Source organism: Melanaphis sacchari, unplaced genomic scaffold (genome assembly GCF_002803265.2).
Source record: "Melanaphis sacchari strain LSU unplaced genomic scaffold, SCAv2.0 Contig74_pilon_pilon, whole genome shotgun sequence".
Lineage (NCBI taxonomy): Eukaryota > Metazoa > Arthropoda > Insecta > Hemiptera > Aphididae > Melanaphis > Melanaphis sacchari.
In genome coordinates this window covers 682,096-929,967 of record NW_020271531.1, presented here as the reverse complement: position 1 = coordinate 929,967, position 247,872 = coordinate 682,096, and the positions used below count along the sequence as shown (strand labels likewise).

Genomic DNA, 247,872 nt, shown 5'->3' with positions numbered 1-247,872 from the left:
AACACATATGACTATATGAGTAGTTTGACGTTTTATTAATTAAATACAAAAATTAACAAGTAAAAAACGGAGCTAACAATTTTTAGTTTAACCTAAGGGCATCTTGATCAGATTGCAGATTGGGCCTTTTGACGCCAGTCCGACTCTGCAATACTACTCGACTGTAGCACACGGTCAAAACATTATATTGTATACACTTTAAATGTATAGCATTCCAGTGTTGGGTTATAAGATTGTGTCGCTATATATTTATCATGAGAAAATACAATTTCCCTAAGTATAATAGTTTTTACGCACGCATACAAGTATTTGAATAACCGCGTGTGGTTGGCGGTAAATAATAATAAATAACACAGATAACAATGTGATAACTGGTAACTGATAACTGATAACTGGTAACTGATAACTGATAGTGCTGAGTACGATGGCAGCGGCATAAATGGAAGGAGGGTAGTGCGTAGAGTTATTGAGAGGAAGGTAGTGGATGGTAGTGGTGATGGTTGCGGCGGTGGTGATGCATTGGTAGGAGGGTAGTGGTGGTAGTGGTGGTGGTGGTAGCGGCTGCGGCGGCAGCAGACCGATGGCTGAGAGAGTAGACTATCAGTTGGGGGTAGAGTATGGCGTTGTTCGAATAAAATTTTATGTAGATGATTATTTAGATAACATTTTATTCGAATAATTTATTGTAAACAAAATCATTCGAATAAAAATTATTTGAATAAACATGGTTGATAATTTAAAAAAAAAAACAATAACTGACATTTTATTTTAAGTTACACAATTGTAAATGTTATTTTTTGCAGAATAAATTCAGATATTATAAATAAAACAAATATATATCAATAAAAGAAAGGTTAGATATGTTTTTTTTTTAATCATATTTTATAATAATAATAATTTAACAATATTATAATATGAATAATATTTAATAATTAATAATAATATTTCGTAATAATTACAACAATAATAATTAGTATTAAATTATTAAATATTAAATAATAATAACAAAAGCATAAATAAATAAATAAATAAAAACAGAAAATTTTTCGAATAACTATCTTTGAAATTTAGTCGAATAATTTTTTATTCAGATATATATTTATTCAAATAATGATCTAGATAGAATTTTACACAACTCTAGCTGGGGGTTGTGGGTAGGTCATCAGAATCCCCTTCTTTACACTTTTAAAATTAAAGAAATATAATTAATTTTAGATTAATTTAGAGTGTGGTTAACCATTAAAAATATTTTATCATAATTTTGTAGTTATTTTTCAAAAGTAAAAAGTTCTACCAAATCGAAATATACAACCTTAATTTATATAATTAACCTTACTCGTATACCATTTGAACGTTAAAATCATTAGAAATTTTACAATTTTTCTTAAATTTTCTTTTTCTGAGTTTATAAAATAGAATATAAACATAACATATATTTATTTATTGTGATTGCGTTCTGCCGATAATGTGAAATATTTTTAATTTTCTTAATTTAGGAAATAATTTTACGCCAATATCAACTATAACAAATACAATTTTATTTATAATATAGTAATTTGTAGTAGATAGTTTAAAAAAAATGTAATTAATGTTTTTTTTGTTTTTTATATTTTAATAATAAAGAAGTAAGTACATCTTAACATAGAAAAATTCAATACATTCTACCTTATTACATTTTATTGTTTTAATAAACTTTCAAAACATTACCACTTATAGAGATGATTCCGTGACACCAAATGAGGTTAATCGCATAATATTTGGACATTACCACGTATAAACTGTATCCAATTAATCCAAAAATAACCAGTTGGAACATCCATCCGATTGGTAGTATTCCGAGTATGTACCCAACAAGCATCATGACATAAATTATAAATAGGACAAATCGATTGTCTTTTATAATTATAGATGGGTTATCTTCGTTCACGTCTTGATCATCGAATCTTTTTTTCTGTGTATTAAATCATTCACTTATTTTATATATACCGTAATAATAATAATAATTATAATTATTTTCAGACGATTATTATGTTAAATATTATATCCAATCCAGCAATCACTCACATCATTATTATTTCGGCGACATCGCTTTACGTATATTACCGCTACAAAACCAGTTATTAAAACTAAAGTAAAAGCGAACGAGGTTTTGATGGGAGACATATTTAGTATTAATTAAAATTAAATAAATTTTGTTTGCTTAAAATATGTTAAATTTTGTATTGTTAGTTGTTACTAGTTTGTGTTACAATATTACATACCAACCAAATAGAATACATATTATTAAAATAATAAATTGATAAAAAATAAACAACAGCTGTTAAATTCCAAAAGAAAATTATCGACATGCAAGTTTTACATCCTTTCAATATAATTTATTAAATTAAAATACAATCATACATTTTAATCTATAATATTTAATAAAAATTTAGCTTTTGTAATAGTTTTATTTTATTTCATAGCTGTATAAATAGGTGTATACAAAATATCTTGATAGTATAGATAGGTATAGGTAGTCCAATAGAAAAAAAACCAACACGAATAATTTGAAAAAGAAATCAATGAGGTAAATGTTAGTGACTGATTTAATTTATGAATTAAATTTGTATATGTTTGCAAATGATTAACCTACCTATTATTACGTATACCAATCGGGCAGTCAGTAGTCATCACCTATAATAAAATGAAACATTTTTAATTGCACAACACGTGATTTTAAAGTAAAACTGATAAATAGGTATATACTAGTTGTAATACTAAAGTGGATCGTTAGAGTAACTAGATTTTATTTTTTTGAAACGAAACAATCAAAAAATTCATATAATTTATTTATATCTAGTCTATTTATTCGTTATTATTTCTATAAAGTAAAATGTATACATTTTTTACAATAACATTATTAAATGATTCAAAACTGGACTATATGTTTTTAACATTAACAAGAAACATTAACATAAACTGTGTCAATATATTAAAAAATTAATATATATATGTTTATATAATATGATACAAAAATTAAAAATTTCAAAGTCAACACCCCTACTTTAAGGCTTTAAATAACGTACCTATAGAAATATCTGAGTTTTATAGAAATATATATTTATGATGAAGCAATTTATTTTTATACCTATACCTATATCATTAAAAAATAATAATACGAAATTACAAATAACAACTTAAACGCTGAATAGCGAACTGCGGGTAAAGATCAAAACAATTAAGAAAAAAAAATAGAATACATATCATGTCTAATCAAAATTGATATAACTTACCTGTATTCGTATTATTAAAATAAAATTAAAGTGTACAAATTACACAAAAACAAGTGTATATTTACTTTGGAAAATAAAATAGACCGGCTAAAAAACTTATATAGTATTTTGCTGGTTGTTCAGGAGATATTTTCTGTAACTTTTATACGTTCGTCAGGTTACAATACTGTAGACCAATGTAAAAACTCGTGCAAAATATTTCAATCAAATATACACTGGCGGCTAGTAATATTATATAAGTGAGCATCATAAGTGATATCCTTATCAATCAATATTAAAGATAATATAACCAGCCGACCGGAAATCGGAATATCCAGGGCTGCAATTTACGTACATTTCAAATATATCCGAGACGCAATTTACCAACTCCGGTATATTGCAGGGATGGGCAACTCAAAGTTACTATAGGGCCAATTTTTAATAATTTAAAATATAGCTGGGCCAGAACATAGAAAGCAAAAAAAAAAAAAAGGTCATTCAAAATATACATTTTGAATAGCATTTATTTTGTATATAATGAAATAAGACATAGGTTAAAATTGTATACCTATACCTAATGCAATTTGAAAATGTAGCGCGGGCCAGATAAAAAAGGTTCGCGGGCCGCCAGTTGCCCACCCCTGGTAAGTGATATATTGTATACCTACTATGTATAACAAAATTAAATTAGTATTTTTATACTTGGTAGCTCGCTTAAAGATAATTATTTGCTAAAGTGGCCCCCTAGGAAAAAAGGTTGGGCATCACTGTTCTAGAGTATATCTATAGTTGCATATTTTCTCCGTCGTATTTTAGTCTTCCCAATTGTTTATTACCAACAGTGTTGTTCTCGATACTTCTAACTACTAATTATTGAACCTATTTTCGAGCGGCCTTTCATTTTAATCTCTCTTACAATATCCAGTTTTTTAAAATATTTTAACGATTTTATAAGTCATTAATTCTGTAACAATTATTTTATATACTCTAAAATACTCTAAAAAAAAAAACAATAATTCTTTGTAAATATAACTTTTTCAGTTTAATAAAAAATAAACATTTTAATAGCAAAATCAAAATCAGGAATATAAAAATTAAAAAATTTGTTTTAGAAAAAGAAGGTACAAGATCTCAAACAATAATTTATTGTCAAAACAAAAATATGGAAAAAAAAAATAGAAAAACAATTAATAAAAAAAGAGTGAAAGAGGAAATACATCGGTAGGACGACACAGTAAACTATATGGGGAGAATACAAGATGACAAATGGTTACAACAGTTGGAAAACAAATGTACTATAGAGCCACTGGTCACCTTACAACGTTCTCTCGACCGTTTCCACGGGTTAACAAGTTTCACAGACGCATTTCGCTCAGGCGCGCCGCATAATCTTGTAAGTTGTAACAGTGGAAGTCGCGCGCCACAGAACCTTGCGAAACGTAAAGGTTCCCGTAGGTCCGACGACGTTAACGTCAGTGTTTCTAGATCAAAACAATATCGGCACTCATCCCGTATAAAAGTCTCCGCCGCCGCGACGAAGTCGGGACAATTCATCATTCAAGTTCATTTCCATTCACAATCCGAACACTTGAGTCTTTTTTATATTGTATCTAAAGGTCGCCTGCTTACTGAGAATAGTAGGACGGTATCCTCCCAGTCCGGGTCTGTTCCACCTTAGTTAAGCTGTTCGAAAACATTTTATCGGACATTGTCGAAAACGACGGTAGTCCAGAAGATGTAACGGCAGTAGCAGAAACTACTCGTATTTATATTATCATACTGAAAGTGTTGAACGATGATGAATCCGACGGTGAACTCGGCGGTGATGCGTTAACAAAAACACAGTTGGTCCACAGAGCAGAAGAGGAAGAAGTTTCACCACCGGTGGTGGAAATCGCAATGACGTTCTTCTGACTGACGAAGCTCCACTTGCTGACGACTCGCCGGCGAAGGTTAGGTGCATGGGATTTATAGAAGTTAACTTGGCAGGTGAACCAGACCGTACCCGGCAACAAGGAAACCGAAATCACGCAGAGGGCGATTCACGGCTGCGTTCGTTGAGACGGTGTCCGCAAGAGCTACCCACATCTCCTTTGCCAAAATACATCGGCTAGCACGATAGCAACATAAGGTAAGGAGGGTGTGAGACAAAGCATGGACGGTACCCGGTGGCAAGTCATTGGAATGCGTTTTCCACCCACACGGCGCGACGCGATCGATCACTCTGGTGGTTCGGTGGGCGCCCGGCTGCTTTGGTGGCGTTGAGCGACGACGGACGATGACGAAACGACGACCGACTGAGCAGTACGAACGAAGGCAACGATTCCTCCCCGGCGATACCTGATTTCCAGCTCCGACAGCGGCGCTGACGACGACTATCGTTACGACGGTGCGTCGTCGAGAATTTTGAATTCTCCCAGACGACGAGTATACAGCATTCTTTATATCACTAGCCAGCAGTGAGTATTCACGATGATTATTCTAATCGGCCAGCATTAGGATTTCGCGGACCCGTTTATCTTTCCAAACACGCCTTTACCATAGTTATTATTCATATATTGAATCACCTATACACAAGGGCGCCCGCAAGTGAGACCCGGGGAGGGGGCATGCTTCCCACACTATTTTAGTTAATATTAAATATTAATTGTTTTATTACTTACTTGCATTACTTAAATATTATCATATTATAGTCTTATACTTTTGACTTTGCCTCGCCAACCACCGGTTTATATTTTTGCGGGCGCCCTTGCCTACGTATAGATATAATATTTTATAATGAGGATTTTTCGATTTGCACCGCATCCCCCATTTTGCATGTTTAAACAGTCTTTTTTACGTTTTTTTTATTTACCTATTTTAATATTTTACTCTCTTCGATTTTACTTTATGGGGAGCACAATTTTTCAATAATAATTGAACAATTAATACGATAACAAACTAACTTTAGAATTATATTAAGTTTATATTAAGTGAGACCAACTATAAGCGTAAAATGGGTCAATTATAATATCATCGGTCTCTCCTATTTAGTTTTGTACGGCGACTAACAATAATGTTTGTCCTTAAAATATTATTACGAACACAGAAGTACTAGTACAAAATACTCGAAATAATACGAATAATACCAAAATTAATTGTGCGAAAATTTAATATAATATTTTAAGACCAGTAAAATATATAGTAACTGGTAACATACACAATATATTGTATTAGGTAAGTAAGTATAATCATAAGCTTAATTAGGGGGGACATTGGAGGAACTTAGGTTCCCCAATTTTATTCATAGCTCATAGCCCTCTAGTTTTTTCATAAAGCGTATTAAAATTATTGTAAGTATTTAATTACAACTAACAAAATAAATAAATAATTTATTGATGTTTATTTATAACACATCTATTACAGCTCATCAGTTATATTTCCAATACGTATCGTATTTATTTTTAGATTTATGCTAAAATGACAACCCAATTACGGTGAAGGTTGATACAGTTTGTAATCTATATTCCATGTTAATCGATAATTAAAAATTTTATCGAAAGCAAAAAAACACGTGACACTTGTGTAATTACTATATAGTTCAATAGTTAAGCACTGTATAATACCTAGACTTATAGTTGTTTCTTTAATTTGTACTTTGAAGTCTGTATATTATAATATCGTATTATTAATTGTTAATTGTTTATTATTGCCATATTAACGATTATCATTATCATTTATTAATTAATATCTATTTTTCATTTATATTTTTATTGTAAAGTGTAATAGTTTTTTTTTTTTTTATTAGGTACAGCGGATAAAAAAAATAGGTATTTGATATTTTTAAATTTCATAAAATTACAAAAAAAGAAGATTTCTGTTTACAATGTGGATATTCCAAAACAAAATTATCAACTATTAGACGATCCAAAATTTAGATTCGTGTTGCACTCAAATAGAAACCATCCAGGACAAACCCATCGATAAACCCTTTTTCCTGTATCTAGCTCAACATTTGCAAGTAGTTTAGAATTTTAGATACAGATCTTGGAAATTTAGACTTAGGTCTATAGGACCTATATTAAAGGTACCTAAGTAAATAAACTTATTTCTAAAATTATTCTTATGATTAAATTGTATTTCATTGAAATTAATAGAATATAAATACCTAGGTATATAAAGTAGAATATTTTTTTATAAAAATGAATTAGATTATCAACAGTAAGTCTAGAATTACTAGATTTTTAAATGAAAGTTTGTTAATGAAAAATTCATATGATTCATTTTGTAATTTTAACTATATAAAATCATTGTACCTAGGTACTTTATTAATCATTATAAAGTAGTAAAAATAATTATTGATAAATATAGCATTGCTTAACAAATTCTGAATTCTAATATACTAATACTAAAATGATTTGTTGTCTGAAATAATTCTTTTATCAGTAAATTATTTGTAACAAGATTTATAATTATTAATTATTATAATCTTTTTTTATTTTAGGATGTTGTAAATACCTACTTCAATTGACAGTTTAAAGTCTGAAATGGTAATTTCACATAATTCTTTAAAAGACTCAAAAAATGATTTTGATTTTAATGATTTATAAAGTTGTTGAAAAACATATCTATCCAAAATTGTATAAGCTGTTACAAATTTCAGCAACTATTTCAATAATTCAGGCTTCAGTTACATGCAAACATTAATTTTTCTCAATGAGATGTGTTAAAAATTGGTTGAGAAGTAGTATGAGACAAACAAAATTTAGTTATTTATCTATTTAATGTATAGAAAGAGATAGGTATTGCTAATCTAATCTACACTTGGTTCATTGTTGATAATTTTTCAAAAAAGGATAGATGTATTAGTCGTATTACATTAGGTAATATAAAATAATAATATTGTCAATTTATTATGCTTGGATAATTTAAAAAATGATTCTTTGTATTTATCATATAATTATATTAATGATGCAACTTGAATTAATGTTTTTAAACTTTAACATATTTATTTTAATATAAGAAAGTATTTTCTATTCAATACCTATGATTTTGTTTGAAACATCATTGTTATTCATAATTCACAATACTTTTTATTAATAAATAGGTGTATTATTTTTTTAAGCTCTCAATTTATACTAATTTCACTCTCTTTTGTATAACTAATATATTTTAAAAAGGTGTTTGGAGGTTATGATATTCTCCTTGAGCTATGTCACTTTATTATATGTTTATTATGAGTATGCAGCTTTTTTTACTGAATTAATACCCAGTTACTAAAAATTGTACTATCTAAACATACCTTAGGTATTTACAAATAATTTAATGTTTTGAATTTTTGCCACATTCCTTTTTAAAAACACTCCTAATCAAGCCACTGTTAAATGTTTATGTAGGGGGAAGTAGAATATTTTTGGATTAAACAAGACTTGTAAACATATTTTTAGCCTCCTCAGATGTTTGACCCTTGTTGCTCCTATGAATATTATTTAAGAATAGAAACAATACTGGTGTTTGCCGTTTGGTAGCATTTTATTTACTAGCTATTAGTTATTGCTTTAATAGTTACAGTTAAAAGGTATGGTATCTGTATAAAACCATAAAAACTAATAAAATATAAAAATTGATATTTATGAGAATAGTTTTTATTGTATTATAAAAATTAAATTAAAATATTATTAAAACAAAAATACTATGAAATTATTATTTCATTATTTTTTTTTTTCATTCTTTTTTCCTTTCTATAAAAGCACGTGCAACATTTTTTTTTTTTGGTTGCAACCTCAAATTTGTAAACCACTAGACTAGAGTACATATACATTTAATATCAAAATGTAACCAAAAAAACAAGATAAATTCATAATATAATAATTAGAATTATAAATTCTACCTTTAAATTATGTTTACAATAAATGAATATCCAAAGATTAATTCTAGATGTATCTACAGAGTAAATACTAAATAAAAATCAAATTAGTCATTTTTTACTGCAAAACCACATACTACAGTCCATAAATCATCTGATTGAAAAAAAAATATCCATGTGGAGCTACTTCCAGTCTACAAAGTAATCACATGCTGTTTAGGGGCAGAATATAGTATAAATACTAAAAAACTAATATTGATATTTTTGTTGTGAGGCTTAATAATTGTATAGTTTTATTAATTTTTATTTAGAAAATATGCTATCTGAACCTCAAGAAATATGTATTTATTTTATTCTATTAATATTCAAAAATGATTTATATTATTTAAAATATAAATACACATCATTGTATAATCAAAATAATACAAAAATAAAATCATCAAGAATACACAAATAAAACACAGGAATTTGAAATTCTAATATTAATTTAATTCAATGTAGGTAATAAAACATAATTAAAATAATAACTTAAAATTTTCTTTTCTTCTTTAAATTTTTTCCTTTAAATTTCTTTTTTCTTTTATTACCACTTTTTTCACTGAAATTTCCTCCAAGAGCTGAAATATCTTCAAAGTGTGTAACTTCTTTCCCTAATTTTCCAAGAGTAATTGATGATAATTGCTTAGCTCTATGTTTATCTTTCTTGGTAACTGGCAACCTAGAAAAAATAATATTTTGTAGGTAGATAAAAAAAACTATAAAAATTATAACAGCCATTGATTTTTTAAGTGTAAATATTAATTTATACCTTGTAAAATAGTCTTCTTCATATTTCTGTCTTTCGTAATCATACTTAGACTGCTTATTTTTCAATCCAACTGTATTGATTTGCACTTCAATTGGTGTATCTGCATATTCCTCTCGTAATTCTTGCATAACTGAACTTTGTAGAGCTCTCTTTTTTGCTCTTTCTAATAATTTTTGTTTTTTAACTGCTCGTGATTCATCACCATCATAAGGTACAGCTGTAACTTTAGGTGCTACATAAACTCCATCCTTAACTTTTTTTGATTTCTTATGACCAGCTTCATCATTATCAGACTCTTCATCTTCTTCTATATTATCTTCTGCATCAGCTAGTTCATCAAGAGTAGCACGGAACCGATCTGGATCATTAGGATCAATGGAACCAGATAATGCTGTTTTAACAAGCTTATCAATTTGATATTTCATTTTAAATTCAAGAGGCCTTATGCGTTCTAGAACAGTTCGTTGTTCAACAAGACGTTCAATCGCTGGATCATTTTTAATAGATTGAAATTTACATTTTTTTAATATAATATAAGTCAAATTATTTATATAACTCAACAATGTATGACACTTTATATCTAATAAGCTTATGCCTTTAGATGCATCAAACTCTTTGCTAATAATTTTATTTGTCGAATCTTTGGCTTCCAAGATCCCAGCTTTGATATCTTTAAGCAATTGTTTAGTTTGTGTAGTAAAATCTGGCTGGATTACTTCTTCTTGAGTTACTTCTTCTTCCATTATTATACTAATTAAATTCTTCTATATAAATATTAATAAAATTTTATATTAGAATACAATCTTATACTACATACTTAATATAATTTAAAAATGTACACAATAAACCAATAATTTCAAATTAAAATATAGTAAACAACTTACTCTTTAAGTCATTTATAATCAAGTCAATAAGCCACTGGCAACTACACAGAATAAAGTATTAAGTATACACGTATTAACAATACTAACTATTATAAGCAGTTAATCAGTAAGCACGTGTTTGAATACACATTATCACAAGTTACTACATAGTTAGCCTATCAGTATAAATGTAATCATTTATCAACAAAATATTTTCTTCCGTGATTTTCACCACTAGATAGCAGGCTAAGCAGCGGCACACAGGATTAAAGATTTTCTAAACTCTTAACTTCCAAGTTATTTGAGTGTTGTACAATGTACAGGCGTATAGCTGCACGAATTGGGGAGGTTTTCTTTGTATGGTATATAAATTACAGATATATACTATGAAATATATATTAATAATATTTATATGTTATACCTATACGGGCTATATTTACTTTTGAGTGTAAATTATTATTTATGTGTAGTTCAAAATCCAAGTGTTTGATAAGATTAACATGCCTATTTCAGTTGCTAAATGTATCGACTAGACCTTTAAAGTCTACACTCTAGATAAATATGTAATTTGTAACTAATACCATTAATTAAACAGTAATACTTATTTATTTATTCAATGTTGATATGTGTTAAAATATTTTTATATTTGTTCTATCTCAGGCTATTTTTATTAATATCTTGTTTTCACTTATGATATAATAAACATTAATGATTATAATTTATAATACTTTTACAGTTCCGGTTTTCACTACTTGGTTGCTCGTAGCTTGAGGGATACTTAAGTCAAATGTGAAAATAATTTCATTAAAATTTAAATCTACTAAACTATTATAGTAGTTTATTTTTACTAGTTTTAGTTATCTCCCATAGAAGCTCTGCATACACTAAATACTTCATTAGTGTTATTGTTACTTAAAAAACCATAATAGGGACTCTTAATAACCACATTCCCCTCTGATTTCCAAAAATCTCAATACAAACCTATTATAATATCTTAATCGTAGACAATAACAATTAACCAGTAATTAAGTTAATATGCTTCAGCCAATATATACTTTAAATTTTGACTGTGAAAAATTGATTATCAAATGTAATGAACATAAATTATATTAAATAATATCAAAATACTTCAGAAAATTTAATTATAAGTCTAGATCATTAAATTACATACATTATAAATAATTAATGTAAAAATAATAATCTTTGTTAATATTAATTATTCTTATAAAATAATCATTTATTTTATCATAATGGACTCTGTTCCCACAAAAATTCTTTTTTGTATTTTTCACCAGCATCACAACTTTCAGGACAAGTATAGACGGCTAAAATACCGAAGTTGAATGATTCCTTGGTTGAAGATTCTGGTAATTTTAAATAGTACAAAATTTGTGGCATTATCTAAAAATATTATAAAATAATAATTTAAAACTTTATAAGGTAATTTAGTTTAAATTTAACATACTTGAAACTCAAAACTTCTTTGTTTACCACAATATTGGCAAGATGGAATATCATTAATCTCAGGAATGCGTTTAGTGCAGATCCACAATGGTGACTCTAAGCGATTGTACCTACAATGTTTTTATTGAATAATTCAAATTAATATTTTTAGATATAACATACCTAATAATTTGTTCAGGAACTGAGGATATTGATTTTTTAAACTTTTCAAAATACTCATCATCTTTGTCACCACCATAAGCCATTTCTAACAAAGCTTCATCTAAACCATCCATATCTATACGAAACATATCATAAATTAAGAAATAATATGCCAGAAAATAATTTAAATATATAATACCTTGAAGAGATCCTTTTGGAATATGAGCGGCTTCATCACTATTTTCACTACAGTCACTTTCATCATCCTCACTATTCAATGATGCATTTTCTGAACTTTCATCAGACTCTTCATTAATAATATATTCTGGTAAAACTACAATGAATCTAATGGTAAAGATATCATAATATAATAATGTTAAGATGAAAAAAGTAAATCAATAAATATTCAATACATTACTTGTCTTTCAATTCTCTGTTTAAATCAATATTTTTATGGTGTAAACTGCAATAGACATTTTCAAATTCCATACTTGACTTGCATCCACATACCTTAAAATTAAATAAACATTTCAAATAACACAAAAAAAATACTTTTCTTAAACCAATTTTTTAATCAAATCAAAAACATAAATAGATAGATAAAATAAATTATGACACTTGAGACACAACATGAATACTTACTTTACATAATTGTATTCCCCACATTGCAGGTGTAATATCTGAATCATCAGGTTCAGCTGGTTCATCTGAATAGTATTCATTTGTTTTACGAAGCTGTGACCTGAAGACGGAAAATGTTCTTCCATCTTTACATTCATTGCAATAAAACACGTACAAAGTTCGATGGAAACAAGAACCACGGAATTTAGGTTCATCAATTGGTGCATATAACTGACACAAAAAAACTAGAGGAATATTACACTTCAAACAGGCCAGCTCACTTGCTTCTGGAATATGTTTTAAATCTAACCAGGCTGGTTTTCCGCCCACTTTGGATGGGAAAAAACGACTAGTAAGACTAAAAGACTCAGTGATAGAATGTTCATCAATAGTACCCAACATAACAGACATGATTTTCGAAGATGTTACAATAATTTTTGAACTTTAACAATAAAAGTATAGTACTTTTAAATAGTAATTTATTAGTAAGAACTATGAAGTAATTAATCGATGATTATTGGCAAATGACAATTGACAATGCGAATATACTAATTAATAATTAAACATGTGTAGTCAAAAATCAAATTCTTGAAAAAATGATAATAAATAATAATTATAACGTGCGGCTTAGATTAAATTTCTGATAAATATTTTTACTGCGTGTAGATAACATAAGTACACAACCACAGAATATTATTCTGTAACACGACCACAGATATATCTGTGAACACGACTTACTGCACCAAATACCAAAAAAGTCATTATCAGAATTCATGATAAATATTGGTGATATGATAAAGTAACTGGATGATTGGTAAATATTAACATATTATTGGTTTTTTTTTTTTTAAAGTGATTAAGTATTAAATTATTAAAAATCAATATAACAAAATTTAAATATAATATATAATTTTGAAAAATACCAAAATATATAATTCAATATAAATTATACATGATTAATCAACTATCACAAAAAAATAATTTTATTAAAATTACGTTACACTATATAAAGGTACAAACCAAAATTTTTACCTGGTTTTATTAAATAGAAACTGTCCACCTTATTTATTTAAAGTTAAATGTTTGACTAATATTAACATATTTATAATTTAAAAATATAACCTCCAGTAAATAATACTGAGTATTCTTCCTTACATTATTGCTCATAAGTATCATACATTTTAGTATAAAATTAAATTATATTGAGATCACATTATTTTTAAGGCCATATTTAATGTAAAATCCATCATAAAAACAATTTTAGTGAATTTCACCAACTATCTTTTATCTATACTAATTATATTAATTGGTTTGAATTTCTTCACATCCTCCTTTAACTTCTTCCAAACTAAATCCAGTGAAGCTAAAGCATCTTCCTTGCTGTCATGACCCTCTTCACTTTGAATAATTCTTTGTAAATGCTGTTCAGCCAATAACTTCAAACCCCACTTATATGGAGGTCCATATTTATGGGGATATATAATGCTAGTATCTACTACATTGTAATGAACCATTTTTAATGCTTTTAAATCACTTTCTAAACTATGACCAATTAAAATTGAATCTTTATCAAATATCTTCAACAAATCTTGTTGAACGTCAGACAATCTCTTTGTACAATATCTTAATGATTCCTCAGTTATTCCACTGTATTTAGATTTATAATCAAGTATAGTATTAAAAGGTTTCACTTTGGATTCATACACTTCTTCTCCTTCGTGATTGATGACTGTGACTCGAACAATTTCAATACCAAATGTTGTATTAACCATTTCACAATCTAAAGCATAAAAATTGGGTACTTCAGAATTTTTATCAGATTTTTTACTTTTAGTCACAACAAAATTCTCCAAGGCATCTTCATCAAACTTATCAGGCATGTGATAAATACTTGATTCACAACCAGATTCGTGTTGTCGTTTGTAGCAACATAACCAAAATTTTTCATTTTTTGCTCTTTCAAATTTTAACTTGCCTGAATGATAAGTGCATTTGGTTAATGTAACTATAGGCATACCACGCTTATCAACTTCAAACTCACTTCTACAATTCATACACACAAATTTATCACCATTGCGTTTTTTAGAAAGTGGTCGATAGTAATAGGCATTTTTAGAAATAAATACCAACTTATTATCATCTATTAGTGGATAACCATTTTTTTCCAAATCATCTTTTGTTAGAATGTATTTCTTTAATAAATCATATAGACATACACCATGCATGTGTGAAGGGTAATAGGGATTACTTTTAACTTGTAATTGAGGTGATTTATTAGCTTTCATTAAAGATTGAACAATAAGATTTCTATAAATTCCTGATGATTTTGCTTTACTGTGAACTTCTTCTTCAGTTGTATGAGCTTTATTAATTGCTTCTTCAGATGAATAATGATTGCTGAAAGCTGTGTAGAGTTTCTCTAAACAGCTTTGGCGTAAAGGATTTGGCATATTGTTACTAGTTTTAAACGATTTTATTCTCAAATTCAATTTTATATTTGCAGTTATTTCTTTGTTCACTGTACCTGAATTATTTGATGTTTGAGTTTCTGTAGTACTTGGTTCAATTTTTGACTGATGGGCAATACGTGTTTTAGTCTTTAACAATGGTAAACTAGGATCGCTATTTAAATTTTTAGTAGTAATACTTGAGCGACCTTCAATAGCATTATTTTGAATAGATAGTACTCTGTTTGCTACTATTTCATGAAGTGACTTTGTAGTTTTTGGTCTCAAAACTGTTTTCGCATTAATTTGTGCAAATATGCTTGTTGGGGAAATATGAGATATTCGTTTTTTTACTTTAGCTGCTACAACATTACATGATTTCTGCTCACTATCAGAATCGTCTGAACCAAAAAATTCGTTTAAACTTGATTCAATTAATGAAGTTGATGGATCATTTCCTTCATCACTTGAACTGTGGATATCAGATTGTAAAGGATCAAGTTTAACCAACTTTTTCTGTACCTTTTCCATAACTGTTTCCCTTAAAGACTTTGGGCCAGAAGAAATGGTAGATGTATTTATTTTGTTGAGATTAATACTCTCATTACTTTTATCTCTTGAATGTTTTTTTTCACATTTTTTCTCCTTATCTCGGTCTTTTTTATCTTTTTTATGTTCTGAAGATTTATCTCTTTTAGGTTTTTTAGATCTACTTGAAGATTTTTTTGAAGACTCGTGTTTACGTTTTGAAGATGATCTGTGTTCATGGTGATTTTTATCTTCAGTATTATTAGTTTTATCTGAAAGTTTTTCAATAACAGTAGGTATATATTCTGAAATATTGGTATTCTGCTTTGTACTAATATTATAGGTTGTTGAAATTCCTTCAATATAGTTAATTGACTTTGTTTGCTCCTCTTTTCCATTTAATTCATTATTACTTTTAAAATTTTCAAGTTTAAAATCTAAATTTGTATCATTGACACATGAAGGTATATATTCAAGTATAGGACTGTCTATTTTACTCATTTCAGTAGTTGATCCATAAGTAGAATATTTTACACCTAATTCAGAATTCTTTGGCTTAATAGGTTGAGGTATATATTCAATAATTTTAGACTTTACCTTTTGTTTTAATCTTGGTTCTTCAGGCAACTTTGATTTAACCTTTGGTTCATCAGTTATACTGACAACAGGCTTGTTTTTCGATTCAGTGGCAATTTGACATTTTGAATCAGATAAAAAGTCTTGTCTACTATGCTTGAAGTGGCAATATGGTCGATCGCAAAATGATTCCGTGTAATAAGGACATTCAAGAGACTTAAAATATCCTTTAGAAGGCAACATTTTGATAAGAATAATATTAGCAAAAATTTTAAATACTTAAGTCTTAGAGCATTAAAATGCGTTAAATATATAGTTTTATTTAGTGCTTAGTAATAAAATGTTAAACGTATTAGTTAGCAACAGACAGCAAATATCAAGTAAAACAAACTTTAAAACCGTTTCGAACATTAATTATACGGTGTATTGTACATTGTAGTATGAAATAAAAGTAAATCGAATATCAGTTGTCACCAGGTATCGAATAGTAATTTTAAGTTTAAAACAAAAAAGTTTTACATGGATCTCCGAATTGTATGTATAATTAAATTGATCATAGTTTCCATAAAGTATAATTATATTATGTATTATCAATTCCAATTAAAGAATTTGAGATAATAAGATGTATGTTCCGCAAGCAATATTTGATAAGAGAATCAAGGCTTCAGAGGTTCCCAAAATCTATTGATAATTTTCAATATTTAACCACGGTCGTAGTACGCAATATTTAACCACAGTATTTTTATATTCTGTACAGTGTACAGTGTACTATCATTTCATATAATGGTATAATGGTATTTATTATTTATTATATTATTTATATTTTGTCATTTTGATACTTTGATATTTGATAGTAACTACTAACTATTATAGCAGTATTTTTTCAGAAGTAAATAACTTATTATTTATAGACATTTAGATCGTATTTTAACGCTAAGCAAAGCTGCAAAACTTCTATTTTATTAATAATTATTATAATACTTAAAATATAAAATGGAGAATATGATGTTTAATAAAGATCAAGAAATGGAATTGTCTAGTTATAAAGACTTCACACAAGAAGATTTGTTTTTAGCTCCAGAACCAAAAAGATCAAATGACCAACATAATTCTTCTGATCTATTTGGGAAAAAAAAGAAGGATAAAAGTAAAAAACAAATTGAAGCAGAAGAAAGAGAAAAAATGAGGTATATACCATCAAACATTAATATGATGATTTTGTATTACATTGAATGATCATTCTAGAGTTCTTGTATCCAACTTCACCGAAGAACAATTGGATAGATATGAAATGTTCAGAAGATCAGTATTTCCTAAAGCAGCAATTAAACGGGTTAATATTTATTTCATTCGCATTTTATCAATACTATAATTAATAATTATGCAAATATAAATTTATTAAATAATTAAATTCTTAGATCGTTCAAACCATTACTGGAAATTCGGTTTCACAAAATGTTGTAATTGCCATGTCAGGTATTGCAAAAGTTTTCATTGGTGAAATAGTTGAAGAAGGTAATTAAAAACGTTTACTTATAATTGTATAGTCACAGTTCTTAATTGGGTTTTCGTTTTTCATATTAGCTCTTGACATAATGGAAGCTCAAGAAGATTCAGGACCATTACATCCCAAACACTTGAGAGAAGCTGTACGACGGCTTAGAAAAACTGGAGCTATTCCATCTTCCAAAGGTAGAAAACTACCTTTTTATATTTAGATACCTGATACAAATTTTAACTTCATGTAAAATAATTAAAAATAATTTTTCTAACTTAACAACTAAGATAAATTAATGATTGTATATATCTGACTATTTTTATAGTAATTATTTGTAGAGCATATAATTTTGTTAGTAAATAAGAGAAGTTAATCTTTTTATTTATGAAATTTAAAACTTTATTATATTTATATTTAAAAAAAATAATAGATTGAAAGAAAATTTGTTTTCAAGTTTGTGCCTTGTGGAACTCCATATAACATGTAATAGTGTGTAAGTATTACAATGTATAATAAATGAATCAAATATAAATGATTGATAGTCAATGATAAAAGATTGACCCTTTTTTTTATACAGTTAAATTTTTTTAAAGTTGTGTATTATTATTTATGACTGCATAATAATAATAATATATTTTCATTCTTCTATGTTAACTTTTATTTTATTTTATCATTTCTTTTATAATATTCAAATATGTCTATATGAATAGAATAGACATAATGTCCACGGAAACAGGGTACACTTTATAAGTCATTATCAAAAAAATATTTTTAAATTTTGTTACGGGACATTTAACTAGACTAATGGATCATAGATTCCTATGACTTATAATTTTTTTAACTTCAGTATTTCATGCATGGGCAACATAACTTCATTTTTTTTTTTTTTTATTGACAACTCGTATTTTGAATATAATTTTTAAATAGATAAATTGTTCCCAAGTAATTCTGATCTATCGATTTGTATTCTAAACTCAAAATTGGCAAAATTAGAACTGGATTTAATTTAATTTTAAAACAGAATATTAACAATAATAGATTATATTAAACAAATAGTTATGAGATACTATATATAATTAAAAAAATTAACTGAGATAATAAATATAATATTATAATAAACTAAATGAGAATATAATACATTTTTAACCATACCAGTTAAAGTTAACTGAGAGTCTTAAGTCTTTAAAAATGGGAAGGAAAACGTATATTCACCCAAATGATATGTTATTTTGGGTTGTTTACCCTAATGAAAGTTGCCCACTTGAGTAAGTGAATGCTGATTAATTATTAAAACTTAAATTGTATTTTTGACCTTAAATATAGATTAAAATAATTTTAATATTTAAAATATTTGTGTACTTCTACACAATATTAAGCTTGGATTATTGGTGGGGGTGAGCATAGTTTAAGAGCCTAACTCTTTCTACAAAATAAATTTTTTATTGACATGTCCAAAAAAAAATAAAATAATGTTCATATTACAAAAAAATTCTAAATAAATAATAGATTTATACTTTACAACAATATGATGAAGTTAGTAAATTAGAGAAAATGGGAGTTTTGAGCAATAATGTAGTGCGTGGTATTAGTGTAGATATTATGTAAAAATGGAATTATTATGCTTATTATAATAAATAGTTTTAAAATATTTATTATTAATTGATAACAGTGGATTTTGACCTACTTGCTTATGTAGGTAAAAATATTTCATGTTGATCTCCATTGTCTACCGCTTAAAATAAAATTAATAAATTATACAGTAACAATATTATACTTAGTGGTGATTATAATAAACCTAATATCTTTGTTTAATATATAATAATTTATATTTTATAATCATGTATTATATTTATATCTATTAAATGGAGATCGATGACTACAAACCTCTACCGGCTTACTTCATCGTTGAAACACCTGAACTAAATGCAAACGTACAATTTTATAACCAACTTGCTCCTAAAAGGCTAAAAATTCTACCTATAATGATTTATCATTTTAACACTGAACTCCCTATATTTACCTACTCAGTGGTACCATTGACAGTTTTTAATGGTACTACATAAACAATATTTGAGGAAGAAAGTACCGGTAAACTGTTTTTTTAACTGTACCTGTTTCACTAAAATACAGTACAAGTTGTGTGCATCTACTTAAATTAAAATATTTATAACTTACTATTCTTACTGACTAGTGACTGTCGTCGTCCACCACCCACCTTAATTAAAAATTGTATCCACAATACTTATACATAGTGATTGGTGCCACTTCGTCTACTTATATCTAACATAAGTTTATGTGGCGCTTTTTTTGTTAGAAGATGCTGAAGGGGTTATGGGAAAAAGTAGGTATGTATTCAAACATGCAATACCTTAGAACTCAAAAGTTAGAAGAATTAAAAACGATGATCACCACTGTATTTCCCATATAATAATAGAAATGAACTAAAATAGTGGTTTTTAAACTGTGGTTCGCGACATTATCATGTCAAAGGTACGTATTTCACATAAAATAAGTCGTGAAATATTTTATATAAAAAAGGTACCTATTCTGAAGATTAAAAAAAGTTTATAAGAGATTTAAGAGATTTCTAAAAGTTTTTTATCAGACACCCCGTGTTCTACAAAGGTTTAAAAACCGGTTGAATATTGGTTAGATATGATGAGAATTATTCCAGAGGAGTACCCTCTCATAACATACAACAAAAGATAATATTATGTAGAGAATAAGTTCAAAAATTGTTTTTTTTGGATTTACAGTTTTGATAACAGCTCTTTGAAACTCTAATACTATTTTTGATACACTCTATAAAACCATTATAACCTATGAACATACTCGATGTTTACATATACAAATTAAACGTATTAAGCCTATATACTGTTGGTCTTTAATATATGTATATATATACTATGAAATATGATTTATAATCTATTCTTGTTTAGGTATAGGTATTTATTTAATTTTTAGGTATTTTTAACCATACTAAATAATTTATATTTTTTATGATTTTATAAAAGTTGAACTTATCAGTTAACAATCGAGAGAAAAGAATTGTGACTATAAGCATTATTTTATTTTTTTTTTTTTTAATCGAAAAAAAATTTAAAACTTGAACATTTTAAATGTCTTTAAGTACCACAAAAAGGTCCAAAATATTTTTAAAATTATTACAAGTCTAGAAGATGCTAATTTTATAAAATATTTAAATCTTTATATTATTCATTTATTTGATTACAACTAAAAAAAATCAATATTTGTTTTAACAAAATTTCCGTTTTATCTTCTATCGATTAATTTAAGTTTTAAGTACCTACACAAACCTATATTGTCTATTGTTAAAATTAAAACTGTCAAGTACCTATACATATATGATATAATAGTGCAGTTGAATAAAATAATCATGTAGAAAAAAAACTAGTTTTTTTATTGCAAAACGTCATTATAAGACATAGTAGATACAGCTCGACTAGGCCTTTGAATCGTTGCATAATATTTCAATAAAAAAATGCAGCGGAGCGCAAACGCCACCGCAACGAAGGAAGACGCGAGCGGTATTGCCAAAGTCGGCACGGCGTTGCCGTACACTGTCGTGTCGACGCTGATCACGATCGTCAACACTCAACACTCAACAAGTTCACATTGACCGGTTATGGGTTCCCGTCATGCCCGGACTGGGTCACTGTGCTACTGTTCTTCAGCACAGTGTGCCGTAATCCTCAATTTTGTAATAAAATACTTGAAGTTTTTTAAATAATTGATGAGCAACAAAAAAAAAGAAAGGTTTTTTTATTGTATTTACGGGCCTTTAGGCCGCCTGCTTACTGAGAATAGTAGGCCGGTATCCTCCCAGTCCGGACCTGGTTCCCTTCGTACCGGTTCTTGGTCGCGCGCCAGATGCTCGCCACGGTCACCGCGCTGTACGCGGCCAATCGGTTGGGCCGGGTCAGGTTCCCGGACATCGGGTGGCGCGCGTTCGCCGACGTCGCTCATCCACCTGGGCTATACACACCGAACTGAGCCTGGCCGCCATCTAGGGCTTGAGCTTGCGCACGTTTACCAAGTTCAAGAACCTGGGCGATGACCATGGCGGGCGAATACTATCTGTTGCGCGTCACGCCGACCCGTTCGTCAAAACGTCCGTGGACGACGCCGTGCTTGCGGCCGGCAACGACGTCGAACTGAACGCCGAAGGGTGTGCGTTCGTGCTGCTCAACGATCTGCTGACGGCCGCCCACGGCGTGTTCTCCAAGCGGAAACTGAACGCCTGCAAAAGGCGAATGGGCAAGTGTGGGCTGTTGTACTGTTCGTCGCTGTTCGTGTTGCCGCTCGCCCTGGCCCACTTGTATTTTTCGGACGATCTACACCTAATGTGTACAGGTATGCGTATCTCTCGTCATACCGCGCGTTAACTTAACCTAATAGGTAGGGTATTTATATTTTATAATAATATTAATTGTTAGTCGTCTTGGTACTTTAGAGATTCGGACTTCGTCATACTTATTATTGAGTTCGTTTAAAGTATAGTTACTGTGTTTAGTTCCTTTACACTCGTGTCGGATGTTGAATGATAATAATATGAAATGATCAAAATATTTTAGCTATTCGGCTATATAGTGTTGGCCGTTATTGCAAGACGACCGTATAGCTAGCATAAGTTGATTTTACTAGATAACCCTATGTGCGTTTATGTATCACCACGAGTTGTAATTAACTATGACACGAACATTATCAATTTATTAGGAAATATAATAATATGAATAATATGATAGTCAACCACAAGTTAGATGTGGGTAGTAGGTACACAGTTATAGACAATATTATTATAGTTGAAGATTCTACCATTGGTTTTGTGATGTAGATAATATCTACTATATTTTAATCAAACCGGCTAGACGATATTATTTTAATATGACTATACTTAAAATACCTATCTGTATATATACAATATGCAAGCTGTCTTCCGCAGTAGATACAAATTATTTAAAATATACCTACCGTTATACTTTTGCTTTTTAGATTAAATTATTGGTCATAAGTCACAACCACCATTTTTAATACAAATTTTTGTTTCATCTATAATAATAGCTTCGTGTTAAACTACAGAATAAATTATAATGCTGTGCATTAAATACAATTCGACCTTAACGATGACAGTAATCGGATGTATTAGAAATATTATAATTGTCACTTATGTGTTTGTTAGTGGTGATGGCCGATGGATGAACGTGTTTGAAAGAAAAAATAAAAGAGCTTAGCAGTTTTGATTCAAGAAACTATTCAGTAATAGTACTTCGGAAATATAAATTTAAAATATCAATAAAGTAATTGTGTTTATATATTTTTATATTTTTTGGTGTCAGTATGAACTATACACATTAAGAATCTTCTCAACCTTGCATTTAAATTTGAACACGTATCATTGTAAAATAAATGCATTAATTGCTCCCATCTAAAATATATTTAAAATATTTTTAAGTGCGGGAAATTTGTTAGTACGGTATATTGAACACGGAGAGCGCTGGGTTCAAAGTTTGTTTGCTTGAAGTTTTGTTTGGTTGTGGTACCAATTACGACGCGAACCGTATTTAAATCTGAGTTTAATAGATAATAAATATGCAAATCTATTATAATTTGTAACCATTCTACTAATCATTAATCAGTGTTCAATAAGTGGTAGGCGAGAATTATTCTATAATTTCCATAGTTGTACGTTATGGCCTACGAGTTATGACTACTCGCTTATCGCTTGTTGATAATTAATAGTATCAGTGATTTCTATTTGCTATTGCTTATTTTTCTAATGTTTGTTACATCTTAAGGCTGCAAATACTAAATTTCTTTACTCTTTAATCTGTGATTAGTTACATTTTAAAGAGATTGCTGGTATAATAAATTAAAATCTCAGAGTTTAAATATATTTTATCGATAATATGCCTCGACTATCTGTAAGTATAACTACATTTAATATTTATTTGAAGTTAAATATAACTACTACTCTTTTACAATGTGTTTATTATACTGTAGAAAGAAGAAATTGCTAAGCAGTTTATGCTCCCAGAGCGTAAATCTAAAATTGCAACTCTACTTAAACAAGATGGACAAGCGTATTGCATTTGTCGATCATCAGACAGTTCTAGATTTATGATGTAAGTACCTATTAAAACTTAATAATTTTATTTTTATATAGTACAGATTACTTTATTCAAATTGTATTTTTAAAAGATGTTTTTCCTAATTTTATTAAAAATATTTTAAAATTGTTTACTTCAGAACCATAGTGAATGTATATATTTATTTATATATTGAATATATTTTATTAATTATAGTGGATGTGATGCATGTGAAGATTGGTATCATGGTGATTGTATTGGAATAACAAGAAAGCAGTCTAAACTCATCAAGCATTATTTTTGTGATGTATGTTCATAATAAATTTATTATAATTTTATAGATTATACTATTGTAATACTATTACTATATTATTTATATTATTTTAGAAATGTAAATCAGAAGATCCTTCATTGAAAACAATATTCAAAACATCATTAAGTCGTAGTGATTTCAAAGAAAAAAATGTTCATTATGTTGGAAGCAAACGAGGTAAATAAATTATGTTATAAAATCTATTAACTTAGTCTAATTTATTAAAAAATGTATTATCAGCATTTGGATCTGGTTAATTATTTAGGGGCATTAATTTATTGCATCTGTATTGTATAATTTTTTTTCGTTTTAAATACATTTTAAGTTTATTAGCACTCATCCTTAAATGGGTTGTTTTATTTTGGTAAAAAAGTAGTAAATGTATATAAACATAATAATAATAGTATAAATAATAACATAATATTTACTTTTATGTTTAAAGTTCTTTCACAGAATATTTTCTTAAAAGTTTTAAATTTCTGATTGATAATTAACTATTTGAAACTTTTGAATTTAAATAAAAATTTCATAAATTTAAATATAAGTTGAATCTAATATAGTATCTCTGTCTAATAATATTTATAAATTTAATCATTTATTAAACATTTTATAATAATATTATTTTTATATTAGATAATCGTGAAAAATATCGACCAAAACATAGATCTTGTGGTCGTTGTGACAATTGTAAGCGAGTTGAAAATTGTGGTTTATGTTTGGGATGTTCTGAAATGCGAAGATTTGGTGGCTCAGATTTATGTGAAAATAAAATATGTTTAAATATAAATAAACAAGTAAAATATTTAAATACTTTTATTTAATACTTAATAGTGATGTTATAATGTGTTATTTATTACAGGAAAATAGGTCTTTATCAAAGTCTACTAAGAGAAAACATAAGGATTCCAGTTCTGATGGTGATCATATAAGTTTACCATTGTTAAACCGTAATCATTGTTATGGTCCTGGATGTACTCAAATTGCAAGATATAATTCCAAGTACTGTTCAGACAAATGTGGTTTGAGTTTAGCTAATACTAGAATTTTTCATGTAAGTCTAACACATATATTTATTAATTGTAAATAGTTACTTGATTTTAATTATTATTTTAGGTATTACCTCCAAGACTTCAAGAATGGGGCTTATCGCCATGTATTGCAGAAGAAACAAATAAAAAGAATCTCGAAGTAGTTAGAAAAGAACAATTGGAAGTTAGAGACATATTGAAAGAATTGGATAAAAGACATAAAGTAATTATTTATTAACTATCTTGAACTTTAACTATTTCATCAGTTATACACATTTCATTGTTGTATCAGTTATAATTTTGTATTAAAGATGGTGGCATTGGTGGTAAACTAGAGATGGGGTTTAAGATAATGAATTAATATTTTTCTATATTTATTATATTAAAAGTACACTGAGAAAAAATAATAATACAAGACTTATTTTTGTCAATACAATGTAGCTTATAGTTTAATTTTTAAAGAGAGAAAAATAAAATAAGATCAATTGAATATAATGAACATTTTATATAATTTTAAGGAGCTTGATAAGTTGTTAGAAAAAGCAAAATTATTATCTGTTGATGTAAATCAAGAAGTTCAAGATATCGATGAAGAAATGAGTATGCATTGTGTCACTTGTGGACATGAAATACATACAAGAACTGCTGTAAAGCATATGGAAAAATGTTTTAATAAGGTTTGTTTTAAAAATTGATTAATGAATAAAATTACTTATTTTTGTTTTTTTCAATAATTTTATCTAAATATTTTAGTATGAAAGTCAATCATCATTTGGTTCAATTTACCAAACTAAAATTGATGGCAACAATATGTTTTGTGATTTTTATAATTCTTCGCAAGGAACTTATTGTAAGAGATTAAGAGTTTTATGCCCAGAACATTTTAAAGATTCAACTGTCATTAGTGATACTGAGGTAAACATATTTGTTTTGATTATAATACAACTATTTTTTGAATACTTATAGTTATTTATTTATTTTTAATGTATATTTATGTATACTTATTTTTTGTATTAATACAAAATTTAATGAACTAATATTTAATCATATTTGTTTATGTATTAGGTATGTGGTTGTCCGCTCGTTTCAAATGTTTTCAATTTAACTGGAGAATTTTGCCGTGTGCCTAAGAAAACATGCATCAAACACTATTGTTGGGATAAATTAAGGAGAGCAGAAATTGATATGGAAAGAGTTCGCCAGGTAAACTACATTTATTTTTTATTAATTATGTTTATTAAGTAGATAATGATGTAAAAACAAATTGGAACATGCAGGCGGGGCTGATTAACAAAATTATTACACACTCAATGCATTGATATATATATATTTGGAAACTGTACTCAATTCAAATTTCAAATGATAGTTTACAGGTTGCTCATTTTCTAAAAGCAATGATAAATCATTTCATTTGAAGAAAAAAAAAATTTATACCTATAATTGTTTTGTTAAATATTTTGAATATATATCAATATTATTAATAGATAAATAGAAAAATATATTTACTTGTACCACAATTTTAGATTTTAATGAAGCAATGAGTGTAGGTACTATGATCTCTTTTTTTAAGACACTATAGTAGAAAAATGCTAAAATTTTAACTTGAGTGTTTTTTTTTATCAGTAAATTATATCTAATTAGTACTTTGGGACTTTGGGAGTCAAAAACTAAAAAGTTCCTATTATTCAATTTAATTGTAGATATTTGATATTTTCATTAAATATTTATGTAATTATTTTCTATTTATGATAAAAATATGAATATATTTTAATTATTTTTTAGCTATATATACTTATAGATATTAGATATTTTTAATAAATAAAAATGAAAAAATGTTTGCAGACTTTTTTGTGAAGCAAAATTTAAAATTTTTGTTCTACCTACTCACCCAAACTTTTCAGTTGTTTAATATGATATAAAAATACATACAATTTTTTTTGTTAAGTTTTTATACAGTTATACATGGGTTATAAATCTACGACCCACCCACCCATTTAAGAAGTGAAGCGATCATATCATGTGACATGAGTTTGGCGTCACTGTATATTTCTAATACATTTTAAAATAAATTACTCTTATATCTATATAAATATATTATAAAATATACTTATTGATATAAGTTGATTGAAAATTTTTATTTAGAATTGTTTTTCATGTGGTGTTGTATTATATCATTAAATTACTTTCTCAATAATAAGGTTACACTTACTTTATAGCAAAGCGGTTACTACTTCCCCTCTTCTTAGTATTGTTTCCTAAAATTACATTTTTTTATGTTTCAGTGGTTGAAACTGGATGAGTTAATTGAGAAGGAACGACAGATACGTAATAAAATGTCTTCAAGAGCAGGGGTCTTAGCATTAATGCTACACTCTACTTATGACCATGAATTAATGGAACGTCTAACAGCGGAAGCAAATAATTCTCAACATCAACGTGAAAATAATTCTTGAATTTCTTTAAAATCAACTCATGTAACTGTTGAATACTGTTTGATGTGAATTTAAAATAGAGGACAATGACCTCTTGGGTTTTATTCACCCTAAATTTTTCTTTAATTGTATTGATTTTTTTTATTCCAATTTAATACTGAATTTATAAATCAATCACATGGTTTGTCGATTGACCTTGCTTTTATATTTATTAAACTAATGAATAATTCAATAGTATGTCTTTTGATTGACTCTTTTTCACCCTGAACTAAGTAAGTTTGTCATTGTGTTTGCCGAGAACCTACTCGGTACAATTTCAGTAACTGTTGGTTCAGTTTTGGTTAAAGACATTTTATTTATTTCTCTTTTTTCATTAAACGGTAAGTTATTTATAATATTTATTCGTTATTTTTATTTCCTTATACTATTTATATTTATCTATTTATAAAAACATATTTTGTGTTTTGATAGTCAAACTTCTATACCTAACATTTTCAAAATGTTATTTGATTTAATATCGGTTAGATTGAAAATTGTTTTTCATAATTGACTAACTCTTAAATAATATGCATAGGATTGATAAACCGTCAAGTTAATTGTAAAAATTTTAAATTCATTTTAGAAATATAAAAAATGTATAAGACAATCTTATTTTCTTAACTTTATTATTATTTAAAAGGTATATATCTATACAAAGTTAAAATATGATTATGTACTGAACAATAAAAATAAAATAAAACCCTAATTTAATTTTAAAATTATTTATAGTCCTTTGGTTAAATTTGACTATAATCTATACTATGACTGCTATAGGATTGCATTAAATAAATTTTTAATTGACAATTATTTAAATATTTATTACTTATAATTATTTAATTATATCTTGTTAATTCTATTTTTTTGCGTTTTTTTATTAAGAGAATGCATAAAATTGGATATGTTATTTTAGTATTTTAAAACTACAGCATAGCAAATTGGTATTCAATACAACCGATATTAAGTTTTAAGATTTAATATTAATAAATTTATTAATTTTAATTTTATAAAATAAAATGTTAGAACATAATATACCTACATATTTAACTGTTTTACAGTATTTTAATTTTAAATGCAATATTTTATTTATTCATAACTGGTTTAAAAATTGAATTAACTTAAAAAAATATGACTAACAAATTACCAACACTGAAACATAATATTCTTGCTTTTAAATTTTATATTAAGTTAATTCACATTACTGGTTTTGCTGAGTACAAATTTTTTATGTTATACGTTTTTTGTTATTCGGAAACAAACATGTGTAGTTGTAACAAATGAATTAGTAAAAAAAGTTAAAAAATTACATATGTATAGTTTTTTTTTTGAGTTAAATATTTGTTTGTTTATTAAAAACTAATGGGCTATACCCTTATGTTAATAATTTACTATTTAAAAAGTTATTTATACTCTACTTTGTACTATAAATATTTGAGTGTTATATTTTTTTGTTCTAATATTGAGTGGCATCAATAATAGTCTGTGGAAAAGATCTTCCCTAATTATTTTAGTAGCAATTTTTTACATAGTTTTGTTTTATTATTATTATTATTATTATTTATTAATTAATTTTTTGTTATCCTTGATAGGTAATGAATGATGTTTTTTCTCAAACCTACTCCTGTTAATTGATAAAATCTAAACAAAAAGTTAATTTTAGTAAATAAAACAAATATCAAAAAATTCCTGACAATAATAAATCAATAAAAGTAATTTGTATAAAAAATAGATACCCTATTTATTTTAATGATTAAGGAATTATAAATTAAAATAACAACAAAGTTAATTTCATTAAATAAAATAAATTTAAACAAAGTGTATTAAAAGTATAAAGTAATATTTATTTTTTTGTATCATATTTTCTAAAAACCATTAAATTACATAAAAATTGTAAGTAATGATAAATTTATAAGTGTACAATTTTAAGCTAGTCATAAAACTTGTTAATTTTAAAATCATTATTTGATTTCTATATAAACTTAAAAACTTTAATTAGAATAGGTAAGAATATAAACATGTTTAGAATTGAAACTATAATGATCTGGATTTTTAATAAATAAATAGTTAGTACTTGGTCATGGTTTAATTTGTAAAATACAAGTCTGAAATTGCCAGATTAGTATAAATAATACTACTAAATATGACAAATTATCCAAATTACTCAATTTTTTAATATATTAATATGTCACACAAACACTCAGAAGTTTAGATTGATAACAATTAACAGATCATTTAATAATTATATTGATCCTACCTTACTTTAGACTATTCAAGAGTCTTAGAATTATGTAGGTTCGAATTAGTTAATTGTTTACGTATTTTCTAATTGATTTTTTAATTAGGTGAGTAAACGTAGGAAAATAATAGAACATAATAATATGCATTGCGTTAACATATACAATTTTTTTTTTTTTTTTAATACATGTATCTATAATATTAAAATTATTCGGTACTTAATTTAATTTTAACCTGCTAATGGTTTTATACCTGCCTGTTTATTGAGTTTTTGAAATGTAAATTGTAGATACTTTACGTGAATAAAAATGATATGTCCCTACTTAATGATTAAAATACTTTAATTTGATTTTTAAAATTATTTAACAGTTATATTTTTGATAACAATCTATACACTTTAATCAAAAAATACATAACATTTTAATACACCTACTTACTAATTTTCCATATATTGTTTAATAATTATTAATTTATATCTTAAAAAGTACTAAAAGTAGATAGTTCATAAACATTTAGGTTAAGTGCTAGGTTCTTAATTAGTGTATACAAATTAGTAAATACCTGTTACCAGCTAATAACAATAATAGTCTATAGATAGGCGTACCTATTCAAATATAATTTAATTTTGATTCTTAATGTTTTTGGTTTTATATTGAAATTATTATTTACCATACTTCCTGTCATCATTAGTGCATAGATAGACACCTATCATCAGACGATTTGGGTATTCCTTAAATTATTATTCCATATATTGGTTTTAATTTTTTTTAATTTTAATTTACTTAGAACTCATTACACTGTATATACACTTCTATAATTATTATGTAAGAAAATATAATTCTGATTTAAATAATTTCAATGCATATTATAGTTCTAAAACATCGTATACGAGCTATCTATAACAAAACATAAATTATTCGTCCGTCGATTAAATGATCTACAACCTTAAGACCTTAAACGGCTATAAACGACCCTATACGAATATCTATATTATTTAGCAATCGTACGATATGCAAATCAATAGCACATCCTGTGATCCATTAATTTAATGAATAAACATGTGTTTTAACATCGAACCAAATGTTTTTTCTGAGTACTTATATCCATTATGTTTTTGGCGTATTAGGCATTAATGAAAATAATTCAGTAATTTTAGGTAAACCAATATGTCGAGACAACAAGCCATCGAGCTTAAGATTAAAACAGATAGGGAGATAGCATTAAAGGCCGGCCGCCGTTTGGTTAAATGTGATCCTGGAGATGAAATCGTTATATCAGGGTTTTCCGGGTCTTTTCCAAACTCTGACGGTCTTCCAGATTTTGCCGAAAAACTTTTCAATAAAGTTGACTTAATATCAGAAGATGACAGAAGATGGACAATTGGTAAAAAATTGAAAATTATTTAAATTACAAATTATGGTACCTATATCCTAATTTTAAATTTACTTAATACCTATATTATTTTAGAACACCCGGAAATCCCACAGCGAACTGGAAAACTAAATCAAGTAAATAAGTTCGATGCAGCATTTTTTGGAGTCCATTATAAACAAGCACATACCATGGATCCTATGTGTCGTATTATTTTGGAAAAATCATATGAGGCAATAGTGGACTCAGGTAATAAACTTAATATAATTCTATACAGTAAACTCTTGATACTTAAAATCTTCTATAATTTGAAAATGTTGGGAATTTGAAATAAATGCTCGGCACTTTGAAAATTTGGTGGTAATTGAGCGCGTGTTTGAAAAAAATCGATGCAAGTATACTCAGTCACTTAGTATTTGAAGAAAAAATTATGGCGTTAATAATTGTAAATTAAACAAACTATCGGAAATTCGAAGTTACTTCATTATGATTGAGCATTCTGAATAAACTCGTACATTTTAACTATTAATAACTACCTATTAAAAAAAAATACATTTTATCAACGTAACTTGTTCTTTATATACATTATCGAATTATAAACAAACATATTTCTTAATTTATTTTTGTATCTCTCCAGTTCCCAGTAAACATTTTAAATCTATAAAATGCAAAAAATATGTCTAATTGATGTATTTGAATGGATTCTATAGATTAAAATAATACATATTTATAAAATGTTTAAATAAGGTTTAAACGAGACAACCTTAAGACATTTATTCATATGTAAATATTATTAAATAGATGTCTATAAGACGTGTAATATTATGTGTAAAAGTACATTAATGCATATTTTTGACAAATAATAATAGACATTAATTTAAAACAGCAATAGACATATCATAAAGATATTTAAAAAAATTAATTTATTACGAAAACGATTTCCCTAATAAAATATAACTAATATTACTACAAAATTATACATTGTTAAAATATTAATAATATACTTTTTTAAGTATATGTATGTGGATACTTTTATAATATGAAATATGAAGTATTTATAATACTCACATACAAGAATATTGTTACAATCGATTATTTAAATTATAAATATTTTTTCAACATACCAATTCGACATTTCTAAATAAAAAAAGTTGGAAAATAGATAACGGATTTTCTGTACAGTAGTTGTGCCAAGGTACTGCCTAATCATTGAGTAAGTTGCTGTAATGTATTTAATAAGTTTGAGTTTAATGATAAATTTTTGCATACGAAAAACGCTTTAGTAAGAAAATGTTAATACAATATTTAGTGAATATCTTAAGTATCTCCGATTATTTGTTTTTGAATTAAAACAAATTATTAAAATTGTGTGTTGACAAATTATTATTTTACACGTGAATTGATAATTTCGTCAAAATTTAATTTTCAGACGTTTATAATATTCCTAACCAAGGTATTCTAGTCGACTTTTTTTTTTTAATTTCACTAACAACTTTTGAATAAACTTGTTTAAATTTTCTAGTTTTATGAATGACAATTTTTTTTTTTATTAACACTCGTTAAAAAAATATCAAAATATCAAAATATTTGGTGAAAATGTCAAGTATGGTTATTAATTTTTAAATTTTTAGAGGATAAAAAAATCGATTTCGTTGAAAACTTTTTTTACATAAAAATTCCTGTTTTTTCTTATTTTTTTTTTTATTTTTTTTATTTTTGGGGTTATTTTAAAAACCATTGGAAATTTTTAATATTTACCTCTTAAAAATAACCAACTGGATTCATTTTCTTACCAGAATATATATTGAGATTGAAAATCAAAACACTTTTTTCTACTATAAAAAGTGTCTACAGACAAAAAAAGTGAAAAACACATATCGTTGTAAAATTAATGCATTTATGATACATCACTCCTCTCAGAAATTAAGATTTATTTTGAACAAAACTTATTTCATAAGTAACAAATAACAACGTTAATATTAAACTTTGATTTTATTTGTTATACTTTGTTGTTGTAACTGATAACATTGATTACTAAACACTAAAACACAGCTCTCAAATTATCAATTTTTTACGTACAAAAAAACAACGACCATGCACTAAATGCCGTATCTAATTCACTACAGGTGGATTGCTTAATTATGTCTGATTTTCACCACAGACGATTGATAACTATTGGAAAAAATAAGGGATGTAGGTTTAGCCCCTTTAGAAGATTTCAAGCCAACCTAATAATAAAATCAAAAAATTAATTTTAATATTGTGTAAGTTCCAATAGAAAAGTACTAAGGATATATATATATATATAATATATTTTCTTAGTAATATTGTTAAATATTTTATCTGAAAAAAATTTCTTATTTTACTTTGAATATTTTATGATATGCATATTAATTATTTAAAAAATTTAAACACTTGAAATATTTTACTTAATTTATTGTCTTTTCTAATATATTTAATTTAATTTTAATAGTTAGGTTATATGAGGAAGCATTTTAAGAATTTGTAGTTATTAATTTTTGTCTTAAATTATATCATTGATATTTTTATTTTCAAAACGCGCATGCATCATATGATGTTTAGTTTTAGGTACTACTAAATCAGGCGTCAAAAACCTTTTTGAAAAAAAGAGTCATTTTTTTAAAAATAAGTTATTAAACCACAATGTTCAAAGAGCCGCACAGGTTTAATTAACATTTTTTTTAAATTGTAATTGTTAATATAGACTAGAAGATAATATCTCAGATATAATATAATTTATATTTTACGGGTCTGGGTGTATTCATAAATTTTCCAAAGAGCCGCACATTGCATGTTATAATAGGAGTCACGTGCGGCTCCGCAGCTATAGGTTCCCGACCTCTGCACTAGATGATTAAACATTTTCATAAGATAAAAGTCTAGTGATTTTGAAATTAAATTGTTTTAAATCAAAGTTCAATAATAGTGTACAAAGCACTAAAATTCAAAATTATTAAAAATGTGCACCAAATTAATTTTAATAATATTTAAGTTTTAAAATAAAATAATATTCAATTTTTTGATGTTGTTATTTTAGGCAATTCTCCGAAGTCATTAAAAGGATCAAAAACAGGAGTATTTGTTGGAGCTTGCTTCAGTGAGTCAGAAAAAACTTGGTTTTATGAAAAACTTCAAGTTAATGGATTTGGACTTACTGGTTGTGCTCGAGCCATGCTTGCCAATAGGATATCTTATTGGTTAGGAGTAAATGGTGAGTAATATTTAATTTTTTTTTTAATTCTTATTTAAGGGCGACGGACTCTCATAATATGCTGTCTCCGTCTTCTTAACTTCTAGTGTATGCATTAAATTTGTAATCAACAGAACCAATTTTAAGTTGTTAGTTTTAATATAAAAGTGAATAAGTGAATTAATCTATTATCAAATTTAAAGGAGAGAATTTTTTAGATAAGCTAGTAAGTGTTCATTGATATTTTAATTTTAAAGTGAATATTAGTAAATAAATTAAAGTCACAGTTATAGATATAGTTAAAATATTATAATTTTAAAATGCTCATAACTCTCTTTCAAAGGTAGATATCAATAAAATGAGATTCATTAAACGATAAATATTCTCATCTTCAAGTTTTTAGTAACTCATTTTAGTACTAAAAGTAACAACATAAAATTAGTTTTGCCAAAGCTGAATTAAGATTTAAGTTTGATGTGTTATACGTCTAAAAGATAGAGACAGCACTTGCGGAGTCTTAATATATTACTAATGGAATAGAATAAATTACAATTGATAAATATTTATTATATTTAATAAAAATATTTTGTTTAAATTATTATTTATAAATATATAATTACGATATTTGTTTTGTATATTTAAAACGAAACTATAATTTTCTTATTTATATAGGTCCTAGTTATTCAGTAGATTCTGCTTGTTCTTCAAGTTTATATGCATTGGAACATGCTTATAAGGCGATTCGAGATGGACATTGTGATTCTGCACTTGTTGGAGGTTGTAACTTGTGTCTTCATCCATATGTATCTCTACAATTTGCACGTTTGGGTGTACTCTGTGCGGACGGTAGATGTAAATCTTTTGACGAAGCAGCTAATGGATATGTTAGATCAGAGGCAGTTTGTGTTCTGTACTTACAAAAGGCGAAAAATGCTAAACGAGTGTATGCAAAAGTTGTGCACGCTAAAACAAACTGTGATGGGTATAAAGAACAAGGAATAACTTATCCTTCAGGACCATTACAACAAAGATTATTAGAAGAGTTTTACGAAGAATGTGAAATAAATCCAAGTACTTTAGCTTGGGTAGAAGCACATGGAACTGGAACTAAAGTATATTCAAATTTAATATTTAATAATATATTTAATTTATACTTAATGTTTATATTGTAATTTTAACTAAACATAGGTCGGCGATCCAGAAGAAGTGAAAGCTCTAGAAAATGTGTTTTGTCCTGGTCGTACAGAACCGTTATTGATTGGTTCTGTAAAATCTAATATTGGCCATTCGGAACCTGCTTCTGGTTTATGTTCTGTAGCCAAAGTTATCATAGCTATGGAAACTGGGTTTATACCTCCAAACATTAATTTTAACACTCCAAGACAGGACATTACAGCATTTTTTAATGGTCGTATAAATGTGGTGGCTGATAAAACACCTTGGAATGGTGGTTTAGTCGGTATTAATTCATTTGGTTTTGGTGGTGCTAATTGTCACGTATTACTTAATTGGAATAATAAAAATAAAATTAACAATGGGGCACCTGAAGACGATTTGCCTAGATTGGTTGTAGCATCTGGTAGAACTGAAGAAGCTGTAACTACTATATTAAACGATGCAAGTCATATAATTTTATTTAATCAATACAAAATGTTTTAATTATATATTGATGTATAATTTTATTTTAAATTTCAGTTCTTTTCAAGACCATTGGATAAAGAATATGTTCGTTTATTACACGATGTTCAAGCAGAGCAAATTCCTGGTCATATTTACAGAGGATTTACTATCATAAAAAAAGATTTTAAAGCAAACCATTCGATAGATTTCCAAGTAAATAAGTCATATTTATTTTTTTTAAATATTTTTAAAATTATTAATTATAAGTGTATTTTATTTAGTATTATTCCGGAGAACCACGTCCTGTGTGTTTTGTATTTTCTGGAATGGGTTCTCAGTGGACTGAAATGGGTACATCATTGATGAAATTACCAATTTTCAATGAATCAATTTTAAAGAGTCATAACGTTTTAAAAGAATTTGGTATTGACTTATTAAAAATAATTACTAGTACAGATCCTAATATATTAAACGATACAGTTAACTCATTTGTGGGAATTGCAGCTATGCAAGTAAATATTTAATTTTTATGCTCTAAAAAATGTTTGAATTTAAATTTAGAAGTATAAAATTTTTAATTTATTTAAAATTAAATTTAGATTGCTTTGTTTGATATGTTAATTACTATTGGAATTACTCCAGACATTATCATTGGACATTCATTTGGTGAATTATTATGTGCATATGCTGATGGTTGTTTATCATCTGAACAGACTATCAAAGCAGCTTATTACTTTGGCGTAGCTATATTAAATTCTAAGATTCCTTTAGGTGCAATGGCATTTGTTGGTATTGGATATAATCAAATTAAAGATTTACTCCCAACAAATGTTGAAGTGGCTTGGCATAACTCGCAAGATAGTTGTACGATATCTGGTTTAAAAGAATCAGTTGAACAATTTATACTTAAATTAAAATCAAAAGACATTTCAACGCAAATAATAAATGTGCTAAATATACCATATAATTCAACATTTATTAATAAAGCAATCCCGTCATTATTAAAATATCTAAAAAATATTATGACAAATCCTAAATTACGGTCAGGAAAATGGATAAGTACATCAATACCAGATGAACAATGGAGCGAAGATAAAGCAAAATATTGTTCTGCCGAATATTGTGCAAATAGTTTACTAAATAGTGTATTATTTGAAGAAGCGTTTGAACATGTGCCAAAGGGGTCTGTATTGATTGAATTAGCTCCACACGGTGTTCTCCAAGAGGTATTGAATCGATCACCTAAAATAAATATTACCAATGTAGACTTAGCTTCCAGGAATCATAAAGATGGACTTGATTATCTACTGTCAGCTTTTGGAAAGTAAGAAAAATAATTATAATATTTTTGTTATATACTTTAATTATTTTCATTTTATGAAGAATATTTGAAGCTGGCCTCAATCCAAAAATCAGTAAACTTTATCCGGACATCGAATTTCCGGTTAGTCGGGGTACTCCAATGATTGCACCTTTAGTACGATGGGAGCATTCAGAAGATTGGTACGTGACAATGTATCGTGTTCAAGACAAAATCAAATCTGGTGAACGAAATATTTCAATTTCGTTGAAAGATGACGAATTTGAGTATTTATCTGGTCACGTGATTGACGGAAGAAATCTATTCCCAGCAACTGGATATTTGGTACCTACATATTTTTAATTACATAGTTCATTTTTAATGATTTTTAGAACTATTTAATAAATTATATTATAAACCATTCAAAATATTTTTTTTCTATACTTTTATAATTTATAGATAAATAATTACTTCATATCATTTCGTTTTTGTGTTAGCTATTATTTCAAAATTTTTTATTTTAATTAAAATTACATTTATTAGCAATAATGTTTATGTTTCAAAAGTTCTCAATTAGCTTATATTATAACTTAAAGTGAGTTAATTATTGTGTTATGATAGTTCATGTTTCTTAAACCAGTAATTTCATTCAAAGTGAACTAAACAGACCATACACTTCACAAAATATTTATTATTTTTCGTGTTATTAAAGGAAAACACATTTTATATTCATATATGTATACGTATACATTAAATATAAACCCAACATAAAAAAGAAAAACACACATTTTATCTTTTAAAAATGACGTATTAGTTACCAAAACCATTAGTTTCGTTGTATTGATATATTTTGTAGTAGGTTTATTATTCATTTGTTCATTTAAATAAAATAATAAGCTACAATAATTTTTTTAAATCCACCTTTTATCAGTATTTTGTTTGTTTATCAAATCATACTTATACTTTTATTAATTTAATAGGTAATGGCATGGGAAACACTTGCTTTGATGCGAGGAGAACTGTATTCTGAAGTACCAGTTGTATTTGAGAATGTTCGTTTTCAACGAGCAACTAATATTCCAAAAGATGGAAATGTAGAGTTTATTGTAATGGTACAAAAAGGCAGTGGTACCTTTGAAGTAGTTGAAAGTGGTGCGCCAGTAGTTACTGGTCGTTTGTACATTCCTACCGATGTTAACAACGAAATGATTGATATGCCTCCACATCCAAATGAACCTAATGATACAGATTTGACTGTAAAGGATATTTACAAAGAATTAAGACTTCGAGGCTATAATTATAAAGGATTGTTTAGAAGTTTAAATCGAGTTAATCTTGATGGTAATCTTAAATAATAATATCAAGTTGTTATTTATATTTGTTAATGGGTTTTGTTTGTTTGTTTGTTTGATTAGTTACTGTTGGAAGAGTTGGGTGGTTTAATAATTGGGTTGCATTCATGGATAATATGTTACAAATTCAAATATTAAGAGAAGACACAAGATCACTTTTTGTGCCTACTTCATTACAGAAACTTTTTATTAATGTGAAAAAACACGCTACAATAATACAAACTCTCCCAGAAGATAAACCAGGTAATAAATATATTACTAATTATATATTATAAGTTTCCAACTTTTAATCATTATGTATATTATATATTAGAGTTCATTTTATGTATAGATCGCATATTATTTTAAATAATTAAATAAGTTTTTATACGTAATATGTATTTCGTTGTTAAATTTCAGAGTTGCCTGTTTACGTGTACCCGGAAATAGATCTTATTCAATCTGGTGGCGTAGAAATTCGAGGACTTCACGCAAATGTAATTGCTAAAAGGAAGCCATTAGCTGATCCAGTTTTAGAGAAATATATTTTTGTTCCAAACATTATTGAAACAGTAAATAGAAATAAACTAATAAATAAACCACAGCAAATAATTAAATCTTTATTATATTTGCAGGGTTATACATTGGAAGAAATAGTGCGCATATCTTTGCATATAGTTATTGAAAACTTCGTAGGAATTAAAATAAAAACTGTAGAAGTTTTAAATAAAAATTTTAATCCGGATGTACAAATTCTTAGCCCTACCATTCTTGATACTTTAGCTGACCTACCACTCATACAGGTTTGAAGTTATATTTATTTTTTACTCATGTACTTATATATTTATTTAAGTTTTAAATGAGCAAGGCCCAATTACATATTTGTATAAGAAATAATAATAAATGTAATAAGTCTAATAATTAAAAAAAAAAAAACAATGAAATATAATATACAGTATAGTAATAATAATACTAACATCTGTATAGTAACAACTAACAAGTATGGAATCACAATAATTTTTAAATGATTAGAAGTTTGATGATATGAACAGATTTATTTTTAATTCATTTATAGATTTCATAATTTTGTTAAGGGTGACGTTGCTTGCATAATTAATTATTTCTGTGTTTAAATAAAATGTATTTTTAGATTGTGTATTTATAAGTATATACTAGTATACACGTAAATATATTTTTAGCCAGAAGTATCTATTTTATCTGACGGAACTCACCCTCAATTGAAAGAAATAGGATCCAATATAACCGTGGAAGATAAAAAGTTGGCTACAGATCAATCGGTGTTATTCGCTGTTGGATCAGAAGTTTTACAAGATTCTAAATTCCTGGAACAAGTTTATGCCACTCTTAAACCAGGTGGATTTTTACTAACACGTGAGAAATTAAATGCCGAATACTCGCAAGATTCTGTGGAAGTTTGTCTAGATGTTTTCTTAGAACAAGAACGATTAATGCTTGTTAGAAAGGTATGAAACATAATACCTAATTAATTAATAAAATATTAAGATATATTATATAATTTTATATTGTAAAAATCATTATAGCCTTTGGAGCAAAACGTTGTACCAATTATTGTTAAAATATCGAGCACAGAATTTTCGTGGGTACCTGTATTACAAAAATTATTAAAAGCTGATGATGCTTCTGTAAATCAAAAAATTGTTCTTGTCGGCGAAGATCCTAGTAATGGTATAATTGGATTTCTAAATTGTATAAGAAAAGAACCAGGCGGTGAAAGAGTTAGGTATGTAATGTATATGGGAATATAATGTTTTTTGAACTCAACAATTATTAATTTAAATTTTTATTATAAAACAAATTAATATATATTATTTAAAATGTTTTTTTATTAAATTTAATTGAAAATAACTAAACACTGTTTTAGTATATTTTTTAATTGTTACAGTTTTAACAGATTTTTTTTTAAAAGAACCCCCAAAAACTTTCATAATGTTATATACATGACTATATTTAATAGTAAAAGTTTATGGTTATATGTATATGGGCATATGGCATTTAAAATTTATTGATTAAATATGTTTTTAATTTATTTTTAGTTTATTTAATATATTAACAAATAATAGGATACTAAAGTTGTTACATGAAATATTTTGATAAATACATAGTGGATAAATATATTAAATATTGGATATGTGATAAAAAATAAAACTTATTAGTTTTTCCGTTTAGTTTTAACCTAACAAGTATTTACCGCGTTTCCGCCTAAATAATTGATAATTCTATGTGTAATATATGTATTAATTTTTTTAATAAGAAGTATTTGTACATGCATATGAACTTACATATAATCGCGTTTAAGGAAATTCGAATTATAGAGGGTTATGGAATAAAAATTCAAATTGTAGAGTGTGTCCCACCGTCAGACATTTCGAATTATCAAGGGGACCGGAATACATGCATTTTCTTCTAATTATAGAGGTTTTCTCAGGGGACTTAGCGTTTAGTTCGATTCATGGAGTTTTTCGAATTATCGAGGTTCGAATTAACGAGTGACGACTGTATATGGTTTCTACACGGATCTTACATTACCTAAATGTAATATTAAAGGCATACAAATATAAATCTATAAGCAGTAGTATAATTGAATGCCCCCAGAGTTCTCAATTTCTAGCTACGTATAAAAATACCCATTCCCTGATGCCATTTATTGAATTAATATTAAACTATACCTACATTAATTATTTAATACATTATATTGTATTAATATTTATTTTACTTTTTGTTTTAGATGTATATTTATAATGGATAAATCTGCACCAAGTTTTTCTTTAAATGAACCTTTATACAAAACACAATTAAAGAAAGATTTAATATTAAATGTTTACAAGAATAAAGTTTGGGGATCATACAGACATTTATTGCTAGAACCTCCATCCTTAATTGAAGTTCAACATCATTATGTTAATAGCTCAATTCGTGGTGATTTGTCTTCTTTGAAATGGTTTGAGGGCTCTATTGTTCCATTTACAAAACCACCAGCTGAATCGAATTTATTGCATGTTTATTATACTGCTTTGAACTTCAGAGATATAATGTTAGCTACCGCTAAGCTAGCACCTGAAGTTATAGCAAGAGGTCGTATTAATCAAGACAGTGTAATCGCTTTTGAATATTCTGGTCGCACCGAGAGTGGCGAGAGACTTATGGGAATGATTACGTCACGAGCTTTATCAAATATACTTTATTATGATCCATATTTAGCATGGAAAGTACCGGATAGTTGGTCATTAGAAGATGCAGCAACTGTACCAGTAGTTTATGGAACAGTAAGAGTTTCAAGTTTATGTTTAATTGATATAATTATTAACGTTTTTATTTTCTTAAGGTAATATATGCTTTAATTGTAAGTGGTCGAATGAAACGTGGTGATTCAATACTTATTCACGCTGGAACTGGTGGAGTTGGTCAAGCTGCTTTAACTATAGCACTTTATTATGAATGTGAAATTTTCACAACAGTCGGAACAGCAGAAAAAAGGGAGTTTATCAAAACCCATTTCCCACAGGTAAATGTAACTGAAAAAAAGGAATAACAGAATGTTTGTTAAATATTTTGTATCTAGATCCCTGAAAGCCATATTGGAAATTCAAGAGATTCATCATTTGAGCAAATGATAATGATGGAAACTGACGGCAAAGGAGTTGATATAGTATTGAATTCATTATCCGAAGAAAAACTTTTAGCTTCAGTGAGATGTTTAGCGACTGGTGGTCGATTTTTAGAAATAGGAAAATTTGATTTAGCCAACAACAGCATGTTAGGTTGAGTAATACCTTTATTTTCTACACTTAATATTTTAATTTAACTTAATACATTTTTTTAGGTATGGAATTATTTTTGAAAGAAATAAGTTTCCATGGTGTTATGTTGGATACATTGTTTGAGAGTCCAAGTGAATGGAAGAAAAATTTTCAACGTCAAGTACAAGAAAACATTGATTCTGGAGCGATAAGGCCATTAGTGCGTACAGTTTTTGAAAGCGATCAGGTAGAACCAGCTTTCAGGTACATGGCAGCAGGTAAACATATTGGTAAAGTATTGATAAAAATTCGAGATGAAGAAGAAGATCGTCTTATTAAACCACAGGCTTTAAATGTAATGGCATATCCAAGAGTTACGTTTGACAAGGATTCATCTTGTATTATTTGCGGTAATTGATATAATACATTTACATAATATTATGTAATATAATATATAGTGTTTGTACTAAAATTAAATAATGTAAAGGTGGTTTGGGTGGTTTTGGTCTTGAATTGGCTGACTGGATGGTTTTAAGAAATTCGAGAAATATAGTTCTTACTACAAGGACAGGTATACGTAATGGATACCAAGCATTTAGAAAACGCGTATGGGAATCTTATGGAGCTAACGTATTAATTTCAACTGCTGATATTACTACTGAAGAAGGAGTTAAACAATTACTTAACGAAGCAAATCAGTTGGGACCAGTTTCTACAATTTTCAATCTCGCCGTAGTAAGAACAATAATTATGAATATTTTAATAAACATAAATATTTTAATCAATACGCTAAATACTTAAATATACTTGGTATATAGTTTAATCACATTATTATAGCAAGTACTGCATGAGTGGTGCTTATAATATATTATATACGGGCCTGAGTGGCTTGAGTGACAAACCATGTATAAATGTTATCATATTCTAATACTTCAAATACTGTTTTTATTATTTATTATAAGTTATAACTATTGATTTGTCATGTCAGCAGGTTGATATAGAATTACATTAATAATTAAAAACATTTTAAATCTAAATGGTTTAAGCAGAGGCCGTAGATACCGGCCCAGTGTGAGAGTTGACCGACCCGATTATAAGTAAACTAGTTGGATGGAAGGCTTAGCTCCTCTAAAATTAACATTCCATCGAAAAAAATATGATAACAAATATATGTAATACAATTTAAATTAATTAGTTTATTAAATATATACTACAACACATTATATTTTTTTATGCATTTACCTATATTTTGTTGTTGAAAAATTTAATCTATTAATTAATTTGTTTCTTCATAGTTTTAATTTCAAGCTATCTACAATTTTTTTAATTTCTACTATTTGCAGAAAGTTATTATATTTAAAGTTATTAAAGTTATTTCAATTTTTTTAAACAACTGCCAAGCAAAAAACTTTTTTGTCAAAAAACTAGTATAATTTTAATTTATAATTAATCACCATATACTTTTGAAAACATTAAACATTCAGTCTTTCATAAACATATAAACTATTAAGACTAATATTTGGATAACTTCTTTCAAAAATTTAAAACTAAACTTTTTATATTGAAATGAAATGTATTTTTTTTTATATATATCTTAAGATAAATAATATCGCCTAGTAATTAAGTAGTGATAAGTTAATAACCTATATTTCCTACCATTTTACAAGAAAATTATAATAAAACCTAAATATATCTTTTTTTTAAAGTAATTATTATATTATTTTAGTTTAAAGTTTTTATGCTATAAATATACATAGTTCAGCCCGACGGCATTAGAAAACCTGAGGCTCGGTAAAACTATTCCTACTGTCTCATTTGGCCAATCCGGCACTGACTTTAGGCAATATTGATAACTTACATTTTAACTAGAGTGTAGCTTAAATACAAATTGTTAAATATATATATTATATTTTTGTTTTAATATTTTTTTTTTTTAATTTATTTATTACATGTAATAATTTATATTGACTATTTTTGTATAGGTTTTGAAAGATGCAATGTTTGAAAATCAAACAGAAGAAGATTTCAAAGCATCAGCTGGACCAAAATCTATTGCTACATCGTTGCTTGATAAATATTCTAGAACAATGTGTCCCAAGTTAAAACATTTTGTAATATTTTCGAGCGTAAGTTGTGGTTATGGTAACGCTGGTCAAACTAATTATGGTATGTCCAATTCGGTAATGGAAAGAATATGTGAAACTCGTCATTCGGAAGGATTACCAGCCTTGGCAATTGAATGGGGAGCTGTTGGTGAAGTGGGACTTGTGGCTGATATGGCTGAAGACAATCAAGAAGTAGTTATCGGTGGTACTTTACAACAAAAAATTAGCAACTGTTTAGAAATATTGGATAATTTCCTAACTCAAAAAAAACACCCTATTGTCTCGAGCATGGTAGTTGCAGAAAAACGTGCATCCAGTAGTAACGCAGGAACTATTGTTGATACTGTAATTAATATACTGGGTCTTAGAGATTTAAAAACAATTAGTTTACATTCAACCTTAGCAGAATTGGGTATGGATTCAATGATGGCTGTTGAGATTAAACAAACATTGGAAAGACAATTTGAAGTATTTTTAACGCCTCAAGACATCAGAAGTATGACATTTGCAAAATTGCAAGAAATTGGATCTTCGGATGATAAAGAAAAAAAAACCGATGTTGAACTAAAGTCAGTTACTGAATTGCCTGATGTAGGATTAAAATATCTCATGCGAGCTGTAGGAGAAGAATCTTCTGCTTATAATTTAGTGATGCGCATTCCATCTTTATGTGAAGATGGTTCTGTAGTCGAACAACCTACAACCAAACTACCCACGTTATTCGTTATACCCGGCCTTGAAGGCATAGCATCAATTATGGAACCTTTGTCTGTAAATTTAAACATGCAAGTCTTATGTTTACAATATGATATTCTTGGCACTGCAAATTCTATTGAAGAAATGGCTGCTAGTCATTATACAGTAAGTAAAAGCTTTAAATATAATTTAACTTTGACTCAAACGTATTTTATTGCAGTTAATTGAACAACGATTATCAGCTGATCAAGAATTTTTAATTGTGGGCTATTCATTTGGTGGGCTTATTGCCATCGAGGTTTTAAAATTACTGGAAAAAAATAATCGTTCCGGTAAATTGTGGTTGATTGATAGCGCTCCACAATTTTTGAAAATGACCACTAAAATAGCAATTCATGGAGATAAGTCACAGGACCAAGAAATTCAAGTACAACTAATTGTGAGATTCCTTGATCTAGTTTGGCCTCACAAAAAAATTGAAGTAAGTTAAATTAATTTGTTTGAAAATATAGTTAAGTATAAATATTTTTTTTGTACTTTTGTTTTAGCTTACAAATGAACTGTACCAACTCAGTTCATGGGAAGAACGTTTAAATTATTTCATTAATAAATCCCCTGAAGATGCTGCATATAGTAAAAATTATCAAAAACAATTATTAACCAGTGCTTATGTTAAATTAAAAGCAATCCTTAATTATGATGAAAAACCAGATGGTAGCTTAAAAACTCGTGCTCTATTAATACGCCCCACCGAACATGTTTTACCAATATCTGAAGATTATGGACTCTCGGAGGTATATTTTCATTGTAAAATAATTATTTTGTTCATAAAATCAACATAATTGTTTTTATTTATTTTTTATGTCAATAGTATTTTAAATCGGCAGTCGTGGTACACTTTATTGAAGGAAATCATTATTCAATATTAGAAAATAAAAAAGTAGCTGAACTTATTTCGAAGTCCTCGTCATCTAAAGATTTATAAATAGTCATTATTTAAGAATTATATTCAATCAATTTATTTATTTAAATAATAATTATAATAATAAAAAAAAAAATAGAAACAGAAACACAATAATTGGACTGAAATAAGTTTTTTGAGATTTTATTTTATTTTTTACCTTGCTCTTTTAAACAGTTGTTAAATCTAATAAATACCTATCCAATTTATAATTTATTTTATCATCTGTTATGATAGATGAAATTGACAGATAGTTTTCAAGGCTATTAACTACTATATATATATTTTTATACAGTTATATTTTAGGCCTAAATAAAATTTTTTTCGTGATAATGTAAATTTTTTGTTGTAACGTTTAAAGTTATTATTTTGCATTACATATTTACTACGTTCCTAGATTGGTTGCCCTTAGCAACCCATGCACGACATGATTTTATTATTATATTCTATACCAATAGCTATATTCCGCATGGCTTTGTCCGTGCACAGTTTTGAAATTATGAAAATATCTTGCAGAATCTCTAACGCATTCTTGAACAACATATCTCTTTTACAAATAATCTGCTCCACCTTTCGTACTCCTTTACCGCAAAATTATACACGAAGCCCACTTGGTTAATATAAATTAAGCCCTCCAAATAAATATCTAATCGCTTATTTGACTTTATTCTATGTCTACAATCCTTAGTATCCAACCCTTTTAGATCCATATTATTTAACTCCTTTGATTTTTCAAATTAAATCATAGTTTAGCTATCAATTATCTCAATCAGTTAATTTAACGGATTTGGGTCCCTAACCACATTGACATAATTGATACCGAAGTAGCTGAAAGTCTTGGAGTTACTCGATTGCGTCCCGAATTCAGGTAGTCGTAATTTATCCTAAATATAAGTATCCCAATTGTGTTTAAACACACATTAGATCACAAAATAGCTTATAATTATAAAATAAAGTAAATATTTTAAATACTGTATTGGACGTATTTGTATAAATCCAAATACTTTTATGTAAATATTTTAAAAATTCAAAACAATTATTCGTTATTATAATATTTAATGACATAAAACACCATTTTTATATTTCTTTTGCTAATAACTTATGAAAACGAAATTTATACTTAAATATTACTAATATTTGTTCATATTTTTTATCTAACATTTCCTGTTAGATATCATTAAAATATTAAATGCATATAATTTTGTGTGTTGTGGTAGAGATAGGTTAACGGTTAACAAAAATATTAATTGTAAATAAGAATATCAATTTATATTTTAATTTTTAGTACAATAGTAATTATACGATAAAAATTATTCAAGTTAACAATTATTATTCAGTTCGCGACGCTATCATGTCAGAGGTACGTATTTCACATAAAGTTAATCGTGAGATATTTTATATAAAAAAGGTATTCTAAAATAAATTTATAAGAGGGGGCCGTGATTTCTAAAAGTTTTTCATCAGAGACTCGTGTTCTACAAAGGTTTAAAATCCGGTTGAATGTTGAATATTGGTTAGGTATTATGAGAATTATTCTAGAGGAGTACCCTCTCATAACATACAACATAAGATAATATGTGGAGAATAGGTTCAAAAATTGTTTTTTTTGGATTTACAGTTTTAATAATAAAGTTTTCTGAAACTCCAATACTAATTTTGATACACCCTATAAAACCATTATAACCTATAAACATACTCAACTTTTACATATACAAGTTAAACCTATTAAGCCTATATACTGTTGATCTTTAATACTATAAAATGTGATTTATAATCTATTTTGGTTTAGGTATATTTATTAAAGCCGCAATTTCAGGATTCCTGCCTATGTAGTTTTTAAAAACAAAAAGTTATACGATAGAGTGATGAAAATTAATTAATTTGTTTACTTTTTTTGTTTAATATTAATTACGAGGGGAATGAATTGAGGTATACATGCGTGGCATACAATTTATTATTATACCTAGTAACTAGTTTTTAGTTACCTAATAGAGCAGTAGTAGCGCTCGTATTGTATTATTAATATGTATTAATATCGTGTATGGAAAAATTATTCGAATGGGTTAATAAAACTATGAAAAACCATACCTGAATGACAAATTGCAGATTTATTTCAATATGTAAGTCTACAAATGTTAAATATTAATAGAAAATATTATATGCATGAACACTATCAATGAATAGTGTTGATTATTTGTTCTACAATAACTTTAAAATACTCAATACTTTTATCGAATTTACTTACCTACGTAATAGTAATTTATTATTATATTTAAACAAAATACGATTTACGAAGTAACTTGTTTCTAACGGTATATACTTATAGTACATCTAAAATAATAATTATAAATTAAAATAATTTACTTCGTCATTGAGTATAGATTATAAATCACTATAATAAATGTCTTAAATTTGAAATTAATTTAAATTATAAATCGTAGTTTATTATATGAAACACCATTCAAAGCGGAGATGATATTTTACCAAAAACAAGTCGCATTTGATATAATTATATATCTGATAATTATTTTAATATTATCAACTGTTATTTGTTATTAGCTAATGTCAATACCGATGTAACATATGAACAGTGTCAATAAGTTCATGTAAATAGCATAAAACTAATCTAAATATTTTAAAATTTCATTGTGTATAGAAAATAATAATAAATAAATAACTAAATGTTCCAAGTATCTATAATTAATATTAATTATTCAATAATAATAATAATAAAACAAAACCCATTAATACATCGTTATTAAATATTGAAGTTTAAATATCAATTTCGTTAAAATTTGAATTTTAATCGTTCATCAAAATCTATAAGCCAAATATCCAAATACCACAATTTTTTTTTTTCATTTTCATTCCAAAAAAATTTACAAGGAATTTTGAATTAAATTAAGCTTGAGTGTTAAAATTAAAAATTGTATACATTTTTAACCATACTAAATAATTTATATTTTTTATAATATTATGAAAAGTTGAACTTATCAGTTAACAATCGAGAAAAAAGAATTGTGATTAAGCATTTTGTACCCTTTTTTTAAATCGAACATTTTAAATGTCTATAAATTATAGACAATAAGTAACACAAAAAGGTTCAAAATATTTTGAAAATTATTACAAGTTTAGAAAATGCTAATTTTGTGAAATATTTAAATCTTTAAATTATTAATTTATTTAATTCCAATAAAAAAATCAATATTTGTTTTGTCACATAAAAATTCCCATTTTCCCAACTCTCGATTAATTTTAGTTAAGTAGGTACAAAAAATATTCTGCTTTTGTCTTTTGACCTCCCCCAATCAACATATATGGAATAAATTCTGATATTTATACTATAAAAACGAGATATTTAAACTTGAAAATCAGACCTAACCTAACCTAGCTACAGCATCGCAAGTATATACACATCACAGCTATGTATCGCCGCAACATTGATGTGGACTGGGTGAAGAATATAATTTATTAATTGATGTTTTTATAAATACCTTTAACGACAAACGAATGAATCGGCTATACAAACCTATATTGTCTATTTTCAAGTATACAAATTATAATAGTGCAGTTGAATAATAATCATTAAAAAAAAAAAAACGAATTAATTTTTTTTTTTTTTATTGCAGAACGTCGTTATAAGATATAGCAAGCGACACAGCTCGACTAGGCTTTTGAATCGTTAATTTTTTAATAAAATATGCAGCAGGCAAACGCCGCCGCCATGTTGGACGAGAAGGCGCAGAGCAGAATGCCGCGGCCGAATAGCGCGACGCGGCGCCGTGAGTCTCAGCAAAATTTGTCCGGCACGTTACTGTACGATCGCCGACGTTGATCACGATCGTCAACAAGTCCGTGTTGACAGTTGATGTTCGCATAGGTTCTGGCCGCGTGCCAGATGCTCGCAGTCACCGCGCTGTACGCGGCCAGTCGCTGGACCCAGGTTCCGGACATCGGGTGGCGCGCGTTCGCCGACACGTTTTCTATGCCGCTCATCCACCTGGGCAACGTGGAACTGGGCCTGGCCGGCACCAAGGGCTGGCTTGCCCGTTCACCGTGCTGGGCGCCTGGCCGTGCCGATAATGACCATGGCGGGCGAATACTACCTGCTGCGGGTCGCGGCCGATCCGTTCGTCAAAATGTCCGTGGCCATGATGGTGGCCGGCGCCGTGGTTGCGGCCGGCAACAACGTCGAACTGAACGCCGAAGGGTGCGCGTTCGTGCTGCAACGATCTGCTGACGGCGCCCACGGCGTGTTCTCCAGCGGAAACTGAACGCCTGCAAAGGCCGAATAAGGACAAATGTGGTGTTACTGAACATAGCTTCGTCGTATGGCTCGACTGTTGCCGTAACCCCACAAGCCCACTTGTATTTTTCGGACGATCTACACCACGTGTACAGGTATGCGTATCTCTCGTCATACCGCGCGTTAACTTAACCTAATAGGTAGGGTATTTATATTTTACAATAATATTAATTGTTAGTCGTCTTGGTACTTTAGAGATTCGGACTTCGTCATACTTATAATTGAGTTCGTTTAAAGTATAGTTATTATATATGTTTAGTTCCGTTACACCCGTGTCGGACGTTGAAATGTTGAATGATAATAATATGAAATGATTAAAATATTTTAGTTATTCAGCTATATAGTGTTGGCCGTTATTGCAAGACAACCGTATAGCTATCATAAGTTGATTTTACTAGATAACCGCAAGTTAGGTGTACATAATAATATAATACCGCTTTTTCATTGCTATATAACAGGTAAGAATAGGAGGTATTATACCTAGGTACCTGTACAAAAATAAACATTTGCTACTATAACTTACTTTTTCGTGCAGTTATTTATTTATTTTTATTTTTTACTTACAGTCATATTATGCTAAATTATTAGTCTAAATTAAACACTGGTATAGAGTTTATCGAATTTATAGGAAAATCATGTTCTACGTCTATAAAAACCTAACCATCATGTAGAGGTACGTCATCTGTGCCCGATACAAAGTCGAAAATTCTATTTTATTAATTTTACCACTGATTCGTTTTATCAACGAATAATTATTACTCTACTGTCCCTACTTTATCATTGCTCGTTAAACATGAAACGTCTATTTTATTATTAAAAAGTTTACTTATACTTGACTCGTTCAGTAACAAATAGTAAAATCATAATTCATAAATATCCAGTACGTAATTAATGGTTATTATCAACACTTCCCATTTAATGTGGTTATAACGTTCCTATAATTGTTGTAAAATAACATTAATGACCGGCGAATAACATAATTTACCTTAACTCAATATTGGTAACTTATGCCTATCATAAATTATATATAATTATAAATATAATTTAATATAATGTCCAGTAACAGTAGATAATTAATATAATAATATATTATTAATGCGTATGCGTATAACTTTGTATTAAATTAATTTCCTATTTACTAAGTATACAAAATACAAATGTTAATCAATTCACTATTATAGACTATAGTAGGTAAGTAGTAAGTACTATCTATGATGTATCTAGGTATTAGTGTGTTGCGTAAATATATTAATAACTAATAAGTAACAAGTTGATAATTTATATGTTATGTAATAAATTATACCTAATAAGCAAGGGCGGATTAAACAATTTGCCACCCTTATGCGACTATGCCAAAAAAAAAAAATTTACCGCCCTTATTTAAAAAAAAAATCACCACTGTACAACAAAATTTCCTTACATGATAACATTTTTTATGAATTATGCGATTATTTTTTTCATTTAACTAAAGTTCAATAAAAAACGTTTTGATTCAAATATAGTATTTTCTCTTTATTCTTATTGTTTAAGAAAAAAATAATAAATTTATTAAATAATTATTTGGTTGTATATGTAGTTTTAATGTTAATTATTTATTTTGAAATCGAAAAATTTTAAAAATAAATTAAGTATTTTTCTATAGGTAGGTACAAGAATAAAATAAATATTATAGACAATTTTACTGTGTATAAAAAGCCGCCCTATGCGGCTGCATAGTTCGCACTATTCGCAGTGCCTTAAATCCGCCCCTGCTAATAAGTAATAATAGTTATAAACTCATATAGTTGTAGGTTCTACCATTGGTTTTGTGATGTGGATACTACATTATATTTTATTAATATTATCTTAACCATCTAAACGATGTTATTTTAGTACGGTTATGGCTATCCTTATAATACCCATATCTGAACTTTGCAATATGCAAACTGTCTTTCTACAGAATAAAACTAAAACCTAACTAGTGGATACAAATTAATTAAAATACACCGTTCTACTTGTGTTTTCAGATTCAATTATTGGTTGCATCCACAATTTTTAATACAAATTTCCGTTTCATCTATGATGGGCTTAGTATTAAACTATAGTACAATGCTGTGCATTCAATACAATTCGGCCCTGACGACGACAATAATCGGATGTCTTAAAAATATAATTGTCTATTATGCTGGCATGTTTGTTGGTGGTGATTATGTATACACGTTCTATAACTTTATTGGTATTAATATTAGTATTATTGGTAGTCTATTATACACCTATGTAACGTTTAGATCGCCTGAACTGATGAAATACAACATTAAGTAGGTGTACCTATACTAAATTAATATTTTTTAATACTTTTCATTAGTATATTTCTTGTATTGTAAATATTGTATTACATACACACTTCGATATTTATGTACCTACTTACTTTTTATCATTTATTTAGTTTATACACGTTTTTGTATGTTGTAACTTATAAGTAATTTAACGAAAATATCTAACTGTATCTATATTGTACGTACCTACTGTATATTATACATTTATATTATAAGTTAACTTAATCAATGGTTTAAGTAAATCTATATAGGCAGTGACGGATTCAGGGGAAGGCAGTCAAAAGATACACCGCCTCCTCTTTGGAAGTTATATTATATATGTGATTGTAATAATATGAGTTAGAGTAATGATTATATATACATCGTCGTTAAAACCAATTATTACAATAATGTATCGCTCAAGTCTGTCTTCAATTATCATTATGATTCCAGAGTTTCCTAAGGGGCAATAATAGCTTCTATCTTTTTCAATATCTTCATAGCAGATCAAACCACTTTTTTCTACACCTTTGTGCAATTAAAAAGAAAGTATAGTATCGCGGCCTACTTAGATATCTAATTTAACCTTATAGGTATGTAACTCACACCAGAGTGTGTCACCAGTAGGCAGCTTTTCTACCATATTTTTTGGTAACAACCTTCTTATAAGGCAATAAATTAAGGTTATTATACAAAATATCTATAGATTGTTTAATCCAAATAAAGTACAGACAAAAAAAAAATTGTTCACGAAAGAAAAATTTGAATAATACTTTATTTAAAGGCCTAATATCAAATCCTAAATATTGTGTTAACAAAAATAATATGAAAAATGTTGAGCCTTCCTTAAAATAAAAACCTAGATTTTTCACTGTACCTACGTGTCGACTGTGCTTTGTTTTCAAGTAAGTCAAGGTATTGTACGTGTTATAAATTTGAATTAAGTTCGTGCCATTCATGGTATACCTACGTAAATAGATATACCTTGTACCAAAATATTAATCAAAATGTTTTAATTAAAAAATAAAATTTTTGAATTATCTATTACAAAATTATTTAAAATTTTATTTTTTGTAAAAATTTTTAATTTAGTTAAAATATAAATTTTTTTCGTGTATATTTGTATAGGTGGTATGTAGTATGTACCTACCTAGTACCTACCTACAATCTATTTAGCCATTCAGGTATCTAATTATTTTTACAAGAAGTACAACGAGTCCAAGAAAATATTAAAGAGCTTGACAGTCTTAATTCAAGAAACTATTCAGTAATAGTACTTCAGAAATATAAGCTTAAAATATCAATAAAAAATTGTATTCATATAATTTTAGATTTTTTGTTGTCAGTATGAATTATACATAATAAGAACCTTCTTAACCTTGCATTAAAATTTAAAGACTGCTATAAAAATTGAAGATCTAGTAAATTCTTAGTTACAATAATTTGCAAAATTTCATTGATCAAAAATTTCAAATTTCTGTAAATAATTTAAAAAGGATCAAAATATTTTGTAAATCATTGTACATAAGGTATTGACATGTATTAAAATTGTCGATACCTATTTTTCCTATTTGGTAAAATTACTATATGGTTTAATAGTACATCACCGAAAAACCGTCCTGTGAGCAATCTATATCATTTAATATGTTTTTTATTCAATGATATAATACGTTCAAAATAAAATAAACTTTGGAAGATCAAAAGTCACGGCGTACGATTGGTTAGTAAAATGTAATATATATCACATAACCATGATTATATTTTCCTATTCCTATTTAACTTATTGTTCCATGATTATTTTCAATAGAAAATTACCAAATTATATAACCTCAAATATATTTACGTTGATAAATCCTAACTATACTTATTATGATTGATTATTATTCGTATTTGTTTTGTTTACGAATTTGTATATTGTAAAAATATTAATACTAAATAGTAAATACTAATATTAGTTGAAATCTACTCTCTGTTGTTGTATTTTTACAAATATCAATTTAAGTTTTCATTTTATTGAGAAGTTAGAACTTTATTTGGCTATAATAAATAATATTTTTGTAGTTCTTCAATTAAACCGTCAAATCAGTCAAAATAACTTTAAATTATATAAATTCAATTCCGATTTGATAAAATTGTTTTAGATAGCATTCAAGCTGGCGTCTTTCGATGAAAATAATGAATTTGAAAGCAAAAAACGAAAGAAACATAAAAAAGATAAATATGAAGGTAATCTAGATTTTTTTATTTTCATTTAGTTATCATTTTCTTTTTAAAATACATTTAATGATGCATTTTACTTTTTTACAACTAATTTATCATAATTGTTATGTATTAAAAAACAACTATTCATTTAGATTCATATTATTATCAAAATAATTTTTTTTTATTTAATGTATGTTTCAGATAAGGAGAAATCTGGGGGCTTAAAATTGATATTAAAAGTTGGCAGTGGAAGTTGTTTGCCTGCTGATGAAATAGTTAATAATACTAATGGTAATCATGAAGCAAATGATTATTTATCTAAATCACATAAAAAGAAAAAAAAGAAGCATAAACATCATAAAGAAAAGAAGAAAAGAACACGAGATGATATTACAATTCAAGAAGAAATAAGTTTAGGTGAAGAGACTTTAGCAGAAGCTCCAATGTCCAAACGCCCTATAAGTTTTGAAAATAATAGTAAGGTCCCAACAAATTCTACAGAGTCTCAAAATGGTGAGTTTTATTAAATTAATACTTTATGTATTGTACAGTACATATTATATTTATGATTTAGGTGAATGGAAATCAGAAGAAACAAACAACTCAAATGAAAATCGACAAACTTTGCAACAATTATTAACACATTTACTTAGAGCATTAGAACGTAGAGATCCTCAACAATTATTTGCATGGCCAGTTACAGATCGTATTGCACCTAATTATTCTCGTCTCATATCTAAACCAATGGACTTTGAAACAATTCGCCGAAGTATTCAAAATAACCTGTATACCAGTTTAAATGCGTTTGTTGTAAGTATAAAGCTATAAACATATTAGTATGTTAAATATTTACATTTTCCTGTATACAAAACTAATTAAACTAGATATTATTGTTGTATAATATAAATATATTTCAATCTGGCATTACAACTCTTTAAGAGTTTTTGCCGCTACCATCTTCTTTCACTCTTCTTGATTTTATACTATTTATTGCTAATTTGGAATCCCTAATTTTTCTGTCCTGCTTTATTACAAATATCTTATTAAGAAAGAATAAATACATTTTTATTATTAGAAAATTTTAAAAATATTTAAATAATTCATACCTTTGTTTAATTTACAGGCAGATTTTAAATTGATGTGTGAAAATGCCATGACATATAATCATCCAGAAACTATTTATTATAAAGCAGCTAAACGACTTCTTCATGCTGGTTTAAAATTAACAGGTCCAGAAAAATTAAAAACACTGTTATCTGCATTACCTGGAATGGCTAATATACCTCCATCTCAACTGGGATTTGATATTAACCAAGAATATCATGGAGATACTTCAAATGATACAATTATTGAAAATATTGAACGTTCTTCTGAACGTTTGCATGATAATGATCTGTTAAATCAACGAAAAATTATGTAATTTTTTATTACTATCAACATTGTGTGATGTTGTTTTCTATATTCAGTATTTTTTTTTTTTAGATCAAAATTCGAGGCTATTCCTGATGATTTAACACCAGATGAAATACTTAAACAAGTACAAAACGCTGCTAAAGTAGCTTCTGAAAAATTAGCTACAAAAAATACCAAGGTATTTTATTTTCAGATTTTTATTTAAAAAAATTATTAATGAAAAATGATATTGATAAAATGACAAATTATTACATTTATGTAAAATTAAATTCAGTGTGTTTATTTTATGTATTTACTTTGTTAAGCCATTTAAATTTGTTCAGTATCTTGATAAATACATGTATAAACCTTTCTGGCAATACATATCAGATAGCTTAATTACCTGCTGAGACAATATTTTCATTTCATTTGATTAATATTATTCAACTACTTTTTAAGCATTTAATTAAAAGTTTGGTATTTCTTTCCACTTCCTAGCACGTTAATAATGATTTTGGAGTACAATTATCCAAAATTAATCATTTACTCTGTTTTAAATGATTATTTTGAATAAATTTAAATTATAATAAAAAACTATTTTTTTAAACTTAGCGGTAAAATGTATACACAGGCAGAGTACATATTTTGACCAATAGTTATACAATTTTATTAAATTTAACTAACATTTTTGTGGTCATTTTAATAATTTGAATTTTTATCTATGTAAACCTAGTATCTTCTTTCAGACTTGAATATTTATTGTGATATTTTTTTTTTTGTTAGATGGGATTCTTGAAACAACAAAACAATGGATCCACATCACTATCTATTTTAGTTCCAAACGATGGAATCAACCCTGAAACTGGGGAAAGACCTGTTCTTTTAGGATCATTAATTGGAAAACTGAGTCATGGTGTAGGATCAATTTCAGGTTTCCGCGAAGACAGGCGTAATATGGTTAAAACTGGTATGTATTAAATGTGGTTGATATTTAATGTTACCTATAAAAATTATTTTATTATAAAATTAATATTTCAAATTAAACACAATTATTTATAGTAAAACCATTATATTATGGAGCATTTGGTTCTTATGCTCCAACATATGATTCAACTTTTGCCAATTTAACAAAAGATGAATCAGATTTAGTTTTGAGAACTTATGGCGATGAAGCATCTGCACAATATGCAGAAAGGTAATTTTTGTTTACATATTTAATTTTTTCCCTTTATCATTTACTAAAATATTTTCATAACAATATTGTACATAACTTATTTTATTTTTTGTATACTTGATCTAATATGTATTAAGAAGATATCAGTGTATGTGTGCTGTTTATTTTCTGTCTAGCTCATCCATAGGATAGATAAAACACTTAAGTAAAATAATGTTTTTTTTTTTTATATTTTTGAGTAATCTTAGATTGGTCAATACAAAAATTATAGAGTATAATATTTTTGAAGGTATGATATCAATATTGTTTTTAAACAATTTAATCTTCATTTAAATTTCTAAAAATTATTTTATACTTTTGAAGTCAACACAAAGTCAAATAATAATTAAATATAAAACTAATACGTCAAATCTTCAACAATGTTATTCTCTATAATTTTTGTAATAGATGATTTTTCTGTATGATTGCTCAAAAATCAATGATTTTAAATTATAAAAATACATTTTAGATTAATGCATTTTATCCATGTTACACATAGATTGGAGAATGAAAACAAATATTATGCTGACATCTTTTCAGAGTATTTTTCTTACTAATTAAAAAATAAAAATTTTATTTATGAAACTAGATAATAATATATGTCATAAAAAAACCCATTATAAAGTGTTTTACTGATGAGTTTTTTCAATCCATAAATATAATAAAAATAATAATATATGTATAATTTTTTAATACAAAATATAACATTAATGTTTTTTTAGCATTTTAAATTTTACAAAAGACTCAGATTATGCAATGACTATGGCAGATAATTTGCTTGATTTAATGACTGGTGGTGATCATCGTAAAACTAAACGTGTGTTAGATGAGCGAAAAAAACAACAAGCTGTCTTAGATGATAGCAAGAAACCAATTAGTCAGTTACATCAGCCTTCATCATGTCAACCCTTAGCAACTTCACTAATTAATACAGGAAGTTCAAATACTACAACTGCTAACCATCAAACTAAAACTGCTCCAATACAAATTGATCAGTTAAAATCATTATCAGAACTTGGAATTGATACAAAATTTATAGATTATTATCGTAAGTATCAAGTATTAATTATTATTATTTATTTCACATATATATATATATATATGTATTTATTTTATATTTTAGAAGAACAAAGTGTATTTCAAGATAGGTTGGATCATGTTGGTGGATTGCTGGGACGTTTACAAAACGTACAAAATCAACGATTGAGTGCGCCTCTTCCACAACATCTTTCACAAATTGCACATCCATCACCACAGGAAATTCAATTAGGTAATATAAATATAATATAATATTATAAATTTAAAAATCATTAATATATTTATCATTATTAGCGGATAAAATAACTGAATCTCTTGCTGAAAATTTAAAAAGAGTTCCACCATCAGCCGTAATGTCTGTCACAGGAGTACGTAAAGCTATGGGGATTGCACAAATATCCCATTTGGAGTTGAATCAAAATAACTGTAATCCTCCAAATTTGGTAAATCATGGATCATCCCATCAACAAACACAGGTAATTTATTAAATTATAGATTTTTTAACTATACTAAATTTTTATAAGCACTATAAACTATTTAATAGGTATCATTAATGGGAGATGGAATACAAGATCGCGTGGAAGGTGTTGAAGGTACTGTGTCAGGTGTTGATTTAGAATCTGAATTAAGAGAATTTCTTGAAAGTGATCCTACTTTAACTAGTTTTCCATTGCATGATGAAAATGATCGAACAATTGAAGAGATATTATCTGAATCATAATATTTTTAATTATATGTATTATTGGTTGTTGTTTTTTTTTTTTTTTGTATTAATATTAAATATTAACTAAAACAACTATAAATGTTGAACTTAAAAAATTTATATGAGAAATCAACTAAAATAATTAATAAATAATTGAATTATAGTTGGTAAACTATCTTATTTGCATTTAATTTATTTATTAGTTTTTAATTAAATTTTAAATTTTAACTTTAATTGAATTTTATAATTTAAGTAAATATTTTTCAAATTTAAATCTATAAAATGCATTAAATAAATTTTCTGAATTTTTAAATATAATATTATATAATGTAAATTTTATAATCAAATTTACAATTTGTGAACATCATAAATGCATGTAAGTAAACAATGAATTAATATATATACATTTTTTTAATAATATTTACAAATTAATTATTATGTATTTTATATTAATATTTATGGTATAACAAATTTACATTAACAGATTTAAATTGTACAATGTATTGTGTTAATCATGATGAACTTTTTTTAGAAAAAAATAATGTTTTAAATATATTTTTGTTTGTTAAAATAGTCTCCAAGTGAACTATGAATGCTGGTATATTTAATTTAAAATATGCTTCTCAATATTATTTATTTTTAGATTATATAATTCAGCAGGTTCTTATAATAACTAAAAAGTAAACATACATTATTTATAGTAACAAATTATATAGATTATAATGTTTTTTAATTTCAGATTTCAAAAATATTAAGATTCAATTATAAAAATCTATGTTAAATAACTTAATTTTATTCTTTTGATCTTATCCAAATACATTAGCATTTTAAGATAAACTTTAAGCTTATTATTATTTGTATACATGTATACATCTAGTCTTTTTAAAAATTATTATTACTTCACGGATATGTATATTTTTAAAATAGATAGTTAAGTATGATGTGTGTGTACCAATAATTGTAGGCATTGGATCTTATTTTTTTTTTTTTTTTAGTAAACAAAAATTTATTTTAATTTTTATTCATAGTATTTTTCAATTTTTTAAAGTCATTATGTTTAGTATATATAAATAAATATATATATTTTTCATAGGTAGTATAAACTGCAATATAATATGGTCATTACTGTTCAATTAGTGTGGGGGCAAACTTTGAAATTGTATTAGTCATTACTTATTATACTGCTGAGTAATAACTCTGTTTACAAAATAATTTAATTATAACATAGTATTAGTTTGGGTTAGGTATTTGAACATTTTTGTAGTAAAAATTCTTATAATACTGAATATAATTGTACTAAGGCTTATAAAATATAAAAATAAAAGTTTTAACGGTAAAGTAAATACAATTAGTATTAAAAATATGTTATTGATATCATACATATTTCATAAAACAATTAAATATTAACTAGGTAGTTATGTATCTATAAAAAAAATGTTTATATATAAATAATTATTTTTATTGAAATTAAAATCTTTAATGGAACAACACATCTTTAGAAATATTCTTCTCTTGGGTTTAAAGCTCTTGAGATCAAAATATTGCTTATGAGCAGTAAATGCGTAGAAATATAGAATACAGATCCATGAAATTAGCCCCTCCTCCCAACTTAGACATAGAGACTGCAAACTTTTAGCAACAGCCTACCAACATCTAAAATGTTCTATTCAAAATGTATGGCCTAAATTAATGTTTTATAAATGGAAACCAACATAACAATTTTTAGTTTAACTTAACTGTCTCCTAACTTGATTTTGTTGATCATAGATTTTTGCCAATATTTAGCTACTTTTTAGTTATTTAATTTAGCACTACTAGTCCATAAAAAATGTATAAAGATACATCACATACAATATAAGTACAACATTTTTCAAGTATAAATTAAAAATTGAGCTTTTCATCTCAATTAGAATATATTGTTAACAATTCTATAACATTTTGAGGTTTATTCCATGAATACAAAGTAATTTTTTTCTCATCTAAATATCTAACATTCTTTCTTCTTTTAAATTTAACATTAGGTATGGATTTTGGTAGAAAGTAAGTAAATGGTGCTCTCGAGTTTCAAGAAAATTCATACTACTTTTTTTAATTATTGAATGGTATGAGTGGAGGGAGGGTGAAATTAATGAAAAATGGGAATTTTTACACTAAACTAGTTTATTTAATTTTTTTTTTTTAATTCAAAAACAATTAATCGTAGAAACTTGAAATTTTCACCAAATATCTATATTATCATTTTTTATGTATAGTATAATTTTGATTGTTTTTGAGCTTTTTATAAATAATTGAAATATAAGATATTTTTTTTAATGTCAATATTAAAATCTTCATGGATAATTTTTATGTAAATGTATTATACATTTTTATTTTACACTATTATGTTTTAAAAATAGGTAGATTCCTTTTAGATATTACCTAGGCATTTATTCCATAGACACTATCTATTGGCAGTTGAGGCCACAGTAAAACAATATTGTAAAGAGTGAAAAAAAAATTAACTACCTTATCTAACAGTAAATATTTTCTATTTTTAAGAATAATTGTGTTTGCATGAAATTTTTTTTTTTTTTTTGAAAAGCACAATCTAATTTTCAATCTATTGAAAATACAAAGTAAAAATTAATGTGATTTTTGATTTTGAATAGCATTGACAAATTTATTGATCGTAGGTTTGATTTTCGATGTAGAAATTCTCAATACATCATTCAAATGACGATTCGTTGGATATTGACTATTGACGTAGATAACGTGCAGATAAAATGTAAGATTAAATTAAGTAATAAATACCAGTTATTATCAACCAACATAATGTGATATTCCATATTTTTATACCAATTATAAATTGTAGGTAATCGCGGGCCGCAGGTTGCTGACCCCTGACTCCTGAGGTATAGTTTAAATTTTAGAGGAAAAAAGCTTTTCGCCTTAGGTTAGGTCAATATCACGTCGAGTGTTACTGCTGGGTAGCTACTCCCCTCATGATTTCACTGCCAACTGTACTTTTCAACTCATATGCTTATTGTAACTACTATTACAGATTGTATATATTCAAATAAATGTTAAAAAAAAAAAAAGGTTAGGTCGTATTTAAGTATAGACTTATAGTAACAACTAAAATTTAACACTAGTAGGTAATAAATTTATCAAATTAGGAGGTACTACGTAACGTTTCTAAGGTAATTTGAAGCCACGCATAAACTCTAATTTATTTTATATAGAAAAAGCCATAATTCTCGTGAGGATGTATGAATTATAAACAGAGAAAATTATGAAAGCATGTCTTTTGAATCGTATATGATTGATTTAAAACGGTAAATGCATTACAATATTTAATTCCTAATCTATAATAGATAGCCGTAGGTGTTTGAATTGCGCGCGCTTTCCGTCGCACATCGTTGACGAGATGCCGGTTATGTTACGCGTGTCATCGATGAGTCGGTTCGTACTAATCGTACTAGTGTGAGCGAGACGGGATGGCGTTAAAAGAATAAAAAAATAACATAAAATGTGTATGTGCTAACTGCTTATCGACTTTATGAATTTTATCGTAACACATTCTCTGTACGGTCGATTTTCGAGCTTCACCGAGATTTCGTCTACTGTTAATTTTTTGTCGTGTCTGCACTCGCCTGTCACAGTCCCGTTTTATTTAACACACTCTTGCTTTTATCTTATAAATATATTTAATTATTCAATATTAATTATTTGTACGAATAGACTAATTACGACATTTCGCGCACACGGACTATTATCTAAAACAAATTAAGGTATCAAATATATTTACTAGTATTGTCGTCGACCATTTTTTTTCTCGCAGTTCTTTAAACTGCATTTCACTAATTGACGGGACTTCTTGAATATTTGGCGTTAGCATGATAATGGCCTGGCAACCGCAAGAAGAAGGATTACGGCAAATAATTCAGCTGCTTAAAGAATCCCAGTCGCCTGACACGGTTATACAACGGACTGTACAACAAGTATCCTTTTTATTTAACATGTTTTTACTCACTGTCAGGTTTGTATGTTTAGTGTGATGAATTATAACCACCTGTTCAAAAATTGTCTTCATTTCAAAATAAGTTAGGTATACGTAAATATTTTGTCAGTTAGCAGTAATCCTAACATTTCACAACTACCTACCTAATTAATTTTTTCATTAATAATGGAGTAGCACCCAGTATGATTACTATTTACTGTATAAATATTTGCATTTATTTATTGTTATTAATAAAGTAAGATGTTTTCAAATATGGTATTAAAATTCTAATAACTACTTTGATTACCTATACATTTGCATTAAAATTTTAGTATTTTGAAATATTTGGTTTATTTTCTTAATAAATATCCATGCTGCACAAGTTGTATAGTCTCAAAGTTAAACATTTTTTTTTTTTAATTGATGACTAATTATATGTTTATGGGAATCAACATAACTTAGTAGTAAATTTTATATTAAGTTAGCTATTGTGAATTATTTTACTATTAATAGATATGCTGTAAGTTAATAGTGGTGTCACATTTTTATAATGTATTTTAAAACTTAGGTACCAAGTGCATTTTTAATTATTGTAATAGTATAAAGGTCAAAATATTAAAATATTTTATGTAGGATAGGTACCTTACCAAATCTTAGTTTTTAATATAAAACATTTTTTTATTGTGTTATTTTAGTTTAAACAGATGAACCTATTAATAGTTGTATACCTAAATGCATTAAAATTTCAAATGACATTTTGCATAAATTAATTTAAAACAGTCACATAATTATTTTATTATTCATAAATTCTTAAATATTTATCCTGGTATTAACTATTCTATATCTAAAAAAATTGTATATTATTACAAAACTTTTAATAACATTCAGTGTACTACTACATTTAAATTTATAAAAATATTTATTATTTATTAAAAAAATATCAGGTTTTTTTAAAAAGTTTTTACTGTGAACTATTCATGGAGTAATTTATACCTAATTAATCTGTTTGCTGCAGTTATAATAACTTTTTTCAATATTATACATAATGTTTTTTTAGTTATATTAGTAATGATTTCTTTAAAATTATGACATACTTAGTGCAATGGTAATATTTATATTATATTTAATTAGTTTTAAATAATTTATTTGAACCAATTAGAAAATTTCCTTAATAAAATAATCCAGAAATTGGAAGAGCTCAATCAAGTAACAGACTTTAACAATTATTTGATATTTGTATTGACAAAACTTACTTCTGAAGGTATGTATACTTTTTTTTTAATTTTAGCTATAATATAGTTTTTAATTTAACAATAAATATTCTAGATTTATTTATTTTTTATGTTTATGTTTAATTTTAATTAATTCGTTGATATGTAAATTATCATAATTTATTTTTTGTATTACTTAAGTACTCCGATTTATGATTTTATTATATAATAGCAATTTATTTTTTTAGATGAGCCTACAAGATCATTAAGTGGTTTGATATTGAAAAATAACATCAAGAGTCACTATGAAAATTTACCTCCTACAGTCACAGAGTTTGTAAAGTCTGAATGTCTAACTGCAGTTGGAGATACTTCAGCTTTAATAAGAGCAACTGTTGGAATTTTAATCACAACAATAGCATCTCGTGGTATCAATACCTGGCCTGAACTTTTACCTGCTCTTTGTCAAATGCTTGATTCTGCAGATTATAATGTTTGCGAGGTACCTAATTATTTTTAATTCATTTATATTAGATAATTGTATTTTAATTAGAGATACCTAAAGCCTTGTTTTTTTTTCATTATAACCTATTCTAAACATTATTTTTATTAATAATGAAATCATAAAATCATTATTTTCATAGTAATAATAAAATAAAATCAGTTATTTAATTTTAAAGTTTATTTTAATATTTTTTTTTGTGGTTTATAATAGGGTGCTTTTGGAGCTTTACAAAAAATATGTGAAGATTCATCTGAATATTTAGAAGACGATCGACAAAACAAGCCACTTGATATCCTTATTCCAAAGTTTTTACAATTTTTTAAACATTCAAGTCCAAAAATTAGGTAAAATTTACAGTGTTTCTTTTATTAATATTTATTGTATTTGTAAAATTTTATTAGTAAATATAAAAGCTTAATAATTAATTTTTCACTTAGTATAAAATACTAAAATATTTTATTATTTTTATACTGTTAATGTATTTAGATCACATGCGATTGGATGTGTAAATCAATTTATTGTACAGAAAACACCATCCTTAATGAATCACATTGATATGTTTTTAGAGGTAATATTTAATATCAATAATGTTATTAGTCATATTTAAAAGTATAATGTGTTGAATAATAATTCATTTATATTTTGTTTTAGAATTTATTTCATTTGGCTGTTGACGATGAAGCAGAAGTCAGAAAAAATGTTTGTAGAGCAATTGTTATGCTTCTAGAAGTAAGAATGGATCGATTACTTCCCCATTTACATGATATTATTGAGGTTAGTAAATTAGTTTCTATATTTTTTTATATTATTTAAAAATAATAATTATAACACTTATATTTATATACTTTTGTTTAGTACATGTTGTTAAGAACCCAAGATCCAGATGAAAATGTTGCATTAGAAGCATGTGAATTTTGGCTATCAATTGCTGACCAACAAATATGTAAAGAAGCTCTTACACCATATTTACCTAGACTAGTACCTATTCTTGTTAACGGAATGCGATACTCGGAAATAGATATAATTTTATTAAAGGTTAATTCTTATAAAAATCTAAATGTATAAAATATTTTTAATTTTAATATGATATATTATTTATTATTCAGGGTGATGTTGAAGAAGATGAAAATGTTCCTGATCGTGAAGAAGATATTCGCCCTAGATTTCATAAGTCGCGTAATACACATGGTAATGAAGAAGATAATAATGATGAAGAAGATGATGATGAGAATGTAGGAGATGATAACAGTTTATCTGATTGGAACTTAAGTGAGTACTGAATTATTAATATAAAAACTACTATTTATATTTTATTGTTTATTTAATTATAATTTTCATAATTTAGGAAAATGTAGTGCTGCTGCTTTAGATGTATTAGCTAATGTATTTAAAGAAGATATTCTTCCAATACTTATGCCTATTTTAAAAGAAACACTTTCATCTACTGAATGGGAAGTCAAAGAATCTGGAATCTTAGCTCTAGGAGCTATTGCTGAAGGTAAAACTTAAAAAGCTTTTTTGAAATGAAACATCTTAATTATTGTAATATCAACATAGGATGCATGAATGGTATGATACCACATTTAAATGAACTTATACCGTATATGATAAATCATTTGAGTGACAAAAAAGCATTAGTTCGAGCTATCATATGTTGGACACTTTCTCGTTATTGCCACTGGGTTGTTAGTCAACCACATGAATTATATTTAAAATCAATGATGCATGAAGTAAGTGTATTAGATTACTTATAAAATTAAATCTGTATTCTAAAAGTTTTAAAATGATAAATACTAAATTGTATTGTTTCTTCAAAAATTTTTCTGATTTTTATGTATTTATAAAGAGCATACAAGACCATAAAATATAAATAATAAGTTTAAAGTTCTTAGTGTATGTAAAACTATTTGGGCTGATGAAAATAGTACAAATAATGTTGGTAATAAATTTAATAAAATTAATTTTTAAATAAAATATCTGTGTTAGTAATATATCACAATTTGAAATCTACGAATCCTTGATTTCTTATTAATTCTTTTGAGTTATTTTATTAACAAGTAAAAATAAAGCTATGTGGATCTAAAATAATTTTAACACCATATGTAAAAATATATTTGGATTGGATTTAATTAAAATATGAATTTTTAAAATCTTTTATTAATATAATGAAACAAAACTTAATTATAAAATAATTTCATTTGCTAAAAAAAGCAGCTTTTTTTTTCATTATGAATCAAATTTTTAGAATAAATGTTAACACTATAGGAAGTTAAAAACATATTTATAAAGATCATGCTTTGTACTTTTCGTTAAAATGTTCTTTTTTATTTTTGATATATATCTTGTATATACTTAACAAATTTATTTATAATTAGTATTTTCCTATGGTTTCCTATTAATATAAAATTGATAATGTTTTTAAACAAAATGAGTTTTATGTAGGTACAATGTTTCAATATATTATATATTATATTTTATGTTATAAAAAATTGACTACTATTGAAAATACTTAGAATTATATAAGTATTAATTGTAGAATTAAAACAGTACTTACTACATTAAATTTTCCAAAAAGAAATCTAGATAACTAACATTTAATTTGTTTATTGTATTATTAAATTTCAAATTTTAAAAAATTTAAACAAATATATACTATCATGTTGATGTGCTATACTTTTTGTATCTTTTTCAAACATAAAATGTATTTAAATTTCTACTATTATTTGTGTAATTGATTCAATAATAGGGGTAAAAAAATTAAAATATATAGCAAATGTAAAGATGATAATATTAATTGAATAATTTTTGAATAAATATATTTAATTACAATTTAAACTTAAATTATTTTTTGTAAATATGTAATATGTTAATAATTTTATTATTATAAAAAAAATAACAATATTTTATGAAACATGTATATTAACATGTTTATTGCTTATTTTAGTTACTTAAACGAATATTGGATTCCAACAAAAGAGTTCAAGAAGCTGCATGCTCTGCTTTTGCCACATTAGAAGAAGAAGCAACTACTGAACTTGTACCATATTTAGGATTTATTTTAGAAACATTAGTCTTTGCTTTTAGCAAATATCAAGTAATTATAAATGGAAATAAGTTTTAATTTAATGATAATGTAAATAATATATGTGCATTTACAATTTATATTTTAGCATAAAAATTTACTGATTTTGTATGATGCAATTGGAACATTGGCTGATTCAGTTGGTCATAATTTAAATAAACCAGAGTATATTAACTTATTGATGCCTCCATTAATTCAAAAATGGAACGCATTGAAAGACGAAGATAAAGATCTGTTTCCATTATTAGAAGTATGCATTTATATATATTAAATGAAATATTAAATAATTGATTTTTTTTTTTTTTAGTGTTTATCTAGTGTTGCCACAGCATTACAATCTGGATTCATGCCATATGCTGAGCCAGTATTTAAACGATGTATTTCTCTAGTCGAACAAACATTAAACCAAAATATAGTAAGTATAAAATTATAAATTCAATTAATTTTTTTTAAATTAAATATTAATTTTTTGAATATTGTAATTATTTTAAGGCAAACTCTCAAAGTCCAGACCAGTTTGATGCACCAGATAAGGATTTTATGATTGTAGCTCTAGACCTACTCTCAGGCTTAGCAGAAGGACTAACAACATTTATTGAAAGTTTAATAAATGGTTCAAATACATTACAATTGCTTTATCAGTGCATGCAAGATCCATTAGCAGAAGTAAGGCAAAGTTCTTTTGCTCTTCTGGGAGATTTGACAAAAGCATGTTTTCAACATGTACATCCTTGTATAGGTATAATTATTTAATACATATATTTAAATTTAAAATTAATTAATTTAAATTACCTACTATATTTTAGTTGTATTAGTTGATTAATAATATTAAGTATTAATTATAATTTATAATTTTTTTAGTATTGAATAGTAACTAAATAGCTTCTAAAATACAGAACAGTGGTTAGAAAGGGGATAAAAAAAAATTTATAATACATTTATATCTAGTGTATACAATTTTATAATTTATCATAAAAAATCAAATACTTATTTTAAATTGTGTAATAGTAGTTGCTGCATTTTACTCTTAACACATCGTCAAGATGTAAATCAGTAAGCCATTTTTTGTACACATTTTTTGCATGTTTCATCTTTGAATGTGAAATCTTATATAGATATGTTGATGTGAACATTGTTAGCTAAGGTTTTAGTAATATATTTCTGTATTGTTTTGTATTTTTTAGGCACTAAATTCCTAAATTCAATTGTTATCTTTTTTTCTTAGAAAATAGGAGAGTATATATAACAGAATCATAGTAAAATTGTTAATTTTTATTAATGAACTATATTTTTATCTTAAATCCTGTTCTTAAATAGTAACACCTTATATATTATGTCATTGAATTCAAATTTTTATTATTATTTATATAACTTAGATTTCTAGTAGAAAGTTATTAATCTAATTTAAGTTTATAATATATTTTTAATTTTTCAGCTGATTTTATGCCAATATTAGCTCAAAATTTAAATCCTGATCATATCTCAGTTTGTAATAATGCTACATGGGCAATAGGAGAAATTGCAGTAAAATTGGGTAATTGTATTGATTATTACTAAATGTTATATAAATACAGGATTATTCAATTTATCAACAAAAAGTTGATAAATGGGATAATGAGATTGAGTAGAATAAGACAGTGTTATTGACATGTACTGTTGCCATTCAATCCTCAATCACGGGAGGGTCTCTTTATACACATAAGCCCAAAAATTTGACAATTAACTGTTGTTAATCTAACCTTACAGTTGTTATACTATAAAAAAAAACCTGACAAAACCTCTCTTTTTATTCTTTAATAATAAATTTGTTTAAATAAATACATTTAGGGTTTTCTTTTTTTATCATATTTTCAAATTATTTTTTTTTAATACCAACTAAGAAATTTTCTATTGTATTAACAACTTTATAGAAGTGAAAAAGTACACCATCGTTTGATTATAAATTCAAATTGAGTAGTTTTTGAGTTATTAAACTTTATGTTTTAACTAATTTTTATATAGTTATTTTTTTTTTTAATAAAGGTGAATGTAAAACATAAAATCTATGTAATATTTAGTTTTTGGATATGGAAATAGTGATTAAAATTATATAATTTTATTAATTATTATAATTTGATTATCAAACCATTTATGATTGTTTATTATATTATATACATACATTAAGTTAAATAACTTAAAATTTACTCATTTAAATTATGATTTAGATACATCGACATTTTTTTTTTTAATTTGCCTCCTTAATGGCTTATAGAATTAAGGGCATTTTTTTAATAGCATAAAATTCAAAGTATTTTAATGTGTGATTTTCAAATAAACTTAAAAATTTCTTAAATTTGAAATCGAGTAAAAAAAAGAATTAATATATTTTGTTAATAATTCTGTTTAATTATAGTTATTAATTTTTTTGTGTATTCTAATAGGTACTGAAATGCAACCATATGTACCAATAATTTTAAATCAATTAGTAATAACTATGAATCGGACAAATACACCTAAAACTCTACTAGAAAATACAGGTAAATATAGATAAATTCTAGGTTCATTAATATGTTAATTACTTAAATAAATATATTTTTGTTAAATTTTTATATTTTTCAAGAATAAAAGTAAAAAATTGTTTAAGATTAAAGTGTTAATTAAACGAGTGATAAAGAAATTATATATGCTACAGATTCTACTTTAAAAATCATTTAAACTTAAAAAATATTTTATTGTACTTGTAAGTTATTTTTTTAACTTATGATACTGAAATTTTCATCATATTTTTATTAGTCGCTGAGTATTAAATATGAATTTTTGTTAACTTATTGTAGTTATTATGGTCTTACAAGTCAAACATTTAAAATTATTATTGTTAGAATGAGTTTTGCTAATTATTCATTCATATTATATTATCATCATTATAATAATTTTTGAAGTTTATAAACAATTTTATGACATATATTTTTAAAAACAGTCCATCCTTAAATGCAATCATTAATTGTTGTATTATACAACATGTATAAATATTACTTAATATGTACTTTAATTACAAAAAAATAAAAATAAATAAATAAATAACCAGTCTAGAACTATAATATAATATATTTCTTTAAATAGTTTATAGTTGATTAAATTAGTAAGATAATATTATAATTATTAATTTTATCTCTTTTCAACTATACAATAAACACACAGAAAAATTTAAATTTTAAAAGTTGTTTTGCATATTTTATTTAAATACAATTTACTTAAGTATTTTATAAATTGATAATAATTATTAACATTAATTTTATTTATATAATCTTTTAGGATTATCAATCATTTTATCCAATAAATGTTAAATAATATTATTTAATTCTCTTAAGTTTTGGTTGTAGACATAAGTTTTGATCTTAATTAGGTGTATTAATTTTATTTTATTTAAAAAAAAAAAAATATTGTATATATTATGGTTTACTATTTTATTTGTCATTTGATGGATTTATTTTTTATTAGTTTTTTCGTTTTTTTTTTTGTTTTTTTTTTTTATAGCAATTACAATCGGCCGACTAGGTTATGTGTGCCCTCAAGACGTCGCCCCGCTGTTACAACAGTTTGTACGCATGTGGTGTGTACCAATTATTTGTTTTTACTTTTTTTATTACTTATTTATAATATATTTTTATTATTTATTTTATTTATAATTTTATTATTTTAATTGATTAATTATATATTAATTATTTACATATTGGTTTGGTAACACAAAATGTGCATCTTATTTACTAATAACAAATATTTATGTTTAATAATTTAAAATTGTTTTTTGTGCATTGCTAATATTATTTTTGTTCTAGGTGTACTTCATTGCGCAATATCAGAGACAATGATGAAAAAGATAGTGCATTTAGAGGTATGTGTCAAATGATTAGTCTAAATCCTGGTGGAGTAGTTCAAGATTTTATATTCTTCTGTGATGCTATTGCTTCATGGATAAATCCTAAAGATGACTTAAAGGATATGTTTTATAAAGTAATTATTTATGTTCATGACTTATATAAATGCCCATTTAATATTATTTATTTTTATAGTTAAATATTTAAAATTTTATTGTTATTTAGATATTACATGGCTTTAAAAATCAAGTTGGAGAAGAAAATTGGACTAGGTTTACTGATCAATTTCCTCAACAGTTGAAAGAACGCCTATCAACTGCATACGGAATCTAAGACAACTCTGTAAGCATAATTATTATTTTTTTCTAAATTAAAAATATGATTAATAATTTACTTCTATTTTACTAGGAAATTTGGGGCGCAACATGGGTGAATCCAGCGTTGCATCTTTTGGGGTTTTTTCAACAGGCTTTGTGCTTGAGACCTGGCTCGTCTTGTAGGACCTGCGGGAGGGAAGGGAGGGGGGGATTATTACAAAATCAATAATACCTAACAAGTTCTTTTGTTTTATGTTCTAAAATTTGTTTTATGTGATAATTTTTTCACAATCAAGTTTCATCTATTTTGTCAATTTAAAGTGATACAACTGTTTGTATGATCAAATTTTATAAACTATTATTATTTTATCTTCTACAGTTGATTATTATTATTATTATTATTATTATTAATAGTTTTTTATGTTTGTTTTCTCAAACAATTATAAATAATTTGTATTTGTAGAATGCTTAATAACAGTTTTTTTTTTTTTTTTGTAAAATCGGGCCTATTAAACCAAAATGCTTGAATGATACTAGTTGCCCATTTGTTATTTCCTTTTTTGTTTGGGCTTCTAAATTCCTTATAGAATTGAATCCTCCATTATTCATTAACTCCTTAAAGTTCCTTAATTACCAACATTCCAGAGTGGATCCCTCTTCCTTTTTCCTCATAAACACGACCATCATTTTGGGAAACAAGTATTTTGGAATTTACTTAACATTTTACTAATCATTCACTATTGATTAACATCATAATTAAATCAGTTTCTAGTCTGATGTTTTTTTTGTAAATTATCTACTTTATAATTGTGTTTCTTTTTTTTTTTTAAGCAAAATGTTATTATTTTATTATTGAAAAATTAGATAAAAGATAAATTAAGTAATTATTTGCTATTATGAATTAATTTTGTTGAATGTGAAGGCCTGTTTTAATTTTACATGATATATTAAATTGCAAAATCAGTTGTTCTTATGTAAACAATTATAATATATGACTTTCAAGACTATTTAATCTTATTTACTATAAAATCATTAGCATATTTTTATATATTTGTGTATTTCACTATAATAAATATGTTTCTTGTTGATTAGATTTATAATATCTGTTATCAAATTATTGACATTCTATACTCTTTGGAGTATAAGAATGAACCTTAGAAGTTAAAATCATAACACAGTAAGTTGTATCATATCGTAATCTTTGTGGTATAATATAGTAGTTAGGTTTAACAATCTTGGATAAAATAAGTTGTTGCTAATACCTTTCCATATCAAATAAAAAGTTCAAAATTATGTTTGTTATTCAGTATCGTATTAAAAATAATAATTATTGTAGTATTGTATACTGATCACTAAATAATTCATTCAAATAGTTTTAGACGTTTAATTAAATATTTATAAATCAATAGATATTGTATTATTTATTTATATTCATTAATTTAGTTGAAGCCTAGTCACGTATCAATTAATGTGCTCTCAATTATTTCAGTAAAGTTTGACCTCTAGTAATTTAAAATATTTACTTAAGGTATTATTTAACTTTTTATGTGTGAATGACTGCAATAGGAACATTATACTTATTGGATATTTGGTTTTATTATTATTTACTAAGCAGTTATTTATTTTAACACAACTTCATTGATAAGTTGTAAACTAGGACTAATATTTTTCAATATATTCTGTGCTTGTCGTATTAGGATTGCATACAATTGAATGAGCTTTATTGCTACTTTAAACAACAATTTTAATTGTGATATTAAATCAAATAAAATAGTAAATAGAACATTCATAAATTTATAATTTATTTATCTTTATTATATAACATAAATATACATATATGGTAAAAATATATAAACATTTTTAATTTCAGAAAACAGTTACAATTTATTGTCATGGTAATGTATTTTAATTAAATAATAAATTGTGAAAAAGTATAACAGTTAATATATTAATGTAAATATAAATAATAATACTTGTAAGTTATATATTAAACTGTAGTTCTGAAAAATAAATTAGTAGTGTTTGTTAATATCAAATAGGATATTAGTATTTATTAATGACTAGAAGTGAGCCATAACCAAAAGGAACAAGAATATTATAAATTAGTAATTTTATAAAATTAAATGTATCCATAGTTCTAGTTAAAAAAATCGAAGGTCAAATAGATTTTTATAACTAGTTTATCATAAGATAAAAAAATTTTACTTATAATAAATGATAACCTATGAAAATGGTAGAAAAAATAAATAAGAAATAATTGTCTTTTAACTGCAATGTTTATGAAATTAAGACAGAGATTGAGTATCCAATATAAATTATAATATAAAATCATAATTTTAAGTTATTTTCAATTTTTTTTTTTAAGTTGTCAAAAATAAAAGACAAATATTCTAAAATAAAATTCTTTAAACATTACTCTGCATTATCAAATTACTTTAAAAAAAAAATATTATTAATAATTATGTATTATAATTGAGAAAGGCAGTGAATTATGTTTTGATATCACAAATATAACTATTTTTTTTTCCATACTTGAACATCACTACTGACATATCCAACAACTAAAGTATCATTTTGATAATCAATCTAAAAATCAAATACATATTTTTAGTTTAAAAAATTATGATATATTATAATAATTTAAAAATCTACTTACAGAAGTTATTTCTGAACCAGAATCAACAATTTTGGCTATAACTTTTGGTGGGTTTGTTGGAGTTAAAATGTAAACAATTCCTTCGTTACCCCCAGTTATAATACTACCATAATTAGTACATTTAATGCAATTAAGCTTGTAATTTCGACTGTCATTTATGGGCTTTACAAGTTTTACAGTCTGAAAGAAAAAATCTATTAAGGTTATTAAATAATACTTGGGGATTAAAACTCAAACATCTACCTCAAGAACATTGAATAATCCATGTGAACAGTCCAACCAGTACATACAATCTCGATTATCACCAATAAATAGTATATTATCATAGTAGGAAGCACACATTGGAAATCTACTGCCCTGCTGCATAAATGTCAAAAAACAATAATAATCTTGGTAAAAAGTTTATAATTATGAGTTTCTTTTACTTTAGAGAGGTACATAGATTTGACAGTATTATTTGTGCGCAAATCCCAAATAGATACAGTCTTGTCTTCACTCAACGATATCAAATAATAATCTTCTATTAAGCATAAGTCAATAATACTACGTGTATGAGAATTTAGTAGTTCAAATAGCCGTTTTTCAGGTTCGCGAGGATCAAATGCAATAATTTTAGGACTGTAAAGTCCGGCAGCAACAAAATTTTCTTTATTAGTAATTGACAACACAGCTGCATCAGTACTGCACAAAAAACATTAGTATTTTATGATCATATTATTCTTAAACAACTATAAATGTATTTTCAAATTGCAATTACCTAAATGTTTGTATTGGTTGTGAAATTTGTGTGAAGTTGTCAGTATTCCAAAGTTTGACTTTTGAATCCCAAGAACATGATAAAAAATGATGATCATCATAAATTTCTAAATCCCATACCCATCCTAAATGGCTATCTATTTTGTGCACCACGGGATTATTTGTACCTATCGTGGTGTTCCACAAGCATATAGAACGATCTCTCGATGCAGAAATACAATGATTACCATCCTGAGAATATTGTTAACAAATTATATACATATGTTCTAGTTTAGTCATCTTAAAATATTTACTCTAGCCATAATAACAGCATCCACTTCGGAAAAATGAGCTCCACTAAAAACAGTGGTAGTAGTTTTTGTCTCATATTCGGCCCAACAACTGTCTTCCAATTCCGTGTGCCAAGTAAATTGCTTCCAATTAAATGTGTTTTCTGTGAAATGGAAACAAACAAGGAATACCAAAATGTATTTTCAACACCAATGCACATTGACCGCCATCTAGCCTCACCGTTGTAAACGCTTGTCAACATGAACGCCACATTGCAATCGTTAAATGTACGCATGGCTCTTTTCTTCCACAGATAGTTGTCACTGATTATTTCATAGAATTGCTTGTTGACGTACATCAACGATTTAACCAGTGTGTCAGCATCAATGCGTTCACAAATCATTAGGAATACCTGAGAGGTAAAAATATCATGTAAGTGAAATAATAATTTACAGCACTTCATAAAGCCAATATACTAGTTTGTTACAGCGCAAAGCCATCGAGAAGCTATAACTATATTATTTAATTAATGCTATTTATTGTATTCAACAAGACATACAAGTTGATCAGGAGTGTGTTATAGTCATACCACCCATGGCCGTTTCTAATGAAACACCGCCACATTTAAATTGTCTATCTTTCCCACACACACACAAAAATTATACAAACTCCCAATAAAGTAGGCACTCAAGTCGTAATTTTTGTCAAATTCGGTCATCAATATAAAAGAAATAATCACCGCGAACTGAGGGCGCCTTTCAGAAATGACGTCCATGGCCTATTAAGTATTTACCTCGATGGGAAGCGAATCCAATGAAATCGTAGACAGCGTTTCGGCCCCAGCGGAGTTCTCGAACGAATTCATTTCAGATCGGTACGTGGCAGGTAAACACGAGTTTTGTAAGGGGAAGACAAGACACTTTGCGAGATTGTGTGTATAGGCAGGGTAGAACGGTAATTTGTGCACAGTGTTTGGCGTTATGGCGGGCTGATGATCCGTAGAAATCTATTCACGTCGGCCTCGAAAGGAAATTTTTTGTGCAAGTCGGCCATCAACATTTATTTAAGCATTGGTCGACCGTCAAAATTTACGATCCGTGACCGTCTGGGACGAACTCAGTGTAGTGTGTAGTGTATACTGACTACTGACTCGGTTACTGATCATCTACACGTCTAGTGTGTAGTTTCTGAATAGTGAATAGTGAATACTAATGACTACTACTTGATGAGCTGATAACGATGAAACCGTAAAGTTTGAAGTTTTCACTATAAATTATAAAATAGTTTTAGTAATATATATTATATATTTATATATAAATATAATGTACAATGTAGTTCTGTTAAGGTAATGTTTACATTGTAAATTTGTAAACGAAACATTATGACTTTATGAGGTATCCGCGACACAGCTGATGGCAGAACAGCTGATACATTTCGTTTGTGTACAACACAAATTTTAATTCAAGTTTAACGTTGTTTGCAATGAGTATGTCGAACCTCGAGATACATTAAATCATTAAATGTAATTCATTCCTTGTTTGTTGTACAAAATAGTCGTTTTTAGGGATTTGTTAAGCTCCAACAAACGTTAGGGTGATTAGTAGGATTCAGATCAAATGTTAATGCACAGCCACCGCAAACATCGGTACCTACTACCAATTGTTTTATAATTTTGATGAAAGCGATCGACAACATTAAATCATAATTCACCATAATAGGTACACATAATATGTTTTAATACTAAACGAGTGTCAAAGCGCGTTGGATACATTTAATATTCTATTAAAAGTTTTCTACGTGCGTTGTGTGTATCGCAATAAAATCTATTTTCTCACAATGAGCACAGTCGTATGACATTCTAAAGATTTATCAACAGTGGGTAGCAGTTAAAATCTCAGATTTTCGTGTTATAGTAGGTTGAATTACATTACATATATAAATCCGTGGTAGTTGAAAATAATTACCTATATAACAAATATGGACATTGGCACTAAACCAGTTATCATCATCATCATGTACCTACATAATACATTCATATCCAACAACTGGCTTACGTCTTTGTTCGAGCATGATTCTGTTCTTTTTTTTAAATTTTATTTCCATGATTACAATTAGGATTGAATAAAATTTCTTTGTCACCATATGACCTTGGAATTTCTTGAATCCATAATATTACACTCTATAATGTACTTGTAATTTTGTTTTAATTTTAAACAATGAACATTAGAATTGTTTTCATATAAGATATATTTTTTATGGATTAATAGTATTTTATAAAGACAGATTTATTTGTTAAATCATGAAATGATTGGATTTAGGTTACTTAGATATAATTATTATGCCTCGGGACTATGTATAATAATATATAACATTATTATATTATATAACAGCACAATTTAAAATTAATTTTATAATGTGGTAATTATACAATAAAGAAAATAAAATACTGACTTAACAGTAGATTACAAGTGTTTGGATTATAACAAGACATGTTATTATACATTTGTCATGTTTGTAATCCAAGCTTTTACTTTTTTTTTTTGAATAAAATAAAAAATAAATTAGATAATATATTTTTATATTTAATGCAAAGTACATTTTATACTTATATCCTATAGCAAATCAATATTATCTAATAATTTTTCACATTTAATCAATCTAGATGCTGTCTTCCGTTGTTTTTTAGCATTAGCTTTTTGTAATTTTTTCAGTTTTAAAACACCAGGTTGTAAATCAATTTTCATTTCATTAGGCTCAGATTTTTTCTTTTTCCTCCATCGTAATTTTCCCGATTTTTTTGCTTGTACACCATCATCAACTACTACCATTGATTTACCATCTACATCCATTGTATCTGTTTTCACTCCTTCACCAGTTGATTCAGGTTGAAACTTGGCAAGTTCTTCCATGAATTCTGTTTCTATTCGTTGCACATTATCTAAATTAAATACATCTGTTACATCAGTAACAATTTGTGCACTTAAGTGGACTGTTTCATTTTCTGGTGGAAGGGTATGATACCTTATTTTTCCTCTAAAATAAAATATTCATTATAAGATATTAAAAAACAAATTATAAATCTTATTAAAACAGTATAATACATACCGATTCCAATCTTCAACCAAGCTGCGGGCTGATGTAAATATATCCGGAATTCCACCTCGACCAATGTTTCCAAATCGTCTAGCTTTTAAATACAAAAAGTGTTCACATGAATCATATTGTCCAATTCCGTATAACTTTTGCATCTATTCAAACAAAAAATGTACTTCCTTAATTATGGTGTTTAATAAAACAATAAATACAAATTTATTTAATGTATTTTCAACTATTTTTTAAATTTAGATATCTTTATTTTTTTAAATATAAAAACTAGATAATAGATCACATTTGATGTTTATAAAATGTATACATAGACAAATGAAAAAAATATCTTACATGTAATGTTGGATAGTAACGTAATAAAAATGATTTTTTATAAGTTATGGGTAAAATATAATAACTTACTGTTTTGAGTACTAAGAAATTTTTTTTTTTTTAAATTTATCAAAAAAATTAATAATTCTAGAAACATCTATAATGGGTGATAATACAGTGGTTGGAAACCAGCTGTCAGTGGACTTTTTTATACTACACAACTATTTAATAAGGCCTGTTTTAAAATGACAAGTAAATTGAATATTTTGTATTTAACATGATATACCTTAGGAAACTTTTATTTCTGGATGTAGCCCAAGAGTTTAAATAGGTTGCTGATTACTGTTGTAATATATTAATTTTAATTTTATATAACATTTTTAAAGCACACCTTAAACTTTAAAAAAAATTATTTATAACTAATCAAAACTTTGCTTTCATAATTGAGAAGTATATAAAACAATTAAAAATGTCCATAAAACAAATAATATCTTTAGTTAGCAGTTAAGTAATATACTATGACTGATTTACAGAAATGTAAATTATGTACCTGATCTTTAGTTACACGTCCCACAATTGTAGCAGCACAAGCAATAGGATCTTCAATATTTCCAGAACTTACAACATTTTTTAATCCTACGCTATTGGTAGTAGATGTTTTATCTAAAACTACACCTGGACAATCTAATAGTTTAATATGTTTGTCCAACTGGATTTCTTGCATGTTCCTAAAATTGAATTTTTAAATCTGTATGTTTAACCATTAATAATTAAATTATTGCTTGGGTTTAATAAAATTAAAATAAAATAATAATACTTGGTTACACCAGGAACAGCTCCAACTTGACATGCTCTGGACCTTTTTAAACTATTAATCAAACTACTTTTACCAACATTAGGCATACCTAAAACAAATTTTTATCATCAATATCATAATTTATTGCAACAAAGTTTAAATAAAAAGAAAAGTATACACGTATGGTGAGATGATATGATTAATAATTGTAATTATAATTTACTATAAATTTATTTCTTAGCAATTTTTCTTACCTACAACACCTACAACAATTGATGTTTTCATTTTGTCACTACGGCAGTAATTGGCTAAAAGTGTCATAACTAATTCTGCACCAACACACAAACTAACAGCTTTTTCTGTATCTTTTTTACATTTATTCATTTTTCTATGACCAATTCGTGAACCAGCTTGTTGAGTACTAGCTTTAAACGGTAATGCTGGAGTTCCTAATTGCCCTCTGAAATAAGACAGCCAATCTCGAACTATTTCAGCTGGAACCAAGTCAGTTTTGTTCAATACCACAACAAGTTTTTTTCCCAAGTCTTGTGCTGATTCAATCACTCGTTTACATCTAGTTCCTAATGGATCACGTGCATCGACTACCTCTAAAACAACATCAGCAGCACTAACCACCTAAATAATTAATAACTTAATTTAATAGTTGTTAAAATATAAAAATAATTTGAAGTAAAATATATTACTTTTCTGAATTCATCTTTAAAGGTTTTGTTATCCAATTTCACAACATTTTTATAACCAGACTCTTCTTCTACATCTTCAACTTCAACAAATCCAGCTTGCATGGATTCAGTTTTTTTTACAAACTCAGCTAATGTCTGGGATAAAGGAAGTGGTTCAGGTATTTTTTCAGGTTTTTTAGGTGCAGAAGCTTTTTGAACATTTGCTGCTCGTATTGATTCTAACTTTTTTCCTGTGAGTTGGCAGATAATATAAAATGTACAATAATTTAATTATTTTTATAAAAAGTAGGTACATGCATAATAGTAGTACACTATTAAACATCACATAATACGTAATGAACTAAATAAAATTTTAGTAATTTAAAAAAAAAACAAAGTGACAAACCTTTTTTCCATTTTAGAAATGCTCTTCGATTTTTTGATTTATCTATAAGTTTTATAAAATGTATACATTTAAATTAATACAGATAAATTGAACAATGTAAATAAAGTTAAAAAGGAAAATATTGTATACGTACTAGCTTTTTCAATACCCATACTTCAGCCAAGGTTCAAATTTGTTCTAAAAAAATAAATAAAATGTATAGTTAATGTAGATAGACACGTTTACTTGTAATTAAATTTTCTTAAAATAGACAAGGGTTGATATTTTATAAAAGATGCAAATCATAATAATACCTTATATATGATTAGAACGAAAACTCAGATCAATGAGAAAAACCACAAAACACAAAAAGAATCAAAATATTTATTATTTTCAAATCATGTCTATGAAAAAAAACCACGTTGTAGATAACATTTTTATTTTTTATCTTGATATCTTAAATCGTAGTAGTATTATTATTTTATCACTCGCTAAATTTACGACCACAGAATTACCATAGAGGACACTTTTTGAGTTTAACACGGGTTCTTATGGGGTACAGATTTGCAATACCTGTTGAAATTTCAGTGTTGCCGGTAGAAAGATATTTCCCGTTATTCTATTTTTCATGGGGCACTATTTTCCAAAAATTCTATATGTAAGCATCAGCAAATCAGTGTGATTAGACAAAAAGAATTTTACATATTTGATAAATTGATGGATACACTGACATTCCAACAAATTGAACAGAATTTTGAATGTTCAAAAAGTGTCCTTTCTGGTTATTCTGTAGTCTGTACTTCTGACACTTCTGTAATCTGTAGTACGACGATAACTTCAGTTGGCGCGTGACAAGTTATCGGATTTATAATCTCGATATATTCAAAAACTTAAACTGAAATGTTTGGTATCCTGAAAAGTCATTAAGCGTATTGGATTATTTTTAATATCCGTATAGACTTTAGAAAATCTTAGTCAAGTGCATCGGACTACGACGATGAGTAACGTGGGCACATTTGCGGAATTTATCGGTAGCAAGGTAAATAAGGTGAGATGGAAGCCAGATGACCTGATGGCATCGACAATGTTTGTTACCGGTTCATGGGACAACGAAAAGGTGAGATTTATAGATTGGTGTGTAGATTTATATGAACGAGCGTTTCATTTATATTATTCCTCTTACAGGACAACGCATTGGATTTGTGGGAACTGACTTCAGAAAACGAAAATTATGCCAAAGATTTCCCTCCAAAACTTTTGGATCGTGTACAGCAAAACGGAAATGTTACACAAATTAGAGTATGCATAATTTATTAGTATTATTCACATTAATAACAGTTTGTAATGTTTGATAAAGTGTAAACTAGTGAAGTCTTGATAGAAGATGAAATATTCTTATTCCATCACTCGTACATATATTAGATGTAAACTCTAATTTTTTCTTATTATTGATGTTAAAGAATTTAATAAATTATCGATAACTTATTTACAGTTATTGATATTTTAAATTATTTATTTATTTAATAACAATAAATGTTATACAGTTTTTATAAGATTAATTAAATATTATTTATTGTTGTTTCTAGTTTTTAGACAACAAGTTTGTAGCTGTTAGTACTGACAATGGATCAGTTAAAGTATATCGTATCATTGGCGAGAATGAAGATTCTAATATTCGTCTTAATGAAGTCATGGCTTGGGAAACACTGCATTCATTTGGGTAAGTTAATAGTTTTATTTTACTTTGATTTTTGAATCATTTATACATGTTATAGAAATTATATTGAAAAGTTATCATTTCTAAATTAATAATTTTAATTAGAATATAAATACCTATGAATTAATGCTGTGATTTAATTTTCCTTTATCTAGTATGACTTGAATTTAATATATTATTATTTACAGTAAAGGACAGAGATGTTCTTGCAAGGATCTTGCTGTATGTAACTATACATTGGCAACCGTTGGTGATGATTATAAACTTAATGTCATATCATTAAACACTAAACAAATTCATCAAGTTTTAGGTAAGTTAATATTTTATTAATATGCGTTGATTTAATTTGTTACATATTATTTTAATGATTCAAAAATTTTAAATAAATATTTACATGAAATATGGATGTTTAATTATTTAGAAGGCATAAGTAGCTCACCTTTAACGTGCATTTGTTTCTTAACTGATGCTGAAGTTCTATGCTGCAATTCACTAAGCCAAATGAAACTTTGGGATTTACGAGTTGCTACAAGTAGTATAACTGCCAACATCAATAATTTCACTCAGGTAATATTAATAATAATTATGTTATTTTTTACACAAAATATTTTATTCATCTGGATTTTAGACTCAAGTTCCAATAACATGTGTTGCTCAACATCCTAGTCAAAAGCATTTTATTTTCACTGGTTCTGAAGAAGGAGATGTTGGCGTTTGGGACATGAGAACTAACAGCTTATTAACTACTATGAGTAGTGGTGATGCATCATCACTTACTGAAATAGCATTCCACCCTTTAGAACCGGACCATTTGTTTACATGTTCATTTGGAGGAAGATTATTACAATGGAGTTCTAAAAAATCTTATATGTGTCGTATTGACCCAGGTATATAGAATTGTACATGGATATTAAAACTAATAAGATAATTAACATATTTTTATGACACATAATAAAAAAACAATTATGTGATATAATTTTTTTTTATGTATTTTAAATCAAATTATGTTGATTTTCAATCGTAATATTTAAAAATAAAGTCTTAATCTGTCATAGAATATTTATGTTAAAATTAAAACAAGATAACCTATTATATACAATAAGTTTGTTAAACAGGTGGAAAAAGAGCATAAAAAGTACAAATCTTCAAATTGTATACAGTCCTGGGCGTCCCCCAAACATTTTTATAGGGGGGGGGGGAAATTAATTTAAAAAATAAACGAAGATTTTTTTATATATTTTATTTATAATACATTATTATGTTTTGTCATTATTACATTTAAGTATTGTTATTATACATTTTATTTATAGAATATTATTATTTTTTGTTATTATTACATTAAATTATCACAATTAGGTAATATATTTAAAATTCTTGAGGGGTAAGTACCCTATCTTGCCTCCCCTGGGGTCGCCCATGTATACAGTTGTCGTATCAGATTAAGCACTTGATATACAAAATAGTATTGACTGGGTAACAATCATAATTGCTGCTGACCACTAACCTCAAAAAATTGTCTATGTAGCTAGGCCTAGTTTTGCCCATGATAAGAATTAAAACATTGATGAATGACGTAGTTTTGTAATTTTAATTATAATATAATTAATTTATGTTTTAGGAGATATGGAATATTCAAATTTTTGGGTGAACACAGACAAGGTAAAAACACGATTGTCAATCAATGATGTAATACAACCAATTTATATGCCAATAAACTCATTGGATATACAAAAACAACAACTTATTTGTGGTGCTGACAATGAAGCAGTTTACTTTCAACGTAATCTTAAGCTTTGAATTTAAATATAATTTAAAAAAACACATTATTTAAAAAAAAAATCATTAATTAGTTTATTTAAGTTTCAATATGTTAATAAAAATAAATTAAATTACTTTTCTTAAAATTGTGTAGGTTGTTTTTAACATAGGAATATTCAAATAGTTAAACTTTTTCCTTTAATTATTAAAAATAATCTTGTTCTATAAACATATTGAAATACATTGAGATTGATATTTATAACGTTAAAAGTTATGAATGTGACTATAACTTAAGTATGTATCCTAAGACTATTTTAATTCTAAAATTTACTTTTATAATAATACTAATTATTTTATACTATAATGTTTTAACTTAAGTATTTATTATCTCTAAACAATTTTTAGTTCATAGAAAATTAATGACATACGTTATTTTTGAGATGATAAAAAACGTAATATATTACACAAGTATTTCAAGTCCCCTCAAAATATATTTATTTTTTTAAGTTAATAAGTTTTAATATTATGTATTATTTAATTATATATTCTGAGAAATGAGTATATTGATTTTAAAATCACAGTTTTTTTTACAGAGACATTTTTACAGTAAAAGTATATGTTTTCTGGTGAGAAAGTAAATCTAGTTTGTACTGTTTGTAGTTTATGAAGAGGATCAAAAACATTTTTTATTCTGTCAAAAATTTTAAAATTTAGTACTAAGTTCCTTTTAAATTTTTATCATAGATATTTAAAAGTAATAATGTATAAGCATAATTATTAATGAATGTTTAAAGTTTAAATTTTGACAAAATTCGTCTAAATCATGAGAATTTGAAAATTATTGTGTTATGAAAAATGTATTAAGTGTTCAATTTTTATAGCTAAAGCATGACAATTTAATGCAACGTTCATCATAAGTAGTTCATTATTTTATATTGAAATGAACAAATCTAAAAATGTAAAAAAAATTTGTTATAAACATTTTAGTTCAAACTTGATCAACATTTTCAAATTTTAAATGAAGAATATAACGATTGTTATTTTGTTTGTAATTCAAAATTATTATCATAAGCAATCAACTTTTTTTAAACATTCATATTTTGTTCAAGTTAAGGAACATACTCGGTGGCGATCAGTTTTCATGAGATGAGGTTGTCAACATCCATTTGTTATATGTACTTGTCATTATTTAAATGTGTGTCGTATAATTTAGCCAAAACTCTGGGCATTAATCGGTATAACAAGAAACTTTTATTTATTGGTATGGCGTGTAATAATCATTATTTAATTAAAGAAATAATACATAATAAATAATTGGTAATAATAAACATAAACGAGCAAAATATTTAAATAAAATGAAGGTAACAGAATAGGTAGAATTTAGACATTGATATTATAATATAGTGGAATTTGTAGAAAAAGAGCAATTTTTTTTTTTTTAAATGTTGCAAGAATTTGGTACACCTATTGGAGATGAATGGGTACCTACGACAATGTTGTGTTAGGTACAACTCGTATTTAGCGACCTGAATGAAACTTATTCCTGGTGGTCACCAGCTTAAAGAATATGTTGAATTCGTTGAATACGAAAACTTCATACTAATTTGAAGTCGAGTTTCATCGAGTCGCTTACTGATACGTACCTACGCTAGTTTGAAACAGTTAATAAGAGCTTAGAGCATTGTAGTGTTCCTTCGATTGAGTTGGCTGTAGTGCATTTGACTATAAATTTAAATGGCATAGATAAAACAATAGAAAAGTCAATGTTAATCAAGTAATTTTTTTCCTATTATTTTAGGGCTGGGGTTATCTAAAATATATTGTTTATTAAATTTTAGAACTTCAATGGGTAATAATGGTATTGTGTTAATATAAATACGCGAGTTTGGAACGATCCGCAGTCCCGTCGTCGTTTCCTTTTGCGTGTTTTTACCGCCCTTACGACGGTCTTAGAATAGGTGATCATAATAGTTGTTATAATTATAATATCTTAACAGATAGGCACAGATAGGTATCTGCATTCTACATATTATTTTATTAATTAGTTTAAAAATAATAAACCCTTGTATAGATTGTTAAAATAATGATGAAAAAAATCATTAGTTGGTAGGTATTTATATGATTTTTATTAATCGTTGTACAAATAATTGAAACAACAACACCAGTGAAAGCTGATGACGTTTAAAAGAAAATTGCCAATTATTTAATAAAAGTTTTAAGTTTAGAATACGTTCACAGGTTAGTGGTTACCCAGATTACTATTCTGCAGTCTCGCGCGGATCTAATTATATGTTTGCATTTAAGTCGTGGTGTCCGGTATACAAAGGATATTATATACTACACATACCTATTTCATAACATATTAACTGACTGCATATTATTTTGATGGTGGTAGGTATTCAAAAGTGAAAACGAGAAAGAAATTACAACTTTAGTGGTGTGGATGGTGTCAATGTTGAAGTGATTTGAAGACAAAGTTTTAAGGCAGAGTCAGAAAAATTGCTTATATGTGTTTGTGAGATTCTTGAGTTTTTTTTGTAAATACGATTTATGCGGAAACTTGAGTTAATTTGTCTAGTTTCAGTTATTATAATTGAAAATTTTATCCATTTTAACTCCGAAATTATTTACAAATTTTCATAATTAAGTTATAATTAGAACGTGGATATCTGTGCAATTGCATATTTTTTCCCTTTTACTTTTTTGGATTTTTGTCAGTTATCTTTAACAATTTGAATCTAATGGTGAATTTTTTTTTTGCATATTTAATTTTTATTGCATATTAAAGCAAAATTAAAGGAAAAAAATTGTGTAAAATAACATTTTTTCAAGAAGAAATATTAAAAATAATTTTTTTGGCATTAAATAATAACCAGAGCGCGGATTTATATGCTGCAATTGCTTATTATTTTCTTTTTCACTTTTTTAGATTATTTTTTTAGTTATCTTCACGAACCATAATAATTTGAATTTATTGGTAAAATGTATTTGTATATTTTTACAAAATTCAAAATATATTGCATATTAAAACGAATTTTTTTTATATTCTTAGTTTATTTAAGTAATTAATTATTGTAAGTTGTTTAATTTGTAAATTTTATATATATAAAAAAAAAAATAAAAATATTTTTTCATATTTTATAATTTTTACTGCATATTATATGGTATATTTCAATACTTTTTAGTGCATAATAATCCGTGCTCCAAGACGCTCTAGTCATAATGTTAAAAACAAAGTTTATACAATTAAAATATGTGTTTACGTATTTTCAGTATTTTTCTACTACTATGAGTTGTACTCATATTACTTAATAATATATAACTTATGAGGAATTTATGAGAAATCTTATTTTAAATTTTAAAGTACCTATTCGTCAGAGTATAAAAACATGGACAAACATTTTAAGAAAATTAATTTAAAGCGAGCAAGTAGGTACTCTGATGTACATTAGTATACTCTGTCATTCAAAAAGTCACTTCAATATGTTTGTTAAATCGATAAATCATTGTTTACGAAAAATGAACCTGAGTAAAGACAATATTCTGCTACCTAGGTACCTTATTACTATAAGTATATATTATATTATATTTATATATTTCTATGAAAGTAATATTTTTTATTATTAGTAATTTGATAGGTTGATTTAATTTTGCTGAAAATATCATATTTGAAAATGTAATAATATACTTTAAAATTTTTAAGTAATCATAAATATTATTTTTATTTCAATTAGGTACAACAAAATAACTGAAGTCGTTATTCATTGTTTAAATATCTAATTTTATTCAAATTTAAACTTAAAATATCTGTAAAAAATGTTGTTACTATATTTTTTAGTTCTACGTTACAGTATAATATAAATTATTCATGAGAAAGTTAGCATTACACTTTTAAACTTTTTGGCGGAGCGAACATTATTGATCGATATCTATAGAAAAAGCAAACTAAAAAAACTAATAAAATTTTTATAAAAAGCACAAAGCGAGTCAAACTGTTTTTAAAATGACACCATATTATGTTGTAAAAGCCTATATCAACATTTGGCGAAAATCGTAAGTATCTATACTGTTATTCATTTTTGAATTACACTAGAACAAACTAAATTTTGGCTTCGGTTGTCTAAAATTGGCGGCGAGTAAAAATTTTCGTGTTTTTTTCTTAATTTTGTTTTTTTTATTTTCCGATCACCCAGACAATAATTAACACTAAGGATTTCGAGCATAAACGGACTCGTGCGTTTTTGGCTTCTCACAAAGTCGTCATATTTGTTGTACCTAATCATTTCAAACGCGCTCTATACATAAGTAGGTACCGATATATAATACTGTCATTGTAGTGATATTAATTTGAAGTCGACGAGAGGTCGAGAACCGCGGTTACGGGAAACCGCAGCCGCGGTATTTCGTAGGTAGATACGTGTTTCAGTGTTTGCGCTACACACCCGTCCGAGAAGAACGAGTGACGATGGCGCGCGTAAATGTCTTGGCGGCAGCGGGTGCGGCCGCGGACGAGAGCTAAACCTCGTGCGAATCGATCTGCAGGCCCGTCGCGGCGACAGACTAGGCCAACGCACACGAAACACCAGCGCCGGATAATTTTCCTGGGCGTGTACGGTATTTATTGTAACTGCATCATCTCTGTCGACCGTTATACAAATGACTCGCAAACGTCCACAGCCGTGTAATAATATACCTATTATGCGGCAGGGTGTTTTCCGGCGTGGGTGGTTACGTACAGATACAAAACGCGACGTCTCGGAGAACAAACTCGCGAGTCTGCACAGACGGGCACGTCTGCGGGGCACGAGTGTGTGCCTGTTGGCTGTTATTATGATATATTTTGACAGTGACACGGAGAACGCGTGCACGCAACCGTGTTTGTTTTGGTGCCCATCGATAATTTAGTTATTACGACATTAAAATGTTAATATTATGTAGATGACCGTATTGTATACACAGTTTTTCGTCGGGATCGATCAGGTCGCGCAGAAACGTAATGATGTGTTTTGACACCGTAACTGTCCCGTGATATCAATGTGCATCGGTGATCCCTTGCGCGCGTTCTGCGGTCCGGTTCGGTTTGGAGTGAAATTCATCTGTTTGTTTCACTTCGTACCGATTGCGACCGGTTACATCGCACGGTTCGTGCGTAATTCGATAAAAAGAAAATAAGCCCAAACGATCAAAGTTATTAACCCGGAAAAACGTCTCTCTGTAGAACTGTATATATATATATATATACGTAGGTATATGCCCTAATAATATGTAATATTTGAATGGTTTCGTTAAAAAAAAAAAATTCAATTGAAGGTTCCAGTGAGGTTTTGGTTCTTATTAAATATATTTTAAAAGTATTTCGATGTTAGAACTGTTTCTTTGATAATTTTTCAATAATGCTGCTAGGGAATACCGCGTGCTATACGAGTAAATACGTAGTACGAGATTGGGAAATCACGTCCGATGTAATGTCGTTATTGTTGTGACATCTTCGCTGATGAGAGACTAGAGAGTATACATAAAACCAATAATTGGTTAAAGTAGTAAAATTATTTTATTTAACAATCAGATGATAAGTATTTACGTATTAGTGGCGAACCCAGGGGGGTGGACCCCTAGTCCGGACCCACTTTCCCTTGGCTTATGTCATAGTAGGTATTTATTTTTATTTTTTAAAGTTACCCTGAAATTTTCATCAAAATTTATCGATTAGATTGATTATTAGATTTGGTATTTTGTTAATAACAAGTCGAATTTGATGCATAGATAAAATCAATATTAAGATTAATGTCTAATGACTATACGATAATAAATTTAACTGGTATAATAATAATAATTATTGACATACATTTAAAAATGTAAAAATATGTATATTAATTAATATAATTTTGTTTATTAAGCAATACAATGTATGTATTATTTAAATAAAAGAACAGAAAAACAGTAGATAAATAATTTTTTTTGGGTTCTCCCCCCCCCCCCCCCCTGAATAAATCCTGGTTGCGCCACTGTTACGTATAGTGAAGTTATCGATATAAAATGTATGAACGTATTGGATATAGGTATTATTGGGCTAATATACACTGAAAACCAAATCTATTGCGTCTACGATTGGACGATATTTGTCTGGGAATGACTTATTGAATAAATTCGAAAAATCAAACTGTTATTCGTTATATTCTGTATTTATCAAATAAAATACAACTTATCTACGTTCAAAATAAATCCTTTCGCAACGAAATACGAATTTTTTCCTTTTTCACGTTGAGATCTGTAATTTTTACTCAATGGACATTTACAAATAATGACATCCATAAAATTCGTAGTGAAATAATATTTTAACAAAAAACAAATAATATCGAAACGTTATCCAACAGTTTTTCCAGTGTTCGGTTCGAGATAAATATAATATATTTATCGTCCGGCAAACCTCGGAGTCCAATATTTTTTGTTCACACTTGTACGCGTGGTATCGTAAAAGTTTAATCCGTCTACGATTATAATAAACTGACGAAACGGCGAAAGCTCAACATGCTCAACTTTGACACTAGGCGTACTTTTAACTGTAGGTACCTTGTATTTTCAAAAGAGAGAGGAGGGTATATTTTCATTTTATTTCTGTCGGCCGAGTCCGTTTTCTTCGATTATTTTATCGTACAGTTGGCGGTGTTTTTAAGCTTGCCGACGGGGTCGCACTGGCACGTGGGCGCGCGCACCCACTTTCCGCGGCCGACCCCCTCGGCGAATGCAGCGCGTCACGCGGCGTCCCCTCTGCCACCACACACGGTGCAGTCGAGGGTCAGGTAAAGCGCGTCCCGTTGTCGTCCACGGTCAGGCCGTGTGCACCGTCGTCTCGAAGCCGTCGGTACATCAGGGGATCCTTGTCGTAGGCCGGTTGGTCCGATATAGTCAGTCAGTCAGTCGGTCAGTAGGTCAGAGGTTGAGGCTGCACCGTTGTTAGTATGGCGTCGCAGTATGAGGTGCCCCGCGAGGCCAGAGGCCCGCGCTGCGGCAGCGCTCGGCCTCGCGTCGACCCCGAGGCGCTCGGCGAGGTGGACCCGGAACACTATCCGGATCCCAAGGACTCGACCAACAGGATACGAGGCAAGTCGGACCTCATCGAACTGATATTTGGGTCCGTTGACCAAGAGCTCCTGACCGTCAAGACGTTCTACTTTTTCTTTTACTCGGCGTTCGGGTCCCTGTTTCCGTTGATGGGCGTTTACTTCAAGCAGATGGGCATGAATCCTAGCCAGTGCGGTCTGCTCATCGGGTCCCGGCCGTTCGTCGAGTTCCTGGCTGCCCCGTTCTGGGGAGGTCTGGCTGACAGGTAATAAATAATTGTTAATAATTAATACCGCGCAACTCGCGACCCCGATTTATTTTGAAATTTCCTATTACAATCATAAATCATTTTTAAACCGGGTTTTAATACCGCAATCCCATTGACTTATTTACACTAAATCGTATATATATATATAGACGACATTTTTTAAAAATTCCCAAAATAAAAATATTATTTAAGTATTGTTATGCGGCGCGTGTATGACCGCCGCCGCCGTTAAGTGTGGAAACGGCTCCAATCGATTTTTACCCGTTCCTCCCCACCGTCAACCGAGTGCGTTTTTCGACCCACATACACCCTCACCACCGCACATCTGGTACTCACGTAGACGTCGAAAATCCGAGACGATAATACTCGACTCTTCCGATTCCGGAACTCATTAAGGAAAACGTTCCTAATCCTTTCATCAACTTGAAGCAATTGGACAATTTCGTCCAACAAGTGTATATAATACTGTTATTATAATGATAAATGTCCAGTTACGTTTTCCGAGATTTCAAGGTCAAACCGGGGGGAGGGGGATCAGCAATATTTAAAAGGGATTCTAAAATATGTAAATTACGCATTGCGTAGGGTAATTGGAACTGGAAAATCTATACAATCTTTTCCACTGTTTGGTAGAAAGCTTAAAGATTTCCTTCAATCACCCTAAATTTATCGTTTGTGTGTATTTAAATTGTTTGGACACGCAATATTATGATGTGATGTAAATTGGGTTAACGAGCACACCAGACGGTGTAACGTTTAAATGTTTAATATATGTGCAATGGTTAAAATGTAATTGTTTCGGAAACGAATAATGTGTTTGCTTAAAAATGGTATTGCCAGTTGCCACCGATAGATAATACGCTTGTCATACGGTTCATAGAAATGGCTCACGAAAGAATTTATTGAGCTGTATGATTTAGTTGATTTTAACCTCTATAATAGATAAATCTTTACTTCAATGCACCTATGGCTATATTTTTAAGCTTTACGTCTTACGACAATTACTAATAATCTATTTATGCATAGTTATTGCTGATAGTCTTACGTTGTGATACTAATACATACGTTAAGGTATAATCAAACGGCTGAAAGGATTCAAAAATATCTTATTAATGCACTGTTACTCATTTATACTTTGTGTTAGGTCGAACAGAGTAAATGTTGAATAGTTATTTAATAGTCCAATGATTTCGTTTAATGGCCTCATTGTATAATCGTCACAATTATGTTAGTAGTAATTCAATTCCATTGATTAAAAATATGTATAATACTAATGAACATAAATTAATTTTAAGGTACAATTGCAATAATTTATTATTCAAGTATAAAAAAAAATTATTTAGGGTTTTTTTAATTGTATCGAATCTTATTTTATAACACCGTCTGCGTTTGTCACCGATAAAAATATATTAATCTAAAAATTAAAAAAAATTATGACGGGTTACATGACATGTTGATTAATTTAATGATTCAATAAAATTTAATGAACCAATCGCGAATCACTAAATCATGTTTAAGGGCCGTTTAAAGGATTCATTAAATGTTTAGTGATTATTCATGTAATCCGACATTTATGCTTTAATGCAGTCGGAACTTCTGTATAGATCCTACTTTAAAATAATTTTATCTAATAGTTTAGTATGTAGTGTAAATTTATCGATATTAGATTGTTACTTATGAATTATAATCTGGAATTATATACATTTATCATATTAAAGCCGATTCAATGAAGAAGTTTATTTAAAATATATGTAATGCTGTTATTGTAGAGAGGAACTTTATCCTACATCATTTTCATTTACGTTATTATTATTATTTATTTTTTTTTGTACTTTTTATGCGTTTTTTAAGCATACAATATTGATTACAGTAAATTTATATTGTATGGCTGAAATATTTATAAGTAAAAATTCTCTGCGTTATGCAGCAATATATTCTAGATTAAAAATGAGTAACGCACTAATACATCTTCAATAAACATTATAAATTGATTTACTTTAAAGGAAATTTCAATGGAAATTCGAAATGAACATTCGATAACCACCGCGTTTTTTTTTTGATACTCAATAATTTAAAATAAATATTTACAAATCTTTTTTTAATATAAAAATATATCATAAGATAGAAATAGAATTCATATATTACGTAAAATAAGTAAAATACACTATGTGATATATTGATATTTAATATTAGTACCTAATCGTATGTTACTTAAATACCTATTGCAATTAAAATTTAATTTTACATTGAAAATTTTATACTTTTAGTGTGACAGAAAATCGATTTAAATAAATATTTTTGAGTAGCGATGCATTCATATCAGTACGGTATATTAAAGTTTAATTTTTTCAACAATACATAATTTAAATAATACAAGCGTAGTAAATTATTTACTATTCATGTACGTGTCATGTAAAATGATGAAATAAATCATGTTATTGATTTATTTCTGATTCCATAAATATATATAATTAAATTTGATTATGCTTTATTATAGTTTCAAAATTATTATTACTTGTTTACAATGAAAAAAAAAGCTAGTTATAAAAAGAAAATAATACCTTATCAATCTCACTATTTAGCATAATATTAGGTGATGTGAAAACAAAAATAAACTGAACATCACTGCGGTGAACTCAACAGAAACTTATGGCCTATAACCAGAAAATTCAGTAACTGTAAATCTGACTACAATTTTCAAGACCACAAAATGTTATTTAATAAATGGCCATGTAATTTTAACTGTAATAGCCACGTAATGGTTTTATTTATTGTCTCAAGTTTCAGAAGCTTTTATATTATTAATGATGACATCCTACTGTGACTAGTGTTTAATACAAACCCTCGTGAGACTGGTGGACATCATTTTTCACGTTTATCATGTTTGTCATACACGTATATATTATATAGATAGTCATATACTTTATAGTGATGTTATTTTCTATTTTTTTACATTTATAATAAATATATGAATTATCTAATATAATAAACCTATATGCTCTGCGCTTAAAGCTTAGACAATTTTAATAATCGCAAATACTTTTAAACCCTCTGTTGATGACACATGGATTTGAAAGTGATACGATTATGAATAAAATATGTTTGTGACATAATATAACATTTTATCAATAGATAAATACTTAAGCGATATTGCGATTTTTTGTAGATGGCGTAAGGGTAAAATGTTGTTATTGGCTTCGCTTTCGTGTTGGATTATTTTTACGTTACCGTTGGGATTCATACAGCCACCCGCCACAAGATGTATTGTGAAAAAAAACGCGTCCACTTATATGCTGGAAACGCCTATGGCACCTAAAGTGTACAAGCGAGACGTATCTTCGGTGACGGATTTTATTAAATACGATCAAGATATCAACGACTTTGAAGTACCGGATTTGTCCACGCCTGTGATACGTCGGACTCGTGGCGTGCGACCGAGGTTTACGGCTGGTCGGTCTCCATTGGACGTGAAATTCGCTTCCAACTACAACGAGAAACAGCACTACAATTTGGTTATGCCTATTTACAGCCATATCGTGTACACGATAGAAGTAAGTACCTAAACTAATCCGATAAAACAAGATAATTGAAATTATATCAGGATTTTTTTCACCATGAAACTCGGTTCATTTTTGTTATTTATAATTAGTTTGAAAATCTTCACGCATCCTATTGAGTATATAGAAGTATATAATTCATTTAAAAAGTTCAAACAATGTATTCAATACTATTTAAAGTTATGAAGATTTATGAAAAACCATCATTATATTATAATATATTTTTATAAGCCGTAATACATTATTGTGACAAGCGACAGCACAATAGTTATATGCTTTTCTATCACTCATTCAATCTTTTCCATCTTTTATCTAATAGCCGATACATGCAATTCCATTAACAGAAATAAAACTCAATTATCACTATTTAGATAGCAGAGATGTTCATTATTTATATTTTATACTAAATTGTGAAAACATTTTGTTCTTAAATCTCTATTGCGACTGGCGTTAAAACTTAATATCTTCCATGCTATCAAATTTTAATTATCTAGCAAAAATTATAAGACTCTTGACCTTATATATCAAGTGATATTTGACTATTTGAGTACCTACTTACTACATACTGAAAGGTGTAACAACTCGAATACGAATACATAATTAAATGTCTTTGTGTTATTGGAAACACTGTACTTACTTAAGTGTTAGTTTTTAGACTTTTGTTACCTAGTTTCCTTTTTCATTATTTATTTTATATGATCAATTTTTGATAAAACCATTAAGAGGTTATTGTAACAATTTATTTTATTTATTTAACTAATAAATAATAAATATCTGAATTTTATATACTATAATACCAAAAATTGTATTAAGATTAATTTTACAACTAGAGTATTGTTATAAAACGTTATACCTATATATATTTTATATGCTTACGTATTTTATTCCTATATAATTTTTTGAATGAAATATAAACATATTTATAAATATTTTTTTAATGATAACATGTTTTTTCAATTCATTGTACAAAGTAGAATATATTTCGAAGTACGTTGATAAATAACAATTGAAATTTAGACGCGTAGATAATGAGTTAATTTAAGTTTAGATGTGGACTGTTACAGAGGTACTTTTGCAAAATGTTGATCCATTACTATTTACTCGTTCTTAAAAAGTTTAAATACTTATAAGTTATAATTAATGAACTTCTTGTTCAACTTTTGATTTTTGTTGATCAAATATTTTAAATAATATTCTGTTTTGGAATATGAAATTAAAAATTTCAATCAAAAGAGTAAAAACTTAAAAAACAATAAAAATATTATTTTGTAAAGACTTAAAATAATTCAAAATATATATTTTAAAACCATTATAGTTTTCTAAAATAATGAGTGTCTACTGTCTATCTTATATTAAATGGATCATACTGTATGTAGTTAATAGCGTAGAATGCGTACATTTATTATTATTTTATTTTTACAAAAATGCCCAGAATATGTAAATTAGACAAGTATACTATCTCCTTCTTTCTAAAAACGTAAACAGTACAATTAGACTAAAGGGTAAATATCAATTAATCAAAAAAATAACTTTTTTGGACGATTTAATGGAATTCAATTGGATCAAATTATAAAAATACATAGGCTAAATATGGTGGCTGTTAACCATAGTTTATATTATGTTGTAGGTACAGTGTAAAGTGTATATAAATATAATAATTGTACGCATATATTATAATGCTAATTTTTTCCCTTTTTCAGAGATGTATTTAAATAGGGATTAAGTAACTAAGTACTTGATAATTTTAATAATATCAAACTTTTATAGAAACATTCAAACAATTTTAATTTATGCTAAAACAATTTGACATTTAAGATTTGGAAATAGGAAGTTGTATAATATGTACTTACTTATACCTATATATATATATAAATAGAATACCAAACCACCATTCAACACTGTCAGTTCTGAGCTCGTGAAAAATTTAAGTCATTTGTAAAATTGATTCAGATGGGATTTTCTGCCCAGAAAGTGAAAAAAACTTTTATAATAATATCTATCATTAATTTTGTTTTTTCGAGTGATATAAAATCATTCATCAATAGTTCAAATATAAATTATACGATAATATCTAAATACATTTTTTTTAAATTTTGTTCTATAACAGTAGCACTTACCTATGTTAAGGCATAACTATACTATACTATACTATAATATAATGCATATAGTTTTGATATGAAATGAAACAAAATTGATTTTCCGTCACATCACTAGCGAAACACTATTTTTTGTTGCAGGATATTGAGAAAGTGTTTTTTCTGCTATTACTTTTAGTCATGATAGGCGAGTTCTTCAGCGCTCCAGCCATCACATTGGCTGACTCGGCCGTAATTACACTGTTGGGCACGGACGCTGATAAATACGGACACCAAAGAATGTTTGGGTCATTGGGTTGGGGCTTGGCCATGTTTTTCGTAGGCATAGCATTGGACCATTCAACCGCATTTCCGGATCATCCGTGCGACGGACCGCAGGACCGCGAGAAAAACTACACTATTTGCTTTGCTACATTCTCTGTGCTTATGGGCGCCGCCCTGATCACAGCCACACAGATGAATTTCCGGTACGAAGACACGACGGTCGAACCAGAACAGACCGTAATGATGATGGAGAAGGGAGCGGCTCCGACGCGAGACGATTACCTCCAACAGGAATTGGCGCAACAGTTGAATCTACCGTCCTTAGCACCCAACGTTGTGGGTTTGCCACCCATGCCCCCTGATCTCTCGGAAGGCGGCGGTGGAGAGTCGAGCTTAAAGGTAAGTTGATAACCACCCCAAATTCTTGAGATTGTTTTTAAAAATACTTACAATAAATGTTATAAATATTTATCCTAATTTTAAAATGTAATAAATCAAAGATTACTTGATTAATAACAAAATGAATATATTTCACAAATAAAATAATTTGTTGCATGCATGTTCTGAAAAATGCTCTTGTTAAAATATTCATGAATTTATGAAATAGTATACTAACATTATTTAATTTTATTTAAAATTTTTATTACTTATAAATATATATATATATATATATATATATATATATATATATATAATTTTAAGGCTTTCATATTGTAAATCTAAAAATATTAGCGATTACTGATAACAGTGTACCTGTATAACATTAAATGTTAAATAAATATTTAAAAAATATGATGATAAATATCCGTTTCATATTAATTTAAAAATTTCGTTTAAACACAATATATTGTAATTCAAAGTTTTATTTTATATTTTAGAAATAAAAAAATATTTTTACTTTGTATACATTTTTAAAATGTAATTAATTTTTAGATACCTTATATTATAGAGACACACACCAAATTGGATAAAAATGCTTTTTAAAAGTATTTCAAATGAAAATTAGAATATTTGATGACAATAGTGTTACCAAAATGTTTTGAATACTACGAACAAGTATTCCAAGCATTCTTAATAATACATCAAGTATTATAGTCTTAGGAGTTTGGTTATTTAAATTCATCAAAATTTGTACAAAACATAACAAAATCATAACACCACAGAATTCAGTTCTGTTATTATTTTTTGATTCGTGGCTTACGATGAGCTCTATAAAGATATAAATACCTTGGAAACTATTCAGAATATAGAATTAAATAAATAGCTACAAAAAAGTATTAAAAATTAGTATTTAGTACTGTAGAATTACTGATACATATAGTCTTACATATTACAATAAAAATTACGATTATTTTAATCTCTCTTAAACATTAATTACTTATTAGTTATTATGGTATTATATTTCAGACTAAAATCTTCGCTCAAACAACTAAAAAAATTCCAGAATGGATTACGGTATTGAAATATTTCGCCAACTTGAAGTGTGGATCTTTTTTGTTCGTATCGTGGTTCATGGGATTCGGTATTGGACTGATATTTACGTTCCTGTTTTGGCACTTGCAAGTAAGTGAAATACCGCTAATGAATGGTTGTGATCCCTGATGTTAATTATTGATTTTCTTATAATGTATTATAACCCATGTTTAGGATTACGGCGGATCTCCGACGCTTTTCGGTGTGGCTTCAGTTATCAATCATATTTCTGAGATATTTGCGTACTTCTTCAGTTTCAAACTCATTCGTCAGATGGGGCACGTCAAAGTATGAGCAATTTAATATTTTACATTGATAGTATAGTTACCTGTCCTATTAGTCAAAATCGATTTATCGTGTTTAGGTATTGTGTCTAGGACTTGTCGGCAACATATTGCGTTTCTTGTATATCTCTTGGCTGAAGAACCCATGGTGGGTATTACCATTTGAGTTCATGCAAGGTAATTAATAACCTTAATTTTTATTAAAATTTTAAGTGACATATTTACTTAAGCAAAAGAACTACTATTGATTATTGTCATCGTTTAGTTATACCTGTTATAGAATATAATATTACTTTTTTAGGTATAACCCATGCTGCTGTCTGGGCGGCTTGCTGTTCGTATATAGCCCACAATACACCACAGCAGTTGAGAAGTTCGGCTCAAGGTGTGTTGCAAGGCATTCATCATGGATTGGGCAGAGGATGTGGTGCAGTTATCGGCGGATGGTTTGTCACGTACTTTGGTAAATGCACTATATTATTTTGCTAATTGTAATTAATATGAGATTTTTAAAAGTTCGACTTAAAATATAATTTTGTACAGGAACAACGACAACGTTTAGAGGATATGGATTCGTTTGTGCACTCGTCTTAGGAGCATTTATTTTTATTAATTTCTACAGGAAGGACACTGGGTTCGTGTCAGAATTACCTGTTGCCGAAGATCCTCATCAGGTGAATTATTCGTATATTTACAATTTCTTAATTTTAAGAAAATTTGTTTTGACTTATCAGTTAGTTTTGTTATATCAAAATTAGGTGGAATCTGATAGTTTATTTTGGGTAAATTGTTGAAATTAATAAAGTGGATGACTTTTGTTTACCTTTATTTTTATTACAATTCACTAGTTTACATAAACAACTATTTCGTTATTCAGTAAAATGTATTTTTACTATAAACATATTTATTTTCGTTATAAAACGACTAATGTCCTGCAGATCTCGAATTTTAACGATTTTCTAATTATTAAAATTTGTTGATTAATACTAATTATTTCTGGTAGAAATATAAATTGAAATAATTTTTATTCGGAGCTATTGTTTTCATTAATATACCTATATAGTTGATATTTAGATGATCTGCTATTTGTTGTTTTGGATACTGATCTCGGCTATTATATGATCATTAGATACTAGATTAATTGATGCAGGTACCTACTTAATGCAATTGAATTTTTGAAAAACTAATTGAGGAGTATGAACAAATAGAATTTGACTAAAATCTTTATAATATCATACACATTATTTGATATATTATGTTGGAGCTGATTATTTCTAAATAAATACGGACATATTTCTTTAATTTAATTTGATAGGCTTACATAAAATTTGTAGATTTATATAATATAATTTATATGAGATATGGTTATATTATAATCTGTGTTTTAAAGGTGGCTGAAGAAACAGCTCATTTAGCCCCACACGGCGTACCTAGTAATCCTTTGCCGAGAGGCTTGTCGAGTAACAAACTACAAGATCTGGCAACAGAAAACCATGGCTATGGCGCCACGCATACATCTGGCAGTAACTTAAATATTCCACAAGGTACTACCTACCTGTATATTGTCAATCGAAAACACTTGCGTAATTAGTAATATGCTGATTATTTGATATTTTATTGCAGGCACGACAAATCCATTCCGACAAAATAACGGCTACAAACAACCCATTAATCACGGCACCTCGTACACGGATGAGTGTATACAAAAACAATATACGGTACGTCTACACCTGTTAAAATTTTAAAAACTTAATATTAAATGAGATGAGATATATTAGAGACGAAATTATTATATTTCACTATGCTAGCTAAGTGTAATTCTAATTAAAAAATCTACACTCGCAGATCTTCAAAAGTTGTAACTACTTCGAAAAATCTTAGGATATTAACTTAAATTGATTTACAAAATCGAATCAGTTTTAGTATACTAAGAAATTTGTTGTTTGCTATGTATTAATGAGCCTACTATTTATTTTTTTTTTTTTATGAATAAGCATTTACAATATTTTGTCACTTATTAGCTGTATAAGTCAGACGACAAGTAATAATTCGTTTTAATTTTTAGATGTGCAATGACTTACAAAAACATTCGATAACTTCAGAATTGATGAGTCCAGAACCATTGAAAAGAAACTCACCATTATATCAATGGTAATTGTGATTCAGATGTACGCGATTCTTCTCCATTTGTTCTTCTGACGTACTGTCAGAGAATCGTTTTTTCTTAATAATGTTATTGACGCGAGAAGCAACGTGGCGTTGTTTTTTTCCTGTTTTTAGTACCTAACCTATGAGTAATAAAACAAGTTTGTTATTTTATGACTTTTGAGACTTAGCAATAATAATAATAATAATATTAACTAAAAAAATATAAAATACACATTAATACATTTTTACTTATATTGATACCTATATAAACGTAGCTAACATAATATGATTATTGTCTTTAGTGATTTTTTTTTTTTTTTTTGTTATTCCTATACATACCAAGCCTAAATATTGTTGACGAAAGTAATGTTATTTATGTATGGTCGGAGATTGCGCATAAAATTCCTGATTTGGAAAATGGAAACTATGTTATTGAAGTATGCTTTTGTGATAAGGTTAATTTATTCAATGTTGTGTTAAAAATATTATTATTATTATAATTTGCACGAATTTAATTATATCATATCAAAATGAAGTTTGCACGTTTTATTTTGAATAATTTAAAATTGTTATAACACGGGAATTTCGATTTATATAAAGGAATAATTTATTAGTAAACGGAAATACTTTAATATTATATAATACGATTTACGATGATTTCATTTGACAATGAACTTAGTAAAATATAACGACAGTGATCATAACTAAAATAATAATACATTTAAATAAAAATACAATTGTTTTCTTTTTGAAAAGTTAATAATTCCAGATTATTTCATTAAAATATAATGCGTTTCAAATTTCCTATTTATTTAAATATTGCAAATTCTATAAGAACATTAGAAACGTATACCTGTCAGAACAGGTGCAGAGTTTATTCTTAATAATATTACAATGTATACGTTTTGAAAATATTTGTATATAAATTAGGACATTTCAATACTTTAATCACATTTTATCCGATCTTGATTAATGAAGGAATAGATTATTTAATCTAAGCGATTTGTAATAAACAAATATTCAAGAATTTCTTTATTTGTGTTGCGCTTTAAAGAAAAGTTACAATTTATCGATAAAAATAGACAATTATTTTTAAATTTCTTTTATATAATATATTAACCAATTGTTAAATACCAAAAATATAACAAATATTACTAAAACATTAAATATTGAGTTGTACATAAACAAAAATAAGAGCTGATAATTTGAATTTCTGATTATAATGTTTTACATATGTATACATTTATTAAAATGTTTGAATATTTTATTAAAATTTTAAACGTAACAATGATATTATCAGCATGTTATATTATTAAATGTACTTATACTAATAATTGTAAAAAGTAATAATAGTTATAAACAAAACTATTATGTTATTGGTGTCATTATGAAAATCTTTTTACATGATTGTATACATTTTTTAATATGAAAGATACTCTTGCAGAAAAAATAAATAGTATTGGATAGTAATAAATAAAATGTTGTTTTGATGTATTCAAATTTAATATAATTATATTATTATCTCAAAATTATGGAAAGTGGAGTGTCGATGATATATTTAAAGTTTTACGCTCCATTTTTCGGCTCACCCTCAAAATATTCCGTGCAACAAAATATCCCAACTATAAATTAACTATGTTAAAAATAAACCCAGTATATTATAATATATTATCTTTATTCCGTATTTATATATTTTTATTATTATTTATTTTATTGAAAATATTTCACGATTATAAATATATAATTTTTATTAATTAATAATATAAATAATTCGATGATTTCTGCAATGTATATTTTAACTTACCGTATTACCTTAAAATAAACATTATTTTTATTAAAATGAAATACTATACATAAAAAAGATTTTTTTGAATAAAAATTTTTATGTTATACCTTTTAAATATTTAAATATAGTAGAATATTTATTGTTAAGAACACCTTCTTTCATTTGTCCAATTTTTCATATATTTTCTTTTTTTTTTACCAGTAGCTCACCAGATATATATTTTTCAATTTTTGACGTAAATACGTAATAGTTATATTACTTAAATAATTTTTATTGGATCTATGTAAGTTATGTAAATATCTGTCATATACAAGTAGCTTCTTACCTTTAAAGCTGTTTACAAAAATTAAAGTTGATATTTTTTGTTATTCTAATTTTGATTAAATATAACAGCGGATTGGAAACGGCCAACATACATAAGTGTAATACTGTTACTTTATTGAAAACTACGACGATCCGTTTTGACGTATTTTATCACTTTTATTATTTCATCAAAATGCAGCCTGCAGGTGTTTATATTACAAGTATTGATTGTAGTTGATAAGCGGCTTAATATAAAGACATATATAACTATAATATTATATTCTAATTAAATTACGAGTAAGTATGACTAACCTTTACGTTATACACTGAAAATATAAGTACCTATATAGATATAGGTAAGTTGAAATATACATTTCCAAAGACATCAAATATTTATATTATTAATTAATAAAAATAATAAGTTTATATCAAGTAATATTTTCGATAGAATGAATAATAAAAAAAATATATAAATATGTAATAAGATATATAATATTACTGGGGATATTCTGAGGGTGCATCTCATTTTTTCATCGTTATCTGAACTCAAACACAGACTTTCCCCTCATAAAATATATATGGTAAGTACGGTTATATAATTTTATACGCATAGTATACACGTGTAGTATATGAATAGCTTTCAAGTAGGTTTATTGATCGGTCACGCTTACGAATTGACACATTTTTTTTTTTATTTTAGATTTTAAGTGAGACATAAATCTAGTTATGATCTTACTCTATTACTTTTATCGAAGAGGTTATTGTAAGCAGCAGTTGTTTTAAAAAATAAATAAAATAGATAATTATACACCTGTATTGTATCGAAACGTGGATCTATATTTTTTGAAATGATTACGCTTTTGAAATCGCTTTTCGAATAATTTTTGAGAATTAGGACTGGATTAGAAATATCTCACTTAAGAATTGACCTTCAGAAAATGTTGGATTCGAAAGCCTAAGATCACGTTAATTTTCTGGATAAACTCCAACAATAGTGAAAACTGCTGTCTAGTCAACTTGAGTTATTTCAGAATAGTTAATGTGAAATTTTATAGAAAAAATAGTTATTGTTGTCTATTTTATATATAGGTGTTCAAAATATATGTTAATTAATTTTTAAATCAGTGACTAGTCCATAATATTGAAGTGTGAGTATTTTTGTAAAGATTTTTCTTTGCTATCAATAATTTTGGTAAAAAAGAAGGCAATTGGTCATTATTATTTATAAATTATAATATTACTTTTTAAAAAAATTGCTCTAAAATATTCACACTACATCTTTAATTAGAGTTCCTGATTTTTTAGTAAATTAACTCATAATAATACAATATACACGATATATTATGTTATATTATAAATATGCTATCTAGAGAACAACTTTGCATACTGTTAAGAAAGTTATACCTACTCAAAGAATGCATAGTTAGTTAATTTTGATAAGATAAATTATAAAAAATATTTTTGAAAAAACATTCATCAAATATCATTATTAAAACCAATAACTTTTCTTTTAATTTTCTTCCCACTAAAAGTATAATTAATAACATTTTTAAGTACATCACGGATTTTTGTGGCGGCTCGTGGTGTTAAAAGTGGTTGGTGTGCAACATAATGCAAAAGTATATAAAAAAAAAAATTAAGTCTTTAACTAAAATATTATTATAGTATAATATGTATTGAAATATTTATACAGTCTTAAAAAATAATTTATATACCTATGAATATAATACCTAATAATATGCATAAATTATAATCTGTTATAAATTATATTAATTAACAAAAATACGAATTCAAGTCTTTTTTTCTATAAAATTATAACCGATATGGAACGCTGCGGCTACCGCATATGCAGTGACAGGTCCCATTAATTTTTGTCAACTCAATGGGCTAATAAATTTACACAGACAAATGGTGTTCAGACTGAGCTGCCCACAAAATGATGTATATTTATTACATAATTTTAATACATTGTAGTAGTAATATTTTCGGGTATGTAAGCGAACATAATTTTTTTTTTAATTAATACAATATTATACAATAAATTATTATAGTTAATCTAATATTGTATAAAAATTGTGTAAAAAATTGAAAATTCATTTTTAATATTTTATCTGTATTAATTTATTTGGTGTGCGTATGCTTGCACATCTAGACAAGAGCCGCCACTGACAGATTTTCTATTTATTTATTTTTTGTCAAGTTAATATAAATTAACATGTAACGGTACGAACACCGTCACTACATGTATGTATATCTCCTCTATAAAAAAATCCACTAACGCTAACTAAAACCATAGTGGTAACAACCTAGTTGGAATAAAATTCATGGATTGGTGTGTAAAATCAGCCACGATATTTTCACCAAAGTCCGAGGCGGGTTGATTAAACCTACATCGCGGTAGCAAAAGTTGGTCAAAACGAGATGTCCACAGATCTATGGAAATTGTAAAACGGCCTTTTGTAGGGCCGACACCAAATACCGAAACCCTGGCGCACCTCTTTAGGCGTCACACGTCTCACTCGGTCACGGTCTTAACTTCTTCAAGTCTATTACGTGGCCGGATTACATAAACCTCCGATGTTGTGATTATATTATAAGTTTCAATAACATAAAGATTAACGTGGTACTAATAAACTTGAGTAATTTGCGTGGACCACCCAAGGTAATACCGTTTGAAACACGATGAGATAAATACGTTTTTTCTACTTTACTAACTTTTGTTAATTTTAGAACATTGCAGTGATCGATCACATAAATCACATTAATCATAAGCAGCACTTTATGCACTATAAAAAAATAAGTAATTAAAAAATATAATATTTAAAATATATTTACACAATAAATATTGTATGGTATAAATTGTTTAAATTAGTTTTAAATAAATAGCTTACTTTAATTTGGTTTGTCAAAAATTTATAAAACGAGATAAACTTTATTGCTAAATTATATTTCCATAATTTTGTATTAACTTTTTGACTGCTGCATTAAATTAACTTTATTCTAAACATCTTTTTATTGTATTATAAATAACTATTTTATATACCGTAAATAAGAAAAAAGAATGTTGTTTACATGCTGGCAATAGTTATAGGGTTTTAACATTATTTAATTTGAAATACATTTATATACATATATACAAGAAAAAAGCGTAGGTATACGTAACAGAATAATTTCAGCGGTTCGGTTAAACGTAAATACACTTTAGCTATTGATATTATTTCTTCGTCAACATCATTATTTAATAACTGAAAATTGTAAAAGAGCTCGGAAAAAATTTCGTAATTAAAATGGAAAGAAATGCGACGGTATGTATAGTCGTAAATATTAACTGTTGCATATTACGTGATAATTGAGTGTTTTTTAAATGTTGCGTAGTTAAGTAGTAAAAATTGTATTAAGTAATGAAAATTAGTACAAATATCGATAATTATTGCAATTAAAAATTAATATTAATAATCAAGACTTTATATAAACGGAATCATGTATGTAATAAATTTATACCAACTAGTTGTAGGTATTTATCGAGATGGTGTTTGGGAAAAAATTATTGTATGCCTTCAATCAATTCAAATATAACATTGGCTTTAGCGATTGTAGAAGTTTTACATTATTTGGTCAACGATCGTTTGAACTCTGAAATTTAGAGTGAAAACGTAGCCGATTATTATCCATTTCACGTGCGGTACTTCACGCCAAGTTTCACGATCGATGTACTCGGAAATTATATTTTAATCGAAGTGTGTTTACAACTTTTAAAGAAATAAAAAATGATGAATCGATTTCTATTATTTTATAAAAACCAGTAATTGTTGTTGTTGCTAAACATTTGAAACTTGATGAAAGGCGTAACTACGTTAGTCTCCGACTCGTTCACCGAAAAAGTACCTATCGACACTTTGCTTTTTCTGGAAACGTTTTAAATGTATACATTTTGGCGTTTATGTAGCAAAGCCAATAGCATGTACCTATGCATGAGTCTTCTTCCATTAAAGTGTTTTTTCAATTTTTCAAAAAGTCAGCATTGACAAGACTTGTTTGACCAGGAGCACCAGTGACTGAGTGAATGATATCCATATGTCATTGTGGTCATTGTGCTATGCGATAACGGTTACTAATGATCTTGAATATTTTCAGACATTGTCTATAGAAACTCTTTGAAAATTTCATTAGGTAAACAACTGGCGTTAATTTTTTTGTATCTACGTATTGCATATTTATTGACCAAACGTTATAGGACTTTGCTGATTGCTTTTGGTGTTATATGTAAATCAATTGAAAACATATAACAATTTTTCACAAAAAATACAATAGCTATGACTTGCCAATAAATATGTTACTTACATGACCTCGTTTTTTCAAGTCGTTATATTAAACGTTGATTTTTATTAGCAATTATTATCGATATTGGTAATAAATATTATTGCGAGTATGATATACGATTTTTACTACATATCGTTCATGACTACAATATTTTATACCAATTTAAATTAAGTGCCTTTATAAAATTAAAATGTCAACAATTAACTTTTAAAATAGTATTCATGAAAAAAATAAAATAATTTTTAAATAATTGCGTGATAAAATGTTATAATTTAATTGTTGACGAAACGTTTCCATTTATTAGTACCATTACGATGATAGAAAATAATATATATTGAGAGATTGTAAGGATGGTAAGGATAATATAATATTAAATGATAATGATACATTAATATACGTACTCGTGCGTATCAATCATATTACCCAATTTCCGAATCATTTTATTGAAGTCTTAAACGTTTTGAATAGGTTTATTGGATTATAAACAAAATCTATAAAATATCGTTTTCAACAACATAATATTATTAGTAAAAGCGTGTGTCTGTGTATTATTTTGCTGATTGTTAGGAATTAATGGTGTTTGATACAATAATGACAATACTGTTGTCCGTTTTGCAGATATGCATCGCTGGTGCATATAAATACATGACAATTAAATGTATGTATATATATGTGTGCATGCATGTATAATTGTGTGTGTCTTTTGGACTATAGATGACGTAAAACTAGGACTAAGTTAACACGCGATATCGATTTATGAACATGCTAGGATGGCTACTCGTACAATACGAACTTTTACGAAACACTAATTATTATTTAACGGATGATCCATTTAACGTTAGACACTTCTTTTGTATCTTTTATATTTTGATAAATATTTATATTGAAATATTGTAATTTTAAACAGTATAGCTGTATTTATTTTAATATTTAATATTCATAAAAAAATATTTTAAAATTTCAAAACAACAATTAATAAATAATATTAAAAGATGTGTGTATGTATCTATATGTATGTATGTAATTTGCTTAGAGTAAACCTTATACAAAACAAAGAATTACAAATAATTTGAAAGAAAAATTGCAATTGAATATATATTAGTAGCTATATTATATTTTACAAAAAAAAAAAAAATGGCGGAATGTATTCATAGTATTATAACACATCGAATGTGAGTAATAATGGACGATATTTGGTCAGTGAGTTTAAAAAAAAAAAACCTTAATTATTTTGTTAATTTAAATTATTATTTAATTAAAATATAGTTGGTGTTTTTTATCGTCTAAAATTAGTAAAATCCATTTTTTCATTATTATTATCAAGTATCTATAAAATATCTTGTCTATTATTATGGACTAATGTGCATAATAATAATTAATCATGTTTTGGTTCATACCAATTATAAATTTATTTAATTATTATTGATTATAATATTGTTTGTAAGTACGTAATGACTGGTTAAACTGAAAGTGTATTCTATGTAATCTGCCGTGTAAGATATGCTTATACTATCTAAGACCATCAAACTTCACTTTAGGGCTAGATACATTTTCTGCTAATTATTCTATTATTCAATTAATGTAAATCTGATTAAGCGTTTTGCTAAGATTACCTATTGTACTTAGTCTGAAATATAGGTTTACTAATAATTATTTTTGAAGACCCCTAATCACGGTAAAATGTATTTAAAGGGTAGACCTCTGATTTATCTTGTTCATCCTCCATAATAATAATATGTGTAATGTATAATGTATGCCATACTCAATTTCTTTCAAAATAGACCACAACCAGAGTTGGGTAAAATTTTATCTAGTTTGTTATTCGAATAAAAAAATATTTAAATAATATATTTACAATTATTTTAGTAAAAATGTATTCGAATACTTTTCAAAATTAATATTGAGCGTACACTTTAAAGCATATAATGTACAAATATATAGATAGATGGGATATGTGCCATGTATATATATTATATATATATATATATATAATATAAAATATCTGCTTAATCTTATGACATCTATTATAGTATAATCTAAACAAAGAAAAGTGTTTTTTTTTTCAAACGTAGAAGTACTTCATAAACTATAATATTGTAATATCCACCAATCAACGAAATATCTTTATGTTACAATATATAATACTGTCATCATCAAGTTTCGTTGAAAGATTATTTTTCTTTGCAACAATGACCAATTTACCGAAATGTAACAAAATTTCAGATGATATGTTTGAAGAAAGAGTTATTTTAAAATCTAATTTAAAAATTTAGTAATAAGTATGATGTTATTTGTTAATATTTAAGTAATAATTATAATAAGTTAATGTAAAACTTATTTATTGAAATTTGAAATTCGATACAAATATTATTTTCATTTTTGTTATTATTAAAGTTCTACTATTTATTTTTACTATAGTTACTGTGAAATTATTATTACAAACAAACATTATTATTAATTATTGTAATAATTAATATATACGTATATATTATATATTATATATGTGTGTGTGCGTGTTTGTGTGTATGTATACATTGTATATATTATCTAATTCTTTACTATCTTCTATGACTGTGTTTAGTTTTGTACTTGTTTAATATTAATTTCTAATATTTTTACATTTATTTGAAGTAAATTAAAATTTTCAATTCTATAACTTAAAATATAATGCCAATTATTATTTTTAATATTTACGTGTTTCAAATTAGTATAAAAAACCAACCAATGTTTAATTAAATTATTAATTATATTGTTCGAATAATTATGTTTGAAAATAAGTCCAATAATTAGTTGTGGAAACTGAAAATTATTTGATTGATTAGTTATTCAAATAATTGTGAAAAATTGATCTACTATTTATTCAAATAAAATTTTATCTAAATAATTTTCTAAATAAAATTTTAATTAAATAACGCCATATTTTGACCACAACGATGTGGGAGTGATTTAAACCTATAAATAAAAAGAACACGGTTAGTAACGGTTTTTACATTTTACTATTAATGCATAACGTTTAAATTATTTTAAATACACAATGAAAATGTAACATATTGTGACCCCAGTAAATTAGGTACATCAGTATTTAGCCAACAGTGTGGTTTAGTATAAGAATTTGTGCGTAGCAATTAAGTTATATACATTACTGAGATTTTATAATTATTATTATAAAATATATTTTTGGGAAGTGAAACGGTGTAATTGGCAAGTGTTCAGAACTTTAACTTAAGTCATTAGATACAGGTGCTATTTATAAGTGTATGTTTAAAGAAAAATATTGAATTTAATAAATTTAAACCACCCAGAATATTTTTTCTAATGCAGTTTTAAATAATATTCGTTTTTGGCCAATTTTTTGAAGTACTTTTCATAAAAAAAATATCATACAATTTTTATGTTACATAAGAATTTACAAGACTAGTTTGAATTATATAATGTTGAATAATGTACATGTAACTTATCATTCATCAGAATTTTTAAAGCTATAAGTTATTTTTTTTTATAAAGGCGGACATTAGTTATTAAGGAAGTTATAGATACTCAACTTTGATTTGATCATCGGTTCTTAAAATATATTTTAATAACTATGTAAATGTTATTTGAGAATTGAAAATTACAGATTATTTTAAAGTATTTCATAATTGTCAATAAAATTCTAATAAGTATATGGGGCTATACGATAAATTGTATATCTGTGTAAAAGTATACATACGCCTCATTTAATAATGTAACCAGAATTTTTTTCCAATGGTTGGGGTCCATACTTTGTTTTATATATTCACAATATATTTGACAAAAATTTTTATTATGCCATTTGCTAAACAGCTGAACTAAATAAACTTTTTTTTAAACATAATTTTTTATTCAGCAATCTGTTACAAAAAAAAAAAAAAAAAATGAACAATAAGCTTAGTTGATAACATATATTAAATAATTATTGGAATAACAGAGTAAAGAGATCTTCCCATTGGAAATACTTCGCTGGGGAGAAAAATAGTTAAAAGTTAGACTTTATTACTTTTTTTTTTATACATTTTTTTTTCTAATTTATTTTAGCATATCATGACATCACTGTCTTTTTACTATATGTATATAAACTTAATTGACAAAATAATAAAATGAAAATAAAAGAGTGACAATGCCTCCCAATAGTGGTAATTCGTTTTGAAAGTGTATAAATTATCCATATTATGTTTTAGTCGTTTTAGATTAAATAAATATATTTAATAAATTATTTTATACGTCCCAAGGGGGCAGGGGTCTGGATCAGGATCCCCACCTATTTGGTTGCACCACTGCGTTATAAACCATTGTATACCGTGTTATCTACCTCCCCTGATTTTCCACTGTGTATACATAATATTGTTACATATGTTTATTATAATTATGCTATATTATAATAACTTTACATATTAATATATGGGGTGAAGGAAGGTATTTTCGTGGCGTAAGTTATTTGGTGATATTATTTGTTGATCGTATCACGTAGTTCCCTATTAGAAAATTGTCTTGAAAATCACATAGATTTTTAAAATAACTGTGTCTTACCAAATTAACCTAGAATCGACGTTAGATGATGATTATATACCTCTAAAAAGACATTTTATTATAATTTCTACAAATAATGTCTTTTAGTTCAGTCAAATTTTTGGCGTACGTTTGAAAAATTGTTTTTTTCGACATATTTTAAGGTAAGTACAAAGTAAATATATATTATTAAAGTAAATAATATGCCCAAATTAATAGCATAGGCTGTTTTATTTTCTATGAATTGTATACATTAAGACAAGTAATTTCTTAATATATTAACATCATTTTTTAGCTACTTCGATCAAATATATTTTAATTATAAAGTAGGTTATTTCAGTGCAATTTAATTAATGTATAAATTAATTTTTTACATCGTGTATGAAATACATATTTTTTCTTGTCATCTCGAGTGCTTAAATTTAGCATTAATTTTACCATTTGGGCTATCACGAAATTAGCTAATATTACAAAATTAGTTTTATTTATTTACGAAATTTGAATATGTTATTAGATTTTATGCTTTAATATGCCCAAAAGAAAAGGATATCAACAATATGGTAATTTTCAAATGGTGACTGCTACCAAAATGGTAAAATAACAACATTTTTTTATTTATAATGTGGCAAAAGAAAATTCTGTGCCACGGAGTTCACTTAAAAATCATATAAGCTGGCAAATGAGAGCTGTATTTCAAAACTTAGTAGACGATATGCAATGCACTAACTTCAGATATAGAAATTGAAATGTATCACTATATATTTAATATGTAAAAATTAGGATTTGGATTAACAATTTTTTAAGTTTAAAAAATTGTTTTTGTTCTACAAATATTCAAAACGCATCTAAAAAAAGGGGATCTATTCTTTGGACCAATATGCCATCGCGCCAGAAACATCACCTCAACTAACAAACAAAGAAGTAAATATTCCTATTGTTAATAACAATCAACCAACAACTTCTACCAACATATCCGATATACTGTTGATCCCAATCGTCACAACCACAGTATTAAAAAAAACAAACGACATCCTAATATTAAATGCTCTACACACAGTTACATTTTCAGATGAAGCTTTACAATAATGTTTAAAAATGACAGATTCTAATAAAATGATGAAAAAAAAAGTTAAAAAAGATATGAAGCCTTGTATACAACCATATCAAGTCAATTGCCAATCAGCAGAGAAAAAAGATGGTATTTTTATATGTGACTACTGTGGTCATTACGAATCTGATTAGTATTGCGTTAATATTTAATAAGTAGGTAACATATCTAATAATTTATATAACTAAAACTTAAAAAAAGTTGTAAAAAATGCAAAAAAATAAATTTTGTATTACCTTTAAGCTTATAATTAAACATATAATTTAATTAAATAATATTACACTTGTAGATTTTAAGTAATAGTGATCAAAAATTAAAAATTTTGCTTATTAACAAAATTACCTACCCTTTACCATGAAATTAAAGATCTTGTCACGAAATTAGCTAGCTCTTATAAATTACTTTTGAATTTACATATTAAATACGAACATTGTTAAATCGAAAAAATATATATATTCTAGTACCTTTACACTATGTCAATCAAATTATTACATTAATTAAGTCTAATTACTAAAATCAAAAGTGTGGTTAAGCATTTTATATATTTATCACGAATATACCTTATTTCACCTATATATTAAGTGCATGTCCATGCACTTTTTCTAATTACTTATTGAATGGAAGTAAGTATATTTAAAAATATTATAAAACCTACAGGTTTTTTTTAAGCTTTTAAGCAGTTTTAAATGTTAACTATTAGGAATAGTAATAATGAAAGTAGAGAAAGCACACTGAATACTTATTTAAATGAGATAAAAGCTGCAGTAGCAAAAAAATTTACTTATGTATACGTGTTGAATTATAAATACATAAATATATACATGTCCTGTTTTTGTTCCTCTTGCAGTCAAATTTATCGTATTAGTTAGAAAAAGTCATTATAATATTTGTGGAAAAAATATTTAAAAGTTTTAAATTAATGTAAAACTGAAGATACAGATTTTTTTTATTAAGTTTCAGAATTTTTATTTATAAATCTAAAATAAATAAACGGTTTTTTTTTCAAATCATTATAATGATTTTTAATTTTTAATTATTCTGTATTCATTAATATTTTAAGTTCAATATGGTCCATTACTTTTTTAAATTTCAACGAGGTGTATACATTTTTAATAACTGATTAAAAAAAGTTACATCGTTGTACCTTTTGATAATCTTCCTTTGGTATTTGAATTATTTATTTAATATTAAGTTAAACTAAAATAATTGTAATGTGTTTTATAAAGTATTTTTTTAAAGAAAGAAAGTAATTCAAAATATAACTTATAGGTCATGTATAATTTTGTATATGATTTGTATTTTAAAGTGAACTTGAATATTTAAATTTAATTATGATGAAAACTTTTTAAAATATCATGATGATAAGAAGTAATAAGAAACTTTGAATTTTAAAATAGTATATTTACTAGTGTATCGTATTGATACACTAATAATATCATATATCAATAATGGACATGTTAAAATGTTATACTCGAATAACTTTTCTATATGAACCTTTATTTAACTAATTAGGTCAATATTAAAATGCAGAAATATAAAAACAATAAATACATTTTAAGGTATAAAATACAGACACCAAATATATTTTTTCATCTTTTGTAGGATAAAATATTCAAGCTTAAGTCTAACTAGCTAGGTGTAGTATATTATTTTTTTTTACCAAATCATTATCATTAATTATCTTAATATTGTATTTTCATTTGTTTGAGTGAATATTGATTATATTAATTATACATGAATTTTATATTTTATTTTTCTTTAATCAAAGTTGACCCACATAGTATAATTCTTTTGAAATTAACAATATTAAAAAAATAAAATAAAACAAAATAATGTTAACACATTTAATATATTAGTTTTTACCACAAAATTAATCTTGAATTATTAAAATAAGTACTCATTTTTAATGAATAACCAATTAAAAAATATGTTATGCCTTATACAATTATCATACTATCTACACTATGTTAATAAACTAATATTTATTTTACAAATGTATTTGTCCTGAACAAATAGTTTAAAAAAAATGTTAGTGTGACTGTTGAAATCTTTTATCAATTTTATAATTTATCGTATCACATTATTTTAGGGTAGATCGTATAAAAAAATAGAGTGATCGTTTTTACCCAAATCTGTAGCAATTTTATTCTTAAAAATTTTTTTATTTTGATGTAATTTGCATTATATTTTTTTTATTGATAACTATTATTTTTATAATTTTGATACGATTGTATTATAAAAAAAATATCAGTTTTTACATCTTATGACTCCTTATTATATTGCCTTGATAAATTATGTTTATAAATCACAGTATTTATTGTAGTTTTGTTATCAATTGTATTTAAATATAAAAAAATAAAAATATATCAATTGTTCTATTAAATCCTTAAAAATTTAAAAATTTATATTTGCTATACATAATTAATTTCATAACTGATTAAAATAAAACAAGCAAATTAAAATTCTTAAAATAGCTGAGCATTTTGATCTAATATTCATGTAACGTATAAATGACAATATTTCAAAGAAATAATTTGTAACGTGGAAAATGGAATATACTTATTTACCTATAGTTTATTTATAAATCATATCTTATTGTAACTTTTTTTGTTTTATGTGCATTTTATATAATCTGAAATATCATCTAGGTAAACAAAATAATGATGGTATTTTTCATTATACAGATTGAATGTTGTTTTAAGTTGAGAAAAACAATTGATCTTTAAAAACATATTATGTAAACCATAACGCTTAAAAACGCGTACATTCGATGTGAAATTTACAGCTATTTTAAAGAAAATTCCCTATAGTCCAATAGAACAAACTATTAAAACTCATATTTTTATTTTACAAAACAACAAAACTATCTAAGAACAGCACCCTAAAAATATCCATAGTAATATTTTGCTTTGTATTTTTGATGTAATAGAATATGGTAGCCGTCAAAAACTTATTGTTGTAAAAGATTATTTTTTTTTTCTTTAAAATTCAATTTTATGTTACTTTTCTTTTAAGATTAACGTTCTTACATCTAAATTTTACGATTCTGACCTACTTCAATAAAACCATATTTTTCTAACAACTGATTTCCAAAGTATAATATTATTAATGTTATATATTTAGCTACAAGAGTTTTGATAAAATAAGTCTTGTATCTGCCTATGCAATATTTTAATTTGCAGTTATACTTAAATACACCATACCATTTCCGTTGTTATACAATACCATCTACACACGAGCATAACCATTTACGTAAAATACTGCTATGGCTTAATGCTCTATTCAAGCTGTAATCATTCGAATGCACGTTTAAGCTATATTTATCATGAGACAAGAACATTTGTTTCCAAAATATTGGCTTGATCATTCAACCAATGACTTATATAATGTATACAAGATATAAAGGTTAATTTTTTTTTAAAAACCTCATGCTTCAAATTTGAAGTAAAAACATTAATTTTTCTAATTTCTGTTTAAATTCCATTCCCCTCTTAAAGCAAGTATTTTTTAATACCATACATTTTGTAAAATAATTTCAATATGTACTTTTAAATATGATGTTTACTTTTAAATTTGGCAGAAAATCCTAAAGTATTAATTATTTTAATTGTTATTTTGTTTATGTATTCTGTTAACAGGGTTAGTCTAAAATATTTATCGATCGAAATTACAACGTCATATACTTAAACGTAGATACCATATTTTATGGCCAGTATCATAATATTTATTTTCTTACTTGATTTTTTTCTTATATTGCCGGAAAATAAATGAAATGTTAATTTAAAAATTTGAGAGTGTTGCCATTTTAATAATATAAAAATCTCGGTTTCACGCGTGTTGAAAACCAATTTAGTAGTTTATAGTTGCCAATAAACAAATGCTCTGTAGTAACTATATCTATATTTAAGGAAGAATGCACTTAGAACACACAAAGGCCACACTTAACAAATTGTACTCTCACTCACGTCGTGAATAACATAGTTCGTATGTGGTCAGTACATTTCTGTAGTTATAGGTTCATGTAAGATTTACACACTTAAGTGAGCACAGAACATTTATTTATTCAAGTGTAGTAGTTTATTTACGTATCTGTTTTAAGCCAAAGCTAACAATTATTATTCAAATTTAATACTTTTTAAAAATTAATTAAATAAAAGAATGTTTCTTCACCTTTGCATTACAAAACTATGAATTGAAAATAAAATATAATATATTTTTTTAACTTCACGAAGTTTCATATAAAATATTTCTCACTATTTTTAAACATATTCTTATCATATAATATTGTGTAATAGATATAAATTAAATATCATTTTTTTTTTAAATTTAATGCTGACATTATAAAATTTGCTATTATGTTATTAACAGATAAAAAAAATCACACTATTCATCTAGCTGGAATAAAAAAAAGTTATTTTATGATATGATGTTTTTTTTTTTTTGAGTGATTTCATGTTGTAAAATTCAAATCGACTCCGTTTTTCATTGTGTAATGTTCTGTTTCATTAACCCAACGATGATCATTACCACCATAATATTTTCATTAAAAGCGCTATTTTCCGTTTTATCCATCCACTTATAAATACTTCGTACAAACTGCAAAAAAAGAAAAAAAAGCCAAAAATATAATATACAAATGCACAAAACAGTGCATATTAATTTTATACTTTCACTGTACACGATGGTCATCAAATATTATATTTTACTATATTTTCCTTGAAAGATTTAAGTTAAAACAGTTTGTTAATAAAAATAAATCATTAAATATTTTATAACAAAAACGAATACTTGAAATGTTAATGTTATTATAATTGTTGTAATTTATATTATTTATAATTCACTGACATGATCTTAGATTGCTCAAAACATCAATTTATACTTTGTAATATAGTTAATATTTTTAAGGTATGAATATAAATATCAGTACAATTAAGTTAAACAAAACATTTCAGCTATTAAACTGAGTTGTGTACAATCATATTTTAATTATTTCATTACAACCTTTGACAACATTTTTCAAGGTACAATTATAAAGGTGGCGGTTTTCTATCTCTCTCTCGACATATCTCGTTTAAAAGACGTCATCAGTATTATCATATTAAAATACTTGGTTGGATTCTGAACTTACGAAGACTGTGAACAAACATACAAATTTGAAAGAGAACATAACGAATGACATCTTATCATGTATAACACATTCATTAAGTTATTCATTATGCTAGGAGTTTTAAAATATAAAGATTGAAATGTGTTTAATAACATTTTTTTTATACTTTAAATTTTTGGGATAAAAAAAGAATGCATATCTTGATTAATTTTAATCTTACGTTATGAAGACTTACAGATATTCGCGTATATATAAATATATATGCTTTATTTTTTACTTACAAGCTTGATATTATTACCATTTACCAATGTATGATATTTGTAAATATTGTAAATAACCAACAAATAAATAGCATTACCAATTTATACATAATAATTAATTATTGATATAGTATAAATAGAAACATAAAAATGTTATATGCTTCAGAAAATCCATAACATTAATACTCCGACATTAAACCGATCGAATTTATGTGTGATTTAAATTTCACAGTTTATATAGTTTTGTCTATAAATTCTATCTGTACTATTTTTCACCTAAAACAATTTAATTATAATACAACAAAAACTGAAAAATATTTTATTATATTTTAAAATTTTATATATTAAAAAAAAAAAAATGATCTTATTATAAAAATTAAATTCTTGCAATTTTAATAGATTTTGTTAAAATTTAAATTTCAGACGCTTACTGAAAAAATTAAAGATATGATACGTTGATACTTATTTATAAATTTCTGAACAAAATTTTCTAACTTTTTAATTATATATATGAAAAAAAAATGTAGTCTACACATAATATTATTGAAATTATAAGATTTTAATCATTTATAAATTGTTCAAAAACAACTGAAATATTAAAAAAAATAAAAATATCATATTTAAAAATGTTAACAAAAATATTTATGGTTATTTAATTTTACACAAAAAAAGAATAATATTGGTTTTGTTGAAAACTATAGAATATGTGTAAATATTCTCATTTTTCCGTAATTTATTTTTATTTAGAAAAATACTGGGAATTTTCCACTGTTTTACCCTTTGCTCTCAAGTATAAACTAAGTATAATATTTTACCAGAAACCACCCTTAAAGTGTAAGGTTGAAGTATTTTTTTTTTTACTGCTTCAAAATATGTGATATGCATAAAAAAATAATTAAAAAAAAAAAAAAAAAAAAAACAACATTATAAAACTAAAATATTCATCACTCTATTTTAAATCTGTTATTTATAGTATTTATAACTAATTAAAGCTTATAAAAATTATAGAGATTTTATTGGTTGTATTAGAATTCTAAGTTTTCAATTTGTCTTGAGACTAAAGCAATTAGTCATGTCACTTACGTGTCATTATTATAAACAAATTTCAAATGATTCAAAAATAATTTCCAAGACAAGAACATATCGACTCGGAGATAAGTTATAGGTGACGAAGTTAAAAGTGCGTGCAAAGGCAAACTTCCCAAAACATGATTTAGTAGACCAGTAGTATGTTTCCCAAGAACATTGGTTAAGTTAAGAGCACGCGATGTTATTTGTTAGATTGTTCCATTTATTTAGCTGACATTTAGTCGAAATTAATGGCTAAACATAGTTTATCAAGGCACTACTATGAAAATTGTACTGTTATGGCTCAATAAAAATAATAATGTTCTAACATACATTATATTCCTATGTGTTATTGATCGAATTTTGATTTTGTAGAAGGAATATTATCTAAAATAACTATTATTATAATAATTGTATTATTCATACTTAGGAGCCTATTTGATAGAGCTACAGCTATTGGATGTAGGTAAGCAAACGAAGTGAAAAGTAAAAATTTTGATAATACCTCTTTCGCTATACTTACAGTTATATAAAATATAATAATTATAAGGATAGTCACGCACAAACATACAGATCTAAACGTGGACACAGATCATTAAAATCGTAAAATATTAACTAATACTGCTAGTCGTAGTAGTGCATTGTTTGTGTACAGCAGTATACTCGTATATAATTTATACGTACGATATAAAATCTAACATTGCGTATTGGTTTGTTGAAATAAAAATTAAATTTTTGTTCGGATATATCTGATTGTCCGACGGGATGACTTTCTCCACACAAATTCGTATACGACAAATGTGATAATAATAATATTATATTTTTAACAACAGTAACAGTAATAATAATAATAACAATAATAATGAAAATTATTTATCACACTAGATTGATGTGTTATTTCATCTGCGAGATCTACAAAGTTACTCAATGTTATTTATGCTGAGTACACACCCGCACATACATCACCCACACTTCAAACCTTGCATATTATTGTTCGCTTAATGAATAGTGGATGGACATACCGCATGTTGCGGATTTGAAAAGCATATTTTAAATCACAATAGTAACCAATTATTTTACGACCTATAATGTTCAAATATACAAGTAATAATCGTACATGGTACGTTATTATTCTAATACACAGAATATATAAATTTATGTGTGTGTTCGTGTGTGTAGTGTACACGTGGACAATATATTATAATGTAATGCAAATGACTGAGTATTGCGCGTATAGACTTCATTTGATTTGGAGATCTTGTCGTCAAAATTGGCAGCTTTTGTACATCAATTAAAATATAATAATATAGATAGGTTGTGAGCTTGTGGTGGTGGATTTTGACATAATACGTATAATGTATTCAGCACTAAAATACGAACCACACTGCCACAACAGTCACGTCAGACACGTCGTATTACTTTCTTAATTGAATAATACAACAAAACATTTCGTACGTGTTATGAAAAGCATGAAATTGGTACAATATATTATCTGAAAATCATTCATAACTAAAAAATTAATAAACACCTATTGCAGGTATGAACAATATAAATACATTTGACAAAAAATTATCAGTTGAATAATATTATAATATCTTAACCTGGTAATATACTTACGTCATTGATTTTGATTAAAGTACATTATTATTGGACCATGAATAAATACAATTCTCGATAATTTAAACGGAAATAAATCCTAAAATGTACTGTACAATTAAATTTATGTTAAGTATACTGTATTCGTACTTGTTTTCTGATAACTTTATTCTTTTCCCGCGGGCTTTGAACTGTCAAGATTCTACACAGTATTATATATACGAGTATAATACAGCGTTCTACACACATTATATCGACTATCATTAAATACCGTTCACTCGATAAATTTTTCATTCTTAAATAAATGATACGTCGAATCGATCGTTTAACACTAAATATGTTCAGCATTTAACCAAATCTCCGAAAAATAGTGTATATTATGTATTAAAACAATATTATATTACTACTTACTATTAATGCTGATTGCTGAGTGATTTTGTACACATCCAAAGCTAGAATGTTTAAAAATTATTTCTCTTTAAATAAAAAAAAATAATATTTACTGCATACTACGTATAATGATAATCTGGGTAAAATTTTTATAATTTTATGTGATTGAAGTATTAGAACGAACAAAAATTATATCAGTTAAAGTGAAAAAATAATGGTTTTTTTTCAATAAATCTAGCATTTATTAAATATTAACTTGGATCTGTTAAAAGAATATAGTTTGACGGCAACATTCATGAATGTAACTATATATTAAATAATTTTCGATAGTAAAGAAGAAATTGGTTGTGAATCCTCAAAGAGACTGCAAAAGTTGATGGTATTAATCAAGACTTATACACTCGTAAGTATATATATCGTTTCACATCGATTACCTCTACATGGGTAGTAAATAATAGAATAAATGTACTTGAAATATTTTTAAAGTTTGTCAAGAGCAAATTTATAGTACCGTTCATGTAAATGTATTTATCAGAATTATTTAAATATATTATTATAATTTATAATTTATATTATATTATCGTAATCGAGTACATTGTTTTCAAATATATAACTAACGAGTAAGACACTTGGTATTTTATTGAATAATTTTTATATTATTTTGATAACTTCATATTTTTGACTTGTGTTCAACATTTGTATTAAATATAAAATTTAAAATTTATAAATTTTGAAAGATTTATTTATTAAAATAGGTTGAACCGATAAATCAAGATGTGCTGAAGTTGCAACATATTTACCAATTATCAATGTACACGTAGGTAAGAGGAGTTCGATCTATATTTCGAATACGGCAAAGACGAAGATTTCAATAGTACGTGAATATGCTATTATCATGGCGTAAATGTGAAATTATATATGTATATTTTGTGTATTAGTTTTTTTTTACGATAAAAGTGTTTCCGACAACAATATTTTGTGTTAAACTGTTGCTAATTGTTCGACGTACTTACCTTAAAAAGTTTTTATGGCTTCAGAATAAACATACGTAATATCATATGATCATAAGTTTTAAAGGAACGGACGTTAAATAATAAACGTATATCTTTACAACTATAAGCGTGCGACGACTTCAATTTTCGGTCGAATCTGGAACAATTAATGCCCCAATACTTGGACAGTGCCCCTATTATTTTTCTTTAACACATTAATATACATTTTAATTGTAAATTAAAAACTGTGTAAATAAAATGAAGTTGTATGTGTACACAATATTAATGTGTTAATTTCTAAACATATATTTTTGAAGTTAAAAATAAAATTATATAAATACAATAATTATGCATAAAAAAAAAAAAAACATAATACCCAAAATTTAAAAAACTTGGCTTGATGAACAAAAAATTGTATATGCATAATATATTATTAGATAAATTTAATTATATAATAATTATAAATGAATTATCCTATTTTTCATACTATTTTGAATTCGTCAATATTAATACTAGATGTTAGTTTTGGTTCAGTAAGCGTTAATAATTAACTATTAAGTCGATATTGATGAATAGTACATAAGTATTCTTAAATTTATGTTTTGCTATTGTTAATTTAAAAAATACCTGTTCGCATGAACAACTTGTAACTGGTATTACATTGAATAATTTCAGTAAAAAAAAATATTCATTAAATGATTTTATGTAATTATTTACTTTCCTATAGTATAGCCACGAATGTATTGATTCATTATTATTTATTAGTGTTTGTATCTGGTTAAAATTTTATTATGCTCCTAAAAAGATTCTGGTCAAGCCGGGGCTCGACCGGCTCACTCTGTCCGCACACCTATAATTGCAACTCATTATTAGGTGACAGAGCTTTAATTATTTATCGAATACAATAATTGTTTTAGGGCAAAGGTCATCAAATGGAAGCCCATTGGTCACATATGGCCCGTGAAAAAATTTTATCCGACCCGCAGATAAAAAATAAATATGAAAACACCATATATGTTATTTTTGTACATTGTTTTTGCTTATTGGTTTTTACCTAAAACAGCTGATATATCGGTTGCAAAGCATATCTTATCCTTCTTATTAATATTAATAATTGGGTAACTGTTAGTTAATTTTACGTCTATACTTGTAATATCACTAAACAATTTTCTATTTTTATTGTATTTATAATTTATTTTTTTTCAAATATTTATAACATTAATTATGTTTTTAACGTTTTTAAACAATATAAAATAATAAATAAAAAAATTAATGTTCTCAATACATCTAATTTTAAAATAATACCTGTGATATGTTAAAAATATGTACTAAGCATTTTTTTGGCTCTCAAAAAAATTTCAGATTCCTAATGTGGCTTTTCAAAAGTATTAATTGGTGACCCCATCTTAAAGTGTACGAAGGTAAGATGTTTCAGGACATGTTAATATGTATTAACGACATAAATAATTGAATAATTTTAATTTTTAAATAACACAGTTTAACTATGGTTTAAAAAAAAAAAAAGACTTAATTTTTAAATTAATAAATATAAGATTTTATATTATTTGGCTATTTTAAATCATTTAATAATCTAATAATTGTTTTATGATATATACCTACAATTAAATTGTTTTAAATTTTGTAAGTAATTAATATATTTAAAATGTTCAAAAAAAATAATATATTTTATTCATATTTTTTAAGGAACGAAGCTGTATTAAGTTTTATTTAAATGTATAATAAGAAAATATATGATTGATTTGTATAACAATAAATATTTATTTAAAAACCTTTGGTATAGTGTAAAAGTTGTAAGCTTTTATGTAAAATAAATATCAATACTTAAAATATTGATTAAACTTTCTTAAACTTGTTACTATTTAAAAACATTTTGATTTAAATGATACTCAAATTTAAAAATATTTATTTTTCTTTTAAAAATATATATTTTTTTTTCATGATTTAGTATTTCAAAAAGTTTTAATTTAATTTTGTTCTTGTGTAATCTATTTTAAATGATAAATATTGACTACTATTTTTTGTAAAATAATAAAATTTATAAACAAAATATGCATTTAAAAAAGATACATTAATGGTATAGTTATTTCCTGTAACGGAATATTATGGATGAGTGACTAAAATTTATTTTTATTGAGATATTTGACTTGATATTATAGGAACTCGTTTAAATGTTTTAAAATTTCTCCGAAAATAAATGGTATATTATTGGTTATTGATTTAAATACGTTTTTAGTATTGTTAAAAAACAGTTGTTTTCAAACTTTCGTTGTTTTTTGTTAATTTTAACGAATTTTTTTTTTAAATATTTATAAAAATAAAATAATATATATAATATATATATTAAAGTAAAATTTTTGTTTCATGTTCAATTTATAAAGTATGGTATCATATATTTTTTAACTTTTTTATTTTTACTGCCCTAAAAAAAAATTCTATAAAATAAATTTACAAATCAGGACAATAACAGATGTCAATACTGTATAATTATAGAAATTTATAGGATATAAGGAAATAATAAAAATCAAGTCATTCATTATACAGTTAATTATTATCAATGTATTACATCAATATTCATAATGAGTGTGTACACAAAATAAATAAAATACAATGTAATATTTTGTTTTCTATGTTTTCTTGATAATATTTATATTGAGGAACATTAATTTACAATTATATAATATACATACAAATTTATTATATTCGGCACAACACATATTATTGATGGCATTAATTTAATTATTTTTGGCTTAAGGTATTCATAATATAAATCTATAACAGTTTCAAATGGTATTCCATAATATCGTGCTCTCATGTGAATTAATAGTGGTTGCATACCTCACATCTATCTACCCACCTAATTATATAATAGGTGTGTATACAATGTACAATATACATGTTGCAATCACATTGCAATTTTGCGAATTACTATTTGGTGGCTGAAGTTAATTTAATATATACTTGAATATTCACCATCGAAAGCGAAATGAGTGATTAGATAAATAGACCATTTTCGGTTGTTGATTCTAAGAAAATTGAAATAAAGGAAGACGCGGTGCGATGGATGTCGATCACTGGACAAACGTTTCGCTATTATTGTGATTGAAGCCGAAGAATGATTGGTTTTTTTTTTATAAGACGAAGACATTTTCAAAATTGTGTTGGCGTGGTATTTGTTTTATTTTATTGACTATACTAGGTAAACTTGGTATAGGTATCTTAGTTTTATAATAATATATATGAGTAAAAATATTCAAATATTTACTAAAAATAGTCTGAAAATACATATTTTAAAAACTTTAAAACAAGTACTATAACTTAGGTTTTTTAAATACATATTTTTTCAAAGTGGCTGTCTGGATTTAAATTTTAAAGTGAAATACTTTTTTTTTGTAAATTCAATCATAAAAAAAAAAAAAATAAAATAAAATAAAATAAAAGGATTCGCATGTATAAGTAATAAAATAAAATGTATGTAAAATTGTAAAATAATACGAATATTTTAGAAGCTTTATTTTTATTTAATTATATTATCTACAAGAATTTATGGATAGTCATTTTCTGTGGAAAAACCTTACGTTAAATTCTAAATACCACTATAATAATAGTATAGGTAAGTACTTAAATATAATTATATAGGTATTAATGGTATAATCGCTCATCGATTTTATAATAAAACTGGAAATACTAACACGGAGATAACATTTCTAAGGCTCTTTCTCACGATCGAAATACATATATTGTTTTTTTAATTTTTTTATGTATCACTTATAGTTATGTAATTGTACTTTCTACTAGAGAATACAGATGGAAAGTTTAAAATTACATAAAACGATGCAGTATACATTCTTAAAAAATTATAATATATTACAAGAAAATTCCAAAAAAACTTCTATAAATTGATTTTAAATTAGTTTTATGTTGTTTAACTTTTCATGAAAAAAAAAATGTGAGTACTTAGTGGATACTACATCGAGAAATAAATTTTTAAGTATACGTATTTCAAATACTTTTCAAAGTAATTATCTGTATTTATTCTGTACTTAAATAATTTTAATGAGTATAACTTGCAAAACTGCAGATATATAGATAAACGTGATATTAGATGATCATCAACCTGAAGTAATGTATACGTATCCATAAATTATATTTTATATCCATATATATAACCTACCTCGATGAGTGATTTGTTTTAGGCTTAAAGTCAAGGAATTTATGTTTAACATTTATTATTAAAGTGGTGCAAAAACTAAAGAAGTCTAATAGAACCGTGTTTGCGGTTATATAGGGATCTGTTAACCGTAGTCACGTTCGCTATTATGGTTGATTTATAGTTACGTACGAATCGATACTTTTTCATTTATTTTTATCTAAGCTTTTTTTCAACTAATACTTAGACGTATTTATTTTGACCAAAATTCTTATTCAAAAAGATGATGATAAACTGAAGAATTTCGGATTTTTAATTTGCACAAATTAATTCATTTGAAACATCTATTCAGTTGTTTGTCGTCACAACGCCTTATTGTAGTTAAGTACATTATACAATATGACCGATTGAATTTAAAACAAAAGACCAACGAAGAGCATTAATTATTGCGTAAATACAAATACCATTAACTAAACCCTCTTTAATTTTATAAATCATTGCTAATCTAATATTTGATTGTTTAGTTATTATTATATATTTAGTGGATTTTTGCTCAATTAAACTTTTAAAAATATCCTTTCAACTGGAATCTGAAATTAAGATGATTATTTTACTTATTGATGTATTTTACACCAACACAATTCGTTTGTATTAAAAGACGGAAATGAATCGTTGCAGAACAAAAAAAAAATAATAATGATAATCTTTGAATACCATTATTAATACTTTACACAATACGCATTACTGCCCAACAGCAATCGTAATTCTGATATAATCGCAGTGTTATCTGTATGCATGTCAGTTTGACCAAAGTATTGTAATCCGTTTGAAGATATTACTGCTCCGACTATTATGTAATAATATTGCACACATTTCATTATAGGTATATAAATATTTATTATTATTTATGTTTAAATACGTTTTCTTTTTAATTTTCTGAAAATTAAATCTTCTTTTTTTTTAATTTTCACTGAATTTAAATATGTATAGTATGACATGAAATAAGTTTATGTCTATTGATATAATAATATGTTCTTATAATTATTATTAATATGATACAGAATATAGATTTTAAAAATTTAAATAGATCAATTTGAGTATCTAACTATCAAACACAAGTGCACAAGTACACAATACTACAACTTACAATCATCGAATAATAATAATTAATGCCAAAATAACTTGAAATCGTCGGTGATAATATATTTTAATGGACAACGGCACGATTTTTTGTTGGCTCAGGACCCACAAATTATCTTTTTTCAACAAAATTGAATTAATTGTATTTAATTACGTGATAAACAAATGAATAATTTAATTAAATGGGTAATTATTTCGTCTTCTTTCTACCATTTCATAAAAAGAAAAGAAAAAGGCTTTTGTTACAAACGCATCCGGTATAATCTAACATAATGTATTCCAATTAATTATTACCATTTATCAGTGCTCGTAAAAACGTGTGACACAATATATTATATATATATATATATTATATGTATATAATATATCTCTATCAAACTTTGGGATCGTATCCAATCCGATTTCGGTCGTCGTGGGCGATTAGTTTTCGCATACGTTCCAAAAGTGAAATCTCGCGAATCTATGACCACGGGTGGCAGAGAAAAAAAAGAAAGACAAAAAAAAAAAGCACAAACCAGAAAGTGGCGAAAATAATTGATTTCGTACGAGCCAAACGTATAATATACTATAAAATTCATATTTTTGATGGGTGGGTGTACGGAGGTGTGAGGGGATGACTTAGGATGATGTAAAGGAGAACAGCGGAGTGGGAGCAGGGCACGAGACCGGAATGTGTTAATTGATTTCCGAGTGAAATCATATAACTTCAACGGTAATAATAATAATAATTGTAATGTCGTCATCGTAATAATATATTAATATAATTTTACTCGCTATTTGAGGTGAATAGGAAGTACATGACGTGATATATATGCACGCGTTATTTTTATTACAAACTCGCCGCGCGTATAAACGGTAATTGGATAAAACGTGATCGGATTTATTGAGTCCGGTGCGACAATATTGTGCGGCCAACAGCTGTGAGTGTATGTGTGTTTGTATGTGTGTGTGTGTGTGTGTGTGTGTGTGTGTTTCAGTCCGTTATAAATTTTTGGTCCTCCGACGTTTACGGCACACTTTCGATTTAACGTCCAAACACGTCGCTATATAAGAAATAACCACATACGTATGACATATTATACTTACGTACATATTATATCGAACACGACGTCTCGTTTGGGTGACTTCACATTATTATTTTCATTGTTGTAATGCGTTATACTATTAGTACTTAGTACTATTTACACCGCGAAACAGTTACAATATTGTTATAATATTATAATATTATTTAGACGGATTAATAATATTATCTGCTAGTACGCATCCGCGCGCACCAATCGTATCGAATTCCCGACATCGTTCAGTATATATACTTATAACAGCATGGATTCGGCCAAATTCAACATTGCTTTGGTGAGTAAAGCCGTTATTCAATAATACACAGATATGTATAGGTGTTTTTTTTTCCGTTCGCTTCCCCAAATATCGATAACATGACATTTAAGTGTAAAAAAATAACCAAGGATTATACATTATATCACTCTGTACTTGTATTCGTGTTTGACCGATAATATTCATTTATTTTCTTTTGGGATAATTTACGCCGAAAACAACCGACTGTTGTGTATAATATAAATATAACAATTACGTTTAGCGAATGAAAAATTGTTTCAATTTAGTTATAAAATCAAAGCACTCTTAATAACGAGTTCCCTATATTGCGTAGTAAACAACTTTTATTCGCGACGTTTTTAATTTAACAATTCTAGTAAATCATGCACGGTACAATTGTACAATTCTATTGTCACTTCCGGATTTTTTTTTTGTTCACGAAAATTACTCGCTGTATTATTCAAGTACAAACACAGCAAATCGAAAAAAAAAATAAAAATAAATAAATATACACATAAAATATTATTAACATTTATTCAAGTTTTTACAGCTAAATTCGTTTTTTACGAAAATAAACTGTATAATCGTATAATCTTATTTAAGTTGACATAATGTTTTGTGTAGAATAAATTCACTGTCTTTATGTTGAGAATAGATCATTAAAAGTGATTTACAATTTAAGGACTATACCTTTATGCAGTTGTACAATCGAAAATATATATTTTAAACAATTATACAACCATTTAAATAAGAATTATGTTTATTATATATTGTGTATAAATCAATGTAGTCTTAAATCTATTAACTATATAAACAATTTTTTATTTTGTTTTGAGTACATTTTAACAATATCCCTAAAAAATTACGGTTATGTATTATAAATGTATTAATTTAATCTAATCAAATAATAAAATGGAATGTACAAAATTAACATTTACATTATTCACGGAAATAATTTAAATTTTAAACGGAAAATATCTATAAGCCCACTACCTGTATATAAAATTAATTATTCATATCTATAGTTCAAATAAAATTAAAACTACTAAAACAGTTATTTTCACATCGCATGTGATATTATGATTGCAAAAAAATCGATTGTGGCGAACTAAATTTCACGTTGTCTTTAAAACAATCCGACGGTCTCTCATTTAGTAGTAAATAGTAATAATAACTAATAAACGAAATAGCAGTAGTGAGTTGCAATAGAAAATATGACGATTACGACGTAGCGTCGCTCATCTCGTTGCCCGCAGCACTGCAACGGCGTTTACGCTTGGACTTGTAAAGTCAGCGGAAAAACTTTTTGCTCGAACTAACTGAATACATTTCGCTTGGCTACGAAAACGGGATGAGTTTCGAAAGTTTTTTTTGTTTCTAAGGGGTCAGGGACGAGGGACGCCTAAATTAAATCAATGGAAGTTAAATGTTTACGAGCGTCGTGCATTAAAAAATATTAAATTAATTTTTTTTTGTTCCGACTCTATACGCAGGTTATATTGCAATTGACCGGAATGTGCATGTGCCAAAAGCTCGGTGCGGTTTACCGGAGACCGGTGACCCCGGACAGGCAGATCGCAGTCGCCCAGCAGCAGTTCGCGAACGAAGCGGCGCAACAGTCGATGACCGCCGGCGACGCTTACCAACAGTACCCGGAACAACAGTACAACTACCCGACGCAGCCGTACTACTATCCGTCTCAGCAGAAACAGACCTTGGAGAAGCAACAGCAGGCTAGGTTGGAGCAACAACAGCTCCAGCTCCAGCAGTTGCAGCAGCTCCAGTCGCCGTACAAGCAACAGCCCCTGTCGGCCTGGGATTACTATCAACCGGCGGCGTCACCGCAGCAATACAGCAGTGAATACCAACAGCAAGTGCAGCAACTGCAGCAATTGCAGCAGCTACAGCAGCAGCAACCGCTACAACAGCAATTGCAGCAGCAGTATTACCAGACCGCGGAGAAACCACTGTTCAGGCCTGCGACCATACCGGTGAACGAGGCGCCCGCCGAGGGTCCGCAGCAACAGAAGCCGAACTTGAACTTGTACCAGCAGCAAAACGGAGCGTCGGCCAATCAGCAATTGCCAAACCCGCTGGGAGTGTACTACTCTTCGGCCGCTGACGTGTCGAAATTTCAATTCTCGGGCAACGGCGTTAGCTATTCGTACTGAATAATGTGTGAATTTTGTTATGTTTTTATTTTATTTTATTATTGTTTTTTTTTTTTGTTTTGTTTTTATTTTTATTAATACTAATTTTATTTTTTGTTTTGTTATATTATATAATTAATAAACTAATGTAAACAGTTCGTTCGAAGCGTTTAAGCCGGAATGCTCTCTTGCACTGTATAAATTGAATTGCGAGCTGCGAGACCCTCCGTCGACACGGTCCTGGTTGCTTGTTCCGCGGTGACCTTTGTCCTTTTGAAATAACTTCTGATCCGATCCTTGGTACTACTGCGAAAACAATACACGACGCTTAATTAAAACGGACGATGACTAGGTGAGAGCAGATTGGATTTACGTGAACTACAAGACAAACGTTTATAATATACATGTATTAACTAGGAGCGTGAGCAAAGAGATCCGCTCGTTTCTGACTCTTTTATGTAAACATTCGAGAACAATTGTAGGTTGTTATTGTTTTAGGGAAAAATTATTTATATTAAAAAATTGGTAATAAGAAATGTTGATAGTTTTAAAAACGTTAGCCAAAACTTTGATCTAATTTTATCCAGTTATACGAAATAATTGAAACACAATTGTGGTACTGTTCATATAAAACTGAGTGTGATAGAAACTCTACATCTATTAATATTATTAATTTATTTTAAAACATCTATTTCAATAGTATATAAAATATGAAAGTTTTCATATGTGTTTATTGACTATCATAAGTAGTCTTTCACTAAATGAACAATATATGTATACCGTGAGAATAAAATAATTACTGAGGATTTGTAGCAACAGGTTTCATTGGTAAACCACAGTGATGAGATACATTTAGGTTAATTTTTTAGATTTATTGATAATAATATTATATTGATTTGTCTGATTACCTACATTGAGATTGTTTAGTATGAAAGTTTATTTCTATTTATTAATTTAATTGTTATCATATATATTTTTTTCACAGTTATGTAATTTAAGAAACCAACTAAAATATAGACAATTTGTTTAGGGTTATTTCAGACTTTTATTTTAAATTATCAATCGAATATATATGTAACTTTTATCCACCGGACCTTAGATGATATAGACAAAAACAAAACAAAATAGGAGTGAATTTCGCTTTCAAAAAATTAGTGGTTTTGAATGCTCACCCGCGTACTTACCTGTCCGAATTCCATGCGACAAACAGTAGTGGAGTGGTGACTGTTGGCACAAATGCCAACCAGACGCATATCATGAACGTCAAATCGAAGTGTCTACTGTTCTCGTACGTTTCAGACACTTCGAGTTTTGCCAATCTGAAATGATTTTTAAGTTTCATAATTATTGGCATAATGTGCTGTACGAAATATTACACAACTACAATATTATTTCTTATGATTTTTGATACTTGAAACATCGTTCGAAAATACTTTTAAAAACTGTTATTATACAAGTACAATAAAATTATTAATTTAGACGGTAAAACTTTAAAAGATTAAATTCTAGCTCCTACATATTGCTCCAATCGTCAAAAATAATTGATATTCTTGTAATACAATTAAATGTAACGATATATTAAGTTATAATAGAAAAAGACCAACCTATCTAGACCATAGAGGCAATTTGTGAGTACACCGATAACTTTCTGCGACAGACTTGCGTTTATATGAATCTATGTATGCAACGTTTGGCCGTTGACCATTGTTTTATGGTCGAATATATAACACCATATCGGTTACTAAACCCTTCGTAAACTTTTTTTTTATGGTAAATTTTTTGTTCTCAAAACATTATTATCGATACTTCCTTTTGAATATAAAATAATAGATTACGACCGTTTGAATATCTACGAAATGTTAATATCATACGTGTGTTTAATAATATATATCAACGTTGCTTTATTTTTATGATACTTCCGACGACCAATAATACGTCGTCGTTGTTCAATATCTTCAAATATACCTATAACTTTATTAGTACAATTCATGGATTAGGAAAAATCTCGAATAATAAATAATGTGTTATTGTAATCTATTGTATATTTATTATATGTGCATCGTTTTAGATTCAGAACGGAGTGACGAATATATTGTTTGTACAATAATTTGAGTTTTTTGAGATTATTTTTTGTCATCACGTTTTTTACCAAAAAAATACTTCACTTTTAGAGCAGCTTTTAGTAAAATAACATTATATCTATTTGGTACTTTGAGTAGAGGAGTTATTAATATTTATGTAACGTCAGTGTTTGGCAAAAACGTATATTGTATTTTTTGTTATAACTCATAAACGAATAACCTCGAGGATTTAGTTTTTTCATAAAAGATTTTTTACATTTTCTATACCTACATGATTATATTTTCAAAATATTTATGTTATTATAGAACTATTTATAGACGTTTGAAATTATCTACTTAGCATTTTTTTTTTCGACTTATATTTTATATTAATATCATTTTTGTTTCTTGGTAACAAAATTCCCTTATAAGTTTTTCTTATAACAGCTAATAAATATTAAAAATTCTTAACCATATTTTTATTTAATAATCGTTCAAATAGACAAAGTTGAAACGGAAAAAATTGATTATTTATCAAACAGTAATTGTTATTTTCATTTGATTTAAACAAATATTAATCATAAAAACTTGAAACATTCTGCTATTATTCATTATTTTATATACACTATAAAATTGGCTAACAAAATATTAATAGAAAAATTTTTTGTTATGAAGTATGAATTAATTATACCATTTTTAAATTTAATACATACCTAATGTAATAGTAAACTACTTAGTAACAGCAAACTCAAAAGCTTCTATAAAGCATTGACAACGTTTACTCTTTTTTTCTTTAGTTACGATAAATTATTAAAGAACTATTTGCAAGCGATTTTAATACTTTATAAAACTACTTATATTTCATTCAAATTTGTATTAATTTATTTTATTAGATTTGTACAATAACAAATAATATTATGTATAACAAAAAGATTGGCAATTATAAGTAAATAAAAAAAGAAAATAAATTAGTTCGATGCTCTCGAGTGTAAATTATTTTTTTAGTAACGAATGAAATTCTATTATATAAATCAACTAGCATTTATTGCAATCACAAATTAAAGTCTTCAATTTTAAAGTAATATTTTCTTTTTATTTGTAATAATATTCTTATAGCACTGAGTTGGTATATTTGTTGTTTTCTCTGTAGTTAAATATCAAAACTTTTTAAAGTTTTGATATTAAATAATTGACGCATATCTATTATAAAAATATTTTACAGTACACACACATACACAAAAACCGCAGAAAAATGTTGTAATTATTTTAAAATGTTAAACAGATTACACAAATATATTTTTATAAAAAAAAATACTACTGTTCAAAATAAATATTTGTGTGACTTTATTAGTGATTTCATATTAATTTTCTTAAAACAAAATTAGTATATACAGTACATTGATATGTATTATTGCTAATAAAAAATCATTACACTTACAATTTATATAAAAGATACATTTTTCTAAGAATTATAATTAATGCAATAAAAAGAAATATAAAACTCTTAATTATATAAAAAAAAAATTTAATTTTAAATTTCTTAAAAAAAAATTACTCATATGAGTTGTTTAAATTTTTAGAATTCTGTAAGAGCAACTTATAAGAAACCAGGTCCGTGAAGTTAGCGGGAGTATAAAAAGCACCAAATCCCGCTATACTGTCAAGTTTATTTCAACCATGTGTTGAAACGTTAATCTTTAATTATTCCAGTTAAAATATTTTAACATCTTATCTACAACTTTTGTGGTTTTTTTTTACTTCGTAAATATATGAACTTTAGACATCATATATATGTATAGAAAGTTGTGCTTATGAAATAAAAATAGTAACCTAGGAATCATATATTTTCAAGTGATATAAGCAAGGCGATTATCCGTAATATTTTTGCCTATAATTTCGACGTGAATGTGGATAATGCCTTTGGAGATTCACGCATCTTTCGCCGATGGTATTATTGTAGTAGATATTAATGAAACCCTTTTATTATTTAGTTATTGAACTCATGGAAAGTTATACACATATTAAAGTTTAAAACTCTTAATACTATTGTTTCCAAACAATTCTCGTAGGGATACTTCTATGAATTATTTATTTCAAGTGACTTCAGAATTTGAATGGAAAATATGTGTCGATAAAATTAAATTAAATTTACTGAGAAATAATAATATACTATTTATACATAGGAATTCAAATTATACGTTTGAACCTACAAGATTTAAAAAATTCAATCAATTATTTTTTATAAGTTATTATTCTATCGCATAGTTCAATCAAAAATCTATTTTATTTCAGTTGATTTTTCAGGTGTATATTAACGTCTCCATTAACCCTTAAAAAAGCCCATATTCGATGTTTCACAACTTTAAATTACCTTAAAATCATTAGTGGACACAAACACACAGCATATGAAATGATCATTGATATTAAATATTTTTGTGTCTTTGACTCTTTGTACCCGTCAATCTCCTCGTCATCAGAGTCGCTAACTGTGGATTGTATTTCGTTCAAACGTGATGGTATTTCACTGTTTCTGAAAAAAACACATATATTAATACATATTAGGTGTGCATCATTTCTCGAATAGTCAAGTTTACGAACCGGCAATACTTCGTATGAAATATGAGTATACCATAACATGAATATTATTTGCACTATTAACCTTAATATAATATTGTATAGAATAATAATTATTTGAAATTTATTTGGTATGAAAATACACGATATTCGTGTAAACGGCTTTTTCATAATCATTTTATAAAATAAATTTTAATATCAGCTGACTACATCGAATCGTTTGGTTATTCATACTTTTTCTTTGTTATTAAAAATTTCCAAAAAAGCTAGAATTGAGATCTTTTTTTTCTTCTGAAATTGTACTCGAAGGTTTTATTAAATATATTTAAGTCATTACATAACAATGGCTGAAAAAATTATACAAAAATAATAATTTAATGAATATTTTGATAAATATTGTCGACAATTTTATTCTAACGACCATCACTAAACATTTTTTGATGTAAATAATATTATAGTCATTTTAGTCTTAAATACTAGGAATATTGAGAACATGAGAGACAGTAAGGCATAAACCATAAACGGTTTAGTGCTATTTTAACAGTAAGTATACGAGCATAAAATCGTTAAGTAATCTTATTTATATATAGTGTTTACAATGTTAAAATATTTTAAAATTTATTTACCTGATGAATTATTATGTCTTAAAAACTTAATCGATTTACTTTCCCTTTGCATTCAGAAGTAAACTGTTGAACGCGTAATGCTGAGATATTTTATGTAATTATTAATTTAAGAATTTTCAAAGATAAAATTTAAATTTAAAAGTCTACACAATAATATTATTTTATAAAAGGTTGTTTTATTAATAGATTATAATAGTTGTTGATTTTGAAGTTATTATCATAAAAAACTTAAACCAATATTAAAATTTAACAGTAAAATATTTTGGAAACTTAAAATTACTTCAATCATTAAATCAGTTTTTCAAGTAAATAAATTGTCTAAATGAAGGTAGTTGATTTTAATCTGTTTATCGAAAAATCATTTAAGTTTAAAGGTTATTAATTATTTATTGCCAATAATAAAATTATAAAATTATATACTCGTATTGTAGCAGGACACATATTTAATTAATAATATTTGTTAGTAATTTCAAAACATCATATCATCAAAGTATAATATATTAACACTACCTTCTCTATACATTATTGTCATTTAATATTATATTAAATTAGTATATAATTGCAATATTATCATTACTATATAATTTGAAAGGCGAGAAGTATTCAAGTCAATAATTTTATTGCGAGATATTCATTTTAATTTATTGAGTGTTATTTATAAGAAACTCCAACTATGACTTTTGAGTAAATTGTTTTAAGATTTATACACACACACACACACACACACACACACACACACGTATATATATATTTAGAAATTATTTTATAAATACAATTTTAAATTTTATGTTTTTGTTACCATTCATTCTACAATAAATGATACATTCTCATCAATTTTTTATATAAGTCAACATGGATTTCTTATGCATTAAATATTAAACATTTTTATAAAATTTAATTTCTATCTCAATGAAAAAAATTTTATGTTAATAATATTTATTAAAATTAAAAGAATAATATTAGTTATACTATACAAATGAAAAATAAATGAGCAAATTATTACTTAAGGAATTACTACGTAATTAATGCAGTCCGATTTCAATAAAAATTTACATGGTTTAATATATATGTTAAAAACATAGGATATATTAATAATAATAGGTTTATAGATTGTTTAATAAATAGTTTAAGAAATTTTTAAGTTCCATAATTAAAAAATTTAAGCTACACTATCAAAAAGAAAAATTTAATCTCTGCTGTTTCTATTTTTTTATATTTCAAAAGTCTACATTTCCTAGTTATGTACAATAATTTGTGTCATGAATTTGACCTTACAATTCTTAACATGCATTGTCGTATTTTAAGTTAGTATATGATAATAAATATTTCTAAAGTATACTGAACTTCTAAAACAAAAGTTTCCAGTAATGTTACTCTCGTGTATTGGACGTGATTATTAAAATACTAAACACATAACTTTACAGGAAATCGAAAATTATCATCAGAAGTAAAGAGAAACAGTATTTTATCAAAAGTTGTCATGTTAAGAAAAAAAAATAGTATCAACCACAAAGGAAAACGTACAGATTTAAAAGTAAAAACTCTCAACTCTAAAGCATAAAATGTTTTTAAATTTAAATAAGAAAAACAACTTTTTTCACTATAGGTGATTGAAATATTAACTAGTAAACACCATTAGTTCAAATTAAACCCGTATTTTTCTTATTATTTATTTTATAACACATTTATACTATCCGTTGTCTAATTATTATTCTCTATACATTTATACAAATATGTATACAAATCGTAATTTGCATACTTTTATCGTTGTTTCGACCTAAATAGTAAGAAAAATATAATCGGATTACGTAATGCAGACAACTGTAGTTATTGTTTAAAATGAAATTTAAAATAAACATAAATTACGTCATCATAAGTATTAATAACATAAAATGCATATAAAATGTATAATATATAATATATATTACCTACTATATAATTATACATGTATATTATTAGCTGTTTATTATATATCTATCCAATATCGTATTTAAGAGTGTCCCAAAGGACAACGATTATTATATTGGTATTAACTATTGGACGGATGTTCCGTTTCACATTTACTCTATTGTAAACGGTCAGTCGAGTAGATAGGTACTACACGTTTATTGGAAATTTGGATTATTTGCGATGAGCCCCGTACCGTTAGATATAGTTACCTACACATGTTTTATTGTATTCAACACATCAATAAACTGTAATAGTATGCAAATCATCCATTTAAAAATTAATTTTGACGTAATGTCCGAAGGCATTAGGTATGGTTTTTAAAATGGCTATACATTTTAGTATTTGATCCCTTTCTTAATTAAGTTATTCCCAAAAAAATTAAAATGTAACGAGAAAATTCACCGAGTAATTTTTGCAATTTATGGTACATAACGTTAATCCATAAACAAGAGATTAAAATAAATAGCTCATTGGTGAGGCACAAATATAGGTATACATAAGTTTATAAACAATTAATTATTTGTATCAAATTCAATTTACATGCAATAAAATACTCGGAAAAATATTTTGTATAGGAATTTTAAACTAAAAATAAGGAGTCCAGACACTTAAATAATATATTTTTTATATAAAATTATGTATTTTATTATTATATGTATGTAATTATATTTTATTTACTTAATGTTATTTGTCAAGTCTCAAGAAGCTTGATGACGAATAGTGATTTATATAATATACGAAACATAACCATTTGAAAGGATTTCTACAGGTAGAGAAATTTTGTAACCGAATCGCATAAGACAAGCAATTTTTCCAACGTCAAGCATTTAAGTATTATTTTTGTATAACGCTGTAGGATAGTGGAATTAAATTAATTAGTGACATTGACACGTAAAAAAATGTGAATGGGATTCAGTACTTCTACCAAAAGTTGTTCCAAAGTACTATGCGTTCATATTTATGAATCAATTAATTCAAAAATAATGAATCACATTTTTAAACATTTATTTTGTTCACTATTTTTAAGAAAAAAAAATTGAAAAATGTACATGACAATAATAAAATCTCCAGGTTGTTTGTACAAATCATATCGAATGGTAATAATAATTATTGCAATATTTTAACAAAAGCTATTATTATTTATTTATTTTGATTTATTTTATATTTATAGTAACATAAATAATAATTTTTAAGCTCATGAAATTATGATTTTTGTACAAAAAAACGCTTTAAACCCGAGAAAAGCATGACAAATATTGTTTATTATTTCCTTTTTATTTTTAAATAAACTAAACCATGATATCTGCAATTTATCACTTTCAATACTATATTAAATGGATTTATGATTATTTATTTTCCAATTCAATTATTTGATTTGCATTTTTAATCACATTAGATTCTATAAATGGATAGATTTTTCATCAACGTGTAAATATCAAAAATAAAATAAAAATGTATAAATATAATCAAATTGACTAACTGTGCAATGTACATATAGAAAAGATTTCTAGAACAAAATAAATTATTTTTGTATTGTATTTATACAGGTTTAAATATTTATCTACTTTTAATTAGCGATTTAAACTTTTGAAGAATCCAATCCTATATTATTGGATCAATCTATACAGTATGTAAATATAATTAGTTTCGCAAAAGCGAACAGAGAATTAAATTTATTCTCATAGATAGGTATAAAATATTGTTAAATTATTGAATTATATATTTGTTTTAGTAAGCATCAGTATGCTTAGTAATTGAACTTCATAAAAAATTGTGTGATACTATGTAGTGGGCATTTTTATTTTCTATTTAATTTACAGATATAAATTTATTTTCATCGACTTTAATCACATATTTTGCATAAAGTATCTATAAAAATCATTAAGTTACTGACCAATATTTTTAGTTCCTCAATTTTTTTTGTATTCAATATTATTTATAGGTTATTGAATTACATGATCAATTTTCGTGTTTCGTGTCTATAAATAAAAATCCAAATTATACTATTTACAGAAGACTTTAGACGTAATAATTTTTTGGTGATGTTTTAAACTCTTCTAACATCATATTAGCTAAAATAAAATACATTAAATTATATTATACTCTATCTACGTAAGAAATAAGAAAATATAAGTTATTATGTTATAATTTGATCTTTGATATATTCAATTTTTTTTGGTTCGAGTTATAGTAGTCATTATCATTATTTAAAGTTAGTCAATTAAAATAAGGTAGTAATATTTTATGATAAAACAAAAATTTAGAGAAGAATAGGTATATTTTCTAAAAAAGTAAAAATATATTTTTTTTAAAGAACGCTTAATGGACATATATTATAAATCCAAATACATTTTTATTAAATTCAAATTTATTTTACAAATTAATTTACACGTGTAATTATAGTGAGATTTATTAATTTATTATGTATATTGTATAATGTTTTTCCAAATACAAATATTTAATCAATAATTATATCAATTATTTAGTGTTTTAATGTTCATTCAATTGCTTTAAGACTTAAAAGCCTACTCGTATACTACAGATATCTCGTACTTGACAAATACTACTCTCTACAGAAATTAAAAATATCCCATAATTAACGAAATCGAAAAAATCATTATAAAAGATTCCACTCAAAACTAAAATACCCCATAAACTCTGTAAATAACAACATGTCATTTTTTTTTACATTACCACAAAGTATTTCCTATCGATTGAAATTAAATTGGCCACCGACTGTTATTATAATAAAAAGTTTAATGAACCAGGTAGTAATTTCGTGATTATATTACTGAATGGTCTTCTCTTTAAGTATTTCATTTTATTGAGTATTTTCATTATAAATGTTTCTCATTATTTGTATTTAACATAATATTGTAATATATTTCAAATAAATAATAAAAACAAGCATAACAAGTATTTGTAATAAGTTTATACTTGACTGATTCCTATTTCCTACAGCAAATTAATTTGTAATATGTTTGTTCCATCACTCATACCATACATATTCCTTATGGTATAGAATATATTATACTTTATGAACACGATCATAATAAAATAATGAGAACTTATAGACCTCGTGGATACGTTTGACACTGAGCCAAGTGTAAAACCAAGAATAGGATTCTTAAAAACCTAATAAAAATATGTTTATTCATATAATTTAGACCTCTGCCAATTTATTAGATGTCGATTTCTATTTTTATTATTTTTTTAGTTTGAAAAAGTTGTAAAATAAATATTATGTACGATAAATTGGAAAGCTAATGTTCATAAATATTAAGTAAAATAATCATAAAATCCATGAAGTTAGCATAGATAAAGCTTACAAGGATGAGTTATTCTTACCAGGTGATAATATTCATAAATGTATAAATTAAAATAAATAAATAATAAATAATATACGTGACACGCTGTAATCACACCAGACACCAATTTGACAGTTTTTTAAAGGTTGTATTTACGAAAAAACTATTAGTGGAGAAATATCATGTACAAAAAAAGATAACGCAATAATGATGTACCTACTTTTAAAACTTGAAGCACATAAAAACTGTTTTACAAAAACCAAGAAGGTACAGACTACAGGAAGTTGGGAAAACATTTAATGATATTCGAATGTATTTTCAATAAATATTTAAAAATCTAAAAGTGTATTATGAAATATTTTTTTTTATTTAACTTACAAAAAATAATTAAAGCTCATAAAAATGCAATGTCAATTTTATTTAATCATATTCCTATAATAAATTCATGCATTTCATAGGTAAATGACTATTTAAATAACATTTCTTAGTATTTTTATCGCCACAACAATTAAGAAAAAAAAAGTTTACCATGGAAAGGTTAAATGGAGTAATTATGAAGTTAACCCAACCTAACCTAATCATAGTGAGCATAAAATTGTTTTTTTTATATTTTTTTTTTATAAAAATAAAGAATATACATTAATAAAAAAAAAAAAATATATATTAAATAAAACATTGAGTTTTATAGTAAAATAGTAGTTATTTGTAGTAAGTACCTATGTTATAGAATTTTTCAACTAATATTTAAAAAAGCAACTGACAATGGTTTTTTACTCTTAGTGATTTAGGTATGTTTTTTAAATTTTTCCGTAGGCTTAAATAGGAATTTTCGTGTCTAGTAATTAAAACATAACAGGATGACAATGAAAAAAAACTACACCAGGGGGTTCTCAGCTACCACTGACGAAAAATCGTTTAACCATAGTCCAAAAACATTTATGCAATGTATGTATGTATTATAAAGCTCAGAAGGAGGTCGACAACGCTCATACAGTTTTTAGTTGTGCATTTACCGTTAGTGAAGAATTATGAAATGAAAGAATTTTGGTTCATTTGAAGTAGATAATTAATGTTTTTTTTTCATTATATCCATTTTTAATTAAATTGTTAGTGCCAACAAATATTTTATTTAAATTCTAAAATTCAAATTAAGACATTAATCTGTTTAACATCTAAGTACTTAGGGGTTTAAATCAAGTATTTTTAATTTGAATCTTAGATTCTGAGTGTACTGTACCTATATGTATTTTATAGTATTGTTTACATCATCTTTAAAAGTAGTAAAAATTTTTCAATTTTTCAACCTTAAAAGTAGTTTCTGTTAATAAATTGGGTTTAGATTCCCATTTGGAAATAGTACTTAGTATAATATTAAAATAATTAGAAATAAAAATAAAATAAAAACGAGAAATTAATTATTATACGAAAAATATGATATCAACATAGTGATTTTGGTTTTTTATTGTAATTTAAAAATAAATTACAGTGTAGACTAAAACTTTTCACCTTGTATTAAGCGTTAATACTAGCATTTTAAATGATATAGGACTTTAAGACATTTTAATAAATCCCACGAACTTATTTATATAATTTCCTGTATATTGACTTATAAGTTAACATACTTATTATAGTTAACTAGACTACTGAAGAGATGCATTCAAATCGTTCACTAAATAATCGTTTGTTAAATATATAAGAGTGGTATCTTCCATTTTTACACGTAAATTTGTAAAAAGTAATATTGTGCATAATTTAATCTTGAATTAAATGCTTATTATAATATACATTTTAAAAATAAGAAATAATTAAACCAATCAAACAAGAAATATCTTTAAATCACATTATTCACTATTATAAAACGTATTATAATTTTATGTATATGGTATTAATTCAATTTATTTATTTTTTGCTCAATAAAACGTGTATAGAAACTTAGAAAACCCAGTAGGTACTCAGAAGTAAGTTTGGTTCAATAAAAATTCATGATAACTTTAGTCTTTACGAATATTTGTTTATTTTATTAGAAGAAAATAATGTTAGTATTCTGTCATTAAAAAGGATAAGAGAGAGGGAAATATATTAAACAGTTCTAAACTATTCAAAATGTTTAGATGTTTTAATGATTAACTTTTATTATTCAATAAATTTAAATGTTCAACAATCTTTTATTTTGATTTAAGACTATAAATTGCATGGAGTTTAGGGTAAATAAGTATAATTTTTTAAACAAAAAATAAAATAAACTATATACAAGAATATATTTTGCATTTTGCTCTACTGTTATCGCTTCGATGAATAAAATAAATAATAATTAACATATGTTGTTTTTACCAAATAATATTAAAAGTTTAAACAGATATCATATGGATCATTTATAACTTATTAATTCATGAGTAATGGCTATTAGCATCTACCAATAAAAAATAAATAGGTTTATGGCTGTCATGGAAAACATAAACATAAGCAGTTATCAGATTTACATCAATTACACTCATTAATTTAGTTAGGTAATTTGAAATAATTTTCACTTGATTGGAGTTTTAAGCTTTGAATTTTAGAACTATTAATGTTCAAATTATTTTTACGTATTATCCACAATCTTATAAGGTTATTTATATTTATTATTAAAATATTTATTCCATAAGTAACATATAAGTTGTATCAACATATAATTTATACGTTTGTGTAATACTTAATTTAATTATAAAATTATACCATAATGTGCAGTTTTATATTTGAAGTTTTTTTTTTTATATTCGGTGATGTAAAAACAAAATTTTCACCAAATATCAATGCTAACGAAACAATATTGAATGTAATGTTCAAAAACTTTTTAATCAATTTTTACAATTTTTACTTATCGAGGTTCTATTTTTATCATTTTTTAGATTATAATAGTATATCTTTTCATTAATTAAAAAATTTTTTTTATCACAATCTACAACATATATTTTTTTAAATTATGTGAGCATTTTTTAGATACTTAAAATGTTTTTTGAAAATATTTAAAAAAAAAAAAAAAACAAATATATTATTAATTAAGCATATCTATTTAGTAGATGTAAAGTCCACAACTTATTTCGTTCATCTGGATGTAAAAGTATAATATTATTTAAGATATATTTTAAACTATTATAATATCATTGAATTCATTCATGGTTTTGTAAAAATTCACATCTTCAAATCTGTTTAAAAGTGTTCAATATTTAGAAAATTTACTGAGCATAAAAAATTATCTCTTTAAAGTACCAAATGGACTCATTTTTTATGTAAATGTGTGTATATTAATTTGGCTCGTTTCTACTAGTAGAAAAAGTATGTTTTACGAATACTGCAATCAGAATTTAAAACGATCGAAACAATTTAAGAACTAGTTAGTGCACGTGTTATGTGCACGTAAGAGATGGACATAGAGTGTTTGTATGAATTTTTTAATCTATTTGATTTGAAAAAATACCTTTCACGGAAAGCTTTGACCTCGAATTATTTATATGGATTCTTAATGTTACAAAGAAAAACAAAAATATTATTTTGTTATTCAAAACTGTTATTATTTGTGTTAAATCGTGTAGACAGAATTTGTGTACTATCTGTATATTGCAACAATAAGCATAATAAAAACAATAAATAAGTGGGTAGTGGCTATTACCGAAGTTGTATGAAAATATTTAAAGAGGAGAATTTATTATTATTAAAAAAATCACATAACATATAAATAAACGCTATCGCTTATTTTTTTAAACACTTAAACGAACAATGTATCCTTCATGGACGAAAAAATCTGAAAACTTTTGAAGATATTATATTTGAATACGTATGTAATTTTATCCTTCATTGTAGAAATTAAATAAAAAAATTTTTTATTTTTTTTTGATCCATATGAAAATAAATAAACGTCTTAAAACAGGTCATATTATTTTATTAAGATAGGTTTTTAAATTAAATTAACTTTTCTGATCTTCCAATAATGAATTATAATGGCTATTTTTCATTAATTTTACTCGAGAATTAAATCCATGTAATTATATGCTTTAAATTTAGGATTTTTAAGGAAATTTTTGGGTATTAGTAACCCTAACTGTGTGTTATGCTCCGCATTTATTTAAGTTTTGAAAGCCTTCCTTTTGTGTAAGTAAAGATTGTTCAATTAACACTGATTGCCCTACCCGAAACGTTACATTGCTAGTTACTATAGATGTACTTTAAATGAAAAACGACTATGATGGAAATCCAGGAAATCCACATAATTACATAAAAAATGAAAAAAGCACGAAATAGGTGTTTTAAGGTGTGCAACACGAGGTTAGAATTCGATTGCGCACTTTTTACCTTTTTACCTGAAAAAAAAACAACACAATTGCGCACTTTTTACCTAATTACCTTTAAGTTCTTGCCTTTGTTGAAGGTTTAGTTGCCCATAAAATTGGAGGAAAAATGGCATCAGATGATATATAATTTTTCAGTATAGAATTAGTAAATTCAAAATTATCAGTAGGATTATTTTAAATTAAATAAGCAAAAGTATCTTCTACATCTTTCGAGAGTAAAAATCCAAGTGTAAAAAATTGTTTCGACCAAATACATAGTTCAGATTTTTACTGAAGTTTTTTCTAATTATAATCATTTAATTCAAAAGTAAAAAATTTAATTGATTTTTTTGTTCAATCGTGTTGTGTTTTTTGCAAGTAAAAAGGTAAAAAGTGCGCAATCGTGTTACCAAACACATAGTTCAGATTTTAACTTAAGTTTTTTCTAATTATAATCATTTAATTCAAAAGTAAAAAATTTAATTGATTTTTTTGTTCAATCGTGTTGTGTTTTTTGCAAGTAAAAAGGTAAAAAGTGCGTAATCGTGTTACGCCCGTTTACTCGAGCTGGACTGTAGGCTCTATCAATATCATTTGAATAGTAATAATATATGATTACAAAAAACTTTTTTTTATTCACTTATCTACTTCAATACGCCAAATATGAATACTTATGCATTTTTCGCATTAAAAATCAACAACTTAAAATACTTTTCACTAAAATATGGATCATTTAAATTCATAATTTGTAATGTCAACGTGTATTTTTGGTTAGTAACTGCATGCAGTCTCACGTGTTGTATAGGTCAATTATTTAATGTATTACAGAAAATAAATCACATATAACTATTGAAAATGAATTTTTAATTGAAACTAATTTATGAAACTAAAAAAAAGCTAAATGAAAATAGTTTTTATTTGCTTCTTTATTTCACTAAAATAGTTTTTTCAAACACCAGATTTTTTCGCAGCGAGAGTGGTGTGTTTTTAAGCAAAAAATGTACAAAAACGCATTTTGACTAGTAAAATAAAAAGTAGTTGTGAATTTGTTTTCAAGAATTTTTCTCAGACAGAAAATTGAATATTCAAAATAGTAACTTACTTTATCGAGCTCGTGTATTTCCTATGGAAAAAATATAATCCGACTATCCCAAATTCCTGAAGCGTATTTTAATAATAGGAATACTCGTTTGAATTGTTAGTTATAATGAACCTGCTTTATATAATATTATGTAGGTACTCAGCTGTGAAAATAGACCACAGTCTGTTTACAAAGGGAAATTTTAGTGCTTTCCACATAAGCTATTAAAATATAATATTTTAGTAACTATACAGTACCTACAATAATAATAATTATTATTACACCGCATCAAGAAACTGACAAAAATGTAATTTGATGGAAATATTTAATATTTATATATTATATTAGACAAATAACTTACCATTCATTATATTTAATTATTGGTTTTAAGGATTTTAACGATATTATAGTACTTTCTATAAACTATAATATTTGTGTAGTTATAAAATTGTTTATGAATGTAAATACGTATTGTATAAATTAATAATAAAAATTAATAATTTCGACCTAATTCTAAAATTTTATACAAAAAATCACTTAAATAACAAGAATAAAATGTTTAAATAAAATAAATCCTTGCTTTTATTGATAGACATTTAGTTTTTGTTATTTAAAAATATCATACTTCAAAATTATCGAACTTCGCAATGAATTTGTATATTCGCAATATTTTTAAACAGGGCAATTTTTTAAGTTTAAGCTAGAATACTCCGCTCAAAGCAATTTTTTCCATGTATTACAAAATTATAGTTATTCTAAAAAACTATAATATAAGTTTATACGTTATAGCAATTTTTAACAGGGAGATTTTTAAAGTTTAAAGGTTTAGGAGTGTATAGTTTAAAAATGTTTAAGTTTATTTTAGTGTTTAAGAAACATTATAATTTTTGTTTTACACAGAAAACTTACTTTTAAGAGGATTTCCCCACTTAAATTTAAAAAAATGTCCATGTTGGAAAGTGCTGTGAAATACATACTTCTTTTTCTAAACACAAGCAACTAATTATAACAATATTTTTAAAATTAGAAACCAGTACACAATTGAAGATACAATTAAATTCAATAATATTATGTAGTAATTAATTATCTTATTTTATACTTAAAAACTATAAAATATATTTTTATTGCACTAGCTTTTAAAATGCAACTAATAATAATTATTAGCTTTTATATTCTGAGCAGAGCAATGAATGTATTGATTTTACTATAATGTGTTAGGGGTGGTTTTGAATATAAAATTAAATTTAGTTTGTGCTTTAAAAAGGTCAAAATTAAAAATTCCTAGTACCTATTAATTTTTATAATTAGGATGAACCATTAAAAAATTAAAGAAAAACAGGAATTTTTACGCAAATTCAATTTTTGACAAAATCGATTTTTTTTGATTTTTTAGGTAACATGATAACGGATATTTCTGGATTCTTGAAATATTCACCAAATGTTTGTATTCTTATTATCATTACACTACATAATTTTAAAATTGTTTAACTCTTTTCGAGTTTATTTTTATATATGAAAATTTTTTTTCATTTATTTTATTATTTTTTTTTAGTTTTTTTTTCATTAAATGTCGATCAAAAATTATTTATTGAATTAAAGTTCTTGAAAATTTAATACAAGACTTCACAAAAGTTATTTCTATATTTATATAAAAATTTGAAAAATATATTAACACAATTTTTTTTTTATATATTTGATATAAATCATTATGTATTAGAATTTTTACAAACTTTGTCAAAATCGCAAAAAATTGCAAACTATTTTTTAGTTAAAAGTTCATAAAAACTCTTCTTTTTTTATATGTAAGTTTCAAAAATGTTATATAGGTACATGACTTTTAATAAATAGTTTATTCTGAAACCATAAAATCTAAAAAATGTATAAAAACAATTATTTTTTATAGAAATTAAAGCTCTAATTTGGACAAATTTACTTATTTAAGCAAGTAACGACATGTTAATTATTTTGTTATAACTTTTAACTTAAAAATATTATTTATGGAAACTTAAACTTTTATGTATTTTATATTATTATGAACACATCTATTATAGTGACTCACTTGACGCTTAATGTAAAGCACAGCGATACCCACTTATCTACCTTTTCTTATTGTTGTAATTTTAAGGCGATCTTATGATCATATTTAAAATATCTATAATGATATATTAATAAGTTTATTATGATTTATCTTTGTAAATAAAATAATATTATAAAACTTAATATTCATTTTTAAATGTTAATATTATATTTTTTAAGTCAATTAAAATCAATATCTAAATAATTAATATATTTTTACTTTCTAGCTCTTTTTACCTAGTTCTGAAATCAGCATTATTATTTTCTTTTTAATTATTCTTAAATCTTTATTGGAATATTTGTGAATGTTTGTTATAAATTAAAATTAATTAGTTAGTAAATTTGACAAAAAAGTTTTATTTTGATAAGTGTAATATTAAAATCGCTTTTTTCTAATAAACACTTTAAAAATGTTTAAATTATATGTTTATGCAAACGATTATACTTTATCTTAAAATTAATTAACTTAATGGATTGTTATCATTATGACTTAAGTAAATCCAAATTTAAGCGTATACCATTTATGACCTTATTATCCTTTCAAGAAACGGGGAATCCTGTGTGATTCTGTATCTATCATAATATTGCGAAGTATTACACTATCTTATTTTTTCAGTATGAAACTATCTAAATAAAAATAAAATATAATAATTTATACAATTTTTAAATTTTTGTCTTTATGAGTGGTCATGATAAGGGTTTATACGCGTGGTTATGCTATTCGTCTTTCTTGTATTTTTCGTTGTGCAAGAGAAGTTATGTAATATTTCTGAGAGTTTATAAAGATGCGATTTGACATTTTTATATTGTTGTCGACATATGCTATGCCTATTACTGTATAACTTTTATAAGTTGATCATCACCCAAATGTTGTTTGCTTTAAACTATAATTGGATTTTTAATACAATTTAAGTACCTTTGTAAGTAAAAGTTATAAGCCCGTAGGTACACTGTTATGATTGAAAAAATTGTCTACGATTTATTAAAACTTAAAGCTAAATATGTATTTTTATTTAATAATATATCTCTCTTAAATGAGCATATTCTTATTAAAATACTTATTATAAGTTTTTATAAAATATAAAATACAATTTTTTATGGCGGGTGAGGGGAAATGTAAAGAAATATATATAACATAATGAAGAATAGAGTAGATTTTAGTATCATTCGTATGTTATAATAATAATAATAAATTGTAAATTTAATAATAATCAATAGTGAATTCTGTTTTCAACAAATGATTGGTCTAAGAGGTGAAATATAAATTTCAGTTTAAGTTCTACCTTCATACCTCAATTTCAAATGTAAATAAATAATGTATATGTCAAATACATTGAAAATCTTTTTTTCTAAATAGTAAATAAAATCTTAAGACCATTTTCTAAGATGTGCTTATTCCTAACCACTTTTCTAGTTATTGAGATTGCTCAGTATTCATTTGACCGTACTCAAGAAAAACACCACTTATCAACATCAACAGGAATTGTCAAAAATCCCCACTTATAAAACTTCAATACCTAATACAAACACAAACAATCATCAACTCTCGTGCGCCAAAACCATTCAAAAGTTGAAACAAACATCAGCAACATAAAAATAACTTAAAACACAATCCCAACGTTACAGACCTAACCACTCAGCTTACACTCATTAAATTACCTCTTACTTTTCACAAATTTTATTGATAAATTAATAACACATAATAAAAAAAATCTATAATTCTCAATATTTTCACTATCAAAAACATCTCCAGTAATCCAAATAAGAAGATCAAAAACACTGGACTATAGATTTGTAGAAATCGCCTATAAAATCAAAACTGACATTAATGAGTTTCCTTACTAAACAAGATGTAAATATTTATGCAATGTAACAAAAACTATATTTTTTCTTTTTTTGAATTGTATACATATTGTAAGACTATACAAATAAAAAAAAATGTATTTATATATATTTTTAATTTATTATTATTTTTTAGTTATTTGTTTTTATATTAAATATATTTTGATTTGAAACTGTTTTTATAATGTTCAAAGTTATTACTATTTATTAATTATATACAGTAAACAATAAACTATGTAATATTCACTGACTTTTGGGCATTGAAGTTACAGTTATAAAATAATATTATTTAATTTTTAACTTTTATTCAATGTTAAAACAATATTTAACAATACGGTAATAACCAATAATTAGTATATTTTAATTAATAATAATATTATATATTATTTAGTTTACTACAGTGCATTTATAAATTATTAAAGTTATAGTTTACCGATTTCCTATATTTTGTTATAAATAATTGGAGCACAGAATAATTTACAAACAAATTATACATCTGATGAGATGGCAGGAGAAAAAACATAATTAAAAATAATTTTAAAAATCCCAATTTATAATGAATAAATAAAACCAAATAAAATAATAATTAGTATAAGTTACAAAGGAAATTTAAGAAAATAAAGTAATAACAAGAATTAAATATATCAGGTATTTACTTCTCAGTGTGTCAATTCTCATTAAAATAAGTAATTAATATTTTCAAGAAATATATTCCAAGACAGAAAATTTTCCTTGGATATGAAGCCAATAAGTTATTTAATATTATTCGTTCGTTGTTGTTATGTGTTAGCAAATAGTTTTTTTACAAATTTTGTATAGCAAACGGCAAACGGTTAACAATAATAATTGAATATTTATTATTATAACTTAAAACTTGTAAATTTCGTCGTCATTAATAAATAATTATTATGACTAATAAGTTATAATAATAAAATAATATTATGTTAAACAAATGAACAAGTTATGATCGACGTAAGACTTGTTCTTACTAATCGATTTCAGAACTCATAAAATTTTTATGCGATATCATGTCGATGGTTTTATACAATAAATTGATATTTGATAACAATTTAAAAATTAAACGCATTCTGCAGAGTACAGTAAATTAGCATTCAAGTGTCTTCTTGTTTAATACTAACAAACTGAAATTACAAGAAATGAAAACCATATATCTCAAGTTCAATCTATAATTAGAACAGGATCGAAGAAAGATCGTTTCACCGATAAACAATAAACAAGTCCTGTAAATTATAAATAAATTATAAAATAAAAAATAATATTTAGATCATTTATCATAATATCATATCTATAAGTTATAACCAACATCATTATTATTACTTTATTTTAGATTCTGATCTGAGTGACAAATGTATTGATTTTACAATGACGTGAGATTTTCTTACTTTATTATTAAGTTTCAAGGGTGGTATCTGGTAGTACATTTAATCTATTTGGAACTTTAGGGATCAAACAAATTCACAGTACTTTTAAAAATAATCGTTAAAAAAAATATTTAATTTAGCATTTTTATGAGAAAAAATGTTCGTATGTTAAGCTATATTTCTATAAAATCAAAATTGCTTATTACTTGTAGGTAATTGAAAAATAATTAACTTTAAGTTCAAATTTTGTCAAAATTTCATATTAATTTTTTATTGAATATAATTTAATTTACAGTCTATACAAGAACTTAAATAATTAAAATATGATTCAACTATTTATAGAAATACAGGTAGCTTGACAATCGTACTAAGTTTTCGTCATTAATTGTTTTCGGTAATAACGATAATCCTGCTGAATTTAGGAGCTTATAAAACGATATGGGCAAGACGACCGCAGTGCAGATGTAATCGAAAATGTTGTTTATATCTTAATTATTATTAAGGATTTCCTTATTAAATTATTATACGGTGTTTAAGTGTTTTTATTTGTATTTTCATCAGTGAAACTAATGAGTTTTGTTTATCTTGCGTTTGGCTCTGTTCATAGGGAAGCAATGACTTTCTATTTATATTTTATTATAAATATCGATGGTTGTGTTTATGAATATAATTTACATTAATTAAAAATATTTGTTTTCGGAGAGTAGCTGAAGAAAATTTGTCCTTAGGGCAATCATATTCGTAACAACATGTTAAGTCTAGATTCCTAAATAGAAGAATTACTTAAAAAAATTATTAGTTTTAAATTAACTTTTGTTTATAAATTAGTTAGAAAGTTAAAAAATCACGTATTGACCGTTTAGCAATATAATCCTAACTGAATTGAGTATTTCAATGAAAAACAACGATTTCATTGTTGTAAATCTCAAATATTTTTAGTTGGAAATATCTTGTCATTCCACTTATTAATATTCACATAATGAAAACGTTACGTAGCTGATATAGAATAATGAATTAATAAAATCTAGTTATATTTTATTAAGTAATATTATAATAATTACTAATTACAGTATATATATATATATATTATAATGAAAAACTGTTACCGCCTAGAAACATTGTTCTGCGTATGAGTACAATTATTCATCATTTAATTCAGATTTAAAATATCTATACCAATGATTATCACTCAATGATGAGACATAGTATTAGTTGGCACCTACTAAACAACATAGTGAAATTTCCAATTTTTTTTAATTAGAGAAAAGAAAATGTGTTAGTAAATTCTTGTTATATGGGAATCAAATCGATTAATTGTTTTTATTTATTCTAAAGTTGTGTAATTTTGCTCGTGACAGTCGATATTTAGCCTTTAAGCTGTATCATTAGGTAAATTTAATTTCTATGAATATTTTATATTTTATATAATATTTTGTTATATTGGTTGATGTCTTAATTATTATTCATCGGTTATAATTTTCTGTATTATGATTTAGTGTATTAACTAATAATATTTAGATAGTATTTATAATACATGTTATTATTATTGTATAAAATTTACAAACTTGCATATGTTACATTATTACCTACTAAATTATGTAATTCATCGGTCAAAAATTCAAAATATAATAAAGATAAAACAATTTCTGAATTTTTATGAATTGTTACATGTTAATGTGAAAAATGTTTTGTTTATTCATGTGAAATTGTTTATATCCAGTCCACAAATTCAAGTGCAAAAACAATTGTGAATTATACTTGTTTATAGTAGCCGAAATAAAGGATGGTGCTGATTTAATCGAATAAAAGGTTTATTTTTATTAAGTTAATACAAACGGCGAGGTGCGGAAGGTTTAAAGCAAATAAAAAGACAACAGTAATATGTAATGGATCGAATCGAAATTTTATAAATTACGCTCAGGATAACATAAAACTGTAGCATCTTAGTAAATACGTAACTTATCTGAAAACCACATCCTAGAAAATTCGTTTTTATTAGGGTAAGTTATGCATAGTCATACAATAGTGACACTTATGAAGTAAATTTTTGACGATTCTACAGTATACTATAGATAAGTTGGTAGAGGCAATCACAACACATGTTAGAGATATATTTATTTTTTGTCGTTTATAGGAAATTACTGTTGTTGATTTAGACAATTTATAAACATATACAGAAATGTTTGTTTTATTCGATCACAGTTGATAGCTGAAAACACCAAAGATTAATAAAACACTTCATTATTTAAAATAAATACAATACCATCGTGTGTTGAATTTAATTTAGGTAAATAGTTTATATAATATAATTAAATTTATTCGTATTAAAGTACAAACAGCTATTTATTCATATAAAATAATTTATTTTGTATAGAAAACATTTTTTTCTAAATTTGTGCTATTTTTTTTTAATTTTTTTTTTTTTGTATACTTGTTTATTTTTAATTAAAATACAAGTTTAGAAATTCAATCATCTCCATACATAAATGTATCATAAGAATATTTGATTAAAGAATAGACAGTCTTGATTCAAGAAACCACACGTTTCTCATTACTCATTAGTGAAACTTCAATGTTGATTTACAATATTTACACGATTACAAACAATGCTAAATGAGGTCATGACACCGTATTTAATCTATTGTGAAAATTTCTGAAAGGATTATGTTGAAAGATGGGTAAATATTTTATAAGTTACTTGCGGTGGCTGTTAAGCTTAGCATGAAATCTATTATAAATTGTGTTAGCTTTATCGCCAATTGCTTTGATATAGAGAAAAAACTTAAAAATAAAATATGAATTATTAGCATTTTTTATGGATGATATATTTTGAAATGTTAGAATTTTATTAAGATTAGAATTTTTTCCACATCTATTATTATTTTGTATATTGAAAAAATAAGCCGATTATTAATTAAGTCGTTTTAAGATAATGTAACTAAGTGTCCAATAATATTATATCACAACAACTTCTAAATAATTATTTACAGACACAAATAAATTACGAATAAAAAATAAAATAGGAATCAACCTTTAGATATGGCGTGTATACTTTATTTATTAAAATAACAAATTTAGTATATAAGCCGGTAAACATATTTATCATTATAAAAATTAAAAGCATAATATAATATTGTAAAATTAATAACTGCAGTTAAAATGTTGTAGAGATTAATTTTTAATCTTTTTTTTTTTAATAAAAATATTAATTTTAAGTTATGTAATCATATAATAATTTAATGATATGCGAATATACTATATAGCTATACGTTATGTAAGGACAAGACATTCATAGAAACTAGAAAGTATGAAAAAATAATGTTGTCAACGTCAATGTCAACTATAGACAGAGGTTTAACAAACTTTGTTTTGACAACACTGATAATATCCACTGTCATTGTTTTGACAATTATTTAAGTTAACAATTCCGTAATGAACTTTAAAATTATTAAACACTTTAATTTATATTTCAAATGTATATACTTATATATATATACTTGTACTTCTATAAAGATATTCATATGTATAATTCTCTATAAAAATTTAATTAATATTTACTATACTATGCTAATAGTTAAAAGTAGCATAAAAAAATTAGTGATAAAACTATATAATTTTATTATGTTTTTTTTTTTTTTATTGTACGATAACAAAAGTTATATATTTTTTAAACTATTATAAAAAGATATGTTCAAAATAAAATTTCGTTGTGTATCTAAACTTAACTGCAGGTTATGTAGAAAATACGGATTGAACATTTTGCATGGTTATTTACGATGTGAATGCCATAAATAAAATTATTTAAATTTAAACTTTATATTTTTATACGCAGTTCAGATATTACTATTTATTAAGGTTATAATGATGTTTATTATCAAGTTATTTCAAAAACCAAGTTCATAAAATGAACTCTAAGACTCTAAGTAAATGTTTGATTTAAATGATTTTGTTTACAGGGTGAAAATTGTTAAAATTTAAATATAAATAGATACGGCCGTGTAATATTTGCATGCGATACAGGGTATTCAATTTTATAATTAATAGAGTAGTATGGCCATAGTAAATCTTTAATAATTAGTTAATTTATTTTTCAGAGTTTTTAATTTTATTCCAAAACTATTCTTTTAAACATTCAAATGTTTTAAACCATTTATGAAATATCCAGAAATAAAACAAACATATTTTTTTATGCGAAAATGCTTTTTACTTTAAATATTTATAAGCATATAGTTTTAATGATAATATAAATGTATCTAAATCAAAATTTTAAGGAGTAGTTTTTGAGATATAAAACTTTATGTACCTATTAAAGAATCATAGTTCTTAATAAATAATAATGATTGTATACATAAAAAAAAAAAAACTATTCATTCGAGCATAATTATATTATTATAATCATACGATTTTTACAAATTAAAAATATTAATTTAATAATATTAATTAAATATTGACTAAATTAGGTCAACTTAACATGGAACAAGTGTGTGTATAGAACACCGGCTCTTGAAGAAAAGTAATGAAGAAGAAAAGGACACCAGGTCTTAAACCATAATGTTTTGAAAGAATGAAATGTAATGCCATGGTGGTTTTGAAACACCCAGTAATATCATAGCGGTATCTCGAGAGAGTGATATGTATATATGTATATTATTACATGTTTGCATAATAAACGATGACAGCGTCGTGGAAATAATGCAAAAGATGCTCTCCTGCATTTTTGATTCCAAAATAAAATAAATAAATAAAAAATGTATTAAATTTTTCAAATTATCATCAATTGTCATCTTTTTAAACTTAGCTCGTAAATATACAGTAAAAAATAATTCTCATTTGAAAAAAAAAAGGAGTTTGTACCATCACATAAGAGAACCCTCAAATTTGAAATCCTAAAATGATGGGATTATTTTGGCATTGTTCGGTAAAATTAGTGTAAAAAGAAAAATTTGTTATAAAAAGTACTGCATCATATTATATTATTATAGAAAAAAAAATTATTATTACATTTTAAATGATCAATTTGTGTCATATTTTATGTACTTACATTAAAGAGATTCCGAGCATTTGAAAACTATGTATTTATTTTAGATGAAACGTCATCTTAATTGTAGGTATGCATATAACTCTTGCCATTAAAATTCACATCTAATATAACATATTAAAACGTATTATGAATGGCTAATTTAAAATTAGAAAAAATTAACTTTTTATATTGTCTGAGACCTAGAATATTTGATTACGTTACAGAGAGTCATTATATATTCATAATAAATCTTTAAATTAGGTATTTGAGATTATTTTGGATCGCAGGGTCACGTAAAAACGTATGAATAATTTTCAACCAGAAAAATTAATTTTTCTGAAAATTTTGACATGTAAACAAATGATATTTAAACGAGTTAAAATTTTTATTTAAGTATATCAAAATTTAAAAAAAAAATGTTCTGTTAAATAATTTACATTAAAATAAAAGGCTCTTATTTGATCAACAAAAGTTTGTATTACCACAGAACATTCACTAAGAAGTAAAACAATTCTCAAGAATTTATTAAAGAAATAGTCTTTAAATATATCTAAAAATGTCAAAAATGTCAATTTAAATAAATTTATTATTTAAGAATAAATATAATTGACGCTCAGTGAATCAATCTGTATATATTATATATCATAATGTGTACAGTAATTTTAGAAACGTGTAATTATAATGAACTGGTAAGATTAATAATTTGATTAACTCCGATTTTTTGAACATATAAATTATAACTAATTTATAAGTCTGTATACATTTTTATTAAAAACGTATAAAATATATACATCAATAATTATTGCTATATTCTTCCAATATTTTATTGCAATTTAAAATTTAGATTTTTGTTTTAATATTAATTTTTATATGGCACTTATAAGATCATTAAAAATATTTGGTTGTACTGACAATAATGTCACATTTAAATATTTTATATGGCAGATCAATCATAAACGATTAAGATTTAAATATTACAGATATTTTACCACAATAATTCAAGTTATTAAAGATATATAGGTACTTGAGCAATTCCGAGGCGTATTTAGAAATTTTCATCCTATTTCTTTAAGAATACGATGAATAAAACATGTTAGTGATGGTAATTTTGCACATAAAGAATGCCAAAAAGGCATGTGGTAAAACCTAAAAAGGGTCAATGCGGAAAAACTCTGAAGGAATTATAATAATTTACAAGAGCTTTTTTTTTGTTGGCACATAATATACAGAATTAATTCCATTAGGGTGAGAACTTAAGTTATATTATTTTCACAAATCCAACATTATAACTTACCTTTTTTTTCTAGAATTATATGAAAGTATCTAAAGAAATATTCAAATCTATATAATTCATATATTATTTGCACAATATAAACAACGTCGAAAAGTATTACAGTTTTCGTAATCTAGCTTATATGTCGTAAACATTCAAATAGTTTGCAATAAAACCCTCAATAGAAATAAGACATATACTGTGAGAATAAATTACTTTTAAACCCTTTAGTAGAATCCAAATGGTATTATTGGTCCATATTGGCATTAACCAATACATTGAATATGTGTATATATTATGCCATTACGAAAACTTGTGTGTGTGTGTGTGCACTGTGTATCACACAATCAAGACCTACACATTACGTATGATAATCATATTATTATATGGGTGGTTATGATAAGTGGTAAATTAACTATTGATGTTGAATTAATGCTTATATTATTAATAATAAACATAGAAAAAGTTTAGATAACTTTTTGAAAATATCCAAGAAACCAAACATAACTTTCAGAACAAAAAATATTAGATAAGAAATGTAAATATCTTGAATTGTATATAAAGGTATAACTTGAATGTATACCTATAAAGTAAATCTTGATCACGCTATTGTCGATAGCTGATAGCTGTATAATATGTTAATAAGAAATATATATTATATATTATGTAAATTTAATTCAAAAACTGTTTTTTTTTTTATTTTCTATATGGTTGATTTTTAGACACAACCGTTACAGCGATTACAATGGTTCAAAAACTGCTTATCTTAATATATGAGTAAATTCCGTCATTATAATCATTTACTATAATAGCGAATTGGTTGAACAATTAATTGAGAATAAATTATCTTAAGAAACCATTGGCTACATTCTATAAGACAAACATATTATGTTGGGTTATTATAAATAAAAAGGTTATTATAAAAAAAAACACCAAAGGTAATTTTCGAGTTATAATGACGTTAAAAAAAACTTTAAATTTAAATTTCGAAGTTTTTATTTTTGATAACCACTTTCAATTTTGGAGTTATAACAATATGATATTTTATAAAAATTATTTGGTAGGAACTTGAAATTGTATGCGACTTTACTTAGAAGATTATCAATTAATTTTACTTAAAAAAATAGTAAGTAAGTTTTGATATTAATACTAATTAAAAAAGGATTATTAAAAATAATATATACATAAAACTTGTATTATATTTTAATGTTCAAATTTATGTATTTATTATTCTATTAAATTTAACCTTACAATCAATTTTTATTTAAAATAAGCGAAAAAAAAATGTATTTTCTTTTGCATATTAATTTATGATGTAGAAGTACGTATTAGATATCTATAGTCTTTATGTATAAAACTAAATTAAAAATAATGTAATAAGTAACCAAATTTAGTAATAATTCGAAGTCAGTAAATATTAGAAAGCCAATAACAAATTAAGTATATCAGCATAGGAAACTAGGTTAAGCTATGATAATAGGTATATAAGAAAAGGGGTTTTTCACCGATGGCCGTTCTATATGGTCACTGTATAGAATACCGCAATTTAATAAAATGCTTATATTTTAAAAACTGTGTATATTACATTTCTATTCGTGTGCGTTGAAGTAATCAGTATATATAGATAATTGCTGTTATTTTTTACTTTTATAGTAATTTATTATTTTCAGATTTTTAAAATAAATCAATCATTGTAAATATAGTTTATACAATAAATTAAAACTTAAAATAAATAATAGCAATGATTTAAACTCATATTTTAAAAAACAACTTATATTTCTTATAATATATTCTATTTTATACTATGTAAGTTTTTAATGTTTCTATACTATCAAAGAAATTATAATTATTATTTTAATTCGTATTTATTTTGCTTCAAAATGACCTAATCCTAATTACAAGTCAAGAAATAAAATTTATATTATTGTAACTATAATTACATATTTGTTGTTTGTATAATTAGATATTGTAAATACTAATAAAAAAGAAGCTTAATATTATTACGAAAAAAATAACTTATAAAGGAAAATTCACCACTTTACAAGGCATGTTCACCCCACCTAAATTTTTTATAAATTATTTAAATTATAAAAATTTTCAGTTAGATTATATTTTTTAATATATACTTAGATTTGTTACGCTATTCAAAAAATATTCTGTAGTGGTATAAACTGCTTTTTTCAATGAGTACATATTTTTTTAAATAGATTTGTTATTTTTTTGAAAGTGTTGATACATCAAAATCAAAATATTATTAAGGAATTTTTATATTATTGAACTGTATTTACTAAGGTGTAAATTTTACTTCTTTTTGAGATTTTATATTTAGTGTAGTCCACGGCTAAAAGTTTAGTTTTAGGCGGAGCCATGATCGTTTTAAAATTATGAATGATTAATACATTAATATTAATATATTCGCATTTTATTTTTTATTTTTTTAATATGTAAAAACAATAGGTATTACAATAAATATAATATATTTTATATATACATATTTTGTGGAAAACCGTTATTTATCATTGATGTTGAATAACTCTGAAACTACTCGTTCGTACTTTTATTTAGATGCATATCTTAAACATTTTCATTAACATTTTTGCTTATCAATTTTTTCTCAAAAAAGGATGGTTCTCATTGAATAAACTAAGCTTGTAGTACCATAGCCTAAAGGACAATTTTTGAATAACCTAAAAATATCAATTTTAACAAATGCACTATAAAGAAATAAAATCGAGTTAGTTATGTTAATGATAATAACTATAATATAACTTATAAATATAACAAAAGAAACTACTTCTACAATGTAGATACGTCAAAAGTTCAGGCAAAATAACAGAAATATGAAACTCACAAATAGGTACTTAAAACATGACACAAGTTTATATATTTAACTTGACTTCATAAGAAACGATGCACTAGACAGATACACAATGTTAAGATAAACATTTAAGTGGGTTTTAAAATTGCTTTTTATGATTCATACTTTTTAAAATAAAATAAAAGTGATAATAACATATTAATAGAGAAATTAATACTAGGCATAGTCAATGGCGTATTTACGGGGAAGGATCAAGAGAATAAATCTCCCCCCCCCATAGGCTGTATACACACAAATAATAATAGTTATCATATTATTTAAAAAATGATTATTATTTTATTTTTTTTTTTTTTTTTTATCAATAGTTGATTAAATTTGCAAGAATTAAAATATTATAATATATTGTACAATATTCTCATTGGTATCTTCGTTTATAAAATCATATCTCCCTCGCCCAATGACAAAAATTTTAATACGCCACTGGCATAGTTACCAGACAGACATTATTTCACTCTACATATAGTTAAGACCATTGAAAAATTATAATTGCATAAGTTAAAAGAATTCTTTTACAATATTAGTAAAAGGTGTAACTTTTTACCCAAATAGCTCGATAAGGTAGTGAAATTGGAAAAACTCCAAGAGATTTCTTTCATTGAAAAAAACAATTACTATTTCTGTTAAAAATTAATGATTTGCATTTACACTTCAATAGAGTTTTTAATAAATATTCAATAGAAATTATTTAAAAATATTTTTTTATGATATTAAAATATGAATGTAAAATATATAAAATTAATCATATGTTTATCATAAACACGTAAAAATCAATTTTCTAAAATTTATTCTTAACACATTAAATATTCATGAATATATTGGTTTTATGTAGCCATATAAATGTATTATAACTATATTTGGAAAACTAATATTATATATATTATTAACTTAAGTATGAATACTTATTATGTGAACGTGGCCCAATTAGGAAAAACTGTCATTATATTTTAAAATGAGAATAAAAACTAAATTATTTATTTATTGAATTACTCCAATATATACTTACATACTAAAAGAAAAAAAATTAAGATTATTTTAATTTTATAATATTTTAATAGATTCACAAGGTGTGAAAGTAAATACAATTAATTTTAAAAAGACAAATTATTTCCTAAAATCTTGAATATAAAAACAATTATTATTATTATGAACAAACAAATAAAAATATTGCATTGCTTTTTAAAAGTAATAAGCAAATTTAGTCATATAATAAATAGGTAGTTCTTAAAATATGATTTTTTTAGCTATAAAAAACAATAATAATTATATTACTGATATTATTAAAGTTTACATTCAATTATTTATTTGGGATTAATTACTTTTATAAATTTAATTAGTTAGATGTATTAATTATTACTGTCAAATGAAAATTATTTCTAAAATATAGTATTATAGTAAAATCCATTTTAGTATTTAAGTATACAACAAAGAATTTATATAAAAAAGTAAAAATAAATAACATTTTTAAATCCTTACAGTAATTTACTTTAGAAACAAAGAACATGATTTAATGTTTTATATATTTTTTCATGTAAAACAATTTAACGACTATAGTTCTCCTCCATTGATAATTTAATTTAAAGCAAAATATACAAATTTGTAACAAGAATTGTTATTATTATTATTAAAATACGTTTCCTGTAAACACATTTTGTTTTAACAAAAATAGAAATTTCAAAACAGTTTTACAATTTTTCTCTCAAAAGTAACACAGGTATTTTAATCATAAATCCGTTAGAATGTACAATATCGGTATTACTTTTATCAGATATGTAAAAAGACGAATAATTTTTAATTTATTTCTTAGCACGAAATACAATTTTTTTCGCGATGTTAACATTTAAATCTTATCATCGTGAATATTGCTTATGGGTTTAGTAGATTAAATCATATATTTATATGTTAATATAATTTAGTTATCGCACTGCAAAGAAACAACTATTATTGTTTTATTGTTCAGTGGTATTTTTTGAGTGAAATACTTTTTTTCTTTAATCACATTTAAAATGTTTATTATTTGTTTCCCTGTGGACAATTAACACGCTAATCATTGTTAAAGTAAATAATACTTCGCTTTAACATTTTTAACATAACTTGACGATCAATTAATTTTTACCATAATGGTTTTTATATGATACCATTAATGTGAAGAATTCAGCGTTATGCATGATAAAGCTGTACACTTAATAATATTATGATTAATAAAAAAAAAAAAAAAAAAAAAACGTACATTTTACCAATGTTTTTTTTTACTAAACAAATATTTTTACTGTTATTAAAATTGAGTTCATATTTTGAATGATTTTAATTTAACAATCATAATAACTATTATTTCGATAATCTTTATGGCACTATTCCATTTATACCTACTTATAGGTTATTCTTTATTTAGTTTGTTTATACATTTTAAAAAGGTGAACATGATTGATTAATATTTTTGTTTCTTAGATATTTCTATGATTTGAATTTGAAAAATATTCTTAAATTCTTAATACATGTATACACTTATATCACATTTAATACATTTATATTTAATAATATATTTTTTTGTTTTGTTATTATAAATAATTAATAATTAAAAATTATTAATAATAAAATGAAAACATAGTTTGATATTGAGTTTATGATTTTTATACAAATTGTATTGTTTATTTTTTGAATTTATTTTCTGAATGAAATAAGTAGTTTATTATTTATGAATGAATAATGAAAAGTTTCTTTTATTATGATATATTTTAGAAGTATGTTAGGTAGGTTGGAAAAAATGGAAAAAATATATTTATAATATTATTTATACGTATATACATTTAATAAAAATGTTGGGAAAATAATAAATTGAATACGTCTTAGTATATATTATTGAATATTAAAAAATATTATAGCTATTTAAAATAAAACTAATAAAATATTTATCAACATTAAAAAAATATATTAGCCTGTAAATAGCAAGAAGAAAATAACTCTGTATATGCATAGTGTCATAAAATATCAGGCAATATACATTAATGAGGACAATACATTGTCCGTTAAAGATGTCAATGCTAAAAGAGTAGATGTAAAGATTAGAAAATACAAGCATTTAAAAGTCTGAAAAAAAGATAATCTATCAAGAAGTTTGTTAAGTTACTTGGCCACATTATTTTACTGAAAGTGTTTTAGGGAGGCAAACGAATCAGAAATACAGTGTATTCATGAACTAAAAATAAAAAAAATAAGAGAGAACCCAATTTTATCACCAAGATAAACAGGAACCATATAAAAGATCAAAGAACAGCAATAAGTCGACCAATTAACAAAATTTATTGCAATAAGGTAGGACTCATAGAGCAGTAATGGGAAATTCAGAGAAATATAAACGAAGTTAAACATGAACTTTTACTCATTATTATAAAAGAAATAATGATACTTATGAAGTTAATTTAATATTTAGTAAATTCATTGTCATTTTACATTTTTACGTAATATTTAGTCAACCAAAGAAAAAAATGTGTTATAATAAATATTTATCATCTAACATATACACACACCACATATTATGCTTTATTTGTATTATTTTGATAATTTGATCATTGATATTTCAAATAATTTAATAAATAATATGTGCAATTTATTAATAATTGGGTATATATCAGTTATGTATTATGTAATACATAAACTGACAAACATTATTTTTTTACTGAACCCAAGGCTAATACTTAAATTATAAGAATTATTTATAATTTTTAATAATGTTAAAAAATAAATTTAATTTTTCATTTATTATTAACATTGACCATATAAACCAAAACATTGAAATAATATTCAATGATGTATATATCAAATACATGTATATAGACTATTACTATGATAATAGTTAATCATTATATAATATATTAACATTACTAACCTCGGTGTTATGTCTTGAGAGTAAAACACGGCGGGAACATTCATCAAGTCACGCAAAATTTCTGACATTTTTGAATATAGGTAACCCATAGAAACTAACGGAATCAAGTATCTGAAAAAAAATATTAAAAATAAATAAATAAACAATACTACATTGTGAAATAATGAAATATGTTTTGTAAACAATATAATATCTTCAAGTAGGTACATTTATTTGATATATGAAAATAATATAGATATGGTTGTGCTAGTTCTATATTGAAAAAGACAATAACACAGTTGTGATTACTTTTACTTAACCAGGATTAAAGATAATGCATACATTTAATTTAGGATTGAAAAAGATTGTTTATTTTATTTTTCATTTAGCGTATAAATACAGTTTTAATAAAACATTTTGTTAAATATGAGTTGTAGTTGTGTGGCTTTTAATCCTTAAAGTTATATTTCTAAAATACAGTTAGTTACTTTATTTTTAATAAAACTTTTCTTTGATAATTTATAAGCTTTTTAACAATTTTGACTCAAACCACATATACATTTTGTATTTATTTATGTACATTTATCTTGATTTTGATTTAATATAAATGGACACTTTAATTACTTCAAACAGAGATAATTTCAAATTTCACGAGTATAGGCAATTAAAAAAAAAAAATTTTCATTTTCATTGTAGTAATAATTTTTTTAATTTATTAACTAGTCTAATAATTTAGAACACGACTATTTCTGATGTTCTGATCAGATTGTAAAAATGGAAGTCATAAAAAGCTTATTCAATGAAAGATAGAAAATAATTTTCAAAGTGCTCGTAATATTACAAAAGTTAAAAATTAATTAAATCTACCAATATGATACGATATTATGATTAGATAAAATGCCCTGAGCTTTATTAAGGGTGAATAGAAATATTGTATGAATATAATAAATTTGATTATCAGTAATCACTAATTCGAAAATTTAGAACTTTGCTAGTTGAATTACATTCTAAATGTGGTTCAATTTCTTTGAAAAAAACTTTTCATTTTTCATGAACTGTGCGCAAATGAGTTTTAGCCAAAACTTTTTGTAAGTATAATTTTGGTAAATATTTAATAAATAATTATTTTAATTTAATATTACTTTATTAAATTAATTTATGTGTTAGGTATAGAATAGTTACGTAATATTATATTATACTCCATTACCGTGTACCCAAATTAAATGTGTTTACGACTATTTTATTCCACTTCATATTTTTTTGTAATTTGATTATGTACATATATAAAACTAATAGGTACTATCCATTTCAGTTACTAACTTGTTTTTGAGATATTCAATACAGCAGACTTATGATAAAAATTTAAACTTCTTATTGCAATAGCATAAATACATTTTTTTTTTAATAAATTATCATATTATGTATAAATTAACGATACAATAGAGTTTTTTTTAATTTTTTGTAAGTCCGAGTTCAAATCATTGTTACAAACATTATATCAATCAATTCTTGAAGTTGCAAGTGAATTAGCACTAATGTGTGTGTTTGAATAAAAAAAAGAACATTGCGTATATAATTCAATTTATCTACAACAGTAGGTACTTGATATTAACCACTGATTGGTTTGATGTTTGTTGTGACACACTAAACAACAATTATTTATTAATTTACAAGTTGCGGGTTAAGTTGCCCTCATCAATATAATATTATTACAGCATAGTTAGTCAACCGTGCATGAGATATCTGTAAAATCCAGTATACGCGTTTACGACGGTAAACTATCATTCTAGAAAATGATTAATGCATTGTATGTATTTCGAATTTTAGGACGAACTCTGTTTTCGACACCTATTAAATTATCCCGAATTCGTACATACACGAATACATTATTTATTAATATTTAGTATAAAATAGATATTTTCATCTAATAATTGATACATGTGAATAAATATATACACTATACCAGCGTTTCTCAACCCCTTTACTGTGATGACCCCCTTTTTGAATTTCGATTTTTAGCGACTACTTACATTTATTTTTTTTATATACTCGCATAGATTATTATTAATTACTATAATAGTACTATACATAATACAGTGTTTTGTATTTATTAATTTTTTTTTTCATTACTTTATTTTATTATTTGAACTTTTAAATTTTTGAATTTTTGTATTTGAATTTTAAATCTTAGGTTAACGACTCTAATTAATAAATTGGTGACCCCCAGGTTGAGAAACTCTGCACTATACAACAATAAAGTAACAATATTTCGTAAAATACTTAAACGTAAATTCGTAATTAATATTATAATGTTTAATTGCCAAGTTTCGTCACCAAGAAGCATATTATTCGCTATGTGAATTTAAAACAGATTGAATTGACAAGACTAACTAATTTGAAATTTTAATTTAAAATTATGCAAACAAATATTTCCACGAATGATAAATCATTTTGAAAATTTGAGTTCATTAGTGGTACTTTTGTATTTTATTAGAAATAAATATCCTACAATTGCACAGAATTAGAACTGCTGAACGCAAATCGATTATGACAGAGACAACATATACGGAAGCGGCATCCTATTAATGTCTACATAGTCACATAGATTAGTAAGTTTTGTTATTTATTAAACCTACTTTAAATTAACATTTGTACAATTGTGTAAAAACATATTCAATGTTAAATTTTAACTGTAATGCTAATAAAAAAGCTTACATTTATTTTATTATGATCCCATGAAAATAAAACGTCGTTAGTTAATTTTAGAACCTTAAGATGTATTGAAATAAATTAAATAGTTTTTGCTGTATAAATTAGTTATTTTATTTAGATTAAAATAATAATATTTAAAAATGTGTTGTTTATTTTTTAGCTTTATTTATAATGGATATTTTAATCACTTTAACTTATTGATACATTTTCTACTCTTATTTTAATTTTATAAATTACTAAATTTAATTTTGGGTGTAAATTAAACATAATATATATAAATACTCATTATACACTACAAGTTAGTGACTTGTAATATAGTATAGTAACATAAAACAACAAAAGTTTTCATGTTATACCTTAAGAGTAAAATCTATATGCCAATTAATTGTTTCTTTTTCAGTGAACAGATACACTTTGTTTAACTATAATAATTTTAGCATTTGAGTTTTTTAAAAAGCAAAACGGCAAGTATTACATTTAAAATTATTAATTTAGAAATGTATTAAATTAAGCTCTAATTGTATTCAAAGTAATACTTAGACTTAAGAACACGTCAAAAATAAAATATATAAGCTTGTAACAACGAAGACTGAATTGCATCATGTTAGTTAAACATGATTTAAAAAACAAAACAAAATTAATTAAAAATAAGTAAAATTAACTGTGATCTGTATAACTCACTTAAAAAGTTTAAATTTAATGTCAAAATAATGTAAATTATAATTTCTGCAATACAATTATTTTTGTGTAGATTAATAATAACATTTTCTTGCAAAAAAACAAAATCTTTAAAATAAATTAAGCCACACGTGATTTCTCGTGAAATTACATATGCGTAATAAGTGATAATCTTTAAAAATCTACCGTGAAAAACATTTTTACCTGGTATTGCAATAAATTATGCTACATATAGATGATGAATGTGTTTGCATATTGAATATAGCCATCAATGAGTACTCTGTGAGTCATGCGATATAAGTGACGTATAAGTCCTAAGAAAATATACTTTGATAAACTTTATAAAAAATGTTTACAAAAAGACAATTAATTATAGGCACATTTAATAATATATAAAAGAACACATTAAACTATAACGTAAATTTAAATATAAAAATTCTAAACGTTATGATTCATTTAAACAACACTTTTAAAATTAATTTGTTATTTTGGCGTGTAAATTGTTGTCAACACTCTACGAATAAAAGTATTATAATCAATTTTGTTTTAAAATTGCGTTCCTAACACACTCAAAATGCTACGGCACACACTCGAAAAGTGTATTCTGTTCTACCTCATTTTTTATGTTTAGATAATTTAAAATAGAATTATATGCGTCGCATAAGGTTTATTTATTTTATTTTTATAGTTTTTAGGTTTTATGTATTTTGTGTACAATAGTGGAAACGCATGCACGCAATTTGATTACAAATTAAATTAAATTTATTTCAGAACTTAAACATCAATCACATAAACGACGAAAAAAAAAAAACATTTTAGGTACTTTAAAGACTTTGTAGACTTTTTATTATGTAAATCATAATATAGCATTCTAGTTTTTGAGTAAGTTTTATAAAATAAATGTTATTTATTTCAAAAAATCAATAACTTTACACTATAATCTTTTTTGTGACATTTTACTTAATACACTCAATAGTTTTTTTTAAATGTAAAATTTTCAACAAAAAGTAATTTAGCCTACTAATAGTAAAATAAATAACTTTAATAAAAATATGAATATATTACAAAATATACTTAGTTGTATAGGTTGATAGACCGTCATTGTTTAGAATCATTTTTCGTATGCAATGATTTATTAAAGAATTTAAAAAAACTTGTTTTATAAATTTTCTCCTCAATTACGAGATACGCTCAACGCCTATAAGAACAGAGACCGGATTCCTTTTTCCCCTAACTTTTTTTTTATCATATTGAATTTTGTATGTTTCTAAACGAAAATAAAGTTAAAAAAATGATTTACTACTAAAAACGTAGAATAGTTATGGCAATCTATATTTTCTCTTTCTAACCCAATAATTGGATCTTCTTTTGAAATTTTAGAAATTGGTTACCTTTTCCTTAAAGAACAGCTGATCAGGACATCCTTTTCTTTATTACGACTAAAAATTCATTATTTATATAGAGAATAAAAGATGAAAGTCATAGTGACTATTAATGTTATTTGAACCGTGTTCAATCTCTGATTAAAGTTATATGTTTCGACTAATAGATAAAATTATATACTTCCAGACAAGCATTTTGTTTAAACGATGTTTTGAATTTTGCTGCTAAAAATATCAAGTCTTCAGATGCTTATTATAACAAAATTAATTTTAATTACGTTTATTCGAGATAATATTATTATCACTGAAAGCATACAATTTAAAGATAATAAAATAGAGTCATTTAAAATAATTTTTAGGTTCTTAGTTCACAAATTTCAATTTTTTTTTTTTTTTTTTTGATATTAATGTCTAAATAATTTTATTATTTTGTTATAATTTTTTTTATTTATTTTTTTTTTTTTTTTTTGATTAACTAACCTATTTAAATTTATTTTTAAAAAATTATTATTCTAATTATAATATACATAGGCACATTGTACGCTTTATTTTATACTCATTGTCACATTGAAAACTATTCTACTCCTATATTATTTTATAGTTATAAACTATTTAACCATTAAATATTATAATATATGAAACGATGTCAACAATGGTACAATGGAATAAATTGTTGTTAATATCTAAACAATAATAATCAATTATGATTGCTTAAATATAAATAAAGATTCACTTCAATGGCACACCATAATATCACACATCTCATATTTTCAATTAGCTTTATCTTAAACTTGTAGAGTTTTAAATCTATTTACTTTCAATATAAAAAATATTACAACTAAATCATATATATAACTGGTTAGACCATAAGATTGATTTAATAATATTTTTAAATTTATTAGAAAAAATTTTTTTTTTCTTTTCATAGACAAAGTTTAAAATGATTTATTTAAAATTTCAAGAAATAAAAAAAAATATTTATTTTTTTTTGAAGATGAATTAAACATACATTTATAATCATACGCTATGCATATGTATTTAACTTATTTAATCTAAATACGATTTTAGAAAAAGTTATTTACTATATTGTATAGCAATAAAGTTATACCTATTTTTTTTCATAATTAAATAAAATTATATTTACATGTGTTAATATAGCATATTAAGCAAATATCAGGGAAAGACTATCCGGTAGAATAATCCATATACAATTATACGATCGTAGTAGAGTTTTTCCAATCCGTTTTTCTCAATCAATTTTTACAATTTGATTTTTTCCAAATCTAATATTCTCAACTTAACTTCTTCGATTTTAATATTTATACTGAATCTTACAACTCAAATAACTGGTGCTTTAGCATTTGTTTCACCAAAAAAAATACAATTAGTAGAAATGTTTGATGCTTTATTAGAATAAATACCAGACGTATAAATGCCAATAACAGAATATTTTGAGATAAATTATTTTTTAAACAAATTGATATATAATAAAATAACGACTTATATTTTATTTAATAAAGTATTTTTTTTTTTTTAAATAAATATATAAAAAAAAATGTTATGTATATCTTTAAGTAAATAACTATAAATATACCTTAATTATTTAACGTAGACAAATTACATTCGTGGGAGGCAAGCTAAAGGTTAAAGGAAAGGAACCAAACCCATACTCCCTCTAAAATTATTATACCATTATAACAGTACCATACAGTAACCTAATGAATAGCAAGAACTAATAATTTTTCAAAAGTTTGGCATAATCGGTTTTAAATGGTTGTTAGACGACAACATCCTAATGTCTATACATTTTTCATCGAACTCGAAGAAGAACGAGACAACACTGAGTGCATTTTATAGCAACTGAATGTGGGACAAAAAATAAGGAAGAAATCATAATATATAATACAAATGAAAGTAGAAAAGCAAATATATAATATTTTTTCCAAGTTAATTGTAAATTTAATGATTTTGATAATTTGATTGCATACCTCATCACAGTCATTAATCATGATTTTAAATTTTAATACACTTTTATACTAATTGTTTTTTGTTATAAATAAACATTTTAAAATTAGAAATTAATAATTTCTGTTTTGTATTGGAAAATATAATTTTGATAAAAAGAACTTTTTGGAAAAATTATGATAAAAAACTTTTGTCAAAAACAGATTTAAAAAAGTGTCTCCTTACCTGATTATAAGTATATTAATATATTCATTATATTTGTATTCGTGTTTTAAAAATATTTTCAATAGTTAAATCGTGAATAATAAATCTTTTTTTTTCTTGAAAAAAATAAAATTTTTAATTTCTATCACGTATGCTGTTAAACTAAACAAAAATAAAATTTCAAATTTCAAATGAAATAATAAATTGGTTGAATATTTATAGCTAAATTTCTAATAATTTATAAATTCACGTTACAAATTAATTAGTTTAAATAAAGTTTTTAACTACGTGATGATATTATGTATATAATATGTATACTTGTTTCCTAAATGTTATATCTTATTGCATAATATTATATAATACTGCATTAAAATTAATAAAATTAATTAAAATAACCTGTCTAATTTATTTATTCTTAAATTTTATATTCACTAAAAAAGAGCTTTAATTAATCAATAATTCAATGTTCAACTATTATAACAATTGTAATGAAAACTTTCACACTTATTAACTCATTCAATATAAAATATAAGTATTTTTTGTATTAAATTATAAAGTAAACTTTTATCATTGTTTGGAAGTTATAAACTTTTAAAATATACATATACATAAAACAATGTTTATTTAACAATCTATGTAAAATAAAATATATACGAGTATCCTACGTGCATAATATACAATATTATATATAAATAAGTAGGTAGGTGTATAAAGAGAAAATCTAAAACATCACAAGTTACCTGTGTTATACTAATAAATACTTTTAGTTCATAATTTCTGGTGTATTACATAATACCATATTTGATGGTGTTTAATGTATATCATAGTAATTTATGTTTAAAACAAATTAAAAATTAGTGAGTATAAAAATGAAATACCAGAAAAAAAACATTTATCATTTAATATTATGGATAATGTACAAGACTACTCATCACATTAATTTAAATAACTATTTTTTACCAAAAAAAAAATAAATATTTAGAGCTTTCCAAACAAAGTTATTCATAAAATATATATTAATGTGCTGCATAATTACATTCACACACAGTGAAATTATAATAAACAGCAGTATAGTGATTTATAATTAAAATAAGTATTTTTTTAACACGTTGACGATTATGACTGCTAGAGAATTACAACTAATTCTATCAATTCAACGTTACTTTGAATTCACCAGATTCTAGTAAAAATGCACTCACTTATTTCTATCACCCTATCATGGTATTTTTGTGTTAAATTATTTTACAAAAATTATTAAAAATTTTATTTGACATATAATAACATATTATACAGTTTTAATATTTATTTTTTTTTTTTTTTAGTACATATCCATTATTATTTTCCCAGCTCCAATCTACCTAATATCTAAAACTTTTATTATTAATTATTCAACTTTTAAATATAAATATATTCAATTTGTCCTTAAAATTTGACTACTTTTATTATTTAAGTAATTCGTAAACAGAAATTAAAATATTTTTATTTCAAAATTGAATAAACTAAACCTTTGTTAGAGCACTTTGATAAAATAATCTTTTTTTTTTTTTAATTAAACTTCAAAAATATTAATCAAGAAATAATTTCTCGTCTTGGACAAACTTTGATTTATAATAAATAATAAACATCATAATATTCGTATATTTTATTAAATTTTAGCAACAGTATTTTAACTTGACCGTCTAAACACTATTATTACATTATTATTTTATTCTTCTATCAACAATTTTACTATTTTAGTTCAAATTGAAATTAATGATTTATATTAAATTACATACCTAATTTTTTTTTTATTTGCTTATCTTCATAATAATATTCTGTAAAGTAAATCCAATAACGATACCTAAAGAATCGGCAATAAAATATAAGTGACCATCAAGTGATTGCTTGAAAACAACTACGTAACTAACACTTATTTTAAACCTTACATAGGGTCAAATGATGAATCAAAACCATTTGTTAACCAACAATATCTGTTATTTCTACAAACATAATATTGTATGCATTACATTTATTGCCAGTATATTATACTCAACTGGATGAATATAATAAATATTTCGTAAATTTGGGTTAATATACGACGTCTTTCTTTACTTATACCTAGATATAATAAATGAGAATCGAAAATGCAATATTATGAATCATCGTATTAACTATCAAATAACATAAATAAAACATTTATTATTTATAAGTATTTGTGAATATATATATATAATAATTTACAATATAGTTGTATATTTATTTTTCAGTACCTAACATTTACTTGCATTAAAAGTTTTAATTTTAATGTTATATTATAATGTAGTTATAACACCAATAGATTTGTTTATAAAGTTATTTAGCTTAGAAATAAAGTATGTAAATTATTACATTATCATACAAAAACGTCAAATATTTATATTTAACATTTTAATTATTATAATTAATTATATATAACATAATATTGTATGATATCTATGTATTATAAATGTATTTTAATCGCCTACAACGAAATACTCATGTAAAATAATATTTATTAACGCATGAAAATTATTTTATGAACAATTCTAATTGAATGCGCTTTTTAGCCTACAGATTGATTAAACATAACTTTTCACCGAGCATTTTATTGTCAAAATATTTATTATTTTTAATAATATAATAATTAATAACAAGGTTCTCCAATTAACAAATTTTGTGTACTGTACAAATAAATATAAATATGCTTTTGTATTTATTAAACATGACATATTAATTATTTTGTAATAACTTATATTATTAAAGCAAGGTTTCTAAAGGATTACATATACTACAGTGACAATGAGTATAATAACCATTGACAAATAATGACAAATATGTGCATGCGGTTGAATGAATGTTTAACGAATTATATGACTTTATACGTAGGTGCCTACGTAATATACGTCACATCGACATATTATATTAATTAATACCTACTATATCCAATAACTTTTACCCTGTAGGCCAATGCCTTATAACCTGTGATCTTTTTCACGCAATGAAAATCGCGCTGAAATAAACTCCCATTGAAATTACTTGAACGTAAAAATTAATAAATAAGTATCTTATATTAGTGATAATTCTCTCTTCTTTACATTGCTATTACATTACATGATTGGACTTTTAATAAATAATAAAAAGTGGTGCCATATAGTAATGGTAAAATCGTTTAGCACTGAACTTTTATAAAATTATCTCTAATCATTTTAAAAATTTAATTACGTTTTTCTCAAAGCTAAACTAAATAAACACTTACGTCAGAACGAATAAACTCCGAAGATAGTCTTGCATATCATCGGCCATGTTTACTGCACAAATGCCAACGCCTTCAAATTGTACTTTTATATATTCCTATAAAATACGATAGATAATTAACAAAATTTCCTTTATAGAACTATTTAAATGTGATATCACTTACACCTAAATCCAAATAAGCAGTGTAAACGGGATATGGCAATACAATACAAAATGCCACTATCCAACATCCAAATGTACACGCTAATGGTGGGAGTCTCATTTTATTTGGATGTTTGAGATGTTTATAACGATCAATAGCCATTAAAAGAAAGGTCAACATTATCACATGAGTAGGAACATCCTGTTGAGAAAAACATAAATAAATTATAAAATATAAAATATATAAACAATTTAATTATTATTCACATCATTTTTATTTTTTTATAAACAATATTTTAACTTCAATAATATATTTTTATTTTTTTCATAATCCAGATCTATAAAATTAAATAATATTTAAATTTAACTTACATTTACAAGTGTGTAGCTATTCTCTATAAGGTAAGTTTGTGTCTATTGAGAATAGAAAGTCTATTACATTAATTATTATTTACATTTTGCATTTAACAATTTAGAATTTAATAGTAGATATATAGTCTCCGATAGAAAATATTTTCCTATCTATTTCTTACAGTTTAATGCATTAGTACACATCAAAATCTTTGTTAATTTTTAAAAAACAAGAAAATTCAAAGAATTATCAGCATGTTAATCATTTGCTGTAAATTTTAGTGATATTTATCAATTATGAATGTGAAATCAACTGTTTCAAATTGGATTTAATTTTATCAAAATACTATGTATGAATAATATTTATCTATTCACGAAAGTAAATAGGTACTTAACTAGACAATGATTTAAATCGTATGATCAATACCGATGAAAATATATTAAATACAATAAAATAAAATTATATAAATAGTGATCTATTTAATCCAATTTTAAAATATTTGGTACAATTTTGAATATAAATTATTGTTATTTATTTTCACAAAAAAGTTTGATACTTCATAGTAAAAACATATCTAATTTTACACTGATTCGATACAAATATAAAACATAATTAAGAAAAGTATATTATAGTTAGTGGTTGGAAAGAGGTTAAATATTATAATATGATCTTAAAATTATGACTTTTTTTAGTTTGTTTGTAAATTCATATTTACCAAAATAAGGATGATTATTTCAAAAGTTTCATATTTCACCTCAATAAAAGATAAATTAGACACACATCTGGCACTCTTAATAAATTATTTTTCAAAATTCACAGTTAAATTCCAGATAAATTATGATAAATATGAACTCTACTAAAAACTTTATTTTTGAATAAACAATAAACATATTTTTATTAATTATATTCAGTAAATAATAAACACTAAACATGTATTATAAATTGTATTATAAACGTTTATGGTATATATTTTTCAAAAACATTTTAACTATTTATTAGGTTACTATAAATAATAAAGTCAATAATGACATTTTGTTATTGGTCTTTATTATATAAAAACTTGCAATGATATTTTTAAAAACATGAAAATACACGAAATTCAAAAGGGAAATCATTGTATAACAGGAAAATAGAGAAATTACTAGAAAATATTGAGCAGTATATTAGAACACAGATCAGTATAAATCGCAGCAAAGCAATATAGCAATATAACAAAAAATTTAATTTATATAAACTATCTGCAATTGTAAAAAATAAGAATCATAAATAAGATAAGATAAAAAATAATATCTCCAGTGAATCAAAAAATTCTTAAGTAAAATATATTTTAGAATTTAATTTTCTAATTCCAATATTATTGTTATATTAAAAAATTACGTTTTAAACTTTTTTGTTGATATTATACTGAATAGTAAACAATAGTTGTTATTATTAATATAAATTTATAAAATAAACCGTAAACTTCCAATATTTTCTTAACTACAAAAAAAAAAAAAAAAAAACCCACGTTGTTTTTAATAAAATCGTATTTTTTAATATTATGGACAATTAATTTATTGACAATAAAAATATTATGCATTATAGTTATAAAAGACCAATATAAAATTAATTTTATCGATTAAAATCAAATTAAATTTTATTAACTACTGTATAATATTTTATTACAATATAATTTTTTAGTAGTTTAATATTACATAGTCTATATTTACAGTAAAATATTATTAAATTATTTAAATATATATATGTGTGTAGATATATCGTATAGTATAATTAACATAAACCTGACTAAAAGAATATTAAGCTCTTGAGAATTGATTGCAAGCCCTCAGACTTGTACCCCATATAATGAGCCAATTATTTCAATATGAAATTTTCGTATTATTCAAAGTTATACAGTACACTGCATTATGTAACGATTTGTAATACGAAGATTGACTGAATAGAAATTCTCGTAAATTAATAGAAATTATTATTTTAAGTTTTATGTTATACATATTTATACTAATTTATTATAAAATGAAAAACTTGCTCATAAAACCATTACAAAGATTTTTGTTTTATAGTTTTTAAATAATTACAAAGGTTCAAAATATATATTAAATTTATTTATTGATTATTTTTTGTAAACAAAAATAAAAATTGAAGAATCTTTAATCCGGAGAAAATTAGTAGTCCAATGCCTATAAGATGTCAACATTATAGTTAAGCAAAAACCGTCTACTCAAATATGTCAAATTTAGTAACTATCATTTAAGAAAAATTGCAATAAATCCTCAATCTAACCACATATTTACACCATCTGCATGGAAGAGCATACGATTAACTTAATTGGATACTCTGAATATAAAATAATCCAGAAATAATATAATTTAATAATCCAATGTCACTTAACTTAACCTAACACGGTCGCTATTCTAAATCCGAATTGAACTACCATAAACCATTCGAATAAATTATTTACATAGGTTACTAAAAATAAGTGATTCTTCATCAATATTGACAATGAAAAAATCACAAAAGTTATTTTTCTTCCTAACCGAGCTAAATCCTCTCTTTTAACTACAGTTATCAACAAGTAAATTCTTAAAAATGACTAATAACATATTTTTTTCAAATCTTTATGAAAAATACTATATGTACTTGAACTCACAGATATCTAGATAACTTACTATAATATTATTATATTTATATATTATATATGTATGGATTAAAAATTTATCAATGGATATTTTCCCTTATCACATGAATCTCATGTCATTTTTTTCTGATACGATTTATTTATTATATTATTTAATATTTAATATAGATTGTAAATAAAAATGTAAATTAATAATTTTTCAGTACATATCAGGGCATCAGATATTCAAAATTTCATGCATGTATATATTATTATATAAAATTTAAATATATGGATATAAAGATGATCGCAATAAGTACCTAAAGGTGGGTTGCAAAGTTTTCTCTGTGATTGACAGTTTTATAATTCAAGTTTAAAACCTTTGAATACTGTATATTATAGTACTATGGTAGATGTATAGATGTATTATACTTTGAACTATCCATGTGAATCCTAGTACTTTCTTTGAACAAAATAATTATGTAAATTATTTGTTTATACATTTTGAGGCTATTCGTAATACGAGTACATCATAAGATAACGCAATCTGGCGATTTTATGGACATTTGGGAGCACTTTATTTATTCAAAAATAAGCTGAAGAACATAAAAAAACTCTCAGAATTTTATAATTCAAAGCAATATAATATAAAATAAATAAAAACAAATATCACTTTATTTTTAGCAACATACTTGAGTGAAATACTTGTAAAATATTAAGTAAAAAAAAAAAAAAAAAATCACTTTAAATCTATAAATTATTTAAGCCGTATCCAAAATAAAAATAAGAAAAAAAAGAAAATTTTATCATAAGTAATATATTAAAAATTAAAAAAAGGTACCTATTATACTCAAGATATTGTAAAAACTATTCATTATATAACTTATTTGATTTTAATTTGAATACTAATTGTTGCATAATTATATCGATCTTTTAATGATAAGAAATTAATTATTTGGAACAATATTTTAGGTATCTTATTATATTTATCAAAATTAATTAGGAACTAATTTTAACCAAATTATCATAAAATGTAAATTTGCTTTTTTAAAGGTGATCTATGCTCAAAATATCAAATAATATTTATAATTTAAATATTATGTCATATTTTGTTATATTATAGTATAACTTTCTTTAAGCCAGGCAAGTATCACTTATTATCGCCAATTCAGTTTCTTGTAAAAGTGTAGTATACATAAAACTTAACAATTTACATAGAGCGCAACAAACTGTTTCTTGTTGTTTGATCGACACTAAAAGAAATAAAGTTTAAAAGCCAATATTTTTCCAGACGTTGAAAAAGTGTCAATCAAAATTAGGGTTAGAAAACTTTAATATCCTGCCAATAAACTCTGTCATATTCGCATCAAATAGTGATCCTGGTTTCACTAAGTGCATTTAAAGCATTCATTTATTTTTTTAATATTGTTTTTCTATGTTTCTCCATAAGGTTACATATTATAATTTTTAATCCAATAATAAACTTATATAATTCACATTCTTCAAAAGTATCACATTATAATACTCAAAGACACATACAATCTAAATACATTAATATAATGATATAATGTCTCATCATATATTTACTTAATATGTATACTTGTAGAAAATTAATTAGCTAAAATATTTACATGAATTGGATTTATTAATTGACCCACCCCGATTTGTAAGAAAAATATAACTTGCATTTACATTTTTGTTCGAAAGCTATTATTTGCAAAATATTATTGTAATATACGTGGTTTTCTTATACATTAATATATTATATGATTTTTAACTATATTTAAAAAATATTAATTTGAATACAATGATGAATCCGAACAAACTTATCGTACACACTATTTTTTATTTATGATTGAATAATCATTTTAATTTTACAAAATGCACTCATTAGTTAATTGCCAACCATACCAAATAATAGTAACATCATTTATTAGAATAAATGTATTATGCATAGGTACATTATTAGTACATAATATTATAATAGTTAAGTTGTAACCACGCAACAAGCAACGAGTAAGTAGAATATCACATTCAAATATTACACACTTATAACAAGCAGCTGTAACGTGCCATACTTATAATATTATTTAATGAATATTGCCTATAGACAATGAAAAAAATGTATTATTCTTATGTCGAAAAAAAAAATATTAATAATTCAGATTACATAGGTTTTGTTAGTTTTGTATGAAAAAAAATTATGCAAATCAAATGGGTTTTTTTCCATTACACTATTCGCAATAAGTGTAACATGTGTTCTAAAACAGTTGATGGCCATTACTTGGGTTCAATTTTCTCACATTGCTGACGTTTTAAAAATTTATGATAATAATAGTGATGAATATTCTCTAGGGGAAGGATTATAACGCACAATCGTACAGTTGATAATGATACAATTTACACTTACATATTATGCACAGCAATAAAATTTACGTAGAATATGTATCATAAATAATAATACCAATACATTTTAAAAGTAAAATATACTATTTTATGTACACCAACAACAACGATACCTTTAATTTTATTAATAGCAATTATAGCGTGAAATTTTCAGTCATAAAATATACTTGTAATAATGTTAATTTGATAAAAAGAAACTTTATTTGGTTATTTTTCATTAACCAAAATGAAAAATACTATTGAATAACGTTTTTCACAGTATAGAAATTTTAATAATCATTAAAATCGTAGCTTTAATAATTGTTATAATTTATAAATTATATTTCATAATATAATAATATAATATTCATAGGTATAGAATATCAAAATGATACTTCAAAATTATTTCATTATTTAATTAAAAAAAAAAAAAAAACACTTAAAAAAAGAAAAACGAATATTTAATTATTTAAGAGAGAAAATATTTTATTAATAACAAAAATATATTACCCGAGAAAAATGAAAATGACAAAAAAAAAGATTTTTAAAAACAAAAAATACTTGTGGCGTTTATTTACTATTAATAATAATAAAATGTTGTCAGAGAACATTTTTAGTATACACTAATCTCACATTAAAAATATTATATAATTTCACTAATGTATTCGTCGTTTGATGTTTTTGAATTTTTTTTTTTTTAATTTTTTTTGTTACATTCGAAGATAATAAAAAAAACCAGGGAACCCCTGCTGTACAGCATATTATGTCAAAAATATTTTGGCATATCATTAAATAGTCTGCTTTAAAGCATATTGTGTGAAACTGAATTTAATATATTTAATATTAACTCTGAAGTATACAATTGACATACTATCATAATACTGAAAAGTAAATAATTATAAATATAAAAAATATAATAATTTAAGTAAATATTAAGTATTATATAACATATAAATCATAATTCATGCAAAGAACATTTTTATGAAATATAATAATTTTTAAGTATTTAATATGAACAATATTCCATTTAAAACTTTCTCGTGCATAAAAAACAATCAAATAAATGTGATCCATTTGATGATTAGTTAGAATCAAATAGCAATAAAATGATTTACCCAGTAGCAAAATATTTGTTACATACAGTTGGATTTCAGATAACTTTATAAAACTCTTGAACAATACTTAAATAAAATTTTCCTAGTCTCTATTAAATGGATGTTCGTGAAAAGACCTTTGTTTACAACTTTCTTTGTTTATAATACGATTTAACCTGGGCATTTTGATAGAAAACACAATGCCCAAATCCATCAATGATAGATGTCTAAAACATAATATATTTATATAATATGTATCCTAACGCAACGCACGTATAGTTTACGTAGTACACACTCATATTATACGGTCGACAAAAGTCGACTTCGCAACAATAGATCTAAGCAAACGTTAAACAAAGGTTGACTATTATTTTGGTTTGACATATATTGTTTTAGTTGTATACATAAAATATACATTGTAAGGTTCAAGTTATTAACGATTCCATAGGAAATAATTTCAATTTATTTAAACAATAATACATTTGAATAACTGAACGTATCCGTCATAGTCATTATAATACGATATAATAATATGTAAAATATAAACAGCTACAGTAAATGACGTAAAGTAAGATAATTTAGGAACGATTTTCAATACCAAAGTAAATAATTATACTTACGAATAAATATTCATAAATATCTAAATACTAATTGTCAAAGCAAATTATAGTCAAATTGCTTTATTTTTATGTTTTATGTACATATTTAATTAAATCTTGTTTTTCTTAAAAATTGAAATTAATTTTATGATTTAATATATATATATGTGTGTATTATATGTATTATGCCATCTTAAAAATATTCATTCAAATAAAATTTTAAAAATAGTTAATAATAATTCAAATTAAATATCTCAAGACAATTTTAATGAGCGAAATAAAAAATAAAATTACTGTATGTGCTCAGAGCATTACTGGACAACGTTCCAAGAACGAGTGTTAATATTAATTACTGTTGGTGCCTGTTGGGTTATGAAATAAGCAATCCAATGTATTCTCCTTGAAATAAGAGAATTAATAGACGACCGTCTGATAGGTTTGGTGCAATGACTACAGGGCTCGCGCAACTTGAGCAAAATACTTATTATTACTTAAACTATGTAGTGAAGTTCATATCGGTAAGGTTCATTAGCATGCAGCTGAGATTAGCGACGGTTGACTCGAAGACTGGGCGGCCTCTCACTCAACTCGCAAGTTGCTGGTGGACTTACGAGAAAATGACAAACCCACGGCTTGACAAGTGAGTGACACAACTGAACCGTGATAGTCTCGCACACACCCACTATGCGGGTGCTGGTGGACTTACGCAGTGACAAACCAACATCAGTTCTGATCTCGGGCAAACGCAATGCAATGACGAGGACCAAAAAATATGATAAAAGACTCGCGCAGAAGGTTAAACCATTAGTAGTTTCTGATGGTTGTAACAAATATAACAATAAATAAATATATGCGAATGGCTGCACTATCGCACTATAATATTTGTGTGGCTATATATACACACAAAATACTCGACGTGTAGCACATTTCGAGTATATGAATAAAAAATCGGTTTGTGCCACAATGGCAACAAGAAAAATAACTGGCTATAGAAAAATATATAAAATATAGTTAGCTGTAAGAGATTATGACAAGGATAGATATAAATTAGCAATAATAATAAAAAAGGACAAAACAATAACAAAAATATGGAAAAACAAAATCGAACAAAAAAAAATAGATGGTAATAATTAAAATAATTTACGAAAAGTGACCAAAGATAATAGAAAAATATATGGGTAACAATAACTAACGAGTTATTATTATTATAATTATTATAATTTACAAAAGATACCTTGAAAAAAAAAATAATCAGTGAGAAGAGGAGGGGTTCAGTGTCATGCTGCTTAGCAATCCTCAATACTAATATTTGTAAAAATACAATCCTCTACTTCGATCTATTTTCGGCGCCGACAATCACGGTGATAAATGATAATACCTACCGTTATTTTTTTAAATATTATACATTAATTATATTTCTAAAAAATGTAGGTTTACAAACGTTTTAAGAGAACTTGGTTTTTAATTGTCAGTTGTCATAATATATAATGTTTAATATTATTGATGCTTAATACATAAGTTAATTATCAATACACTTTAAATATTGCAAATTAAAACTATTTAGTGGCACTAAATATTATTATTTTAATAAAATAGGAAAAAATATACCATTTTTATGAGGTAATAAAATTTTAAACTATAGAATTATTTTTTGCTTTAGACGAAATATTGAAATCTTACGATTACTTGATTTAAATTTATATTATTAATACCTACAATGGGCTATCCAAGACTTTATTCCAAATAGATAGAATGTAGATATTTTGTCTATTTATTTTTAAATTTTTAAAGCTTTTTAAATAATTATGTGAAATATTAAAACTATACAATCAATTTAGTTAGCTTAAAATATTAAATGCTACGCTCAGATATTAGACCAGGTAAAAATATCAATTTATTACCAATGCCAATGTAGGTTAGGTTAGGGATATTGTTTATTTATCATCCATTATCATTATGTTTCTAATTGAAACGCAGCGGAGAGAGGTAATTTCTTTTAATGCAGGTAATTCATCTTATCGTATTATTCCAACTTGAATATGTGTTATTAAATTAGTTACAACTCACAGTATTAAATATATAATGTTAGTTTGACAAAAAATGTTGTTATCTAAATATCAAAAAGATAATTGTCACACCAACTTAGTTTTTTTTTTTTTACATAATAAAATTGGGATTTTCTTTTATTAATGTGCTTTTTCAATTATCATAATGCACAAATAATAATAAAATTTGAAATGTCAATATTAAATTATTCAGAAATGTTTTAAAACACACAAGGAACTAATTAATAATAAATAGCAAGACGTATTGATTCCACCATTAGCTTAAATATTAAAAAAACTAATTCCGTATACAAGTGTACCAATAATTAATATTATTTTCAAACTCATTTTATTGTTTCTTTTCATTAAAAAATATTCTAATACCAGTAATACCTACTTATAAAATTCGTTTGATTATATAATTTCTATACTCTGTAACCAAAATAATTTATCGTAAAAACATATAAAAAGTGTACCCGCTGCTTGGCTCATATTGCATTACATTTTTATAGCAGATTATAAAATTGCTGAATATTAAATTATTTGTTAAAAATTTAAAATATTCACTCTGATAAATCAAGGTTAAGTAATGGTACTTAATTTTAATTAAAATATGTAATTTAATGTATCTACTAGAATTATTTCGAATTATCAGGTTTTCTTTAAAGCTTAAACTAATATCGGATTAAATCAACTCATCACGATAACTTATACTTTTCAGTTACCAGTAATATCAATACAATTTTAATTAAAACGTACTAATTTAAGAAACAATGCATTATCTATAAAATAAAATTAATGGTATTATAAAAGTTTCACAAAAATTATTTTTTCTACTACTTGTAATTCCGTTTGGTATATACACTGCTATATTTTGTCGCTATATAGGTAGTCCTATATTTATTATAAAAGAAGAAGAGGTAGAAGAGATTCTATTCGCCAACGAAAATGCTATACCTACTACTATGACACTGTCATCGATGATGTATTGCCGACATATTCCAGGAGTACCTACGCAATGAAATTGGTTTCTACAATTTGTCATACGCTGAGGAGTTTTATATTCGGCATTCTATAATGACCTGTATAGTAACTTTCTCGTATACAATCTCGACAAAGTGATATTAATTGATTTTTATTAGCTATTATTTTAAAAATTATATATTGAACACAATGAATTATGTATTATAATATTAATAGATGCTTACTTATAATAATAACTAAAAAAACTATACCATGTAAATGTTTTTAATTTTATTCACATCATACAAACCATGTATCTTTATGAAACACAATATGTATCAATAAAACTGTTTAACATTTATATAAATATTTATTAAAATAATAGGAATAAATGTAACTTATTTACTTAATATGTTTTCTTTGTTTTAACAAACTAAATAAATGTGTAAATATAATTTATTCATTTCGTTAAAAATATCATATTATTCGTATCCCAAAAGGGACCGATTTTTAAAACAATGCAAAAAAAAAATACGATTAATGGTAGTAAAATTGTAGTTAAAATATGAATGTTTGAATCCACGTACTGCTAGCATTGTATAAGTATAATAAGTATAATATATAGAAGATAAACGACTATAAACTGTTCTCAAATTCGTATAGTTTAGTACATATAAAGTTTGTATGGGTTTGTTTTACATGTATAGTAAAAAGTTTAAATGCAAATTTAATGTAAAAAAAATGTTAAAAGTGCTATTTATTCTATTTAATTTATCTTAATACTATACAGAAAATTCAATATTTAAATAACGAATACATAGGTTTTTTGATAAAATTTTAATATAAGAGAAGGTAGTTTTAAGTATAAAATTTAATTTTGATAATTAAAATACTAATTATTTAAAAATTATATTTTAATTTTAAAATGTATTTACTGTTTAAAAAATGAATTTTAATAGTCAACATTCAATAAGTTTTCTATACCATTGAATCAATTATTTTTCCATCATTTAAAATCCCGTTTTAACCTTAAGTACGTCAGAACATTTGAATTTAAATATTATTTATATTTAAATTAAATTATATAAATAGTTTAAATAAGCTGTCAATTTTAAATTGAATTCTCACATATAACTTGTTAAAGTTGTAAAAATATTTTTCAAAATCACATGTTGTTATATTAGTTATATTAAATATTCTAGTTGTATTTTTTTACCCGTCAATCACTGTCATGTTTACTTTTGTTAAGGACATTGGACACTTATTATTCAGACATGATTATTGATTAATAATACTTAAACTATAAACAACACACATCTATAATGTTTGAAATAAATTACAAGCACTATCCAAACTCTACATACACATTATGCAATATAAATATATTGCTATAAGCTATAATATATTTTATTGGTTTATTTACAGAAAATATATGATAATATTATCAAAATCAAGTGACATAATATGTACAAATTATTTTTTTTATTTTTTTTTTTGTACAATCATTGTCATCATATTTATTAACAAACTGTATCGATGGCATAATAATGATATTTTAAGAATAAAATAAATTTTATTACTTATTAAAATAACTAATTGATTTCTCGACTACAGATTTTAATGAATCGTATATTTTACACTGCCAATTATTGTGGAAATATATAATATATGAACTTTATTTTTCTAGTATTTTTATTATTTAAAATATGAATTATAATATCAGTAGAACTTAAATATATATATATATCACTAAATTCAAAAACAGAAAAAAAAATCAGTAAATTGTATCTTATAATATACACAAATATACTTAGAGATATTGATAAATATAATATTATCAAATCGACATGTTTAAGTCTTAAGTGTCTAACGAACAACGTCAAAAATAAATAATAATAAAAATAAAATCTTAATATTTTTGGCGTTACAAAATAATATTAATACTAATATTCTATTAATATAAATCCTAGCTTCTGTGTAAAACAAATATCTAAAATTCATATCATATCTGAAAAATTATTATTAGATAACTGAAAAAAAAAAGAGAGAAATAGGTATACTTTATTGGTTAGTTTTTTAACATAATTCTCATTTAGGCTATTCATAAGTATTTACTAAATAACTTGAATAGACAGAATAAAAATATACCTTCTAATGCCGGACCAATGGAGAACCTTCGTCATTTAATTAAATTATAATTTATTATTGATAAAATCGTAATTGGTAATAAAAAATTTCTGAATTTTAAAGTCACAACAAAATTAAAACAAGTGGTCAGAATAGTGTATATATATATTATATGCTATGTAAAATATAATAATATATCAATATAACCAACGTTGAACCTACTATTTGACCTTCTATTTTATATTATAATATTTATGTTGGAAAATACAATCGCACTCTACGTCATAAACCACCTTATTTTACGTCTTTGGGGAAATTATTGACCTAATGGTTAACGAGTGTAAAAATATAGGTTTGTGAATTATTACCTAGTATTGTTCCTTCCTATCATTGATGAAAATGCTATATCTAATAATCTTCAATAATTTTTATTCGAGAGAAAGATATATTTTATTGTTATTTGAACTATGACAATACCTTTCATTATGGAATCAAACATAACACTATTAACACTACGACGTTGAACAAAATAACGTGGCGTCCATAGAAGTTAAATATTTAAATAGGTTCTTAAAGTGCTAACAGCTTAAGCCTAAAAATTTTTAAAAGCAAAATAGGAATGATAGACTCTGGCCCCTATATCTCATTTATACAAAACTAAATTATAATTAGAATATAATTCAAAATAATCACAAGTTAAATATATATTAATATATTAAAGGTATTATTTTTATTTTATTTTTTTATTGAAATTTTGTAATACAAATAGTCTTGACAAAAAAAGGTATTATAAATTACATTTTTATGTACGCTATAAAGTAAAAGCTGATTTTTAAGGTGATTATTTATTTGAAATACGAATATAATATGTAAGAATCTAAAAATAAAAAAACTTTGTATGTAAAATCAATATTTATAGACAATACCTGTATTTGAGAGAATTTTCATGATATTAACGAAATCTGTTAAAATTTTGACTTCAAAGATTTATAAAATGTGTTTATGGATTTATACTTAATTTCTTTTTTTTTCTTATTAATTAAAACTTATAAGAAATTTTGTATTAAATTTTCTAGCTTTTTTACCGAACTAAATATAGTTAATTAAAAATGTCAAATAAAACAAAAAAAAAAAAAATCAAAAATTTAAATTATCTTTTAAAAACTCAAAAAAAGTTGAAATGCTTTTAAAATTAAATCATGAATAGAAAATAATAATATGAAAAGAAGGTACATTTTGACAAATACTGAATAAGCATGAAAATTCCCATTTTAAGTTTTTATTTTTCCAATCATTAAAAAAAAAATACTGATGATCTTTACTTTAACTCTTCCCCCCCCCCCCTTAAAAAAAATACTGCATTCAATTTACTAACAAAAGTCACCCCTAAAGTTGAAAACTAAATAATTTTTAGTGCTCCAAAAATTGACAAGTGATAAATACCAAAAAAAAAGAGAGAAAAAACACACATCATTGTAAAATCAATACATCCACAGCTCTGTTCAAAATCTAAAATACTAAACATATAATATAATCACTAAAAACAAAAAAAAAAACTAAGAACTAGTATGAACGATTTACACAAATATGGTGAATTAAATGTACACAATACATTACGATGGTCATTAATAATCAGTCGCCACTATAGAATAGGGGTGGTCAACTTGCAGCTTACGAATCGCATGCAGCTATCGTCATAGTCAGACACGACTAGCGTTTTATTTATAAAATTAAAATTTAATAATTATTAATTTTTTTGATAAACATAAGAATGTATCAAATCATATAAAATGTATTTATAAACATTTTACTCTTGGCATCATTGTATTTGTCCTTATGATTTGTGAACATATTATTCATGTTGGCTACCCTTGCTATAGAGTGTTGAGTATATAATTCAATGGGGTCTGGGATATACAAAAGAAAAATATATTTATAGTTCTAATAATACAAGTATAACAAAAATGTTATAAAAACCACGTTCAGACTATTATCCCATTACCTACGTTCTCGCTTAAATCAATAAAACAGTTGACGACAAATGTATCCTTAGTCTGGACACAGATTAATAATCACAAACATATAACATAGTAAACGCAACAAAGTATAACGCTCACTAAGTGGTCACAAACCATAATAATGATTAATTAATTATGTGAATGAGCGCAAAAAAGTTTAATTGAAATTATCTAGTTAAGTACCAATACTATATTCACATAACATATTTTTTTATTAAAAAAATAGATTGTTTTAGAAATATTTTAAACCTAAATTTCAAAAAAAATGAATTAAAATCCAGTTCAAGTATTTTCAATATTCAAACTGAAAATAGTAAAAACTTTTGTTTGGAAATATTTCTCTGTTATTAATATTGTTAGCTATTTGTGTCATACAAAGCCTAGAGAACAGACAGGGGTCGGAAAAACTGAAAAACTCCAAGCGACGTATATGAAATACTTGATATTTTTAATCAGAAAATGGATTTTCCTCTATTTTCAAAAATACATGACCCACGACATTCGTTAAAAACAGTTTTAAATTTTATAACGAGTAGTTTAAATATAAATTGCTTATTATCCAATAATTAATACCAGAAAACATCCTATTATGGTGTAAAACACAGCAATAAGAACAACCTATGAATTCCAAAAAATTAAATACATTTTTCGAATAAGCTAATCTAAATTTTAAAACGATGACTATGTGTTTCATGCTATTACAATAGTATTTTTTTATTTTTTTTTATTTTTATATATATTTTTCTACACACGCACATATGTTACCAACACTTAGTATCAATTTAAGCGAATTGTTCAGCTACGAAAATCGTGATAATTGACTAAGATTAAAATTAATGATTAAAATAACACATAGATAATTACATAAAACAAAAATGTTATTTAATATAGCGATATGAAAATTACTATAAAATTATTTTATAAACATAGTATATTTGAAACAATGATTTGAATTAATATAAGTGGCTTTATTCTTGTATGTTTCAAAAGAATACATTTTCATTCGATCTTTTGATGTAGACATTTAAGCGGGATAATCCTTCTTTCGACGTCGTTTTCACAATATGTTCGTTTTATTGAAGTTTGAATAATAACATAAAAATGTTGACTAATTTTTTTACAATATTACATATTAGAAAATTAATGCTTATGAATCATTTCATACATAAAATATTTAAGAAAAACAATAAAAATCAAGGATTTGTAATGTGCAATGAAAATAATATATTTATTTTGTATCATAGAACATGCATAGTTTATTTAGAAAAATACATCAAATGAAATATGATAAAATATTTGATACTATCAATAAGAAAACATCCTTTACATTATAATATTATTTAGGTACAATTTATTATATAAACTATGAGTGACTCAATTACAATCTTCATGCTATTTAAATGTCTGCTTACCAAAGCATTACTCTATTCTTTAGACTCTAAAATATACTACGGTAGTAGACACTAAAATATTATTATCTATCTACTACTAAAATATGTGTAAAATATCATACAGACATAAAACATAAAAATAAAATATATTTATTTAGCAAGCATACACACTAATAAATATTTAATATTACTGATTAATATGACAAATATAATTAGTAGAGATTTAAAAAATACATAATAAAACTTTTATATTTAATTTTTATTATGAATATCTCATTTGTCCTATTAACATCTTATAAATGAAACAAATAACTCTAAGTTTGCAGTATAGTAATATATACAACACATAAAACTCCAATCAAAGAGTTTTTTAAAAGCCGTATTTACTGACACTCAAATCCTAAATATTAGCACATATGCAGACAAAAAAAAAAAAACAGATATAAAAATTTTAAATCTCAAATAGTAAAAATATTGGATAAAATAAAACACCAAATTACACAAAAAAAAAAAATAAATAATATTCAAATAATGGAAAATCTAGATCTAACAAAAAAATGCGACACTGTTATAAATCGCCTTCAAATAAGGCATAAATTTACAACACACAACCATCTTTTAGCAAAAAAAAATCCTTTTGCATATAATATAAACCATGCGGAATAAATTATACTGTTAAGCATATCTTAACAGAATGCAAAAAATATGAAGACATAAGAAACAAATGCCAGACTCTCACATCAAACCTAAATGTTATCAACTTCCTAAAGAAAACTAAATTATAAAATTTAATATAGGTACTTAAACATTTAATGTAAATAAAATATAACTTAAATTAATATTCTTGGATGCTAATGTTATCTGAATCAATAAAAAAAAATTATATATATTTAAGTTTTAACCATATTTAACTATAATAAACACAAAACAAATAACAACCGATTAAATGCACATACATAATAGTTTTCATATACCTACTGAAATAATAATATGTATTTCATCTACAAACGTACAAACAAAAATTTAATTCAAATTTTCAGAACAGTGACGTATCCAAAATTGTTTTTAGGGAGGGGGCACACACTGTCTAAAGTTTTACTAAATATACTACCAAAAAGAAAAAAAATCAATAATCTATTTAATGAATAAATGTTAATAATTTATTATATTTTTAGTCGGTCATTAAGTTAATACATATGTACTTACATAAAAAAAAATATTCTATGGTATTACCGTATAAGTCATATTTTAGTATGCGTTAAAAAAAAAATAACAAATACGGCCAATGAAGGGGCATGACCCCTGGTAGCTTCCAGCTTCACCACTGGTTCAAAAGTATTTAAGTACAAATATTATCAAGAAAATTTAAAGCATTTATTGTAGTACAATAACATATAAAATATTATCTAACATCAACATTTCTTATAGTAAATTCGATTAGTAATTTAAGAAATTTTTTTAGATTATTACTGAAAAATTCTAAAAATAAACTACTTAAAATATCAACATTATCAAAATCACAATACATCGAGAATTTAAATCTTTGCTCAGAATTAAAAATACATTAAATATTTTAAGTAAGCTTACTTAATTTATCCCATAATTTCGTTTAGTTTTTAATATAATAAAATCCATGACTAATTTAGAATCTGATAAATTTCTACTTTCCACTTAAATGTAATTATTAAGTTATCTTAATTATTCAATATTATTTAGGATTCATATCATTCTATAAACTATAGATTAAAGTTAGGGGTGGCGGGTTTTAATTCGTTTGAAAATAAGAATAGATACAAAAGAGTTTTTACTTGAACGAGTTGAACGCAAGCAAAGCATTTGTCTTGGGTATTAAACTTCTTATAAGCTTAATGTGTCAGCGTATATTATGCACTGTGTAAAGATGATTAATGCGTTTACCGTCCTGTTTAGTGCGAGTACAATAAATATATATATGTATATACTAAATATTATTATGTACATCTGGAAAAATGACTTATACAGTGAATGCAAAAAAAAAAAACAATTTTATTCATGATCATTATTTGAATACATTTTTTTCATATTTTTTAGTTTTTATAAATGGTTAATTTCAGTTCAAATCTTTACTAAATAACAATACAATTTACATAATATATTGAATAATAAACTAAATTGAAATTTAAACATTTGAAATTAGTTATAAAGTATAAAACACAGTTTCTTTTCATTGATCTTGTAGATAGGTATTCTTGTCTATGTGCAATTAAAATATTTATTAAAAATCAATTATTATTATGTTCATAATAAAACATTATACTATACGTATATATACTATCTATTAATTTGAAATATATTCTTTTTTGTTATTGTACAATATATAAACAAAAATTTCAATATTTTTATACAACAATGATTTATTTATTTGAACTTTAAATTACCTATTTAACAGCGTATTGTTTTTCCTTTGAAAAGATGTCATGAAAATTTTGCGTTCAGAATTATCCATTTAACAATGCTTTTTCAATTGATTTATTATCAAATTTCAATATAAGAATATTATCTATCTAATATTATCTTAATTTTACATTATTACATGTACGATAAGACAAAATAATATGTGTAATAAATCAACAATGTAAGCAAAAACCAGTTAAATACTTAAATGTATTGAAATGTGTTAAATCATATGTTAATAATAATCCAGAGAAAAGTAACTACGGTCAATAAAATGTTCACACATAAAAAAAAAAACATCGATTCTAATCTCAATAAAAAGTAAAGTGCTGTTTTACAAAATTAAAATATAAAACTAAACTGTACAAAACAGTTAAACTAAAAACAATAAACCCTTATGATCCTTATTCAGGATTATTTAAAGTTACTATACTTTGTAAATATAAAACTGAATTAGGTGAAAAAACATTTAAATAAAACATTAATATTAATATTTATATTCACTAATTATACTATAATAGTAATAAAAAAGTCAGTTTGCTGTATAGTAACTTTTAAGTAGTTAAACACACTGTAATCGAAAAAAAAATTATGAAAATTGAAATCATATAGCATACGAAAAATGATTCTGAGAGGAGCTAGTTTTTATTTCTAGGGATATTTTATAAGTTATTTACATTACTATTAGTACTATATAATATATATTGAAATAATTTTTTTTTTAAATACCACATAATAAATATTATATAATAATAATAATAATCACAATAATTTGTTATTAAATTGTACATAAATACCGACTTATCGTGATATAATTCTCTAAATATATTCACGATATAAATGGCTTAAATATAATTTAAATATTATGATAATTTCATTATGTTTATAAAAAAATAATATACGTAAAGACGAAAAAAGTTTCAAATTCCTGTATTTATTTATTAATTTTTTTTTTTATTATTATAACAACAAATTTACTAAATTTGTTAAAGAAGAAATAATTATTTTTTGTTTAATATTCAATTATGTTCATTCTTTCCTCAATATATATGTATATAAATATATTCTCCCATGTACTTAATGATGTTTATAAAGTACAATAAGAAAAATTAATGAAAATTCTTGTACTAAATTTTCAACCCCTCTGTATTAAAATTAAAAGTATATACTTAAATGAATTAAAAAATAATCTGTTTTTTTTTTTTTTTTTTTGTCACAGTCAATTTTATCTCGAATTAGTTTCGACAAACACACTTGGAAATATTTAAGTACAAAAAAAATATATCCAGTTGACAGAACCGGACAAAGAAACCGAATTGTGGTTGATTTGAAAAAACTATCATGTTATGTAGGTACTTTGCATGGAGTGATCGTCGATTTTGTCATACCATGCGTTGCATGTAGGAAATTAACTTTAAAGTTGCCTGTCATAATTTGTCAAAAGATTAAAATCATACACAGCTGAAAAACATTTTCTCTGTGGTGTATATTACTTCGTATTTTTTGACTTTAACAAGTAATTTAAATATTCTCAGCCAAACCAAATAACAAATAATCATTGACATTTCGTTTAAGAATCATGGTTTATATAAATATATTTAAATTTTTTTTTACAAAGATTATATTTTTAATTAGGTCATCAAATAATTATGGTGTAAAGTGTATAAGTAAAATTAAACACGAGAAACCAATTATTATAAAAAAAAAAATTTGCTTGATTTGAGCACTCTATCAAATTATATATTATTAAGGTGGTATAATAGGTATATGCGCCATTTTTCTATAGACTAAAACTTCCTGTTTGGGGATGCTTTTGTTTTTCACCCTATCAAATTCACAAGCTATCCTATTATACCAATGCAGGTTACAAATCACAATATAATAAATAATACGAATAATGCTAAAGACGATATAAACGATCTGTAATCTTAAATAATACAATATGTATAACGAAATATATGGCTAGAGCTAACCTAGGGATAGTGGCCAAGACTCAGGTACTATGTCTCACATTTTTTTACATAGAATTATGATCAACGCAAGATTAGAAAATAAGTTTAAACAACAAATAATAATATTTTATAGAACTTAAAACGATATGTTTCATAGAAAAATGACATAGACATTTTTAAGAAATAAATTAACAATTATTAACTTTATAAAAATCAATAATTTCCATTGCCAAGTACATGATAATGCGGGCAAATATGGTATTTAAAATTGAAATGTTACAGTAAGTTATATTATCAAAAAATGCTTGAATTGTTTTTGTTTCACGCACTGCTTATAGTTTTAATTTGATTTTTGGAGATATGACATTTTTGATACTAGCTACTATGAAATTTTTGGTGTAATCTAAAGAATTTATTAATTATTCTGCTTCTATTAAAATACACACAGTTTATCAAAAGTTATTAATTTTGAATCAATCAATATATACCGTAAAAATAAGTTGGTATTTTAAAGACACTTATAAATCGTGTTAAAATTTGCAATTATTATTATGATGCTTTGTACTTCGTAACTCCTAAAAACGACACTATATAATATAATAACCTATATTTTAATATAAAATATTATACAGTAATATAAAACAATGTTGATGTAAAATAATACTTAAGAACACCGTATTTTTAAAGAAAAAGACAAGTTAAGTCATTCTGCTGTATAACAGGTGTAAAATATACTTCGTTATTAAGTAGATCACTATAATAGATGTGTTAATTTTGAAAATAATCGTAAATCATTGCACACGAAAAACAATTCTGATCGTAGACCAGAATGCCAGCTTCCATTTCTAATAATTTACTTATATTACTATTATAATGTATTGAATTTATTTTTTGGATAAACTATTACTTATAATCAATTATAAATTATCATGATTTATCACGCATTTGTATCACGCATTATTGTAATTTACTTATTCCTAAATCAATACCACGTACAATAATATGAATGGTTTTAGTTGATTCATGATATAATGCTTTAATATTTATGTTATTTTTATAGGTAGCTTATTTATTTTTATACCGGTAAACTTAACAGGTAATATCGTAGAATGAATTAAACATCCAGGAATTATTGAAATAATAGGATGAATTTTTTTATATCAATAAAATAATATTTTAAGTTTTGACCATTTTATTTTATATATTTAATGTTTATAAATAATTAGTTGCACATACTTATATAAAAATAATATTTTTTATAGATAAACATTTTATATATATTTTTATTCATAAAAATTATTGCTTTATATTTTAATATTATAATAATAACTATTTAAACAATAAAATATTAAATAAATTGTATTATTAACTTTTGATCAATATAGTTCTATGACAGAAAATCTCTTGAATTGATTATTTTTTGTTTTTTGTTTCTGTATTTTTTGTGAATTTTGATTTCAAAAAAATGCTTTGTAATGGTTTTTAAATTAAGATGATATCAATAAATATTAAATCAGAGAGATCAGAAAAATGTATAAAAAAATATATTTCGTTTGTAGGTAACACCGTATATATAAAAATTCTATTTATTTAGTATAAATTTAAAAATCGATTTGGTCTATATATTTTTCACCTCAATAAAATATTTTTACAAAGAAATCATATAAAATTTAAATCTCTAATATTTTTCTTATCGTAACAACTTTCATAGTAAAATCATTTGGGAGATTCTGGGTCTTATTAAAAAAAAAAAAAAAAACAGATTATTTTAAATATAAACTTGCCAGTGTTCATTGACAAATAAATACTTAAATTATGTCACTTTAAAAGACAAGTTAAGTAAAAGTGTGATTTTAAAATATATACTTAGTTTAGTTTTCAATCAATGAAATACAGTTGAATTATTATTTTTTAAAGTTATGGTGTGACAAACAGAATATCAAATATTCAATATAAATTTATGTCACACAAATAATAATATTACACCTCATATGTAAAATATTATACGATATCTTAAGAGTATAATTATACTTTTGTTTGTTTAGTTATTTTACATATTTTAAGCAATATAAAATAATATACATCTTATCAAATATTAATTTTAAACCACTAAATTATCATCCATTGTAACTATAAAACTTTACACATCGCTAAGTGTTTAAAACTGTCCAGTACTTTATATTCTCTCATAATATAATTTATTTTTTTTATAAAAATAGTTCATTATTCGATTCATAGAGGTTAAATTTATTGGATGAAACTTTATAATTATCGTAACTGAAATTTCAATCTCATGAAGTGATAATCCAGTATGCGGTCTAAAAGAGACCTTCAACTGTTAATTGTTCAAACAAGACAAAACCAACTTTAAAGTATAGAAGATAAAGTCCTTTAGGGAAAGCTGTAATGCTTAGTATATTCCCAATACAAATGTTAACAATATAATTTATAGTTATCTAAATAGATGATAAGTTTATTATCATCAGATCTTCTTGAAAAGTTCGTACTAGATATACAGTGAAATTGAATATACGTTTTTTAGGACCAGCTATTACACAGATATTATAATTAAAACTCTTAACACAATTAAAATAATTTAATAGTTTATTATAATTTAACGTGTCTATGATCTGATTAGTAGTCTGGTTAATTAATTTTAATGTTTATTTATAGGTTATTAATATATGCCACACAAGACATCAAATCATTTAATTATAATATTAATATTCTGTAAGGTTCAGTCGTTTAACACATTGCCATTTAAAGATTTATACACGTGAAAAATTTAATATATTTTACAGTACCATGTTTTATACATGATTATTCCATAAGTAAATAATTTCCTTAATTGTCACATTGTAATTCAAATGTCGAATGTTTGTTTTATTTATATGGTGGACGTAATTTCTAACAATCTTCTAATAGATTTTAGATTATTTTTCAACTTTTTTCTTGATATTTAAAAGTTATATAAAATAGTTTAAAATAGTAACTTTAAGTAAAAAAATATATATGACTATTATTAAATATAAATCACATAAAATAATTTAATTGATTTAAATATTTAGATATAGGATTGTTCAATTATTTTAAAAAGTTTTATGTAAAATTGATTAGTTCCTATTTAACATATAATAATCAATAATTTAAAATAATAGTGTAGTACACATTTATACAGATATTCATATTTTATTTACTTATACAATGAATTAAGTTGAAAAGTTATTAAATAAAATATATACATTTTAAATAATGAAAAATTCATATTTTCTTGTTTAAAAACTTGAAGATAATTTTGTTAGGTTAGGTTATAGAATTAAAAGTTCAAGATATTTTCTGAATCTTGAATTCATATAAAAAATGTGTACTTTTACAAAAAAAATAGTCAATAAACATATAATATATGTATATTGTATACATAAATAAAAATAAAAATAAATGTTTTCTTTAACGTTTTACTTACATAATATTTGAGCAGCACACATTAAATTATTAAGTATTATGATAATTATGATAATTTTTTTTAAATAGTTGTTTACATTTATATATATATAGAAAAAAAAACATTCATATTCACTTATTGCATTATTCATTTATAATATGATTCAACTATGCAGTTTAAGTACTATAAAATAATTAACATATGAAGTTCAAATTTTGTATTACCAAACAAAAATAAATCAATAAATATAACTTTACATTTCCAAGTTACTCTAGTAGCATAACATATTATTTGACTATTTTTCTATCGGTTAATATCAAATTAATTTATATTCCAAAAACAATTTTAGTTATAAACATATTTATTGATTTTTTTTAGTTTTCAGGTATTATACAGACATGATGCATGTTATCAATGAGGAATTGAAACTATTATTGAGGTTTATATATATATTTTTGTTTAGGTATGATTTTTTTTTTTTTTTATTTAGTACTGTGATAAAAATTACTATGAGTATAGATAATTTCAAATATGTTTATGATTGTAAAATTTTATGGATGTATTAATAAAATATCCAAAATATAACGGAATATATTTTGATAAATCAATCCCTTCAATTTACTACAATTATTGACTATATTAGTCAATGCGTAACCTTTAACCTCACTTAATAGTATTTGAATATCTTCGAATCTACATAGCATAAGACTAGCATTCAAATAACTAAAAGTATTCTAGCTAAAGAGGTCAAAGGCTGACATAACAAAATACAATGACACGTGACATAAATATAAATTATTAATTCGATAACATTTTCCTCTAAGAAATTATTATGTGTCTCAGCTATAACTGGCCCACGGCATTAAATTTTCGAGTGGTTTTACTACAGATCTCCCATTATACCTACTACGATGTAGCATGTAAATAAAATTATAATCTACACGCGCTATAGTGAGTATCTGCTGATGTATACTTTAAAAGGGTTACTTCTTGTAAAAATACTTTTTTATTCGTTTCGTCGCTTTGCGTTGCATAAATCATCTATGACATCAAAAATTACAAAATAAATTACAAAAATTGAAGTGTCTGGCTATAAAACCATAATACTTGATAACTAAAATAGTAATAAAATATATTGCAATTAAATACATATGGCAGTAATACAATGTATTAATTTATACTAGATTAAAAAAAATATTATATTTGAATACAGATTGAGATAAATAAAAAATTATGTTAAGACAGCAGTCCAAAATTTTTTTTTTTTTTTAACTGGATATGTACCTGAAAGAAGTGTATCTATAGTATTTGAAAAGCTTAAACTGTTTTCTAGTTCTTGGCTAGTTAAATTTTAACTAGTTACAGTGATTGAAACTTGTATTATACCTAATGAAAAACTGCAATTTTATGATTTAACAAGCTTTAAAGTTACATTGTTTCAAAATATAAATGTAATATGTTATTTTGAATTTTAAATGCATAATATTCAGAGAGATTTTCCAAGCATACTCTACCCCATATTTTTATTTAATAATAAATGTATTCAAATACTGATTTTGAAAATTTTAAATATTTATAAAAACTCTATTTTCAAATTTTTAAGTTTTTTTTTTTTGCGCTATTTAAGGAATGTCCTGTAATCTGTGATTATACAAACTTCAGATTTTTAAATAAAAGTTTATTTAAAACTATAATAATTTATAGTAAAAAAAGTAAACTCACGTTTAAAAACAAAAAAGATTTTAAAAATCCAATTTGGAAAAAACGGCTTTGTTGAAAATAAATAGGAAGAGCATGTTTTATGAATCACTCTCTATAACAAGATTGTTTCATTTATTCAATATATAAAATTGTATAATGTAAAATATACCTATCATCATCTATCAATATCAAATCAATTTATTTATGCCAGCCAATATAGTTGGCCATTTTGTATATCGTTATGTTGAGTTTCGGCTACTATTCATGTAAAAGAAACAATGGATTTTACCATATTACAACAATTATTAAAGAAATTAATATTATTTTAATATTACATTTTTTTTTTTTTTTTTTTTTTTTTTTTAATAAAAATATTACAGTAATTTTTAAATATATATTTTGTTAATGAGCTTTAAATTAAATACATAATTTTTAATATTTATCTATTGAAATATAATATTTTCAGTTACATTCAAACAAATTATAAATTACTTCAAAAGTATAATAATATTAACGTATTTATTTATTCAATTATCAGTAAAAATAAGTCATTATATTCTATATAAAATACATGATCAAATTAAAAAATAATATTTTTGCGGCAAATAATGTAGTTTTGACTAGAAAATAATTATTTCTTGTCACTCAAAATGTATTTACTTACTTGATATTTAATTAATATTTTTTTTTTTTAATTTCAAATAAAATAAAATTACTATTTACTAACAACTTATTTGACATAAAAAACATCAAAAATAATATGATTCTCTTACAAAAATCACATTTACTATTAATTTGAGAAAAAAAAAATAAAACAAACAAGTAGCTTGTAAGAAACTACTAAGAAGAAAAACTAAAACTGATATATTTTATTGGATGAAGCTCTTTGTTGTACTTACATGTATTTTTAAATTTTAAATTAATTATTTTAGTATTTTCTAATTTATAATAATCGTCCAATATAAAAAAAATTTAATAAGCAATTTCAAATAATTAAATCATTTTTTATTTTTTATTTTAAATAATCTAATTAACCAGATTAATAAGTTTTATCTTTACTAAATATGTTAGATTAGTAGAAATTTTAAGAAACCTAGTTTGATAATGTCATCTTACTTTAAAATTTGAAGTATTAACTTTGATCAATAATTAGTTTTATTTTCATATTTTATTTTAGATTTAAAACTTTAACCTTGAAATAATTTTTCTACATTCTAATGAAATATTTAGAAAATTTTAACAATTGCGTAGATAAAAATCAATATTTTCAACTATGGTAAGTTTTTTAATTTAAAAAAAATATTATTTTTATTCTTATTATTTTGAACATCTAAAGATTTCATTATAGTTTGATGAGTTATCACTGATAACTTATAACCAATGGTTTCTTCAACAAACCTACCTATTATTATATATTTAATATGCTTTAATAATCTATTTTTAGTAATAAATTATTTACTGAAATATATTTAATTAAAAACTAAAAAACCGTCTTATAATTCATAAAAACTATAATAAACTGGGTGCTGCTAAAAATCTTTTTTCGAATAAAAATAATTTATTATGGCTTTAAAATTTACAATAAATAATAACCTTAACCTTTCTTTTGACGAGGTAAATTAAACTAGGTCTTTGTATTTTTCTGAATATTTTAATTATAATTTATAAGTACGCAGCGTCAATAACTTTAAGTATTAACTTGGCAACTTGCATTTATAGTATTAAATTTTGTGTAACCATAATAAGTATTTTAATTAATACAATAAATAATTTAAACCGTGATTCAGTTATGTAAGTTCTATCATACATATGACAGTATTTTATTTTAATCTCATAAAATGCATTAATATTTTTATGTAGACATATTAATCATTTTTAAAATCACCAAAATTAATTCCACATTGAAATATTCATCGACAGTTAATATCATCCACAGTAAATTTATCACTATAACAAGATGTTTAATAGATAATTAAAAGTTCTTTTAAATTTAAATGAATAACTAAATAGTATTCAATACTGTTCCAATCGGTTATATTTAAATAATTGATTGTATTAATATAATTAACTATGCTGTATATTAGTCCTGGTTTGTTATTTGGTACTATATTTTTATAATAATATTTATGTAATTTATCATATTAAAGCGAAATTGTATTAAATTAAAAATTAAAGATATTGGTAAACTTAACTTATTTAAAAATTATTATTGAGTGACAAGGTTGTATTATATATTTGTTGTAGGTTTTTTTAGTATTGAAAATACTCTATTGTAATATTAATACAATTATAGAGACAATTAATCTTAAGTGATTTAAAAAAAATTGAAGAAATTTTTCATAATATCTATATGGTAGTTACCCAAAAAATATAATAATATGTTTTATTAATAATATGTGTCAAAATACAATGAGAAATATTCGGGTTTAGTATTCGTTTTTTTTATTTTTTTGCAAACCTTTTAGAGATAAAAAAAAAAAAATACCTATGGCAGATCTCTAGCTACAGCTGTTGGAACTTTTTAGTTTTTTCGATTTTTTTTTTTCTAAGTATACATCTCCCTACATAAATCACTGAGACAGCAGTGATATTTGTCAGCCCGAAGGGGTTATTAATAAACGATATAGTAACAATATAAACGCAAGTATTTGTGTTCATTGCAAAAGTTTTTCCGTAATAAATCTGTAGTTCGATTTTGGCGGTTAACCAACAACTTTTCTATCCCCAAACACTCAAAAGTTCACATGACCAACATCAAAATGTGAACCGGTCAATAATCTTTCTTATTTAGTCGTCTGTAGCAAATTTGCAATGCATATGAAACTATCCGTATATTTACCATATTTTAAGTCAAATGAACAAAAAAAACTCTAATTGAATGATACCAACAGATAGCACTAACCTAAACGGTGGTCACAATATTTTCATGGATTTTTATATTTATTCCCCCAATAAATATTTTTCAAAACCATAAGTAAATCGAATATTTTTAATGGAAAAAATTCGAAGTGATACATATAAAACATATTGAATTTTTATCTTTCTATAAGTGTTTTTTTCAGATATTGGTCAAGGTCAAGTTTCTAGTTTCTTTTTTTTATATTTATCAATTGTCTAGTGATTTCTCCACGAGTAAAAAAATTATAGACAGCAGTTTTAAAAACACTAAACATGTGTGAGTTCATTCTACTATGCCTATATTTCAGAAACCGTGGTTATACCTAAAACTCGTGCAGTTTTTGAATTTTGACTATCTCTTTAAGTATGCGAATAAAAGAGTCAATAAAATATAAAAAAAAAATCAAAAAAAAATTTAATTAAATATTATTCTGAGTACGTTTTTGAATATTTTAAGCGGCTATAAAATAAATACTAATGACAATAAATTCAACTTTGAATTACTAATACTAATACTATTAATACTGTTTATTAATCTTGCTTTGTATTTGACCTAAATTTGTAAAGTAAATATAATTTCTGATTTCTATATTATTTATTGTTTTTGATTCAATATTTATTTCCAAGTTTTGAACTCGAAGGAAATACAGTTTAGATTTAGAATCTCTTTATTATTCTGTTTGACGATATACTTATTTAGTAGTGTTTCAACTGTAAATTTAAATATAACTGTAGAACTTAAAGTTAAAATCGTGAGAGTTTCAAACTAGTAGTTGGTAACTAGTAAATCATTTTTATTTGATTCCAAATAATAAAAATAATTTTGAAAAATCGTGTTACAAAAAAATAATCTATCAGTATAATAATAATACTTTATTTTTAAATTCAAAACTTAAAACTTCATTATTTATTTCAAAAATGTATTAAAAAGTTAGAATATTAAGTTTTTAACCATGCTACCTAGTACAGGTACATTATTTTAAAACATAATACCTACTAGAGTTTCACGTAAATAAATTTTTTTTTTTAAATATTTTTATGAGAATAATTTTAAATTGAATTAAAACAATATATAAAAGTAAATTATACTTGATGGTCCAGATTTCTGCCTTTCGCAGTTCACCAATTTCTGATCCATGTGTTAATGTAAATTGATTTTAAAACATTTGGATTTTTTCATTCATTATAGTTTAATCCATTGGAAATTTAATTTTGATAGATATTAAATTAAATGCAAATTTCATCGTAAAAAATTCCAACAATTGTTTAAAAATCCTACGATTAGATCGGTAATTATTATCTTATTTAATATTTTATAAATAATTCAAGTTAGTATTACTACTCTTTTTATAGAAAGTGAAATTATTCTTAATCATATTATACAATATAAATATAAAAATGCGTTTAATAATATTTTAAACACTTTTAAAACCATAATGAGGGATAATTGTTTTTATTTTAATTTATTTTATTTTAAAACTTTTTTTGGAATATTTTGACTAAAAATTTTAGTTACATTTAGTAATAAATTTTAGTATTCATTACTATCTGTTGACTTTTGATCATACAACCAAGACCATTAAAGGATTGTATTTTTAATACAATGATTTATCATATCTTACAATTATATGGACAGTAAGTTAATATTCACTTAATTCCAATATCTTATTCGAAAGTTTTTAAAATTCTTTCTAAAATTTTAAAAATGACATTCAAATTTCACATGATATCTATTAAGTATAGTGTATTGCTTTATAACCAACAAACAAAAAAAACTTTATAATAGATAAGAGAAATATAATAAAAGAATGAATTAGTTAACCTCACATAGTTGTCATAAATATTAAACTAACAATTATGTAACGATGTAACTACCTAAAAAATATTGTATATAAAAAAAGATGGGCAATTAAGTACCACTCGGCTGTACATTAGATGTAAATATTTTAGATTTTTCAGTCTTATAATGACTTAGTATCAACTATTTATGAGAAAAATTGTATTCAATTTTCATAACTAAGCTTAAATGTACATTAAAAAAAATTAAGACTATGTATTTTTAATAATCTATATAGATATAAAAAAAACTTATGTGTAATCTCCTATTAAATTTTTATTTATTTTGATCCAATGAATATTTTTAATCATCATTTAAAAAAAAAAAAAAAATGTTAAATAATCGAAAATCTTATACCTACAAATAGCTTTAAAAAAATGAATACCATATAAATGATAAAAAAATTTGAAAAAAAATGTTAATATAACTTTTGTGAAATTTTTAAGTATCTAATGGTATTTTTTTGGAATAACAATAAAAGAGAAAAATCGCTTGAAGAAACATTCAGTGAATCCTTCCTACTCTCTTTCTGAACATCAAATATCTCCAAAAACGGACAACATTTCAGTGACTGAGTCATGAGTAAATCCGCTATTCAGAAGTTTCACTTTAGTTATTATACGAGCGAATATTTAATGTAATAAAAAAAAAATTTTAGCCGATCATAAAAAATTAAGTTGACTTTCTAATGAAATTACAAAACACCGCATAAAAAAAAAATCAAATGAGTCTTAATTAAAAACAAAGTTTAACGGGTGGTTAACTTCAGTGGAATTAGATTAGGATCTAATACGTGATAGATTTCCGTAAAGGTTATTGTTTTCTTTTTTTTGGAGAAATAAAATTCAAAAACTAAGTTACTTACTTAATACACCATAATATGTTTCCAATTTCTGATCTATTGACATTTTTAATGATCTTTTTCTATCAAACAAATTTAGTGCAAATAATGGAAAAAAATGAACAAATTTTATGCTATATACCTAGCTTACATATTATTTATTTTTATTTTCTCAAATAAAAATAATAGCAAATTTAATTTAAATTATAAAATGTTAGTTCTTTTAAATTTTTATTTTTCTAATAATTATGATTTATGTTAATACTATAAAATATATTATAAATTATAACATGGGTACATTTTTAGTGGGTTTTATAGTTAGATGTTTTTTTTATGGTTTTTAACACAAGGTATTAATTACTTACAACTTTTTGAGGCAATATTAAAATATATCATACTAAGTTCATCTTAATAATAATAATCGTGTAAGAAAAACCATGAATGGCTATGAAATACATACTTTTTAAAATAAATAAATATTTGTATGTTTCCACCTGTAGTCACCTTTGAAATTCGTAACTATGTAAATGAAGGTCAAACTTAATAAGAATTTTAGATTCTTTAGCTACATCCTAAAGAGTAATATACTTACACATAGTTTAGCTTTACAAAACATAGATATAAGATTATATCTTAAAATAATTCTAAAATATTTTATTACCATTATATGTGTATAAAAAAATATTCCATAGACTTTTTTCTGAAACAAAATTAATCATGAGAAAATTGAATGCTAAAAATATTAATATGATGAAAATCCTTATTTTTTAATTAAACGAAAATCAAGCATTAAATGATAAAAAATTGTGTGCAATTAAAATTAATTATAAAAACAAGGTTTTCATATCACGGCATCGATATAAATCACTTGCATTAATGAATTAATATTCCTATACTTTAAAGAAACTGTGAGTCGAATTGATTACTATTTGTTATGTTTATATATATATATATATATATATATATATATATATGATGTTAATAATATCTATATAGCGTATAACGTTGAAATTTACACTATAAATTCAAATATTTCTTATATCCATTGATCAATAACCATATGTGTTCCCGATAATTTAAAAACAATATCCATCCAAAATTTAGTGATTAAATTGCTAAAATAATATCACGAACCCCATAAGTAAAATTAAATAAAACGTATTTGAAAAAGATCAGCAGGTTTTCCAAATACAAAATATGAATCCAGTAACAACCCGGGTCAGTCGTTATCAATAATTCAAATGAACTTTTTATTCGTTTCTTTCCGGAACGAATTAAATTTAAATTTACGGTCCACCCTTTTTTTGTATATGTAGAGGGAGAAATGGCAGCGATATACTTTGATGTATGTTGGTCTATACACAATACAATAGCTCCTCGGTAAATGGTCAGTCAAACAGAAGCTAAAATTATGAACATTTTCTACAGAGAGCTGAATATAATTTAATCTAAGAGAAAATTGTATTGAACGAATATAAACTCTGACTGAATTTCGAATAAAATATTATTATAATTTGAACAACAATTCAGTTATATTTTTAGAACTCTGTTCATTTAATCCATTAAGCTATTTTAAGAATAATATATTTTTGCATTCTAAGACAATTATACATAAAATTTTAACCCTAATGAAAAATGCAGCTGCGACATTATTCTAAAGTCACTTAAAATCTATTTCTTTGTAATAAAAAATTGCAATTAATTTGATTGAGATTAATGTAAAAATCGTATATTTTACTCTGCTAAGTAAGTAAATAAATATATGCAGGTATTTAAAATTTAACTAATATCTAAATGTTTCATCAAAGCTTTTATAAACTATTATTAACCTAATTTTCCAGAGTTCAAATAAATGTCCATTAAATTTGAATTTTGATTCATATATTAAAAAAAAATTTTCATTGCATATAATTATTCAAGAATAATTGATTAAAAATATTATTTTTAAGAGCTTATTTATTAAAAATAGATTATTAAATTAAACATTATGACAGGTTGGTATTTGAGTTTGTGAAAATATGTTTTCAAGATATAAATTACGATTAATATATTAATTTATAAGTTCATATAATATTATTTTAAAATATTTTTTTAAAAGAATTGTATAACTATCTCAAATTTTAAAATGATTAGAATTTAATATTATTTTAAAATAATGGATACTTATTGAAAAAAATTTAAAAATGATAATAAATTATTATAAATAAATAGATACATATTATAAAGTTCGAACTTTAACATTTCATAATTTAAAATAAATGGTTTAGGGATCTATATTACATTACCAGTCGCTACATTATAACACGTTAAACTAATAACATAAATAACATAAATTCTCATGAGACACTCTCCTATGTATGTATAGAAACAAAATAAATTGTATAGTAACTGCCAACTAGTGAAATTAAGTTTCATATTAATCATATTTGTTTTATTTTTTTATTTTACTGACTTTAAATGAAATTAATATACAAATTGTATGTACATTCAATCGAAAATAAATTGTTTATTCATCTTGGACAGCATTTGGAGAATAATAATTTTTTCGAAACATTTAAAAAAATATTATGGATATAATATATTAATTATATAATTAATATATATATAAATGTATATATTAATTTTATAGTTTGATAATAATTCATAAGTGGAGCAGTGTATCAATATAGTTCCTATTTGAATCATTTTTTTTTAATTAGTTAACATACGAGTAAAATATTATGAATAAATAAATGTTTTAACTTTAAAATATTATCGATGTTACATTCAGTCTTAAGACTTTTTTTGATTTCACTGGTAAACTTTAGACTTTGAAAAATTATATACTTCCGATTAGTAATGTCAATGATTTTGGTTTTTTTAAAAGTTTAGGATTCGTGGAGAAAAATGTCATCTTTTTATTTCATGCTTGACAATGAAAAATGTACCGAATACTAAAAAACGTTTAATATATTATATTACAATCGTCAAAATATAAAAACCAAATAAATGTGTTAGATAAAAGTGTTTAACAAGGGATAAAAGTTTATGACATAAAATGTCTATAATACACCTGATAAATAACTAAACATTCAAAAACGTATATATATATATTTATCGTACAGTTGTTTGAAATAAAATAAAATATATTTAACATATCTAAATAACTGCTTTCATATGTTAAATCAATAAATCGATATCAAGCATTATATTCCCAAATTGTCAATATTAACTAAAAAAATTAACATAAAAATGAATATGTCAAGTGTATAAAAGTACATAATTTAATCACAATGAATAATAACAATTGATGGACTGAATATATTTTCTGAAATATTGATTAGAGGTATACAACAAGGAAACTGGATATTTAATTAATTTCCAACAAATTTGTTCAGTATAAATCAGTGGTGGCTAAACTATGGCCCGCAGGCCAACTCCGATCCACAATCATTTAATATTTGGCCCGCGAAAGTATTCTATATCACAAAACTTATCTGTATACCAATCACTAAAATTCTAATAATTTTAAAGTTTAAGGGAAAAATTCAAATTTTAAGCACGGCAAATTTTTTTTTTATGACTCGCGGTAAAAATAGTTTAGCTATTACTGGGTATAAATACTCGTATTTTTTTTTAATCCATCACTATTGTAAATATTGATAATTTAAATCATAATTTGTAAGATTTTTTTAAAACAAATGGATACATAATATATATATATATTTATAATAAATATAAAGTATTGAACATAAATTTTTGTGTTGAACTTAAATTTTATAATATAAGCAATAATTAGATGACAATATTAAAAATTATATTAACTTAATTTATTTTTTAATAACTCCGATGTATACCAACTATATTATTTATAAGTCCTAAAGCATACAGAAACGTTTTTAAAAGCATTAAAAATTGTTGGCAACAATAAATTTGAACAACATAGTTCATAAGATATCTAATTTTTAATTTGAATGTCTTTGATAGGTAGTAGGTAGTAGGTACGTCATGTTGTCAATTATGTCGATGTTTTCGATAATGGCCGATTTACTATCCGACCCTAGTTACCACTTTGTTTTTATATATACAATATATCGTTTCCGTTCAAAAACTTACACTATAAATTAAACAAACTGGATACCGTAAGTTAACTCAATTAACTATATGTCAAATGCACGTCGCAAATCCCTTATTATACAGTAAAACTTGAAGAAGAACGATGAGTGAGACATACACGTAACTCAAAATAATATGGCTGTAACCTATAAGTTAGAGAAAAAAATTAACGAAAAATATTTACAGAATTCTTGTGTATTGAATTACATCTAATTAATATCATAACAGTTTCTGAAATCGCACAAGTAAAAAATCTTACACAATTTTAATTATTTTAAGTAAAAAAGGAAAACAATGGTCAACTCATACGTGAGTTGATTGTATAACACATCGAGTTTTTTTGTATCTTTTTTTATTCAACAGTTCGATCAAATATTGGTCTTCTATACACGTTTGTTATTAAAAAATAAAAATAAAAAAAGAGATCTAATACTTGATAATATATTTCTTTCATCTGCTCTCATATTTTAGAAAAATAAAATGAATATTTTTCCAGCCGTTTTCATTTATTTTATCATTAATTAACTTTCTTGACGTAGATCACAAATTGTACATAACTTTTATTTTTTCTTTATTCAAACAATACTCGTATATTATTTCAAATAATTAAATAATTAATAATAATTATTATTAATAATTTATTATTTTAATTTTTTTTTTAAATAAATTTTGAATATATCATACGCTACACAAAAAAACAACTTTTTGAATTTTAGGAAAATGTTCAAAAATAATGCAATAATTTTATGTCATGGTCGTAATTAACATAATAAGATATTTTAATATTTATGCATATTTTATCCATAAAATGTTTAAGTTTTTCGTCTTAACAACACAATATGGTCTACTACACGTTTCATTGCTGTTAGTTGTTAGTGTTTCAATACTATAAACAAATTTATATACTAGATAATCTCATTTAATAAAGAACAGTGTTTCATACAAACATAATAAACTTAAACTATAAACTCTAAAACATGAGTATAATTTTATCTTACAACGCATAGAGGATTTAATGGTACCTGTATTTTGCAATAGTGAATTTGCCGTACTAACTTATAATAGTGTGTAATCAAATTATTATGCATACATTATAATATACATTATAAAATACCTTCTACTACTATAAAAAAAAGATCGTGTATCGTCGTTCGATTCATATTTTGAATTTTCTTTTGACATAAATAATCAATAACCTACAAAAACACTCCAAAGAAGAAAATATTAGTATAAATTATGATAAACTGGGTATAAACATTTTATAGTAATTAACAGATTAAAAATATTGTAAGATTTCATTTGTAGTTCAACTTAATATTCAAGGAAAATTAAATTAACTTTATTATATTAGATAATATATATATATACATATTATTAAAACCAAAATTTCAACGTTTACTAAAATGGTTAAACTATAACTTGTTCAAAATTTAAAATATATTTATAAAATACGCAACATTAAATGTATAATTGTGACTTAAAGTAATTTTTATAATATTAAATGAAAATTAATTCTAAAATATACTATTCTGAGTAAAATATTACATAATTATTAAGTTTCAATAAATTTTAAATGTATTTGAAATATCACAATATTTAAAACAACCATTATCATTTTTGGGAATGGAAATATAAAAATAAATTGTAATATGTTTTTGTGATTCTAACAATGAAAAAATAAAAATAAATTAAAAGATTGCTTATTATGAAATCAACCACCATAAAAAAAGCAATTATATATTACGATAATTCATTTTGTATTATAAAAGTATAAAGGATAACTACATCAAAAGTTAAATACTCAAAGTTGTGTCTTCATATAATTTCCAAAATTATATAATTACAGATAAATAAATATTATATTAAATAAAACATCATTAAATATCATTAAAATCTTAAGCTGATTATAACAACCAATTTCGTAAATAAAGAACATGTAAGGATACATAGTTTGTTAAAATTACTGAATAATAACCTATGCTTATAATATATGTCTAGTAATTAACATACTGTACACTTAAATAAAATATCTAAAAATATAAAATGCAAAGATTGTATCTAAATCGGCTAATTCATCTGATCTCTGTGAAAAAAATAACTAATGAAATCGATGAAATAAAATTCAATACCTAACAAAATAAATTTGAATACTCTTGTGGATTTGTTAAAAATAAATTTACTTTCTGTTTTTTCTGTTTTCCCGCGGTAATGTAAAAACGTGTTATTTATCCTTTTAAAAATTAAAAAAACATAAAATAACCATTGAGGTATTTGCTGAAAAATCAATATTATATTTTACCTAAACAAATAAGCAATATATTTTAAAATATACTCATACACATTTAATTTACAAAAATAATTTTCGATTACTTACATTAATTTAAAATTCAATAGTACTTATACCTTATTTTTAATGAAAGCAATTGAATTTGAGCCAACAAATATTTGGCACATTTCAATTGACTCTAAAATACTTTAAGTACATATACTTATTAACAGATAATTTTCAACTACTTAGTGTAAACTAATATTTATTGCCCTAACACTTTACAAACACATGATGAAGCACGATCATTTTTAGGCTCTATGACTAAGTAAATGCGGAAATTCGAACATTATTTTTAGTTATTTTTTTAATCTTATTTATAATTACCTACAAAAAAAAAAAAAAAAAAGTATATTTCAAAATGAAAAATATAATTTATTTAGAGTTTTATTTTCATTCGTATTTTTTAATATTTACTTCAGAATAATATCTATTATATAATAACTGAAAAAATTACTACAAAATAAGACAACGTTTCATTCTTTAAAATAATTAAAATTATTACAATAATTATATTATTTTATCATTAAACTATATTATATCCAGAAATTACATCTATCAAATCCAATTACAAAGAAAGCCTCAAACTTAAAAGTTAATATTTATTGTTGCTACAGATTGGTTGAACTACTGTTTTAGATGTGCTACTTACAAAAAGTACAAAGCGTATTGTAATTTCAAACACTAAAGCATATTTACATTCTTATTAAAAATGATTCTAAATTTTATTATTTTAAAACATAATGAAAAATTATAAGCTGATATAGTCAATATTATCATAACGTTAAATATTATTTAAAACAATTATTAATAAACGATTTAAAAAGTTTCTACTGTAATTTGGCTATATTATGATTTAAACTGGTTTATAATTTTTATAGTATTTAAACTTTCTCAGCTTCTCACGTGTTTTAATTGTATTCTAAGAATAATTTTCATTCATAATCTTTTAACTATGGTATTATTTTAGTTCTTTGAAAAGTAATTCTTAAATAACAGATTTAATTTTAAATAAAATACTATCCTAGATTTTTAAATCAAATATTATTTATGCATTATATTATATTCATTGCCCCCTATAAAAAAAATCTGTGAAAAAGCATTACAATACACATAAGTGGTTCGGTATATATTATGATATTTTTCATTAATAATAAAGGTAGCCACTCAACAGTGATACTTTATAAAAAAATTAAACCAAGATTAATTATTATTTATGATAATTGAAATTTAAAAAAGATTTAAGTCTCTAAACTATTTTGTCTTCAGCTTATAACGGGGTTTTCCAGGAATAGTATAGAAATCAAGAGCGGGTATTAGTGGATTTGAGTAATTTTGGTAGTTTTTTCTATTATATTTATTTTTGAATCTATATGAATGGCGGGTGTAGTTGGAGAAATAAAATAGAGTATTTCACATTTTTTCTGATCATACAAAGGGTAATGGATTTTAAGATTTGAGTTTTTTATACTAAATTTTTTTTTAGTACCCCATAATTAGATGCCGTATGTTCAAATAAGCATCAATAAAGTTTTAAAAAGAAGTTATTTAGTTTTCATCCTAAGTTTAGAATGTTAACTGAATAAGTAATAAAGCGATTTCTTTCTAGAGAAAAGAAGGATTCGCTTGGTTTTTATATGATTTACCCAGAATTGCCTAAATAAAGAAAGTCTGAAGATTTTGGAATATTTTGTTTATTTAAAGTGACAGCTGGTGGTACGATTCTACGTTTTAAGATAATGGTTAAATGTAAGGATTTCTTGTGATCTATTCTTATTTGCATTTAGTGTATCAAGCTAACACAAGGTCTAAATGTTTTTGTAGGTAATAGTCAGCATTTATTAAATATTTGAGTGATAAGTAAGTTATTTATTCGTCGACAAAAATAATAAATAAAACGTACGTGTTTGGCTATTTTATAAACCTACAATTCTGATACGGTGAACAAAGAAAACGTTTGAAGTCTTACCAAATTTCGACATAATCATAATCAGTGTAGTGGCTCAAAAATAGATCATAAAACAGTAAGTATAAGCAAAACACATCAGAAAATCTTTACATGAACACAAACAAAAATAATAACTGAAAAGGGTTACCAATAAGCACTCAACTTGCTGATAGTTAAATTAAAAATAATTTAAATATAATTAAAAATATAATTCAATTTATAAAATTGAATAAATAAATATAATTATAATATAATATAATATATAATATAATATTATAATAATATTATAATATTATAATATTATTATATTATAATATAATTATAATTTTATAAATTTATAAAATTTATTAAGCTTTAAGATCTACCTCTATTTCAAATTTCCGACCACCATAACTGAAGCACAAATGGCTCGAATTACAACAGAAAATACTTTCACTACAAATAACAAATCATCTAAATTATTAAATTTATAAAATTATAAATATAACAATTTTTCTTGCATCACTTATTAGATTACATTTTTATGTTATTATTTCATGGAAAAAATTTACAAGGATGGCATGTTCCAATTTGTTTCTCGGATCTCTGAACAAATGTTTTTTATACGTGGTTTTAAAAATAGTCATTACATATCATAAATTTTAATTTTACTTTCGTACAAAACATTTAAAACACACATGTAAGCGTTTACTACAATAAAAATAAGTACAAAAAATGGGTATAATTGAATAAAAAAATGTTTAACAAAAAATAATAATATATATTTTGTGGTATCTTTTTAAATAAATTTAAAACAAATAATAATATACTATTCAACTATAATAATTAATTTTATTTAATTGAATATAAACATTTTGATTTTAACCTATGTCTTAGCGAAATAGCGAAATAAAAATTACAGGAATTTACCAAAGTTTTACTTGAATTTTTCAAGCTTACACAAAACCAATATTCGTAAATAGAATAAGTTCTAAATATGCATTTTAGTAACATTATATGAATTTGTTACTATTCCAAAGAGAAATCAGTGAATATTGATTAAATACATATTAATTATGTATATTTAATCAATATCATGAATTATATAGATGACTGATGTACATTGCTCCTTGTCGAGCCACCCGGCACGTAATCCTCAGAAATTCCACGTCACTTTCGCCACAGTATCGTTTCGTCGTACTACACAACACTTTACATCAAACATATTAAACTCGCAAACGGTATGACTTAAAAATGATCCGAACATCGTATCTAGCGAATAGTACAGCTGCGAGACTGACGTTGAAAAAGCTAACAGTGACAACCTATGTCGTACGAATGATAACATAAGATATCACGGATATTATCTGGAGATAAACTGTGTATGCTGGTAATAAGAAAAATAATTTGGCGAAACTATATAATTCATAGTTTTAGAAGTCGTCGTTAAAATTATTTAGTTTATCAATTATGAGTTATATGAAAGAGCTCTACCCAGCCGAACTTATTTCGAGATTATTCAACCTCACTATGTAATTAACGGATGAACGCATTCGTAAAGTTGTCTCCAACATTTTTATCGGCAAAACCCAGAGTGTATGCATGACCAAGACGACCGCCAACCATATCTACTATTGTTTATGGCATATTTCTAGCAAGCGGGTAACTCGATATTTTTCATCAAAAAATCTTATGAAACGATCATCGCGGCTGTTCTCTTCTCGTCTGTCTACACCATCTGATTGCCGAATGTGTGTCGTCTTTATGCTTTTATTTTCGTTTTCTATGTCGGAATTCGTGAGGAATTTCCGGTCTCAAATCTCAAACTATAAGACTATGACCTACTGTTTTTTTTTTATCATCGTTCGATTGCATAACATTGCGTTATACTTTAAGTGTTTTGTGGTTGCAAAACAAATATTTATTGTCTCCGATCCGAAAACATGTGCCACCGTTTTCCAATGAACAGGTCAACACGTTGAGGTAAGATACATAGCCACTATTATTATTCACTATTTTTTTGAAGGAATAAACAATTTCATACACCTATTTTAAATAGTTAATAAATTAGATTTTATTGATTTCTTATTTTTATAATTATATTAATATTATTATGAAGAAAAATTGGAATAAACCTATAGTAAAACCAAGGCGAACCCGCCGTAAGATAATTTTTATCAAGTATCTATAACATACATAAATTATAAATAATTTTGTACATTACTATCGATTTGTCTATATCTTATAAGCCAATGACAGATACACATATTTTCGTAATGTCTGATGTATCATACTTTCATACTGAGCCTTCTGAACGTTATTGATATAACAACGAACATTAAGATTACCAAACCATTATAAAGGTAAATATCTGAACAATAAAGTGTTTTATTATGCTACTTAATGATTATTAAAATATATTTATTGATATCTAGATTATTTACAAAAAATGGTCTATCTATTTTAAAGTTAAATTTATAAAATGCACTCGAACGTATAATACGTGATATGATATTTTTAAAATATTTGTGTTAAAAACTGTCTCATATTTTATACGTACATGCGTCATGCATATCATTTAAACTATTTAACATTTCTATTTGGAGCAAACAATAGGTATCAAATATAATATTATGATGAATTTCATTCAGAGCGAAAAATATATGCGGACAAATTAGTTATAGGCCATTAAAAAACTTAAAAAAAGCATTTTGCGAAATACAGTCATAATTTTATTTGTAATTTTTATTGTGTAACTACTAACCTCTTGTATTTACACTATATTTGTATTATCTATTTAGCTGTATTAAAATATACTAGGTATAATACCATGATAGGTTATATTATTTATTCTATTAATTAAACTTAAAAGTCATGAGTTAATTTGAACTTTTGCTAAATTAAAATTAAATTAGTGTTAAAATTCAAATAAGTATTATTTAGATTATGTTGAATCTAATGTTAAATTTATTTTATATCAGTTTATTTATTCTTGTTCGGTTAATAGAATTTATGTTTTTAAGGATTTTAAATTGATCATAAATATTAGGCTGCAAAAATATTTAATTTTTACGAATTGCTTCATCATAATAATACCTACTTACTAATAAATATTCTAATATTTCAATGTTTAAGGAATTATACAGATTTAAAAAAAAATGTAGATATTTAGATAGTGTAATTTTATAATAATCATATTTTCCATAGTGACGAATAACATTTTATTTGAATACGACCAATTCTTAGTTTTTTAAACAAAATTAAGTTGCATGTTTATTTAAAAAAAGAAATAAAAAATATCTAAATAATATAATAATATTATGCTTACTTAAAAAAAAAAAGTTTACGATTTAAAAGTTAGAAGTTAGAACTATAGTAAATTTACGAACGAATATAAATTAAATTAATAGAATTTCTCATGGGAAAAACATATTTTAATTTCATCTTTTAGTTTTATATTTTGGTAATAATAAATTTATTTTAATATTCTTAACATAAATAAATTACCATTCTAACTCTTATTTTAATATATATATAATAAATTGTATTTAATTCCGTGCATAATGTGTATTTTTTGTGTCAAATATCTAATTTGTAAAAATTTAAATTATCACAAAAGAACTTTAAAGTAGGTATCATAAAAATATCATTATTGTTTTAAATAATTAAAATTTAAATACATGTATATTTTTAATGAATAATAATAAAATTTTCAAAATAAGATTACTCATTTTTGATAAACAGTTAAAGCTAAAGGATTCATTATTTACAACGTATCTCTGAGTGTATATTAATAACTAAAAATCATGTAAATTTTAAATTCAAAAATAGAACAAACCCATTTCTCGTAAAATAATAATATAAATGGATGTGGCTTAACATGAATATTTGACAAAAGATATTTGTAAACAGACAAACAGTGAATAAGTTATACGCCTCAAAATAGAATTGTAAAAATGTTATTATAGTTGTGTTTTATAATTTAGTTTCACTGTCGATGAGAGGAAATCGAATTTTGATGTTTTTGTCAGCTTTTTTACAATAGTGTGGAACATTTTTCTGAGTGGAAATAGACAGATCGACAATTCGTCAATGTCTTCGTTGACACGAAGAACATTTACTGATTTTAATAATTAATCATTATGTTACGTTGGTACATACAGTTCTCAACCATGCCTTCGTTGAGTAATTGACTGACAAGGGTACCGGTAGCCAGTGCACATTTTTTCACAATTACGAGTAAACCAAAAATAGGTTAGAACCTTGGAGGATGCAGCGTTAAAAGTTTTATTCGATATCTATTAATTAATTAAGGCATTGACATAATATTTTAACGATTTAATGGAAAAAAGCGGGCAAGTGGGTACTAATGCTACCCTAATGCTATACATTGGGGGGTCAGGTGAACCTCAGACTAGGGTAGGTTAAATTTGAATGCAATGATAGGTATCATTGTTTACGAAAAACGTTTCTGAACGGAGATGATTTATCAGTCTAGGATATATTATATTTAAATATTGTCATACATTCTATTTTAAAACAAATATTTTATTTTTCAATTAGGACGCATTTGCAAAAGTCATGGTTAATCAATCAATTAATTATTAATGCTTATGAATTATACCTACAAAATAATTTACAAATATTCATGGTTTTGACGAATTTTTGTCAATATTTGAACTTCAAATGCTAATAAAAAAAAAATTGTGCATATATTAAATTTTTGATCACTATAAGAATAATTTATGAAGAACTTTGTATTAAATTTTCAAGTATTTTGATTGGGCCAAAAAAATTTTATCGACACTTCAAAAAAAAATTTCAGAAAAGTTTAAAATTTTAGTTGTCTATAAATAGCTCAAAAAAAGTCAAAATATTTTGAAAATTAAATCATGTAAAGAAAATGCCAATCTAAATAACTGGTAAAATTTTCAAGTATCCTATGACTTGATACTTTTTGAATATTAACAAATATTTAAAATCGTTCGAGGATAAATTGTTATCGTTACGCTATTTCATAAAAATTTAAAATTCAAACGCACTTAAAATTTTTCCTATAATGATGCTTCGAGTTTTTTCTATAGCTACTTGAAGGAAAACTTAGGGAAAACATAGTGTAGTATTTTTAATCCTTAGTTATAAACACAAAAAATTTTATGATTTTTCAACTTCAAAATTACTTACAAATTTTCGCGTTTTCGATAGATTTCGTTAATATTTTAACTATAAACGTTTAAAAAACAAAACTGTGACTAACGATTTTTAATTTTTTTAGCTACAATAAGAACAACTTATAAGAAACCTTGTATTAAATTTTCAAAATTTTTTGGTAATCCAACATTTTTTTATTGACACTTCAAAAAAAAATTCTCATAAAAATCGATAATTTCAGTGGTCTGTAAATAACTCAAAAAAGTCAACATTTTTTAAAAATTAAACTGTATATAGATAACACCAACATAAAAATTTGGTGAAAATTTCAAGTATTTACAGTTATTAGTTTTTGAATTACAACCATATAATAAAACCGATTTGGTCAAAAACTGGTTTCGCGTAAAAATTGCCGTTATTCCGTCATTTTTTTTTTTGTTTTTCTCAATTTTTTTGAAAATTGTTGGAAAATATCTACTTTTTACCTCTATAATGCACCAAGGATATTCACTTTTCCATCGGAAACACCCCCGAAGTTTTAAATTGAAGCATTATTTCGACTACTTATGCTGTACACAGACACAAAAAAAAAAAACACATCATTGTAAAATCAATACATTTATCACTCCGTTCAAAATCTAAAAATAAATACAAATCATTCTATTATTTGATAGTTTAAGCTAATATATTAGAGTTTAATAAAAACCTATATTAAGAAACACTATTTAAGTTTTGGAAATTATATCACAATATAATAGGATTTTGTTTTTAATAAGATTTAAATTTGAAAAAGCTTAAATTCTAATTGTAATTAAACTATAAGCTTAAAAAAACTTTTTAATGACGATAATGATATTTTATAGATAATAAGTAAATAATATATTTTTCAAATGATAACAACCCTTCGGTAAATTGATAAATCGTTAAAGAAAATATGATTCATTTGAAAATATGTTGATTTACTTAAAACGAAATTTGAGCAAATAGTTGTTTAAATTATTACAATACAATTACGTACTAAGGATAATAGTTAATGATGAATATGGTCAACGGTTAAACAATGAAATGATGGATGTAATATTTATTCGAGTAAATGAGTCCCAACAATCAATCGAACAATTTCTATATAATATAATAATAATATGGTAATATATTTATGTCGATCATTATATAATTCAAAAACCGTCACGACACCATATAGTATAAACACTTTCTAAACGCCATGACATCATATCATTATGAAATCGTAGTATTTCAATACAGGGGGGTGTATTAAAGCGTTCGAATGTAGAAAACTAATAACAGACGTAGAATCGGGACAAATCCTAGCAGAACGGTACAGGTGAGCAATGTTCGACGAACACGTGTGCGTTGTACCGCGCTAGGTTAGGTGTATGACTCGATATTATTATATCGCAATATACGTCGGCCGGATATCAACAACCGTATAAAAGGACCTTACCTGGAGCATTGGCAGGAAGAAACACAGGAACCGTCCGAATATCCAGTTTTGGACCAGCAACACCATCAGCGATATGGGCAGCACGGAAACGCACTCGACGATGCCCGTGACGGCCAGGTTGGCCACGTAAACGTACACCGGATCGGCCGCGTACAGCCGCTTTCTGGCCACAATGGCCAGCACGTAGGCGTTGCACAGCGCGCCGGCCATGATGAGCGCGCTGTAGCCGCACACGAACGCCGGATATGTGTGCCGGACGGACGAACGGAGCTGCGGACGGTTGAAGTCGGTCGTGTCGTTCCGGAAGCCCCGCAGGTAGTCGGCCACTACGGCCACCCATTTGTGCGGCAAATCGTCAAACTGGTTGTTGGACTTGAGATGGTCCATGTCGCGATGCTGGCCTTACACGCCCGCGTGACAGTCCACGACTGTGCGGATGTTGCGCACTACGATACCGTCTCTGCACTTCCTGCACACAACAGAACAATGCATTATATTAAAGTCGTCGTATTATCAGGTGTTCATCGTTTGCGCTGAATATTGCGGTTATTTTCGTCCAAGCTATCTGAATATATTTGCACAATAGGCGGTACTTAACGCGTGTCTTTTGCGCGCCGGACAGAGCTGGCGTGATCGCGAGCGGAAAAATGATATGCGTACCATTATTGCATAATCGATCACGCCGGGAAAATATCAAACGAAAAGTCGCGGACGTGTCGCGAATGTAAACCCAAGCAAATGGAAAATATTCACGATTCACATACTGTAGATAATAGTATTATGATAATAGAGTGTTGCAGGAAACGAGTTAACGATTTTTTCGATATTCCGTATTTTACTGGACGGTTATCGTGCGAACTACGGAACCACGTTCCGTATACTGATCGTTTGGAAAAAAGTAAAATGATTTTTGTGAAATCTGATGTTTTTCTTTCGGTTGGATATCACGCCGCCGTGATCAATTTCTTATTTTATCGCATGTAAATGTAATAAAAACCTATAAAGTATATACCATCTGCGGTGCTGGCGCAATTGATATGCCGAGACGTACTTTAATATCGTTCGACAAAATTTATGTGTAATCTTTTTGGAAATCCCATATTATTTTTTTCCTCGTAATTTTCGCCGCAATTGATGTACACGTTTCAACAAACATTAGCGTAACCTTTTTTTCAATATAACAGTTATTTAAAAGCTGATTTTTAATTTTTTTTAATATATTTATCAGTTAAAAATAATATTTTTAAATTCTCAAGATTTTTTTGTACTACTTAAGGAGTGTTTGTGATACGAACTTTCATTTTTTTTAAACGAGAACCCACTGAATACCTCTTTTCTACTGTAAATTATTAAGCAAATATTTTATTGTATTAAAATTAAAATTTTGAACGAGTAATTCTTGATTTATTTAACTTATTTATTAAAGATAATAGGTTTGGAAAGTATGGGACCAATGGCCACTTGAATATTTTAATAATTGATATTAGTCTATCAATATTTATGATTTTTTTAATTGTTCCAAATATAATCCATACTAGATACAATATTTAATTTATTTTATATTTTTGTGAAACCATTTTTAAGACTATATTATTTTTAATATAAACATTTTGATAACTGAAATTTACTCGTTCGAATTTGCTATTACACAATTTTTGTACCATACATTAACATTTTCAAAAAAAATTATATTCCAAATAATTTATAATAAACCTTCATTTAAAAAAACAGAAGCACGTTCCTTAAGAAGTACAAAAACTTAGAAACAATTAAAAATATAGTTTTTTTATTATATTTAAAAATTTCCAAAATAAAAATTAGAATAATTTAAATTAAAAAAAAAAAAACACCATCTCGGTAAGTGAATATGGTTGGTGAGTCAACTTGTATACTTACACACATTATCGAAAGCCTATAATTTTATCTAAATAAAATAATATATAGTTTACACGAAAATAAAGATATTTAACTAACATATCAACTCATAAATACGTGTATTGAATTTTAATTTGAAAATATTAAAATTTGTTAAGAATATTAGTCGATACATGTATTTGGTCTGTTGCTAATTAACATGCATCGTTCCGCGATAGCTATATAAATTTATTGTACCGAACATATTGTAAATATACCAGTATCCATGTAAATCTAAGGTTAGAATTCACCCCTATCTATACCCATATAAAAACGAGTTCTAAACTCTTTGGATCCAAAGATACAGTTTAACAAAGTACCTGTCTAAAAGTCGAAAGTGTCCAATACCGTATAAATTGATAGCTTTCTCACGTACCAATACTAACAATCGTTCAATTGATGTGACTTACTCTCAAAATTGAAATAATTATTACGTTTGAAAATTAATTAATTAAATAATGTATTTCGTAATCAATTCTAATACCAACTTGTGAGTGAAGATGCTCATGCAAACTACATAGATTCTCATCTAAAATGATCCCTACTCTATTCAGGCGTAGGTAAATCAAGTTCCAAATGAATTTATCGTTTTTCAAAATTGGTAAATTGAGTCCTTCGTATAAGAATTAAAGCAGGAAATTGAGTCCTATTTGAATCATGATCAAACTCTGTCCTTTTTATTAAGCACACTTTTAATAATATAAATTTTTTTTTTTTTTATATAAACCCTGCAGAGTTATTGGTACACTGCGCCATTTCAGGCGGTATACGTTTTAATGAATTGTTATATAAATGTCGTACATTAAGCTGGTTACACACGAAGCGAGATATAAAGATAAAACGATATAATAATAAGATACATAATATTTTATTGTATTTGAAGAATTTCAGTTAAGTATAATATCGAAATACACTATAAAAAATAGAATACATTAAGAGAACAAATTATGAAGTACAAGAATAATAAAATAAGTAGTAGAATTGACTATATTAAGCTCGTATCATTTAAATATTTATCCGTTTACTTTAAAGAGTATTATTTATTATTAACAATATTATTTATTGTTGACTATATATTAACTATTATTTATTAGTTATTACTGACCACATTACTTATTATAATTATTATTTATTTAAAACTTGACATTATTTACTTGTTTTACTATTATTATTGATAATATATTTTATAGTATTATTTAATTATTAATATTATTAATTTACAACAGTAAATATTTTAGACATGACTTAATTTACCGTTTTTTTTTTTTCAGGTGGGACTCAGTTTACCAAAAAATGATAAAATAGAACTCAATTTACCAAATCCGCTCTATTCATATACCACAATGGCCTTCTATGGTAAACATGACGTGAGTTATTTCTTACGATATTTTTATTCTCCGAATTAAATATAATCTGACAATGTCCCAAATTTCACTTATGGTTTCTGTATATTTAAACAAAGTGGTCAATTTAACGTAAGATACTTATTATTTCAGTAAACATTAACATTTTTTACCAACTTTTAAGTATTTTACTCTTTTGAGTAACATCATACTTTGTTAATTTCATATATCTGAAGTAGAATATGTTACTCGCAGTTTTTTAATCTACATAAATCAAATTTCAGATAAGTAGTTTATTAATTAAAATTATTTAAAATTTAGACGATAGTGGATTAGTGGACCAACGTTTTGCGGTGTAGCTCTACCTTTTACTCCATTCCCACTCATTTAAAAACTTTAAATATTTGTAACTCATAAAATACTAATCCAAAATTGAATTTTTATGTATAAAAGTACTAAAAAAATTATTCTGCTTTATAATAAAAAATTAAAAATACATATTACTATTAAAAAACTATAAATATAAAAAATATTTTTTATAAAAATGTTTTACTTAACGGCTTAAAAAATATAAAAATTGTTTTTTTTAAATATTAATTTTTTTTTTTAAGAATGAGTGTTAAGTTAAATTAATCACCTAGAATCTGCAAAGTTTTAGTACTGTTCGTGTCATTGTTATTGTCACAAATATTCTTGAGTGATAACTTAATTAGATACAAATTATTATACCAATCAATACATGTGTATTTAAGTAATATACATACGAAATAAAAGTATTGTAATACATCATATTACTTATCTGTAGGTATTCTATACACACTGTATTTTGAACCATCCATCCCGTATATCCTTTTAAATTTTTTTTTTTATCAGTTTTAAATAAAAATATCTATGTCAACATTTCCTCTGAAAAATAAATTAAGAATTTTAAAACTTTATTTTCAGCATTAAATTCTTATTAAATAATAAATAATGAACATTGTTTAAAATAATATTTATTTCACATATTCAAGTTTTAGAGTATTATAATTATTTTATATTTCATAAAATGTTATTATTAATGATCATAAGAAGGTCGCCAAATGGCTAATTTGTTTTTATTTTATTCATAGCAAATTTAATTTAATAAACTTTGTTTTTACTCGATTTAAGTATAATAAATTTATAAGTTTGATAAAAAAAATAATGTTGAATGAGATCGAGGATTAATTTTATTAAAACTCGTTGAAAAAATATCATTTAAGATCTATGTTTTTAATTATATTTACATATAAATATTTAGTTTCAGAATTTTTAAGTATAAAAAGCTACCTAAAAAGTAAAAATAAATTGTTCAATATGATCGCATAATAATTTTCGAGGAACCATGTACCTCTTTCTCATTATTTATACCGACATAAATTTTAGATATAATTTCATATTTCCCATATTTAAAAATAATAAATATCTTTTCAACAAATTACTTTTCACTTTTCAGGATTTTATTATATTTTTTATAATGTAGAAACACAAAGCCGTGGTAGTTTGATACAATATTAGTTATTCAGTTTTTACGACAGATCATCGGAAAATATACAGTTGTTAATTATATGTCCAACTACTAATGAATTAGGTAGAAAAGTCAGACCTACGATAAATCGACTTTACTTTTTATACAAATAATAATTTCAAGTAGATACTACTCATCTATGCGTTACATAAATTATGTATCTTTATTTTGATGCTAATTAAAATTACATTTAATCAATTTCAGTCAATATACTTTTACTTTGATGTAAATTACATACAGCTGTATTATTATTAAGTTTTGGGACTTGTGACAGTCATAAGATATAATCTGAGTTTAACGTATAGTTATTAGTAAAACACATCAAGGTGTAATAGTTACGGTTATGTTATTATGTTAGGTGCGGAGAATTACAAATACAAAATATTTCGTATCTACATTGCAAAATTCTGTAGGTTATTGTATATTTTGAAGATTATGCTACACAGAATTTAAACTCAAACAGACTGTTTGAGTATATTACTTATGCATTTGATTTTACCGTAAACAATATCATTTATTTTTTCAAATTGTTTTCAGTTATATGCCAGACAGATTTTTTCTTCTTATAAGTAATAAATTATAAACTAATAACAATATTTTTTTTTCATTATTATAAAGTGTCTAAAAATTAATTTAAAATGCGCAAACTTATTATTTTTATATTTATGGTGCATATAAAATTAATATATTTTGTATTTTAACTAAATCTAATGTATATTATTAAAAAAATCATACTTCAAAGTAAACATAAAGCACACGGTATAGTGAGAGGTTTTATATTTATTATAATATTTAAAAAAATTTTTTTTAGAATTTTATAAATTATATTAATATTTATGATTATCCAAAAATATTTCTATTAATTATATTTATATTAACCTGCAGTCACTTTTATTGTAAATTTATTATGACTATAAGTTGAAAGTGTGCATTAGTGCATAGCTTCAACATTTTACGTCATAAAAATGATAAATGAGCTATATATGGTACCATAAGATCATTTTTAATAAAACAAAATACAGTGAATTGAATTCAAGTTAAAAACTACATAATTATATTTACTATAGTTTGACAAAAAAAAAAACCTAAACAAAATATTAAGGGTATTTTTACGATCCTAAAAAAATGTAATTAAAATAAAATTCTCATCATTTGTTTAATTGCAAATATTTATTTTCCTTTTTAAATATAAAACTTAATTTTAAATTAAGTAAGTACAAATATTAAAGAATAAAACCATGTAAAATTAATTTCATATGATTATTCAGATAAAAAAAACTTTTAAAATCAAAAATATTAAATCTTTTGAGGTATAAAAATATATTTTTTATTTATTAAACGTTATAGTTTCTTTTAATTTGTACATTTATGTAATGTTTATATTATAAAAATTATACAAAATTATACTTAAAAAATGTATATTAATTTAAATGTCCTAAATTATTTATATTTTTAATATTAAAATTTTTAAATATCTGCCAAAATTGATTAACAGAATCCATAAAAATAAAAATAAATATTCCATAAGCATAAAATCACTTATAACCATATTTCCGATATAAATATAATATTTTTTGGTTTATAATAAACAGCAACTAAAAAATAAAATATTATCATCACCATAAATACTTATTAAAGTCTAAAATTTAAAACCAAAGTTCAATAGTTTATTTGAAATATTCATAAAATATGAATTTTTGATATATGATAAAATATGACTGATGTAGATTAATCACATTATATTACTTTACTGATACTAATCTTACTTATTTAATTACATTTTACAAGAGTTATTATCATATTCAATAAATACAAATTATGTTTATAGATATACATGAACTCCATAGAATACCTTATTCGTTAAAATTTAATTTATTATAATTTAGTCCAATCTCAGATAAATACAGTTTTTTTTACTCGGAAAATCAAAATTTTTTTGAAGCATTTAACCACATACTAATAAATATACTATCTGTACAATTATAAATGATAAAAACACAAAAATATTTTCAAGATCATTTGTTATCTTTTTATCATAATAAATGTATACTATATCCAGAATTAATAAATGAATATCTACCTAATAATATCATAAAAATAATTAATTTAAACAAGTTATTTTTGGAATATAGCTGTGTATTTTACGAAAACGTACAAAAAACAACAATTTTTAACTTATTTAAAAAAAAAATCAATTTAACTAATTTAACTTACCTACTGTTTAAAAATTATGATTTTCAATTAATGTATTATTTGCATGTGTATAGAAGCAATACAGAATTTTTAAATTATACACAATTTTTAAGCAATGTCTTCAGAATAATCCTTATTTCTTAAAATTTAGAAAAATTCTTTAAGTGAATTTACACAACTGAAATAAAAGTTAAATATGTGATATGTATAATATATAAATTAAATTGATTTATATTGATTTAAAATTTTAAAATTAAAATTAAAATTCTTATAAAATAAGAAAAATTACAATTATAGACCATAAAATTATTTAAATGATCGATATTAAGATAATATTTATACATTTAGTTCATAAAAAATTTAATACTACCTACGCTTATATTTTATTTTTATCATTCTATAATAATTAGTTAATAATATTAAGATAAAAAAAAAATTAAATTAATTAAACTCAAATGAAATAAATATATTTTAAATCTGTATCTATTATATTGTTCAAATATTGAATAATATATTTTTAAGTATTAACTCATTTTAAATCTATTAATAAATAAATAAATAAACTTACCGATACGTAATTAATAAATCAAATGTACAAGTTACTGTCCTCTTGACTTTTAGGTCATTTTGGGCAAAACACTCCGAAAAGACTGACAGGTGAAGCTGACGCAGACCTCTAGCATCTCGGTCGTGTACCACACACAAACAGAAAATGGTTGCTATGGCATCAGCACAACGCGTTGTGGCGCTTTTCTCGATGAGTTTACTAAACATTTATTTTAGTTATTATTATTTTATTCAAAACAAACGTACATTTATAATTGTAAATATATATAAGCATACATATTAATTATATTTTGTTGTAATTCATAAATAAGTAAACTAACTAACATGAGTTAAAATAAAAGTGATTGCAAAGAAAATGTTATTTAATAACGTGTCTTATGTCTAATTAAGTGTAGTTATTTAACTTTAACAATATCAAAACTATCAATCAGCAAATAATATAATACATCATAATACTTCAATTCAAATAAAATACGATACACATAATATCGTATTAAATATTTTATATAATATTATATAGCTACTATGTATACTCAATAATTTAATTTTAAATTCTTACTTACTATACAAATGGTTGAAAAAATAACAATGAATTATAAATTTTGTATGTAAATTCTTTTGTTTTAAAATTTAATTAATTATAACTATTATCAAATGTAAATATTAACATAACAATGATATACGTCAACTGTCAAAAGTAGTATAATTTTTATTTTGTTTTTAATTATTCATAAATTACAATAGTATAAGTTTCTTAGTTGTATAATTAAATTAATACAGACTTCACAAAATGTAGTAAAATCAAAATTATTAATGATAGTTATTAGTTTTATAATATTAATATTCTTCTTATTATTCTTTCAAAACTAAATATATAGTTTAATAACATGTTAATTATTTAATACATTATTAACTAAAAAAACTCCATTTTGATTATTATTGTAATTATAAATACTTATATATTCCCAATGTTTTGATTAACTAATCAAATAAAATTATTCGGTTTTTTTTTTTTTTTTTAATATACTTAGTTTAAATTAATCCTTTTTCTAGAGCCTGTTTATAATTCTATATTTTCTTAGTATTATATGTAAAAAAAATAGTTGTATTAAAATATATAAATGAAATTTTTAATTTGATTTGTTTTTACCAAACAAGCATTCATTCAAGTTTAATAGTGTTTTGACCAACGTATCCCTTGGTGACTGTTAACAATGGTTCTTGAAAAAAAAGGTTTTTTTATGAATTAACGAAATAAAAAATAATTCAGTTCAGAATTGTAGTAAGATGTTAACCATGTATAAACCAGTGCAAGGAATAACAATTTTATTATTGATTAATAATCTATTTAACATAGGTTTGTCACAAAATTTACAGACAGTCAATATCCGTAAGTTAATAAAATTTTTAATATAAAAAAAATATATGTTTTGTTATTTAAACTATAAAATATTAAATAATTTGGGGATTCCAATAGTCTTTATCAATGATCGAACTAATGAAGTAGCTGAAGAGACTCTGAATGTGGCATTGAATTATATCCGAAGAAATCCTAGGGTTGGATTGATGATCGATGGTTTATATTCTGTAAAAATTGGTGGAGATGATGCTTCAGCTATATTAGAAACACGTATGATATTACATTTAAATAATTTAAAACGTACATCTATAAATCCAATCATTTTCAAAATATTTATTTTTACAACAATAATATTTCATATTATCCATAAAATAACATAAATATTAATAGATCAATAATAATAACAAAATATTTAAATTTACTTCTTTTCATACTAAATTTATTTAACTTAAATTAATGCTGATATATAAATTCATAAGGTTGAAAAAATCTGATTTAATTTATTTGGTTTATTTTGTAGTTATACATTTAATATTTATCTTCATAAATCATATTTTATACATTTTAAAATAATAAATACATTCATGGACTATCAAAATATTGTAGATAGTCTGTAAAATAACATAATATTGTGTCAAATTATAAAAATTCAATAGATAGATATGTTTTTTTAATAAGAAAAGTGATTTACATATTGTCAATAACTATAATAATAGATTGGTTTATTTCAAAAACTGATCTTATTATCGTAAACACATAGTTAGCAAATCAGTAGTTACAAGAATAAAGAAATTTAATTTAAATAAAAATATGCTTTAGAAACTATTATATTATTACTGTTTCTACTTCATAGATAAATAAGAAATAGTAGCTTTTCTTTTTCTTTTTTTATTATTCTTTCCAAATGTTGTCTTTATTATTTATAAGTTAATAAGCCTATAAAAACAAACATTGCGCTTATTTTTTACTATTTTTCAATTTAACCACTGGTAAGAATATGATTTTAACTTGAAAAATCAATTTAAACAATAATATGAAAATTATAATCACTGCAATCGTTGATATTTTATCATTAAATTTGATAACATAAACTTGAAAAAATAAATAAAAACTGACCATTCATATATTTACATTACCAATTAGTAATACTTACCATTTATGTAAAAATATTTTTTTTTTTTTTGTTGTCTATCGAGAATTAAGACCATACCGTTACATATCCATAATTCCAGTTTTCCCTATCAGTCACTTGTGTCTCCAAGCCTTTCCCTTTATTCAGTAATTTTATATCATGTTTTAATATTATCTTTTTTGTCTCAAACGGGAACTTCCAAACAGTATTTTTTCTTGTGGATTATCTTCCATAATCGTTTATAAAAATGTTGGATGACTTCGCCACCGTGTCTACTGTCTAGCCCATTGTAATCTTCGACTCTTGATAGTACCCAATATATTTTATTCCTGGATAATTCTCTATAACTCGTTATTTTTTCTTACTCCTCACTCTTCCATCTTATATACAACTATGTATTTAACAACTTTTACATTCGTAAAAATTATAAACACAACTCGAAAAAAACTTTATTTTGTCAAAACTAACGTCATATATCTGTATTGGTAAAACTGCTATAGCCAACAACATAAATATATAAATACAATTTACACTCATTAACACCATTTTAAAAATGTAGTTTGTGTAAACTATAATGCATCCATTCGCAACAATAAACCACCACATCTGGTCATTGACACAACAATTAATGGAGTTGCATCAGAAGCTGTAAAATCATTTACTGCTGCTTTAGCATTGCCTACTGTTAGTGCATCATATGGACAAAATGGTGATATAAGGTAATTGGTTAAATTTAGTATTAAAAAATCATATAATATATGACTGTAATAATTATTATATTACAAAAATCAATGTCAATGGAACTTGATTTACTCAACATAATCAATATATAGGTACCTAAAGATATAAGTAAATTACTTATAAAAACACACATCCAAGTATCATATATCCAAGAATAAAATGGAATAATTTATTTGATTGGTTATTTAAAAAATGATTATCTTAATTTGTGTTGTCATTATTGTCAACAAAAATTAATTAAATCTCAAATTTGCAACTTATGTAAAGGAAAAAAATTTTAAATGACATTGATGACATTGTACAATTAAAAACATGTAAAACATTACCCGTTATTTATTTTTTTAAGTTATAAAAACCTATAATAATTAAATTTTTAAAATTTAAAAATATGTTTTACATTCAAATTTTTTATTTGAAATAAAGTTAATGTATTATTTAATTTTTGAAATATTCCTAGCCAACATAAAACATTTAACTACATTGCCTCCAACAATTTTAATCTAAAATAATAATGGTATTACATTTAAAATTTATTTTCTGAGAATAATTAATAAACATCATTTTATTTTTAAGACAATGGAGAAATTTAGACGGAGAACAACAAAAATATCTGATACAAATTAATCCACCTGCAGACCTTATACCAGAAATAATAAGAAGTATTGTAGTAGCACAAAATATAACAAATGCTGGCATAATGTTTGATGATACATTCGGTATGTAAAGTATAAACTACATAAGGTATTCAATAAAAATTTAATATGATATACAGGAAAATCGAAAACGAATAAATTATTATTTTTAACGAGCATAAATATATTAATATAAATAATAGCATAAGAATATATATATATATATACATATATGTACATGACATATTTTGTAACACATAAACAACAATTGTTTCTCAAGTATATCATTTCAAAATAATTTTTGATTAGATTATATAAATCAAAAACATTTTGAAGTATCGTATCATTTAATTATTTTTAGTAAAATATAAATATAAAATGGAATTATATCACAATGATGCAAAAATTTACCAAATAAACATGTACCTACATTATAATATTATTTTTACTTTTTAAAACTACAATTTTACTATAAGTACTGTTATAGGTAAATACAGAATACATTTTTCATTTGCATACTAATGTAACATTGATCTTATCGAACCAAAATATATAGATACCTATGCTCTAGGACAATTACAATAATTTTAAAATAAACATAAAATAATTATGATACCCATTATATTTTTATGTTAAACTAATTATTTACCTGATTTTCTTCATACGTAAATTGAATGACTTTTATCATAAAAATATTTTTCATAATTGTTCATAATACTCTGATAATTTAAAGCGTTAGTTATACTTGATGTAATTAATATTTTAAATAATATAAATGTAATAATGTTATGTAATCTAGTAATGGATCACAAGTATAAATCGTTACTACAAAATATTCCGACTAGACATATTATAGCTGCTATTGATGACACTACCAGCATTAAGCTACACTTGACCAGATTCCGTGATGTAGACATAGTAAATTTTTTTGTATTGGGAAAATTATCAATCATTAAATCAGTTTTGGACCACGCCAATTCCAATAAGTTATTTGGTCGAAAATATGCATGGCATGTCATTACACAGGTAAAATATAAAATATACATACGTAAATAACTCGGAAACAAAAATACTTATATAATCCAGTGCATATTATTTAATAATCAGATTATTTTAATTTATTGTGAGCAATATTTTTTTTATATTTTTATAATTTAAAGTACTCAAAATTATTTAAATAAAAATAAATAGTTATAAATTATAAATTTTAAAAACTGTGCACTAAAAATTCCTGTAAATATATAAATATAATTTCAAAATATATTAAATTATTACGCACTTAGTGCAAAATAATATCATTAACTTTATAAATGTTAAAATTTCCTGTGAAATTTACTTAAGATCTAGTTAAAACTTTTAAACTTGTTTAATTTTTTCTTCGGGTACCCAACATAAAGTATGACAATTTATAAATTAAACTATATTCAACAAACTTTGATGGTACTTAAGTAAGTAAAAATTTAAAGTCGAAAAGTTTTTCTCAAGAAGATTTTACTGTGAATTCAAACCTATTTTTTCATCTTAGATATAATTAGTTGGCAATAGAATATGACTAAATGCTTATATTATGTTGTATATGTGATAGGTGCTGACTGACAGAAGATATCTACTTACGACTGAAAATCATTCTAATTATTTTATAAACTAAATAAAATATTATAATCTATAGAAAATCGTATTTACATAAAACATATACTATTACTTCATGAATTCTAAATTCTCAAACATTTAAAATTAAATATATTATCATTATAGAACATTTAATATCGTCAGTAATAAATCAAAATACACAAAAGTTTATCATGGTTTCAAAATTTATTATATTCAATATCTTAAATATATAAAATTACAAGAAATTGTAGTATCAATTGAAAAAATTAATACACTAAATTACAGGTTGAATCAAGTATCTATTTTTTAAATAGGATAAAGGATCACTCAAATGTGGCTGTTCTAATGCTACTATTTTATTTGTAAAACCTGAGCCAGATGCTGCAAGTCGAGAAAAATTATCAAATTTAAGAACAACATATGGTTTAACGTCAACACCAGAACTGAAAGCAGCATTTTACTTTGATTTTTACTACCGATCCTTGTTAGCAATCAGGTATAATAATAATATTCATCAATCATAATACTAATTGCATACATTAATACATCATCTGGTAACAAAATATAAATTATAAATCTACATAACTGTTTCAAGTAAAATAATTTATCTTTATAATTATAAATATAATTTTATAATATAGACAAAGAAGTATTAGCTCATACGTATTGATTATAGAATAAACTAAAATAAATTCAAACTATAAACATTGCTATTAAAGCAAAGAGTCCTCAACCTTTTTTAGGCCGCGGACCACCATTATTTTTGTTAAATTTAATGGACTGCATTCGTAATATAAATATGTATTAAATAATAAAAAATACATTTAAAGTATACGCTATGCTTAAAATATGTTCACGGGCCTCGGATAAAGACAATGCAGACCGGATGGAAGATCCTTATATTAAAATATTATTAAAATTTAATATGGTTATCTAACAATCCGTATAATGTTATATTAACATTTAAAAATACGGTTTATTTATTTTAGTTAATGTAATTTATAGATCGATGATGAATAGTGGTGAATGGCCAGCTAATGTTACCTACACTACATGCGATGAATACAATGAAGAAAATCCACTTCCAAGAAGAAATGTCGATTTAAGAAGATATTTAAAAGATGTAAATAATTAAAAATCAAAATGTCTTTAATATTTTGTTATTTGTATTTACTAATTAAATATTATGTATTTGTTACTTTAAGATGACAGAACCACCCTCTTACGCTCCATTTTTAATAGATACAAATGGGCACAGTTATGAAGAATTTACAATGAGATTAGAAAAAGTAACAGTTTTAAACAGTCAATCAGTAAGTGCTGAAAACGTGGGCTCGTGGAAGGCAAGTCTTAATTCGCCGATCGTTGTAAAAGATGCCGCAAACATGACACATTTTTCTGCCGTCACTGTATACAGAGTAGTCACTGTGTTGGTAAATAATATTTATAGCTATACAGTACACTGTACACACATTTTACACTATTCAGTACAATTTTATGCATACGTTCAATTAATTATGATGATTATTATTATAATTTATAAGTATTCATTTAAGCGTTGATATGATTTTGCATTTGTATATATTACATAAGTGATTTGTTTCAGCAAAATCCATTTATGATACAAGTTGATGACGAAGATGGCAAAGGTGTAAAGTTTAAAGGTTATTGTATTGATTTAATCGAAGAAATTAGAAAATTAATTGGTTTTGAGTACGAAATCTATATAGCACCAGACAACAATTTTGGTAAATTTAAAAATATTGTAATAATAAAACCAAAAATAGTTTTATTATATTACTCATACAAAATATTTAATTTGTTCAGGTAATATGGACGAAAATGGACAATGGAACGGGATGATTAAAGAACTCGTCGAAAAGGTATACATACCTAATTTAAAATTCAATTATACATTCGTTTTTATTGTAATTCAATTTATTAGAGAGCTGATATTGCATTGGGTTCTCTATCAGTTATGGCTGAGAGAGAAAATGTTGTGGATTTTACGGTTCCTTATTACGATTTAGTCGGAATAACAATTCTAATGAAAAAACCACAAACGCCAACTTCGTTGTTTAAATTTCTTACAGTTCTAGAAAACGATGTATGGATGTGTATACTTGGTGCTTACTTTTTTACCAGGTGAATGACATATATAACAGATCCATCAATACGTATATATATACATTATACATTTATATAATGTAGATATAAATATTTAATAATACACATGAAATTTCAATGTGAACTCATGCTATAAATATTTTTTTTATATTAGTTTTTTAATGTGGGTATTTGATCGATGGAGCCCATATAGTTATCAAAATAATAGAAATAAATATAAAGATGACGAAGAAAAACGAGAATTCAACTTAAAAGAGTGTTTATGGTTTTGTATGACTTCTTTAACTCCTCAGGTAATACTTACTTTCGTAAACAATAAGCAATAACCAAGTTAAAACTAACAAAATAAATGAAAAAGAAATTTATTTCTAAAATTTAAAACTACTTTTTAAATATTTAAGAATTAAAAAACAGTATCTAACTGTAAAATAACATTTGTGTCGGCAGTTTTTATAGCGGTTACCACAAAAAAATCATATCCAAAACTCACGAACAAAACTCTCGACCATTGATTATTGTAACAGATCTCTCAATACAATCAATAATAAATAGCTATAATATAACAGCTTCAACAATAATTCTCGACACAAATTATAAAATAGTTGTCTTATCATTCCTTTTTTACGTTGATTTCATCAATCAAGCTTCCCCGGAAAATCATTTTTTCTTTCAACTGTCAGTTGAAGACAGCAAATAAAAATACTAAAAATCAATTCTTCTTAGGCAACTTATATGTCCTAATCCAACCTTTAAGTCTATGTCCCAATGGGCTCTACACAAATCATTTTTTATTTCATCTAGCTTACTTAATTTAGCTTAGTATTTGACTCTTAAATATATTTTAACAATTTTGTCATTATTAAGTAAAATATTTTTGAAAAATATTACCAAATATACAATAAATTTTTAAAATATACTAAATCTCATCTATAATTACAATAATAATAGGTATTAATTGGATAATAATGTATATAAATCATTTCTTTTAATTTTATAACTCAACATCTAAGTCAAATTCGCATTTTTGTCATTGACACTTGTAATTTAGTTATAAAGACTTAACAATTGTTTTTTTTTTTTACAATTATTTTAGGGCGGGGGTGAAGCTCCCAAAAATCTTTCCGGCAGACTAGTTGCTGCTACATGGTGGCTTTTCGGATTTATAATTATAGCATCTTATACTGCTAATTTAGCAGCTTTCCTAACAGTTTCTCGATTGGACACTCCAGTAGAATCATTGGATGATTTATCCAAACAATATAAAATACAATATGCTCCACTGAATGGTTCATCAGCAATGACTTATTTTCAAAGAATGGCCGACATTGAAACACGATTTTATGAGTTGAGTACTAATAGTTTTTAAAAAATTTAATACATCCAACTGTTTAATTAATAAAAAAAATTCAATGCACTTATTTAACAAATAAAATATTACACAAGACTTTTTTTACACTTTTCTCGTGAATAATATTATGTTAATAACACTTTAATAAAGCTAACTACCTAAGACGTTATTATGTCGTGACTATTTTAGTTTTAATAACAAAGTCCTGTTTAAAACGTATTAAAATGTTACAACAACAAAAAACACTATACATCAAAATAATAACTATGTCAAATATTTTTAATTCTCTAATTTTAGAATATGGAAAGATATGAGTTTAAATGACAGTTTGAGTGAAGTAGAACGAGCGAAATTAGCTGTTTGGGATTATCCAGTAAGTGACAAATACACAAAAATGTGGCAAGCAATGAAAGAGGCTAAACTACCTAATACTTTAGAAGAGGCAATCGAAAGAGTTCAAAGTTCTAAATCATCTAGTGAAGGATTCGCTTATTTAGGTATCTCATTTTTAAAGATGTACAACTATAAATTAAAATCCGAGTAATAAATTCAAAGCGTTGTTATTTTTAATACTAAAGTGAAAATATTGTTCTATTTTAGGAGACGCTACAGACATTAGATATCAAGTAATGATAGATTGCCATTTACAAATGGTCGGCGACGAATTCTCTAGAAAACCATATGCTATTGCTGTTCAACAAGGATCTCCATTAAAAGATCAATTCAATAATGCAATTTTATTATTACTCAATAAACGAAAATTAGAAAAATTAAAAGAGACTTGGTGGAATCTGAACCCAGAAAGAATACAATGTGAAAAACAAGATAATCAATCTGATGGCATCAGTATCCATAACATAGGTTGTATATTTTTACTTGACACATTTGTTGCGTAAAAAAAAGTGATAGCACGTTAGCCGGGTCATAAAGTTGATGAAAATTCGTCTATAATAGCATCAAAAAAATAATTTCACTAACACATATTATTATACCTAAAAAATAATTAATATTCATTTTTTTATCCGTTACACGAAGAGTCAAAGACTAAATATATTTTAACGCATAGTAAGATACTAAACATCAAATAAAACGTATTTTCATCAAATACACTCGTCAATAATAATATTAATATCCGACCTACTGAAGTATACGAATTAAAAAAAAACAAAAAGTTCATTAAAAAAAAAAAAACCAGACAAAAGTAGGTAGATATTTATAAACGAATTAAAGGAACATAATAAGTATTTTTTTGTAGGAATGTATGCATGAAAATATAATTTTTCTACTGCACGTTAATATTTTTATATTTAACATTATTTACTTTCAATATTTATTTAAGCAAAACAAAATTAAACAAAACAAAAAAATACTACAACATTATACGTTATTATCTATATTATACTCTTACAACGGCTGTAAGTTTAGTAATGTCTCCAAAAACTCCATCGATCTTACAGAAAAAAGAAAATTTTCATTGTATGCTTACTGCTATATGCATATTATATTTATGAATATTCTAATATTTAACTTTTAGATCACTTAGGTATTAGATAGGTAATATATGTAGATGCTATAGTATAATCATATATCACCTATTATAAGTTAAAACAAAATTAATTATATTACAGGATAAACTCGAAATGAGGATCATTTATTTTTAGACAAACACTGATTACATTTCGACAAATAAATGATTTTTAAAAATAAGTATTACCTACATCGAAATTTCACTTAGAGCAGTACATAAAACAAAACTAATTTAACCTATTGTACTATTTAACTATTTATACTTTAAAATACCTGATTAGATATTTTATTCTTAATTCTATCAACAAAATAATACTCAAATGTAACCCAGATCTCTATAACCCAGATTTCATGTGTACCACCTACTCAACAATTTTATTAATATAGTATATAGATACTTATTACATATACAAACTGTGATATTATAACTTTTGGGATTCACGTTCGTACTTCTTAAAACTTAATTTTGTATTTATTTATTTATACATAATAAACTAATATATAAAATAAGTATACCAATAGCTATTAGGTATAAATAAGTCAATAGATACCAACTTATTCTAACCTGTTCAGATTAAAATGTAATAATACGATATTAAGTAATTTATAAAATGTATTTATTTTGTTATAACATTTTTGCTTACTATAGGTGGAGTTTTTATTGTTATATTTGTTGGAATTGGACTAGCTTGCTTTACGTTAGCTTTTGAATATTGGTGGTATAAATATAAAAAAAGTTCAAAAGTTGCAAACACAATGAATCCAAAACAAATGGCGATGACTAGAGATAGTGAATTTACATATCCAACGATACCGACATTTGATGCAACTTCTGGAATGAGATCAAGAAGTATTATTCAAGGTTTTAGGTAAATACCTAACATTATATATTTACTATAATTGTTTTCCAAAATAAATATTTTTGTAAATATTGTCCAGTGTGTAGATGAATTAATAATGTACAAAATTTGATTTTAATAAGAAAAAAATATTATATTTTTAGACGATCTGTTGGTCAGTCTTCGCCCAAACAAAAATAATGGAATCGTGTATGTTTTACCTACCAACATATGGAGATTCAATCAAATAGTGTATGTCACAATAACTTAAAAAAATTAATAATAAATAAGCAACTTTTTGATACAATAATTATTAGAGTGTAAAATATTAAAATTATTATTTGTTCGCACCGTCATAATTAGAGACCGGATTTATATGCAAATGCATATATGATATACTGGAATAAGCTTTTGGAATCTGATGAAAATTTTCCCAGATTTAGATCATTTTTATTAAAATAACATTAATTGTATTTTACATATTTTGCATAATTCAACGATTTTACCTATTAAATACATATTTGTGGTTTAATAGTGCATATTATTATTGATAACACATATATTTGTTTTTCGTCGTATTTTAATGTTCACAGCCGCAGAATATCGATAAAATTACTACCGTTTGTTATTTCCTAACATAATATGTTAGATGACATATGAGTATATAACATATATATATATATATATATATATATATACATAAATATAATATTAATATAGATAAATTCGTTGTTTATATAATTGAGTTTAAATATTCCACGGAAACCGATCAATCGGTGTCATGCGTTTTACGTTTAAAATTGTGTCAGATTTTGTGACTAGTGATTTTTGATATAATTTTAATTCGTAACTTTAAAATGCTTAAAGTAAAAAAAACCAATTGGAGTCACAAAGAACAATTTAAAACTCAAAGAATCAAATTTAAAAATACAAAACCAAGTTTTATTTCTAATATGAACGTGGATAATTTTAATGGAGATATCTGCCAGGCTTTTAATACTGCTAATATTTCTTTATTTAAATTATAAAATCTATCTCTTCGTGTTTACCTTGAAAAATATACTAAACGACACTTACCAGATTGAAGATAAACAATGTTAAATAGCGAAGATGACGAAATACTTTTTTATACCTTTTTTAATACCTACTTAATTAATTAATACTTATTTTTAACATAATTTTAAATAAAATATTTTCGATTCAATTTTTAGTGCATATTTAGTAATAAATTCATATTTTTTAGCATATTACAGTATTTTTAGAGTATATTTTAAAGATTTGTGTGCATAAAAAACCCGGTTCTTAATCATATTATAAACTATTAAGAAAATACATTTTTACAAAAAAAAAATTAGGATATTTTAAATTAATGTACCACATAGACATATTAATCCCTTATTTTATAAGTCAAAAATAATGTTAATATATTACTATAACCTATAAATACCTATTGATCATAGGTATATTAAACAGTTTCTAAAACACATATTTTATTTTGTAAATATTCTATTCTATTAAATACTTAAATATGCTTGTATATTATCCATATTTATTTTAGTCTTTAATTTGTAATGAGTAATATAACATTGATTATAGACAGACTATTCTATAATTAATAGTATAATAACTAACATATCATGATCACATGTCCACGCAAATTATTGTGTGTGTATACATACAATATATACATAATATTAATTATATAACTATTAGTCGTTGATACAACACAATTTTAAATTAATTAAATAATTTTAGATTAATCCTAATTAATTAGGATTACACCACACCGCTCTTAATTTATCCATAAAAATAGTTTTGTATGAGACAAATTTACGGAAACTAAATATTATATTCACAGTAACCTTACAAATTTTTACTAAACATAATATAGAAAAAATGTATGTATGACGTATGTAGTAGGGCTTTTATTTTTTTTTATAATTTAATAACTGTTCAAATTATTCATTCATATAAATTAATTTTATTTTTATTCTTTCGTTTTTTTGCTAAAAATTATTGAGTATTGATACGAAAAACATAAAAACGTAATAACGTACAATTTAAGTTCTCTTTTAAGTAGTCTGAACATTTGGTAAATGTTTTGTAAATAAAATAAGTAGGTATTAGTAAGTTTATTTTGCACTTAACTGTTTTTCTATATAATCTCATTAAATATAATTAAAACTAAACATTTTAATTCTTGACAATTCTATTAAAATTGCCTAAAATAAGCTTCTTAAATAAAAAACAAAAACAGTAATTGTGAGGTGTCCTTTAATAAAATAATAAATAAATAATTTTTAGTAAGATATATTATAAACTATAGAGATTGGAGAAACTTTGTATTTAAATTAATTTTGAACGAAATAAAGTTTAATGGTGTTTTTACTTAAATTAAGTTGTTATTTTATACATATTTATTAAAAAATATATAATTTAGTTTCTAACAGAAATAAGAAAAATTGGTTTTACATTAATGTGTTTTTACGCGCATATGTCACCATACGAAAATCTTTTTTAATAGAATTACCTACTTCAAACATTTCGTATGATCATCATTGAAATTTGAAATAATACACATACGTTTCAATTAAATTACTGAAATGTATATGGTAAATTGTAATTCAATGATATATTATTGTATACAAAGAAATATTCTAAGTAGAGACGGACTGTCTCCTCATATTACCAAGCACATTCACATTGTATATATATAAAAACAACTTAATATATGGGATATTGTATTAAATTTTTTCAATCATTTATATCTAATTATTAATTTTTTTATCAAAATGTATTTGAAAAAATTTTAAACTTCTTACAATTTTTTATTTAAATTATTAAATAAAAAACAGGAGTAGAATGATTAAAATCAGCCGCCATATTTCTATTTTCTTTTCACATTTATAGAAGTTAATATTCAAATAGTTTTTAAATTTATTATTATTGTTAAATAAAATAATAAAAGTTATTTTAAAAAACCGGTTAAATACATTAAATACTTTGAAATTAGAGCGGAGTGATGAATGCAATTTCTTAAAACAATGATTGTTTTTTTCTATCAGTCATCGCCTTTTGAAAAAGTTAAAATTATTTTTAACTTTGAAGTTGTTTTTACTGGCAAATGGTATATAGTTAATATTTTAGAGAATCAAAAATAAAAATTCCTGGTAGTTTTCATAGTAACTGAAAAAAATATATAAAAAAATGTTAAGTTCAAATTTCTATGAAATTAAATATTTATATGAAAATAGTAATTTTGTTGTAATTAAAAAAAAAAAAAAAAATCGTGAGTATTGAAACTTATTAAGTTTATTATTATTTATTAAACACACAATCTCATTTTCCAATGAAGTATTTTCAGCAAAAATTAATTCAGCCGACCAAATTACAAACAGTAGTCTGTTTCTAATCTACGGTGACCAGACGTCCCATTTAAAACGGGATTGTCCCTTTTTAGATCATCATATTTCATTGTCATCACTCACGACTACCATCAAACGAGACATTTTTTTTATTCCATTTTTAGAAAGGGGCCCCATTTTAATCCCGTTTTTCCATATTATTACATTATACCTTAAAAAGAAATCAATGTATGAAACAAATCTAAAACAATTTTAAAACCAAAGTTATGAATAATAGATAAAAGTTTTCGTGGAACGAGGATCAAAAATCGATACCAATGAACAATTAAATTAACGATAAGCATGAGACAGAAAAATGGTATGATATATTAAAACGCTAGAGAAAAAAAGCATTTATCAATAACTACTCAACAATTTTTGAATTATTGACTATTCCTGGAACAAATGCATCAGTAGAAAGAATATTGTAAATAATAAATGTATTATGGACAAATAAAAAATTCCATTTTAATATCGAAACCATTAAATGAAATAATTATTGCGAAAAAAACTTTAAACATTTAACTTTAAATTTCATGAATGTTTTGAAGTACCTGATATTGTTAAATTCAATAAGGTCTTCAGAAAAGTATAGAAAAAAGAGTGGAAAGTGAATAATAAAGATAGCTGATGATGTAATATTCCTTATTCTTGTTAGTTAATTCAAAAAGGATAAAGTAATCAGAACACAATTGTTTGTGATATGACACAGATTTGAACTTTTATACTCTACAGTTGTGTGCATAATATGAATGTGTATGGAAAGGTTTTTTTGGTGGAAAAAGGGGGGGGGGAACAACTGTTCTGTTTTTTTTTATTTTCTTAAAATGTTCACCCTAATATAGTCTGATGTAAACTACTATTACCCGGAACCGTTTTTCATATACCTACAAAGATTTATCATTGATTTAAATTTAACACCTTACAGTGGCACACTCCTCAATAACGAAGTAGTACACTCCACATCCACTTTACCATTTACTTTCTTCTATTTTTATTATAAACTTAAATTTTAATTATTCCATGCAAATTTTAAATCCAAGACAATATTATAAATTATAATATATAATTATAAATTATTTGCATAGAAAATCTCAATACATTTTATCAAAACATAGTTTTTAGTAAAATCTCTTGGTAAAAATAATTATATAAAAGCTCTAAAGCCAGTTAAACCTAAGTAAGAAAAACTTTTTTTCAATGTATTTTTATAATAATTATGTATAGATAATATAATAAGTTTTAATTTTTATCACTTTACCTCTTTAGTCGTATGGATACGAACATAGTATTAAAATATCTAGGTACTTTGTTTTGATGATTAGATTACTATATGTGATGACAATTAACTACATATGCATTAGAACCACCAGAGAAACCATAGGAAAAAATGCACCTAGATTTTTACCTTAATGGTAGTGTAGAAACAAATGCATTTTTAAAATTGTTATAATGTAGGTACAGTGAAACCTCTATTAATGGACACCTCTCAATAGTGTACCCTTCTTAATAGTGGACACTTTTAAATTCCTCGACAAAAATGTATGCACATAATAAGAGTTATAACCTCTTAATAGTGGACGTGGACACTAAAAACTGGTACCAAAATTAAAAATTATTTCTCGTAAATGGGCACAATATACAAATCGGATATGTGTGAGTAATAAAAAATTAGTGATGGGCATGAAATCCGAATATCTGAATTATCCAGATTTATGGTGTAACAATAATATATATTATTGTTACATGACACCTATGTATGTGTCAATTCCGTAGTAGGCAATAGTGGGATATTTATGCTGAGATAAACATTGTTAATGATTGTGAGGCCAGTGGCCAATACGCACCGTTTATCGAAAGGGCAGTTCGAGACTGACCAGCAATAAACACGAACTCACCAAAAAACATGAACTCACCAACACCGGGATTGTTTACCACCATCTACATTTTGTTAAGTACAAACCAAAAATATATTTTGAACAGAGATTTATAAACCAAACGTGTTTTATTTATTGATAAGATTCCACATACCGTGTTCTAACCCCCTAGCTACGGAAAATTTATCCATAAGGACCAGAAGACCTTCCCTGGATAACTAATATAGTAACTAGGTTCCCCAGCCACGTTACAATGGATTTGCTTTTTATGTGACTTCAGTGTTGATACTTACAAATATTTTTAATGTATGGTAAAATAAATTGTTTTATTTTAATGAAAATTTAACAATAAATTAATAGGTAGGTACTTAAGTTGTATGATTTACAGTATATTTATTATCATAATTTCAATTATTATTTATTATTTGCTATTAGTTATCAAAAAAACAAGTTATTAAATTGTTATTAAAAATAATTTATTCATCTTATAACTGATATAGGTACATTTCGGTCGTATTTTATATCTGATCTTATCTTAAAAGTTTTCCTACTCGAAATATTATGACAAACGGTTCAGTTATGTGTTCGATCATCAGTTATATGCTGCACATTTTTTATTTCCCCACTATAGGTACAGTCCATTATATAGAAGTTTCAGTGTACTCATTATTTTATATGGTGAACATACAAATTCGTAGACTACAAGAACGGTTACACATACATAAAAAAAATACAGCCTTGTAAGTAAGCTGTAGATAATTTTGTACTCTACAATTTTTGTTTGAAATTTTTTTATATAACTAGTATAAAACGAGATATTTACGCAACAAAAGCTTTTTTTTTTTGTTAGTAAAAAAAATCACATTTCTTTAAGTGTGTACAATATAAATTTTATAGCACAATAACAATAATATTTACATAAAAACGTCATAAAACCTTTCTAGTAGATACCTACCTAATTATCTTCTCTATAATTTTTGTC

General features: G+C 25.0%; 15 protein-coding genes and 2 pseudogenes across 17 annotated transcripts; 11 read left to right on the top strand and 6 right to left on the bottom strand.

Moving 5' to 3' along the window:
- Nucleotides 1–9,616: 9,616 nt before the first annotated feature.
- Nucleotides 9,617–10,900, bottom strand: LOC112601077 (neuroguidin). The gene is made up of 3 exons (XM_025348499.1): nucleotides 10,789–10,900; nucleotides 9,905–10,668; nucleotides 9,617–9,814 (listed from the first exon to the last, which is right to left on the bottom strand). Exons 2-3 carry the CDS (start codon nucleotides 10,645–10,647, stop codon nucleotides 9,625–9,627), a joined length of 933 nt encoding a protein of 310 aa, XP_025204284.1. The 5' UTR covers nucleotides 10,648–10,668; nucleotides 10,789–10,900; the 3' UTR covers nucleotides 9,617–9,624.
- Nucleotides 10,901–11,984: 1,084 nt separating this feature from the next.
- LOC112601073 (programmed cell death protein 2) lies at nucleotides 11,985–13,818 on the bottom strand. The gene is made up of 6 exons (XM_025348493.1): nucleotides 13,015–13,818; nucleotides 12,791–12,882; nucleotides 12,572–12,717; nucleotides 12,394–12,508; nucleotides 12,233–12,341; nucleotides 11,985–12,168 (listed from the first exon to the last, which is right to left on the bottom strand). The coding sequence occupies exons 1-6, from the start codon at nucleotides 13,402–13,404 to the stop codon at nucleotides 12,013–12,015; spliced, it is 1,008 nt and encodes a 335-aa protein (XP_025204278.1). The 5' UTR covers nucleotides 13,405–13,818; the 3' UTR covers nucleotides 11,985–12,012.
- Nucleotides 13,819–13,996: 178 nt separating this feature from the next.
- On the bottom strand, nucleotides 13,997–17,321 carry LOC112601063 (RNA exonuclease 1 homolog). Its single transcript, XM_025348478.1, has one exon. It carries the CDS (start codon nucleotides 16,785–16,787, stop codon nucleotides 14,271–14,273), a length of 2,517 nt encoding a protein of 838 aa, XP_025204263.1. The 5' UTR covers nucleotides 16,788–17,321; the 3' UTR covers nucleotides 13,997–14,270.
- Nucleotides 17,322–17,450: 129 nt separating this feature from the next.
- Nucleotides 17,451–18,323, top strand: LOC112601064 (transcription initiation factor TFIID subunit 11). The gene is made up of 4 exons (XM_025348479.1): nucleotides 17,451–17,731; nucleotides 17,790–17,877; nucleotides 17,963–18,059; nucleotides 18,129–18,323. The coding sequence occupies exons 1-4, from the start codon at nucleotides 17,538–17,540 to the stop codon at nucleotides 18,260–18,262; spliced, it is 513 nt and encodes a 170-aa protein (XP_025204264.1). The 5' UTR covers nucleotides 17,451–17,537; the 3' UTR covers nucleotides 18,263–18,323.
- Nucleotides 18,324–21,544: 3,221 nt separating this feature from the next.
- Nucleotides 21,545–23,262, top strand: LOC112601024 (annotated as a pseudogene).
- A 327-nt stretch (nucleotides 23,263–23,589) lies between these two features.
- Nucleotides 23,590–28,154, top strand: LOC112601078 (CXXC-type zinc finger protein 1). Its single transcript, XM_025348500.1, has 11 exons — nucleotides 23,590–23,984; nucleotides 24,064–24,185; nucleotides 24,366–24,456; nucleotides 24,537–24,639; nucleotides 25,096–25,256; nucleotides 25,322–25,513; nucleotides 25,576–25,713; nucleotides 26,009–26,167; nucleotides 26,244–26,405; nucleotides 26,556–26,693; nucleotides 27,773–28,154. The coding sequence occupies exons 1-11, from the start codon at nucleotides 23,970–23,972 to the stop codon at nucleotides 27,941–27,943; spliced, it is 1,452 nt and encodes a 483-aa protein (XP_025204285.1). The 5' UTR covers nucleotides 23,590–23,969; the 3' UTR covers nucleotides 27,944–28,154.
- A 65-nt stretch (nucleotides 28,155–28,219) lies between these two features.
- Nucleotides 28,220–46,687, top strand: LOC112601079 (fatty acid synthase). The gene is made up of 25 exons (XM_025348501.1): nucleotides 28,220–28,302; nucleotides 31,341–31,576; nucleotides 31,661–31,813; nucleotides 34,623–34,796; nucleotides 35,448–35,887; nucleotides 35,964–36,392; nucleotides 36,471–36,608; nucleotides 36,677–36,907; nucleotides 36,995–37,719; nucleotides 37,779–38,040; nucleotides 38,676–39,036; nucleotides 39,111–39,290; nucleotides 39,447–39,598; nucleotides 39,662–39,829; nucleotides 40,226–40,510; nucleotides 40,589–40,788; nucleotides 41,794–42,331; nucleotides 42,391–42,570; nucleotides 42,628–42,826; nucleotides 42,889–43,215; nucleotides 43,293–43,540; nucleotides 44,788–45,771; nucleotides 45,827–46,087; nucleotides 46,155–46,400; nucleotides 46,478–46,687. The coding sequence occupies exons 2-25, from the start codon at nucleotides 31,360–31,362 to the stop codon at nucleotides 46,589–46,591; spliced, it is 7,212 nt and encodes a 2,403-aa protein (XP_025204286.1). The 5' UTR covers nucleotides 28,220–28,302; nucleotides 31,341–31,359; the 3' UTR covers nucleotides 46,592–46,687.
- Nucleotides 46,688–50,465: 3,778 nt separating this feature from the next.
- LOC112601023 lies at nucleotides 50,466–53,253 on the top strand (annotated as a pseudogene).
- Nucleotides 53,254–55,138: 1,885 nt separating this feature from the next.
- Nucleotides 55,139–59,776, top strand: LOC112601039 (bromodomain-containing protein 7). Its single transcript, XM_025348440.1, has 11 exons — nucleotides 55,139–55,393; nucleotides 55,571–55,882; nucleotides 55,944–56,179; nucleotides 56,493–56,785; nucleotides 56,852–56,960; nucleotides 57,545–57,728; nucleotides 57,821–57,956; nucleotides 58,697–59,022; nucleotides 59,098–59,244; nucleotides 59,307–59,488; nucleotides 59,557–59,776. The coding sequence occupies exons 2-11, from the start codon at nucleotides 55,813–55,815 to the stop codon at nucleotides 59,731–59,733; spliced, it is 1,860 nt and encodes a 619-aa protein (XP_025204225.1). The 5' UTR covers nucleotides 55,139–55,393; nucleotides 55,571–55,812; the 3' UTR covers nucleotides 59,734–59,776.
- A 3,454-nt stretch (nucleotides 59,777–63,230) lies between these two features.
- Nucleotides 63,231–72,903, top strand: LOC112601043 (transportin-1). Of its 2 annotated transcripts, XM_025348449.1 has the most exons (21): nucleotides 63,231–63,485; nucleotides 63,590–63,695; nucleotides 64,880–64,955; nucleotides 65,154–65,407; nucleotides 65,621–65,754; nucleotides 65,897–65,978; nucleotides 66,062–66,184; nucleotides 66,266–66,445; nucleotides 66,517–66,679; nucleotides 66,756–66,908; nucleotides 66,968–67,140; nucleotides 68,355–68,504; nucleotides 68,581–68,742; nucleotides 68,800–68,907; nucleotides 68,985–69,231; nucleotides 69,928–70,026; nucleotides 70,913–71,008; nucleotides 72,006–72,081; nucleotides 72,308–72,482; nucleotides 72,572–72,688; nucleotides 72,755–72,903. In XM_025348449.1, the coding sequence occupies exons 2-20, from the start codon at nucleotides 63,591–63,593 to the stop codon at nucleotides 72,677–72,679; spliced, it is 2,664 nt and encodes an 887-aa protein (XP_025204234.1). In that variant the 5' UTR covers nucleotides 63,231–63,485; nucleotide 63,590; the 3' UTR covers nucleotides 72,680–72,688; nucleotides 72,755–72,903. The 2 variants fall into 2 exon arrangements, with proteins under 2 accessions (XP_025204234.1, XP_025204232.1); XM_025348447.1 differs by having other exon boundaries at nucleotides 63,231–63,695.
- Nucleotides 72,904–75,084: 2,181 nt separating this feature from the next.
- LOC112601049 (F-box/WD repeat-containing protein 9-like) lies at nucleotides 75,085–77,666 on the bottom strand. Of its 2 annotated transcripts, none has more exons than XM_025348455.1 (8): nucleotides 77,139–77,666; nucleotides 76,586–76,757; nucleotides 76,369–76,508; nucleotides 76,077–76,306; nucleotides 75,745–76,000; nucleotides 75,563–75,679; nucleotides 75,320–75,499; nucleotides 75,085–75,249 (listed from the first exon to the last, which is right to left on the bottom strand). In XM_025348455.1, exons 1-8 carry the CDS (start codon nucleotides 77,208–77,210, stop codon nucleotides 75,178–75,180), a joined length of 1,239 nt encoding a protein of 412 aa, XP_025204240.1. In that variant the 5' UTR covers nucleotides 77,211–77,666; the 3' UTR covers nucleotides 75,085–75,177. The 2 variants fall into 2 exon arrangements, with proteins under 2 accessions (XP_025204240.1, XP_025204241.1); XM_025348456.1 differs by having other exon boundaries at nucleotides 75,563–75,676.
- Nucleotides 77,667–78,925: 1,259 nt separating this feature from the next.
- LOC112601086 (guanine nucleotide-binding protein-like 3 homolog) lies at nucleotides 78,926–82,049 on the bottom strand. The gene is made up of 9 exons (XM_025348513.1): nucleotides 81,941–82,049; nucleotides 81,781–81,824; nucleotides 81,648–81,689; nucleotides 81,263–81,492; nucleotides 80,813–81,194; nucleotides 80,580–80,667; nucleotides 80,313–80,490; nucleotides 79,451–79,593; nucleotides 78,926–79,378 (listed from the first exon to the last, which is right to left on the bottom strand). The coding sequence occupies exons 2-9, from the start codon at nucleotides 81,797–81,799 to the stop codon at nucleotides 78,958–78,960; spliced, it is 1,503 nt and encodes a 500-aa protein (XP_025204298.1). The 5' UTR covers nucleotides 81,800–81,824; nucleotides 81,941–82,049; the 3' UTR covers nucleotides 78,926–78,957.
- Nucleotides 82,050–82,377: 328 nt separating this feature from the next.
- On the top strand, nucleotides 82,378–85,293 carry LOC112601088 (nucleoporin Nup43-like). The gene is made up of 7 exons (XM_025348514.1): nucleotides 82,378–82,743; nucleotides 82,812–82,925; nucleotides 83,213–83,346; nucleotides 83,532–83,653; nucleotides 83,765–83,910; nucleotides 83,972–84,230; nucleotides 84,962–85,293. The coding sequence occupies exons 1-7, from the start codon at nucleotides 82,624–82,626 to the stop codon at nucleotides 85,138–85,140; spliced, it is 1,074 nt and encodes a 357-aa protein (XP_025204299.1). The 5' UTR covers nucleotides 82,378–82,623; the 3' UTR covers nucleotides 85,141–85,293.
- A 6,572-nt stretch (nucleotides 85,294–91,865) lies between these two features.
- LOC112601094 (major facilitator superfamily domain-containing protein 6) lies at nucleotides 91,866–102,486 on the top strand. Its single transcript, XM_025348522.1, has 11 exons — nucleotides 91,866–92,428; nucleotides 95,598–95,982; nucleotides 98,226–98,747; nucleotides 99,756–99,911; nucleotides 99,996–100,109; nucleotides 100,186–100,282; nucleotides 100,407–100,568; nucleotides 100,649–100,779; nucleotides 101,496–101,649; nucleotides 101,729–101,823; nucleotides 102,171–102,486. Exons 1-11 carry the CDS (start codon nucleotides 92,061–92,063, stop codon nucleotides 102,258–102,260), a joined length of 2,274 nt encoding a protein of 757 aa, XP_025204307.1. The 5' UTR covers nucleotides 91,866–92,060; the 3' UTR covers nucleotides 102,261–102,486.
- Nucleotides 102,487–130,020: 27,534 nt separating this feature from the next.
- On the top strand, nucleotides 130,021–132,598 carry LOC112601085 (transcription factor SPT20 homolog). Its single transcript, XM_025348512.1, has 2 exons — nucleotides 130,021–130,368; nucleotides 131,841–132,598. Exons 1-2 carry the CDS (start codon nucleotides 130,339–130,341, stop codon nucleotides 132,516–132,518), a joined length of 708 nt encoding a protein of 235 aa, XP_025204297.1. The 5' UTR covers nucleotides 130,021–130,338; the 3' UTR covers nucleotides 132,519–132,598.
- On the bottom strand, nucleotides 132,570–230,383 carry LOC112601084 (prolactin-releasing peptide receptor). The gene is made up of 8 exons (XM_025348511.1): nucleotides 230,294–230,383; nucleotides 222,727–223,195; nucleotides 177,093–177,272; nucleotides 176,931–177,025; nucleotides 166,758–166,868; nucleotides 136,929–137,087; nucleotides 133,682–133,816; nucleotides 132,570–132,803 (listed from the first exon to the last, which is right to left on the bottom strand). The coding sequence occupies exons 2-8, from the start codon at nucleotides 223,111–223,113 to the stop codon at nucleotides 132,668–132,670; spliced, it is 1,203 nt and encodes a 400-aa protein (XP_025204296.1). The 5' UTR covers nucleotides 223,114–223,195; nucleotides 230,294–230,383; the 3' UTR covers nucleotides 132,570–132,667.
- A 1,196-nt stretch (nucleotides 230,384–231,579) lies between these two features.
- Nucleotides 231,580–242,053, top strand: LOC112601048 (ionotropic receptor 25a). The gene is made up of 17 exons (XM_025348454.1): nucleotides 231,580–231,682; nucleotides 231,770–231,922; nucleotides 233,344–233,503; nucleotides 234,099–234,241; nucleotides 234,957–235,183; nucleotides 236,083–236,264; nucleotides 236,774–236,891; nucleotides 236,974–237,201; nucleotides 237,375–237,516; nucleotides 237,596–237,651; nucleotides 237,714–237,913; nucleotides 238,050–238,188; nucleotides 238,989–239,239; nucleotides 239,541–239,740; nucleotides 239,844–240,104; nucleotides 241,420–241,639; nucleotides 241,774–242,053. The coding sequence occupies exons 1-17, from the start codon at nucleotides 231,580–231,582 to the stop codon at nucleotides 241,808–241,810; spliced, it is 2,820 nt and encodes a 939-aa protein (XP_025204239.1). The 3' UTR covers nucleotides 241,811–242,053.
- Nucleotides 242,054–247,872: the final 5,819 nt, after the last annotated feature.

Excerpts from the sequence above, each read along its gene's own strand:
- LOC112601077 (XM_025348499.1), bottom strand. The coding sequence starts at position 10,647 with ATGGAAGAAGAAGTAACTCAAGAAGAAGTAATCCAGCCAGATTTTACT. Across the intron at positions 9,815-9,904 it reads GAAGAAGACTATTTTACAAG|GTTGCCAGTTACCAAGAAAG; the intron begins GTATAAATTAAT and ends TATTTTTTCTAG.
- LOC112601073 (XM_025348493.1), bottom strand. The coding sequence starts at position 13,404 with ATGTCTGTTATGTTGGGTACTATTGATGAACATTCTATCACTGAGTCT. Across the intron at positions 12,883-13,014 it reads GGGGAATACAATTATGTAAA|GTATGTGGATGCAAGTCAAG; the intron begins GTAAGTATTCAT and ends TTTAATTTTAAG. Across the intron at positions 12,509-12,571 it reads TCCAAAAGGATCTCTTCAAG|ATATGGATGGTTTAGATGAA; the intron begins GTATTATATATT and ends TGTTTCGTATAG.
- LOC112601063 (XM_025348478.1), bottom strand. The coding sequence starts at position 16,787 with ATGTTGCCTTCTAAAGGATATTTTAAGTCTCTTGAATGTCCTTATTAC.
- LOC112601064 (XM_025348479.1), top strand. The coding sequence starts at position 17,538 with ATGGAGAATATGATGTTTAATAAAGATCAAGAAATGGAATTGTCTAGT. Across the intron at positions 17,878-17,962 it reads CTAAAGCAGCAATTAAACGG|ATCGTTCAAACCATTACTGG; the intron begins GTTAATATTTAT and ends TTAAATTCTTAG. Across the intron at positions 18,060-18,128 it reads TGGTGAAATAGTTGAAGAAG|CTCTTGACATAATGGAAGCT; the intron begins GTAATTAAAAAC and ends TTTTCATATTAG.
- LOC112601078 (XM_025348500.1), top strand. Across the intron at positions 25,514-25,575 it reads CTAATACTAGAATTTTTCAT|GTATTACCTCCAAGACTTCA; the intron begins GTAAGTCTAACA and ends TTATTATTTTAG. Across the intron at positions 26,406-26,555 it reads CTGTCATTAGTGATACTGAG|GTATGTGGTTGTCCGCTCGT; the intron begins GTAAACATATTT and ends TTTATGTATTAG.
- LOC112601079 (XM_025348501.1), top strand. The coding sequence starts at position 31,360 with ATGTCGAGACAACAAGCCATCGAGCTTAAGATTAAAACAGATAGGGAG. Across the intron at positions 31,577-31,660 it reads TGACAGAAGATGGACAATTG|AACACCCGGAAATCCCACAG; the intron begins GTAAAAAATTGA and ends ATATTATTTTAG. Across the intron at positions 42,571-42,627 it reads TCAAAACCCATTTCCCACAG|ATCCCTGAAAGCCATATTGG; the intron begins GTAAATGTAACT and ends TTTTGTATCTAG.
- LOC112601039 (XM_025348440.1), top strand. The coding sequence starts at position 55,813 with ATGTCCAAACGCCCTATAAGTTTTGAAAATAATAGTAAGGTCCCAACA. Across the intron at positions 56,786-56,851 it reads TTAAATCAACGAAAAATTAT|ATCAAAATTCGAGGCTATTC; the intron begins GTAATTTTTTAT and ends TTTTTTTTTTAG. Across the intron at positions 59,489-59,556 it reads CATCCCATCAACAAACACAG|GTATCATTAATGGGAGATGG; the intron begins GTAATTTATTAA and ends ACTATTTAATAG.
- LOC112601043 (XM_025348449.1), top strand. The coding sequence starts at position 63,591 with ATGATAATGGCCTGGCAACCGCAAGAAGAAGGATTACGGCAAATAATT. Across the intron at positions 68,505-68,580 it reads TTGCTTTTAGCAAATATCAA|CATAAAAATTTACTGATTTT; the intron begins GTAATTATAAAT and ends TTTATATTTTAG. Across the intron at positions 72,082-72,307 it reads CAACAGTTTGTACGCATGTG|GTGTACTTCATTGCGCAATA; the intron begins GTGTGTACCAAT and ends TTTTTGTTCTAG.
- LOC112601049 (XM_025348455.1), bottom strand. The coding sequence starts at position 77,210 with ATGAATTCGTTCGAGAACTCCGCTGGGGCCGAAACGCTGTCTACGATT. Across the intron at positions 76,001-76,076 it reads CAACCAATACAAACATTTAG|TACTGATGCAGCTGTGTTGT; the intron begins GTAATTGCAATT and ends TTTTTTGTGCAG. Across the intron at positions 75,250-75,319 it reads CTGGTTCAGAAATAACTTCT|ATTGATTATCAAAATGATAC; the intron begins GTAAGTAGATTT and ends TTTGATTTTTAG.
- LOC112601086 (XM_025348513.1), bottom strand. Across the intron at positions 79,594-80,312 it reads GACGTGTAACTAAAGATCAG|ATGCAAAAGTTATACGGAAT; the intron begins GTACATAATTTA and ends TTGTTTGAATAG. Across the intron at positions 79,379-79,450 it reads TTGGTTGAAGATTGGAATCG|AGGAAAAATAAGGTATCATA; the intron begins GTATGTATTATA and ends ATTTTATTTTAG.
- LOC112601088 (XM_025348514.1), top strand. The coding sequence starts at position 82,624 with ATGAGTAACGTGGGCACATTTGCGGAATTTATCGGTAGCAAGGTAAAT. Across the intron at positions 82,926-83,212 it reads GAAATGTTACACAAATTAGA|TTTTTAGACAACAAGTTTGT; the intron begins GTATGCATAATT and ends TGTTGTTTCTAG. Across the intron at positions 83,911-83,971 it reads ACATCAATAATTTCACTCAG|ACTCAAGTTCCAATAACATG; the intron begins GTAATATTAATA and ends TCTGGATTTTAG.
- LOC112601094 (XM_025348522.1), top strand. The coding sequence starts at position 92,061 with ATGGCGTCGCAGTATGAGGTGCCCCGCGAGGCCAGAGGCCCGCGCTGC. Across the intron at positions 100,110-100,185 it reads GTCAGATGGGGCACGTCAAA|GTATTGTGTCTAGGACTTGT; the intron begins GTATGAGCAATT and ends TATCGTGTTTAG. Across the intron at positions 100,569-100,648 it reads ATGGTTTGTCACGTACTTTG|GAACAACGACAACGTTTAGA; the intron begins GTAAATGCACTA and ends AATTTTGTACAG.
- LOC112601085 (XM_025348512.1), top strand. The coding sequence starts at position 130,339 with ATGGATTCGGCCAAATTCAACATTGCTTTG. Across the intron at positions 130,369-131,840 it reads CCAAATTCAACATTGCTTTG|GTTATATTGCAATTGACCGG; the intron begins GTGAGTAAAGCC and ends CTCTATACGCAG.
- LOC112601084 (XM_025348511.1), bottom strand. The coding sequence starts at position 223,113 with ATGGACCATCTCAAGTCCAACAACCAGTTTGACGATTTGCCGCACAAA. Across the intron at positions 177,273-222,726 it reads TCTTCCTGCCAATGCTCCAG|GATGTTCCTACTCATGTGAT; the intron begins GTAAGGTCCTTT and ends TTTTCTCAACAG. Across the intron at positions 177,026-177,092 it reads CTGCTTATTTGGATTTAGGT|GAATATATAAAAGTACAATT; the intron begins GTAAGTGATATC and ends CGTATTTTATAG.
- LOC112601048 (XM_025348454.1), top strand. The coding sequence starts at position 231,580 with ATGTTAACCATGTATAAACCAGTGCAAGGAATAACAATTTTATTATTG. Across the intron at positions 233,504-234,098 it reads GGACAAAATGGTGATATAAG|ACAATGGAGAAATTTAGACG; the intron begins GTAATTGGTTAA and ends TTTATTTTTAAG. Across the intron at positions 236,892-236,973 it reads TAAGAAGATATTTAAAAGAT|ATGACAGAACCACCCTCTTA; the intron begins GTAAATAATTAA and ends TGTTACTTTAAG.